The sequence below is a fragment of the Erpetoichthys calabaricus genome, chromosome 11, assembly GCF_900747795.2.
Source record: "Erpetoichthys calabaricus chromosome 11, fErpCal1.3, whole genome shotgun sequence".
In the NCBI taxonomy this organism is placed as follows: domain Eukaryota; kingdom Metazoa; phylum Chordata; class Cladistia; order Polypteriformes; family Polypteridae; genus Erpetoichthys; species Erpetoichthys calabaricus.
This window is the reverse complement of record NC_041404.2, coordinates 2,678,880-2,952,500: the sequence shown is the minus strand read 5'-3', so window position 1 is coordinate 2,952,500 and position 273,621 is coordinate 2,678,880. Positions and strand designations below refer to the sequence as shown.

Below are 273,621 nucleotides of genomic sequence, written 5' to 3'. Positions count from 1 at the left end.
ATATTCTTTTCGTACCTTATCAATTGTGTAATGTGTTTTTTGAACAGGTTTGATTCATCGAAGTGATCACTTGTGCTGTGTTCAGTCAGTTCGTGTGAGCCGCTCTCTTGTGTGATGTTGCGATGGCCACGGCTTTATTTAATGTTAGCTAAGACCCAGCACTTAAAAGTTTCTCGCTACAGCAATTTTAACTCCGTTACAAAGTGATCCAAAGTCTCGTTTATACCTCGTGTCTTCTCATTAAACTTGTATCTCGCGAATATGGTATTGCAAACAGCAGGGGGAGCGTTTCTATAAACTTAATTTAAACTTACGGTTTACATAAGCGTCACTCGCTCGCTTCTATTGTTTCGCTGCCTTCTCGATTGTGTAATGAATGTTTTCTTCAGCGCTGTGTGGCTGTTCCTTGTTTTCAGTTCACGTGATTACGTAGGAGGCGTGATGACGCGAAACGCAACTCCGCCTCCCACGGCCATCGAGCTGCACTCCATTACAGTATATGGACAAAAAAGAGGTTCCAGTTATGACCATTACGTGTACAATTTCGAAATGAAACCTGCCTAGCTTTTGTAAGTAAGCTGTAAGGAATGAGCCTGCCAAATTTCAGCCTTCCACCTACACGGAAAGTTGAAGAATAAGTGATGAGTGAGTGAGTGAGTGAGTGAGTCAGTGAGAACTTTGCCTTTTATTAGTATAGATACATTTAGATGGATGGTACTGCATCTATAACCGCAATAAGACCACCAAACCCTCCTATTGTGCTTCTTATTCAACAGTTAAGCATGTCAGTTCTTACCTGGTCAATACAATCAAAGAACTAAACAAGTTTATTTAACTGCACTAAATGTTCAAATCAATTCTACCAAAAAAAGTCAAATAAAGTGGCACTGTGGTAAGCGGCCATGTTCATGATAGGACAGTCAAAGTTGCCAAAAATTAAGGTTTGAATAGTTAAAATAAAAAAAAATATTCAAAAATATTAAGTCTTTAGGTTATATTACTTTGTGATGGATGGCCGGCTACAGACTCCGGTTGCCACCCCTAGGCCGCCCCGAGTTCCAGCAGGGCCTCATGGACTTTGTAGTTTTTATACACAGCCCTGCTGGATACCTTGGGGGCCACCGGGAGTCGCTGTAGGGGGGCTAGTGGGCTCTTATGTGCCCTATAAACTGGGAGTATGTCATGGTCACGTGACAGGAAGAAGCGACGTGCTCCCAGGGTGAAGAAAAGGACTGTTTACCCTGACCCGGAAGGAATAAGGACTTGTGGGTTTGGACAGGAACCACTTCCGGGTCAGGGGGTATAAAGGACTCCGGGGAAGCCCAGTACACTGAGCTGAGCTGGGAAGTAGGAGGGCGAAGTGTCTGGGCGAGGAGGATTGGTTATTGAGGGAGAATTGTTAATTGTATGAATAGTGAGGAGTGGAGGGTGCTTTGTGCACGTGATAACTGTAAAATAAATAGTTATTGTGCTTTTACATCGTGTTTGGAGTGGTACCTGAGGGTCCGAGAGGTGGACAAAGGGCATATCTGCTACAACTTATAACTAGCTGTGTAAGCCGGTGCTGCTACAAATTATAGAAATAGAAAAAAACAAATGTAATTGAAAGGAACTACTCTGGGAATCTCTCTTCTAGGAGGATTCGTTTTTCTGACTTGCTCGCATTGCTTGCGCATTAGCTGCGGAAGGAAAAGTAAAAGGGATACCGTTTTGCTGAAGTTAGCAGCTAAGTGGCTGTCTTTCTTCTGAGGTTTTGTTTTGCTGACATGCTGGTCCCGCTTGTGTTGTCAGTGGCTAAGCGAGTTTTCTGTTTCCTCGGAGGTGGAGCCCTTACCCCAAATCCATCTCTCACTTCCGGTCCGGACAGACATACACCCTTCCACGCATAGACATTTATATACAAGATATACGAGACACGTCTGTTGAGGATTGCTTGTCCATCGTCAAGGCAACTGCAAGTTCACAGCCTCCCGGCAGAACACGTTTGTTGCCCGATAGTCGATGCGAGGAATATTCTAACCTGGCCACTGACCTGGCTCCATCACTGCTTGTTTGCTGTGTATATAGGAATGATTGCCCCCATTTGAATAAATACTGTGACTGTTCCCATTTTGATTGAAATAAAGTTGATATTCTTGAGGCCTTTGGACTCAGCTTCTTCTCTCGGGTGCAAGACAGTGACTCATGCGCGAGTGTGCGTATTTATATATAAACGTTTGTTTTACTATTGTTATACTTTATTATGGTTGCAGCAGCAGCAGCGGCAACAGGAAGAACAAAAGCTAGCCAATGTAAGCAAGAAGGAAAAAAGAATCATAGCAGTAGTTTGGCAGTCATCCTATAGAGGGTCTGCACAGCTGTCTTTGTCAGTCTAGTAGTGATAGCTGGGTAAGTAGATCCTTGCTAGGACACTGAGCCATAAAAATCTACAATGAAAATGAGCTTAAATCTTTATGAGCGGTGTGCATTGGCACTACACTTCACTAGATTATTATTAATATTTTTATTTATTTTTTTTCCATGGGTGAGTCTGCAAAGCATGAAGCATTTTTGACTCATGCAATGGTGGGGAGTGAATACTACAGCCTTCAAAAAAGTGGAGCCTGAAACGACAAACTTTCACAAAGATGGGATTCTCTGTGCATACCAAATAACAGGGTCAAAGAGAATATAAAACCGGACATAGATTGTAGTCCCTGCACATATGAAGACCAGACACATCCACCCATGACTACTTAAACATGCTAAATGTAGCCTTTTGTTCATTCTCCCTAAAATATGAGGTAACTGTGTATGTCTCTTCCGAGTGTAAAATGAGGCACTGTGAGTCTGTTCAGGTCTCACAAATACAAGTAACTGAACGTACTACATGTTGCTTTGAAACGATCTTTATGTATTTAGTCCTCATTAGAATTTATACTTAGCACTTTTGATTCACAGCAACTTAAAACTTCTACAAAATAAGTTTTTACCAGGAAACAAACAATACAAATTAATGCAAATCACAAGTGACATTGGGTGCAGTTTGTTAAAAATATAAATATCTTTACAAAAATGCAGCTGGTGCTAAGTAGACAGTGTGGGAAGAGAACCTTGGGTTCTATGGGCATCCGTCAAGGAAAAACAGATGGGATTAAGCTAAATCGGATGTTTTTTCTTTCTTTACAGAAGGGGCAAAAATGCAATAAAGGTGGAATGAATACTTTAATTAAACCTCATTGTTTTAAGCATTACGGATCAAGACAGCAGCCAGACAACACAGAGAATAATTGTGTCACATCTGGTGCTGACTGAGGTAGCTAAATATGAATTGCTGATGCTAAAAAAAATATATTAGCATAGAAAAGAAATCATGAATTTAAATAAAATCAGATGCAAAATGAAGGTACTGAAGAAACATTTAAAAATCAGAAGGGGTATATAAAAAACTGTCCCAAACTGTATTGAAAAGGGGTGTTGCTGTAAATGTTACTAACAAATATAACCAGCTAACCACAAGAAAGTTTTATCAAGAAAGAGGGGTGTAAAAACAGATTTGCAATTACCGCAGTACTGCACAGAATGTCTACAATGCCATGATGCCAAAATGAGTGCATGGTAGTCAAAGATTATGACTTTGCATAAGACCAGTTACAAATAAAGTCAAAATATATTCAAATAGTGACTTTTGACCTGGCAGCCCTAGTGGACAATCCTTCTACATGTACAATAGCACATGGTGCACAGGAGTCAATGGTTAAATAAAAACAAAATTGCAGTACAGCACATTCATATCTAAGCAACATCTGAAAAAAGAAAAAAAAACAAACAAAAAAAAAACAAACATACAAATGTACATCAGCCCAAAAAAACAAAACAAACAAACAAAAAAAAAAAAAAACAGCATACTGCATTGCTAATTATTATTGGTAACCATCTACAATTAACCTACCTTTGAAGTTTTTTGAGGCCTTTTCAGTGTGAAATGTTCTTTACGTTTCCAGGGATGTCTAGTTCCCTTTGGGTGTCACTTTCAATAGTAAAACAGTTCAAGTGGCAAATGCAACGTATCCTCTAAACCCAGTAACAAGAAAGAGGCAGTTAACCCTGGAACAAGTTTTTTCACCACAAGTAATAAATCTAAAGTACAGTGCATAATTGCATACCGGACTCACACAGTGGATATGGAGAATTTAGTTGTAATAATTAATCTTCCTGCTGCTTTTTAATACCTCTATTTTAATTGTTTTTATTTTGATGCATAATTTGCCTTTTTTTTTTTTTTTTTTTTTTTTTAAACATTCCCAAGTTTTGTTTGTTAAACACTGACAATTAGTGCTTTACAGTATTTTGCACAAAAAATAGCATTACACAAAGATATAATAAGTAAGTTACTTACATGACAGCACCAGTGGATTTAAATTATTGACCGGAAAGTCAATATGGCATTAATGAGATTTTCACAGTTTGACACAAAATCCACATTAAGAACAGAAACACATTTCAAGGGGCACCAAACTACAGCTGCAAAGCAAGGTCAATGTCTTTATGTTTTAATGTACACCTTAAACTGAGCAATTTCAACCAGCAAAATTCTCTTGGCAAGTGGCTATTTTATTTGTTCAATCATACATAAGAGAGGAGAGGTTAGGAGCACACACTGATGCAGCACATTGCCGCACCCACCACATAACAAACCAACTCAGGATCCCAGATTAGGACCAGAGTGCAGCCATGCAATGGGTGACACCTCAGCACCACACGAGTTTAGATGGAATGGAACCAGTGTGAGTGGTTTTTTGTTTTTGTTTTTTTTTTGTGTTTTTTTTAGGGGGCTGGAGTGACAATTCTGCCACCAACCCCCAGGTTTTCCCTGCAGGTTGGAGGGTCTACATGCAGGGCTGAATGCAGATTAACGTCATACCCAGGATGGAGCAATCACAGGTTAAGGGCCTTGCTCAAGGGCCCAATGAAAGAGTCACTTTTGGCATTTGCAGGATTTGAAACGGCAACCTTCCGATTACCAGTGCAGATCCCTACCTCAGACCCACCACTCCACCCCAATCATACATAACAGCGGCTAAAAAAGCATTTCTGTGGTATTCTCCAAATGAATGGCAGGACCCCAGCTTTGCGATCTGGTGAGGTTGTTGCAAAAAATCATGAACATCTATTCAGTATTTTTTACTTTTTTTTTTTTTTTTTTTTAAATAGACATCATACATTGTTAAGATTTGTTTCCTAGCAGCATAATAAATTACTATTCTCCAAAGAAACTCGATAAGAAGAAAACTACTTAGAAAACGGGCTTGGTCCAATAATAAATTTCAAAAGGTGACCCTGAAAATTGATTGGTGCTCAACAGAAACATCACACAGGTAAGCAATAACAGTTCCACTTACTTTCCCTTTTGGTGCATGGATTGAACATTATGATAAACTTCAAGGAAGCCCAAGACAGACGCTTAGAAAACTAATCCAACTTTTCTCCTCTTCCATTTCTTTTAGTCCAGATTAATCAGATTAAATTAATTTCATTGACCACATCAGAGGAAATGCTTACACTGAACCTGCTTTTGCTCCATTCTGAATTAGCTAAAGAGATTCTCATATACACTACTTTTTTTTTCCTTCATGCTATGCCATTTATTGTAATTTCTTTTTAACTTACTTCTATCTAACGCATTACCACACTATAAGCAGAGAGCAACTTAAGTAGCTGTTCATCATTTCAATATGAAAAATCAAAATATAAAAAGGGCTGAAGTGGGACGCATTGAAGGTGAGAGACATGTCCTATTTTACATTATGTATATACTAAACAACCTATTTTAAGAAACTTGTCAATTTACTCTGAATTATGAAAGCAATTCTTATTCCTTTGCTAGACTTGCAATTACAATTGCATTCATTCCACAAAGACTGCATGAAACACCGCTACAATAAAGCAAGTGGTTAGAGTACACACGGTGGTATTTTCTTCGCACAAGATTAATTTCTTACTGCCAAAAGAAAAATGAGTAAACACCTTACAAAGAAAAACACTACAAATCAAGTATCTTGTTATTTGACAGTGGAAATATTTTGTCAAACACAAGTTAATGGACTGCACCAAAGCAGCAGATGAAGAGAGTTTTTTGTAGTTAATTACTGTAGTTAAACAGCAATTTTAAAATAGAGAACAATAAATATTCTTCAGTTTACCGTAACTTGACCAAAAGTAGAGCCTTATGCATTAATTCAAAAACCTTAGAATGGACTTCAGAACTTCACAATTGGGACACACTAATCAAGTGGCTTACCCTGGTCTCCCCAGGTCCCGAAAAGTATGAATACTCAAATGACTGCCAAGGACAGATAGAAGAAATAAGCCCTCCTTTTGGACTCAGGACACGGTGCAAATGTGAAAAGGTGGAGAGCCAATGACTACCTAAAGGAGACAACAACAAAACATTATTACACCATATTTCATGCAACTCAAAAAGTGCAACTAATAAAGAGGTCTATCTATACCACTACTCTGGGATATAGAGGAATGGAAAAAATAACAGAAATGCAACATAAAAAAAATGAGTAACTTTAAAGAAACTAAAATCACAATTAAAAATAGGCTGGCAAAAGAAAGCCATATTAGGTAATAACTGGCAGTTAAATTTGGTGGTTTAAATAGAGGTCTGATAAATAGCATTTTGATATGTGGGATTTTCAAAACAAAATGAGTCAACTAACAAGAGTTAAAAGATGCTAAAGAGTTGGTGCACAATTTCCAGGTGCACTAGTCACAAAAATTTCAAAATTGTTTATGTGTAAAAAGGAACAGGCTAAAAAATCATGCTAGCATATTCCATAAATGGACAAGCCTCAGAAAAAAAAATCAAAACTCAACTACAAGAAAAATTAGACATTTCACATAAGTTGCTAAAAGCCAAATTTACAACTTAAATATTAGCTCAATACTTGAATCAGCACCTGCAGGACGGAGTCTCAACAAGAACTATACATTGTGAGCTTTGAAAAGCTGGAAATAATGGCAGTGCTGCCAATCAGAAGGTGCTTGCATCCAAGACCAAATAAACAATGGGGGAAACAACTGTTTGATCCCCTGATGAATTTCTATGTTTGCTAATTTTTACAGTAGTTTCATTTTAATGGGGAGAGACAGAATATCAACCAAAAAAAACAATACATTAAGTTATAATAAATTGATTTGCATGTTATTGAGTGAAATAAGTATTAGATCCCCTACAGCCCAGCCAGAATTCAGGCTCCCACAAATTGGCTCAATCAATCAATCATAGATACTTGTGATCTCATCTCATTATGTGTATAAAGCACACCTGTCCACAGAATCAATTTCTTCCATTCCAACCTCTCCAACACCATGGGCAAGACAAAAGAGCTGTCAAAGGACATTAACGGACAAGATTGTAGATGTGCACAAGGCTGGAATGGGCTACAAGACCATCAGCAAGAAGCTTGGTGAAAAGATGACAACTGTTGGTGTGATTACTCAGAAATGGAAAAAATATAAAATGACCATCAAATTGCCCCAGTCTGGAGCTCCATGCAAGATCTTGTCTCATGGGTTGAGGATGATCATAAGAAAGGTGAAGGATCAGCCCAAAACTACACGGGAAGAGCTTGTTAATGATTTGAAGGCAGTTAGGACAACTGGCAAAATTAAGATGGGCCTGTACATGTGCCTTCTTGAACAGGGGAATCCTGCTGGTGCTGCAAGATTTTAATCCATTACGGCATAGTGCGTTACCAATGGTGTTCTTGGTAACTGTAAAGTCTGAATACTAATTAACTGTGGAGTATTCTGTTTACAGTTAGAGTTTGAATTAAATGTAAAAAACATTGTTAGGCTGCCTAGCCTCTGAGGTTTCATTCCAAAATACATGTTAAGGCACATCACTTACACAGAGAGTTGGGAGCATGTACTGATAGTGCGTTCCCACACCCACTTCACAACGAAAAACCTGGATTGGGATCCGAGTGCAGAGGAGGAAGCATTTGAAATATTTTTCACGTAAGAAAATGGCAAGAGAGCTACTTAGCCCTGGAGGTTTCATTATAAAGCAAATGCTAGTTAAATAGCATTTAACCTCTGAGGTTATATATAAAAGGTGACTATTAGCTAGGGCAGTGCCATATCATATCATCCACGGTAACACCGGTATAAACTTTTTTTTTTTTTTTTTTTTTTTTTTTTAAAATCATGTAAAAAAAGTGCTATTTTGCAATATCAATGATATAACGAAGCATTTACTTTCTCTAGCATGCACAAAAATGACAAGCGTAAAAAAAGTCTGAGAGAAAGAACAGAATGTGAGCCTCAGATGATTATTTAGTACATAAAAAGGGAGCTACTTCAATAGTATGGAAGTGGTTTGGCTACAAGAGGTCAGACCTCCAAGAAAGCACAATATTGTAGCGTCTGTGCCGAGCACTACAATAGTTAGATTTTCTGCTCTTTACATGGCACTTTCAGGTGTCTTGATATCCTTAAAAGGACTGTTTGCCTTTTGCCGCATTAGTTGGAAAAGCATGTGTGACTGTGCACAGTTGCAATTTTTATACATGCTCCTGATTTTGATGATGTATGATATATATGCAAGCTCTTTCTTTTGGCAACTTGTCTCTGGCTGATGTAACTTGTCCAACGCCATTGCAATACTTTGCAAAGTATGCAAGAAAACCAACAAACTTGTTTCACCACTAGAGGCAAAAAACACACCATCCAGTACAACCAGGCTATTAAGGCTTATGAGAAGATACTAGAAGCTGGTGATGTGTGGCCAAAAAGTAAACAAAATGACTCAACCAAGCATCATTGTAGCATTAGCTAATTGCACTCCCTATGACAGGAAGGGCAAACGATGGATGAAAATTACAGATGTGGTTACATACTGTTCGGCCAAGGATATGATGCCTATTCAAACGGTGGAAAAGGAGGGCTTTAAGCAACTGGTTAAAAAGTCTTGTTCCAAGATACAACATCCCAGGCAGAAAATATTTTTCAAAGACATCCTTGCCTGTGATGTATCATGCAAGCCATAACAAACTAGCTACTACACTATTGTCAGTGGAATTTTTTTTTTTTTAACTGAACCATTGACATTGAGTTGAGCCAAACACAAGCAATCATATCGGCCTGACTGCACTGCATTGAGAACGAATGGAAGCTGCACAACTCCTGTTTTTAGACAAATTTCTTTCCCTGAGGATCACAAGGGTGAAAATACTGTGTGTTTTAAGGGAGTTTCTTAACTCATGGCAATCGAAAAAGAAAACACAAACAGGTGTGTGTGTGTGTGTGTGAGACAGACAATAGGGCCAATATAATGGCTGTCATTTTTCCCCAAAAATTAAGTAAGAACAAATACAAAAAAAATCATAATCCTCTCTGCTATAATCCACTGGCCTATTCATAATAGCGGGCAGTCCCACAACAATTGCCATGGGTCATATTATATACTGTATATGTGTAGATATTTCCAGTTACACAAACTCCTTAACACTAGGATCCCTGAAGCCTAAGAAAAAAGTTGTAATGCCAGGCCACTTTAAATTCCTTCGCACCTCTTCATCATCATCTTCGACTTTGTCTTGCAAATGTGTCAATCAGCACATGCATCAAACAGCCTTCTATTCCATCCCTCACTGAGGTAGTCAAGTCAGATGCAAAATTCTCACAGCTGAAATCTGTGTATCTGGGTGTAAGGTATCTGGAATTGTACGCATTCCTAATAACAATTTATTTTTTACTCTATACATTTCCCGGGTCCTCTCCGCATTTACCGTTTTGAGTAGTGAACTGCTGTTATTATTATTACATAATAAAAACATATATTTGATTTGAGTCTGTTACAGCCAAGGTAAAGTTTTGCTACTTGTAAAAGATATTTCTGAAGGGATATAAGCAGATACACAAACCCTTGTGAATCATGTCTTCTTGGTATCTTGTTGATACTTGCATTTTTTAATTCAGTTTATTCTTGAATAAAAGCACACTTGTTATACCTTTGCAAAAGTGTTTATTTTATAAACCAGTAACCACTTGAATGACATCAAATCGGTCTCTAACTCTCTTGCACATGCGCACACACATCCATGCATGAAAAACATTACTATTTAAAAATGCTATGTTACTTAAACATCCTCCCCCACCCCCGATCTTGCCCAAACTCTACATTATCGTGCATGGTACTGAAAATGCAGACACTGTCGGAATGGCGCGGTCAGATATAAACACAGGCGTGGAGAATTGCTCATGTACTGAAGTGACTTTAGCTGCAGGTGGAAGTTACCATCCCATTTTACTTATGGTGCCAACCAGCGTTGTGTTGCAGTGCAGCAGTCTATTAGCCAGTGAAATCAATGTGAAGAAGTTGTCAGTTGTTATGGTTTTGTCTTTGTCCAGAAACGACAGCGTAAGTTTTATGACCACGGTCTTGGAAAGTCTTTCTACTGTGGGACGACTGGAATTTTTTCCTAAATAAGGAGTAGCACTGCACATGAACTTTGTCTCCAAATGTGCTGCAATGCAAAATTTTACGCCAAACGGACCTTGGTTAGAAACAGTTCCTCATCAACAGTAACATGTTGTACAGGGTTACAACTCAAGACACAGTTCTCAAAAAAAAAAAAAAAAATTGCCAGATGTCCAAGATCGCAGCAAATCTGTAGTTTTTCACACGTACAGAATGATTGTCTTTGTTGCAAATAGCACACGACAGTCTGATAGCGGTCACGGGGCATTGTATCTTTGATTGCCAGTACAACAAATGGTTCTGACCAGGCATCAACCACAGCACCAAATGAGGTCATTGCTGCTCTTGTGAAAAGAATGGCGATAAACGCCATCAACTCAGAGAGGGAGTGCGTTGGTGGGGAATGGGATAGCAGGCTGCTTGCGCTGACTGACACATTTCCAAAACAGAGATACTAATGAAGAGGTGCGAAGGAATTTAAAGTGGTCCAGCATTGCGACTTTTTTTGTATGCGTCAGGGATTCCAGTGTTAAAACTACCTTTGTAACAATAATATCTTCCAATCAAATCAGAGTAGTCTAAAAAAGTCACATTCAGCTTTTTGACATTTCCTGTTGAGAGATTTATGCTTCAGTCTATTTAAGGATACTATTATTTTTTTTTTAAGAATTCTTCTTAAACAACCCTTATAACACTTTTCAAGACACCTGCCATCTGTAAAACAGAGCTTTTTATTGCTAATATGGTGTTCTAATCCAGAATTAACCTCATTAGCGCTCCGTTTTTTCTCAAAAAAACATGTAAAAAGCGTTGCATTTTTTTGGCTTGAAAAATGACATTTATTAATTCTTATCTTTCTACTGTAAAACGTGCCTGGTCTCTCCCACCAAACTGATGACATGACACAAGCAGACTGAATGCACACTGTTAGGCATAACCCCCTTTAAAACTACCTGATAAGCTTTCAGACAGTATGATGCATTGTGTGTAACCACTGCTAAAATGTCACTAAGATTCAGGGACTGAAGTACTGCCTGTGAAAAGGTGAAAAAGTTTCAGCTCTCCATAAAGATCACATCTGCCAGAAAGTACTGGTCTTCAGTACCTGCAATTGTAATTATGTAAATCATTTCTAATGATTCTTAAGCCTTAAGTGTTTATAGATTGAAAACGTGCATCATTACATCTGTAGCTTAAAAAGCTATACATCTGTAGCTTCATCTACTGCATATCTTAAAATAATTAATTACAAAGTAAAAGCTACAATCATGGCCGAAATTATCGGCACCCCTGGAATTTTCCCTGAAAATGTACCTTTTCTCCCAGAAAATTGTTGCAATTACAAATGTTTTGGTATACACGTTTATTTCCTTTATGTGCATTGGAAAAACACAAAAAAACAGAAAAAAAGCCAAATCTGACATCATGTCACACAGAACTCCAAAAATGGGCCGGACAAAATTATTGGCACCTTTTCAAAATTGTGGGTAACTGTTTTATTTCAAGCATATGATGCTCGTTTGAACTCACCTGTGGCAAGAAACAGGTGCTGGCAATATAGCAATCACACCTGAAGCCAGTTAAAACGGAGAAAAGTTGACTCAATCTTTCTGTTGTGTGTCCGACTGAGCCACACTAAGCATGGAGAACAGAAAGAAGAGCAGAGAATTGTCCGAGGACTTGAGAACAAAAATTATGGAAAAATATCAACAATCTCAAGGCTACAAGTCCATCTCCAGAGATCTTCATGTTCCTTTGTCCACTGTGCGCAACATAATCAAGAAGTTCTCAACACACGGCACTGTAGCTAATCTCCCTGGATGTGGACGGAAGAGGAAAAATTGATAAAAGACTGCAACGAAGGTTAGTCCGAATGGTGGATAAACAGCCCCAATCAACTTCAAAACATATTCAAGCTGTTCTGCAGACTCAGGGTGCAACAGTGTCAGCTCGAACTATCCATCGACATCTGAACGAAATGAAACGCTATGGCAGGAGAGCCAGGAGGACCCCACTGCCAACACAGAAACAAAAAAGCCAGACTGTAGTTTGCCAAAATGTACTTGAGGAAGCCAAAATCCTTCTGGGCGAACGTCTTGTGGACAGATGAGACCAAGGTAGAGCTTTTTGGTAAAGCTCATCATTCTGCTGTTTACAGAAAATGGAACGAGGCCTACGAAGAAAAGAACACAGTACCTACAGTCAAACATGGTGGAGGTTCTAAGATGTTTTGGGGATGTTTTGCTGCCTCTGGCACTGGATGCCTTGACTGTGTGCAAGGCATCATGAAATCTGAAGACTACCAAAAGATATTGGGGCACAATGTAGGGCCCCAGTGTCAGAAAGCTGTGTCGATGTCAGAGGTCATGGGTGGTCCAGCGGGACAATGACCCCAAACATACCTCTAAAAGCACCCAGAAATGGTCGAAGACAAAGCGCTGGAGAGCTCTGAAGTGGCCAGCAATGAGTCCGGATCTAAATCCGATTGAACACTTATGGAGAGATCTCAAAATTGCTGTGGTAGAAGGCGCCCTTCAAATCTGAGAGACCTTGAGCAGTTTGCAAAAGAAGAGTGGTTGGAAATTCCAGTTGAGAGATGTAACAAGCTTGTTGATGGTTATAGGAAGCGCTTGATTTCAGTTATTTTTTCCAAAGGGCGTGCAACCAAATATTAAGTTGAGGGTGCCAATAATTTTTTCCAGCCCGGTTTTTGAGTTTTGTGTGAAATGATGTCAGATTTGGCTTTTTTTCTCTGTTTTTTTGTGTTGTTCCAATTCACATAAAGGAAATAAATGTGTGTACAGTAATCCCTCGCTATATCGCGCTTCGCCTTTCGCGGCTTCACTCCATCGCGGATTTTATATGTAAGCATATTTAAATATATATCGCAGATTTTTTGCTGGTTCGCGGATTTCTGCGGACAATGGATCTTTTAATTTCTTGTACATGCTTCCTCAGTTGGTTTGCCCAGTTGATTTCATACAAGGGACGCTATTGGCAGATGGCTGAGAAGCTACCCAACTTACTTTTCTCTGTCTCTCTTGCGCTGAGTTTCTCTGATCCCGATGTAGGGGGATTGAGCAGGGGGGCTGTTCGCAAACCTAGACGATACGGACGCTCATCTAAAAATGCTGAAAGATTATCTTCACGTTGCTACCTTCTGTGCAAGCTGCTTCCTGAAGCGACATGCTGCAAGGAGCTTCGCATACTTAAAAGCTCAAAGGGCACGTATTGATTTTTCAGTTTGTTTTTATCTGTCTCTCTCTCTCTCTCTCTCTGCTCCTGACAGAGGGGGTGTGAGCTGCCGCCTTCAACAGCTTTGTGCCGCGGTGCTTCGCATACTTAAAAGCCAAACAGCCCTATTGATTTGTTTGCTTTTGTCTCTCTCTCTCTGACATGCTCTGCTCCTGACTCGCACTCCTTTGAAGAGGAAGATATGTTTGCATTCTTTTAATTGTGAGACGGAACTGTCATCTCTGTCTTGTCATGGAGCACAGTTTAAACTTTTGAAAAAGAGACAAATGTTTGTTTGCAGTGTTTGAATAACGTTCCTGTCTCTCTACAACCTCCTGTGTTTCTGCGCAAATCTGTGACCCAAGCATGACAATATAAAAATAACCATATAAACATATGGTTTCTACTTCGCGGATTTTCTTATGTCGCGGGTGGCTCTGGAACGCAACCCCCGCGATGGAGGAGGGATTACTGTATACCAAAACATTTGTAATTGCAACAATTTTCTGGGACAAATGGTGCATTTTCTGGGAAAATTCCAGGGGTGCCGATTATTTCGGCCATGACTGTAACTAATCCAGAAGACGCTAAATCCATGAAATAAACATAAAAAATAAAAAAAAAAGAGAGAGAGACACCTGCTTTTAAGGGCTCATTGCATCTGAGAAGATTGCTCTTCTGCCCAGGTTTGTAAGTGCAGAGTTTATAACAGAAGAGGCAAAATATTTATTAAATCCAGAAACATCGTTGATAATTTTGAAAAGGGAATTCGTTAACAACCAGTGCCGTTCACTAATAACATTTTTCTACGGGAAAGACTGTCAATACCAGTTAAATATAATTTAACTCGGTTAAAAAACTTACAGTAAATACATCCTGTACATAAAAGAATTAAAATATAGCCAAATGATTACTCACATATCACTATGTTGAGAACGCTATGGTCTCAGCTATCAGTGGTTTTGTGAACTACAACAAAATTTTCGTGCCACGAATCTGTCGAAGAACGGCGCTCATGTGTTGTTGAAAGACACAGGGCAAATGACTTTGACGAAGACTGCTCTCATTTTCTGGCAGCGAGCCTCCCTGTTTGCAATGCTTAATAAAGAAAGTACGCACCTTCATCATTTTTTTTGAGCGGTATATCTGACTCTGCACACATGGCCACAAAGTCCTCCACAAAGTGGTGTTTTGAATCCGATTATTTTGCTGTTTCCTCTATTATTATCTGAAGGGGAACACTTATTGATCTTAATTTCTCCTTGTTCTTGAAATGGGTTTTAGATTTGACAATAGTCATTTCAAGTATCTTTTTGTGTCCAGTCTATGGTAATGCTGGCAAAACTTGCAGAAAAGTTGTTGCCCAAATTCATAAAAAAGTCACCGGGATATTATTGTGCTCTGAATTTTGCAGTTAAGCTTGTGTTTTTTAGTTTTTTTTTTGGACATAATTGGGGTATCTGATACTGCTCGCTTCAACATTTCTGTCTCATGCAGGTAGACAATTCACATGAATTTAAAGAGAAAGCATACAGGAAACATGCGCACAAAGGCAGGACTGAATTTCTATGAAGATTTGCATTCACTTCCAAAACAACAAACTAGAAAACAGTATCTGAATGATAAAACTACAGATTATTCAATCATTTAATATATTGGGAAGCACTTCTTTATAGTCTCTAAATTCTACACATTTCCATTTTTTAAATCTAAAATCTGTTTTTGTGTGTTAATTCCATGATTCTGTCAGTGTTTTCTGCATCATGGAAATCACAGGACCCTAGCACAATGTTCGAGTCCAGTCTAGTCAATATATTGATCTTGCACAATACTTCTGTGCTACTTGGGTTGATCGGTATAATGGACTGTTGAATGGGCAAAAATTGTTTCCAGTCTTGTTCCCAACACACGTCAGACTGATTGGCACAGTATGTCTGCGAAGCACTGGCAAATCATGTAGGATTGTTCCTTGCCTTGTGCCTATAAAGGACAAGCTCCAACTCCCTACATCTATACATCTACACATCTACTTTCCCAATACACATATCCAAGGCATGGTCAAGAGACAGCTGAAACCTATCCCAAGAAGCACAGGGCGCAAAGAAGGTGCAACACCTGAGTAAGGTACCACTTATTCTAGGGTGAGCACACACAACTACAATTCATCTAACCTGTTTTTTTTTTTTTTTTTGGACTGTGGGAGAAAACTGCAGTACCCAGTGGAAAGTCATGTGGACATGGAAAGAACATACAAATTCCACGCAGAAACAAATGGGACACGAACCCAGTCTCCTTACTGCAAGGCAGCAACAATACCACTACCGATCCATTTCCTATATCCCTGTATTGAAAATAATGAAATGAAGTCAACACATACTGAAATGAATACCTTTTATTTGTAATATATGCTGCCTATAATAAACAAAAAATACACATATCTCAGCAGGCAAAGCTGTTGCAATGGAAACTATAGCAATTTATTAATTTTCCATCAAGTTTTTAGCTACGAAATACAACAAAACTAGGACAGGGTTTAAAAAAAAAAAAAAAAAAAAAAAAGTTTTTTGATTTGTATTTTTCATTTATATAATCCAATGTTGATTAATAAAATATCGAGATCAATTTTTTCTTTAAAAATATGCCATTTACAAAGCATAGCCTTTTCCGTGTATATGTGAAGCTTTAACCCCATTAGTTTAATGAACTCAGCATCATGAAACAAGATCTGGTAATCAAGAAAAACAGAGGAAGCTGCTAAACTAAATGTGCCATCAAGGCTAAAGGCTGATGTCTGGGTGCATTTCAGATTTCAAAAATATAAAGATGGTGAAGAGCTGCATAATAGCAAACTAATATATAATATTTGCAAAATGGAGGTGAAATACAGCGGAAATACAACAAATCACTGAAATCACTTACCAAGACACCATCCAGATACAGAATCTGCAAAAACGAGCAATCTGAAACAAACTCCACTGGAGCAGGCATTTTTGTTTAAAGTGCCATCAAGTTCTGCAAGTGCCCAAAAAATAACAGAGCCTGTGGCAACTTTCTTATGCAAAGATATACTGTACGCCTGTACAGCATTGCTGAAAACAATGGCTTTTAAAAACTCATTAATATGGTAGAACCACGCTACATTTTACCAACATGTAAATATTTCAGTGAAGTGGCAATCCAAACCTATATACAGATGTAAAACATGGAGTCACAAATTCACTTAACTCGGCAGAGAGAGTCACCCTAACTTATGATTGCTGGACATCCAGAGCAATAGATTTGTACCTGACAATTACCGTACTTCTCACTATAGTGACAATGACTGGAATGTTTTACAGACTAGGGCAGTTGAAAATAGCCACATGGCGAGTAATTTGGCCAAAATGTTGTCTGAGGCAATACAAAAATGGGAGCGAACAAAGACCCAGCTATCGTAACAGACAATGCTGTGAATATGGTCTGTTCTGTGGAACTGATTAAGCTACTGTTCATTGGATATTTTAAAAACACTCTCAATATAGCCTCACAAGCAGCTTTCAAAATACAAGCCATAGAATGCTTGCTTGGCTGTGTGAGACACATTGCACCATTTTTTTTTCTTCATGTCACTATGGCAAGCAACAAGTTGAAAGAGGAGCAGAAAATATTGCAGCTACCCATACATATGCTAGTAATCAACATGGTGAACTGATGGAACAGAGCACTGGAGATGCTGGAACGCTTCCTAGAGTGGCAACCAGCAGTCTCAGCAGTTCTGCTGTCCCCTGAAGTGCGTAGGAACAAAAGCGATCTCTGCACTTTGACAGAGGTGGTTGCCATAATGGTCATAAAAGATGTGGTTGGAGGAGATGAGCAGTGTGCCCCATGACTCCACAGTGATTAAGGACCTCAACACTGCTGTATACAATGGAAGTATCTAACGTAAGTTATAGAAGAATATAAATAACTGATTTTTCCTGTACTTTACAGTATTTGAATATTTTCCTTTGTGTTAGCAGTATTAAACTATTGAAATCTCTAGTGAGTTCTCAATTGGATTTTTCCAATTAAGTTTATTTTGGACTATTTTCAACAGCAAGAATCAGATGGTGATGGAGCTGAGGACCCTGAACATACATACTTCAGATAAACAACTCCATTGGATCTTTGGAAGAGGATGATGCCCCTACTCCACAAAAAAAGTCAAAAGAATCTTCTGCATTTGCACTGATGGTTTTCTTTGAGCCATCCTACATACCAAAAGCTATAGTATTACAGAAAATTCCAGCTGAAAAAACATTGGAACAAGTGAATATATACAGGAAAGTACAACCTGTTCCACTCTGAAAATCCAATGACCTGGTGGAAGGTACATGAAGGCAAATATCCCCTTTATCAAGCAAAGAGGTATCTTTGTATCCCAGGGACCAGTGTCCCTTCCGAGAGGGTTTTCTCAACTGCTGGTGACACTGTTACTGCACAAAGGAGCTGCATCACTCCACAAAATGTAGATAAGCTCCTTTTCTTGCAGAAAAATCTTACAATCTCAGAGAAGTGAGATAGTAGTCACGAAGGGGCTTAGTGTCATAGACTTTACAGCATACAGTGTCCACTTCAGAGGTTTTACAAGACCTATTTTTTTGCACTAATTTTCAAAGGGACTTTTTTCAGCTTCTGATTGTTGGTTGTTTATATTTTAATATATGGCTGTTTGTATCTTACTCATTTCACGGTATTTATTTAGTAAGTATCTCCATCCATGTTACATAAAAAGTTCATCAATGACAGCCTTTGACCCTTTAACCTGGTTAAAAGATGGCAATACCAGGTGAACTGAGGAGGAGATTCAAACTGTATCTACTCTTCCTTCTATAGTTGTGGTTAATGGAAGATTACTAGCAAACAAGATGGAGGAGCCGACTCCATGAATAAAACTTCAAATTACAATATGACTGTAGACTGGTTTCAGACAGTGTACAACAGACAAAATTCACAGTGTGAAAGATGCTTGCTGTACTTATGAGTAACAAATAGTGTAATTCTGAACATACAGCATTTAAAGTTAAACAATAAATCTGTGGCCCACACCTAAACAATTACCATGTGGCCAATTTATCAACACTGAGACACTTCCAATGTTTATGGTTTACATTTCTTCTGGCAGCACTAAATCATGCTGTAATGTCATCAGTTCTGTAATTACTCTCCCCACCCCCTCAAGATTTGAAACCAATGCTTTAGGTACCCATAATGAACAAGGAAGGGAGGTGCTTTTTAATAATACCAGAAATATTGTTGTGATTCAGGAAGTGCAGAAATATTTGTGGAAAGTAAAAATGAATGGGGCCATGGGGCCAGATGGTATATTTGGCAGACTCCTGAAGTCTGTTCAAGCAGCTCTCTCCAGTTCTTCACTTGCTTTTTAACTGGTTCCTGAGCTATGGAAACAGTCAACCTTTACCCCTGTTCTTAAGGTCACCAAGGCAAACAATCTGAATTTCTATACACCTGTGGCACAAATCTGCTTTCCATTTAAATGGTTTGAACACTTCATAAAAAACACATTAATGACAGAGACAGAGAATGATTTTAAGATAACCACCAACTTTCTAACTACAGTAATCCCTCCTCCATCGCGGGGGTTGCGTTCCAGAGCCACCCGCGAAATAAGAAAATCCACGAAGTAGAAACCATATGTTTATATGGTTATTTTTATATTGTCATGCTTGGGTCACAGATTTGCGCAGAAACACAGGAGGTTGTAGAGAGACAGGAATGTTATTCAAACACTGCAAACAAACATTTGTCTCTTTTTCAAAAGTTTAAACTGTGCTCCATGACAAGACAGAGATGACAGTTCAGTCTCACAATTAAAAGAATGCAAACATATCTTCCTCTTCAAAGGAGCAAACAATTCAATAGGGCTGTTTGGCTTGTAAGTATGCGAAGCACCGCGGCACAAAGCTGTTGGAGGCGGCAGCTCACACCCTCTCCGTCAGGAGCAGAGAGAGAGATAGAGACAGATAAAAAAATCAATACCTGCCCTTTGAGCTTCTTTGAGCTTTTAAGTACGTGAAGCACCGTGCAGCATACTTAAAAGCTGCACACAGAAGGTAGCAACGTGAAGATAATCTTTCAGCATTTTTAGACGAGCCTCCATATTGTCTAGGTGTGCGAACAGCCCCCCTGCTCACACCCCCTACGTCAGGATCACAGATAGTCAGCGCAAGAGAGAGAGAAAGAAAAGTAAGTTGGGTAGCTTCTCAGCCATCTGCCAATAGCGTCCCTTGTATGAAATCAACTGGGCAAACCAACTGAGGAAGCATGTACCAGAAATTAAAAGACCCATTGTCCTCAGAAACCCGCGAAGCAGCGAAAAATCTGCGATATATATTTAAAGATGCTTACATATAAAATCCGCGATGGAGTGAAGCCGCGAAAGGCGAAGCGCGATATAGCGAGGGATTACTGTATACTAAATAGAAGTGAGTAAGATGCTCTGCTAATTATCCTACATCAAATCTACACTTTTCTCAATAAGCCTGGTTCATATGTTAGAGCATTATTTCTGGATTTTAATTAAGTTTTCGATACCATTCAGCCTCACATACTGATTGAGAAATCAAACGGTATGAATGTTAACTCATGTATTGCAGTATTACATTTATGTTGATTACTGCCAAAATACATGACACTTTTCAAAAGTCCTTCATTGAATTACAGAGCATGACTATTCACACTGTACACCAGTGACCTATGTCAAGTATGCTAATGCCCTATGTGGACAGGATGAATATCCGTGGCGGATATTATTTCTGCATATCTGTGGAAGTCATTATTTAAATCAAGTGGACTGTTAAATAAATTGGTGTAATAAGAACCATCTTACTCTGAATGTCAATTAGAGCAAATAAATTATATTTGACTTTAAATGGCAGAAAACTACGCTCACCCATCACTGTTATGGGGAAGTAGGTAGAAATAGCAACTAAATATAAGTAGCTATGAACTACACCAAATAATAATCTTAATTTTAAAAATGAATCAAAAAATACTCTAAACGCAAGCAGCACTTATTTCTCCTCCATAAACTAAAGAGACTACCTAAAACAGAAAAGGACCTCATGTTGTCCTTTCAAGTGTGAGAATCAGTCTGTCATCACTTTTAGCTGCATCGCCTGGTTTAGTAATCTGACAAATCAAAATTTACAAAGGCTCAAGCTGATTACAAACATAACTACAGTCACTGGAGTTGACGTAGATGTTTTGGTAAGTATATGTCAGAGGGAAATGCTTAAAAAATTGGAAATCATATCACTGACAAACTCCTTTTTCAGAAATATTAAATATAAAAAAATGCATGAGCACACTGCACGAATAATCTGCTTTTCAAATTATTTTAATATTTTTTAATTTCTGTGTGCATTTTAACCTGTCTCATTTTTCTTAGTTTTATTTCATTTCTGCCCGTTATCGGATGAAACTGAGAAGGCAACTTTTGTGTTTTTTGCATAAGCATGATGTAATTAAAACCTTGATTACAAAGTGTCACACAACACCAAAATGAATTTCCTTTGGTTCCTGGAAACTTCTGTGTATCTATCACTTTACATTTGTCCACGTCCAGCCAAATTATGTGTGATAAAATGTGGAACTGGGCATTGGACCCTTCGAATGCCAATACCAGTGAGACAAAGTTCCATAACACTTCCATCATTTGGCTGATAGGACCACCACCTGGCCTACTGTAGGCTCTCATATAAACACACCAGTGACCACCAAGACCGTGAGGTCCTATGGTCACCATTGGACATTACGCACTCTAAAGTGATCTTTAAACCACATTATATGGGCACAGACAATTAACATTATGTACTACATTCTGGTGCATAAATCATAACTGGTGCTAAATCTGTGGGCTGCTTGCTCAACAAGAAACAGTGTGTGACAAGTGTACGAGTGCAGAGACTTACATAAGATTACATAAGCTTAACAGCGAAGATCATTTTATGTTGGTTAAACGGCTTAAAGAAAGGTAGATTAAATAAACAATTAATCCCATGAGAAATATTCAGATGCATACAGCAGCAGAAACATAATGATACAGTTACTAAAGTTCCCTGTACAAATAATCCTAAAACATACTGCACATATTTAGGTCCATCGTATTTACTAAGCAAACAAAATGTTATTAGCACAAACATGTTTATTCCAATATTAAAACAGGGGAGTAAGAAATCACGTTTACAAATATTTTCACAGGACCAATAATGTCTTTCAGACGGTGGACAAATCTTCCGAACAGTAACATTTAGACGTATTACGGACTTTATTAGAAAAAAAACAGACATCAGAGACGAGGATACATTACATCCCCGTGTTTGAGACTCTTTCTGCTGGGGACACTGAAACGACAGTTAAACTACTATGAGACGTTCCGTGGCCATGTAAACATTCACCACTTCCGCGCCTCGTGGGTACTTAACAGGCCTATCATCACGCGAGAGAAAAAAAACAATAACTCCACTTAAGCCGGGGTGGCTACGGTTTGAATGACTTCCTATAACCTGTAAATAATTTGCAAAACTACCAATAAGTATCTTCGTTTTGCTGAAATTCACCTACAAAAACAAATGCGTAATTCAGGAGCAAGCACTGCGTTTAGTCTGGAGTCCTAATGAGTCCAAATCAAAACAAGATTAAAATCAAGAACTCACCCTTCGCACGCACGATGATAGCAGCTGACGTGTTTGTCTTTATAAACTGAACACTTTTACAAAAAAAAGTTACAACGCAGCAATTTTAGCACTAAATGAAACATATCACATTCGTTTCCACAGCTAAGAGCGCGCCTCACCTGCCTTGTACTCAACGAACAGAAAGCGCGCATGTCGTGCTGTCATTAAATAAACGGTCATTCGAATGCTGCCCTCTATCGGACCGGAAGTCTGAACCATAGCGCGAGAATCGAGTCAGGTTTAGAACTTACACACTGTCTGGACATGGTAAGTACAGTACATACATATTCTAAGTAACTTAAAAAATAACCTTCTAAATTGAATAATTGTGTAACTAACAACATATTTTGTTAGAGCCAGTTATTCAAAAATACAGAATTATTTTGAAATAAAGTATTACGATTATTCCATATAAAATACCTATGAAAGAACAAATTGTTTATAAATCAAGGACCAAGCTATAAGCATCATTTATCCGAAAACAATTCACTATTGTTAGAAATACTATCCCTAAAACTGTACTCTTCTTTTTAAAATACAAAATCATTCTCATAATTTACACCTTTTAATCCTAAATGAAACTACGATTGGAAGTTTTCTAGCAAAAAAAAAAATCTCTTTTTCAATACAACATTGTCACCATTCCTGATGTACCGCTTCACTGGGAACATTTTATTGCAGATATACCCTGCAAGAAATTAGTTATTATAAAGAAATTCGTTTCAAATGAATCTATTTAATCCATCGGTATCATCCTGCCAAACATTACATAACCAGATCTAAAAGATATTGACACGAGTTGCTCCTTTTACAATACCTGCTCAGAAAGTGCTTTGCATCATTTTAGTTTTGTTCATACACAAAAGTATTTTAGAAAGACGTTTTGTCATTAAAAATGTTACAGATGATTTCTTTTTGTGTTCAAGGAAATTCAATTTGGTTTTTACATGATTAAAAGATGTAAAGAAAAATAATTCTATTTAATTAATCTTCTTGTTATATTGGCAAAATTATATACAGTATTCATAAATTTAAAGTCATTAATCAGAAGCCTTTCTTTTGAAAATCAAGTTAAATTATATGATAAAACCATTTCAAATTCTAATAACTGTTAAACATCCATCCATCCATCCATTTTCCAACCCGCTGAATCCGAACACAGGGTCACGGGGTCTGCTGGAGCCAATCCCAGCCAACACAGGGCACAAGGCAGGGAACCAATCCTGGGCAGGGTGCCAACCCACCGCAGGACACACACAAACACACCCACACACCAAGCACACACTAGGGCCAATTTAGAATTGCCAATCCACCTAACCTGCATGTCTTTGGACTGTGGGCAGAAAACCGGAGCGCCCAGAGGAAACCCACGCAGACACGGGGACTGTTAAACATAGAAACTATTAATAGTTGCAATTATTTATTTATTTATTTTGTAATATTTTCTAAGGTATCCCTTTCAATCCATTCATGCATTTATTTCTTCATATTATTGTAAATGCTATTGTTTACTTCACAAAAAAATAAATAAAAATAACTGCACATTTTTGTCATCATTTCCACCTACTGGCTATTAACTCTGAAAACTGACCAACTGTAAAGATAAATAATTTTTTTAAAATGTTGATTATGGTAGCTACAAATTATTATTATTATTGCCGATATCCATCCATCCATTATCCAACCTGCTATATCCTAACCACAAAAAAAATACATATTTGTAGATATGTCACACTATCATTACCCAATTTGAACCAGAATCACACTCCTTTCCTATTCTGTTACTTTTTCCTGTCTGTGAACTTCTTCTTTGCGTTCATGGTGGTCCGCACCCAACATGAAGGTGGATTAGGGTTAGGGTTACCTACTGTACTGGTGTGTGAGATAAAAATGGCCAATTCAGATTCTCCCACCCAGACCTGTTTTGAGTAAAAATATAATCACTACTGTATAAAACTTATTTGACCAGTTTTTAGCTCCTAGGATCATTCTCATTCCAGATCCTTTTATATTTCCCATTATTATCTAAAACATTTCTACTCTTTTAATATTGTATTTGTGACTAACCATTTTCACATTTTCTATTATTTCTGCTAACATACATAATGTACACGCACCATTATTATGCCTTCCAACAAGTACTAACATAGAATTCAGTCCATTATGTCCAAGTCCCTGCCTTGTCAGCCATACATCCTTCTTTCCTTTCCTACAAATAAACTTCACTTTCTCTCCCTTCCCATACTAACTACTATATCAGCCTCTGGCCTTTTAATTGACTTTTAGCAAGACTCTCCTTTTCATTCCCATACTCAATACAATTGGACCACTAAAGCCATATATTTCAAACTATTTAACAATATAATAGACCTCCAGTAACAAGCCAGGTTCTTAGACTCAGCAACACCGAACCTACATCTGCACATATTACAACTTTCTCTGGTTTAACACATCCACTGCAATCCAGACTTTCACTCAGTGTTTTCCCTGAATTTACACAAAAATGGAATTGAAATCATAATTATGCTCCACTGTATACAACTCCAACTCACTTGTTTTATTTTTGATACTTCTAGCATTAAGACAAGCTATTTATAATGTGTTACTGATTTTTACTTCATGTTCATGTTGTTGATGGAAACTGATTTTTATCAAGACACAATTAAATTAAATTTCAAATGTAGATGAGACATTACTAGTGTTTCTAATGGCTATTACTGCTTGAAATGACCAATGTTTCATTTATTATTCACATATGACTGCAAAGCCCCATTTTCCTCATTTTCAGCAGCCATTTCTTCAGTGTCCTTAAGGTAAACTTCTTATCTTATTCTTAATTAGCAATGTTTAAATACTGATTAACTTCTTTTCTTATTCTTAATTAGCAATGATTAAATACTGATTGGCTGTTAGAGAAACCTTTCTAATGGAATTGGGACCACTGAAACCTGTTATTCTGTTCGTTAAAGCCAGTAAGTTGTATTACCTTGGGTTGCAAGATGCTGTCATTCCTAAAACTTCATTCTGGGTTCAAAAATGGCCAAAATAAAACAGCGTTCTCAAGAAACAATGAAGTTTATTATATGCAACAGACTTACAAGAAACTAAAGATTTCATACAAAGGTGTCTATTACTATTTTGAGAGAAGCTGGCAAACTGGATCCAACCACAGCAGAAAAAGAAGGGGAAACACCAAGAACAGAAAAGAGCATCTGAGTCTGTAGTTTGAGAAACAAATGCCTTAGAGGTCCTCATCTGGCTTCTCCCTTAAGTAAATGCCACGTACCACTGTCACCTCCAACAGTTAAATGATGACTTTGGGGTAATGACCTATAATGCAGAGTTTTAAAGAAAAGGCCATATCAGACACTGCCAAATGAAAAGAAAAGGTTAAAATGGGCAAAAGTACACAGACATTTGACTGACAACGACTGGAAAAGCGTATTATAGTTAGCATCCTGGCATCATCTTTTCTCTGTTGCATATAAGAACGAGATAACATTAGATAAGTGTTTATTTTTTCAGTTTGCTATTGCATATATTCTTTACTCAAAGTTGTAGTAACAATATTGTTTATTTATCCATTAGCATCTCTTACTGTACCAGAATGCAGTGTTAGGTTTCCTTATATGCTAAAAGTCTGGTGCACCACATCCCGTGCCTGTCTCTGCAGCTACAAGGCATGTTGCATGATCCTCAGTCACAGCAGCTCACTTCTCTTGCTCCTTGAAACTGAAGTGGATAAGAGACAAGATGTTCATGTTTATAAAAGTAAAAAAAAGGTAACTTTACAGTATATAGAAATGTATGAAAGATAGCTTAGTAACACTTTATGCTTCCATGACTAATGTGTACTCAGTACTTCCATTACACTCAAATCAAACTCATAGCTTGTTTATTTAAAGATTATAATAATTCAATATTTTTCTGACTCTATGATTTATCTGCAAAGTGCCACAATGATCAGCTCTCTATTATGTTGGAATGCAGCTCAATACTTTAGCACAGATTTTAAATCTCAACCATTACTTCTTTGAAAAATGTTATGTTTAAAATTTTTTAACTACTATTAGCCAGAAACCCTGCCCATTATACAACTAACAATAGCACATGAATCTTTTATCATCTTTTATAATTTGATTTGACTCCCTGATACAAAAATGTGATAAATAAAAGATATTTGATAAAGTGACTAGAAATGTAAAAAGTTAAGCACAAATTAAGCTACTTTTGAAATATGTGGAGGATTTAAATTGTCATGACATTTGTGATGTCGCTTAATCCAGTAGTTAATCTAACATACATGTCTTTGGGGTATATTAAAGGAAAACTGGTGTTCTAGGAAGTACTAGGAGAAACTTCCACAGAGACACAGGAAAATATTAAAACTCCATATTAACAAAGCCTCAACGTGGTGCTTAAATCAAGAAGGATAACAACACTAAACAATGTGGCATCTTGAAAAAGAATATCTACACATTCAAAATGACAGTATTCCAAATAGCAGAGTATACAAGAACAGAGCGTTTAGAGGTGATCGATGATTTTTTTTATCACAGTATTTTAAAGCACCAAAGATGGGGGTAGCTTGTCTAAATTGAGAATTTTGTAATAATCAGAATAGCATTCAGAGGACAGATTTGACTGAACCATTAGTAATAATAATAATAATAATTCATTACATTTATACAGTATATAGTGAACATAATATAATAAATCACAACATATTTTGGCAGAGCACTTACTCAATTACTAAAATTGACAGTTTGATTTTAGTAGGGCAAATTCTGAACAGATGAGGTCAAAACCTAAATAGTATAAACTGGGAAAGGCTTTTAAGTGTGGAGGCAGTTGAGGAGATGTGGGGCAGGTTTAAAGGTTTTACATATAACACAGGACAAGTTTATCAAAAAACTGAAAAGTAGTAAATTGAAGAAAACTCTGAGGTGGATACATAATGAGTTAAAAAATAATTTGCAAGGGAAAAAATGGCTATACAGTATAATGCATATAAGACAAATAACTCCAGCACTAGCTATATTGTTCATGAGAGTATGAGAGCAAATTTAAAAAATATTACAGAAAAGATTAAAAATGGGGTAAAGAGATTCTTTTCAGTTTTTTAGTAGTAAACATATGTACAGTATGTAAGTAAGAGGAGGTAAAGAGTATTAGAAACAGTTAAAGTGAGCTATAATATACTGACAGTGAAATAGCCAGTGCCCTGAATTTAACATGTGTAAAGAAACTGATCACTTCCCAATAGTAACAGGGACTACAGATTTTGAAATTATAGAGCAAAAAGTGCTGCATACATTAAACAGGATGAAACCTAACAAATCACTAGTGTCAGAAAACATTTATCTCAGAGTGCATGAAGAACTTAATGAGTACAAATTTTTAAACCTTGATGTATATTTTTTGAAAATCTCTGCTCACAGGGGAAATTCCTAAGAACTGGAAGCTAACAAACATAATGCCATTATATAAAAAAGGATAATTGGGCAGATGCAGGAACTATAGTCTCAGCAAGCCTAGCATGCACAGTTAAACTAACAGAAACAATTATTAAGATAAAGACTGAGCATATGTCAGGAAAAGGTGTATTAGGAAATAGCATGGGCTCACTAATATGCTGGAATTCCTTGAGGAACATGCAAAAAAATTATTATCAGAGTGATATATATATGATATGACCCTTCTTGATTTTCAGAATACTTTTTATAAGGTGCCACATGAAAGCCTAACCAAAAAGAAGTGGAAATTCATGGCTATGTGTGTAAGTGGGTAAAAAAATGTCTTAAAACATCAGGAGCAAAGGGTTATAGGGGTGGAAGCTTTTCAGAATTACTTGGTCTTAGGTATCCCTTAGGGATGAGCACTGGGGCCGCTGCTCTTTTTTATTATACATTAACAACATGGATAACAATATAAATAACAAGCTGGTTAATTTTTCAGATGATACTAAACAATTTGGAAAGGTAGATAATGTAGAATCAGCTCAGTTGTTATAGATGTACTTGTAAAGCACATACACTGGGTAAGATTTGTGGCTAGTGAAATGAAATGTAAATAAATGTATGGCATACAGAAAGTAAAAATAGTGGCTCTCAATACACAATGGAAGGTTTGAAAATTGAGAAGGATTTGAAATCTGATTGGGAAATTGGAGTTATAGTGGACTCCTCATCATCTACATCCAGATGATAGAGAAATGATCAAGAAGGCTACATTTTATATTATAGGTCATAATGTGCTGATACAAGTCATGTGAGGTTATATGCTTAAGTTATTTAACTCACTAATGAGGCCTCATCTGGAGTATTCTTTACATTTTTGGTTCCATGTTACAAAAAATTAATAGCGCTAGATAAAGTCCAGAGAAGAGCAACTAGGCTGATTCTGAGAATGAGAAACATGTGCTGTGAGGAGAAATTGAACCTTTTCAATTTAAGAGGTGTCATGATTTAAGTGTTATAGCTGTGAAGAGAATTAATACAGTGGTTCCCAGCTGTTACTTTGGAAAAAAAATACTATTCAACAGGAAACGGGAAACGTTCCAATTCCACTTTCGAATTATTTTCAAAACAAGATAACCGAAAGAAAGTGTGAAGTCGCAGCCCTTTATGTACAAATTTCTAGTCATAAAACACAGAATAATTTATTATTAACATTAAAAAGTCACTAACATTACGATTAGCTAACATGGTAAAAAAAAAACGATTTTCTTCCACTTAACGTTCTCATTGGGGAACGCTGGAGCTTATCCTGGCAATAGCTTCAAGCTCAAGGAAGGAACCAGCTCCGACCATCGTGGTGTCCACTCACAAACATAAATACACTGTGTCAGATCGCCGGTTAATATGTCACGCAATACTTTGGACTAAGGAGTTAAAATTCCAGTGCCCGGAGGATCGCACTACAAAGGGAATACATGCAAGGTCCGCCCCGGGCAACTATCAGAGCCAGGAAGGTGGGACTGACATATATGCTGTAATCGATATCAATCCTGGCGTTTGTTGCCTGTTATGGAACCTAGGCCTATGCGCCCTCAGCCCCATCAGGGCCTGCAGGTTATACAGCAGAACTAACTAGTCAAGTTATTTACGAAACGTTGTAATCCCTGAAGCAACATCCGTTGTTATTTACAGAGAAGAGTCTCTCACTGAGCGGTCCATTTAGAAGGATCACTTTCCTTTACTTGACATTCTTAATTCTGGGATCTTTTTTATTATCGCCTTATCCTCGCTTTCTTTTCGCAAGCCAAATATTTAGCAGCACGTTATTAAACACATCTTGAATTCTTAACAGACGTAACACTGTGTGCAGCCGTCGTCTATTGTACTTAACAGTACTTGATCACATGCGTAATACAAGTATTTAAGTGAAAGAGGGCGCAGCCTATAGCTCAGTTCCAAAGAGCTTCGAAGAAGGCGTTTTGCCCAGTGTTAACACCGTACCATAAAACCTAAAATGTAAAAACAGGGTTACTCAAAAGCAACACAATGGAAACGGCAACTTCTGTAATTTGGGGTAAGTTGGCGAATATGCAGCTAAAGAACAAAGAGGCCTTTAAAGCTTTATTGCTTGTAATGGACAAACAGCCCTAAACCAGTGCTGAGGTATCAACGGATCACTTCACTTTGGCCTTGGTGGGTAGTAAGGAGTAAACGCATTTCCAACTAATTTAGAACGAATACTCTGGGAATTGACAGTTAATCATACTGTCTTCCTTGCTCCAATTACAATGCTGCCCAGTCCGAAATTAATTCTATTGTATATTTTGCGACTGTGGTAAATGAAAATATTTTTAGCAGATAAGAGCTCCTGAATGTTTCAGCTGTTTTTGTGTTATTTATTTTTCAATATATTAAACACTACAGTACTTTATAACGACTGCACAAACGTTCAAAGTGTGCTAAGCTAACTGGTTATCGTTGGTGCTGATATTTGTGCATTGGTGTTATTCGTTTTTTTTTTGTACAATAAATAATAAACAAAACTTACATTTTTATCATATACTTAGTTTATATGTTCGAATTGGGGGGGAGTGTATAGAAAATATACATCCCCAGTGCATTAAAATGTTTCTGAATTTCAATGAGAATTAAATTGCACTGTTTTTAATTTTTCAGATTGCACCGCTAGGGCAAAGAGTAAAGTGAAACTAGTACGGTTTACCATCAAATTAAAATAATTTCATGGCGTCACTGACACGTACAGTTTCTCCTAAGACAAGGTTACGGGCCGGGGAGTGGAAAAGAGAACCTTAACTGGGTCAAAGGCATGTACAGTATATCTCATCTTGTTGTTTATTAAAAAATATCCATTTTAAAATTTGGGGTGTTCAGTTTCAGACAAAATTCAGGAGTACCCATTTATTTAATACGTGCTTTATTTAGTGAAATCATAAGCTCATTTAAAAGAATATTTAAAATGCTGCTAGAAACTCTAGAACCACTACGCATTATAGTGCCACGCCTTTCGGTTAAACGTGCATTGCAGGTGCAGCAATGGAGAATAACGGAAACGCTAGCGACATCGGAGAGAGAGATCCACGCAGGTATCAGTTTCAGGTGAAACTAGGGGGGTGGCATCACGCAGCGCTTTGTCAGCTTACCCCCCATGCATCCCCTCCCTCTCTGTCTGATCAGATCCCATGTGCACGTTGAATGAGTGGGGCGGTGCTTCAATCAGCATCACCGTTATAGCAGCACCGATTTCAAGCAAGAAAGAAAGAAAGGATTCCCTTTACCCCCAGCCCCCCACCCTGCACGCACTATTCAACGATACGTGCAGTCAAACAGCTGAAGGTCCAGCACATTGCGGGTCTGCGCTTCCCTGAGCAGAAAAGGGCGGAGAGCAGACAGGGCAGATGCCAAGGACTGGGTATTGAAAGCTAAGTGCCTTTATAGTTTTGAACTGTAAGGATAACGACACGCTAGCAAAGCTGAACTCACATTTCCCTTCCGAAAAAACAGTCTATCCAGCTCTTTAAATTCCTAAAATCTCGAGGCGTGCCAGCTAAAAATGCAGAAGGAGGACGATCTAGAGGAAGGGAAGCAAGAAGAAAAGAAAGTGAAAAAGGAGGTAACATTCTTTTCTTTTAAATTGCACAGGAAATATTTCTGCAGTTAATAGTAATACATTGTATTTAAACCTGCCATTTATTTTATCTGTTGAAATGTGTGAACACAAGTGCATGTCCAATCCATATAAATATATGCGTGTGTGCAAAATGAATGGAGCGTACGTCATAGACGTCAGTGAAAATTAGGCATTCTGTGCAAATGAAAACTGATGTAGCAAAATTTGCCGTGACCCCATTAAAAGGGTGGCAAGGAGTTTGCAGCAGTCTGCATCCTCCTTGCTACTAATGCTTAGCTATATTTTCGTTTAGGTAATTTTTATACCACCCACTTGTCTGGTAGCTTTCTCTTTATTAATGCTTTAGGATGCTGTATAATTTAGAGCTTTGTCATGAAACCAATTTGCAGTGACATTTACTCTGATAAAGTAAATAAAATATATCTATTCATTCTTCAACGCCTGTGCTAAAACGAATTACGGCCAAAGCATAGATCTCCGTCTGTTAGAGAAATAAAGACATTCACTTTGATAGAAAGTATATCTTATTTTTAGCATTTACATATTTTGCTGTCCCAACAGCTTCACAATAAATTGTCATGTCCTTAGGTATAAATAAGGATTACATGATGTATTTTTCATTTTATTTGTTATTTAATTTCTAATCTGTTTCATGGATGATTTAAAAGACTTTTCTTTTGGTCAATGTCTCTATGGGTGTTTCTCAAGGCACCACTGGCTTTCTTCCCACAGCAGGTTAGAAAATGGATGGATGCATAAGATGTGTTAAGTGTATTTTTTATTCTATTGCCCAGCTACCACATTTGTCAATGGATACAAAAGGCAGTATTCTCAGTAATTCCAACTCTTTAAAATGAAAGGAGTTTTGGAATGTGGGTTACTGTGTCTAGAAAAAAGAATCTTAAGGGCAGCCTTTAATTTGACATATTCATTGTTTCTTATTTCAGGAAGCCAACTGACAAACAGAAATGACAAGGAGAGTAAACTAGTTTAAACTACTTTATGCAATACACTATAATTTAAAAAAAAAAAAAACTGAAAGCATTGTTTTCAACACTCCTAATGAAATTCCACTTGTAAAGCCCCATGTTGATTTTTCTATTTATCCTACACCATTAACTTTGCAATAGTAGTGTGAAATTTCTTTTTTAAAAGTAAAATCTTTTTTTTCCTTTATTAAATTTATTAAAAGGATGTAATGTTCCATACAATTAAGTTAAGCTTAACCATACTAAATTTAATTCAACCCCCACTCATGTAAAAGTAATATCTTTAATAATAATTTAATCTTGAAATTCCTAGCTGAATATTATACATATGTTGATATTAAACATTGGCAATAAACCTTAATGAAATAAAGAGATATATTTAAGCTACAATGGCTTAGCACAGACTGTAACCCTCACATCATAAGTTTAGCAAATGAGATGAAACCATTATGTTCATCAACCTTATGTATGTTAATCAAACCACTTAGACTGCATGAGCTCCAGTTACAAAATAAATGTATGTGCACAGCAGGACTATTGTGGTGATTCTGCATAATGTTCACTAATGTAAAATGAGATGTCATATGAGTTAATTAAGGTAAATCTACCTATCAGACAGGATGTTACCTCAAGCTGGACTGTAACAGTCAGGTGTCTATCATTTGTATCTGTGCACTAGCAGCTCTTCTTTTTTTACATGATTACTGAGGATCTGCACTGGTATCCAGAAGGTTGCCAGTTCAGATCCCCATTACTACCAAAAGAGATCCTACTCTGCTGGGCCCTTGAGTAAGGCCCTTAACCTGCACTTGCTCCAGGGGTGGTTGACCCTGCACTCTGACCCCAAGGGGTATGCGAAACCTAACAAGTTCCTAAAAAAAACAAAACTCTCCAACTGCTTTATTAAATGCATCTACCCTCCTCACATAACTACTGGCTCAATCAGTTATAGCATTATCTGTGGATATGCTGCAGTTTAAGGCTTGTGCTAGTGAAATGTGTGTGTGTGCAATTCCGAGATTAAAGATTTAGGTATGTTTGAATGTAGCATGGTCGTGATCATGACATTCACGTATATGAGTGTATTAGGAATAGCAACACCTTTCAGGCTTTCATGTACAACTGTGTCAGGAAAGCACTGAACATGAGCAAGAAAACATCTAGCTAAAAAGGTGGAAACAGATTATTGATTAAAGGGGGCAATAGAGAGTAACATGATTTACACAAAGTAACAACTGACTGCAACAGTGGTGCTGGAAAAAACATTGGAATGTAAATTGCATTTTGTAATGGACAACTTATGGAATTTAAAGACATAAATGAGTTTCAATTACTGTCAACAAGAACAACGAGTAGTTGCAGTGAACTAAGGAATATAGACATCTTAAAATGAGAAAGCCATTGTCTGGCATGATGAATCCTAATTCTTGCTCATTTAGGCTACAATAGAAGACTAGTATGTGGCAAAATTTCTTTGAGTTAATCCATCCATCCTTAATGCTGTAGGCAGTGTTGGTTAGAGGTGGCCATACAGTGCTGAATAATGTATTTTCATGATACATGTGGACTTAGTTGAAATAAAAAGCAGCTATACTTCAAAAAAATGGAATATCTGCACATCACTTTAGATCTGGTGCTTCCCTTTGTGGTCTTTTGTGCTCTTTATAGCAATACTGTGCCCATCTGCAATTTAGCTATTTCTTAAAAATAATGGTCCATGCTGAAGCTAGGAAAGTCCAAAAATGGTTCCAGAAACATTGACAGTGCATTTATTTCAGTCCTTGGTATGATATTTAATAAGCTACTTGGGGTAATTTAATCTAAAATGAATCTGGGACATATTGGAGTTGACATGTGCCAGTGCTGCCCTTTCAACATATTGATGGGTCCATACCCAGACAAACTAAAATTTCTCTGAGGGCAAATCATTAAGTAGGTGTAGTCACTTGATTTTTAAGCTGCCTTATGAATATACTATACTTCCAGTAATACCCTAGTTATACCACAAGTTACAGTCATCGAATTTTCTGAATCTAGTTATTCCAAGTCATGTTGACATAGATTCAAATCATATCTAAACAGACACAGATACAAGGCAGAAAACAAACATGATTAAACACCAGTTCATTGCTGTCCATGTTCACTCATACTGGGACACTTTAGATTCGCCTAATAGCGACGTCTTTTTGTAAATGGGATGTGAACCTATGCAGACTTGAAGTGAATATTTAAATCTTCACAGACTGTGGCCATTTTAATATTTCAGCCCAGTCTCCTGGATTTGTGAGGCAGCACAGCCCCCCACTGCATGCACACCTCCTGCCCCCAATAACAATAATTCATCACCCAGTTTTATTAAATGATTACAAAATGAGTTGTGGCTAACTTGACTTAAATCAGAGACTTTCATTAATACATCGTAATCTGTTTATTAAACAAAGAATTTAAACATTTTTTTATTATGCAAGTGGCTTTGAAATGAAAATTTATCAAATCGCTAAAAATAAAATGTAATATAACATTAATTGCGTGCTATGGGAATACTGTTTTGGGAAGCATCCTAATTATTGGTGGTCGAGAAATGGCTCAATTAGAAGTGTGCATATCTTTTGCAGATATATTGCTTGCCAGGGACCACAACTGGAGATCTGTTAATTACACACCTTGTATGCATCTCTGAGACCACCCCAGGAGTTAACAATTACAAGTTCTAGCTTTAGAAACACTACAGACTGAATGAATGAAATGCAGAAAGTAACATTTTCTTATCTTTACAGAAGTATACTTGTAAAACAAAAACACAACATAGATTGTCATGTTAGTTGGAATTTAATCATTCACATGTCTTAAAACAGAAACACTTGTTCAGTGTACTATGAATAGTAATTTATCTGTGAGTGTACATGAAGCAAAATCCTACCAATAAAGTAATGCGACAAAGTTAATCAATAGAAATGATTTTCTCTTCAAAATAATTTAAATTTTGTACACATAGAACTGTTCAGATACAGGAATATGAGCTTTTATACTGAAAATATTAGTACAATTATCTATTTCTTTTTGGTTTTAAAAATAAACAGATATGCACCTGTTTAAGTCCATCCATCCATGCATCCACCCATCCATCAGTCCCTTTACTTTACATGCCTATTTTCCCCTGATCAGAGTAAATGGGAGATGGAGCCAATACCAACAACAACAACTAGAATATAGTCACTAGTCCTCAGGATATGTTAGCTGATTACAGGGCATACTAATTTACATCAGGTCAGTTTAGAACTGACAGTCAACATAACATAATATTTCTCCAGCCTGTGGGAAAAAGCTGGAATCTTAATCACATCCTATTACATGGCTTCTTGGCTGTGAGTACAGGATCAAGTGGTATGATATAGAAATGTATTGTGCTGCTGAGTTGCCAAGCTTTTAACATAATTTCAATTATGAAAAAAAAATATCCAGCCATGAAGTCTTCCGAAACTCATAACCTGGTTTTAGCTGAAAGGCTCTTAAACTGCAGAGCAAGCTCTAGCTTGATCTTTTTATACACGACTTGCTTAAACAAGGTAGACAACCTCTCTCTGCAGTTGAACTACAATTTAATTCCAAAAAATGAAGCCAGTTATTGCTTGTATATTAAAGTGTATTAATTTTATCTTTTTTAATGGGTAGAATATATCTCATTGTAAATCAAATGAGAACTACCAATATGTATAGTAATTTAGTTCAGCAGACCTTATACAGATATGATTCATCAAACTGATGGATTTGGTCTGGGCTTGAATGCTTTATAATGATATTCTTTTTTTTTTCATTTTTTTAACTGTAACTGTAATTGCAAGTAGGTAAGTTGTCTACTCATCAGTCCATCCATTTTATTTTCTCGTGTTTTTCAGCAGATACTTATTAGCATATTAAAAAATAAAAGCATATAAATAAGATTTTTATTCAGTTCAGTTCATTCACTGATAAGATAGATTAACAAAAATAAAACAGTAACAGGAAAGTACAAATCCATTTAACATTTATGCATTTAAGCATAGTTTATTTAAGCAGCAGTACAGAGATCCACACATTTTCTCTCCACTGATCTCAGGGGAAAAGAAAATTAAGACATTCTGGTCAGTTGGCAAAGGAGAAGAAAAAAGCAAAACTCCAGTTAACAAAATTCCAATGAGAAAAAGAAGCAGTGGCCTTCCACCGCTCTTTGGAACAAAAAAAGTAAAGTCTGGTTGACTAAACTGAGGTGAGTAATTTCCTCTACCATGCAACATATAATAATACATAAATACAACACATAGTGGATGACATCAATGTAGTATAAATCAAGTAATGGTTTAATGTTGTCTCTGTCAAAGCGGAAGCCTTAAGTTTCCAACAACAGTTTGATTAAGGGCAATGCTACCACCACGTGTCACAGTTGAATAGATTAACTGCCAAAACAATAAAGTATACATTACCTCAGTAAGTGAATTACTAAATAGTATACAATAACTTTGGTGACATCTCTGAATAGAATTGTCCTCCTGTACTTGTAGAAGAGAAATGACTTTGTGATTGAGTCAGTGGCAGAAGTGAATGTTGAATGGAGACATCTGGTTTTGAAAGATAAATCAATAAATAATTCTTTATTAATATCCATGATTTAAGTAACTATGCCTTACTACAAATGAACATACCATAACGTATATGGTAAGCTGAAAACTTTATTGATGTAAGCAGAAATTGTATTTTTTATTATGTTCAGCATATTGCTGTAGAATGCATTTTATTTTCCAAGTTTTTGTGCTTTTAGAATTTTTACGATCTTATAGTGTAGACAGGTATGGTAAAGTATTTATTTTAAATATGTAATATGAACATCAAATATTAGGTTGTATGTGAAATAATAGTTGTACTGTAAACACAACACTTACAGTAAAGATAAAGATCATGTTGGTAACTTTTGTCTTTAATAATTTCTACATTAGAAGGCAGAATGACGTTTTCCTCAGTGTATTGAGACAACCTGCACACTAATTAGTTAAAAGTCAGTGTGTGTATCTCCCCTGGCTTCTGTGTTTAGCAATGGCTGGATAAAACACTTATTTCTCCACTATATTACCACCTCTGGTTGCAGACAGAACATCATTAGCCTTAGAGGAAACAAAGAAAAATATTTCTTGCTGCAGCAGGAAAGCATTAAAGATACATGCAGTGCTACTCCTGATAAACGGTAACTAGGAAAAACTGCTAAAGCACAGCTGTGAGAGAGACCCTCATGCTTTAATTCCCTCCCCTACAGCGGTTAACAATACACAGCATTCCCACTGTTACCTTGCACTGTATACCAAAAGGTGTGAATTCTGTGGGGCAAAACTGCAGCTGCTGAGCTTAATTCTAACCATTTCTTTTGTTCAAGGATGAATTCTTTGCTTTTTTGGAGCTCATATGTTTTATTTTTCTGAATTAATCTCTTGGTTTCAATGTAGGGAGGTGTTTAGTACAAAATATTGTTTTATATACAATTAATGGTTCATTTTCCTTTTGCTGCTTTTAAAACACTGGTGTTTGGAATTTCTTGTGGAGCAATTTTTTGAAGTGATGAGCTCACAGTTCAGATTAGTTCTTGAATGCAGCGTGCATTGCTGTCTGTTTGGGATAGTACAAAAAATAGATGAATAGAACAGGAAGAACTCAGGCTGCTCTCTTGTGTACCAAGAGTCTTGATGAAAACACCATCTTGCAGGGGGCAGGCACTGCCTGAAAACTGTTTTTTTATTTCACAGCTTTGGCTAATTACCTCATTCTTCCACATATACACACATGCCTCAGAATAGATAATAGAAGGACAAAACACTCATATATTAGAGAAAATTAAACTCAGCTTGACCTCAAATGCTGACTTAACTTTTTGAATCAGACAAATGTTGGACAGCTCAGTGAATTCCAATAATACAAAATTCAGATGATAAACTACTGTCATAGCAATAGTGCTTACTACCTCCTCTTTTTATCATTGTTTCAAATGTTGTTTAAGGAAATAATTTTAATAAATGATGCAGTTGTCCCAAAACCACATCATTGTCACTGCTTTTATTTTCAAAAAGAAATTTCCAACAAGTTCTTGGTTATATAAAATATTTTGGGCTTGACCAATTCTGTCTCACTTTTCTGTCTGCTTTCTGATATTAACACTTGAAAAGGAGCTTGTTATACAGCAAAAAGGTGACTTTTTTTTATAGATTTTAAAATCCCTAGTACAAGCTAAAATACTTTTATACATGTGTGTATAAAAGATTGACAAATCTATGTGTAAATGTGTAAATAAGGAAAATATGAAGCATATACTGTATGTCTGGATAATCATATAAAATGAAGTTTTGATTATTAATTACTGCATACTACAGCAACCACACATATCTCCACAGCATTATATGCTGCTAAATTGCAGTGAGTTCAATTAAAAGCAGGAACTACCTTCCTGTGCTGAAATTAGTTGGAGTATAATCATCCCAGGTTCACAGCAGAGAAACAGCATGGTAACATCCATCCATTCATGTTTTTTTGGACCTGTTTAGTTCAATTTTAGTTTTGCATGGAGCAGCCCAGGGTCTAAAGCTGGATTCTACACTGCACAGGTCACCAGGTAATTGTAGGGCCAATAACACACATTTCCAATGTTTTTGCTGAAAAATCTTCTCAACATCCCTTATTTCTCTTTCCCTTGTCTAATAAAACATAATTTAGAAAAGTGGCCTGGGTAGGATATTGCGTAATGTATATTAGCTGGCCTTAAAAATAACTGCACTGGAAATTCTGACACATTGATATTAAAAAGTCCTGCGGTGGGTTGGCACCCTGCCCAGGATTGGTTCCCTGCCTTGTGCCCTGTGTTGGCTGGGATTGGCTCCAGCAGACCCCCGTGACCCTGTGTTCGGATTCAGCGGGTTGGAAAATGGATGGATGGATGGATGATATTAAAAAAAAAGCCAAACTGCATACTGGTGCAATACTAGGACCACATCACAGTCAGCAAAGATTCCATAGAGAGATCAGACTTACCCCAGATTTATAAACATGCAGCAAAGCAAATATACATTGCTAATGGGTGGTGATCATTGCTTTGTTCAGTCTTTGTAGTATCAATCATAATATAACTTAACCCCAGATTTACTTAATCCAATTCAGCTTTGTAGGAAACTGAAGCCTATCCTGGAAACATTAGGTATAAAACAAGAACCAGCCATAGATGATAGGCCATTGTCTATGCAGGATCCATCAAAAACACATTCACATGAAGTCAATTCAGAATTGTTAATTAATCTAACACAAATTTATTTGAGGATGTGAAAGGAGTACCTTGAGCAAAAATAAAGCAGAAATGTGAAAAATGTGCAGGTTCTAGCCAGATAATGACTGAGTATGGAATTTGAATGCAGGATATTGGATCCACGAGGAGGCAGGGTTATTGTGCCATCATAGTATCAATCAATCAGTGTTTATTTATTATAATTATTATTTATTATAATAATAATTTTTATCATTATTATTATAAAAAGATTAATAGTATGCACTATTATAAGTCAGATGACATGGTGGCATGGTGGCTATCATTACTACCTCTGAACTCCAGACTGCTGGGTTGGAAGGTCATGCTTAAATATTGACCGTGTGAAAATTTGCACATTTGTCCAATATCTGTGTGGCTTTATATTCGGGTACTCTTCATTTTCTTCCAACACTCAAAATGATGTGCTTGTTATTTTAATTGTCAGCTCTAAAAAGACCCTATGTCAGCGAGTGTGGGTGTGTTTGTCTGAGAATACCCAGTAATAAACTTGTTTAGGGTTATTTGTCACCTTGTGATCAATGCTGCTGGGATATACTGTGGTGCCTGTGACCCCAAACTGGATAAGCATGATAAAAAAGACACTTTAAATTATTATTTTTTTTAACTACAGAGAAAAATTAGTTTTGTGATTATGCTGTGCACATTGTGCAGTTTTAATTCAGTTTTTTATTTCTTTATTATTTTGTTAAAAGCCAAGTTTCCCCCTGGGGACAAATGAAGTGCTATCTATCTATCTATCTATCTATCTATCTATCTATCTATCTATCTATCTATCTATCTATCTATCTATCTATCTATCTATCTATCTATCTATCTATCTATCTATCTATCTATCTATCTATCTATCTATCTATCTGTAGAGTAATTGAAATCTGTGCAGTTTAAAATACTGTTTTCGATACCAATACACTAGAAAGACTCTGCCCAACAATGCTCACCATTCCAATCCATTTATTTCCGCCAAAACAACATCAAGTCAAGTTTTGAAGGTTTCCTAAAGTCTTACTGTCTACCATACTACTTGATAAATTATTCCATGTGTCTATGGTTTTGTCTGTGAAGGAAAAAGTTCCTAATGATTGTGAAATTTACCCTTAACAGTCCTGACTCACTGTACTAATTATTTTCATAATTCTGATCACTTCAATCTTGCCACTGCTTAATCTCCTTTTGCTTAAACTAAAGAGGTCCAGCTGTTTTAATCTTTCTTCGTGACTCATCCCCTCAGTCCTTGAATCAGCCTAGCCACTCTTCTATGGACTTTTTTCTAGCTCCTTTATTTCTTTTTTTAACTCTGAAGACCAAAAATGTACAAAGTACTCCAGATGAGACCTCACCAGTGTATAATAAAGCTTGAGCATAACCTTCTTTGACTTGTACTCTACATTTCATGCTATATAACCTAACATGCTGTTAGCTTTTCTAATAACATCTGAATGCTGTCTGGACGTTTATAGTGACAAGTTCACTAAGATTCCTAAATCCTTCTCAAGGTGTACTTTCAATGTTCAGAACTTTCATTGTGTATTCAAGTCTAACAATTTTACTTCCTGTATGAAATAGCTTGTGTTTAATTACATTCATTTTCATCTGCCATAAATCTGTCCAAGCCTAACAGATTCTAGATTATTTACTAATCTCCTAGCTTGGTATTATCTGCAAACATGTTATTTAGATTCATATCCAACTCATTTGCATATATTAAAAATAGCAGTGGCCCTAGCACTGACCCCTGAGGGACATCACTCTTAACTTCCTCACACCATCACCCTCTGCTTCCTGTATTTAAGCCAATTCTGCACCCATCTACACACTATATCCTGAAACCCCACTGCTTTTAGTTTGATGCCAAAACTATTGTATGAGACATTAATCAAATGGTTTTTGAAAGTCAAGATAAATAATGCCATATGCACCACTCTGATTGTATCCTCTTATTGCTTCCTCATAGAATTCCTGCATATTAGTAAAACACGACCTCCCTCTTCTGAACCCATGCTGACTGTTCAGTAAAACACATGCCATGTGCTGCTCAATCTTATCCTTAAGAATTCATTCAGTTAATTTACTTGTGATGTACAGTATGTTAAGCTTACATATAGTTGGATCTGCCTGGTCACCCTTTTTATTTAATGATATACTGTAATATTTTCCATTTTCCAGTCCTTCGTAATTTCTCTAGTGCGCAGTGATTTCCTAAAAATATCCATCAAAGGTTTATATATACTGTATGCTCACCAACTTCCTTAAGCACTAGAGGATAAATATTGTCTGGTCTTGGTGATTTGTTTGATTTCAGCCTATTTAATCTGAACAGTACTTCTTCCTGTACAATTTCCAAATCACTCAGTACCTCCTTAGTAGTCTCTGTTATTGGTGGAAGGTTATCCACTTCCTCACATATGGAGACTTCACAAAAATGTAAGTTAAGAGCATTTTCTATTTCACTCTATATTTTAATTCCCAGTTTACTATTTCTGATATACTTCATCTTCTCCCTGACTGTTTGTTTTTACTAAAATACTGAAAGACTCTGTTTGAGTCATCTTTTGCCTTATCTGCAATATTCTTCTCTGACTGCTTTAAGCATTGCCCTATGATTCACGTTGAAGTTACCATTCTTATACGCCTTGTATTAACCACTGCAGAGTTTGTATTTTTGCGTGACAGTACTAGTACTACTCCTATTATATTTTAGATATAATTCTCCTGCTTTGTGTTCAGCTTTAGATCTAATTCTCCTGCTTTGTGCTCAGCTTTCTGCCCCAGGTGACTTTCATACAGGGTGTTACAGAAATATGAGCAGTTTCAGATTCCCTTTGGACTTTCTGAGGCCACATCTGCCTGGCATTTAAGAGCCCACCTTTGCTCTAGACAACAGAAGCACAGCTGAGAATTTCATTTCCCAACAGGCCATTGTGTGTAATACTCATAAAATGTATGTATACATCGGCCAAAACAGACTCTTGTTAAAAAGCTGATAGATCATTTCACATGGTCGAATATATATGATTGCATTGTTTCAATATACATTTACCAGCTGTTGCTCTTTTAAGATATAATTCATGGAGTGAAAGTTGTACATTTTTCCTTTTTAACACATTACGCTTGTACATCATATTGCTGTTTTTCTTCCAGTGTCTGTGTTGCATATAAACGTACACTTGTAGCTGCAACAGAGAGTCAGGTGTTACTTGCTGCCAGTTACTGTCAGCAATTGCCAGATGCTAAATAATAATTGGCAATAATTCATGGTTACGTTTACTTATAAAAGGTTGTAGTGCTTTTGAATATTAGCATATTACTGCACTATAATTATAGACCTTCTGTACTTAAAAATACTGTAATACCACATTTAATGTAATACTTGCATTAAATAAAAATATGTCAAAATATTCACACCTTCCATCTTGAAATGGATGATCATTAACAAATAAGAATTGACACCCTTAATAAACCTTAGAGTTTGATGATTGCATAAAGCAGGTTTATAAGTATTAGCTTCCAAAGTGAGTCTGAAGCTCACCGTTTCGTTTGGATTATATAGCTTGTGAAGAAAGATAGTGCTGGGAGCCACTGAGGCATACTCCTAAACGTCTTGCACTTGTAACTCTTTAGGAGGACCTTTCCCTACTCTCTCTCTCTCACTGTCTTTCTTTCTGTCTCCATCTCTCAAGTCATCAAGACTGGTATAGTTTTTGAAGTGGCACCAGAATGGCTATGACAGGTAGTTATTATAGCTGTTCATCCTGGTCCGTTACTTTAGAACTATAGAATTAAGGTAGAAAGATTAATACCACTTTACTAGCTAACCCAGTCCAACAGTTTAATGAATCACATCTGTAAAGAGTCTAGCATTTCAATCTAGTTGCAGAAATGTTATCTAATTGAAATGAATTCAAGAGTGTCACTGCAGTCCACAATGTCTATGATGTCGTTTGTGACTTGCTCATTCAAGGACATCATTCTTGTTAATTTACATTATTTATTTCTGCTATCATTTTGTTACATTAATTAGGGTAGATGACACAGTATTTAACGGACTCAAACAAGATTAGTACTCTGTCTATAATTCCATCCATCCATCCATTTTCCAACCCGCTGAATCTGAGCACAGGGTCACAGGGGTCTGCTGGAGCCAATCCCAGCCAACACAGGGCACGAACCAATCCCAGGCAGGGTGTCAACCCACCGCAGGACACACACAAACACACCCACACACCAAGCACACACTAGGGCCAATTTAGAATCGCCAATCCACCTAACCTGCATGTCTTTGGACTGTGGGAGGAAACCGGAGCGCCCGGAGGAAACCCACGCAGACACGGGGAGAACATGCAAACTCCACGCAGGGAGGACCCAGGAAGCGAACCCAGGTCCCCAGATCTCCCAACTGCGAGGCAGCAGCGCTACCCACTGTGCCACCGTGCTGCCCTCTGTCTATAATTCTTTTTATTTAATATATTTTTTTAATTAAAATTTTAGTTTATTTACTCATAGTGTCAGTTTGTCTGTCACATGTTCACTTGCACATCATCATTTGAACATCTTTGTATGATGTTTTTCTTTTTAACATATGCTGTTTATATGTGATGTGTTCTGTTATAAGCAGCTCCAAATCTACCAGGTCAAATTAAAGTACATTAAGTATTGGCGAATAAAAGTGATTCTGATTCTGAAGTGCCATCTGTTGCAATGAAAAATGCAATATTTTTCATTCCAATGGATTTTACACCTACATGAATTACAAAATACATTCCAATCGATCCAAAAGAGCAGGCATTGCGTAGCCTAATGACTGTGGGCAAAGAGGAGCACAGTACTGCCTCTTAGCATTCAATGTTAGAATAAGAAATGGATAAAGATTATCCAGCACAATGTGTCATGAAAAGGATTAGTCATTTTGTCATCATCGTATTTTGTATGACTATCTCTAGTGAATCTTGAGTCAGCCTTGCTATAACAGGCCTCCCTAATCAGTTTATTCAGGCTTCTTGCATCCCATGAGCTGTTATTATTCTTTTCAGTTTACAACAGTACACTAGCCACCATGGAGTAGTAAAACATCCCAAGAAGCTTGCCACACACATTAAAGGACTTGAGCCTCTTCAAATGTAAGAGTCTTAAAAATATGAAGAGACTTGCTGCTTCCAGATAAAGGCACTGCCCTTTCCTATGTCCCCTTTATTTCTGCCCCATTAAGAATAGTAGAATAATCACACTCATGATGCCATCTATAGATCATCGATAGACTTCACTACTGAGTCTGATGCAGCAAAGAAACACATACGGTATATATTCTGCATCTATACTGTAAATCCTGTGTTCTGGGCCAGGAATTCAGGTGATAAATAGGCTTCATTTTAGTCATAATAATAATATCTATGTTTTTAACATGGAGATAGCTCTCTAAACCATTTGCTTATTCCTATTTTTCCTATTGTGATCCTGTCCAGAGATGGTTACTTCCTTGCACCCAATATTGGACAAATAGGCTGCCAGGTCTTGTGTCCCTAAATTGATTTAAGCAAGTTTGAAAATGAACATGTAGAAAGATATTCCTATCACATTATTCAGCCACATCATTAAAACCACTGACAAGTGAAGTGAATTAACATTGATTATCTCATTTAATGGCACCTGTCAAAGGATGGGATATAATAGGCAGCAAGTGAACAGTCAGTTCTTGAAGATGATGTGTTGGAAGCAGAAACAATGGGCAAGAGTAAAGATCTGAGTGAGTGACTTTGACAAGGGACAAATTGTGATGGCTAAATGACTGGGTCAGAGAACCTCCAAAATGCCTGGTCTTGTGGGGTGTTTCTGATATGCAGTGATTTGTACCTACATGTATGAAACAGGTCCAAGGAAAGACAACTGGTTAACTGGTGACGGGTTCTTGGAGTCCCAAGACTCATTGATGCGCATGGACTGCGAAGGCTAGTCTGTCTGGTCCAGTCCTTCAGTAGAGTATATGTAGCACAAACTGCTTAAAAATTTAATGCTGGCTATGAGAGAGGGGTGTCAGAATGCACAGTGAATCACAACTTGTTGTGCATGGGAGTGCGTAGCCATAGACTCATCAGAGTGCCTATGCTGACCACTGTTCTTTAGCAAAAGAGCCTACAATGGGCATGTGAGGGCCAGAGCTGGACTATGGAGCAATTGAAGAAAGTGGTATGGTCTCATGAATCACATTTCCTTTTAGATCATGTAGACAGCTGGATGCTGGATAATTACCTTGGGAAGAGATGCGCTATGGGAAGAAGGAATTGTGATGCTATGGAAAATGTTCTGCTGGAAAACCTTGGGTCCTAGCATTCACATGGGTTTTACTTTGACACATAACATCTATCTAATGTAAAGATTGTTGTAGACCACATACACCACTTCAAGAAACAATATTCCCTGATGGCAGTGGCCTCTTACAGCAGGATAATGTCATCTGCCACACTACAAAAATTGTTCAGGAATGATTTGAAGAACATGACGGAGAGTTCAAGGTGTTGACTTGGCTTTCAAATTCTCCATATCTCAGTCCAATTGAGCATATGTAGAATGTGCTGGAAAAGCAAGTCCAATCCATGGAGGGCCAACCTCACAATTTACAGAACTTAAAGGATCTGCCAGAAATCAAAGGACACTTTCAAAAGTCTTGTGGAGTCTATACTTTTCTGGGTCAGGGCTGTTTTGGTGACACGGGGGGACCTACACAATGTTAGGCAGGTGGTTTTAATGCTGTGGCTGATTGGTGTGAGTTGGCATCATTGCATGGTCTCAGAAGCATATTTGGATATTTGAACTCCAGCATTATAATAATCTTTAGTGCCCTGTGTTTGTCATTTCCAGGGAATAATTTACTTGTGACTGCTTCAGAAATAGTACCTGAGAGCACTGTCTATATGTAGCAGAACAGAACTGTGCCAATTGTCTGTCATAACTGCATATACTGAATGGTGATGTGATTTGCATCAAATGACGATGGGTAACTTGTTGTTGGCACTAGGTGTAACTGACAGCAACAGAGCAATCTCATCTTTGAATGGTTAATGGCATGAACTCTTTTAATTGAATGAACCTTTCTAAATAGGATCAGTTTGTTGGCAGTTATAAAATGTTAACTTGTCACTTAAGCAGTAAAAAATGAACACAGTCTGAAGGGTCTGGAGAAGAGGAAAGTTATTGGTCTCTGCTATTCAATCACAGCTTCAGAGACCAGGGTGTGAATCCTGGCCAGCTTACTGACTATGAGCAGTCTATATATTCTCTCCATGTCTGGGTGGAATTTCTCTGATTGCTTTGACTTCTACCTACATGACAAAGACAGTAATTTTTAGCTAATAGATGATTCCAGACTGACCGAGTATGAGTGGGTGAAGATGTTTGTACGAGTGTGCCCTGCAATGGACTGGCATCTCATCTAGCATTTGTCAGTTTCTCATGTCCAGTGTTGCTAGGAAATGCTCCAGCTCTCTGTAAATGTTTAAATTTGTGATTATTTGCTCTTTATATTCAATCCATTCATTTTAATTCCCACAAATCAGCTCAATTTAATGAAAATGATAATGAGTGTATCCCAGAAACCCTGTATGCAAGGTGGGAATCAACACTGGATCAGGTTCTAACCCATTACAGGGAACACTTACACACATACCCACACTTACCCAAACAAGGCCTATTTAAGTTATATTTAAATTAAATTAGCCTGAAGTGGACTTCATTTAGAGAAGGGGCAGGGAAAAGGGACTTCTGGGCATCTTTGTTTAGACTGCTGCCCCCACGACCCAGATCCAGATATGCAGCAGTACATGCATGTATGGATGGATATACTGTATAAGTTTATTTTTCTATATAGACATTGCAACAAAAGATGGCATCCCCTTGATGTCTCCCAACACTTGGAATGATTTCAAGGAAGTGATAAGCAGGGAGAACCCAAAGTTTAGAGGACTACTAAAAAATAAATCCAGTTAACCTTGTGGGCTGTTCCCATGCAAGCCCTACCTGTCTATTGTGCGGTGGGTAACCAAATATTACAAACATTACCCCCAATCTATATAACCATGGACTCCCTCCCTCCCATCAGTGAGCCTTTATTCCATCCCTTCTCCCAACTCTAGATGCATTAGGACCTGCAGCCAGTGGTGGCTTTAAATTTTATTACTTCTGGCCATGCATTAGAATTAATTCTGTGGTCAAGATGACCCATCTTTTTAGTACATGGAGGTAAACCTACTTTTTAGGGTCTTCTTTGGGCACAGGGTACTATGGCAGATTGGCTCCATGCTCCCACTCTTGTCTAGGAGCCTGTTGAACCTGACACCATTGATAACGTCACACACTAGAACTGCTCTTTCCATGCTACCATGCCCCCACACAAAGACGCAAGTGCGGCAATTAGAACTATTTATTTAAAACAGCCATCTTTCTCAGCCATGGACCTCACATTACCACAACTATACCCATAGATGCCTATTCTTGATCCCTACAATGACTCGGGAGTGTAGTTTAAATGCCATCTTTGCCAGAGACTTAATGAGGAGAGCAGAGGTCAAAAGCTTATTGGCAAGAGGAAGAAGAGACTGGGGGCCAGAGAATGATGGGGAGTAAAAAAGAGATAAATCCTCTGTTCCATTAGAAGATTTCAAGCCTTTGTTTAGAGGACCTGGTTGGGAAGATGATTTTTCCTTTAGCGTAACTATTGTTTTGTCAATTTGTGTTCGTCCAGTGTTTATCCCTACCTTTTTGTCTTTTCTATATTTATTAAGTACAATTTCTCTGGCTGTTTTGTTCTTTATGAGTAACTTTATTTTTTTTGTTGTTTTTCAAGTCACTTACTTGAAACTTGGCACAGATTACTTGACATTCGTCAGATTTTTGGCATATTATCTTCAATCTTGTACCACGGAGAGCAGCAGGGACAGCCTGAACTCAGAGTATGTAATAAGAAAGTGGTGTAATAGTTAGCGTGCTTGCCTTTTAACTAGTTAAGAGTTTGATTCCTGCTCACTGCATGGACATTTTTCTTTAATTAAGCATTTCCCTCACTATTTTGCTAAGGCTCCAAGATATAATTGGTGGGGCCATATTCTCTCCACAAATATAATTTACCACCATTGCAACCTGTCTGGCAGGGCTTATTATACAGTATTTAAAGCTGCATAAATCAGATTTTTTTGACATATAACTTTTGGCCTTACCTTCCTAGGGGGTGAAAGGAACAGTGAACAATTGTACTCCCACAGCTCATTCAAATTTCATGATAAAATGTGATCACTAATTGTGTGTAGTCTAAACACAATATTTTTTTACATGTACAGAGAAATTTAAAAGTAATACCCAGGAAAAAGCTGCCAAAACTGAGTGAGAGTTTCAAAATAATGAGTGGTATGAAATACTAAAGTGTAATCTATCAACAGAGAAACAGCACCACACATGATTTGATGGTGGTGTGATGGATGCTTTTTTAACCACAAAATCCACTGATCAATTCTTGCCTATTACATTTAAATTTTCTCTTTAACCAATTTCTTTCCTCGCATTTTTTGTCATGTTACCAATGTCTCCAGAGTTATTTATTCTGATTTGGGGTTCTTTGCACCAATAGGAAAAGCCAAGTATATGGGCGAAGAAGCCTTCCAGGACCAACAAGAGTTAAGTACTAAATACAACAATTTTAATGGTAATAAAATTAGGTAATATCCATCCATCTATTTTCTACACCTCTTTTATCCTGAGCAGGGTCATGGGAAGCAAGAACTTATCCCACCAAACACAGGGTGCAAGGCATGAAGAAATTTCTGGATAGGACAAGGGTGAACACACACACATACATTAGGGCCAATTTAGCAGCCCCAGGCTTGCATGACTTTGGACTGTGGGAGAACACTGGAGCACCAGATTGTGAATATATAATTTGTAATTACTTTTTACTTTTCCATCTTTCCAATCTCATGTGGGCAGCACTAGGCAACTCAGCTAGTTTTTTAATAAAACACATTTAGTTTGAGATATTTTGGCTGTCTGATGTTGTTCTGGGTGTCAAGGGATTGAAAGACGATTTTATGTACATTATAGGCAGTATATTTATACATACATATTTGTATTACAAAGCAGATATGACATTTTGATGTAACTTGTGAAAAATCATGTATCAGTGCAAACCTCATCACAGACTATATTTGTTATTAGTAATGTTCATGTAGGCTATTGATGTTTATGCTGTGGAGATGATATTAAAATGTACTTAATCAGTAATTCTCTTATTAAAGGTTTGTTCTTGTTTTCTTTGATGACTAGACTGCACTTAAAGATGATCTGACAAAGAAAATGAAGTAGCCCAAATTAACAGACAGTTTTATTTGCTAAAATTTACTATGGCATTGATTCCGCTTTTTCAAAAGTTCTGATTATGTGATGAGACTAGACTGAATATTTCAAAGGTCATACTCTCTATCCATTTATTATCCAAGCCAGTTAATCCAGTACTAGGTTTCTGGGAAAGGAGCCTATCCTGGTAGAATTGGGTAAAATAATTGTGAACCAACTTTAAATGGGATGCCCATTCATTTCAGAGCAGGTTCACTTTCACATTCACACAGGCACACCCTTACATTTGGGAAACTTACTGAAATAATCTCACATGTGCATCTTTGGGATGTGGGAGCAAATATGTAGTTCCTGGAAGAGAAACAACACACAAAGAGAACAAAGATGTTACTAGTCTCCTTCAATATTTTCTCTCTATTTAAATTACATTAAAATTACGTATATTTTTAAATTACAGCCTATACTTAATTGCCAATTCGTTTTTATTTCTAAGGTGCATTGTGATTATTCTGGGGTGGCACATTGGCGCAGTGGGTAGCACTGCTGTCTCACAGTTAGGAGACCTGGGTTCGCTTCCCAGGTCCTCCCTGTGTGGAGTTTGCATGTTCTCTCCGTGTCTGCGTGGGTTTCCTCCAGGTACTCCGGTTTCCTCCCACAGTCCAAAGACATGCAGGTTAGGTGCATTGGCGATTCTAAATTGTCCCTAGTATGTGTGTTTGTTTCCTGCCTTGCGCCCTGTGTTGGTTGGCATTGGCTCCAGCAGACCCCCGTGACCCTGTAGTTAGGATATAGTGGGTTGGATAATGGATGGATGGATTGTGATTATTCTTGCTTTGGAACATTCTATAGTATGTGCTATAAAAAAGATTGCCTACTGCTATTTATATGAAAGAGGATTATCAACTGCATTATGGTAATTTAAGTTCCCTTAAGCCAGGAAATAAAAGATATCTGTAGTGGATGGAGAGTGTTATGAAATAGAGTTCTAAACATAGCAAAATAGGTGTGAGGCCTCCAAAGTATAGCCAGGCCATGACGTTCAATAGCCAACCCAGAAGAAGCTCACCCAGTCTAGCGTACTCCTCACAGGTATCTACAGGCATTGGTCTAGCTGGGCCCAAACAAGGAGGAAAAATAAATTGAAATGTCCCACGGATTGACTGTAATCCCCAAGTTTGTAGATGGAAGGGTAAACAAAGGATGTTTATAAATAGAAGATTTATTTGACAAAAACAGAAAAATGTAAGCAAAATGTTCAAAAAAGCAAAAAGAGTGAAAAAAAAGGATGTGCCTAAAAGGCATCCTGAAGGTGAATAAGTCTCAGTAAGAAACTCCAGAAACAGTCATGAAAGACAGAGCAGACAAAGATCAAAAACGCCAATAAATCCAGCAAGAAATAACAATACTCACTATAAGACTCCTTTCTCACAATGATCTACTAATCTGAGACTTCTCTACTCTAGCCTAAATAGCCAGAGGGAGGTCTCAGGAGTGGTGTTATGAGGGTAGCACCACCTCCTAAGCCTTCACCTAGAAAGTACAAGGAACAGAGGCACATTTAACTGGCTGTCAATCTGTCATGCAATTACTACTGTCACACAAACTACTGGGAACAAAACCTTGAATTTGGCTTTAACTGAAAGCTTATGAACTAATCTGTTTTGGAAATTCAAAACATTTTAGGTACCATCTGTAAGTGACCTGTGGTTGTGTGTTTATTATGGAAAAAATGATTGACAAAGTAACTTAGCAGAAAAAAAGAAGAGCAGCAACATCTACTGAGTGTCAAGCCAACCATAGAAAACATTTATGTGACCAAGAATACTGTAATAGGAAGTAAGAAAAAGAAGAGCAGCAAAATCTTCTGGCTGTCAGGCATATCAGAGAAGGTAATTAAGTGATGAAGACCAGGAAAGAACAAGCAGACAACACCCTGAAGGATACACACAAGCAAGAAGTAATTCTGAATATAGCCTAATATGTTCTGGAAATTTGAAAAATTGTAGGTCGTGGCAACCTGGTGGGCAGAAAAAATTACTGTAATCAAAACACTGCACCTGCAGACCCATCTATTGATAATCCTCCAGGACATGGTACATATGTGTTCAGAATTTGTAATTGAAGTTTAAGCATTGTATTTATTGATTATTGAACATCAAACTTTATTAAACATCCATAAAGGATTGCAAAGTGACTTGTGGTCATGTGCTTATGGCAAAGTGAATGCCAAACCAAGTGATAACAGCCATAATGTCAGAAGAAAAAGGGGAGCAGTAACATCTGCTGACCATCATGCAAATACCACTACTTAGCAAAGTTACAACAGTGACGTGATCAATGTCAAGCTGCATAATTTTAGTGTTGAAAAAAAAAAAGAATGTGTTAATAATAATAATAATAATAAATTTTGCCAAAACAGAAAAGTTCCCTTTGTTGTGAAAGAGCCACCTGATGATATAAAATGCATAATGACTTCTAGAGTAACTGAAAGAAGTGACTTATTAGAAAGCATAAGAATATGAACAACTCCTTATCTTTAACTTGGCATTCTTTTGCATTTTATTTTAGGATTGTGGGCCTGTGTATTTCAGTAGCATGAAAATTATCATTACCATTTTCCAAACTCACTTAATCCTGAGCAGGGTTTGGGGGAGCTGAAGCCTATCCCAGCAATCATAGGATGAAAGGCAGAAACAATTCCTAGACAGGGTGCCAGTCCATCGCAGGGTGAAGCCACTCATATACCATACAAACACACAAGGGCAAATTTGGCATTGCCAAACCATCTAACCTGCACATCTTTGAACTTCAAAAGTTATCATAAATACAGACTATTTCATAACAGAGGAAAGAGAACAGAGAAATGTTCTTTTTTCATAACTTTAGTAGCAAAGAGCCAAGTTATAGCTTATTTACTCTATGCCTAAATTGGACACTGGTTGAAGCTCTGTGTTGATCACTCAAAAGAATGTGATAAAAGCTTAGCAGTTTAATGTAGTAATGAGAAATAGCTGCTCAATGGATATTACTTCAATTATTTAGGATAATGTTATACATATGAGAGAGAATGACACTCAGGTCATGAGTTATATTAAAATTTTCATAGAGCCTTTGACTGCAGTAATATTTCAGAAGCATAAAGAAATGTTAATTGATATTACAAAGTCCACAAACCAGAGGTGAAAGTGGATGATAATTAGCTTATGAGCTGTGTAAGAGTGATTATACATAAATCTCTCACTCTCTAAGTGCCATGTCAGATGCAAATGGTAGTGATCACAGTCTTCCAGCTGTCTCTTTTCCTTGCCATACTAAAAATGTCATTGCAAGTCAAGTTGTTCCCAAATCATCTCACAGTATTTCCACTGATGGCGTTTCTCTGCCTTCCTCTTGCTCCCTTTCCATTGATATTGCCTAGCAATACAATACTTTCAATGCCTTCATTTCTGATGATGTGACCCAAATATTTTGTCAGTTCTTTATCGCACTTAGTAAATGTCTTTTCACCTATGCTCTAATACTCCTTCATTTGTTACATTATCTGTACAGGAAATACAGTATTTAGCATTTGCCTAAAAAAAAACCCATCTGACCTCCTCCAGTCTACCTTCCATTGTTTTACTCACAGTCCATGTTTCACAACTGTACATTAAGGCAGACCAAATGTAACATCTTAGAATGTTCATCTTTGTTTTCATTGCTATTTGTTGGTTTATAAATATGTGTTTTAAGTGCATAAATGCCATTTTTGCCACAGTAATACTTCTCTTGATTTCTTGATGTCTTCTTCCCACCTTATATTGGCATGCCACCCAGGCAACAAAAGTGATCCACTTGCTTGACATTTTCAGATTTTACTTTTAACTTACATTTTGTCCCTAATTTATCTTTTGTAAACACCATACGAACTGAACTTACTAAATGTAACTCAATGTTATTCCCTTCTTCTCACTGTCTACTACTCCCACATTTAAAATTTCTCGTAGTTCTTCTTCATTTTCAGCAATAAATACTGTATCATCTGCAATTGAACATTGGTAACATTGACACCTTCTACCTTTATTCCTATAATTTCTTCAGCATTTAATTTCACTGTAAAATGAGAAAATATCTGATGAAAGAACACAGCCTTGTTGTAGACCTCTTCTTATCTACTTCCATTCTGCAAATTCACCATTGATTCTTATAGCTGCCATTTGCTCCCAGTATAGATTTATTACTAATTGAATGTGTTTTCCATGGAGTGGTAGACTTCTTAAAATGCACACGTTTCACTTTATCAAATGCCTTTGTGTAATCAATTAAGCACATATACTTTTTTTTGCATTTATATTCCTCATATAATTAAATTTCTTATGATAAACCTTGCATTTTATACCTTTTTATTTCACAAAGCCACATTGCACCTTGGAAACTTTACATTTGATTGTAACTTGCCATCTGTTTAATATGTCCCATAAATGTACTCATCAAACTTATTGTCCAGTGATTTTCAAATTCTAGAGCCCCAGGTTTTTTCAGTAAAGAGATAAATACTGATTTTATCAAGTCATTTGGGATTTTTCCAGTGTCATAGAAGTTTTTAAATATTTTTCTAAAGCAAACTAATCCAGTTTCACCGGCTTCCTCTGTCATTTCTACTTTTGTCTGATCTGGGCCTGTTGCCTTCCCCTTGCTCATGGTCTTTACAAAATGCTCCACTTCTGATTTTAATAAAGGTGAACCTGTCATTTCCTCTGTGAGTATTGTGTGTATTTTTGCATCATCTTCATAAAACAGTTCATCTGTATATTCTGCACATCTATTATTTTTTGTTTTTATGTCTGAAAATTCTGCCCTGTAAGATTTACTATCAATTCCTTAATGTTTTTGTGCATTCATCTTGAATTCCTGTAAGCATTAGCAATAATTTCTGCACACTTCTCATTCAACCGGTTCTATTTGCCCATGACAAACAGCATTGGTTTGCCATTGCCTTCTGCCAGTTTTGTTTAAGATTAACACAACTTAACTAGAGCAGAGTTTGCTGGCACTAACTTTCTAATATACTGCACTGTGCTGCCAAAATAAGTTGTCATGCCATGCTTAGAACAACTGTCTATACGACAATGTTGTCTGAGATCTGTTACAGTTTAGTCTGGAGTTACAAGATACCCAGTTACCATATTGTGTTACCATAATGTGCCGCAAGGAGACACTGCAACAGTCTTGCTGTTAGCAGAGGGCATGTACTGGCAGCAAGGACTTAAGCACCTGGCCTTCTTTTCACCCTAAGGCTATCTGGTGGCTCAAGTGCTTGTTAAACTAGACTAAAATACTAGACTCATGCTATCAGGCTGTGTCTATGACACCACAACACTATATATAATTACTTTAATGAAAAACAACCCAATTTAGAAAGTTCAATTAATTCTTCCAAAGCACTAATTTTTATGAATGGAGCCTAAGTTCAGGTTCTTGAATATGCAGATGACTATAGACCTGAAAGCACAATACATATTTCTATTCCTAAGGAATTTGAAGACTGGAAAATGTAAACAAAATGGATGGAAAGATTATAAATACTTAATATTGATAATTTAATTATATCGATAATCCTGTTCAACATTGCTAATATGTTTAAGATATCCAATTTGTTTTAGTGTGCCTGAGTTTTTAAAACTCTGGGGACCTGACTTCATCAATTATTTTCTTAAACCCTTTCTACACAACCAATTTTTTGCCTGTGTTTTGCAGTGCCAGCGGCTTGCACACGAGCGAGATGAAGCAGAGAGGCAGCTGAAGCACATTAAACGAGGTGAGTTCTGGGCTTTATTGTTGAGGGAGCTTATCTTAAGCCACACTGGGCAAATCCTACAGGAAAAAGTTAATTCACTGTTTCAAAGGGAAATGAGTGGTGCAGAAAGCAGTAATTGCTTAAGGCGATTAGGATACCATACTCAATGATGGACCACACTTGTCAATCAGATTAGTTTATTATATCTTCTGTAATGCATTTTGAATTAGAGCTGTCTAAATTGCATAAATTACAATGAATCAATTTCTTCATTATAGGCATGAAAAAGTATAGCACTGATGTGTCAGGCTCTAGTCTGTGTCTGAGATATTGTAGCAGAAATGACCTTACCTTCTCTTTTGGAACTTCCTTGGTCAGGAGGCTGATATTTTAGATTAAAAGAATTGTCGCCAAGGTCAAGTACACAAGCTGTTGTGGCTTTGTTTCCTGGTCAGGGATAAGTCAGGTTAAGTATGGACTTACCTCTTGTTGTACCTCTTTTACTATAAAATGTATAATTTTGATGGTGAAGAGGAGTGCTTCTTGGTGAACACCTTCCCAATGCCCTTCATACATACAATACATCAAAATCTTACAGAAATAAATATTTTGATTTTGGAATAGGTGCTGGTTAAGTAATTAGATTGGGAGATCAAAGATAAAATTTCAACTTTTAACCCTGTGGTTGTTCTTTAGTCACTTATTCATTTATTACAAGAAAAGTGAGAACATCCATTATGGTATGTATGGGTGGGATAGTGGTCAAATGATTGGTCCTCAGATTTGATTCTGGGCTGCAGCTGGGCTCTCATGTTCTGTATTTGTGAGTGTTTCCTTTTCTGTAGTCCATACAGTAAGATATGATTTTATCATTAGGGAAGAGCTTAGTGCAGTGAATCTGCTATGGAATCAGTCAGTGCATATGTATAACATGACATACTGTATTTTGGTAGGTGGTTCTTTCAGAGTTAAGTAACACATTTTCTAGAAGAAAAATGTCTTTGCTTTATTTGCTCATCATAGCTATTTGTCATTAAATTTGGCACTTCTGGATCTTCAGAAAGCCTACTTACTCTCATTTGGATCTTACTGTATAAAAGTCAGTGGTTGGCTCCACCATTGATAGGATGTAAGTTTTTGTAACTCGTTTTTTGATCAATGAAACACTGTGTATGGTTTAGCTCCTGAGTGTCACTTAAACTTAGAAACTGAGTTAAATAACCTTGGTTTCAAATCCAAAATCTATTGAGAGACTAGAACATACAGTATCAACAAAATGACTATCTTACACACACAGTTGTGCTATATAGGGGGCCATTAGGACCATAGTGCACATTAAATTGAAAAATGATGTCAAGCCTCTAGCTCTAAACTGTAATTGAAAAGACAGTAAAAGTACATTGAAGCCTTGTCAACCAACTGTGATGGTGATGCAAGATGCTGACCAAGGGCATCTTACAGGCTGTAAATGCCTCACCATCCATTTTAAATATATTAGATACAAAAACTTAATCAACTTTAACAGCATATTTGTGCAGGTCTTCTAGCAGTTATTAACATTGTGATCTCCAAAATAAAATGGTCTTAAATAGCTAGAAAATTAAGAGACGAATCAGACAGTTTACATATATTTAATTGTTCTCCATTTTTCAATGACAATGTTGCCATTGAGAATGTGATGCATGTAACTGCTAAGAAGAATGCAGGGTGGCAGCAATCACACAAACTCTGTCCTTGGCTTGTTGGATGTCCACATTTTAAGATGAAAATGAAGTAGCATAAAGTGAAGTAGCAAGCAAATGAATGTTATTAATAATCTACCTCCTGTAGCTTTCCTATTCATTGATGTGTGGCATCCTGATAGCTGTTTGAGCTGTCTGGTAAGATGATGGAGTTAGTAGGTCAAACCCTGTTAAACTGAATGACACAGTGAAGTGATGACAGTGATTCTTATACTATACGGAGCCTGAGGCAGTTCCTTATTACTTACTGTATAAGCAGATGCCCATATTTTTCTGTCGGAAAAAAAGAGAGCAAAAGCAATAAACATAAATTATGGGTGATTTCAAAGAAAATTGTGGTACAGTAAATTGCTTGTCATAAATCTGAATTTGGCAATTTAAAACACTTTAAATATGTTATATTTTTACATGTGACCTTCATAGGCAGCTCAGAATGCAGGTGTTTAATAGGCCAGTCACTTAGTCAATTAACCTATACTTTATATAGCACCATACACGTAATAAGGGACTCTACACAACATACTTGTATAACACTACAAAATCCAAGTAAACAGAATAAACCACAAAATCTTTCAAGGAAACAAACTTTGTGGCAATGGACTCACTTGAACCGTCAAATGAATGTCAAAACACCAATGTAACAGAGGTGGATGTCCCTCTGATATGGGGTGGCCGTAATTCACAAGCACTCTAATGTTCTTATTTTCTTTCCTTCTTGTCTTTTATTCTACTGATGGTTTCACCTCTCATGATTTGATATTTTCTTAAAAATTAGTATCATCACAACCTATGTGACCGTTGCTTAAAGTATGTCTTTTTGGTTCACAAATCCATCCTTAATTCTCTTTCATGGTGGTGAAACATCTCTGCCAGATAGAACACCAACAGAATCCTACCTGCTTGATGTGAAAGTTCTGGTGAGATGCATGATTTAGGGTTCAAGCACCCTTCTGCTCTTATAAGATGAATCACCTATGTGATCCTTTATTCTTCTAATTCATGAGGAAGTCACATCACGATATGCAAAGTGTATGCATTTTCTGTGTCTAAATCTTTAGGGAAGAGTTCCCAAACATAGTGATAGGCCTGTTACATTGCTACGTTATGTCCCTGGTGATACTGGGCTAGACAGAAGTGAGTGTGTGTAAATGAAACCCTTGAGACTCTATGTGAATCTATTCCGACAAGGAGCTGAAGCCATTGTTTCAATGTGAAAATAAAGACAATGATTTTTAGTATCTCTCCCAATACATCAGGAGACCCAGTTATGGTTGACAGATGAATTATGTGTGGATAAATAAACATGGGAAAATACCTCCAAATTTAAAGAATATCATAAAAGATTTTCACCATCAATGTAAATAAACAACAATAAGCATTCAATTATCATATTCTCTAAAAAAGCAAAGCAAGCTATAACAATAGAAAAATGCAGCTTTGACAAAGGTACATTTTCACAGGACACGCACAGTAAAAAGTTAACAGGATACTATTGTATGCTTCTGCTGTAGTACATTTTAGAAAGCATAGATTGTGGCAGGTTATGAATTTCTGAAATGACAAAATAAAATCCAGGTATTTTAAAAATACTATTTTGAATAAGAATAATTTTTCAGCACAGTTCAACTCTTGCTATTAAGACTGGTTGCTATTCTTCTCATAATGGCAAATAAAAAAAAAAGGTTTTTTTTTCAGTTATAAGAGGGATTGTTTTTCACTGCAACTTTTTATGTGTTCCAGATACAAAGTTGCAGAGAAATGAATGAATCTAAATTGCTTCTTAGAGTTTCTAGCATGTGATCTACCATAGTATCTTCCATTTTTCACTAATTACTCCCTTAAACCAGACTTATAAGAATAAACTGTGATTTATGCTAGTGCTAATGCGACTGCCTCTCATCTTCTCAGTCCTGAGTTCAAATCCTGATGCTGTCTCTCTCCTTGTGTGGAGATTACTTGCTCCCTAAAGTCCATGTGGATTTTTTTCCTCTATGCACTATGATTTTCACTCACATAAAAACACATACAGTCTAGACTAGGTTGATGAGAAAATGTAAAATGTCCTGATGTGATGAAACGGAATCTTGATCAGTGCTGATTCTTGCCTTGCTCACAGTGCTGCTCTGGATAGGGTCCAGCTCCCTGACCTTGCTTTTTAATAATCAAGTTAGGAAAATAAACTGAAAAATGGAAATAACAGGTATGAATAGCAGTTAGGAGTGGTGCACACAAAGGTCATTTTGAAATGAACCACTTCTACATAAAAAGAATAAATTCCCAGTCTCAAAATTTAGAGAAGTAAAACATCTTACACTACAGGAATGTAAACAGCTGGAAAATAAGATAACATCCTTATCTACCCATCCATGTTCAAGCACTATCCTATTCATGGTACAAAGCAATTTTCAAACAAAATAAAAAAATGTATGCCTGGCATAACCCTCAGGTGCATTCTAAGTCTAAGTTAACTGACATATTGTAAAAGTTGGAGTATTTCACATTTTCAGTTATTTAATCCAAGAGTCAGTTATCACATTTTTGTAGCAATGAGTCAAATTCAAAAATAACTGTAATAATAAATGCAATTACATGCATAAGTAGATTACGTAATACACTTTCTTCAGAACTTTACAATATCATGTAGTTAAAACTGTAGCCTAAATAGGCTTGTGGCGGCTCAATAGCTTTTATAAAGAGCAGAGTCCAATTCAAGTAATGTAAAAATGGCATTGATTATTATGTGTTAGTGCTGGAGGGAATGTGACTAACTGTTGTACAATTTTCTTAAACATTACATTTCTGAAAGTTTGCCCAATAGAGTCTTTGTTGTTCAATAGACCTTGATCAGGTTTCTTCATATACTTGAATAGGTTTCTGACATTTATTAACCCTTCATGCTATTTCTTTAAGATGAGTGCTATGTTACTCTAAAATTATTCTCTCACACTTCACCTGCTTCCATTCCACTTGCATGGGTTCCTCCACAATCCTACCTCTTTTTTCTTTCTTTCCTTTACGATCTTCCTTTAACCTCCAGTATATTCTTAAATTCATCTCTTTCCTAATTTTGCCGTGCAGGCTCCATTTATTGGGTGCAGGTGCTGTTCTCCATCTGCTCCGAGGAGTGAATGAAGCACTCGATTGACCCGCCCACATTTGCACGTGAATGAGCAATCAGCCAAGCACCATAATGAACCTCGAAGCGGTGCATGCATGTTCCCATGTGCACCTGCACCTGCTTGGAGCCTGCATTCTCTGGGAATCCTGATTATTTAAAATTGTGCTTTGCCGCAGACCTCTCTTATTACAGTGAAAATTATCTTAAAGATGTGAATTCCATTCCAAAGGTAGACAGAAGCTGCTATTTGGGTATGAATAAACCGCAACCCACTCTCAGTGTGTTGTATGTTGCACTGCTAAGAAATGCTTTCAGCATACACAAACTTTAATCCTGCACTGTCCTTGCTGTTTGTAGCACAATCAGCTTCTTCAGGCACTATGTATACCATAGTGCAGTGCTGGTTATGTGCCCAGTGGCTCCGATCTTCAGGCTGTAGATCAATTGTCCTATGTTTATATCCGGGAAGCTGCACATTTCCCATGAGTTTAATTAATTTAAACACCATTTAGCTGTATGTTGATAAACTCCTTTCTTTACAATAATAATCTACAGATAATATTAGTTCAGTTACATCAATCGTATATATGCTTTCATAATTTCATTTCTTTTCCATTCATTATTAGAAATGTCCATCCAACCATCCATTATCCAACCTGCTGAATCCGAACACAGGGCCACGGGGGTCCGCTGGAGCCAATCCCAGCCAACACAGGGCACAAGGCAGAAACCAATCCTGGGCAGGGTGCCAACCCACCGCAGGACACACACAAACACACCCACACACCAAGCACACACTAGGGCCAATTTAGAATCGCCAATCCACCTAACCTGCATGTCTTTGGACTGTGGGAGGAAACCGGAGCGCCCGGAGGAAACCCACGCAGACACGGGGAGAACATGCAAACTCCACGCAGGGAGGACCCGGGAAGCGAACCCAGGTCCCCAGGTCTCCCAACTGCGAGGCAGCAGCGCTACCCACTGCGCCACCGTGCCGCCCTATTAGAAATGTGACTTTTATTTGTACTTTTATGATTAACTTACATAAAGCAGTAGGAGAAGGGTGCTGCTGTATAAGCCTCTTGTGCATACCTTCACCGGCATCTGACTCACATGAATTGGGCCTTGTGAGTAGCTATTGGATGAGCAAAAGAGGAACAGGTTGAAGTTACCACTTACAAAGTAAAACTGAAACAGCAAACTAATTTGCTGTTGAAGTCGCACAGAATGTTTCTCTGTTTTAAGATAGAAAAGTTTGCAGTTTCACTAATGCTTTTCAATGGGGGATTTTGAAATCTCAAAACTTTGTACAGCGTTATATGTTTGAGATATCTAAACAAAATTGAACTTCTTTGAAAAATTTAATTGAGTGATTTTCATGTGGATAGACATTAAGCCAGACAGAGAGACAAACATACAGTGGAACCTCGGTTCACGAACATCTCTGAACACGTACAAATCGGGTTACGACCAAAAAGTTTGCCAAATGTTTGCATCTGTTCACACACTCGGTATACAAACAAGCCAGTTTCCCTTTCGGCTTGTGCGTGCCAATGATTTCCGCATGTGTTCAGTTTCTCCCTGTGCATTCCCTGTGCAGCGAGAGAGAGAGCGCGAGAGAGACACAGCGCATAAGAGAGAGCAAGTGACACACACACACACACACGCGCGCGCGTGAGAGAGAGATGCACACGCACACACGTGCGAGAGAGAGGGCTGGCCGCATAAGTCCCAGAAGGCAGTTAAAGAATGCACCAGGCTTGTTTTTAAAAGAGACTGATTCGAGCATTGTTTTAACCTTGTTGTATTTAATGAAGATTTTTTTCTATTGAATTTTAACCTTCTCTTCACTTCTGTTTACAGCGATTGGCTCGTAGCGTGCATTGTTGTAATGTTACTTTTCTTGGTTGTTTATTAAATTACGGATTTTTCAAATGTTCATTTTTTTCCCTGTGCTTAAAACTCATTAAAAAAAGTGTTTTTAGCGAGCGGTTCGTAACGCTATAGCGCAAACCCTTGCAATGTTAGTTTTCTCTGTTGTTCAAGGTTTGGGGGAAATTACTTCGGGTCACGACCAAATCGGGTTACGACCAGAGTTTTGGAACGAATTATGGTTGTGACCCGAGGTTCCACTTTACCTAGCATAGTAGTTGCTTCTTGCATAATATATGATTGTCTGGTACTTCTGAGTACAAAGTAATATAATATTGAACTTAACTGGGCAGCCAGTCATTTTACTGATGTAAAATAGCCAAATACATTACACTAGCAACAAAACAATGAAGCCATCAGATTCCTCTAGGAGTCATGATCACCATATTGCTTAAAGAATTACATAAAAACTCATTTGAGTAACAAGTGACATGGCTCACAGATTCTCAAAAATCAGATCTTACCATCGTCCACAGGATGCCAGTTCATCTTATCTAGCCTATCCCATCTGCCTCATGGGGCGAGTTTGGCCTTATACAAGTGCCACAGTGGAATTCTGTAATACTGGGCCTCCTTGTGAAATCTTAGTTATGATAAAGTGCCAACCCATCTTATAGGAACTGTAGGCTCTATATTACTTATGCTTATCATTTTGTTTAAGTGACCCAATATGATAAAATCAAACAATATGCTTGACAAAGTATAAAAAAATAAATTACTTCAAGTGACAATAAGCATTCATTGCATTACTGTATGTAGTAGTAGTAGCAGTTTTATCATTTGTACAGAGTACAGTGGAATTCTTGACCAACATGCAAAACTTGCCACTCTCCAGCACCATAATAATCAAGAATGCATTAAAACACATAACTTAAGTTTAATTAGTATCAGCTTACCCAATGTACTCCTCACTTCTGGTTTTTCACCTCCTACCTGTAACATTGTGGACAGTGTGTCAGTAACACCCATTCAGTACTAGCAAAACCTGGCAGGATTCAATTTTGGGATCATGGTTTTGTGTTTTGGGCTTAGAAACTAAAGCTTGCTGTTTTTCCCCCAGGGGTTTGGGTGGAGTGTGTTTGTTTGTGTTTGTGTGTGTGTGCGTGTGTGTGTCTTATAATTTTTAAAAAAATGAGAAATGCAGCACTTTTTAGACTTAGTGAGTATCAAATGCATCCGCTTTTGAGTTTTTAAAGTATCTTCTGTTATCTATTTTTACAATGTTTGGTCAACAGTCGTACATTGTCGTGAGATCCTCCGCTACATTACAACATCAAGTGGGTGTAAGCAGTAGACAAGTTAGATTTGTTAAGTGGTCAACATGTATGGTTTTGGGGTCATATTCACGTGATACAATGGCAATGACCACTCAGCTTGGGGGCAAATATTTTCAACTAAAAAGCAGACCTGCACAATTAAAAATTGTCAGCTCATCTGATGTTTTTATAAATGCCATTTATTATCTTTTGGTGATATGTACTGTATGCTATGTGTTAGGCAATTTGCTTCATTTGTTTTACTGTATTGGACATTTTTTGGATAAAATGCTTAGTTAGAAATGTCACAAGGTAATACAGTATTTGGAATTTGCATGAATTCATGCCATGAAGCGCATCTTCTTGTATTGCCAATTATGAGGCTTTACCTTGTCACTAACAACCCCCACAGGTAGTACAATATTGAATCAAAAAAAAACAAACCTATTTATAGCTCTGCCTTTGGAATTGTTTTTTGTAGATGTCTTTTATGTAATACCATCTTTAAATATTCCTTGACCACTTCATAACCTTTCTAGCCTTCACTTTAACTGACATATTAACTGTTAAACAAATGTCTTTGAATTCAATTGTAACCTTGCTGATATAGCTCATAGTGTGTGATGCTGTGGTTTTGGCTTTGCAGTCTAATGTAGTTATATTAATATATGATGTGCAAAATTAAATTAATATACTCAGACAGAAAAGTAAGTATTTTACCTTTTTTTGACATAAGAAGCACGTCATAAATAGTAGTTTTGAGGCAATAGCTAGACACTGGAAACCATAGTCCTAGGGAGACAATTTGAAAATGTCTGCATGCTGTATTGTTTAAAAATGAGTAGTAGAGAAGCTCCGGCCTTTTTAAACTGCATTGCAGAATTGAATAAAAGCAGGTAGTGAAGACTATCAATTGTAGCAGCTGCCCCTCATCCTCAGGCAATACTCAAAAAGCTGCCAAAGGGCTGCATTTTTATCTGTTTTAGGTCAGAGCCAAGGATGTGCTCCAGAAGTGTCAGGTCATCCCTCAATAAGAATTATAAACCCTGCTTTCTGATTTGACCCTCTTGCCAAGTCTCAGCTGTGTTCTAAAGACAGTGATTCTTTAGCCAGTCACAGACATTAATACTGCTTTGCTTACTACTAGAACATTTTGTATTCATTGTTTCCAAATGTTAAATCAATATCAAGAAAAGAAAGTGTATTAATAAAAGATAATGCATTTGTCCTTATATAATTGTCAATGACAAATTCTCGTTGTTTCCTTTAGGATTGCTATTCTCTATAATTTATTATAAGAATAAATTACAATATTTCTAAAAATGCTAGTAACACATAACAGCCAGCATTTTTCATAAATGTGAATTAAATCAATTATTGTAAAAAAAGATACTCCTATAAACTGACATGAATTGAAAATATATATTTTACAGTTGGTGCTGATGTGATATAATCCTTAACAAAAGAAATAATCTATTTAAACAGTGGAGGGGCTATTAATAAAAGATTAAAGGGACTTTCTGTTACTCTGACTAGGAGATACAGAAAATGAACGGGTCATAGAACAACAACAGGCCTAAATTTCAATGATGTCAAACGATGCTTTGCCTTTAAATGATGTGGACTTTGGAATGTACCTACCAGTGAAAGTGTATAGTACTGTGTGGAATTGTGAACTAGAGGTTTGTGTAATTGCCTTACAGATCCAGTGTGTTGGGTTCAGATTCTGTGCATTGCGGCTGTGTGTGCATTTTTTCTCAAGGTATATCAGTCTACTGCCCATATTGTAAAGTGGGGGTTAGTTCAATTGGCAATTTTAAATTGGCTACGTGTGGGTGCAATTAAGTCATTTAGTTCATTCAATCAGGTTCCTTATTTACACCCAGTGTGGGCGGGATAGACCATAAAACCACCACTGAACTGGATTAGGTGGGTCTGAGAATATTAATTTGTGTTATGTTACACATAGTATGATGTTAAATAAAACAGGCAATATTACTTGTCTCATAGACCAAACTCATTTACTTCATTTTTATTTAATTTTTTCCATGCTACATAAATAGACATTTTGTGGGGACGTAGAACTGTGAAGAGGACAGGAATAAACAGCGTTTAGTAACTCTGATAGGCTCAGGAAATTAAACCTCTTTAGTCTCGAGCAGGAGAAGCACGTGGGCAGTGGGACTTAGTTCAGGTCTTCAAAATTCTCGAAAGTATCATTTTTTCATTTACATTTTTTCAGTTAAGTAGTTTATCATCTACAGAAGGACACAAATGGAAATATAGGGGAAGTATATTTACGACTGAAGCCAGGAAGGTGTGGGACTCTGGAACAAACTATTGAGCCATGCACAGTAGTTGAAGTGGAAACCTTGACAGAATTTAACAAAAGTATATGGATGAGATTTTGGGGCATATTAGCTATTAATCAAAGAAACAAGCTTGTTGGACTGAATATTCTCCTCTTGTTTGTCAAACTTCTTGTGTTCCTTTGGTAAAAGGGAATGTAGATGGATATTTTCTGCATGACATAGTGTGAGGAGATGCACATGTGAGTGTATCAGGTAGCTTATCTGTGATGCCTCAATATAAATCCAAATATATAGTGAATTAAAGAAAGTTAAATATAAATTTCTTCATGCAATCCAGATATAAAATATGATGAACATAATCCCACATTGTTCATAATACATGTTCATTCATTTATTTTCCAAATTAACTTATTTTAGTAATTGGAATTTAGAGACAAACTGAGCTCTATATAATCCATCAAAATTGTCATCCTCTGAGTTCCTCCAAGGTATGTAGTGTCACAAGAATGACAAACAGACATCATAAAGGTTTGGGACAGCCACCCATATAATATGCCTTGGCTGCAAAAGGTTGAAAATAAACGAGTTGTTCACAAGACTGAGTCCAAAACAGAACGGCCGGTAAGGAAACAAGATGGCGGCTTTAAAGGCCAGTGCAGGAAATTAGGTTATCGGGGCTGGAAGCGGAAGTGCTGTCTTCGGAGGCGTGGTCGGAAGTGACATCATCAGAGACCGGACCAGATGACGGCGGAACTGGAAGTGATGTCATTGGAGGCGCTGGAACCGTGCTGGATTTCTCGAGAATGGTCTGCAAGAAATTGAGAAAGACAGTTAGTGCACCTTGCCACCCACTGGTCTGGTGTGGAATTTCTGTTACTCAGTCCCTTTAGCTGTCTCCTACTCGCATGTGTATGACAGTAGTTACAACCTGGGCACTGCACCTAACTATGTTGTCTTCCTTTCCCCCCTCAGTAGCAAGAAACCACCCAGTGAGGGCAACTGACTCCACCCCTTCTGGTCTCTGAGCCATAAAAGTATGACGGCTCAGAAGGAGGTTTCCCTCTTCATGACTGAGCAAACTGATGAGTCAGAGCTCCTTTATCACTTGAAACAAGATTACTTTGTCTCAGTTTCTACGAAGACTGTCCTTGGCTGTTGTTTTGGCGTCATTGTGCTTTTGTTTGTTTATAATATTGTTAGGAAGTAAACAGAGACAGCTGGGTTGGTGCTCCAACCTTTATTTTGTCATGACCTGTCATTACCTCGAACAAACCAACAGCATAAAGTGATTCTTATAGCATTATAGTAACTCTTAAAAGTGTATATATAGGGAAAGTGTGTTTCCACTTTAAGCGTTATTTAACGCTGATGGTCTTGTTGTGTAAGAAAGATATGGAAATGTTAAAGTTGTACAGCTGTTTTAAACTAAATGAGAACATTTAATATACACCAAACTTTGTTTTTCTTTACGCATACAATTCTCTAATGATATAAGACAGCTTATGTGAATTGATTTGAACAAAACAAAGCTAAAAAATGTTCTGTATATGTACATTTCCGTAAAGGCTCATTGAGTTGCTTGACCAATGAAAAATTAGTCATCGTTTTGATTGGTTTATACAATCAGAATGTGAAATGTAACTGTGTCTCTCACAGTGAAGTGATTTATTTATTATTTAAAGCAGCACTAAAATGCACTGAAGGAAAACATCTAAAAGCAGCATAATGTTTATTGTTGTGTGCACTCCTGCCTTTCACTGGCTCTACTGCCACAGGGTGAGCATCAAGCTCCCCTCAGGCTAAAGGACCCATTAACTCCAAATGGAATTGAATTCTCTTGTCTGCAGAGGGATCAAGACAACTATATATTGGAGTCTGTTGAGTGAAACAGAAAAAGTAAGTTTCTTTGTTCTAGAAAGCAGTACTCTTATTGTTGAGCTGGCTATCTAACATTTCACATCTGATGCTACTTTGATGGGCTAGTAATAATGAGTGCTTATTTGTAATTTTCAACCTCAGGAGTTTTTGTAGTTATTATATGGTGATTACGGAGGATAATTATTATTGATCCGACTCACACCACAGGGAAGAAAGTGAACTCTCCATTCAGACAGTTGGGATGGTGATAAAGGTGATGGTTGGGGATTACGGTGGCAACGAACAATATGTGAAAAAGTGACATATCTATTTTGTGAAGTCTTATCCTGTAAAAATGTTCCTTTTCATAAAAATGATACATGAAAAAAATTGAGATGAATATATCAACATTTACTGGTGACACAATGCTTCTGAAGTCCTCAGTATTTATTGTAAAATCCCCTTTTCATGTAACTATTGTGCTTTTTATTGACAGGTGTTGTACTTGGAATATTCAGCATAACTGAGCTTTTAAAATAAATTTGTATTGTTTTTATCTATGCCTAGTTTGTTTTTCTATGCCTAGTGTTTACTTTTGTTGCTGTGACACTTCTGTAAGAAACATAAAATCTATACTAATAAAAGGCAAAGCCCTCACTCACTCACTCACTCACTCACTCACTCACTCACTCACTCACTCACTCACTCACTCACTCACTCACTCACTCACTCACTCACTCACTCACTGACTGACTCACTCATCACTAATTGTCCAACTTCCCGTGTAGGTGGAAGGCTGAAATTTGGCAGGCTCATTCCTTACAGTTTACTTACAAAAGTTAGGCAGGTTTCATTTCGAAATTCTACGCGTAACATTCATAACTGGAACCTCTTTTTTGTCCATATACTGTAATAGACTGCAGCTCGATGGCCGTGGGAGGCGGAGTTGCGTATTGCGTCATCACGCCTCCCACGTAATCACGTGAACTGACTGTGAACGCAGTATGTAGAAAACAAGGAAGAGCCCCAAAGAGCGCTGAAGAAAACATTCATTACACAATTGAGAAGGCAGCGAAACAATAAGAAGTGAGCGAGTGACGCATACAAGCATATTCATAAGTGCAGCTATTGCGGAAACAAAGCACGGTGTTAACCGTAAATTTAAATTAAGTTTATAGAAACGCTCCCGCTGCCGTTTGCAATACCATATTCGCAACATACAAGTTTAATGAGAAGACACGAGGTATAAACGAGACTTTGGATCACTTTGTAACGGAGTTAAAATTGCTGTAGCGAGAAACTTTTAAGTGCCAGGTCTTAGCTAACATTAAATAAAGCCGTGGACATCTCAACATCACACAAGAGAGCGGCTCACATAAACTGACTGAACGCAGCACGAGTGATCACTTCGATGAATCAAACCTGTTCAAAAAACACATTACACAATTTATAGAAACACTCCCGCTGCCGTTTGCAATACCATATTCGCGACATACAAGTTTAATGAGAAGACACGAGGTATAAACAAGACTTTGGATCACTTTGTAACGGAGTTAAAATTGCTGTAGCAAGAAACTTTTAAGTGCCGGGTCTTATCTAACATTAAATAAAGCCGTGGACATCGTAACATCACACAAGAGAGCGGCTCACGTGAACTGACTGAACGCAGCACGAGTGATCACTTCGATGAATCAAACCTGTTCAAAAAACACATTACACAATTGATAATGTAGGAAAAGAATATGAAGCGACTGACGCATACAGACATTTTCATGAGTGCAGGTACTTCGGAAACAAAGCACCGTGTACACCTAAAGTTTAAATTAAGTTCATAGACCTACAAAAGGTTGCCATTGATTTGAGGCAAGATTGCTTTTCTCCTGTACAACTATACGTTGCATTCTCAACAGTAAGCTTGCATGGCTTGGTCATATTACAACCGGAGTGCTGAACTGACAACGTGGTATACAAAGAGAACTATAACAATCGTAATAAACGAACAATAAAATAGCGGAGAACCCGTGGATTAAATAAAAAGGCTGCTTCCTTGGCGAAGCAAGGAAAAAGGATGACCTTATATGGCGTTCGTTTATAAAACAGCGGAGAACCTGTGTAAAGGCTGCTTCACAAAAAAACAGCAGAGCGTCTTATATGAGTAGGCAGTCAGCTAAAGAAGGGAATCAATAAATAACTATAATCGTAATAAACGAACAAAATATAGCGGAGAATCCGCGGATTACATAAAGGAAATGGGTACCTGAACAGAAAAGTGAGTCTCAAATAGCTACACAATAACTATAACAATCGTAATAAACGAACAATAAAACAATACAGAACCGCTAAGCAAGGAGAAAGGGCGGCCTTATATGGCGTTCGTTTATAAAACAGCGGAGAGGCTGTGTAAAGGCAACTTCACAAAAAAACAGATCCTTTACAAATTGTTATTGGTATATTTTCCCTCAATTTAAAAAGGTTTTCTTTTCTTCTTAATAAAAATTTGAAAGCAGTACTTCGCTGCTGCGAAGCGCGCGGATTTGGCTATATATATATATATATATATATATATATATATATATATATATATATATATATATATATATATCCATCCATCCATCCATTGTCTCCCGCTTATCCGAGGTCGGGTCGCGGGGGCAGCAGCTTGAGCAGAGATGCCCAGACTTCCCTCTCCCCGGCCACTTCTTCTAGCTCTTCCGGGAGAATCCCAAGGCGTTCCCAGGCCAGTCGAGAGACATAGTCCCTCCAGCGTGTCCTGGGTCTTCCCCGGGGCCTCCTCCCGGTTGGACGTGCCCGGAACACCTTACCAGGGAGGCGTCCAGGAGGCATCCTGATCAGATGCCCGAGCCACCTCATCTGACTCCTCTCGATGCGGAGGAGCAGCGGCTCTACTCTGAGCCCCTCCCGGATGACTGAGCTTCTCACCCTATCTTTAAGGGAAAGCCCAGACACCCTGCGGAGGAAACTCATTTCAGCCGCTTGTATTCGCGATCTCGTTCTTTCGGTCACTACCCATAGCTCATAACCATAGGTGAGGGTAGGAACATAGATCGACTGGTAAATTGAGAGCTTCGCCTTGCGGCTCAGCTCCTTTTTCACCACGACAGACCGATGCAATGCCCGCATTACTGCGGATGCCGCACCGATCCGCCTGTCGATCTCACGCTCCATTCTTCCCTCACTCGTGAACAAGACCCCGAGATACTTGAACTCCTCCACTTGGGGCAGGATCTCGCTACCAACCCTGAGAGGGGCACTCCACCCTTTTCCGGCTGAGGACCATGGTCTCGGATTTGGAGGTGCTGATTCTCATCCCAGCCGCTTCACACTCGGCTGCGAACCGATCCAGAGAGAGCTGAAGATCACGGCCTGATGAAGCAAACAGGACAACATCATCTGCAAAAAGCAGTGACCCAATCCTGAGCCCACCAAACCGGACCCCCTCAACACCCTGGCTGCGCCTAGAAATTCTGTCCATAAAAGTTATGAACAGAATCGGTGACAAAGGGCAGCCCTGGCGGAGTCCAACTCTCACTGGAAACGGGTTCGACTTACTGCCGGCAATGCGGACCAAGCTCTGGCACCGATCGTACAGGGACTGAACAGCCCTTATCAGGGGGGCCGGTACCCCCATACTCTCGGAGTACCCCCCACAGGATTCCCCGAGGGACACGGTCGAATGCCTTTTCTAAGTCCACAAAACACATGTAGACTGGTTGGGCAAACTCCCATGCACCCTCCAGGACCCTGCTAAGGGTATAGAGCTGGTCCACTGTTCCGCGACCAGGACGAAAACCACACTGTTCCTCCTGAATCCGAGGCTCGACTATCCGACGGACCCTCCTCTCCAGGACCCCTGAATAGACTTTTCCAGGGAGGCTGAGGAGTGTGATCCCTCTGTAGTTGGAACACACCCTCCGATCCCCCTTCTTAAAGAGGGGGACCACCACCCCAGTCTGCCAATCCAGAGGCACTGTCCCTGATGTCCATGCGATGTTGCAGAGGCGTGTCAGCCAAGACAGTCCTACAACATCCAGAGCCTTGAGGAACTCCGGGCGTATCTCATCCACCCCCGGGGCCCTGCCACCAAGGAGTTTTTTGACCACCTCGGTGACCTCAGTCCCAGAGATGGGGGAGCCCACCTCTGAGTCCCCAGGCACTGCTTCCTCATTGAGGAGGTCTTCGAAGTATTCCCCCCACCGACCCACAACGTCCCGAGTCGAGGTCAGCAGCGCACCATCCCCACCATATACAGTGTTGACACTGCACTGCTTCCCCTTCCTGAGACGCCGGATGGTGGACCAGAATCTCCTCGAAGCCGTCCGAAAGTCATTCTCCATGGCCTCCCCAAACTCCTCCCACGCCCGAGTTTTTGCCTCAGCAACCACCAAAGCCGCATTCCGCTTGGCCTGCCGGTACCTATCAGTTGCCTCCGGGGTCCCACAGGACAAAAGGGTCCTGTAGGACTCCTTCTTCAGCTTGACGGCATCCTTCACCGCCGGTGTCCACCAGCGGGTTCGGGGATTGCCGCCACGACAGGCACCGACCACCTTACGGCCACAGCTCCGGTCAGCTGCCTCAACAATAGAGGCACGGAACATGGCCCATTCGGACTCAATGTCCCCCACCTCCCTCGGGATGTGGTCGAAGTTCTGCCGGAGGTGGGAGTTGAAGCTACTTCTGACAGGGGGCTCTGCCAGACGTTCCCAGCAGACCCTCACAACACGTTTGGGCCTACCACGCCTGACCGGCATCCTCCCCCACCATCGAAGCCAACTCACCACCAGGTGGTGATCAGTTGACAGCTCCGCCCCTCTCTTCACCCGAGTGTCCAAGACATGTGGCCGCAAGTCCGACGACAGGACCACAAAGTCGATCATCGAACTGAGGCCTAGGGTGTCCTGGTGCCAAGTGCACATATGAACACCCCTATGCTTGAACATGGTGTTCGTTATGGACAATCTGTGACGAGCACAGAAGTCCAATAACAAAACACCGCTCGGGTTCAGATCAGGGGGGCCATTCCTCCCAATCACGCTCTTCCAGGTCTCACTGTCATTGCCCACGTGAGCATTGAAGTCTCCCAGCAGAACGAGGGAGTCCCCAGAAGGTATGCCCTCTAGCACCCCCTCCAGGGACTCCAAAAAGGGTGTATATATATATATATGTAGATATGTATATATATATATATATATGTTAATGTATGTATGTATGTCTATATATATATATGTAGATATGTATATATATATATGTGTATATATATGTAGATATGTAAATATGTATATGTATATACAGTATATGTGTCTGTATGTGTATATATATATGTGTATATATATATAGATGTATGTATATGTATGTATATATATGTATATGTGTGTGTGTATGTATGTATGTGTGTATATGTATGTGTATATATATGTTGATATGTGTATATATATGTGGATGTGTATATGTATATATATATATATGTATATATGTATATATATGTATACGTAGATATGTATATATATGTATATATATGTTTACATAACCTCCCATCGGGATTAATAAAGTATCTATCTATCTATCTATCTATCTTTAACACACTACTTCTCTGCTGCGAAGTGCGGGTATTTTGCTAGTAATGCAATAAATGAAAAACTGGGTATTTTTTACATGCTCCTACAGACAGATTTCATTCACAGTTCCCAATGTTAAAGGTTAATAACTTGTGTGATTCCATTATTTTATCAGTAACAGGCATACATACTCCTTGTGAGTGATAATAGAGGAACTGTGAGACAACAAGAAGAAAATGTCTTAGTGCTGTTAGGCTGTTAGTGCTGCATAGCGTAGTCCTATAAACCGGATGGGATTATTTCTTATTTCTATCTGCATCTTTAGATTGCTACAAAGCTGTACCAAAATTATAAACTTACTGAGTCCTAATTACTCAACACTGTTATATTTGCATAACAGGTACAAGTGAAGGATTTAAGCAAGATGACATCAGTTGTAGATAAAAAGTCAAGGCATTCATGACACGATGTATGGCTTATAGGAGGACTCTCCGAGACCATTACTGGCTGTAAGCTACCTTCTAACAGACAAGTGCTAAGTTGATTTTTTCATTTGCATACTGTTGAGAAGAAAACAGTCCAGGATAGTGCTGCTGCAACAACAACAGAGGTCATCCAGTTCTGGCAGAAGGCACGAATCCCTATGAAAATAGAGTACAATATAATAAACAAAATCAAACAGCAGCATATGAAATGGAAAGGTCTGCAGAAAGCGAAACCCAGAAGATCAGCAGTTCAACATGTTTGTGGTGAAGGTGTATATCAAAGTGTGGTACACCTGTACCTCCCCAGCGTCAGCTCCACGAAATGACCTCCAGCTGCTGAAGGCCCTGCTGATGTACCATGATGTAAACAGAACAATTTCAAATACAGCAATACAGACTTTTACACGCCATCTTTGATACCTGAGTGAAACTCTTGTTGGGCTTGCATTTTTTGATACTCAACTGTCTGTGACAGAAAAAAGAGAACTGGTTGCTACACTAAACAGGAACGGTGATGAAGATCCATCTGTACGATCAACAGTTGAGGAAAGTTGCATCGCTGAACCTCGTGGATGATCCTGATTCATGGGACAGTAACGAAGCATATATGTCAGCTCAGTGCAATGTCAAACACCTGAAAGTGGTCAATGATGCAGCGGAGAGAGGGGTGGCACTGATTCAGTCATTCAATTCGGCCATCACAAACCAAGAAGAACAGAAACAGTACCTCCTACTAGTTGTAGAAGACCATCGCAAACAGTTTCCAGCACCAACAAAAACTCTGTTAACTGAAAAGCTCTGAAGAGCTGGACAGAACTGTCATATCAGCACGCACGTTTCTATATAGTGAATATAGTAAAGTTCTGATCTCTTGTGCCACCATTAAATATTGTTTGATTGTCATAAAACTTTGTGTAATTTATCATGGTAACTAGAGGAACAAAACTGGGGGCTAAGACATGAAAAAATAAAAACTTGGATTTTCACTGCCACCCTACTGGGGATGGTGTTGCAGTTGTCGACTGTGTTGAAGTCTACTACAACTTACAAAAAGTGTTCCAAGAAAGTGTTGTCTCATGGAAGTAACTGATATCAAAGATTTTATTTAAAGCAGGCCCAGACATTTGCACGTATGTCTTTTTATCAGTTTTTTAAGAATAGTTGAAGAAAACATTGTTTGGTTTTGTCCAGAAGTTTTGAAGGTTTCGTTTAGATTGCCTCCACATATGTCCAGATATGATGCTATGAGGATCTCCTCTATCCAATGAACTCTGTGGTCAGTCAAATATGAGTCACAGTTAGGAAGCACTGAAGGACAATGCTGATATAGATTTCCATGTAATGCTATGGCTACATGGATGCCGATTGATGGATTAATGACACAGCCGGTCCTTTTAGAGAGTAACATAAAAAACAAGTTAAACTGCTGTTTCCTTTCCGTGGCATGTTGCTTTAAATTGGGCCTAAAATGGTGGGTTAACCATATTAAGGAACAAATGTTGAGAAGAGATTTTTAGGTAAAGTTGTTTCACTTCTTTCTGTATAAGAGCAGGGCTCTAAAATCCATCCATTCCTCCATCCCTCCCATTTCTGAAACACCTTAGTCTAAAACTGTGTTGTGGGGAGCATCAGGTGAAAGTCTGGAGCCAGTCCTGGACAGAAAGTGAATCTGCTGCAGGTTACAATGGCTCACAAGCCCTTACACTAGTATTAAGCTTATTTAAAGTTGGCATTTAAATTACCAAAAAAAAGTGGAATGAAAGACTTAAGTACTTACAAGAAAAACCCTTACAAACATGTTGAGAATGCAAATTGTACACACAAGCATTACAAAGCAATGTGTTTGACGAATTTCAATAGGCAACTGATATAATTTAGAGTTAACTAATCATACTAACATACATGTGTTTGATATGCCGAAGGAAAGAATCCGCATGGGCATAGAAAGAGGCTTACTTTTTATCAGCCATATATTAGATCTAGTAAATTTTGTTTTTTTTTGAGTTTTATTTATTTGCATTCGTCCTCTTTCAATAAACAAAAGAATTCATGTGCATACAAAATCTCCTGAATGAGACCTCCTGAGTGTTATTAGCTGCTCAAAAGGAACAATAGTTCACAGAGCCATGTTCCATGTACACTGACAATGTTAACACATTTCTTCAACAATTTAATTCCAAATAACTACTACTTGGTATTCAATGAATGATAATGAAACATGCATGATGTATGATGTAGGTGAATCAGTATTACAGCATTTTGTATTTTTGTATTTCATCTAAGTCTAGTGATGCACAGTGTTCTGTGTCACTTGGGATTTTGCCTTGAACTGTACATTATGGGGTCATATACTTAAACAAAATGAGAAATTAACTTTTGCCTGTGCAAAATGAAGAAAGACAGCTATGTCTCCTGACAATTTTTCTTTTGTGTGTACACTGTTCCATTCAGCCAGCAATGTCAACTTCAGAACCACGTAGTTCTTTAAAACAAAATGACACTAAATACATCATAAAAACATTGAAATCTTAAAGCTTATTTCTGCTTTATACAAGGCAAATTAGCTGCTGTTGGAATAAGATAACTATTAATATAAAGACTGGTCATGAAAACACAAAATATTCAAAAATATGTTTGTTTTTGTCCCTGTGTTTAATTTAATTGTGTTTTATTAGATCATTTATTTTCTCTGAATTAGATCGAAAACAAATTCTTGTTTTGAAATAGTCATAAGAAAATCAGATGGGTTGGGTGCCATCTTGGTAAATGATAATTTTTTAGCATTTATGGAAAATTAAGGGCGGGATGTTGCCTTGGAAGCATTGATGCTTTACAGCTCAAGAGAAATCATTTGAATCCTGAACAAGCGCCGCCCTGGAGTTTGTGTTTGTCTGGATTTCCACCCACATTCTTAAAGATACAGTTTAAAGGTTAAGTTCCATCCATCCATCCATTTTCCAACCCGCTGAATCCGAACACAGGGTCACGGGGGTCTGCTGGAGCCAATCCCAGCCAACACAGGGCACAAGGCAGGGAACCAATCCTGGGCAGGGTGCCAACCCACCGCAGGACACACACAAACACACCCACACACCAAGCACACACTAGGGCCAATTTAGAATCACCAATCCACCTAACCTGCATGTCTTTGGAATGTGGGAGGAAACCGGAGCGCCCGGAGGAAACCCACGCAGACACGGGGAGAACATGCAAACTCCACGCAGGGAGGACCCGGGAATCGAACCCAGGTCCCCAGATCTCCCAACTGCGAGGCAGCAGCGCTACCCGCTGTGCCACCGTGCCGCCCAAAGGTTAAGTTGATTGATGAATTTAAATAGCACCAGTTGGAGAGTGTTCTCTGTGATAGACCAGTGGCCCAGCAATGGTAGGTTTCTGCCTCATGCCCAGTGGTTCTATTCAATAAGGGCGCGCACAAAAAGGCGACCTTCAAAAGGGCGACCTCAATTGGGCGCGGAGAATAAAAGCGCACATAAATAAAAGCGATCTTCAAAAGGGCGACCTCAATTGGGCGCCGAATAAAGGCGCGCGTAAATAAAGGCGAGCTTCAAAAGGATGACCTTCGGAGCGAATTAAATTAATTGTCCTTGTGTGGTAATGTGCCTTACTGGCATTACCTATAAGTAAATAAAATTTGTCAAGTGTCCTCTGCAGTGTTGAGAGGCATTTGTTTGGGGAAAAAATCAAAGTATAAAGAAGGGAAACTTGCCTTTTCCTTTTGTATAGAATGCAGATGGACATCTTCTCTGACCTTATTAGCGCCTTTTGGAGAGTGTCGCGGTAGGTCTCGTGCAGTATGGAGAGACAGCCTTGCCATTAACCGGCCGGGATGGCATTGACAGTCTTCCACTCTTGCGTGTGCCTCCTGCGACCCCATAACTCTAAAAGTGTAAAAGAAAGGGTGAAGCGTCATAATATTAGTTTACCGCGGTTTAGAAAAGGGATCCCATGTGTGAAGTTGTCTGGGCAGTAGCTCAGGGGAAGGACGTAAAAAGTTAAAAGTGCTTACTGTAATTTAAGGCAGAAGCGCAGTTGCGTCTGAAAAGCCGGCACAGCTATGCGCATGCGCGCCGGCTGCTCGATTTAATATAGCATTTTTGCAGGGCAAGAGACGCCACTTCTCGCCGACGAGTTCTCGTCATCGCGCGGTTGTAGAGGGATGACAATGGACAGTTTAATTGGTCGGTACAAGGGCACCGATTATAAAAGGAACGCATTGCCCCAGAGCATGGTGCTTTTTTGATTAGACCCTCTAAGAGAAAGGTACTCGGTAGGACAGTTCGGATTTACCAGACATGACGGCTTGTGCATTGTTTTTGTAAATACTTGTTTTTGTAAAAATATCTCTGGAATACTTTTTGGTGGAGGTATTTATTTGGGTTATGGGTTTTGGTGCACTGTTTATTTTTGTATATAGTCACTATTTTTGAACACCATTTATTTACTGTTTTTGTGTGTCTTTTGCGGTATTGAACTGTGTTTTAATATATAAATTCCGCAGGACATTATTTTTGTTGAGTGCACCTGTAAATAAAACTTCACTTTATTTAAAAAAAAAACCCAACCCTTTTTGTGTCCGTGTCTCCCTGTCATCCATTATCATCCTGGTCACGCTCGGTCCCATTTACTAGACATCCAGAGTGTAGGCTGGTGATTTGATTCCCACTACACGGGGTGTCACACCTTGATTATGCTAATAGACCGCATCTCGAATATCTACGTGGCATTGCACATAATCTACAGCTTCAAGTGTAACTTGCTTTCACCTTTTTATACATTCAGTCACTGCCTTTATGTAATACATTTTCTGTAATAATTTTGTTGCGTTTGCCTTTATTCGCTGCGCCCAATTGACGTCACCCTTTTGAAGCACTCCTTTATTTGCGCGCGCATTTATTCGCCGCTCAATTGAGGTCGCCCTTTTGAAGCTCGCCTTTATTTACGCGCGCCTTTATTCGGCGCTCAATTGAGGTCGCCCTTTTGAAGATCGCTTTTATTTATGTGCGCTTTTATTCGCCGCGCCCAATTGAGGTCGCCCTTTTGAAGGTCGCCTTTATGTGCGCGCCCTTATTGACGGATACCATGCCGAGTACCTTTGGGTATAGTGGAGTAAATAGGTCTGGAAAATGGATGAATGAGTATATAAAATTATACTGTATGTAGATTCGGTAAATGCCGTAGGAATCAGTTAAAAACAGATTTGGAATGACTGTAGAAAATTAAAGTGAATGCAGGTCTAGCAAACTTTTTAAGAATCAATTACAAACTGACTTCACTGCTGCAGTTTCTTATAGTGAACATTTAGTGATAACAAATTATCACAATAGGTCAATCATTCTTTATTTTAATAGTAGTAGTAGTAGTAGTACTGTCACATGTGCAGAATAATACAGTTAGGTAGTGCCTTGAGTAAGCTATGCATTAGATTAGATATGAAAATGACAGAAAAAAACAAAACTATGGGTTGTAGCACATAATAGCAGAATGTGAGTGCAACACAGTGGTTAACACAACTGCCTTACAGCTCCAAGAGAGCATGTTTGAATTCTGGCTGGATTACTGTCTGTATAGGGTCCACACACACTACCTATTTTTGTTTCTGTAGGTTTTCCTAGAGTCCAGTTTTCCTTACACATGTCAAGAATATGTATTAAATTAATTATAGATTTATAGCTTGTAGAGTCATGGGGCAGAATGGTAGCTCTGAGGCTAGTCTGACAGGTTCCTGCTCACACTTGCAGGTAATCTAACTTAGACACCATTAAAATATCCGACTATGTCACCCAGTTTTATTAAGAGACTGGGAAATCTTGAAATTCACCGATAATAGCACACAGGTTTCTTTAAATTGGACGGTGAGTAAACACACAATGAAAGACACAACAGTAATTTCAGGAAAAGCAACACTAACTTCTATTAGACAAGACAATAAAAAGTACATTAAAAAACGAACATAACAAAATCTAAAAATATCAGGAATGAATTTCTTTTTTTAAAAGGAAAACACACAGTCTACACTCTAAAAGTCTGTTAAAAACAAGAATTTGAGGATACAACCTTTAGTAGTACAGAGTCCAGTTTAAGCACTGTTACCTCAACCATTAATCGTCCAACTGTCCACCGATGCACCCTGTTCACTGGACACTCGTTTCCCAACAGAAGTTTTGTCAAAATCGTGACATCCCTGTCAGCGTCTCCTCGTTGTTCTTTTTTCACTCTGGGCTCCTTGTGTTGCTGTGACCTAGGCACGCCTCACTTCTCGTCCGCCAGCTTTGCTCAGTCCTTTCATGTAGCTTTCCTCTCTCGCTGGACCCACAACTGTCTTCTTGTGGAGCTGCCTCTTCCTCCCTCGGGGTGAGTGTTACCGTCTGTGTGCCTCACGTCACACCAGCCACGTACTCCAGTCTGCCAGCGAGCACCTGTACTCTCTGTGAGTATCTTGGCAGCGTTCTCAGTGGACTATCCCTCTTCTGCCTTCTCCTGCCCAGAATTTTAAATCTCCTTCAGTCCATGCTGTTGTCAGTCCTGGATATTCGGTTTAAACAATGGCACATCTAAATTTCCTGGGTTTAACAATTAAGGAAAACACAAGTTAACAAAATGTGTTGTTACCAACCATTAATGAGTACAGATCTGCTGATTAGAAACCAATATTGTCAAACATGTTAATTTCCAAGTCAGGTAAATACAAACATCCTCCAAGGAAGGAGCAGATCTGTTATCACAACTTTGTATTGTTTGTATACTCAACCAGCCAAAAACTTCAAAGCGGTAACTCCTTTGCAAGACAGCAAATACCTACATTCTGCAGACAGCCATGACAACAATCAGTGACGGGATTACCCAGGAAATTTGCCTTTTAACTTCTCACCCCCAGTCCCAACATTGGGTGCCTAATGGAACCACCCAGTGTACAAAAAATGTCCCCTTCTGACACTAGGGATGGCCTTTAACCAGGAAATGCTCCATCCTGGGTATGATGTTAACCTGCATCCATCCCTGCAAGCATGTCCTCCAACTTACAGGGAGAACTCGGGGGTTGGTGGCAGGATTAGAGTGTGGTGCTGATGTGTCACCCATTGCATGGCTGCACTCAGGTCCTAATTTGGCATTCTGAGGTGGTTCATTGTGTGTTGGGTGTGGCAACGCACTGTATCAGAGTATGCTCCCAACCTCAGGGTCAGGTGTGCAGGGTATAGAGAAATTCTTACTTCCATGTGCAAATCAACATTCAACATGTCACTTCTCTCTGGTGCCATGATTAGTGAACCTTACTTTAAAACTTTCATCTTCTATGCTTCTACTTTTCAGAACACATTTGACAATAGTATTTATCATTAGGATTTAACAATGAAAGGCACAATATAAGACAGGTAGATATAAATAGTACCATATAACATATACAGTAGGTCTGTACCAAAGGCACTTTTTAAGCTTGATAGATGATAGACACTATATAACGTAGATACATTGATAGTGTATACAGTGTCTTTATTGTACAGTATATCCATTTATCTGATGTATAGTCCTTTTCTTATCCATCTATCAGACAGACTGATGCTGAAGGCACAATACAGTAACTGTGGATTGGCCTGTGATCAACTGACACACCATCCAGTGCTGTCTTCAGGCTTCATGGCCCTTAACTTGTTTAAGTAGGAATTCAAATGGTTAGGAAGAAGGTCACTAGCACAGAGTAATACTTGAACTATGGAACACTCAAGAAGGGGACAAATGGGCATAAAAATAAAAGAGAAAAAAAATAACAAAAGCAGTTATTTATCATTAAAATGATAATAGTAAAGAAAAAGTGAATCTGTAATATGATGTAATGAAAATGTTGAAAGACCAAAACAATAAAAAAAGCATACCTACATAAAGTATATATGATTAAAACAGGAATATGTAATTAGAAAAAATACAGGGGCATAGAAACTACCAAGGTTTAATAAAGTAAATTTTCCATAGTGAAGAACAGATGTCTACTTTAATAAATAGTTATGACTGCTTATATGGATTATTATTATTAATAGAAACTACTTATTATATGTATTATTATAAAAATACAGACAGGACCAAAACAAATATAATGCAGTGTTTTCAATCACTCCTAATCCAATTTAGGGTTACGGGGAGAACAATAAATATCCTACTAGAACTGGGTGAACTTAGTATTTATTACTATCAGTCTGTGAGGTGTTTTCTCCCTCAGAGGTACCTAGCACTGTTCTGGGTTAGGGGCATCAAATAAATTTCAGAACAAAATATGTTATATGGTCTTTTCCCATACAAATGGGTAATCTGTGAAAAATATAGTGGAGGTAGGTTAAATGGCATCCATATTGAACAGAAACACCCACACATATACACACATAAACACACATTCATGTAAGATATATTGACTCAAAGAATATGGACTAGTACATAAAGCATATTTCACAACATGCATCTGTGTATATACAGTATGAAAAAAGTTCATATATAATAAATAATACATAAATAAATAATAAAACAATTTCAATCCTTAATCTTTGAACCATGAAGTCAAAATTAATGGAAATATTAACCAGGATATGGGCCAATTGAAGCAGAAGGAGAAATTTACAGATGGACTTTTTAGGCAGGGTCTTTTTCTGGGTAATTTACCTTTCTTGATAAAGTCAGGCATTCATGTTATTAGTGATGTGGGATGAAAACCTAAGTACCTATGGAAAACCACTCAGACACAGGAGGAATGAGTAAACTCCTCACAGACAAGAAACTGGCATGGGATTGATTTCAAGAATACTGAATCTGTGAAGCAGCAGCACTAACCATGGTATTCTGTAGAAAAAATTATGTACAGATATTTCCCAATAAATTCCACACAATTAATGCAAATCTTTCACAGTGATTGGTGGTGTATGTAGCCTATTGCTAGGAAATTTAATAATAAAGACAAATGTACACGATTCTAACAGCAATTACAATTCCTCCCAGCAGGCTGGATATGGTTTTGCTGTCTTCTAGCCTTCGTATTGGCACACATAGTGTACTTCAAGGCCTTGACAGAATTTCCAGAATGTAAGCAAGCTGAAGGTTTGCCCAAGTGGTCTGTACAGAACTGGCACCATTACTTGTAGATGAATAATCACAGGCTAGTGTGGGTAAAAATATGCACAGATATACACACACAATCACACGTACATGCACATGCTCACACACATCTGGACACATTCACATAACTTACTGATCTGTGTGTTAGGAAAAGAAAAAACTTGAGAGATTCTAAATTATTTCACCTTCAGGCAGAACATATCATCTGGCTTGATGCAAGACAACAGAGACAATGGTTGAAATCCTGTTGGGGCAGACAGACTGTGGGCAGCAGATTTTAAAAATATTAACACTTTTTGTCTTGAGGGTTTAATGAAGATAATCCATATACATTGTTCACCTTTCACACATATTCTCTGAATTAAAATAACACAATTCAATCTCCAAAGACATCCATACTATGTTAATCAGTACCTCTAAATGTGACCTGTGTGAATACTGTATAGTTGGCTGAATGTTTGGGCCGGTGATTGACTGGTGCCCTGTCCATTTCTGTCTTGGACTGGACAGCTATCTGTGACTATAAATTCAGAGAGAACAATGGCATAGTTTAATTCATAGCTTACATAATGAAAACAAATTGCGATATAGAGATCAGGCTTCATAAAAATGTACGACAATGAATGAAGATGTTTATTATCTACATTTCTGAGCTGTCCTGTAGCCTTGCTCACAAAAGCCAATTGGGGCATATGCTCCTTAGGCCACAGAAAATCCTTTATACTCTATGACACTGTTGCTGATTATAATTTGCGAGACAAAAGCTGCCTGGGAAAAGAAAATGAAGATCAGAGGATTACATCTATGTCATTTACTCCAGCTTTTGCTAAAGCCTTCATGCTTTAAAAGTCTTAATTACTGTGCCTTTTGTCCACTCACCCAATTTATATTCCCCATCATGACTCTTACACAGCATGCTCTCTCATTATTTTGTGTACATGAAAGGAAGGGGGTAGCACAGCAGTGCAGTAGTTAGCTGGATTTATGGCAGGGGTCTCTGTGTGGAGGGTGCATATTCTCCCTGTGTTAGTCTGACAAACTACTGTGTTGTTTAGTGACTCTGAACTGCTCTGGTGGCAGTGAGTTTGGGATTGGTCAACATTCCGCCTTTATGTCCATTGCCATTAAGAAATACCTCATAGTGATGTTTAGGAAAATATATGAAAATAGATTGGCAGAGGGCGGCACGGTGGCGCAGTGGGTAGCGCTGCTGCCTCGCAGTTAGGAGACCCGGGTTCGCTTCCCAGGTCCTCCCTGCGTGGAGTTTGCATGTTCCCCCCGTGTCTGCGTGGGTTTCTTCCGAGTGCTCCGGTTTCCTCCCTAAGACATGCAGGTTAGGTGCATTGGCGATTCTAAATTGTCCCTAGTGTGTGCTTGGTGTGTGTGTGTGTGTGCTGGCGCCCTGCCCGGGGTTTGTTTCGTGCCTTGCGCCCTGTGTTGGCTGGGATTGGCTCCAGCAGACCACCATGACCCTGTAGTTAGGATAGGATATAGCGGGTTGGATAATGGATGGATGGATGGATAGATTGGCAGATTAAAGGGAATATTTTGTATGAGATAAAAAATGTAATGACTAGTGCTGATTTTTAATTATTATGATTGATGGTCTTACATTAATTGAATTTTCCTATTTCTTATATTTTTTTTAATAGTTTGTGCACCATTTCCAAAATTAAAACATGTACACATTATTTCTTATTTCTAATTTATTATATTTGAGGTGAAATAATTTTATCTGGGGATTAGAAGGCTTCACTTACAACTTTGTGTAAGATGAGAAGCGGATACAAAAAGGGTTTGGGGCACATTAGTGAACACATATATTGAAAATAAGTTGAAAAAGAAATGATCTTTTTTTACAAATGCAGAAATGACGTACGTCCAGGCGGGAGTGCAATGCAGAACTAACTCAAATTTGGATGATCTTCTTGTCCTATGGGATCCAGGTACAGGAAGGGTCGGGTCCCAGGAGGGTGGACAACAGAGGTGACATCAGAGGTGGAATGACTGTAAATCTTCCATTCTGCAGAGAAATGAAGACAGAAAGCATTAGCACAAAGCACCAGCCAGTGGTTTGGTGGGTAATTACTACACCAGAGCCCTTAAGCTGCCTCCCTAGTGCACTTGCATGACATTTGTTAGAACAAAGTAAACCTCAGCATGTTGTTATGGCAGTTAGCATTGAGGGTCATGGGCTTGGTGTTCAATGGTTCCTGCTTTGTTTTTTGGGCTTCCAGGATAGATTCAGGCTCCCTGTGATCCTAATAAGGTATTAAGCAGGTTCAGACAATGGATGAATGATCAGATGAGGAAGAGAATGAAAGTATCGATGAATATTTGCATGTACTGTAGCTCCATTGGTTGCTGCACTGTGCCTAAAAATACTGGGATCATTGCAACCGTCACCAGAAGAAGTGCTTTGAGATAATGAGACAAGATGAGAACTACTGGGATAGGTTTCATATTCTATCACCCTTATTAAACATTTGATTATGAGTGATTGCATAGATAGAAGAGATATCATAAATAGTAACTAGTCAGAAATTACCATTGCATTGATTCCACACTCTTCTCACCATTTCCAAAGCAGAAATGTTTGCTTTAAGTGAAACCAGGTTACATGTATATGGTTGCTTCTCTTTCATGTACAATAAAATCACTTAACTAGAGGCCAGAATAGTGACTCAGGGGTCTGCACAGCTAGGTTTGAACGCCAGCTTTCACAATGTTTTTGGGAAGTTTTCATGATCATTCGTGTCCACACAAGTTTTCTTTTTTTGCATCTCAATATTGTGAAGACAAGGATGACAGGCAGCACTGCCAAGATGTGGTTGCGTTTTAAGTTTTGCCTGCAACACACTGGCCTCGCATCCACAGCTAGCTCTTGTCTTTCAATATGCCTCTAACATCCATCTTAAAGAACACTGATGCACACACAACAGTACATATTCACACCTGGTCATGTTAGAGATACTAAATGAAATAAATCTGAGTTGCGAAAGAACTTGTCATACCTGCAGAAATGTATTTAGAGCTAGACAGAATGAACAGAATCCATTTTAAAATATTATTTTCATATTATTCTCTAAGAAAAATAAAAGAAGCCAATGACCAAAGGAAGAATTTAATTTAAAATTTTATGTGAGCTATAAATGCAGCAACAAATGGAGAAGCCCAGTGACCTGATTATATGTCTATCAAAGCAAGGCAAAATAATTTGTAACTGACAGTTTTCTTTACCTAAAATAATATTGTAATTTTACTAAGTTTAAGGTAGGCGAGGCTGATTGCCATTTTTGTAAAACCTTGTTTTCGCAGGATGTGGGGTGGGAGCCATAAACGCTCCTTTTAGGGCTCACTGTTTCTTTCTACTTTGTTCATCACAAGTGCATTGGATTTGATTCCCCCTCTTTGTGTCATGTTTGGCATAATATGCAGTAAAAAGGCATGCTTGATAAGAACAGCTGTCTAAATCTGGATGACAGATGGTTTACTGGGACTTGGACTGTGTATGTGGGCTCAGCATCAATTCACTGTGAGAGAAATGAAAGCTTGTTTCATGTGAAAAGTCCTACCATTTTGGATATAGGTTGTAATTTTGCATCTGCAGTGACATTTCTGTTATTCTTTTCAGATCAGATAGTATTACAATTATAGAAGCAGGGCTCAACTCTGTAGATTCTCAGAAATTGCTTTGATGTATAGAAAGGCGAGGAGAGCACGTTTCCTGTAATAGTTCTGTCTAGCTATGTATAAAAGTTTTTAGTCAATGTAATCCATAAGTCAACAACAGAATTCTGGACAAAAACACACAGACAAATGTGCACAACTATTAGGTTTTTCTTTCTATTTTGGACATGAGCTGTGCAGAAAAGTGCAGGAATTTAATTTAATGAACACCTGCAAAAATGAAAATAGGTTTGTCTACACATTAAAATGATGTTAACTTTAAGAATTGTGCCTTGTGATGACATGGCCGCTGCTTTTGAAGAGCTTATGGACATTTCCTCTCCAGAGCTAGAGGTGTCCAAATCAAGACATGTGGATTAATCACCACCTGAAACAGTTAATCCTGCTATTTGGAACAGTGTTGCATTTAGACATTTTGAGAGGGATTGCACATAATATGGTGCTATAAATTGTACAGTACATATATTCTTTTATTTAGATGTTTTTTTTAATCTTTATTTGTGTATAGTGTTTCTCCTTGCATTATGTTTTACTTTGCCACATTTTATTTATTTCACTTCTATTTTTGTTATAAAAAAATATTTCTTTCCGGTAAATACAACTGTTTTCTCAGTGGTAAACATCACAATTTATGAGAGGCATATATACTATAATTAAAATGTTATGTGTAGTTAATTAAGGGCTTCATCAGCATACATCCGTAAAGTAAAAAGAGAAACATTTATATTCACACTGAAAAGGAAAGGAAGGTAAGAGATACAGTTCTGTAACTTTCATCTTACTAGGTCCTACCATCTTTTCTTTTATGTGTGGCATAACCTTTACTCCTTTTCCTGCATCTTTATTAATAATAGCAATAATAATACATTTTATTTATATAGCACCTTTCCCATGCTCAAAACACTTCTGTTTATACAGTATGTGTACTGTACATGTATTAGAGAAATTGTTACCAAGGAGGGGTATTTACTAGTAGTACACATTGGTTACTACATGCATTTTTCCTCCACATATTTGTCACAGGGCTCAATTGTTAGCTTGCGTTTGTCTTGCACAATTTAGTTGGCCACCACCCCATAGTGGAACCAAATTTTTACAGAATACATGAAAGCCAGGGTGGCAGATGGGTTAACATTGCTGCTTCATAGATCCATCATTCTTAGTTCAAATCTTGTGCTATTGTCTGTGTGGAGTTTGCATGATTAGGACAGACTACAGCCCTCCATAACCTTCAATTGGATTAAATTGGTTTGGTAAGTTATTTCTGTGTGAATGGTTAGGCTTTTGGATAATTTCCCACAGTATTTATTTTTATATTATTATTTTCCAACAGTTATTTATCTTTTCAAGCAGCCATTAATAATCCAATTTGTAACCTGCTTTCCTGACAGCATTTGACAATCTGGGCAGGATGCCAGTCTATTGTAGCGTATACTCTCACACACACACACTGGTACACACTTGCACACTCACACATACTGGGTCAATTTGAAGTCACTAGTTTACCAAATAAAGTTGAGTGCAGTAAAACTTGGATTATAAATACATTATACATTATAAAACATACCATATATAATAATAAATCCTTAAACCGAGGTGTTTGAATCCTATAAAAGCATAGGAGTTATTTAAAAATCTTAATCATAATTAAAAGATTATATTGTCTTATTTACATTTTACAGTAATTTGAGTGGAAATAATTATATCTCCATACATTATTGAACCTGGTAGCATGAGACACAAGGCAGAAACCAGCACTGAATTGTATGCCAGTCCATCTGAGGACACATTCACACACAAATTCATGCCAGTTTTATATTATCCTTTGGTGAATATAATATGTTTAAACAATAAGGTGTTTCATTACATATTCATGTTCACAGCTTTTATTATCATGCTTATTAGTGTTTATAATATAAAAGGATAAAAATGTCTTATTATATTGCTGCATTTGCACCAGCTGCAACATAGTGAAGAGATGGCAAACCGAGTCATTTCACACCATGGAAATGCTGCCTCAGCTCTTTACATTATTTGCTGGCTTCAGCGTTCTGACAACATGATTAAGTGCATTAGGATAAAGAAAACAGACAATTACGTAGAGGTTGAAGTGAGAAGTTTGCAGTTTTTATCTGAGGAAAGGCTGCATTTTTACATGACTTAGCACTTAAATGGAATACTGGAAGACAGTTTATGTAAGACATTTAGTTGTATTTCACCCTTGGGATGATTATGTGAGTGGCCATTTGAAGTCAAATAATGTTTTATAAGTGTATATAAATGTAGAGTATGTATATATGTGTGTATCACCCACATATACTTACATTACTATTCAAAAGTTTTAGAATACCCCTATTTTCCCAGGTTTTATTGAAATTTAAGCAATTCAAGTCCAGTGAATAATATGAAATGTTAAGAAGTACACTGACAGAAGTTAAAACAAAAGTTTGCGTTACCAAAAACTGAAAAATAATGTAAAATCCAGAGTTAGACAAAGAGGCCTTTTTCAGAGTAACAAGTAATAGATTAACAACATACAGCTTTTCCAAATCAATGGAAGTTAATCAAACCATGAAAATTAGGCTTTGAATGAATTCTTACAGTTGTTCCTACTTTTGTTGATTACTTGAAAACCTTTCTGCAAAATGTTAACGATAGCTTCTGGTTAAAATGAACTTTCACTAATCCAGATTAAGTGTAGTATGATCAAATTTGGATTAACGGGGTTCTACTGTAAGGAACTGAGAATGCTATTGTTAGGTGTTTTCCTACATATCCAGACAGAAACCATCTAAAATTCTGGACACACAATAAAATGTTACTAATTAAGATTATTTTATTAAACAAAAAATGTCCAAAGTATTGTTAATTCAAAAATAAAAAATAAAACAAATTCAAAAAGTAAATCCCCAAATACACTCCAAAAGAAATACAGTAATAATATTTAAAAAGGAATCAAAAATGCAGAATTAGAAAGGGGAATATAAAAGTCAAAAACAAAAGACAAAACTCTGAATTACCTTGAGTAAGGTTTAAAGATACAAAAATTCACAAATTGAAGAAGAAATATTTAATACTGCTGTGGTGGGCTGGCACCCTGCCCGTGGTTTGTTTCCTGCCTTGCGCCCTGTGTTGGCTGGGATTGGCTCCAGCAGACCCCCGTGACCCTGTAGTTATGATATAACGGGTTGGATAATGGATGGATATTTAATACTGAAGTAAAATTCAAAAGAGAGAAAAAAATTACAGCCTAGTAAGCAAAGGTAAAAGAATAACACCAGTGCAGAATTAATGCTATTGTATTTAAGACGTTGCAACAGGTGCTTTACAGAGACCTCAGGCACTGCTGGTAAACTGAATGACAACACTTGAGCACAGTTACCTAGGCCAGCTGAGGAGTTTCATTTTTTGCCTTTTTTGATTATGTTTTAAAAGTTTTTCCTGAAACATCTTGTATTAGTTTTATTTTTGCAAATGACAGCAGTAGTATGTAACTTTCAGATCAGGAGAGGGAGTCCAGAAATAAGTGATATGATTCAAACAAATCTTTCAAACAAGTCAAAATGCTAAACCAAAGTGGAGGTTTGAATGAAGAGAAAAGGGTTAGAAGCAAGTCATTTTTGCAAATAACCCATGCCAAAATCGTTGTTAAAAAATTTGTAGCAAGAAAAACAGGAAACATTATTCAATAATCAAGGATCACTTTTTGACTTTCCACAAACTTGGATGATCAGGAAGTCTATGACGCTGATCTTTATACGCTTGACTTGATGATGTCACACACTATACTCCTCCTCTTCATCTTACCTAGTAACAGCTTGGTAACCAGCCTAAACAAAATACACAAAATGCAGGCACCCATAATGCAAGCAAAATGGTGCCACAGAAGAAATTATTTCATTTTTAATGCTGTTAACAACATCACTAAATAAAAATTATACGCTATTGCTATAATTCTTGGCTTCCCAAAACAATGCCTTGGTTATTTCGTAAAGTTAAAAATTCAGATCACAACACGTTATTTTTCTTGTTATTTATAAGTAATTCTTTTTATTTTTTTGACCATTCGATTGCTGACATCATTGTTATTGTCACCTTTTTTGTAGCTGCTTTGCTGTTGGCAATGGTGTTTCTTGTGGTCACCAGCATGTGTTGTCATGATTGCCTTTAAAGATGGTATTGCAGGCATCCCAGTTTATTGATTCTACAACAAAGTTAACACTGCATTTAGTTATTCAAACTATGTTAGAGGGTCAGAATTTGTGTGTGCTTATTTTGACTATTTTTTTCATTAGGAGTCACTGGTGAATTGGGGTTGCGGTCTGAAAAACTAACCATAAGCAGGCCAGCACCTTCACTGGCACACCCAGAAGAGACTCACCCAAGACCAGCTCGCCCCTTAAAACTACCTGCAGTCTTCAGCATGTCTACAACCAAAGTGAGGAAAACTGGCTTAGCAGTTCAAAATATAAAGAAATGCCCCAAAATATATCAAAATGCCCTATAAGGGAGGGGATAACTACAGCCCCTGGTATGTAGACAGAGATGCTATGAACAATCTTTATAAATAAAGAATACTTTGTAACAAAATTGAAAACTATAACAACAATGCTCAAAATGGCAAAAAGGAGTTATCTAAAAGGCAACCAAACACAAAACAAGTCCCAAAACACCATTCACAAGTAAAATCTAATAACAGAAGTGAAAAAGTTCAAAAGCCAGAAATCAAAACTAAAACAATACTCACATAAAGACTCATAATACAAAGCAGTGAACCACTGGCTGAATCTCTCGCTCTGGCCTCCAGACGAAGGCAGAGGGAGGACCCAGCAATGATGATGTCTGGGTGGACCCGCATAATTACAAAAATAACAGAAAATACATAAAATGCAAAAAATAATAATAAAACACACAAACTCAAATCGATACATAATAACAATAAATTCAGTTTATCCGCTGGGTTTTCTTTCTTTAGTTCATTTGATCTTTTGGATCACCTCACCTCCCATCTACATCTACACCGGAAAAAATATTGATCAGTCTTGAGGACTCAGACAGCATTTCTGTAATATATAAAACCTTTTTACAGTCCCTCTCTTTCAAAGATCCAAGAGTACAGTGGGAAAAGGATCTCTCACTCAATATCTCAGAAAAGGAGTGGAAGGTAGCAATGCAGAGAATCCACTTGAGCTCCATATGCGCAAAGCATACAATTATTCAACTCAAAATTATATATCGAGCACATCTGTCTCACTTAAAATTGTCCAAAATGTTTCCAGGGCACGATCCAATCTGCAAACATTGCAATCAAGTTCCAGCCTCACTGGGCCACATGTTCTGGACCTGCACCAAATTAACATCATTCTGGACCAAAATCTTTAAATGCCTTTCAGACAGTCTTGGTGTCACAATCCTTCCTAATCCACTAACAGCTGTGTTTGGGGTACTCCCAAATGGGCTTAAACTGGAAGAATCCTAACTCTCCTATTCTAAGTCAGTGGGTAACTGATGTTATATATTATTTGAAACTGGAAAAAAATCAAATTCTCAGTTAGAGGATCTGTGCAGAACTTTTTCAAAACCTGGCAGGATCTAATCAGTAACATTTTAGAATAAGCTTTTAAAGTACTGAAGAAGCAGATTCTCTCCCCTTTTTTCCTTTTTTCCCTTTTCCATTTATCATTATTCACTTATTAATTCATCTACTTACTTATTTTTACTAGCTTTAAGTTTTACTCTGCTGGCTTAGCTCTCTTTCTCAGGGGTGGGGATTGTTTTTTTTTCGATCTTATGTTTGTAGAAATTGATTTATTTGTATGGAATGTTGTGTGATTTTAATAAAAGAAAAAAAAAGAAAAAAAGTAAAGGGGTTGTAGGGGTCAGTAACAAAGTAAGAAGTAAATCGCACAAACTGCCAAGTGTTTATCTAAGTCCTAACAAATCCTTTATACCATTGAACTTCAACAATTGCACACTTCCCAAATGACCATGGGAAATCGCTGTGGCAACAAATTATGCTAAAATCACAAACATGGCAAACTGCATTAATTACGTGGAACAGCATCAAAATAATGATAAAAATTATTAAGTTTGAAATAAGGCAGTAATTCAAATAACTAATAGTACTATTAGATTCCCTGGGTTACAAAAAAAATTCCAAAACAAGTTATTCTTAATTTTTAACTATAATTAAAAACCCAGGAAAAAATAAAGAACATTGCAAATCATAACACTATCTCTCTATCTATCTATCCACACATAAAATAAAATAACCAGGAAAAAATAACTTCTTTTATTTTTCTTAATCAGCAAGATGAATTGCTAAACAGATTTAATTTGAACAAAAATGTTTTGAACAAACAAAGGATGCATTTGTGAATTTAAGTAAAAAAATGAGAATACTATCCTTGGTTCAGTTGCAATACACAATGGAAATAGCAATAAACACAGGATAAAAAGTCACTGTTTTGCATAATCTTTTGACACTTGTTAATAGTGTAACTATTATGGAATGAATCAAAAGTGTTTATTTGCTTTATTGCTGCAACCTACAAGCAAATCATGACAAATTATTTTTACATTTTCTACCAATAATATTGCAAATCTGCCACAGGAAGATAATTTGAATTTATCAGTAATAAATTACCATGTGTTAAGAGAATAGCGGGGTGAAAGCATACTGGTGAACACTGCTGCCTCACAGCTCCAAGAGCTTAGTTTCACATTCTAGCTTGGTCACTGTGTGCTAGTGATGTGTCGTTCGCGAACGAGCCGGCTCTAAGAGGCGATGATTTGAAGCGAACGAGAGGAGCCGATGCCCGTCGAGCAGAGCCGAAGCTTCAGCCGCTCCTGCTCAGCTCTGCTGAAAATCCATTCGGCAGGGGCGGGACTTTACTTATATGGGCACACAGAACATCGGCTCATAATGTCGGCTCGTTCACGAACAGCACATCGGACTAGGATCGTACCATTATGTGAAAGAAGGAAGGGGGGCAGACGCTCCGAAGACAGCGAGTGTTGGTACAGGCCAGGCGTCGCTCTGTGTGCCTGTCGCTGCGACAGACGAGGAGCCAGATTTAAATGCAAGCGCATCGTGAAGAAAAAAAGAAGAGTGAAGAAATGAGTGAAAGCCGAAAAAGAAGCAGCATCTGGCTGCATTTCAGTGATATTGGAGACTGCAAAGCTAAGTGCAGAATTTGTAATATGAAAATATCCGTTAGGGCAGGGTCAACAACAAACCTGCACATCATATAAGAACCACCCACCCATCCGTGCAACTGGAGGACAGCGTGCCCTCTGTCCTGCCATCCACTGACCCTGGAAAAGAGCCAAGTACTTCTGCTGCAGCATCCACTGTCTTACCGAAAACTGCAGGTATAACACGGTCTTCAGTTCAAACCAAAATAAGGACATTTATTCCAAAACAAATGACGCCAAACAAACAAATAAGTGTCGATGAGGAGCTGGCTAAAATGATAGCTAGCGACTTTCAAGCATTTTCCATTGTGGAGGACAGAAGATTTACAACTTTTGTACAGGCCTTAAACCCCATGTATGTTCTCCCTAGCAGAAAAACTTTGTCCCAAACAATTATTCCATAACTATATATCTGAGGATGGAGTACAACACTGTGCTTTCAGAAACCACTGCTCTGGAAAAAGGGTAGCATTTAATGACAACAGAGCTGTGGATGAGGCATTTCAAAGAATAAGTGCAGCAGCAGCAAGATGCAACACCAGCAGTCTGTCTGCTCCTCCATCAGAGGGCCAAGAGGAAGAAATTGGAGCAGGGCCGTGTTCACAGGAACCACAAGCTTCTGCTGTGTGGAGGCTCTTTGACGAAAGAGCAACAGGAGACACTGCAAGGAGAAATCCCACAGCTGATGCTATGCTGGAGTTGAGGTCCTATCTTGAGGAGCCCCTCATCCAAAGAGCTGAAGACCCACTGAGTTGGTGGGAGGCCAAGGCTGCAGTCTACCCACGCCTGGTTAAGGTAATGGTAGGAAGACTTTGCATTGTCGCTACATCGGTCCCCTCAGAAAGAGTCTTCTCAAAAACAGGACAAATAATCACGGAGAGGAGAAATCGCATCAGCCCATCTAAGCTGAGGCATCTGGCATTTCTGAATGCCAACCTGGCCTAAAAACTTTTATTCAAAGAGTCATAGTGTTGTGTTGTTGTTATTGAGTTTGGCCTTTATTTAATTTGTTTGCTGTGGAAAAAATGCATAAAAATACGTAATGTCTGAAAACAATGAATAAGAAATTGCTTATACACAAACCATTCATAATTGCTTAATTAGGCTAAAATATAAGCATCCAAGTGATACTAAACGAAGAGCCATTCGGGAGCCGTAAGAGCCGGCTCTTTAAAGGGAGCCGATCCAAAAGAGCTGAAGCTTTGAAAAGAGCCGGAGTTCCCATCACTACTGTGTGCATGTGCTTTGTGGGTACTCCCTGTCTTTGTGAGAGTTTTCCTCCAAGTACTCTGGTTTTCTAATTTGGCGTAGCATGAGCTAGTGTGTAAGTGGTGCATGTGAGTGTTTGTCCAGTGGTAGACTGCTACCCCATCCAGCATTGGTTCCTACCTTGAGCTAAATGTTGTAGAGTAAGGATCTGGCTCACCATAGTGTTAGAATAATATTAGTTAGAATAGTAAGAGGATAGGTGTTAAAACAAAGTTTTCTGCCTAGGATTTAAAACAAAGAATTTAGTGAATACATAGAATTGGTGATGTCTTGCTTCTCTAGTGTCCATGTCAGACTCTGTAACTTTGCTATCTCATGTATTTTTTTTCTCTAAGTGCAGCATACACAGTCCCCATTATTTTTATGTTTTGGTCTGGAGAATGCATAATCCATTTTTGTATCCATATCAGGTAAAGTTGGGATGTTGTACCAGGGTTTATTTGTAGGTTTGATATTGGACTCATCTTGGAAATAGTTATGGAAATATTTAGGAATTTCTGTCTCCTAAAAAGCTTAGCATATAGCCATAGTGGACAGAAAATTCCTGATGCCTCTAATACAGTAAGGCAGGTAGCATTTGTGGGGTGGATTTTTATAGTTTACTATTCTGAAATATCTGTATCTGTCACTCTGTGACCATGAAAGCTGCCAGTTATATAAAGAAAATTATTACTTAAGTCTTAAGTTACAAGTTTTAGCTTGAGAACACATCTCCGTTTATATTAAACTAGCACTGTTACCTGTCAAAGACAGGTAATACAATAATTTAAAAATATTTGGTATTTGATATCTCTTGCGTTAAATCAGCATTCGGCGTATGCATTTATTCAGGATCCTCATGTGTCTCAGCCTTTCTTGCCCAGTGCTTACTATCTCGATTGCATTCCTGTAAAGTCTGCTTTTCAGACTCTGTAATTTGCTCGCCTCCTGTCTTCTTTACACTTCCCGTCTTTGAAGGTGACTTGGGTTATGCCTCGTTAGTATTTAGTGACCCACTGTCGCTTGGTATGTTATTTGCTGTGTTGTTGTCGAAATGTTCCAATGTTGAATTCTTTTTGTAAAAAAAAAAAACAAAATAAAATTTTGCTATCTGGAATGGAACCTCCCACACCTCCCTGGTATCCTTGTGTGTGTCAACCTGTCTTACTCAGCACTTCCTGTCTCAATTTCCTTTGACTGAGCAATCAAAGTGAAACTAACCAATCAGACCAAAGTCAAATTGACCAATCAGATTGCTTGGTGCGGTGGGACACACTCACAAACGCACGCACACACACACACACACGTTTAAAAACGTAGAGAAAGTAGTGTTTTATTATACATTAGATATACAATGTTGTGTTTCAGGCTTTTTTTCTGTGATTTTTTTTAAGTTACTAGGTTTTATTAACTTCTTCACATCTAAGCACTTATCTTTACCTGCCTGTGGTTGGTGTTTTTCATTCTTAAAGTTATTTTTAACCTGCTCTGCTAGTTATTTTTGTTTTTTTATGAATAAAAAGTTCTGTAAATTCATCAGAAAAACATACCTTGTAAGCATGGCCTACATTGTTGGTTATTGTTCTAGCATTAATTAAAATATTCTTTTGTGGCTTTTCACTTGATCCTCAGGCTGGCAGAATGTAGGGCACCAGATCTGGCGATGTTATCTGTATAAAAAAAATAAATAAAAAAAACAGTTCAATGCATCAATGCTGAAACAACCCAGAAACAAATTGCTGGAAAGGCTGCTTCTGCTAAAGGCATCCCTTGGGAAGCACTCCTGGAAGGAAGCAGTCATGAATAATTCATACTTTAAAATAATACACAATATCTCAATGCATTTCTGATTTTTAGTCAAGGCTTGAGCATGCGGGTATTTCCAGACAGTGCTTGTATGTGCATGTTCATACTGTGTGGTCCATACCAACATATGTGCTGTGCGTATGTGTGTGTGTGTGTGTAAAGCATTACTCATAGGATCACTGCAAAAATACTTAGCAGTACAAAGTCTTAAAGTGGATGTAGAGTAGTGAATTTTGTTACACAGGTAGTAATTTATATAAATTTATATGAATATCATATTCTGAATATCTGTCTACTCATTTTCATATGTCATTTACATATCGGTAGACAGATAGATACATCTAATAAACAGACAGCTATTTTTTGGATTTTATGTGCAATTTTCTGTCATATCAGATGAATGCATCAATGCAATCTAAGTATTAGATGGTCATTTATAGACTTTTTATAATAATAGTGAATATACTTTAGATTCCACAAATAAGCCTACAAATGAATGCCCGTAAATTATATTTCTCACCTTATGTTATCAGTTCTCCTGAAAACTCCAGTCAGACATCCTGAAATCTCATTGTTTTTGCTATGCCATTTTAGTTGGAATTTACATTTCATAAAGAACTTATCAAAGTATCATCTTGAGGTTTTTTTCATCTATTGTACTCCATTGTGTCTGATTAATATATTTGGAAATACTAGACTGACTCCTTCTCCAGTGTACTATTTCATCTCTGTTATCCCCAGGAGATTATTTATATCCAAGTGTTTAAGATGGGCAATCTAGTAATTGCAAAAGCTGAGATGCTCCACTATAGAAATTCACCTGATAGTGCAATTTAATCCCTTGCCCTTTCATGGAAAATGCAGAGGGCAACTACATGAAGAGCACAACAAAGAATTGATTAATTGAATAAAATCAAAACTGAGAGCTGCGTGTGTTTTACTCAGTAGTGATAAACAGGCCTGGTTTAATTACCGGTTTAGTCATAGCTCATTATTCATTTCAGTAGATATCCAGAAGACTGTCCTCCTATACATTAATATATTTAGAAATTTTTAACAATGTCTTAGAATTGACAGTAACATTAAATTAGCATGTAGCACAAAATTGCATTTTGTATGTATGTAACCAATACTTGAAGTGGGCTAGTGCCCTCATTTAGAGCAACAGTCTTTAATTTCACTAGGCTTTCGCTTCAAAGGCCAACACCCCTAAATTGCCAGTTCATTTTTTCCACATGAACCACTGTTTGAAATACATGAATAACTAAGAAAATAAAACATTTCTGATGAATACACCCTAACATAAATTGGCTTTCAATATGAAAACTTACATACTGTACAGAATTATTGTACTTGTTTTTATTCATATATTTCTTTCTAGACCAAAATCTTGAATTATATATTTTTATCACTAATTAGTCACTATAACATCAAGGATAAATTTATTGGAAAATAGAAGGAAAGATTGATCCATAGTTGTATAAACTGTTACACATTTAGTTTGAAATTCATTTTTTGCATACATTTCTCAAAACCATCAATGCATGACTATCCTGTTGATTTCATCTTTAAATTTAAACATTAAAATATAGTGTGAATGTATTAAAAATATGCAGTCATTTATTTGTGTGGATGGAATTAGTCTCATCCATCCATCCATTTTGCAAACTTGTTTGATCTTGAGTAGGTTCAGTAAGAAGGTGGAGCCCATCCCAGCAAGCACTGGGAGTAAGGCAGGAAGAATCACTGGACCGGGTGCCATTCCATTGTTGAGTGATCACACAGACACACAAACACACAAGGGACAAGTCCACACAAGTCCACCTAACATGCATGTTTTTGGGGGTCTGCTGGAGCCAATCCCAGCCAACACAGGGCGCAAGGCAAGAAACAAACCCCGGGCAGGGTGCCAGCCCACCGCAGCTGGCTTCCTAATGGACCAATGATCTGGTTCTTTATTGTTTTACTCTCAATATCTCCAGTCTATTGTTCTTGCTAAATGTTCCTTCAAAAAGTCTCCATTTTGCCTCTACCTGTTTGCTGACTTTTTCCTTCCTTCCTATATGTGCCAAGACTAGACATAGATTCCCGGTTCTTGTTCTGAAACTATGGAATGATCTTCTTTTGTCAATTTAAAGAGCACCCAATTTACTCAAATTTAGGTATCATTTGAAATGCACCTTTTGATTAAATATTTTGGAACCATTTAGTCTATCTTCTACAGGATAGCTGCTGTTGGCAAATTTACTCCTGCGGACAAATTAAAATCTATCTATCTATCTATCTATCTATCTATCTATCTATCTATCTATCTATCTATCTATCTATCTATCTATCTATCTATCTATCTATCTATCTATCTATCTATCTATCTATCTAATCTAATCAACATGCAACACATTGGTACTCTCTGGCACCATGATTAGTGAGTATAATTATCTTACCTTGAACTTTCCGTCTTCCTTATCTTAAATAACTACCTTAATCCAAACACATAAAGACTAGACAAGGAAAAAAAGAATATACACTGTAGGGGGACAGCAGGATTCACAGGACACCCCAAAGTGCCACCCATCTCACTACCCTGATCTGTGTTACAATTGTAGCAGCCTTACCAAAAGATACAATAGCCAACTGAGGGAGAGGTCTGTTGGAAAACAAAACAATGGACAACTTTGCTAAACTTCAAAACACAGCTACATTATAAATACAGAAATTTGAAAACAAGATTTTCTGTCATGTGTTCAGTAAATGGAAGCTGTTAAAATATAAAGCAGCAGTTGTTCCAGGATCAGGGTTAGGTCTTGTCCTTCATACATTGTTCAAAAATCTTTCTTTTTAATAACTAATCTAAGCTCACCTTGGTGCCTTTTCCTTGTTTCTTTTCTTTAATAAGGAAAATATTGAGTTCTTAATTATCTTCACTGTATAATGAATTCTTTGCTGCACATGCTAATCAGGAATTAGAGTGGACTGCAAAAAAAAACCAAAAAAACCCCACAAAATGAGCCACAAGAGCATAGTAGCTTTGGGATGTTAATTGACTACTAGGGTGATGTGGCTGATGAATGTAAACTTCTCATTATTTTGAATCATTAGGCTGCTTTTTAAATTACACTTCTTTTCTTCAAGGCCTGATTTTCACCTCCAGCCAGCAGCATAATCAGCTGTCAGTGGAGACTTCCTATTAGCCGGCCATAGATATGTTTCAAAGACTGTCATCACTCACACTGCAGTGTATTCTCTACAGTCAAACTCAATCTCCTGGATGTTTCTGATAACATCACACATAAAGAAAATGCTCTGGTAACTTAGTAAGCCAGAGATGCTTCTATGAAACAGAATGCCATGGTCCAGCAGGCTCTGTGGGCTTGATCATGTTACTACACTGCACTTCAGATAGTTGTTATTTTTATCTATCATTGTGGACTTTTAATGAAATCTAGGTCATTGTGAATGGCAGGAGGGTATAACATAACATAACATTTTCAAATCTACTTAATCCAGTTCAGGGTTGTGAGGGACCATTCCTGTCATGTCAACTTTAAACACAGGGCAGAAACCAGCCTTGGACAGTGTGCCAGTCCACTGCAGGGTCCACTTACACAGACTAAATTAACAGTCACCAGTTAACCTAATCTAACCATATCTTTGTAGGTGTGGGAGCAAAAGTTGAATATCTAGAGAAAAAAACAGACAGAAATGGGGAGAACATGAAAACTTCACATAGACTAAGAAGAATTCAAATCGGTGACGGGGCGAACTTAATGCGCAGACCCCTTTTCAAATGGTCCAGTCATCATTTGACCCAACATACACATCTTGATGGATATAAGAGGGAAACCAGAATATCCACTGGAACATCAATGCAGACTTTCAGAGACCATGCAAACTCCATACAGAAGATGACCAAGCATCGGAACCAGACTCAGGATACTAAATATTTGAGGTGGCAGCACCGAATACTGTGACAAATGCTGCCCGATTTGAAATGTTTCTAACATAACATAAATGAAAAAACGCTATACCAAAGTTAATTATTTATGTGGACATCTCTAACCCAACAAAAATATAAGCTTTGTTTTTGCTTTTTTTTTCAGTTTCTCAAATGGTCATTGAAGAAGTGAGTGTTTTGCAAACTCAGCTGGAGATAGAGAAATCCTGCAGAGAGAATGCAGAAGCCTTAGCAACAAAGGTAAAAGACTAATACCGTGGCAAGTGGTGTATTCATCAATAACTGCTTAGTTTAGTTTACAGCATATGAAAATGCTTGGCAAACAGATCCGAACAGTTAGGACTGCCATTTTACCCAACCAGAATGCCTTAAATGTTATAAATATTCACGTTTTATTTTGCACTTTTGTAACTGATACACCAAGGAAACATTTGTTATGTAATTCTGTTTCCAGATACTGTATGACCTTGTTATTTTCAGGTGATATTTGAGTTACACCTAGCTTTTATGTTCCAAGTGACAAATTAATAATATAAAAATTTAACATTTATTCCAGATTAATGTTTTTAGTATGTTCACACCATGAACCAACCTTTTTAACTGACTTCTTTGCAGGAAGTGTCGGATCTTAAGAAAAAAAAAAGGGTCAATCCACTGGCCCAGGAGACTCGAGCACACTCTTTCATGGATCAGATCAAGCCATTCATTTGTTACAAGATCAGGAGTATATTCAGGGATGTGACTAGAGCATTTTTCATTCATTTTTTTTCTCACCTCTATTTTTACATATTTTCTTAGTTCTTTTCTCACTTTAAGTGTTTTGTTAAATTGGTACTTGAATGTTTTCACATCTTGCCACATTACCATTTTGATTTTTTTATTCTTATGATTGTCATTTTGATAAAATATATAACCTATTTTCCTTAGACATACCATATGATTCTAATGTTTATTTTCCTCTAAGAAGGTTTTGGAGAAGCTGAATATGATTTCACGTTATTTCACAATGCCATTTTGTTTTGTTATGGACACTGCCATTTTCTAGCATTTGCCTAGTCCATTGCCACAGTGAGTACTGTATATCCAGAATGCTCTGAGAAGGTGCAGTGTGTAATGTAATCAGAGCGACCACATAATAGCCAATGTGTACATTCCTGAATCATCTGAACACTATATAAAATTACTTATCATGTGCATATTTTGTTCTTTGCTATTTTTGACCTGGTTTCTGACTTTTTGCTATTCATTTTTGACATCAGATTGTGGTTTCTTATTAAGGCACTGGAAAAAGATTTGATGGACTTTTGGTTAGGAACTTTGCTTTGTTGCTGACTTGCGCTATATCTCCCGATCCCCAAGCTTAAAAAATCTCTGCCTTTCCTCCTTAATATAACCTTTATGGTTGCCACCTTTTTCTAGTACTGTTTGTTAAAATTTTTGCTAGAGTGGTTGCTACCACAGAACAACTGAATGTCTAGATGCACGACTCTAGTTGTCCAAGATTCTGGATATCAAACAAACAGTCGTTCATAGTGCATGCTATTATTATCGGCTTGCAAATTTGCCGTGTATCCTTCTTTTAACATTAATGATCTGTCTAGGCTTATTTCAGTACTTTTGACTTTAGTTAAAGACCACGCAAGGTCTTTTTTATTCTGTCTCTGTCTTCTTTGATTGCAGAAGAACCTGTTATTTTTGCTAACTTTGTTATACTGTACCCACTAAACTCTATCAGTTGTTGTTTCGCTGTCTTAGTGTATCCTGTCTTTTGAATTTTAGATAATCACATGAAGAGAATTAAACACCAGAGTGTTTTGAGTTATGTTTCAAATAAATATGCCGGTATAAACTATGGTTGAAATTATGGGTAGGTTTTTCCATGGAGGAAAGTTGATGTAAATTTAACTGATGACTGTTTTTATAAATTACTTTACTTCTTCTTCTTCAGATAATGGATATCCATCACTGTAGATTACTGAAATGATCAACTAAGATTAAGCTCTAATTCTCTAGGTATTTTTCGATCAACTCTAGTGTATGGCGCATTTCGGTAACAGTTTAGGTCAGGTACTGCAAAATGCATCTATTATCCATTTACTATTATGTAAGACGACCTTAACAAACACTTCTTTGGATCTTCCTAACACTTACAAGCATAAGTAAAAGGTTTATTGATCTCTACAATGTGACCTACTAACAAAACTTCACTTTTGAGTGGTCTGAGGTGGCTTAACAGGACACCTGTTAATAGTGTTCATAGTGTAAGACCTATGAATCCTTCATATTTACAATTAATATGACGATCAAGATATTATGCCACATTACACAGAGATAAATAACCCATGTACTGATGTGTTATGAAGACCAAAAGGAGCCTTTGTTAAGGTCTTGTAACATAACAGTAAATGTGTAATAGATGTGCTTTTGCAATACCAAAACTAAAGTGTTACCCACTTTTTTCCATCCATCCATTATCCAACCCGCTATATCCTAACTACAGGGTCACGGGGGTCTGCTGGAGCCAATCCCAGCCAACACAGGGCTCAAGGCAGGAAACAAACTCTGGGCAGGGCACCAGCCCACCTCAGGGCACACACACCAAGCACACACACCAAGCACACACTAGGGACAATTTAGGATCGCCAATACACCTGATCTGCATGTTTTTAGACTGTGGGAGGACACCGGAGTACCCGGAGGAAAGCCACACAGACACGGGGAGAACATGCAAACTCCACGCAGGGAGGACCTGGGAAGCGAACCCGGGTCTCCTAACTGCGAGGGAGCAGCGCTACCCACTGCGTCACCGTGCCGCCCCCACTTTTTTAATAAGCCATATTAAATATTAAAAAATTAATCTAACAGACTGAATTGACAAAATGAGTAAAACTGAGACAAGGCAATTGTTTTCTATTAATAGGACTGTTACATATTTTCTTTGCTATGTATAGACACCAACATTATAACATGTTATAGGTAACTACTAAACATATATACGGTTTAACACTGCTTTTAGATTAATTTAGCTTTTGTATTATTGTTGTAGCTGAATTCTGAGAACAGGAAACTAAAATACCTAAGTTTAACGTCAAGACCCTGCCTAGATGAACTGCTGCCCAGTATTTCAGACTGCATTGCACTTGAAGAGGAGGCTGAACCCCAAGACCCAAGCCCTGACCCTTACATTCAGTACCAACAACAGGTCAAAGGTATGGCGCTGTGAGTCTGTATGGAAAAATTATGAACTGATACAGTATTCAGTATTGCAGAACTGTATAATATTATTACTTAATCTTGTTTGTTTATGTTTTATGTTAATTTCCTTTTTATTTCATCTTGTAAAGCACTTTGAGCTACATTGTTTGCATGAAAATGTGCTATATCTTTTTGTGTTGGCAATTCTCATTTGCACTAAACAGCACCTTTTGCTAGTAGACAAGAGTTGACATGGTATATGTACACCATAATTTCTTAAGGTTATTTATTTGATCAAGCTGTTGGAAATAGCCCTTTATATTTAATATTTTCAGCTTCTTTTGAGTGAATGTGCATTTTGCAGCTTCATGTACAGTATTTATGATCTTTGTGTGTGTTTCTGTGACAATTTGTTATCACCTTTCTGAGTTAGATGTGTGTGTACCAATTTCAGTTTTTTTTAATTATGTTTTGGATTCAATCCTGCTAATTTTCTGTTATATTTGAGCCAGTATTAAGCCACAGCAGAGCTGACATTCACTGCTCACTTTAGGTGATTTCCCCAGGGTCCCCACAGACCTGACAGCATCAATGACTCAGCTGCTAGATTACACTGCACAACCAGCTCTATGTTAAATTTCATGTGCACCGTAGCTAATTGTATAGGACTGATGAGGTCACTTCGTTAAATCACTGTGCCTGACTTGCACCTAAAATCAGCATCATAGGCCCCCAGGTAAAGTAGGGTGCTGGGCCCCTGTTTTGATAGCAAAACAGAAACATACATAGGCATTACAAACGTTGTGGGCTCCTATGCTTCTGGGGCCCCCAGCCAGTGCCTATTGTGCCCATACATTAAGACGGCCCTTCCCAAAATGTCTGATAATGGAGAATATATCCAGTTGAATTTTTCAATTGCTTTTATTAAAAAGACTTCTTTAATTAATTAAATGCTGTAAAACACCACTTACCTGGAAATGACCATTATAGAATTTGATTAAATCTAGCAGATAATTAACCAAATCAGACATTGCAGCTACAACTTGTGCACAAAAGCACATTCACATAATATATTTTTATTTTTAGTATAGTAAACCATATATTTAACCATTCAAAGTGGAATTGTTTTTTCCAAAAGATGCTGATAGTTTTTTTAGGTTTCTCTCCATCATTTAAAAAGCTTATTGGGATTGGTTTATATATATATATATATATATATACAGTGGAACCTCGGGTCACGACCGTAATTCGTGACCCAAAGTAATTTCCCCCATAGGATTGTATGTAAATACAATTAATCTGTTCTGGACCGTACGAGCTGTATGTAAATATATATATACGCTCGCTCGCTCGCTCTCTCTCTTTCTCTCGCTCGCTTGCTCTCTCTCTCTCTCTCACTCGCTCATGCTCTGTCTCTCTCTCTTTCTCTCTCTCGCTCACTCGCACTCTCTCTCTCGCTCGCGCTCTCTCTCTCTCTGTTTCGCTCTCTGCACAGGGAATACACAGGGAGAGACTGAACACGTGCGGAAATCATCGGCGCGTATGAACCGGAAGGGAAACTGGCTTGTTCGTCACCCGAGTGTGTGATCCTGAACAGATGCAAAAGTTTGCCGAACTTTTTGGTCGTAACCCGATTTGTACATGGTCTGAGACGTTCGTGACCCGAGGTTCTACTGTATATAGAAAGATAATAATCTGTTTTATTTATGATTAATAATATTACCTCTGTGCCCAAACATTCCATAATAAGACTGAGAATAGAACAGTAATATTGTCAAAACCAGCAGGCTTTGTAGCCATGACTATATTAATATACTGGATATTTAAAAATCCAATAACTGATAATGCATCACATACCATCTGCCCACAGCTCCAGGACGATTAGGCCTTGCTAAACTAATGAATCTTAAGCCTTGTTTGAATTACTGTGACTTAATTAGTATTGCTTGGAAATGGTGGATAGCAAAAATATACTGCTTAATCTCCACTGGAATATTAAATACATATCGTCCCTGCCTCTTCTGCTATACAATATGGAGTGAAAGTATGCTATGGAATGGTGGTGTTTTTATCAGGACAGCTTGTGCCATATGTTGTGCTGCTAGGTAGTGAAAAGATTCAACTCTACAAAGATGGTATCTGAACAAACCCAAAGAATAGTTCCTTTCATCAAGTGATTAATGGGTTGAGGTATGGTGTTTTTACAGTTACTTCTATATGACTTGTAAGCTTCTAATTGCTTTGGTTTAAAAATGTACATGACTTTTTTTATATTTTAGACCTGCAGGAAACAGTTAGTGCCCTTTTAGATGAGAAGAAACAGCTTGTTTGCCAGCTGCAAGAACAGAAGTTCCACATAGAAGAGTTGAATGCCCATGTAAGTGATGGTTACTCTCTAGTAGTGACAGTGGGGTGATGAATTGTTACAATTAGATTAGATTAGATTACTTTATTAATCCCACAGGGATATTCAAATGCATATAGCAGAAGAAACCTAAAAAACAATGATACAGACTCACAGGACCAATAATACAGCTAATCAATTAATCAATCGATTGATCGATAAATAAATAAATACATGTATATTGTGCACATATTTAAAAATGAATTTAAAGAGTACACTGAATTGCCGGACAGTGGGCAGAAAAGGACTTTCTGCAGTAAATAAAAGGCGATTACATTTTACTTGAAATGTTTCAGTCAGTCCATTCATTAAATATTATTCACTAAGGGCTTTCCTTATAGAGATACAACAACTTTATTGTTACCATTTGGCTGACTTTATTCAAAGCAACTTACAAGATGGGAATCATCAGTGTTGTGTAAATTAAATAACAGCCTTACTTGAATAAAAGCAGAGATATGTTTCTGAAAAATGACTCGAGTAAAAGTAAAAATTGCTCATAAGAAAACTACTCAAGCAGAAGTTTTTAAGTATCTGGTATTGAGTGTACTTAAGTATCAAAATTACAAGTAAATGCAGGATCTCTATTTTATATATAATAAAAAAAAACACGTTCTTACAAAGTTAAAATAATTCAGGTTAACTTCTTTTTTGCACATGCATCCCATTACAGTCACTAAAGTAGGAGCCAAGTAACTGCATCTTGAAGCAGTGAGATTCAGCATAAGTAGACATCTTAATGACTTTATCCAAATTCAGTGGAGTAGGAGCTAATAGGAGGAGTGTTCAGACTTCCCCACTTTAAGAAGCAGCTAATCTGTTCCTGAAAAATCTTTTCATAAAGACATTTTTGAACACCTAATTGATTTATATGGAAAGCACTTTTAAGCATTCTTTATCCCCTAAAATTACTCCTAGTTTTGTTCAAATAACACTGAACTACATGAAAAATTGAAGAATCGGTTTAATATTAACACCGATCATCAAAACAAACCATAATAAGACATTGTCCTTCATTAAATAATGTTTAATAAAGCATTTCACCTTGACTTTATCACTTCTAGCTTCACATTCAAAAGGACAGCTGTTTGTTATTTCTTGGGCATTTCCAATTAGTTCACAGAAGCGTGTGTTTTAGGTAACTGACTGAACAAATCACAGGGCATATTTGCTAGCCAATTTGTTTCCTGGTTTAATATTTCTATGAACGGGTCTTGCAAAATATATAAGAGTAAACATATGAGAGTAGACAAGGCCAGCAAGCTTGCCGTTTGAAGTCCAATGTCTTAGCCACTATAACACTCTGGTAGCACATAATTCCAGCCATATTGGTTTGATTTCCGGCCTGCCTGCAGTCTGTGTGGAGTTTATATATTCTCTCTGCATCTGCATTCATTTTTTTCTCCCACCTTTCACAGACATGTTGGCAAGCTGGTCCAGTGTGAATGAGTGTAGGTGTGTGCATGACTGTGATTTGTGATAGACTGGGCTCTTATCTAGGAACATCTGGAACAGTACACTTCTATTGTTGCCAGGATAGGTTCTGGCTCCATGACACCCCAAAATGTAGAAAATGAGTCTGAAAAATGAAGGGTGCAATGGTATGTTGTGTTATCTCTTTTGTGCAGCTGATATATTAAATATATAAAAAAAAGCTTATTTTATTATAAATAGGAAGAATAATAACAGCACTTTACACAGGAGACTGGAGTGTTACACAAACCATCAAATGCAGGGTATGGATATTTAATAAAACAATGAGAAACAAAGGTACATCCTAAGCATGGTGATAATTAGGAAATTGACTATACTTAATGAGTTAGTTTATAATAGTCAGTATAAATTAGCCATTTGATTCATGTTTTCTACAAATACGTAAGCAGTAATGGTGGTTTAGCTTGAACGTCTTCTGCACATATAAATTTACACTTCAATGAAGTGATATTTATCTAGGGAAATCTCTTATTTCCAGAAAGACATACAAATAAGTGTATTCTCACCCTGTGTGCATTAATTTCTGCTGAAGTAGATGCTGCTGCCAAATGTTGCTAATTTTAGTAGCTGTGAGCAGCTATTAGAATGGGTTTGAAGCCATAACTCATTCATTATAATTCTGAAATGTTAGCATTGCAAATAAGAAATTGACTTGTATGTAAGAGCATATCTGATAATAACATAGGAAGGTTGACAAATAAGTGGAGACTATGAAATCTGTTCCAAAATCTCATCCAGATACTTTGTAATGTTTGCTAAGGTTTCCTTTTTAACCTCATGACTCAGCTATTGGTTCTGGATTCTCACAAGCCTTTGTATGAAGAAGTGCTTTCTGGCTTTGTTTGTTTGTTTATCTATCTATCTATCTATCTATCTATCTATCTATCTATCTATCTATCTATCTATCTATCTATCTATCTATCTATCTATCTATCTATCTATCTATCTATCTATCTATCTATCTATCTATCTATCTATCTATCTATCAGAGATGCAAGAGGACATAGGTTTGGAGAAGATGGATGTACTTGGCAGTCCAGTCTAATTTATCATCCAGCTGCACTCCCAGATATTTATAGGTCTGCACCATCTGCACACAGTCACCTTTGATGATCACGGGGTCTATGAGGGGTCTGGGCCTCCTAAAATCCACCACCAACTCCTTGGTTTTGCTGGTGTTCAGTTGTAGGTGGTTTGAGTCGCACCATTTAACAAAGTCATTGATTAGGTCCCTATACTCATCCTCCAGCCCATTCCTGATGCAGCCCACGATAGCAGTGTCATCAGCGAATTTTTGCACATGGCAGGACTCCGAGTTGTATTGGAAGTCCGATGTATATAGGCTGAACAGGACCGGAGAAAGTACAGTCCCTTGTGGCGCTCCTGTGTTGCTGACCACAATGTCAGACGTGCAGTTCCCAAGACGCACATACTGAGGTCTGTCTTTAAGATAGTCCACGATCCATGCCACTAGGTATGAATCTAATCCCATCTCTGTCTGCTTTTCCCTAAGGAGCAGAGGTTGGATTGTGTTGAAGGCGCTAGAGAAGTCTAAAAACATAATTCTTACAGCACCACTGCCTCTGTCCAAGTGAGATAGGGATCGGTGTAGCATGTAGATGATGGCATCCTCCGCTCCCACCTTCTCCTGATATGCAAACTGCAGAGGGTCAAGGACGTGTTGAACCTGTGGCCTAAGGTGGTGAAGCAGCAGCCTCTCCATGGTCTTCATCACATGTGATGTCAGAGCAACAGGCCGAAAGTCATTCAGCTCACTAGGACGTGATACCTTTGGGACCGGGGTGATACAAAATTTTTCCAAAGCGTCGGGACTCTCCCCTGTTCCAGGCTCAGGTTGAAGATGCGCTGTAGAGGACCCCCCAGCTCCGATGCACAGACCTTCAGCAGTCGTGGCGATACTCCATCTGGACCTGCTGCTTTGCTGGCACGAAGTCTCCTCAGCTCTCTGCTCACTTGCGCTGTTGTAATTATGGGTGGGGATGTCTCTCCTATGCTGGTATCAGCAGAAGGATGTGTGGAGTGTGCAGTACTCTGAGGTGAGAGTGAGAGTGGGTTAGGGTGGTCAAACCTGTTAAAGAAGTTGTTCATTTGGTTTGCTCTCTTCACGTCTCTCTCGATGGTGGTACCCCGCTTCGAGCTGCAGCCAGTGATGATCTTCATCCCATCCCACACTTCCTTCATGCTGTTATTCTGCAACTTCTGCTCCAGCTTTCTCCTGTACTGCTCCTTCGCCGCCCTGAGCTGGACTCAGAGTTCCTTCTGCACGCGCTTGAGCTCATGCTGATCACCGTCTTTAAAAGCCCTTTTCTTCTGGTTCAAAAGGCTCTTGATGTCACTTGTAATCCATGGCTTGTTGTTAGCATAGCAGCATACAGTTCTTACTGGAACTACAATGTCCATACAGAAGTTGATGTAGTCAGTAGTGCAGTCAACAACTTCCTCAATGTTCTCATTATGAGATCCCTGCAGGATATCCCAGTCTGTAGTTCCAAAACAGTCTCTCAGAGTATTCTCAGCCTCCGGGGTCCACTTCCTGAATGATCGTGTGGTTACAGGTAGGACTCTCACTTTTGGTTTATAGTGAGGCTGAAGCAGAACCAGGTTATGATCTGCTTTCGCAAGTGCAGGCAGCGGGGTGGCGCTGTATGCGTCTTTAACGTTTGCATACAGTAAATCAATAGTCTTATTTCCCCGGGTGTTACAGTCCACATACTGGGAGAATGCAGGTAATGTTTTGTCCAGCGTCGCATGGTTAAAGTCTCCAGCGATTAGCACAAGCGCCTCAGGGTGCTGCGTTTGTAACTTAGCAACAGCAGAATGGATGATGTCACTCGTTGACTCCACGTCCGCCCGATGAGGGATGTAAACAATAACAACAATGACGTGTCCAAACTCTCTGGGCAAGTAATAGGGACGCAAACTTACGGCGAACAGTTCGATGTCCCTGCAGCAAGTGGAGATTTTGACGTTAACATGTCCAGAGTTACACCACCGTGTATTAACATAGAGAACAAGTCCTCCTCCTTTGTGCTTCCCACAGGTACTTGCATCTCTGTCCGCTCTAACTGTGCTAAACCCGGGTAGTTCCACATTAGCGTCTGGGATGGTGGTAGTTAGCCACGTTTCGCAAAAACACAACAAACTGCATTCTTTGTAGGTTCTGACATTTTTCACCAGTGCAGCCAGTTCATCGATCTTATTTGAGATTGAGTTTACATTCCCCAGAATCACAGAAGGCACCCAAGGCTTAAAACGCCACTTTCTCGCAAGCCTCTTCATTTTTAGCTTAGTGCCCGCTCTGCTGCCACGATACCGCCTTCTTACCTCGTCGGGTAAATAGGGAACCACACCGACACTTGCTTTTGTTCTCAGCGCTCAAAGTTGAGTACTTGAATAGGCGAGTCTCGGCGTGTAAAAATCCATGCCCATGTTGTAAAATTAAGTGTGTCCAGTGAACAAATCCACATAAAATAAAGTGATAGGAGTGATCAATAAATAAAAATAGAAAAATAAAAGTAGAAAAGAACACATACACATACAGTCATACATGGAGCTGCTGAAAAGGCTGCCACTCTCGGCGGCGCCGGATGTTAATAATTTCGTTTTGTCTCGCTTGAGATCTTCCTTTAGCAGGTTGTGCTCTGCACTCTGTTTTTTAGTTTTATTTTATATTTGTTCTTAATTTGTATAGCTTTTTTAAATGTGTGTTACTGTTTAATAGAGCTGCAGTTCTGAATTTGTTGTACTGAGCTTTTAAATTCGTATCTTGTAAGCCGTATATAAAGCACCATCTCATGGTGAATACTGTGTGGCCTGCAGGGGGTGCACCAGCCACCCAAACTCGACACAGACAGACACCAGGCCAAATTTCAGCCCAACACACATTTATTCTCAAGGGGAAACATTTCCTAATCATTCCCCCCACCAGCCCAGTACAATACAGTACAGCACACAGGACTTTCTTTACCTTCTTCTTGGCTTTCTCTCTCTCTCCCTTTCTTTGTCTCGGTCACCTTCACTCCTTCTCTGACAAGCACCGTCATCTCCATCCGGACTCTGGCTCCCGGAGTAGTGGCAGCTGGCTCCTTTTAACCGTACACAGGAGCATTCCAGGAGGCCCATTAGCATGTTCGGGAAGTACTCCCAGGTATGGTGAGAGCCAGACACAATATAGGGCCATGCAGCCTCTGCAACTCCCCCTGGCAGTACCCACGGAACCCAACTCCCAGCTTGCCCTGAGGAAATCTGTGGCGTCTCAGGGGAGATAATTACCCTGAACACACTCTCTCCCCTAGTTCTTCCATCTAGTTGGTATCCGTGACAATTGTTAATGGCTTTACTGTATATAAAGAAAAAATTAATCAACTGAGTGATTGCATACTCTCTGTGAATGCTTATTTAACTTTCATGTATTGTGATCATTTTGCCTCTCCTCTGACATTGTGACTGTTATAATGCAAAATTGAGCATTTCCTTGTAAATTTTATGGTAGAATTTCCTTTTAGTAAAAATAGCTTTAAAGGTACTGTATATTTATTCAGCGTCTTTCTCAAAGTAAAATTTTCCTTCAATGAATCTGTGAAAGTTCCAGTAACATATTTAATATTGAAGACAAGAATACAATACAAGAAATGAACAGTGGTATAGCAGAAAGCAGCAAATGGCCAGTTTTTGGACTGCAGTGGATCGATTAGTAGGAATAGATGGAAATACTTTACTAACAAATTGTTTCCCTGATGCCCCTAAATAGAGTTTCCAATTTAGGGTAGGATGGGCGTATTAATTTCTTAATATATTTTCTAATATTACACCAATGTTTTTGCATATTCATTGCTCAAATTATCATTTGCATTGTCCCGTGTCTCAAATGACCCCATTTAATCTTTATTTTCAAAATAATAAGAAAATATTCTCCAGCCCTGGGAGTGTTTCAGTTATACTGTATTACCTGATTTTACACCTTCTCACTTCGTTGTTTTCTTTAGTGTTATGTCATATAATGGAAAATCAGAGTCTTTCAGAAAGACACTGTGAAAAAGTATTAATTATTTCTTTTCAAAGAAAATAACTCACTGTTGAATTTCAATTTGCAGATAGAAAGCGATGAAGCTAAAATGCAGGAACTACAGAAAACTATTGAACAACATAGTGCAACTATTAAGAGATTCAACCGAGGTGAGGTGTGGCATATATTCTATACAAAAACAGGCAATTCATGTTTTTAGACAAGTCAAAAAGTCATTTTCCTAAGGTCCTATTTTTTTAAATCAAGGGAACAGTGCATGCCTTTAACTAGAATTGTTGTCAAGTTATTTTTACTTTATACTTAAGTATTTTCCTGGCTTTATTACTTACTCTATCTTACTTGTGTTATTAGTTTGTTTTATTCCTGTCCAAATGCATGTGTATCTTTTGCTTTTTTCCTAACATCATAGAACTTTTCCTTCAAATCCCACAGGTGACCACAAGCCAGACACCAGTTCCATTCCCTATGTTTTAAGCATATTGTTTAAATTGGAATATATTGCAAGAAATGTTTGCCACACCTGCTCCAGGTCATTCTTCCTTCAGAACTTCAGCAAATAACCTTATGCTGGTCAGTCCAGTCATAGAGAGAAAACCGTCAGGGACTGTAAAAAAAACGTTCTGATAGCAAGGGAAGCTACCGCCAATCTTTTTCAGTGTGAACCAAATTATATGAGAATTTCCTCCTTACCTCTGAAATACTTCCTACTGCTTAAAGCCACTGTTTGTGGCAAAGGACTACTTACTTCTGGCACCAAGACAACTTAATACACACAACAGCTAAACAGATTGATCTTATGACCTCACAATGAATAGTGGAAAAAACATCCAGCTGGCTAAACTAATGGGGTCTGCTGCTGAGGTTTACCCTGAATGAAACAATTTTAAATTATGATACATCTCACTTAATAAATCTACTCAACAGAGCCTCAGCCCTTTCTGGCACTCACAACACATTTCGATTGGCCAGATGGCAGTAGCAATCTAGAAGCCAACCTAACTACCATCTTTCTTTTAGTCAGTGCTCTTTTATAAAATACCTCACTCTCAAAGCTAAAATGTTTATATTCTTAAAGGAAGCTGCAAAGATTATTTGTACTAAACATTAATCCACACTCAACATTCTAAAACCACTTATCTAGTGATGTAATTGGTTGTTTTACATAATTATGCCCTGATGTTGAATGAAATAAAAATGTTAATGAGTAAAGCATGATTTGAACCCACTAGTCACAGTATACAGTAATGTGCGCCCTCCTTGGCACCATGGATTGAATAAACATCTGCCTGTATTTATGCTGACTTTCAACTGTGAAATATGCAATGGCTTTATTTTGTTATTTGATCATTACACATTTTATGTACTTTCTTTATTTTTTATGTCTGCTGTATTTATGGTACACATTACAAAGTAACTAATGTCCTTCCAGGATTAGGTTTTCACTCCTGTCATCCCAGGTAAAAAGCGGGCTTAGAAGATGATCGGATTTAAAATAGCTTATTTTGGGCTACTCTTTCAAAAGACATAGAAAATATGAATTTATGCTAGACTGTACTTGGTGGCTTTTTTGGAGTTTGCTCATACCAAAGATACTTCTCGTGTTTTAATGGAGTATCTACCTTGTTATATAACTGTCTCAGAGTTTAGTTACCAGATTGTGAATCAAAGCCATTGTTTCCAGCAACACTCCAGGTCAAGTGGAACTCTTAGCTTGGGAACCACAAAAATGTATTTAACTACACTGTGCACTGAATAAGTAAGAAATGGTTTCCTCAGAAATGCTATATGTGTGTATTACCTAAAGTAAACGTTTTTGGTGATAATTGTTATGAAGCTGGGTTTTTATGTCCCAGTTAATCCAGACCAGAGATATGGTCAACACTGGAGTCTATCCATAGGCCATAAGGCACGAACAAACCTGGACAGGGCAGTGGTGAAAACACACGCACACACACACACACACACACACACACACAACACTCTTGAAAAAAAATGTGCCAGACAGGTTCTTCAGAGTGACGACATAGGTGAACCATTTCTGGTTCCCAAAAGATCCATCCACATGAAGGTTCCATAAAGAACCTTCATTTTCTTAGATCTATAAAAGGCTTCATACAGTAAATAACCATGAATGGATGGTAACATATTTATGAAATACCAGTGGGTCATGATTTTAAAAGGATTCTTGCTGCATACAATAATGCTGGCCAGGTTTTCTTAATCTGTTAGTGTTTTGCTACGTAGCCTACCATAAAGTAAAGATCTCTGCTTTTTTCTACATATTTGAAATGCATATGCAAAGAAGCCTTCCCAGAATGAAATGGCACTTTGTCAAGTAATGGTTCTACAAGGATCCATGCAATTCAATAAGGAACCATAAAAAACCATTAAAGGACAGTTATTTTTAAGAATGCACCAAGGCCAATTTAGCATTGCCAAACAATTTAACATGCATGTCTTTGAACAGTGGGAGGAAGACGGAGCACCTGGGTGAAACAGTCAGGAAGAACATACAAATTCCATGCAGGGAGGGCCTGGGATACAAACCCTGGTCTCCTTACTGGGAGTCAGCAGCATTGCCACTGCACCACCATGACAACCCAGCTGGGTTTTTGCTTTCATCAGATTGATTTTTGGAATTGTTCATCTTATTTTTCTTGTTGTTTATATGTTTTATCATTGTCCTGGCAATGGCAATGTGTTTCTTGCTATGGTGTGGTTGCCTCCATTTTGTGCAGATCTTTGCATGGCCATGGCCAAATGGTTTGCTGTTGCTATGCCATTTGCCAGCCATGTGACGTGAAATTTGTGTGATGCATTATGTCATCTTACCCTGCTTATTTAAAGTGGTTGTGTATAGCTTCTAGTATCCAAACTGTCAGATTCACCATATGACAAATGACAATGATTAGATTAGAAAACCATTAAGTCTTAGCTACATTGTTTATGATTTTTTTGGTTTTGTTTCTTGGCCTTATCAGTTCTGTATGTCTCTTTCAGTATACTGACCCTGGCCTGCTCTAAAACTATGTTTCTGTCTTCTGCTGTTTGTTTTTTCATCCCCTCATAATTTTCTTTTTTCATTTTTCCCCCAGGATACTGTTTTTCTCTCTTGATGTCAATTATAATAACAGATTTTTTTTTATTAGCTATAGGAATATATCATATCCGTCAAGTAAAGTATCCTTTATAAAATTATAGCTTTGTGTATTAGTGAATGCTGAGACGGACTGGCCATCATCCACATTTGGCTCCTACTTGCCTCCCACTGCTGCTGAGCGAGACTCTGTCCCACTGGATTAGATTACGTGTGTTTGAAAATGAATGGATGAGTGGATGTCTATTTTTGGACCATCCTGAGAGGTCGAACAATATTCATTTACAATATGGGTGAATCTGTCATTCTTCTAAGGCCTTTGGTTTACTCTTTTCTCTGACCCTGTCTTTAGCAGAGTTACTTCAGTTTTGCATTTTAATGTATAACTGCATTAAGTTTGTTAAAAAGTTACAAAATCAAAATTACTGATGTGATGAAGCACTTAATATGCGATCCATAGAAATATGTTTTACCAGGCCATTTACTTCTTATGGAACCCCTGAAGTGACATGGGTGAAAAAAAATTTTTTGGATGAGACGAAAAAACAATTTTGGTGGGAGGAGGAAACTCAACATGACACATTTTTGCATTTTCTCGGCATTGAACACACTCTGTGCATCTGCTGTGAGAATAAGTGAGACTGTGCCACTAACGCAGCTAACGACGACACCCGATCGTCTTTACAGTCATTACAAGTACAGAATACCTTCCTGCAGTACACAGCTCAGTACACAGCTGGATGTTTGAAGCAGGTCTGGGTGTTGGTTACTTATAATCACTGTCTCAGTCATTGTCACAGCAGATGGCACAATCAGACTACAAGTACAGTGAAACACAGCACATAAACTTAGCATGAAGTTGACTGAAACACTGCATCTTCAGTGAGAATGAGTCGGCCTGGGTAAATTTATCAATTGTTCAATTAATCTTTATTTTTTCATTTAAACGATTCAATATTGATTCTTAAAGTCTCAAGATAGATCTTGAGACTCTCTATCCTCCTCAATTACTATAAAATAGATTTTTGCTTATCTTCGTTTTTGGCATCCAATCCATTAGATGTCGCTAATATGCCACATTCCAGTCACATTGGGTCCAACCTCACTGCCTATTTGCAGAGCTGGTGAGAGGGCTGTCTGTTGTTTCAAAAACCTTTCTACAATCTCCAATGTGCTGTTCCATTTTGTGACTGCATCGATCACAACCTTGTGTTTTGGCAAATCCAATAGACATTGTTTCTCTTTAAGCACGTGGCTAGCTATACTGCTATGGTGGAAAAAGTTTGTAACGTGACTCAAGTGGGCTGTTGTTGGAATTTTCACAGCAACCTGCAATACCAAAGTGAGTGTATGCACAAAGCAGCCAACATGAAGTACTGTATCTCCATAAACTGTACCACAATGTTGTCAGTCACTATGGCTGATTCTTTGTCTTTTATGCTCCATTCATCCAATGCCACTGTCAACAATCATCATCTCTAGATCGTCATTTTCAAACGCTTCCTTTATTGTCTGAGGAGGAACTGTGGAGGAACAAGTTTGAGAGATAGATTAACATGACTGCTACACATGAGTAACTGAAGATATGCATAACTTATAGAATTATGCAAAGACATGAGTCTTCCTGCTGTATCTTTAATTTTGACTAATTCAAAATTATTTTAAATGTCCAATAGGGGAATAAATTTGGCAGTTTAGTAACAGTTCAGTTGAAGGGTGTCTACATGGAGATTAATAACACATAAATAGGTTACTGCATAACATACTTATTGTTTTAGAAGCAATATCTGTTCATTTTATAATAATATTATTCACAAGATGATATAGGTGTTTTATAAAGTAGATGCCATTAAATTAATATTGAATTAAAACAAGGAGCCCCCATAATATCTCTGGACTGTGATGTGGTGATATATATGTTAGATAAATTATGGTGAATTTTGAATGAGTACAGTGTAGTATTTTTTTTAAGAGCAATGAGATTTTGTTCCACATCTTACAAATACTGATGTTAACTGTTCACTGCTAATCAAGTATTGCTTCTTAAATGCCATTCCTTGCTAATGCATATGTTATGAAGTCACTATTCAGACACCCTTCAAATAAAGTGTTACTGAAATTTGTCACATTATATTAATGTTCTCAATGCATGGTTAAGTAATCTCTAAAAAAAGCCAGCACTTCAAACATATCAGTGGATGCTAATTCAATCAAGATAAAATCGATATGGAATCAAATAGGGACATTGTGAACAGAAATCAAATCAAATCAGGACATCAGAGGTAATACCCTGCCCTAGGAATGAGTGACACTGTGCCACTAATGCTGACACCCGATCGGCTTCTTAGATGCAGATAGCACAATCATATAACAAGTAGACTGAAACACAAGCATATAAGCAAAGCATGAAGTTGACTGAAATACTCAACCTGCTGTGTGAATGACTGAAACTGTGATTACAAGTCTTCAACACCCAGCTTTGGTCTGAAGTGTGGACTGACAGAAGATTTATTTGGAACAACCATGAAGAACATCAGTTAGTGGCGTAGTGTCAGTCATTCTCACAGTTAATGTGTTCATTTGCCATTATTTTGTCACCTTTTCACGTGGGCTGTTCGCATATCTTCTCACTAATATTTTCAAACTTCATGTCCCCTGACACTAGACTGGAAGTATTTCAGCAAGAGAACAACAAATTGTGTTGTAATTTTTTTCTCCTATCAAAAAAAATCCTCTCAACCAAATTTTTTTTTCCCATTTAAAAAAAAAAAAATCGCCCATATCACCCATATTACATCAACTGATACTACAAAATGTTTTCAGAACAAAAAAACAAAAAAAAAACCCAGCCAAAATAGGAAAATAATCCTTAAAATATAAAAGTTCATTCTTATATACAGTATTTATGAATGATGGAATGGTCTGGTGGACTATAGGGTTGGTTCCTGGCTTGTGTCGAGTGTTGCTAGTTTGGGCTCCCACATCTATTGACCTTAAAAACTGACAAATAGTTCAGTCAATGAATGGATGGAAAGAAAGTTACTCTATACGTACAATATAAGCAGAGTGCACATTTATACAAGTAATATTTGATTTTTTGATCAAAGCTGATTGATTAAAATGAAAAGAATGCAGTATTTGGTGTTTACTGTTTTTCTTTGTAAAATTTCATAACTGTATAATTTGCCACAAGCTGATCAAAATATAATAATATTGCTGATATACATTACAACTAGGTTGACAGAGAAGAATTTCTCTAGTTATTTCTTCCAAATAGGAATCTGTTTTTTGATATACTTTATTAATCCCTGAGGGGAAACTGCCTTTTCACGTGACCTTTGGAGGTCAGAGAGGAGCTATGGGACTACTTTTTGAATGTAAAATATACAGATGTTTTTATTCAGGGCCACATGATGGCATGGTGGATAGCTCAAGGAGACTAACTGGAAATCCCAGCCAAGTCACTGAGTGCAGCTTGCATATCCTTTCCTGTTTGTGTCATTTTGTTTCTTGGATAGCCTAGTTTTCTTCCTACATCCCAAACATGCATAGGTTAAGCATGTTGGTGAATCTAAAACTAGACTTAGGTGAGTGAGTACGCCCGTGTACATGAATGTATGACGGACTGATTCACTACCCATGACAGGCTCATGAAGGAAACTGAATGGATTCATTCAGCTACTATTAAAAATGTTGCCTAATCCCAAGGCTACATTTATAAGATTGTTATATCCATCCTTCCATTTTCTAATCCAGCCAGAAGCCAACATGCCAGCAGGACTGGGGTCAAAGTGGAAACAAATTAAGGAAAGTGTGCCATCTTGATGCTGGACACACTCATGGCAATTTGCGGATGCCAGTCATAAGCCCTTAAAGCTAACTGCAGTAAGCAAAAATATAGTACGTATAATTTTTTGTTCCCCATAAATCATCCTTAGCACATAAATCATCTTGCTTATATTTACTCTACTTTAGAAAATAATTTATATGCTATGAATAAAATATTTTTCACTTTCTGAATTCCCTTTTTATTCTCAACTACAGTAAGAACAAATGTATTTTTATGATTTGCTATTTTTTTGTCCTCAGAACAGTTTGATTTCAAAAGGAAGGCCAACATAAAGCAACTTCCTTTATTATTAGTTTGGGGACTGTTATTGATTTTAAGGAAAGTAGAAAGCATTGGCTTGCTTTTAAAATGATTAAAGCCGGATGCTTTTAATGTGCGCCTGTGGTCTGCCGAGTCTTCTATAATTTAAACACTCCTCCCCACTTTCAAACACCACTTTTTATGTCAATGCAGGTTTAGGATTGTCTTTCCTTAATATGCAAACCACATTTTCTTCAGATGAGGAATCTCACTTATTTAAGAATTCTCTTCCAGGGGCTGATAAAGTCCACACGTGCTAGTCTATCATTTTCTGTCCCTCAGAGGATAAAGGTTGTGGATGTGAACAAGGTCATACTTTGTAAAATAGATCTTAAATAATTAAGTAACTAATTATAATAACTGTATCTTTGAATGTCCCTCCCTGTAGCTTGGGGGACCTTAAAAGTTTGTGTCATCCCTCCTGCTGATCTGCTGAATGTTGAGACTGCACAGTGACACTTGCCTTTATTTAGTTAATGTTTTAATGTGCTCATTGACGTAATCCCCCAGTGAGCTTCTAATGTGTGCTGTTTGCTATAAGCTCATCCTCTCTAGTTTTATCCTGCACTTTTCTGCACTGCTGATTTGATTGAGACTGACTCGTCCTCAGCAGACACCAAGGGGGGCAGCCTACTGTCTGCTGATAATAATGAAACTGCAGATCCACTGGAGATACTTGTTTTATTATTGCCAGAGCAGATTTTTAGAAAGACTCATTTTTATATATGTTAACTCTCTATTGTAAATAATTTATTTACAAATATTTGGTCTGGGTTAAAGTGTAATATCTAAACAATTGTTTAATGTGAACAGTAAGATATGTAGATACATGCTTTTTAGCATATCATCAGTGATGTTACCTGGGTTCATCAAGTGTTTTGAGTCTTTCAATGTCTGAAACCCTTGCTCAGCTGACCCAACCAGGGTTGATCAGACCATGGTTTGTTCTCAGATGGCACTTGTTCTCCTTATGGACCTCCTCTCCTGACCTAGAGCCATCTCAAGGTCCTTTCTGCTGCCTCCATGATTCTTTGATTCTGGTGGCTCTTCTCCTCCTTCTCTCCTCAACCTCAATGGGTATACACCGTGTCTTCCAACCCTGTTTATGGCAGTCCAGCCAAAGATTCTCATACCAGGCCCTCTTCCTCTCATGTGCCTCCTCTAGTCAGTTGACCCATGGGACCATCAGCTTCAGAAAAACAATGATCTCTGTTGCTTCTGAATCAAGAAGGATGTCTGGCTTCAAGGAAGTTAATGTGATGTGCCAAGGAAATTCTACATACTTTTCCTATTTCCACATGGAGCACATGTTTGTCTGTTTAGTTAGACATGTTCTTCATATGCTGTTAATTTCTATGCAGATATCTTTACGATGCCAGGTGCCCTGCCGTAGAACCTTTGGAGTGCAGCTCAAGAAGTTCTCCAATGTTGCTCTGCTTGGGCATTGTGGACAAACTGGAGATTCCACTGTGCTCCAGCTAAATAGATTAAATGGACTCGGCAAGATTATATACTCTGTCTGCACCAGGACCTTCATTTGCTCAGGTTTCGCCATCCATAAGTCAGACCATGTCATGTGATAATTGTTATGTAGGAGCAAAAAATCATGTAACAACTTGATGAATTACATTGACCTTTGGTAATGATGTTGGAAACAGAAAACTATCATCTTTTAAATTACTGCATATAGAGCTTTTATCTCCAAGGAGCTGTAATATTGTAGAAAATAGCACAGCAATAAAATGTTTTATGATCATTCTAAATTTTGTTCTGCTGTACTTGGTTGGGTGCCTTGCTCATATATGCAATATAAAATTAACATACTTTCTTTTGCCATTAACATAATAATCCACCTTCTTCACCAGTAAACCTTCACCCAGACTAACCCCTCAACTATTGATTCATGTGTCTGCTGTGGTGTGGCTTGCTGCAAATCTTGATTATTGATCAGTTTTCCAGGACTCACACAACAATGCCTGGACCATCTATGGATACTGCTTAGCAGATAACCACCATCCTCCTTTTATGGTAGATGCCTAACGCTAAAGCCAGCAAGTCCACAATTGAGCTCATAATGGGAGAGGAATAAGAAAGACACAGGAACACCCCTTCATCCTGGGTCATCCCTAAATTCACTAAATGGGCCTCTAAAATTAAATAGCATTAATAGGGCTTCTTCTGGTTAGTAGTCTTGCTCTCTGGTTAGTGAATATATCATAAAGATTCCTTTCTCACCAATGTGGTACATCTTTATCTTATGTTCTTTTTCTTGAAACATCAGCTCATGTTTTGTAATAAAAGGCAATCATACTCAAAATGTTAGACATCCACAACTATCATGAGCTACAGAGATCAAAACACCAGTACTTTAGGGTAGGGCAAAAGAGAAATTGTTAGGTCAACATAGGTCAAGTATATGGAATTAATGCAGGTAGTTTACCAGCTACAAAATGCAAAGAAGAGTCAAGGGTAAATTTCAAAGCTAAGTCATTGCTTAATGAAACCTTATTTTTATTTTTTGGTTTTCTTCATTTCATTGAACTGGTTCATGCTGTCATGATTTTAACATAACGATCAAAAATGTTAGATATGAGACAATGTCTTGGTCTTTTATACTGGGAGGAGGTTATCTTATGCACCACCCTGCTTAGCCCACATGGCTAGCAAGAGCCACTGGTGGTAGAAACAGCATGGCAGCACCCATAAAACAATGCACAAAATAACAATAAAAAAAAATTAAAACAAGAAGACAGGAAAAATACAATAAATTAGAGGGTGTGGGCACAGCAGTGAAAGCTAGGATGAAAGGTGCATGGAAGAACAAGAGTTGTCCCCCATTCTGACTCCTAAAGGAGTCTCTCTGGCATTGACAGAAAAAGTGTATGAAAGCCATGTGCATTATATGCACTAGGGAATCCATTCCCGGGAATGAAACTGCTGTAATTCTCGGGAAAACGAGAACGGCCAAGCTCGCATATATAGCGTGTAAAAGTGTAAAAATCGATCAAGAAATAACAGAGTTATAGTTGAAAATAATTAAGGTGGCGCCATTGCTACAGTTTGCACTTCATCAGACAATAGCTTTGAACAGCAACTTGAAATTGCAATGCGTCAGTCTGTTGCATCCACATTATCTGTGCCAAGAAACTTGCCATCACAGAATGATGACAAGAAACTGGGTGTATCAGTAAAAGCTGAAATGGCGGGGTTTCAGAGCAACGGCAAGCGCAGGCATTGTTTAAAACAAGTCTATCAGTATCTGATGATTGTGTTGCCTACTTCAGTAGAGGCACAGCGTGCTTTCTCAGCGGCTGGCGTACTTCTGCACGAAGGTACGCTCTTGCCAGGATGACTGCATGCTGGACACGTTAATAATAATAATAATAATTCATTACATTTATATAGCGCTTTTCTCAGTACTCAATGCGCTATCCACACAGGGAAGAGCCGGGAAGCGAACCCACAATCTTCCACAGTCTCCTTACTGCAAAGCAGCAGCACTCCCACTGCGCCACCTGTGAGGACGTTGTACTTTCTATGCTCTTATTACCACAACTAAAGATACATGTACTTATATGACAGTATGAACTGCTTGTAGATAAGGTTAGTCTTTTATTTGTGTCAACATATTGCAGTAGTTTTATTAAAAATAAGTGTCGGTCGTTCTAAAACCGTTCACATATGAGATGCCCATGCACTGTGTCATGCCCGGGAACGCGGGATTCCCGGGAATGAAATGCAGGATTCCCGAATTCCCGGGAATGGGTTCCCTAATATGCACTATGGGAGTGACTAATGAAGGCAGATCATGAAACAAATCTAGAAAGAACAGAGATGAGAAAGATCAGATGGCATTGTGGAGTGTCACAGATTGAGAGGAAGATGAATACTGTGTTACCAGAAAGACCTGTTGTGAAGACAAAAGAGGTTGTGTTGAGGAGAAAAAGACTAAGGTGATTTGGGCATGTGGAGTGACTGGGAGTTGATGACATGAAGAGATGTACCAAAATGGAGATCCAGAAGGGTGTGAAGAAAATGTGATTGGAGGTGGTGTCAGAATACATGAAAAGAATGAATAACACCCCAATGGATACCCAAGAAAGTGATGAAGATAATCAATGCAAGCAATTGACCCTTACACTGTTTTAGACATTTTTTTAGTAATATTACACATTGTTTTGTCAAGTGCTCTCCAAGGATGATCATGAATAGTGCTACTATAGCTACAATAAAGACTGAACATTTTATATGTGGTTAGTATAAATACTGATAATAACATCACAGAAAAAAGTCTAACAGCTACCATGTGGTACTAAAGCATGTCTGCCTTCACCCAGAACACTGTTTCCTCTAATATCACTAATAAGGTAAACACCCAGAAGTAATAGTTCATCTAAGATGCTCTAGCATTGACAAAAAGGCTCTGGAGTTTGTCTGCTATACTGTGACATTTTCTTTTTTTACAGTTTCATTGATGGCAACAGAGGAATATGAAGAACTGCGAGAGAAACTGGAGCTGGAGCAGAGTTTGAGGCAGAAAGCTGAGGCCTATGCACATGAGGTGTGTGACAAGAAACATTGCTTTTTCATATCTACTGCTAAACAAATTAAGTAGAAATAATGATTGTGAACAAATTGGTATGGAAGTAAATAAAAAAAATTCACTCATAACACTAGTTACCAGGATTGTGACGTTTGTTGGTGCTTACATCTTTTTTTCTAATTCTACTTTGAGATGGTTTAATTATGAATTCTTGTAGTCCTGCCTTTTCTATTGCCATATTAGTTGCTATGTATATGTGAATTCACTTAAGCATTAATCAGCTCTGCAGTAAACCTATAGGTGCTTGTAAATATGGTGGTAGGTAGACAATGTAACATGCCACCTTACATTTGTGTCCATTCAAACTTGTTTCTTCACCCTACTGGAGAGTTTGATATGATTGATATTTAACTTTGTCCCACTTCTTTATATATGAATGCAAGGCTAAGATATACAGAACATAAAAGGCAGTTCAGTACCTGTTGTCTATATGACCTATTAAGAAGCATTTTTTGCATTGTTGCAATGTTTATTTATGGTTTACTGGAGTGAGACATGGCTAGTGAAGGCAGAACATGAAGCATTTTGTAGAGGGCTTAGCCGAAAATGAAGAAGTGAAAATGCAGAGTTTCAGTGATTGAGAATAAAATGAGTGGAGAGTTAAGAGACATGGTAGACATAGAGTCAATAAGACATGCAATCATAACTATATCTTACATGCCATACACAAAAGGAAACCAGACAGTTGATTGTGATTGCATGGTTGGCTAATAGCTAAAGTGCCCAAATATCTCAACCAAACTCTTTTTAAGAGCAGTTAAGGTTTCTGTTTCAGTTTTGTGACTCTGCTGTAGTTTCTTCTACTTTCCAATTACCTTTTGCATTTAGAATTGCTTCTTGGGTTTCTCTCTCCCTTACTTTTCACTGGGGCACTTCATTATATGATTTAGTTGAGGTGGTTTTGGCATGTAGAGTGTAAAGCAAATAATAACTGGGTCAAGAGATGCAGTAAGTTAGAGGTGAAGAGGATGAAGCCAAGAGAGAGTGGTAGAAGTCATGAAGGGAACCAGAAGATGTCATGAGAATAATACATTTCATCCCTGAGAATACTAAAATCCTAGGAATCTGAAGGGAATAAAGTTTGGGGACAACTTGCCAACCCAGGTACACAAAAATTATGTCTGCTGACAATAACACCTTGTGAGTCTGTATTAATAAAACCTAGCCACAGGGGATGCAAAAACCAGTGTGTTTCTTCATGCTGGTCCAAAGCCTGGATAATTGGGTAGGGTTACATCAGGAAGGCATTCGGTGTAAAATTTTGCAAGATCAATATGCGGACAACAATATAGATTTCCATTCCGGATCACTCGAGGCCCAGGTTAACAATGGCCGCCACCAGTGTTGTTAGCCAACAGGGTGCTGGCAGAAATTAGGCTACTGTTGGCCAAAGAAGGAGAAGAAGAGGGGAAAGACATGTCCAGAGGCAGGAGGAGAGGAGGAAGGTAAAGAGAGTGGAAGTGAGGGTAGGAACTTTGAGTTTTGGCAGTATGACTAGTAAGGGGAGAGAGTTAGCTGATGTGATAGAGAGAAGGAAGATTGATATATTATGCGTACAAGAGACTAAATGAAGGGGAAGTAGGATACGGTGGATCAGAGACGTGTTCAGTTTGTTCTATCCTGGTGTGGATGGGAGGAGAAATGGGGTAGGGGTTATCCTGAAGGAACAGTATGTCAAGAGTGTTTTGGAGGTGAAAAGAGTGTCAGGCAGACAGACTGCTGATTACAAAACTGGAAATTGGAGGTGTGATGATGAATGTTGTTTTGGTTGCATATGCCCCACAAGTTGGTTGTGTGATGGATGAGAAAGAAGATTTCTGGAGTGAGTTGGATGAAGTGGTGGAGAGTGTACCCAAGGGGGAGAGAGAGAGTGGTTATTTGAGTGGATTTCAGTAGACGTGTTGGTGAAGGGAACAGAGGGGATGAGGAGGTGATGGGTAGGTATGGTGTCAAGGAGAGGAATGCAGAAGGTCAGATGTTAGTAGATTTTGCAAAACATGGCTGTAGTTAGGATATAGTGGGTTGGATAATGGATGGATGGATGGCTGTTGTGAATACATATTTTAAGATGATGGAGGAACATAGGGTGATGTACAAGAGAGGAAAAAGTTGCACACCGGTAGATTATATCCTATGCAGGTTAGTCTAAAGGAGTAGTTAGGCAGGATAGGATGGTGCTCTGTAGGATGACATTGGAGATCAAGAAGAGGAGGAGAGTGAGGGCAGAGCCGAGGATCAAATGGTGGAAGTTGAAAAAGGAAGACTGTAAGGTTGAATTCAGGGAGGAGCAAAGACAGACACTGGGTGGCAGTGAAGAGTTACCAGACAACTGACAACTACAGCAGAAGCAGTAAGGGTGACAGCAAGAAGGGTGCTTGGCATGACCTCTGGACAGAGGAAGGAGGAAAAGGAAACCTGGTGGTGGAATGGGGAGGAATAGGAGAATATACAGAGGAAGAGGTTGGCAAAGAAGAAGTAGGATAGTCAGAGAGATGTGGAAAGTAAACAGGAGTAAGGAGATAAGGCTTAAGGTGAACAATGAGTTGGTGCAATCAATGTGGAGGTGGAATTACATCAGGGATCGGGTCTGAGTCCTTTCTTATTTGTAATGGTGATGGACAGGTTGACAGACAAGATTAGACAGGAGTCCACATGGACTATGATGTTTGCTGATGACATTGTGATCTGTAGCGAGAGTAGGGAGGTGGAGATATGCTCTAGAGTGGAGAGGAATGATGGTCGGTAGGAACAAGACAGAATACAAGATGCAGGAAGTAGAATTGGCTAAGGTGGATGAGTTTAAATACTTGAGATCAACAGTACAGAGCAATGGGGGTTGTGGAAGAAAGGTGAAAAAGAGAATGCAGGCATGGTAGAGTGGGTGGAGAAGAGTGTCAGGAGTAATTTGTGAAAGATGGGTACCAACAAGAGCGAAAGGTAAGGTTTCTACATGACAGTAGTAAGATCAGCTATTTTATATGGTTTGGAGACGGTGGCACTGTCCAAAAACAGGAGACAAAGCTGGAGATGGCAGAGTTAAAGATGTTAAGATTTGCATTGGGTGTGGCGAGGATGGACAGTATTAGAAATGAGTACATTAGAGGGTCAGCTCAGGTTGAACGGTTTGGAGAAAAAGTCAGAGAGGCGAGATTACGTTGGTTTGGACATGTGCAGAGGAGAGATACTGGGTATATTACGAAAAGGATGCTATGAATGGCGCGGTCGGGTAATGGAAAAGAGGAAGGCCTAAAAGGAGATTATGGATGTGGCGAGAGAGGACATGCAGGTGTGATAGAGCAAGATGCAGAGGACAGGAGGATATGGAAGAAGATGATCAGTTGTGGTGACCCCAAACGGGAGCAGCCGAAAGAAGAAGAAGAAGAAGAGTCTGTGTTAATAGGCCAAATCTGTACTGAGAAGAAATCTAAGTAAATTTCACAATGTGATTCTTCTCTTTTTAATCCTTGTAAGTTAATTGTCAGCAGGGGCTCTTCTCATAAATGATTTTGATTATGCAAAATTCAAATGATATTTTATATATTTTTACATTTTGAAAAGTATGCTGTTTTACATCTCTAGCATCCTGGGACTTAGAAACAGTGTTTGTCAGTTTAGAAGGCATGCTGGTTCTGCTTCCACTTTCCAAAGACACTTGCTGTAGTTTAATTGTAGACTGTAAATTGGACTGGTGTGAATAACTGTACCCTGTGATGAAGTGATGCCCCATCCAGGGTCAGGTCCCCTGTGATGGTCAATGGTAGAAAGTAATGATATGTCATTTTAGGAAATGCAGAGTGTGCAAGTTATCTGGAAGTGATGAAGCAAGCAGAAAACCAAAAAGCTTTAGAGTTAAGGTGATTTATTTTGTTTTTATTATGCTTCTTAATTTCCACCTTGAAGACAAATAGTAAGAAGATAGTTTCATCCAGCATCCTATGAATATCATGATAATTAAATATACTGTATTTCTTTATAATTCAATATATATTAAGAACACACAATATCGATTAGATTTTTAGGGAATTTTATGTTACCTAAAATTCACATCTAAATATCAAGACAAGTATTAAAACAGTGTAGTATTTTCACAAGCCCTGGTGACCTGTTATAGTGTGCACATACTGTATATGAATGAGCATGGATTCACTGACATATATGATTTAGTGTTGCAAAAAAATAATAGGACAGTTTTATAAACTGATATTAAGAAATTCAGCCTCAGGTGCTGTGCTAAATAATAAAAATGAATGTGAAATACAGTGAGGTCCATAAGTATTTGGACAGTGACACACTTTTCATAACTTTGGTTCTGTACACTGCCACAATGGATTTGAAATAAAGCAATCATTATGTGATTTGAAGTTTTGACTTTCAGCTTTAATGTAAGGAGTTTACCAAAAATATTGTATGAGCTGTACATACTGTGAAAGTAAACCAAGTGGGAGATTCTTCAAAGGCCAAGTTGATCAACTGACCTCAAAACAACTAGACATGCATTTCACTTGCTGAAGACAAAACTGATGGCAGGAAGACTAACGAACAAACAGCACCTGAAGACATCTGCAGTAAAGGCCTGTCAAAGTATCACTAGTGTGGAAACCCAGCACTTGGAGATGGCTATGGGTTCCCATCTTCAGGCAGTCATTGAATGTAAAGGTTTTTCAACCAAATATTGAAAATGATCATTATATATATGATTATGTTAGCTTGTCCAAATACCTTTGAGCCCCTGAAAATAGAGGGTCCATATATAAAAATGTCTGTGTTTTCTAAACAGCTCATACAATGTTTTTGTTAAACCCTTTGAATCAAAGCTGGAAGTCTACTTGTACACTTCAATCACATTTTCATTACTTTGTTACAAATCCATTGTGATGATGTAAAGAGCCAAATTTATGAAAATTGTGTTACTGTCCAAGTACTTATGGACCAGACTGTAGCAGTGATCAACATTGTAGCTATGAACCAATTTCTCTTTTAAGATGTAATTAAGAGATAAAACAATGGCTTTATAGGAATACTGCAACCCAAAATGGTATTTTTATATGTTAATAACCTGTATGTAGTTTGTAGTAAAAAAAAAAATTTAATCTCATAATTCAATGCAGAATGAAAGAAAGTTTATGATATAATAGAATCCAATGGTGATAAATGTACAATGGCAAACAAAAATGTCCACGGAAAAAAGAAAAAATTCTTGTGTTGTTCATGTTGCATAGTCCTAATGTCCATTATCCAGATGAATGCTCAAAACGTACAAAACGTGTACATTTTTTTACTAAAACATTCTATTATAATATTAACCAGTAAAGGTGCACTGCATGATAACGTGCAGTGAATACACTTGACTTGAGAATTCCTACTTTTCATACTCTTTCTCTGTATGTTTAGTATTCATTTGCTTAAAGGTTGATGCGCTTGCTGCTTCCTGAGCAGATCTTCTTTTCTCCACCCTAGTGGCCCACTTTTTCTTTTTTTTGCGTAGGCATCTTTTCGCATTAAAGCTAATTAAGTCAGTGTTTGTGTTGCAATTACGTAGTACGTTTTCCTTAATTTTTCACTTAAGTCTTCAATCTGCCTCAAAAATGATTTAAGAGATGAAGAGGTAGGGAAGTGATGGCAAAGGTGGTAGGGAATGAGAACGGTGCCCGTACACATGCGGCACATGGCCGCCCTGCTGGCTGCTGCCGAGAGTTGATTCTACAATAAAATAAAATAAAAAGAGGAATAACCTTGGAGGTCAATAATCACCCTGAAACCGGATAGTAGACATCACGTAGTATATGTGTATCAAATTTCAGGTCAATAGGTCAAACGGTTTTAGAGCTACAGGTGATTTAAAATCCTGGACAGACAAATGGACAGCCATGGTAGCGTATTATAAAAGAAGATGAGGAGGATGAAACAAATCCTTCAGTAGGTCTGCATTTCGACACACAGTGTTTTAATGTCTGCATTACACAATACAGTTTTAATTGTAATAAACTTGCTTTTACATCATTCCTCATTCACATAACTGTCCATTCCGCTTCTTGCCTTTTTACCACACCATTTGATTATATAAGATGAAATCTCGCCAGCATTAAAATAGCATCTACTGTAGAGTAATGGGGTTAAGCCAGTTCTACACAATGCGTACAATTCCACAGTACCTTGTTGGGCTGTGACTCGCCAAGAAAGGTGACAGTTCAACCATCTTATTCAAAAAGGACTGAACATTCCTAAATATATTGGCAGAGCAGGTAGAGATCGCTCATAAAAATCATGCCCTTCTTCTTGTTTTCTGCCTCAGCCTTCTTATCTGTTTTGTGTAGCTCACGCATGGAACACTAGCAGGGAAAATGAGAAGTATAATTCAGATGAGGGTGATGCACAAGCATTTTCATGTTGGGCCTTGAGACATCCATCATCTAAAGCTCCCCTCGACATTTTCTTTTTTTCCCTTTTGACTTTGCTTTCTTTTTTTGGATTTACAAATTTAGTTTTGTGCCTAATTTTCTTCTGGTGTTCTGGTGTTTGAACATTTTCAAGTTTTTTTTGATGCTGTTTATGGATTTGTCATTTGTATTTTTTTAAAGTATCTCTCTGCCTGTTGATGTTAACCTCCTGTCCTGTTTGGACTACAGACAGATTTTCTTATTTAGCACCATGTAGATTTATGGGGGTCCTACAATGGACTGGCGCCTTGATGAGTGCATAATATTACTGTTGTCTTTGAAAATATGCTTTTGTGCTATGACCTGATTCAGATCCACATTACACAAACCTCAAGTCTTTGTGTGCCCACTGTTGCACCTGTATTTTTAAGCACAGAGTCCGGATGGACAGCCGCTGAGCTGTGTTATGTGTATATCTATGCTTAACTTTTGATCAGATGATAAAGACTTTACACCCTTTTCCTGTAACAAGCAGGATCACCTAGTCCCATCAGTCCACAATTAAGTACTTAACAAGGGGTTACTGTTAGCAGATTTCAAAGACAGACTGGGGCATGTTTTGTAGCTTTAGGCAAAGAAAGTCATGGAAAATGTATTTGATAAAAATGAATAAATCTGAGGATTGAGTTAATTGGATGTGACAAATATGATGCTATCTTAATAAATGAGATATTGATTCAGTCAAAAGACCAAGAACAACAACAGGGAGAGCACAGATGCATTACAGATGCCTGCTTATCATTTTGGAGTTTTTATTTTGCTGCCATCTATTCTTTTTCTGAATCTACTTAGTACAAAATACAGTAGATGGCTAGCCTGGGAATAAACCATGCGTTAATAATTTATTTCGTAAGAAGTACCTCACCAACAGGAATTTATTTCACAGAATCGATTGAAGCATATATCCAGTGCAGAAGAGGTACTAGTAAATTTAAAGACATCCATGCAAGATTATTGCAATCCTGGTATGAAAGTGTGAAGTTGTCTGTATTCATTTCTCCTGCAGTGGTATGGCATTCAACAGAATTAGGTGGAAAGTAAGAACAAACAGAGGATGGGATACTATTCCATTGCAGGGCACACACAACTTCATTCACAAGAGGTCAAGTTAATACCAGCACATGGCCCTGCATGCAAATCTTTAGGATTTAGGAAGAAACTCGGAGTAGTACAGCTTTAGCTGGATCAGAATTTACAGTGTTATTACAAGTATTCTAGACTAAATTGTCTTCTTTGTGTTGGTGCTTAGTATTAGTGCACAGCACTGAATATCAGCTAATTATAGTCTGCACTCATATGATAGATAGATAGATAGATAGATAGATAGATAGATAGATAGATAGATAGATAGATAGATAGATAGATAGATAGATAGATAGATAGATAGATAGATAGATAGATAGATAGATAGATAGATAGATAGATAGATAGATAGATAGATAGATAGATACTTTATTAATCCCGAGGGGAAATTCACATTATATATATACAGTGTATAGTGCTGGGAGTAATAATGATGTCTGTTAACAGATGCTGATCAAACAAAAAGAGGCAAATCGGCAGAGTATGATCCTGCTTCAGCAGGCTGATCCCAGTGTGCAGCTGCTCAAAGCCCTTGAAGATGTGGCTAAAATTACCAAGGAGTTGGAAGAAGAAAGACTTCAACATCGTGAAAAGGTATGCTGCTATGGTTGCACTTAACAAGAACATAAGCACAACTTTGATAACAACAACCCATTAAGCCCAACATAGCTCAGTAATCTGTATTCCTCTAATGTCTGCGCGTACACTTTGTAATTTTTAGAAATCGTGAGCAACTGGATACTCACACTGCATGTTAGAATTGCCAGTCATATAAATGGTCAAACTGTACGACCCGATTAACATGCCACAAAGTTGGTGCTCCATCTCTATGTGTATAAGGTACCAATGGACAGCTTTACCCATTCAAAAAAATATGATGGCCACAGGTTTCTCAAAATGTCAACAAGTAAAAGAGCTTTATTCCTAATTCTTGCCATATGGTGCCTTGAAAATACAAAGAAAATAAAATAAAAAGGTCTAACTAAAGACACTGATGGCTGAGGAGCAGACAATATGGGCTATTTTACAGAAAGAATTAGAGGTACGTAGACTACCATTGTGTGTGTTTACAGTATTTCACTTCCACTAAAAGTTTCCTAAGATGCTTTTGTCATTGGCCATTTAGCTATACCAGATTTTTTAAATAAAAAATGTGAAAGTATGCATGACAAAGTTAGTACCCAATGTTCAGTAATTGTGATTGATGTGCAATGAAATCCAGTTGTGAGACCGCTCACATTACAAGATAGCCAACTGCAATTTCTCACATAACAGAAATCTTTCTGATTGTAAGACATCCCAATTATAAGAGGCAATCAGGCATCGCAACTTCACTCGTACTACACATGAAGCTGAAATTTGGGCCAAATCAGAAAATCATTCAGAAATCAAGCTTAAAATTCTGCCAAAATGACACAGTGTATGCCTGGCATATCACAGCTATATACAGGGGTGGGCAAAAGTTGGTTTACAGTTGTAAGAACGTGAAAAACAGAGTTTATTCTTGTATTATTTATTTATTAATTATTGTATTATTTGTTTTCTTAAAGTTAATAAAGCTATTGTAATAATCATAAACTGCATTTCTTTTTCCATAAAAACAACCTAATACTTATGTATTAGATCCAGGGCTTGTTGGGAGGATGGGCTGGTAACGCCTTGGGATCCCACAGTATGAGTTAGCAAGTGCGGCTGGGGAAAGGGAGATATGGGCCTCAATGCTAAGACTGTTGCCATCATGACCCGGTTTTGGATAAGTGGTAGAAAATGAATGAATGAATAAATGAATGAAAGGATATTGAAGCATGAGATGCTTAATACCAATAAAACACCTAAATGGATGTTTAAGTAAGTACACAGATAACCAAATAAACAGTGACATTAAGTCAATGTTAAAATAAATAACATCCAATAAAAAAAAAAAAAATGGTTCTTGCCCCATGGTCAGGTATCTTGTGATAGGTGATGGCTCCTTATGATCCTCAATTAGGATATACAGGTTAGAAAAATGGATGGATGGATTGATGGAAATAATAAATATGTTGGATTTGTTTCTCCATCTATCCACTTCTACTTTGTGATGGTGTGGGTCAGCTCCATGTTACCAGTTGCACCCCAGGAACTTCTTGAACTTGCTACCTTCAATAACATACTCGAGGGATGCAGCCATTAACGTGGAGCCAACCCACACCATCACATTTGGTGGCAGCCGTGGGATGAGCTGAGATGGTGAGGACTGAAAACAGGAAGAAGAAACAGTAAGTGGGCTAGGTGCCGGACTTTCAAAAGAATCCATGGACCTAGGCTGGAAGAGGACTTTTAAGAACTGAACTTCTTAATGGACAAAAGAAAAGACAGAGAAAGACTGGAGATGCTGTGAGGACAGTATTGGAAGGAAGGACAGGATGTGGCAGCGTGGCTGAAGGTCCTGCAATAGAACAATGGATTGGCGCTCTACAGGTGGATCACCCCCACTGATTGTCCAGAGGACTGGATGTGTTCAAGGGGTTTCCTCGCTAGGGATCTGAGGTACACCGGAGCAAGTGAAAAGGAAGACAAGAAGACAACTGACCCCAGTCGGTTGTGGCAGCCAAGACTGGAGTCGAGTTGGTGAGGACCGCGGCTTCTAGAGCCTCCGCCAGCTGAGCAAGTAATGAGGGAGCCAGGGAGATAAAGAGGGAGTTGTCCTGGGCCTGTCCAAGAGTGTAAGTAACATTGACCTGACAACTGTGATGGTTTTTATTCTCATTTTAAGTCTTGCTTTTAAACTCAGAGATTGTCACTGTTTTAATAGATTATTTAGTTATTGATTGACCTATTGCACTACACTGCTTTTGAACACTTCATTTCTTTTTTTTTGATGGATTGTTTTAATAAAAGCACTACTCTCTTTTGTACCTACCCCTTGCTTTTGAGTAAGTGTCTTCATTTGCTGGGCTCATCCCTCGGGTACGTTATCGATGGTAGCGGGTTCAAGGGGCTCCTGGGACGCAACCGGTAATGTGGACCCACCCGCACCGTCACACACTTCCACACTTGGTTAATCAGGGTTATGGGACGTCAGGGCTTATGTAATAACTAAAGAGGTAAATATCAGGATAACACTTTTTGCTTTTCACCACTTCATTTGTAAGTTTTCTTTTTGCATCTTACCACACACATTTATATTTTTCCCTTCTGTGTTTTTTAATGATTTTACATTAGAAGGTGTTTTGCCTTTACTTTAATTATGATATTTGGTCATTTAATTTTCCATTACATTATTGCAAAACCCTTTATAGATGCAAGTCATAGTCATTATTAAGCAGCCCACCCACCAAAAATTCAGATATAATTCTGTTCAGAAATTTGCTTTAAGCAGCTGTGGACCACCGGGGTGCGTTCAGCTGCCCTAACCAGACACAGACAGGCAGGACACGAGTTCCAGTCCAGCACACACGTTTATTTACAGCTGGGGAGCGGTTTTCTCTGCTCCCTACAGCACAGTACATAAAACACAGCTCTCTTCATTCTGTTCCTCTCTTTGTCCTTCCCCTCCATTTCTCCAGGCATGCTTCGCCCACCTCCTCCCAACTCTGGCTCCCCAAATGGAGTGAGGTGGCTCCTTCTATTCAGCTCCTGGAAGTACTCCAGGTTGCTCATCAGTATTACCTGGAATCACTCCCAGGTGTGGTGGACATCATCTATAGGGCTTTGCAGCTCCCCCTGATGGCCCCCACAGAACCCAACAGGGCTATACCAAACTCCAAGTCCCAGCGTGCCCAGCGGGAATCTGTGGTGCCACTGCCAACCAGGAGGACTGCCCTCTAGCATCCCAGGGGAGGTAATGCCTCACAGATGCTCTTTTCCCTGGTCCTCCCATCCAGATGGCATCCCAGCCAGGTAATGGCCAAGGCCACCTGTCACACAGCTAATTAACAAATTGTTATCTGTGTTTAAAACTTACTTGTTTGGGGTGAATGCTATAAAAATGTGCAGGTTTTGCTAACTAGTCCAGTATCACTAAGTAGGCCCTGCGAGGGAGGCCGTCAAGGTGATTCCAAAAATTGCTTCTGAAAATTAATTAAGTGGATGAACAACTGAAATACAAAGGCAATTTAAGTGAAGAAACTGAACAATTTTGTACTTTTTTTGAAAAGCTCAGTAATGTATGATAAGTGGAAACACTGAACATGCACTACGTCAGAACTGATCAGACCTGGCAAACACCAACATTTCAGCAGAAACAAAGTGAACCCACTGCTCTTGATAAAAGACTCATGCTCATGCATACATGTTAGATTGCCTAAAGGAGTGTGCTTTGTGTTTGCAAAGCAGGGGGCTTATTCACTTGATTTTAGAGAATATAATATAGTCATAAAAATGGCACTGACTTTTATTGCTTCTTAAATCACATCATTTTAGCTGAGGCAGACTCTTGTGAATTCTTAAGTAGCAGAATCTCTCAAAGCACATAATCCATGTCCTAGAGACATCAATTACAGAATAACCTACCTGGAATTCCTGCCCATTTTCTGTAAATTATGTAAATCTTATTCAGGTTAACGAAAGACAAATGACATGAGATATGCAGTACAGCAAATGTGCTCTGATAGTTGTTTTGTCAGTGGTTCCTCCTGATTAATTGTTTAAGCCTGATAGCCTTTGGCAAAAATGTGTTAAATTCAGACATTTTCAGTGTCAATCCAGCATTTTAGAGGAATCTGAATCTCAATGCAGAACAGTGTACACGAGGCTTATTGTATAAAGAATATGATTATCATTTATATGTCACTGTAGGGCTGTATCACTGTATATATGTGAATGTAAAAAAGCAAGGGTTATTCCCACACTGAAAAATGAAAAAAGGATAGAGAAGGTTACAATGTCTCTAACTTTCCTTTACTTTTTCCTTTTTTTAATTTACAAGTTGTCTACTGGGAAACATAACCATGTTAAATTGTGTTTTTCTGCACTTTATTTCATTCACACTTGAGATAAACACCCAAGCAGCAGTTTTAAGTGATGTTGCCAACAGTTTATGCAAAGCACTTTGCCATTGCTCAAGGTGATGTAATTCAATATAAAGTAAGAGGGCACTGCTAATAAGGTGCAATCAGTTTAAGCCCTTCCCTAACATCATCTTGAACATCAGGTTCAACAGTGTGCAATTACTAAACACAAGAAGGGGTGCACCCCTATTAGCCACCCTAAACTGGAGCAATTATAACTTCTACTCACAATGGATCAGGTCAGGTAAGGTCAGGTTGGGGAGCATGCACTGGTACAGCGTGTTTTGCTACACCCAGCACACAACGAAACAGCTCATGATCCTGTTTGGCAACCTCCATGGCAGACATGTGGTCCAGTCTCACCCTCCAGAAATGACCCTCTATCTGCTGCAGCCAGGTGTTACATGGGTGTCCCTTGGCCTGGTCCATCTGCTCGGATCCTCAACAATGAGGATCTTGCAAGCCGGATTACCCTTGGGGAATCACACCACATGGCCGAAGTGCCATAACTGCCTGCATTTTGAGGGAGCATCAATGTGCCTCATTCGGGACTCCATGAGCAACCGCTCATTCGACACAAGGTTAAACCAGCTGTACCCAAGGATTCTCCGAAGAGACACAGTACTAAAGGAGTCGAGTCTTTGTCTCAGTTCACTGATAGCATCCATGTCTCACAACCATGAGTATCTGTGGTCCATAACCCATATTTGGTGCATAACCCATGACTGCCCTCTCGCTTTGGTGCCCACAGAGTAATAATTCTGAATTTGTCATATGGCGGACCTGGGAATTTTAGAGTTGCAATTGCGTTATTTACGACCTCTGCATGTCCATACTTCCCAAGTGGAAAAGAAAACATGAATGCCCTCATGAAGGCTGATGTTTCAGCAACAAATTCTAGCAAAGAGTTCTATAGTCTGAATCGAAGAAGAAACCGATGAGCAAGAAAAGTGCAACAGGTATGTTGTCATGTCCAAAAAAGGTTCTGATGCTCTTGGCCACAATAAATAGTACTATTACTCCTTGAAAACTACAATTAACAAACTGCACAAAGGAACCATTGAGTGCAATGTACGAACAGAAGCGCATTTCAAACTAACATCGTTTAGTCTGTTATTGTTCATTCTTGCAATATTAATGTTTAACTTCTCAATATTCAGTATTATGGATTAAGGTGATTCATTTAAAATAAATCATTCTAATACATACATGAAATCTATGAAGTGTTACTGTACTTCCTGATCGCAGTGTACATCACCATTTTGGATTGACATCATAATCTGAAATCCGATAACTTCAGACTTGAGATCAGTCCTGAGTTTGCGAGTAGGAATTCTGAGTTCGGGGTACGTTTTCCTTCCATTTTCATAGTATTAGTCAAATTCAGAATGACTTCCAGGCTATTCTTTAAGTATCTAACGGACACTGCCTCCTAGTGGCAGATTACCCATACTGGCACTTGGAATACTTCTCAGGTTACTAGTGTGGGAACCTCTTTTACAATTTGGAGTCCATCTCTCCTTGTTTCTCTGCTCTATGCCCCTTCATCTCTAAAAATATTTATGTTTAAAAGTTTGAATACCAGATATATGTCCATTCACTATATGTTGTTTAAATTCATTAGCACATCATTCATAACACTTTAGACTCCAAACCATTATAAAAAATTATCATTATTATGTGACTTCACTTTAAATTTATGTTTCTTTTTTTCCCATTGACTTCAACTCCTGTTGTCAGTGAAATGAGTACACAAGTTTGACAATAACACCTTTCCTAAAGTCTGAGAACAAAGGTTCTTTTTCCTAGACTTGACCGTGTCTTGCCTATTTTTCAGAGGGACGGCGTTTGATGATTACTGACAATGTGCCGGTGACACAGCAGGGACAATGACTCATGGCAGTGTGCTGGTAGTGTCATCACAGTTGTCTTGTACTGTGAAAAATTATTGAATACTTTGAGAATTGTTACATAAATGTTTTAAAATGATTTACAGTCAACTTTGCATCTTTATTTGTCACAATACATTTTGCCATGAAGTTATTTTGTCATGTCAGGAGTACAATAAAAAAGCAGAACAAGAAACCTTTGATAGTAAAGCCTTTTTTCTCCCTGTCCTGATAGAGAAATAATGTGCATCTGGAAAGTATTCACAGTGCATCACTTTTCCCACATTTTGTTATGTTACAGCCTTGTTCCAAAATGGATTAAATTCATTTTTTTCCTCAGAATTCTACACACAACACCCCATAATGACAACGTGAAAAAAGTTTACTTGAGATTTTTGCAAATTTATTAAAAATAAAAAAATTGAGAAAGCACATATACATAAGTATTCACAGCCTTTGCCGTGAAGCTTGAAATTGAGCTCAGGTGCATCCTGTTTCCCCTGATCATCCTTGAGATGTTTCTGCAGCTTAATTGGAGTCCACCTGTGGTAAATTCAGTTGATTGGACATGATTTGGAAAGGCACACACCTGTCTATATAAGGTCCCACAGTTGACAGTTCATGTCCGAGCACAAACCAAGCATGAAGTCAAAGGAATTGTCTGTAGACCTCCGAGACAGGATTGTCTCGAGGCACAAATCTGGGAAAGGTTACAGAAATATTTCTGCTGCTTTGAAGGTCCCAATGAGCACAGTGGCCTCCATCATCTGTAAGTGGAAGAAGTTTGAAACCACCAGGACTCTTCCTAGAGCTGGCCGGTCATCTAAACTGAGCGATCGGGGGAGAAGGGCCTTAGTCAGGGAGGTGACCAAGAACCCGATGGTCACTCTGTCAGAGATCCAGAGGTCCTCTGTGGAGAGAGGAGAACCTTCCAGAAGGACAACCATCTCTGCAGCAATCCACCAATCAGGCCTGTATGGTAGAGTGGCCAGACGGAAGCCACTCCTTAGTAAAAGGCATGTGGCAGCCCGCATGGAGTTTGCCAAAAGGCACCTGAAGGACTCTCAGACCATGAGAAAGAAAATTCTCTGGTCTGATGAGACAAAGATTGAACTCTTTGGTGTGAATGCCAGGAGTCACATTTGGGGGAAACCTGGCACCATCCCTACAGTGAAGCGTGGTGGTGGCAGCATCATGCTGTGGGGATGTTTTTCAGCGGCAGGGACTGGGAGACTAGTCAGGATAAAGGGAAAGATGACTGCAGCAATGTACAGAGACATCCTGGATGAAAAACTGCTCCAGAGCGCTCTTGACCTCATACTGGGGCAATGGTTCATCTTTCAGCAGGACAATGACCCTAAGCACACAGCCAAGATATCAAAGGAGTGGATTCAGGACATCTCTGTGAATGTCCTTTAGTGGCCCAGCCAGAGCCCAGACATGAATCTGATTGAAAATCTCTGGAGAGATCTTAAAATGGCTGTGCACCGACGCTTCCCATCCAACCTGATGGAGCTTGAGAAGTGCTGCAAAGAGGAATGGGCCAAACTGGCCAAGGATAGGTGTGCCAAGCTTGTGGCATCATATTCAAAAAGACTTGAGGCTGTAATTGCTGCCAAAGGTGCATCGACAAAGTATTGAGCAAAGGCTGTGAATACTTATGTACATGTGATTTCTCAGTTTTTTGATTTTTAATAGATTTGTAAAAACCTCAAGTAAATTTTTTTCACATTGTCATTATGGGGTGTTGTGTGTAGAATTCTGAGGAAAAAAAATGAATTTAATCCATTTTGGAATAAGGCTGTAACATAACAAAATGTGGAAAAAGTGATGCGCTGTGAATACTTTCTGGATGTACTGTATAAAAGAGAGGTGGCTTTTATTCCCAACAGCAAATCGGTGGTAACCTTGAGAGCTGCAGTGTTTGTGTAAAATTCTTTTATTCCACACTTTCACGACAGGATTAGTAATCAGCGAGTCAGGCTTTGGATTTCTTCCATTGACACCATACACACCTTCTAACAGATTATGAGCTTGAAAATGGAGTCCAATTAATGAAAGTTTATTGAACTGCATGTTCAGTTCTAGTGCTACTCAGTGATTGTTGTTTATAATCATCTTCTGATAAAGACTATAATTTTCAGTGTATACTGTATATTAGATGTGTATACATACTGGGTATAATGTACTAAGTTGTCAGCTTGTCCTTTTTGTATAGTTAAATGAACTGGAAACCCAGTTACAAGAATCAGTTCTTCGCAAGAAGCTAGAAGAAATGCAGAAACAGCTTGTGTTAGTGGAAGAAGAGAAGAAAGAACTGGAGCTTCGAATCCAGCAATCCGAAGAGCAGAATATGAACATGGAGCAGAAAGGTGAGGGGGCACCACAGTAGGAATGTATCAGAATGATTATTTGCATTATCTCAGAATGGAGCTGAGAGCTGAAACCTATTATTCTTGTTTTTTTAAGTATCTCATACTAAATATTCTCAGACTATTGCTTCTGGTTTGGGATGGCAAACACACTAAGAAAACGTTGAAGTTGCCAGAAATCCTGAATGTAAACCGAGGCGCTTTAGAAAACATACCTCATTTATTCCCATTCCAGTATAGCTGACAAAATTACAAACTAAAGAATCAAGGATCAAAATAACAAACGAAATATGAATCACAAAGAAGCAGAAAGTTGCCAGCAATTTAAATTAGGAAACATTTAAGTTAGGTAATGTACACCTGGCCCTATGCAAATGTCAGTGTGGAATTGAACATGTGTGGGTCATGTAGTGGACTGGCACCTCATTTAGGGTTGCTTTCAGCCTTTGAGTAGATGCTACCAAGGATTGCGTGCCAGGGGCAGAACTACTGTGAAACTAATAGAGTTTCATAATACAAGACCAAGGAAGTTATGATCAAGCTCGATAACATACAGGTTAGACCTTCTCTAAAGTACCGTGTGCAGTTTTGGTCTCCAGGCTACAAAAAGAGCATAGCAGTGCTGGAAAATGTCCAGAGAAGAGCAACTAGGCAGAGGCAGGGCTATAGGGGATGAATTATGAGGAAATATTAAAAGAGCAAAAGAAGATTACACAGATACATGATTGAAGTGTTTTAAACTTATGAAGGAATTAGTACAGTGCATCGGGACTGTTACTTTAAAGTGAGTTCATCAAGAACATGGGGACACAGCTGGGAACTTGTTAACGGTAAATTTTGCACAGACTTTAGGAAGTTTTTCCTTACACAGTGAACCTAGACACTTGGAATAAGTGACCAAGTAGTGCGGTAGACAGTAGGGCTTTAGGGACCTTTAAAATTCGACTAGACATTATTTTAGAAGAATTAAGTGGATAAGACTTGGCAAGCTTTGTTGGGCTGAATGGCTCATTCTCGTCTAGATTGTTCTAATGTTCTAACGAAGCTTAAGTTTTAGGGCCTCTAATTCTGGAGGGGCCCCAGAAGTGATTTTAAACCACATTGCTTAAAAAAATTGGGTGTCTACTGTATTAGAAGGGTTTTTTAAAGTATATTAATGTTAATAATACAGTGTATTGCAATACAAAATAATAGTTCAAATAAAAATGAAAGGGTTATGTATTAAAGTATAATGCAAGCATGGTTAAATCTCTTGGCACTCTTGGTTAAGTCTCGTCTCGCAGGACACGAGTTCTTGATATTTATTAGTTTATAATCTAAAAGCGGAATAAGAATCTGAAAATCTAACAACATCACATTAAAGTTGGATAAATTCTGAAAAGAATGATACCAAACATATATATGTAAGTTTTAAAATAAGCGTGACAAAAAATGTCATAAAATCGTTGCACTTTTTGAGTTAGGATTTTATATATACAGTATAGAGTTGATAAACTCATTGCTGTAACTGAAAGATTTGCAGTCATTTTTTAACCATTTTTGACCTTTTGCTTTGGCTTTGACTTTTTATTTTGGTATTTAGGGTTTCTAATTTGTAATTTGTAGATTATTCACTCTGATGTTAATTTTGGTACAGTTTTTTTGTTAATTAAGCTCAGTTCCTTGTTCTTTTTAAAAATTTGAATTATAGTATTTCTTTTACTTTAATTATTGTGTGGTCAAGATGTTTTGATGATTTTGACCATCTCATTTGGTAAACATAGCACATTGATTCACATTTTTCCTCTTTTTAATTTATGTTAGGGATATTCTACTATTTCCTCCCAGGTGTACCAGCAACTGGTGATAAAACTGGTGTTGATTACATTTTAGGAAAATTTTACTGTTTAGTGTGTTCCTAAACTTCCAAAGTATGAAAAACAGGGTTAATTCTATTCACCTTAAAGACTTGGGAGTAACCCTGATTCATTTTATACTGATTTTGTTTTTCTATTGTTTCAAAAATATATTTGATTTCTGTGCCTAAAATCCTTTCATACTACCTAAAAAAGATTTTATCAGTTTCACCTTCTTTGTATGATGATGTCCTACAGAGTGCTCACTTTCTACTGCTTATTTTGTGTAGTTCAAGAAATGTTGAAGAGTCAGAAAAGTTCAGACTTGGCACCTGAGACAGCACCAGGGACAGCATCACCTCCAGTGCCACCACCACAACCACCAGCCCCGCCACCTCCGCCTCCGCCACCACCTCCTCCCCCGCCACCTTCCCGTTGCAACCCTCTCAGGTAAATGAATATCCTCAGGACTGCCTGCTATTTTATCAGAGTCATGACACAGTCTTTTGTAAAATTTTAGTTTAAGTTTTTGATTAAATATTATTCTAAAGGCTTAACATTGATTGAGACTACTAGATTTTTAACATATGTAGGATTGGTTGACTGGGGACTCATGGCCCAAAATAAGTGTACATGTGTGTGCTCCATGATGCACCCTTTCAGGGTTAGGACTTGTCTGGTGCCCATTGATGCTGGGCGAGTCTAAGACTTACCAAAAAAAAAAAAACAGAAAACAACAGAAGATACTTATATAAACATTCATTGCAGATATGAATATAACTTTATTTGGAAATGTTTAGCTCCAATTTATCATAAACAAAAAAAAATTGAAAAATTCTTTAGAAAATGAGATCTAGACAATTTTTTTCTTCACACTTTGCTAAAAATTATTGACATTTTCAGAAATACTGTGTAAAAGGTACTGTTATTCTCACAGCACTTGGATTGAGCCAGAAACTTGTCATCCTCAGAGAAGACTACACATGAACACAGAAAGGAGTCTCAAGCATCACACAGATGGCGCCCCAGCTCTCACTGTATTTAAAGTTTTCTGAGGTAGCAATGCTAACTTCAACACCACTGTAGATTAAGTTGAATGTATTTTTTCATAGTGTTATTCATCATATGGGAGATAATCAGCCCACTAGCATTTATGAAGTCTGCCACACACAAATATACAAACATGTCGCCATATGTCACAGGCCAGAGGTTTTGTACCAACAAGCATGACAAGAAGAAAAACCCTGACATTAAGTAAATGTTTTCGAGAAGCAAATATCTCCATCCTTTTGTAAAAAGAATGTAGTAGGTAAAACCCGTGGGCTGTCAAGTGTGACAGAACAGCAGGTCCAGCTTAAATTATTCTTTAACAAGGTTTAACAGCCTTAGCTAGGAAGATTCCTCATCGGTGCCTTGAAAATATTAGAATGACTACGCTCTGAATTAGATGTGTAAAGCTTATATATACTGTATATACATTATATATTTAATTTAGTTAGAGATAACTCTTAATATGCTGACACTGTTAAGTCCATTGTAAAAAAAATGAAAAGAAAATTACAAAACATAACATTTCAGCGTTTGCAGACATGATACAATTAAGTAAATGCTATGTACACGATTAACTTTCAACCTTTATAGTATTCTTTAAAAAAAATATATAGCATGTTATTGAATGTTGCCTCTTATAGGCATATGTTTAGCAATCCCCCGCAAGCACAATTTTCCAATTGATCAGTCCATTTATTTTCTGAAATCTTTTAATTCAAAGTTGGAATTGATCCATGACATATAAAACTCATGCAACTAATATGGTTCATGTTACCATTTTATTGAATGTTTTATGAAAGGTCAGGGTGGCATGACATATCTTCCACAGCCAGAATAATGCCAAGGAGTTCAAAAAAAAAAAAAAAAAAAACCTGGTGATGTTATTATAAGTGAAACACACACAGGGAATGGACAATAAAGGAAAAAAAAAGTACACATAAACACATCTTACTGCCACAATGGATGTTCCTAGTTGAGTCTTGTACTGCTGTCTTCTAGCTGGAGAGGCTAATCCAATTACCGTATATACTCACGTATTAGTCGGGTCTTGAAACCTGAAAAATCGATCATAAAATCAGACCCCGACTTATACGCCAGTTCAGAAATGCGACACTTAATTCTTCTTGCTCCCTCCAATCTCGCATCAGTTTCTCAGACACATTGAATTTTGTTGCAGCAGTGCAGTTACCAATTTCTTTCGCTACTTCAACGACATTAAATTTAACACCAGCTTCATATTTTTTTCTGATCGAACACTCCACCACGATAAAGTTGTATGAGGGTGTGAGATACAAAAAACACAAATCAGTGCAAACGTTGCTTCAGAATAGTTCAAGTATTACTGTGTGGTCATGTAGGCACAATAGAGAGAGAGAGAGGGGGGGGGGGGGGGGTGGTTAGGAGCACACGCTGATACAGTATATTGTTGCACCCACATAAAAAAAAAAAAGGCAATGTGCTCCATGGTTACTCTCTCAGGTGGGCATTAGCATGTCATAATCTCTTGGACCAATAGTGTGAGTTTTCCGCATTCGACCTATACGACCGACATTATAAAATACCAGAAATTATACAGTAAAATCAAGTCCCGACTTATCCACAGGAGAACTTATTCGCGATTATATACAGTACCCATTCTCAAAAGAATTCCTTTTTTCACGTACCATCTCTCTGTCTCTGTCAAATACAATCCCGGAATCTCTTTCTCTGGCCAGTGAATCAGTTTTTTAACTAAATCCTTGTCTTTTAAGCTCCTGCCACACTAAACAACTTTTCCAGGCCAGCATTTTTTAGGCGTAACCTCCATTTACATAACCTTAGCCAATTGTAAAGAGCTGTGGTGCTGAGAATACTCTGAGAGAACTTTTTGGAACTACAGACTGGGATATCCTGCAGGGATCTCATAATGAGAACATTGAGGAAGTTGTTGACTGCACTACTGACTACATCAACTTCTGTATGGACATTGTAGTTCCAGTAAGAACAGTACGCTGCTATGCTAACAACAAGCCATGGATTACAAGTGACATCAAGGGCCTTTTGAACCAGAAGAAAAGGGCTTTTAAAGACGGTGATCAGCATGAGCTCAAGCGCGTGCAGAAGGAACTCCGAGTCCAACTCAGGGCGGCGAAGGAGCAGTACAGGAGAAAGCTGGAGCAGAAGTTGCAGAATAACAGCATGAAGGAAGTGTGGGATGGGATGAAGATCATCACTGGCTGCAGCTCGAAGCGGGGGTACCACCATTGAGAGAGACGTGAAGAGAGCAAACCAAATGAACAACTTTTTTAACAGGTTTGACCACCCTAACCCACTCTCACTCTCACCTCGGAGTACTGCACCCTCCACACATCCTTCTGCTGATACCAGCATAGGAAAAAACATCCCCACCCATAATAACAACAGCGCAAGTGAGCAGAGAGCTGAGGAGACTTCGTGCCAGCAAAGCAGCGGGTCCAGATGGAGTATCGCCACGACTGCTGAAGGTCTGTGCATCGGAGCTGGGGGGTCCTCTACAGCGCATCTTCAACCTGAGCCTGGAACAGGGGAGAGTCCCGAGGCTTTGGAAAACATCTTGTATCACCCCAGTCCCAAAGGTATCACGTCCTAGTGAGCTGAATGACTTTCGGCCTGTTGCTCTGACATCACATGTGATGAAGACCATGGAGAGGCTGCTGCTTCACCACCTTAGGCCACAGGTTCAACACGCCCTTGACCCTCTGCAGTTTGCATATCAGGAGAAGGTGGGAGCGGAAGATGCCATCATCTATATGCTACACCGATCCCTCTCTCACTTGGACAGAGGCAGTGGTGCTGTAAGAATTATGTTTCTAGACTTCTCTAGCGCCTTCAACACAATCCAACCTCTGCTCCTTAGGGACAAGCTGACAGAGATGGGATTAGATTCATACCTAGTGGCATGGATCGTGGACTATCTTAAAGACAGACCTCAGTATGTGCGTCTTGGGAACTGCACGTCTGACATTGTGGTCAGCAACACAGGAGCGCCACAAGGGACTGTACTTTCTCCGGTCCTGTTCAGCCTATATACATCGGACTTCCAATACAACTCGGAGTCCTGCCATGTGCAAAAGTTCGCTGATGACACTGCTATCGTGGGCTGTATCAGGAATGGGCTGGAGGAGGAGTATAGGGACCTAATCAATGACTTTGTTAAATGGTCCGACTCAAACCACCTACACCTGAACACCAGCAAAACCAAGGAGCTGGTGGTGGATTTTAGGAGGCCCAGACCCCTCATAGACCCAGTGATCATCAAAGGTGACTGTGTGCAGATGGTGCAGACCTATAAATATCTGGGAGTGCAGCTGGATGATAAATTAGACTGGACTGCCAATACTGATGCTCTGTGCAAGAAAGGACAAAGCCGGTTATACTACCTTAGAAGGCTGGCTTCCTTCAACATCTGCAATAAGATGCTGCAGATGTTCTATCAAACAGTTGTGGCGAGCGCCCTCTTCTACGCAGTGGTGTGCTGGGGAGGCAGCATTAAGAGGAAAGACGCCTCACGCCTGGACAAACTGGTGAGGAAGGCAGGCTCTATTGTTGGCATGGAGCTGGACAGTTTAACATCTGTGGCAGAGCGAAGGGCGCTCAGCAGGCTCCTATCAATTATGGAAAATCCACTGCATCCACTAAATAGTATCATCTCCAGACAGAAGAGCAGCTTCAGCGACAGACTGCTGTCACTGTCCTGCTCCACTGACAGATTGAGGAGATCGTTCCTCCCCCAAACTATGCGACTCTTTAATTCCACCAGGGGGGGTAAACGTTAATATTTAACATTATACATAGTTATTGTCTGTTTTTTTCACCTGTATTATTATCATTCTTTAATTTAATATTATTTATTGTATCAGTATGCTGCTGCTGAAGAATGTGAATTTCCCATTGGGATTAATAAAGTATCTATCTATCTATCTATCTATCTATCTATGACTACCAGTTGTGCATTGTGACATCCTTAGCAACTCAGTCGTAATGCTTTTTAACTCATTGTGACATACTTTGTCACTGGTCGTAGTTAAAGGCTGACAATCGTTGAGCACTCAGCTGGAAGTTCACTGCATACAATGCAACTGCTATAAAAGAAAGTGTTTAGAATAGCATACGCACTAGTGAGGCTTGTCTGTCCAGTTTCTCGTTTTTGTTGTGCCACAACAGACTGGAAAAAGAAAAATTTTAGGCCAAGATTTCGGCTGAACTCGGTATACCTGGAAAATATTCATAGTACCAGTTGGCTTTTAGAATGAGAAGAGCTTGCAATAGTTTCACAGCATGTTAGGAAATTTGAATCTGTACTGAAATGTTGTGAGAGAGGTGGGTAGTCCATTATCCTTGGTGATTCCTAGTGGAGTAATCTGACATCACTAAAGAAACAACATCCAGCAACAGCACTCATTAAGTGTGACATGCTTTCTGACTGTATGTCATGTAGTGTGGGACTCCAACCTAAACTCAATATGTCTCTTGTCATAATGCACCTTACATTCCCTCCTACTATCACATTTATTTTAAGAAAAGAAGTAAATCATCATAGATGCCAACGAAGTATCATTAGGGTAAAAGCTTCTCACAGCAAAATATTTGAACTGGGGAGGTCACCAGTGCATTGCACAGCACACTAACAAACACAATTGTAATTAATCACTCTTTGGATTTAGTTTGGAGAATCAATTAATCTAACCTGCTCATCTTTGGGATGTGGAAGGAAAGCTAAAGTAATGGGAGAGCATGCAATCTGCACATCAATGGTGACTAAATGTGGAATATAAACCCAGTCTAGGCAGAAGCACAAAGTGCAGCACCACTGTGTCCCTCAAAACTACAGATATACCCAGAAAGTTTTTATAGAAAATTTACGCTGTAACTAAAAAATATAAACAGTTATACTTAAGGGATTTTTGTAATGTGCCTATTAATGAGTGAATGGATGGATATTTAATCAAATACAGCATTTGTGTAAACATGAAAATGCAAATAAATTAACAAGATTTTTTTTCCTTTAGAAGACACAATCCTTTCACTGTGTTTTACTGAGAATGTAAACCCGATTGGCAGACTCTTTATTGTCTATATTATTGTTCTTGCTACTTAAGTGTGGTGCAACACAATACAACATCTCTGCTTACCTGTTTTTTTCTTCACACAGCTCGCTCATTGCGATAATGAGGAAGTCATCGAAGAGCTCCAAGAGTAGTCCAAAGGCAGAAGCAGCACCAGGTGGGGAATACAGTACGATCCACTACTTTTTAAAGCCCAGATTAATTTTTTTAAGGCTTCATGAACAGGTGATTTGCATTCATGCTTTTGTAGTTTTGTGATTCATAACCAGATTAAGAGAAATTCACTTTAAACTATAAAAATCATAAGACTGCAATTCTGGAACACTCCCTTAATCATTCACAGATGTTGTAGAACCATTTTTGGTTGATTATAAGCCTAATAGCTTAATGATTCAACATGATTGCAATTTTTTATTCCTGTGTCTGCTCATAACTGAGATGGCCAGGCCTCTCAGAAGCTGAGATTTACTAAAAAGCAGGAAAAAACTAATCAACTGTTGGTGCCCTAAAGTGCACAAATGCCCATTTTACAGAGTATTGTTCAGATATGGCTCAGATCTATGCAAACCTGTTCAGAAAAGAAAAATGTTCAGACATACAACCTTTACCAAAGGCTTAGTAGAAGCTGAGAAAGGGAAGACACAAATTCCATCATCTTTATATATAATATGCTACCGTGGCTGTTCATTTGTCTGTCCAGGATTTTAAATCACCTGTAGCTCTAAAACCGTTTGACCTATTGACCTGAAATTTGATACACATATACTACGTGATGTCTACTATCCGGTTTCAGGGTGATTATTGACCTCCAAGGTTATTCCTCTTTTTATTTTATTTTATTGTGGAGTCAACTCTTGGCAGCAGCCAGCAGGGTGGTCGTGTGGCGCATGCGTACAGGTGCCATTCTCATCCCTACCACCTTCGCCATCACTTCCCCTACCTCTTCATATCTTAAATCATTCTTGAGGCAGATTGAAGACTTAATGTGAAAAGATGGTGACGAAAGAAGAGAAGAAGCGGGCCGCTAGGGTGGAAAAAAGAAGAGCTGCTCACAAAGCAGCAAGCACATCAACCTCTGGGCAAATGAATGCTAAACGTACAGAGAAAGAGTATGAAAACTAGGAATTCTCAAGTCAAGTGTATTCACTGCACGTTATTGTGCAGTGTGCCGTTACTGGTTTCATATATTATGAAAAAATATATACCCCAGTGGGCTCCTCATTTTTGCATAGAGAATTTTATACAAGAATATATCATGTGGATACTGTATGGGCAGTCAAACAATACAAAAACAATACTTTACGAGAAATTGTCCCACACTTTGGTTGTGACATGAGAAATGGCAGATAAGGCAGCAAACCTGTGGGATTAAAGTTCTACACAGTGGTGTCTTATTGGTCAGCTGTTCAGAGCCCAAGTTTCATAGCTAGAAAATGTGACAAAGTGCTACTCTAAAGAGCTAAAAAAGAACAAACGCAGTTCAAAGTATTTTATACAGTTATAATGATGCATTAGATGTATCAAATACATCAAAAGTAATTCAGCGTATACCCCTAGCATTAGAAGCTTTAACAGGGCTAGGATAGTTAAAATTATTGCATTTTGATTTTATTAGTACTGGGACCAGCAGACCATCCTTATATTTGCTGAGATAGGCAATAAATGCGTCTAAGTGCAGGCAAAAAATATCTCAAATGGAGTACTTTTATGCCTACTTTGTATTTCTTGTGTTTGCACTGATGTTTTCTAATGTCTTCTGTTGCTTAAAAAGCACTTCTGTTTGCTAAGGCTTGTAATCACCATTTTATAGAACAGAAGTGCTATACTTCAGCATTTGCATTTCTAGATTATGTAACCTTTTTCTCTATTTTGTTCTTCTTTTATTAAAGTTACAGCTGCTGTAGATGATGTGAAAGTAAAAGCTGTGAATGAAATGATGGAGAGGATCAAGCATGGTGTTGTGCTGAGACCAGTCAAAGGACAGGATAGCAGTGTAAGCAAAACAGTTTGTTGCTATGATGACAGCTGTTTCTTCAATGGCTCATTGTTTGTGAACGCATGGGTTTAGATGATCTAAAGCTTATGGTAGACATTTATATATCACCATCAGAAAATCTCTAAAGGTAACTGAGAAGTCAAATCAAACAAGAAAAAATTGATGGACATATACAAGATGCTAGAAATTTCTCAGTATCTGTTGTATATATTGCTGTACATTTGCAGGAAATAGATTATATTGGACACTATAAGCTACAGTATAAACTTTTATATACTGTTAAGTTTCATTATGTTGTCTACTTCTTACATACAGTATATAACTATTTTTTGTGGACATACAACATTGTTGTATGACATTTTAGTTTGGGAAAGGCCTTGTCCATTGATGGTGTGCAATCTATCGCCTTTGTTTATTTGCACCAATCCTTTAGAGCGGGGCAAGTCAATTAACAAATTCAGTTGGGCCAGATTTTCAAACCCAAGAAACTTAGCTGGGCCAGGCATTTTCAGCATCTAGTAAGCAGCAGGTAATGACAAATTTTAAACTAACACTAACAGAATCTGGTCATTTTGGTCATATCTAACCTAGGCACATCTCAAAGTGCATAAAAACAAAATAGTGCACAGTATTAGCAATAACATTTGTTTCCCTTTTAAAATTTAAATTAACATTTTGGTCATGTAATAATATTATAACTGTTTATATTTACATGGCATTTTTTTCACTCCTTCAAACGCTTAGTGCCCCACGTGGGATGCAAACCCATGATCTCTTTATTGCGAGGCAGCAGCACTATGATTGCACCACTGCATATGCACATATTATATTATACATAATGTTACTGGTTATGTCACAAAGTGCATTTAACCGAATAAAAAAGAGCTATCAGTGCACAAACCCATAACAAGTGATAAGAGTAACTAACACACATGAATACAACATCTACGGCACACTGAGGGAACATAGGTTTGTTTTAAATCACAACGTGTTGTAAGCCACTAGGGGGCGTACAGCCACCCTAACCCCCGACACAAACAGGCAGGACACAGGTTCAATTCAACTCCCATGTTTATTTACAGTTTGTGGACACATTACCAACACCACAATATACCTATATACTGTACAGTCTATTCCCTTCCTTGCCGCCAGTCCATCCGCCTCCACTCTTCCTCAGGCTTTGTCCACTCCTTCCTCCCAACTCTGGCCCCTCAATGGAGTGAGGCAGCTCCTCTTATTCAGGCCTATTACCTCATCACTATTACCTGGAATCACTCCCAGGAGCCCTGGAGGTCCTGTACAGCACTCTGCAGCTCCCCCTGGCGGCCCCCACAGAACCCAACAGGGCTTCACCAAATTCCAGTTCCCGACATGCCCTGCAGGAACCCGCAGCCACTCAGGAGGGCTGCCCTCTAGTGTCCCAGGGGAGGTATTGACTCATCAGTTCCCTTTTCCCTGGTCCTTCCACCCTGCTGGTGTCCCGTCCAGGTAGAGGCCGTGGCCGTCCATCACAGTGTTTTGATATTGTGATGTGTCTTGCTACAGCCTCTGCTGTGGGGGGGTAGAGTCTTGGGTGAAAGCACTTTATTCAAAATGCTGCATACCTCATCAACCCCAGAGAATGGAGACAGTGAATGATTTTTTGATAGAGTAGGGTTTGTCCCGAGATACTTAGCCTGGATAAAACTGCTAGACTCAAGTCCTGAAGCTTCAGCTTGTTGCCAAAAATGTTTAGAACTTGTAAAATAGAGAATTTACTGATCAGAATATACCCCCAGTTTCAGAACTAATGTCTTTGCCTCCTGTAGAGGCACATTTTTAAACCACTAGAGTGAAAAAAGAACTGATTTCAAAATCATATGAAGATGTACAAGAAAGTACACCACAAGATCCATCCATCCATCTTCCAACCCACTGAATCCGAACACAGGGTCACAGGGGTCTGCTGGAGCCAATCCCAGCCAACACAGGGCACAAGGCAGGAACCAATCTCGGACAGGGTGCCAACCTACTGCAGGACACACACAAACACACCCACAGGCCAATTTAGAATCGCCAATCCACCTAACCTGTATGTCTTTGGACTGTGGGAGGAAACCAGAGCGCCCAGAGGAAACCCACGCAGACACGGGGAGAACATGCAAACTCCACACAGGGAGGACCCGGGAAGTGAACCCAGGTCCCCAGATCTCCCAACTGCGAGGCAGCAGCGTTACCCACTGCACCACCGTGCCGCCCTGCCAGTGTTTTGCTTTATATTAATTGTTCATACTTTACTAATAAGTGACATGTTTATTGTCACTGATTTGTATTTTATGAAAATAAAATTCTTTGTGAGGAATGAAACTGCCATAATGGCCTTGTACATTAAACGTGACAACTGTAGACTTGAGCATAGCATAAAGCTGTATATTGATGAATCCATGAGCTTCTAAAATTGGATTGCATGTGTTGTGCCACTTTGTTGGGATTTTTAATGGATATTTCACCCTTCTCCCCTTTTTATTATTCTTCTGTTTTGCTACTTACATTCAGAGGAGATTTGGTGTGAAGGTAAGAAACAGTCTTCACTTTGACATCATAATGGTACTGTAAGCAGAAATCACAATATACAGTATATATAAACAGAGTATAAGTACCCATGAAAATTGTATTAATCTGAAGAAACTAATATGATGAAATATTTCTGAAGCTAAATATTTTAGGTATAGTTTTAGTTACTTATTCCATAATTTATTTATCAGTTTGTTGAAATGTTTTACATCAGTCACTTTAAAGTTTCTATCATGTGTTAGAAAAAGTGCTTGAAGTAACTTTTGTTTGAATTGGCAAACTTTCTGATGACTTGAGCCTTGAAAATATTTCAAAGCAAAAAACATAATGGCATAAGTAGTGAGAATTACAATTTATATTTCAACAACAAACAGAAAATAAAAACATAAAGTGAAATGCAACCTATTTAATTTGTTTGGTTAGATGTTACCGGCAGTAGTCGAATCAATGAGCTTATTGTGTCTGTGAATTGTTATTATGACAGAGTTTTCACAGCAGGAATTATAGAGCAAACAGCTTTTAAGAGACTTGGTTTCCTTTCTTGTATGAATTGCCCTAATTTTTCAGAAGTATCTAGTGATATGAAAAAACTGAATAAAAAATGACATTATCTGTCTCAGTTACAAGTACTGTAGTTCAGTGCAACAACTACCACGACATGTCATGCAGACAACATGAACTTCAGTTGAAGGGCAAAATTCCCACAGCTGATATTCACACATAAATTCATATAGAAGTGCCAGCATCTTCTTCTTCCTAGCAGTTGTCTCACTTTGTTGCATGGTCCACTCTTCAACACATCGTTTGCCACTTTGTCTGGTCAATAATATCTTCTGGGAAAGCACTGACATACCTCACGTTAATAATAATAATAATATCCATCCATTCTCTTCCGCTTATCCGAGGTTGGGTCACGGGGGTAGCAGCTTGAGCAGAGATACCCAGACTTCCCTCTCCCTGGCCACATCTTCTAGCTCTTCCGGGAGAATCCCGAGGCGTTCCCAGGCCAGCCGGGAGACATAGTCCCTCCAGCGTCTCCTGGGTCTTCCCTGGGGCCTCCTCCCGGTTGGACGTGCCCGGAACACCTCACCAGGGAGGCGTCCAGGAGGCATCCTAATCAGATGCCCGAGCCACCTCATCTGACTCCTCTCGATGCGGAGGAGCAGCGGCTCTACTCTGAGCCCCTCCCGGATGACTGAGCTTCTCACCCTATCTTTAAGGGAGAGCCCAGACACCCTGCGGAGGAAACTCATTTCAGCCGCTTGTATTCGCGATCTCGTTCTTTCGGTCACAACCCATAGCTCATGACCATATGTGAGGGTAGGAACATAGATCGACCGGTAAATTGAGAGCTTTGCCTTATGGCTCAGCTCCTTTTTCACCACGACAGACCGATGCAGAGCCCGCATCACTGCGGACGCCGCACCGATCCGCCTGTCGATCTCACGCTCCATTCTTCCCTCACTCGTGAACAAGACCCCAAGATACTTGAACTCCTCCACTTGAGGCAGGATCTCGCTCCCAAACCTTAGAGGGCACTCCACCCTTTTCCGGCTGAGGACCATGGTCTCGGATTTGGAGGTGCTGATTCCCATCCCAGCTGCTTCACACTCAGCTGCGAACCGATCCAGAGAGAGCTGAAGATCACGGCCTGATGAAGCAAACAGGACAACATCATCTGCAAAAAGCAGTGACCCAATCCTGAGTCTACCAAACCGGACCCCCTCAACACCCTGGCTGCGCCTAGAAATTCTGTCCATTAAAGTTATGAACAGAATCGGTGACAAAGGGCAGCCCTGCCGGAGTCCAACTCTCACTGGAAACGGGTTCGACTTACTGCCGGCAATGCGGACCAAGCTCTGACACCGGTTGTACAGGGACCAAACCGCCCTTGTCAGGGGGTCCGGTACTCCATACTCCTGGAGCACCCCCCACAAGATTCCCCGAGGAACACGGTCGAACGCCTTTTCCAAGTCCACAAAACACGTGTAGACTGATTGGGCGAACTTCCATGCACCCTCCAGGACTCTGCTAAGGGTGTAGAGCTGGTCCACTGTTCCGCGACCAGGACGAAAACCACACTGTTCCTCCTGAATCCGAGGTTCGACTATCCAACGGACCCTCCTCTCCAGAACCCCCGAATAGACTTTTCCAGGGAGGCTGAGGAGTGTGATCCCTCTGTAGTTGGAACACACCCTCCGGTCCCCCTTCTTGAAGAGGGGGACCACCACCCCGGTCTGCCAATCCAGAGGCACTGTCCCTGATGTCCATGCGATGTTGTAGAGACGTGTCAACCAAGACAGCCCTACAACATCCAGAGCCTTGAGGAACTCTGGGCGTATCTCATCCACCCCTGGGGCCCTGCCACCAAGGAGTTTTTTGACCACCTCGGTGACCTCAGTCCCAGAGATGGGGGAGCCCACCTCCGAGTCCCCAGGCTCTGCTTCCTCATTGGAAGGCATGTTATTGGGATTGAGGAGGTCTTCGAAGTACTCCCCCCACCGACCCACAACGTCCCGAGTCGAGGTCAGCAGCGCACCATCTCCAACATATACAGTGTTGATACTGCACTGCTTCCCCCTCCTGAGACGCCGGACGGTGGACCAGAATCTCCTCAAAGCCGTCCGAAAGTCGTTCACCATGGCCTCCCCAAACTCCTCCCATGCCCGAGTTTTTGCCTCAGCAACCACCGAAGCCGCATTCCGCTTGGCCTGCCGGTACCTATCAGCTGCCTCCAGAGTCCCACAGGACAAAAGGGACCGGTAGGACTCCTTCTTCAGCTTGACGGCATCCCTCACCGCCGGTGTCCACCAACGGGTTCGGGGATTGCCGCCACGACAGGCACCGACCACCTTACGGCCACAGCTCCGGTCAGCCTCCTCAACAATAGAGGCACGGAACATGGCCCATTCGGACTCAATGTCCCCCACCTCCCTCGGGACATGGTCAAAGTTTTGCCGGAGGTGGGAGTTGAAGCTACTTCTGACAGGGGGCTCTGCCAGACATTTCCAGCAGACCCTCACAACACGTTTGGGCCTACCAGGCCTGACCGGCATCCTCCCCCACCATCGAAGCCAACTCACCACCAGGTGGTGATCAGTTGACAGCTCCACCCCTCTCTTCACCCGAGTGTCCAAGACATGTGGCCGCAAGTCCGACAACACGACCACAAAGTCGATCATCGAACTGAGGCCTAGGGTGTCCTGGTGCCAAGTGCACATATGAACACCCCTATGCTTGTACATGGTGTTCGTTATGGACAATCCGTGACGAGCACAGAAGTCCAATAACAAAACACCACTCGGGTTCAGATCGGGGGGGCCATTCCTCCCAATCACGCCCTTCCAGGTCTCACTGTCATTGCCCATATGAGCATTGAAGTCTCCCAGCAGTACGAGGGAGTCCCCAGATGGTATGCCCTCTAGCACACCCTCCAGGGACTCCAAAAAGGGTGGGTACTCCGAACTGCAGTTCGGCGCACACGCACAAACAACAGTTAGGACCTGTCCCCCCACCCGAAGGCGGAGGGAGGCTACCCTCTCGTCTACCGGGGTAAACCCCAATGAACAGGCTCCAAGTCGGGGGGCAATAAGTATACCCACACCCGCTCGGCGTCTCGTACCCGGGGCAACTCCAGAGTGGTAGAGAGTCCAGCCCCTCTCAAGGAGATTGGTTCCAGAGTCCAAGCCGTGCGTCGAGGTGAGCCCGACTATATCTAGCCGGAACCTCTCAATCTCACGCACAAGCTCAGGCTCCTTCCCCTTCAGAGAGGTGACATTCCACGTCCCAAGAGCCAGCTTCTGTAGCCGAGGATCGGACCGCCAAGGTCCCCGCCTTCGGCCACCACCCAACTCACACTGCACCCGACCTCCTTGGCCCCTCCCATAGGTGGTGAGCCCATGGGAAGGGGGACCCACGTTGCCTCTTCGGGCTGTGACCGGCCGAGCCCCATGGGTGCAAGAACGGCCACCAGGCGCTCGCCATCGAGCCCCACCTGCAGGCCTGGCTCCAGAGGGGGGCCCCGGTGACCCGCGTCTGGGCAAGGGAAAACGCCGTCCAAATTTTTTATTCATCATAGGAGGTTTGTATAACCGCTCTTTGTCTCATCCCTCACCTAGGACCAGTTTGCCTTGGGTGGCCCTACCAGGGGCATAAAGCCCCGGACAACAGAGCTCCTAGGATCACTGGGACACGCAAACCCCTCCACCACGGTAAGGTGGCGGTTCGAGGAGGGGATAATAATAATAATAATTTTATTTATATTGCACTCTATATTTTAGCAATCTCAAAGTGCTACAAAGTAATAATAAAGTAATAAAGCAAGAAAATCTATAAATACTTTAACAAAATGTCTTTCTGAAAAGATGAGTTTTTAGATATTGTTTAAAAGCTTCAGTCGACTGTGGGGCTCTCAGGTAGTCAGGTAGTTCCACAGCCTTGGCGCCACAGATGAAAAAGCATTATCACCCATACTGCGAAGCTTGGTTCTAGGGACTTGGAGAGTGTTAGTGTGTACAGAGCGGAGGGTGCATGAGGAGGTATGAGGGGTAAGGAGTTCCTGTAAGTAAAGGGGGGCATGTCCATAAATGCACTGATGGGTGAGGAGAACGACCTTGTACTCTATTCTGAGTGGGACAGGGAGCCAGTGAAGGGTTTTCAGGATTGGGGTGATATGGTCATGCTTTCGCACCCTCATCAGGATCCTGGCAGCGCTATTCTGGATATACTGGAGTCTCTGGATACTCTTGCCAGGAATCCTGATGAGGAGCGCATTACAGTAATCCAGCCTGGAGGAGACAAAGGCATGGACGAGCTTCTCTGCATCTGCCAGGGTGAGTGTTGGGCGGAGTTTAGCGATGTTCTTGAGGTGGTAGAAAGAAGACTTACAGAGGTGTTTGACATTCTCCGATAGTTAGTTCATCCAGCATTTCTTCTGTCTGCCTTTTGTCTTTGGGGTCAAACTTCAGGACTATTTTGGCCATCATCTAGTCGTCACTACGGATCACAGAGCTACGTCATCGCAGACATGTTTCTAACATTTTCTCAGCAGTCGGCACTACTCCCATGAACTTCCTCACATTTTTGTTTATGATGTGATCCAGCCATGTCAGACTGAACATCCAGCAAAGCATTCGCATTTCCATAGAGTGCAGTATCCATTCATATTTTAGAGCCATTGGCCAGCATTTTGTGCCATACAAGATGACTGGGCGAATGACCCTTTTATAGATTTTGGACTTTAGGTAGGTTGTCATGTTTTGGGTGCAGAGGACTCTGTTGACTTTAGCCATTTCATCCACACAGTGTTGGCTCACAGTCTGGCATTTAAGAGAGTGTCACTGTTAGAGCAGACTAAGGAGATGAGATACTTGAACTTCATGATTTTGTTCATTTCTTGCTCATCAATGTAATTGGTGCTATCCATCCATGTGTTGCACTCCATGTACTTTTTGATGATGAATCAAAACTCAATCTTAAGGAGCTCAAGTTCGAGGTGTTCTTCCTTCATGAGCAAGACTTTGTTGGCATACAGCGTACAAGGTACTTGTGTCTAGATGTTTGCCATGGCCGTATACATGCATAGGATAAATAACAATGACAGTTTAGATCCCTGATGAACACCAAATTGAAGAGTGATGCGCAGTAAGATTCCAACTGGGCATTGGACAGCACTTTAGACATTGTTGTGAAGGAGTTGAATCAGGTGCAGCTAGACTTCAGTCATGCCTTGTTCACCTTAGGGCGGGCCAGTTTATCTCACAAAACATTTTGTCAAAAGCTTTTTCCAGGTTGAGGAAATAGATAGATAGATAGATAGGAAGATAGATAGATAGATAGATAGATAGATAGATAGATAGATAGATAGATAGATAGATAGATAGATAGATAGATAGATAGATAGATAGATAGATAGATAGATAGATAGATAGATAGATAGATAGATAGATACTATGAAGTGACTTCTTCTTCTCTCTGTGATTTTCAATCAGTTGGATGGAATTTATTCCTTGACAAAGCCACACTGGTTTGGAGTGACTTTGAAAATGTTGCAGATGCCTTGCTCAGCAACATATTCGAAAATCTTCATCACATTGCATAGTAGGCTATTTGAACAATAGTTTGTGCAATCAATGACATCTGCTTTGCTCTTCCAGATCAGCACACTAGTGCTAGATCTCCAGGCTTGGGGGACTGTGCATTCATCAATGATTTTGTTGAACAGGGTTGTTAGAAGTTCAGTGTTGATGCATCTGAACATTTTACAAACTTCATCTGGTATGTCATCAGGGCCTGTTGCCTTGCGGTCTTCATCTTTTGAATGGCTGCTTCAACCTTGTACATCGGAATTAGCGGGACTGGTTCAGAGCACAGATATTACATTTTGAATCCATTGTTGTGGGAATTAGTCATTGCTTATATTTGAAATATCCATTGTTGTGGGAATAAGTCATTGCTTATATCTGAAATATAGTCTCCCCAATGCTGTAGAATGATGGTCTAGTCTCATAGGTTTGTTCATCCTTGACTTGGATACCTTGTACTTGTGTCAGTCATTGCCAGGTGTTCTATGCTGCCTTCTGCTTCTTAATGGCTAGTTGGTCTTTATTGTACTTGTCTGTTAAGCACTTTCTGGGCTTGAAAATGCCTGTATAAGTACTACAAATGCAAGAAGATGGCTAAAGCATGTTAAAGATAGAAAGAAAAACTGAACTATTTTGATCAGGCCTGTATCAGTCACTGCCAATCATTCTTTACAGAGAGCAGAGAAGAAAAAACAAATTATAAGGTCAGAGAAAATCAATGCCCGACAAACAGACTAATGGAGTGTCCATGCAGCAGTGTTCTGAGGTTTATGAGCAGCTGCAACACATTCTGCTGTTATAGGAACCTTAAACTAGTAGAATGATTGTAGAATGCATTGATTAGGATGCAGATTTAGTAGACAAGTAAACAAAAGAGCGTACATTTGGTTAAAGCAGGAGTGGTCTGTTCCTTTCTTTCCTGAACATGCACACTATTTCTTGAATGCCCCCATATATTCCTTCACTGATTAACTAGCCAATACCACTGAACTATTTTACAAATAATGGCTAAAAAATGAATAAATCAACTGCATCTGGGCAGAGGCTGCTGCTCACTCATCTTTACATTTGTGTATTTTGTGAGCCATGTGAACATAAGCACCTAACCTGCAGCAGCACCGACTCATTTGAAACTATTTATTTTTATATTAGCAGCCTCCAGTCACAGAAGAAAAAACACAGGAAAGTGCAATGGAAGAACTGAAAGGAATTCTGGTATTTAAGCTTTGCTGCTTGTAAATATGTGTCTTTTAATAATTCATATTGGCCTATCTTTATACACAATGTTTAGAAATGTGACTTTAACATACTCTTCCACCATGATGGCTCTCTGCACATTTTCTTAAAGTACTTACTGAAACTGAAAGAAAAAAAGTACAGATGAGTGCCTAAATTATTTTCCTTCAGCTTTTGTTTTCTACATTTGTCTTTCTAGAGTAACATTTTGCATGTCATGTGTAAATGTATAATTTTAAAATCCTTTTAAACATAATTAATCCATACATGATTGTATTTTTTGAAAAACTTTCAATAGTGTTTCTAATTCTACTGTTTGGGTTAAGTCTCTTTTTTGCTGTCTTGATTAATCAAACTCAAAAGCTTCCATATATAGTACATAACACAATATTTTTAAACTTGCTTAATCCAGTTTAGGGTCGCAAAGAACCTGCCTTTTGTGGTGGAAACCAGTCTTGGACAGGGTGACAATCTATTGCTAGGCCTATAGTGCCTTTATGAACTATTAAGGCCCCTTCACTTTTTTCAGATTTTGTTATGTTACATCCTTATGCTAAAATCATTGCAATTCATTATTTCCACAACACTCAATATCCCCAAAAAAAAACAAAGTGAAAACAGAATTTTATGAATTTTTGCAAATTTATTAAAAATAAACTGAAATATCAAATTAATGCAAGTATTCAGACCCTATGACACTTGAGGTTTGACTCAGGTACATCCCATTCTACTGATCACCATTGAGATGTTTCTACATCTTGTTTGGAGTCCTCTTGTGGTCAGTTCAATTGCTTGCACATGATTAGATAGATAGATAGATAGATAGATAGATAGATAGATAGATAGATAGATAGATAGATAGATAGATAGATAGATAGATAGATAGATAGATAGATAGATAGATAGATAGATAGATAGATAGATAGATACTTTATTAATCCCAATGGGAAATTCACAATTGATTAGGAAACCTGTCTATAGAAGGCCCTATAGCTGCCAAAGTGTATCAGAGGAACCATAACAGGAGGTTGAAGAAATGAATCTGCAGAGCTTAGAGACAGGATTGTGTTGAGGTACAAATCTAGGGAAGGCTACAACAAACTTCTGCTGCATTGAGATTTCCCAAAAGCACAATGACCCTTCTAATTCTTGAATGGAATACATTTGGAAGGATCACACCTCTTCCTAGAGCTGGCTGTTCAGCCAACCTGAGCAATTAAAGGAGAAAGGCCATGGTAATTGTGTGGAGAAGAAAGAAACATCCAGAAGGTTACTCTTCTAATCTTGCCTGTATGGCAGAATGGCCAAACGACGCATGAAAGCCCTCTTAGAATTTGCAAAAAGACACCTAAAGGACTCTCAGACTATGAGAAACAAGATTCCCCAGTCTGACTAAACAAAGATTGAACTGTTTTGCCTTAATTTGGCCTCCTGTCTGGAGGAAACCACTGCTCATTGATTGTGCAGTACCATTCACACGCTAAAGCATGGAGGTGGCAGAATCATGCTGTGGGGTTATTTTTCAGCAGCAGAGACAGGAAGACTGCTCAGGGTTGAGGGAAAGCCAAATAGAGCAAAGTATTTATATATCCTTAATTAATATCTGCTCCAGAGCACTTTAGACCTCACACTGGGCTGAAGGTTCACCTTCCAACAGGACAATGACCCTAAGCACAAAGTAAAGACAACACAGGGGTGGCTTAGGGTCAGCTCTTTCAATGCTGAACATCTCTGCAAAGACCAGAAAATAGTGATCCGCTGACAGTCTCCATCCAACTGGACAGAGCCGGAGTGGATGTGCAGAGAAGAATGGCAGAAAATCCCCAAATTCAGGTATGCATAGCTTGTTGTGTCATACCCAAGAAGACTCAAGGTCATAATTGCTGCCAAAGGTGTTTCAACTAAGTACTGAATCATGGATCTAAATACTTGTGTCAATGTGATATTTCAGTTTTGAAAAAAAATAATTGTAATGATTTTAGCATAAAGCTGCCACCTAGCAAAATGTGTAAAAAAGAGAATGTCTGAATACTTTCTGAAGGCCCTGCACACATCAACATTCACACAGAGGAAGTTTAGAGTCAGCAGTTAACCTCTTGTTTTTAGCATCTTTGATTCCAATTTTGTGCCCGTTTGCTTTCTGTGTGTAATATGCACATTCCCCCCCAGGTCTGTGTGTGGTTTCCACCAACATTTCCACCTCTGCATGGGTGTATGTGTTTATATGAGTGGCATCCATTCCAGGGATTTTTCCTACCTCATGCTTGATACTGGCCACTCCGGACCCTGTACAGTAATGAGTGGGCTTGTGAATATGATGTCAGTCATTTTCTAACCCTTTTAGTCTAGAACAGGGTTATGGAGTGCTGGAGCCCTAGCATAGAGCACAAGGTAGTAGCAATCCCTGGACTGGGCACCAGTCCATCACAGGGTGAATATTATGTTGTTCTAAGCAATTAAATTTTTGCTTTATTCAGTGGATGATCATTTAATAAAAATGTTAACAAACAAATGATTAGATTTCTGCTGAACTGACAGGAAAATGTGAAGAAGAGTCCAAGTAGAGGGTTTCCAGAGGTGATACCAGGGAAGAAAGACAGTGAACTGGAGGTCATTCTGCGAAGGAGACGGAAACAGGCTTGTGACACAGGCTGTGAAGGTACACGTGTATATCACCAGTTCATTTCCCCTCGCCCTTTAAGCACGCTGTTCAGCATTCACTTAGTTTTGTCCGTTATCTATTGCTTTCTATTTCAGATGACAAAGAAGGTGAAATTAGTAAATTCTCATCCTTAGAAAGCTTAAATGCCAGAAACAGTGCTGACTCGGGCAAAGAAACAGTGCTGTCTGGTCACGGAGGTAGTAGTACTCGCAGTTCTGTGTCTGAGAAGGGGACAGACGTACTTTCAAATGGCTGCTGCGATGGGTAAACTTTTTTGTTTTATTATTAAATCTTGTAATTTCTTTTCAGCATTTTCAAAAACAGCTAATTATATTGCTCTGAAATATAAGGAAAATAAGCAACAAGTGGTAAAAAAAAAAATATGGTGAAGTGGGAGTAGAGGGTTTGCTCTATATCTGAAAATGAAGAAATCTTGCATGGTTTCATCACAAATAACTGTAATTTCAATTTGTTTTTCACCTTTCACGATCAGTTTCACAGAATAAAAGAACATATGAAATTGTGGAAATGAGAGGCTAACTCTTTAACACTTTAGTCCATCAAGCTCCTGTGTTTACTTAAGTCTCCATATCTTATGCAAAGGATTTTAAAAGCTGTCAGGTTATGGATAACAACAGGCCTAATTGGCTTTTGTTGTCGATTTGTTTTAATGCAGTCTTGTTCATACTGCGCAAAAGTACAATATATGTTGCATAACATATAACATATAATTATAACTTTATTGGGAGGATATTCATTCCAGTTTTTTCAGACTGCTGAGAAGATTACCCGAGGCTAAGAGAAGCGATTATATTCTTCATTATGTGAATTTACAGGTGATATTTGTGTTGTTTGCTTACAGCTGTGAGGAAGTTGACAAGCAGCCCTCGACTGGGAACTGCAGCAATAACAACGAAAGGAGCGTCTCTTCCCCTTGTCATAGCAATTCAAAGGATGAAGCTGCAAACGCATTGGATGGATTTAGTGCAGTCAATAGTAGCATTGATGCAGAATGTTAACGTTAGCATTGCCTGCAAAAAAGTAAACAAACAGCTGCACTTTTGCACAAGTAACTTAATTAGCTGACAATAGGTTTTGTACCATTAGACTAATAATTTGAAGATTTCAGTAGGTGCTTGCTGTACACATGCTGTCTACCGGTGTGAAAGTTTGAAGGGAGGCACAACTGTCTTTCAATTAATCTTATAGTATGTCTGCACTTAAACTTTTCAGTGGTGCTCAATACATCTGTCACTTGTCATCACAAAACTGAACAATGACATTTAACCTTGAATTTTAGGGGGCTTTTTATAATGCTATCGTCCTTACTATGATACCAAATAAAATGCCCATGCACCCATCATTCATTCCTTTAAGGATGCTTTTGGACAATGAATGTGATCAATTTGAAGGTATAAGGAGTAGATGAGAAAAATGGAACTGGCACCTCTTCTACTGTTAACTTTCCTTGCGTTTTTAATCAGAATTACTGAATTTGCTTGACTGCAATCTCTAAACTGCATTGTTTTCTATAAGAATTAAGAGTTAATTTACCTTATTGTACTATTCAAAATATATGAACATTACATTAGAATCATAAATTAAATATATAACTAATGCTCATTGTATAAATTTATAAGCAAAAGTAAATAAATTAGAAAAAATGAAAACCAGAGTAACATAATTCTATATCCACAACACTTAGATTTCTAATTGCAGAATCAGGATTTGAGTGTGGCGGGCCAATAAAGATAACACTGTTTGGATGAATTTATGTATGTTGTGACTTTGTTTGATTAAATTACATGTCAGTACTTCAGACAGATACTGTATATGATAAGTAATGCTGTGTACTGTACATAATTTAACAACAGTTTTCTTGCACACTTTGCATTTTATGCTGCATCACACTGTATGAATATACTGTTTGTAACATCATTCGGACCAACAACAAGTTAATAAAAAAATATTTTTCCCCTGCGCAATTTCTTCTTAGAATGTGCGTTTTTAGTCCAGTTTCTTTTCTAGCTTTCTAGTTGGCTTTATTTACAGAAATGTTTTTCATCCACTAAATGGGTACTGTCATTGGTTGCGGTGGGTCACCTAAGCGATTGACAGTGATATTTATCCCTGTATTTATTGACGACCATCTCAATAACTCTGCTTTCACATATGCACTAGTTACACCAAGGGACCTCCCCTCCTTGTGTGTCATCAATAAAATTAAATAGAAAAAAAAACTGCATCACAACACCATAAAGGTTGAGAAATGCTGATTTACAGCGTACTGCACAATACAACAGAACTTAGAAATTTTCAAATTTCATCACTAGCAATGCTTGTTATGTCTGTCAAGTTTAATATTACACATTTGTCACAACACTGTAACAGTATACAGTAAACATATAGGTATATTGCAGGCATTAAGGGGTGGGTTCACAACCTTAATGTTTATCCCGTGGCAACTTTTCGAAAGTAAATTTGCCCCTACCGTGTTTTGTTCAAGAATTTGATTTCATACTTCTACCGTAATAAAGTAATTGACAAATGGGAAATTTTAAGATACGGTTTTTAACATTATAATTTTAAGTTCAAAAGACAATAATCATAGCACATAATAATGTTATTTCACTTACTTAAAAACAACTTATAATGAGCAGATACCAGTATTCCAAAATGAAACATACCAATTTGATTAGAAAACATCAGTAAGTGAGACGCTTGTTCTTGCTTTTCACCTCCTAATTTGGAAATTCTTGGTGCAGTTGTTGAAAAAGGAAGTCTCATGTCATCTTTAGGAACTAATCAAGTTCTTTGCGACTTCTTTAAGCAAATGTGCCCCCCTGAGTAGGAGAAATGCACTTCCAGGGGGTAAACTTTCCCCTGGTTGAGAACCCCTGAATTAAGGGGTTAATGCAGTTGAGTCCCACTACAAGAACAAATGTAGCTTTTATGTTTCAGTTTAGTAGTACCGGTGTATTATGAATGACCTACTAACACATTGTTGAGATAATATGGGTAGAAGTCAACTGAAAAAACTGAGTTAGTCAAGGTACAGACCACTTGAAACTCATGTTCTCTTTCTTTGTTTCACTTTGAATCATTCTAATGATGCACTATAGGAGATATTTTCTAAGTGTATGCCAAGTTTGATGGTTTATGCTACTGATTTGAAGACTTGAATGGCTGTTGCTGTTACTGTATGTGGTGCTTCCATTTCTTGTTACCCACTACTGGACTGTTCATTGCAACTTGTCAATTACCTTAGGTTTTTGTTTCCTTTTTTAAAAACTAGCTAATAAATTTTGCCCATTTCACTGCTGTTTTGTGTGTTCTTTTTGGATTTTGTGACTATTATTCTTTAAGATAGGAAATAAAACTGATTTGAGGTTTACACTAAGTCTTAGAACAAGTGGATAAAAAAATAATGAAATTGTTGAGTTTTTCAACATATTTGAACAGGCAAACATTAGAGTAAAGTAATATACTTGAAAAAAATGCTTCTTTAATAATTTATTCAACAAAAATATCAATAGATGTAATGGTATCTTGGGGAAAAAGTAAGTACACTCTTGGCATCAGAAGCTAGTGTTGCCTCCTTTACCAGAAATGACTTCTTGTAGGTGTTTTGCATCACTTGCCACCAGTCCCTGCCATCAACTATGTGAAATATGTGAACACTCTTCCATGAAAAATTTCCTTCAGGTGCAAGACTGTTTTCTTGGCCAAAACATTTTAATGGGATTCAAATCAGAGCCTTGACTATGTCAGTCCATAACCCTCCATTTCTTTTTGAGATATTCCTTGGTGAAATTGCTAGTGTGATTCAAATCAAATCTGGATCAACTTTAACTTTTGGACAGATGGGCCCACATTCTCCTCAAAAACACTTTTGATATGATGCAGAATTCACTGTTGACTACATGATTGCAAGCTGCCCAGGCTCTGAGGCAGCAAAACAACCTCAAGACATCACATCTTCACCACCATGCTTTACAGTTAGTATGAGGTTCTTCTCCTGAAATACTGTCTTCCGTTTCAGTCATATATGTTTACTATTACTGTGGCCAAACACATCTAGTTTGAACTCCTTTGTCCAGAGCACACTGCTCCAGAAGTCCTAGTATTTTCTAGATGTTCAATGACAAACTGTAGTCTTGCTCTAATGTTCTCCTTACAAAACAAAGGCTTTTTGTTGGGACACCTTTCATGCAGTTCACATTTGTGCTATCTCCTTCTGATTGTAGATGCATGCATTTTGACATCAGATTTTGCAAGAGTTATATTTAGATCCTACAGTGAAATTTTGGGGCTCTTTGAGATGTCTTTTAGTATAAAATGGTCAGCTCTTGGACTGAACTTTGTGGCCCAACCAGTCCTGGACAGATTAGAAGTTGTCTGAAATCTGGGCCCTTGTAGATGATTTGTCTAACAATAGAATGTTTGATTTCAAATAATTTGGTGATCCTTTTAAAACCTTTGCCAGACTCATAGGAATCCACAACCTGCTTTCTGAGGGTCTTAGAGAACTCTTTTGATCTTGTCATGATGACACCAAAAACATGTTTAGAGCAAAGATAACACGTGTGTCTAGATATTTTGCAGTTAAAATTAAATAGCTTACACCTGCATACTTCCTAAGGAGGTTCTAATCATTGGCACTACAATATATGGATTGGAAGTGGTGATCAGCTTGGAGGTGTACTTACTTTTTCCATGTGACAAATCTGCATTTTTGTTAATTTGGATTATGAGAATGCAGCATGTCATTTTTGTATTATTTCTTCAGGTATATCACCTTTATCCGTAGGCACTATCTGCATGAAGACCTAATGTTTGCCAGTTCAGATGTGTTGAAAAAGTCAGTTTCCATTGGGTGTACTTAGTTTTTCACATGATTAGAAGTCCATACACTAAGCTCATGTGGACTCAGTTTCTCCTTGTACTTATGATATCAGCCTCCTATATTGACTGCCAAGCAAAATTATTCAAACCCTTGACCTTATTTCTAATTGTATATCCTCCTCTTAGCCATTCATTCTTAAATCCATTCTAAAATGCCACAACTTTAATCAATCTTTCATCAACTGTGGTACTGTGATCCAGAGCAGATGACATTAGACAGTGCCCAAATTTCCCTGGATGTTTCGACCCCAAACCGTGACACTGTCCGATTGGTGTGTCATCAGTTGTGACTGGACTACTGCCCAGAAGCTTCTGCCCTGCAGTCCATCTCATCCCTTTTGTGCTATAAGCAGCAGGAGCCTCTTTCTGATGCCTCTCCAATTCAGCGAGCAGCTGTTTCTTTCCTTGATATCCCAGGACAGTGACATTAACAGCATCGACTTTGGAGGGAACCCTCTACAGCTCACCTTGACAGGAAACAGCCACACTTGCCACCCTTTAGCACCTATAGTGGCTTTCCTAACGTGGGCTTCATTGCACCCATCCTCAGAAGGGACAATCAGTTTTGTCAGGATGACCTTCCGCACCTACTCAGACCAAATGACAATGTCAGGCCTTAAGGATATTAGGACAATTGATGGGAACTTGCAGCATCCTTGCCAGGTCTACACTCATCTGCCACCCTTGTTCCTTCAGGAAAATTATGCTTTTTGTGTTTTTTGTAGAAGATGGCCTCTCCCCACCCTAATGAACTGAACAGATGGTGCTGGTGTCTCATGTGTTCACTAAGGCTTCTATCTTACCTGCTTCACGACGTCTGCTAGAACCATGAGCACTTTGTCTTACAACCACCTGTTGCAATCTCCTGGAACATCTTGATGTCCCTTTCATTACACCAGTAGCATGCTCAAATTGAAGGAACAAACATTAATTTAACTGTACTCTGTGCATGAGACACTAATGATCCTACAAATCCCTATTAATGTATCTGGAGTACTTGGATCTGTATTGTCTGTCTGCATTCAATCCATCCTTGAGACTAAGGATAGAAAGAATGAGCATTCTGGATGAAAAAAGCCAGCTAATGAACCCACTCCCACGAGTCCAATGGATGCATGGCAAGGAGACAAGGCAGTTTAAAATGTGTATGGTCCTGTGAAATGATAATCTGTAAGAAATGATGAATGAAATGGATAAGCAAAGCACAAGCCTGTCCTCTTTCATCTTACTCATTCCTACTAAGTGCCTATACCATTTGATGTCAAATATATTTTCTATGGATGGCTTTAAAATAGCTCTCTAAATGCCAGGCAGAACATGGAGATCATTTGGAAAAATACTTAAAAGATTTCTCAGCATTGATGTTTGCTTTTGGCACATTTGTACTGTACATGTTCACATTTCGCAAAATATCATGTACTCCTGAATGAGCCGACTCTATTGAGAACAGCATCTAGGCATTGGAAACAGAACCAAAATTAGTATTAGTCGGCATAGATATTTGTTTCTAAGCCAAAGTACACTTCAAATGAGCCAGGCATTACAAGTTTCTGTCTGGCTTTAACACTCCACTCGGCCTCTACTAAATATTAAGATGCACAGGAAAAAAAAAATTAAAAAAGCAAAATTTTCAAACAGTGACGATGCTTTGAAATACAACCAGCAACATTAAGATTATATTCACTAATATTTTAAACACAGTTTTCATTGGTCAGAGCCATGAGGATAGTCAAGCAAAACATGTTTTGAATCACCAAATGCCTCTGCAAAATAATAAATTCACAGCACCACTAGGTGGCACATATGGACAAAAAACCTGAAAAAAACAATATAAAACGAACTTCATTCTGCAGCGATATTCAAAGCCTTCATTTTAATAGGAAAGGCTAGAAAGATAATGCGGTTACACCTTACTGTTATTTTTTAACTATATTTTTTAGAAAGCACACCATCCTGATCAGATAGATAGATAGATAGATAGATAGATAGATAGATAGATAGATAGATAGATAGATAGATAGATAGATAAACTTTGTTTATTCCCAGGGAGAAAGTTGGCTTTTTACAGAAGCTATTTAAATAAATAAATCATAAATAGATAGATAAATACATATCTATAGACACTCACTATGGTCTGAACACACACCATTAAAGGTTGGTCACAGACATGCATTTCCCAATTGGGCACTGTCCTGTAAAATATTCAGGTGGGAGTGGGGGGGATGAGTGCTATGTTCAGAAGTCAAAAAAATGAAAAATAAAGAAATCTTGTTTTTTTATTTCTTTTAGACCTTTTATGATCAATTTCACAAAATAAAAGAGCATATGAAATGATGAAACTTATGATATTATGCAGAATATGGATGAAAGGTTGCAGAACCATTTACCTACATTCAGTGGTTTAAAACATGAAGATAAATAAAAACCGCACTAGTACAGTGAGATATGACATGAGCCATCCCTGAATACATAAACTAGCAGAGCACTGTATTATTTATTTTATATCTAGCACAATTAAAACATGAATCCTTATTATGTGTACATTTTAGAACTTTATTATTTCTAATACTAAGGGCATTCCTAAACTAAAGGCTGTATCTTACTCTACCAAAAAATTATTCTCTTCAGTGAACAAAGAAGGCAAGATGGAGAGCCAAAGTATGTCTTCCAAATTATAAAAGGCATCAATAAAGTTTTTCCAGTGAAATGCTTTTAGACAAATAAAAAATTATGTACTTGAGAACTGTTTTGTAAATTAAATGTATGTGCAATTAAGGAAAATGTCAGGAACAACTTCTTCACACAAAAGATTTTGAGAATCTACAAAGAAATACTGAGTCATACAGCTGAAGTAAAAGTCCTGGCAACTAATAAAAAGTGCTGAGGTGATATCCTGAGTGAACTTTAACATAAGCTATCTAACAAAAGCATAATGGCCAAATTTGTCTAACTTCTTATATTGCAAATTGATGGTGTAATGTATCAAACATGAGAAGAACCACTACCATTATGTGAGAAATACTGCATGATCTGAATAAACTGTCAGTACAGATACTGAGATTACAGTAAAAAATACAGGAAATGTCAAAGAGCTACAAGTCAGATTCACTTGTGACTCTAAATTGATATTTCTGCACTACCGTTGACTGGAAGACTGTCCGGGATTGGTTCCTGCCTTGTTCTGAATGCTGCTTTTTGGTAAGGTAAGGTATGGTGGTGGCAGCATCATACGATTGGGGTCATTCTCAATGGCAGGGACAGGGAGACTGGTCAGAATTGAGGGAAGGATGAAAAACAGAGAGATGTCCTTAGACAAAACCTGCTCTAGATGGCACATGACCTCAGACTGGGGTGACGGTTCACCTTTCAGCATGACAATGACCCTAACCATACAGTCAAGGCGATTTTGAAGGTGGTTTGGCACAAGTCTCTGACCGTTCTTTAATGCCTTGGTCAATGTCCAGACTTAAGTATAGAATATCTATGGACAGACTGAAAGATGGCATTTTACAGAAGCTTCCCGTCCAATCTGACCAGGCTTGAGAGAATCTGCTAGGAAGAATGGGATGGACTGCCCAAATCCAGGTGTGCAAAGGTTGTGGAGGCTTACTCAAGAAGTCTCAAAGCTATAATTGTTGTTAAAGTAGCTTCAACAAAGTCCTGAATTAGGCAATATTTATACAGTGGCAACCCCTAACAGGAGCACCACAAAGAAGAAGTCTTTGATCTTAAATAAATTTGTAAGCCTTTCAGAAAACATTCGTTCATTTTGTTATTATCGGTTACTGAATGGAGAGGGATGAGCAAAAAGAAAAAGAAATCATAGTGAAAAATGTTACAATACAATAAAACAGAGAAATGCGGTGACAGCATTGCACTTGTTAAAATAGCATGACTCGCGAGTAGCTAACAGATCATATAGCCCAACGCATTAAAGGAGCACTGCCAAACTGTGCACCGCTCTCTTAATTTCTTCAAACGTGACAATCCAATGTAATGGCGTGTCACCGGTCCAATACTTGTGTTTCACAGCATGATGATGGCTTCGTCTTAAAAACGTGTTTTCGATTTGAAAAACAGGAACATCTCGGCCACCGTACGAGAGCTTTTGCTTCACGTCAATTTTTTTTTTGAGTTTGCCGTCATCTAGCGGCGAATGAAATATGCAGACCATTTAAAACTGGGTCATAAACGTCTGTTTTCTTTGCATCTTGTTAAGAAGATATTTGTGACCCGTACTGCACAATATATAGCGTATCTTGAAGTACTCAGCTGAAGCTGGAGGTACCCACTACTGCGTTATTTAACAGCGGTCAAAATAAAAAATACCAATGTGGGCATCTGTAACTTTTTGTTGTCAAGGATCGTCAGTGAAAAGGTATTTTAAGAAGGTTGTCAGTTTTTTTGTTTTGGTTATCATCAACGTGAGAGGACACAAAGGTGTGAATTTTGTATGAATAATTTGTCTAACATCTCAAACCAAGACTCTCAAATACCGGCTACGTTTTCCATATAAAGCGCATGACAATCGAGTCATCGTGTCTGTTGACTGTCCGGGGATGGATGCACATTCTAAGAAAACCTTTATGTACTCAGTCTGAAAAGAAAACTGCAATACTAACAAACGAGGCAAATAAACTAAGCTGCTGTTCACGCAAGTGTCATTTTTTTTGGCGATCAATAAAGTACTCACTTCTGTATTTTAGGCGCCACAATTTGAACGCTTCGTCTGCCATAAAACTAAACTCACTTACTGTCTGTCAGCCACGTATAAATAAAGCTATGCTATTGTAGCCAACCCGGACTAAACCAACTACGTGGTCACTTAAATATTCCGCAGGGTAAGGAGAAAGCCAATTAAAAACATGTTGCTTTTTAAATTAATTCTTATAGAAAAATATCATATATTTATTTTTTCTTTTCCAAGATATACGTTGCGAGGGAACATTATATTAATTTTACTAACCCCCTTATTGTTCTGCTGGTCGCTCGATCCACACTTTCTGGCATCATGGCGTCTCAATATTACCAGGAGATGCAAGAAATTTTCAGAAATTACAGCAAAAGCCGCGAGTTTCCTGCTCACACAGCAAAGGTGCATTCAGTCGCATGGAGTTGCGACGGGAAGAGATTGGCGTCAGGTTCCTTCGATAAAACCGCCAGCGTATTTGTATTGGAAAAAGACCGCCTGGTAAGAGTCATTAGTGGCAAGGAGTAGTCAGTTCATTCATTTACTCTGCTGTAGAGTGCTTAATCGGCGGTGTCCGAGTGAATAGCGGTTAAGTGTGTACACACTGCAGATAGATTAATACCATTATATATTTATCTGACGGGAGCCCGGGTTCGGTTAGCCTTTTATGTTTTAACCTTCGCAAAGCTGTCATTTATTTTATATTCACATGTAACAATTCACTTATTTTGCAGACTTGAGTCCACTGAAAACAAAAACTGCTAAATTATTGTTACTCAATTCTAGTAAATAGTGGACAGAATTAAATGGGCTGCCTAAACTGAAGAGGCACTTTTTAATTCGAAGCAGTGTTGCCAACCAAATCAACCAGCACATGTCCTTTTCTAACCAGAAATGATGATCAGTACCGAGTTTGGACCCGATTCAGAAACAATGTCCAATTCTAGCAGCTTAGACTGGTATGATCCTGCGTGCAAATTTAGACAATGCAGTCCTATGTATGCATCCCCCATTTTGATCTGGAAAATGTATCTAGTGTGGGTTTGGAGACCACAAGAAAAACCCAAATAGTAAAATGCTTTTCAGGTTAACCAAGATAGATAGGTAATAATTTTATTTGTCCACAAGGGGAAATTAAAATTTCCCAGATGCTCAAGAAAAATAAAGCAAATCACCATATCCCAATCACACACATGAACTTCTGATTTGGATAATCATAAAAAGCAAGCATGCTTGTTCCTGTTTGCTAAATGATAGTCCACAATCTACATTTATTAGCAGCATTTATTGGCAACTTATTCCTTGTGTCTGTATTGGTTCATGAGAAGAGAGTGTAACAGATGTTTGTATGAAATTATAATCGTTGGCTGCATGCACCCCTGTATTTTTGTTGAAGAGCTAACTTAAAGTAACAGCGTGCATCTACCCAGCTTGTTTGTTAATAATTTTGAAAAGGTTATCTGTTCGTTTAAGATGAAAACCATAAAGTCCCCCTGCCTTTCTTCATAGCTTATACCCTTTAGTTCTGGAAGCAGCCTTTTTAGAGTCCCGTGGACCTTCTCTTGTGTGATTATGTTTGCGTCCTTGTTACATGGAGACCCGCATAACACATGCTGTTTTTGATGAGGCATCAAAGGTGTGTTGTATCTTAAGGAAAACCTCTGTTTACTTGTACTCTGGAGCCCGCCATCCTAGAAGCATTCTTGTTTTTCTAAGATGAATGTTGTCTTTGTTGAGTCCTAGAACTTGAGTCTTTTACAAAAGGTGTGGTTTCATATTTTAGCCCGCAGTTGTATCATGTAATTATTGGGGGGGGGGGGTTATCAGACTTGAGGCAGGCAATCTTTCCAAAATCTTTGTAGCAAGCTTGGTTACATTTTGTAACTCTTTGATCCATCTTCTTTGACAATCTTCAGTACTATCAGTTGTAATTGATCAAGTTATTTTACAGATCTAATCAAAGATACACCCTGTAGGCTTGTAAACAAACTCAGTTTTTGCTCATGCAGAACATTCTTTGTAAATAAATTGGATCAAAATGTTACACTGCCATTTTGCTTAAAGGGGTCCTAGTGCAGGGCCTGTTGTGGAGTTACATGGGCTGAGGTACAAAAACTAGTGGTTACATTCGCAAAATGTGGGATTCACAAGTTTATAGTTCTAAAATGCCCCTCTGGTCCTTTTTATTCTTTACTCTCTATATTTCTCAAGCCTGATCCATGTACTGGACTGTGGAGACTTACAGGTTTTCCTTTGAAAATGTCTTTGAGAGATTGACTACTTGGATCAGTACATCTTTCATTAGGTGTCAGAGTGCCACAAAGGTAATCCATCAGACAGCAGTAGAAAGATCTTTAGCTTTATCTGTGTCCTGATTGTTGGTGGAAGACCTATGTTCTAACACATCTCTGTGGCCTTTCAGTGATTGGAATGCAACTGTCATTGTACTTTGAATTGATGATCATCCTACGGTATGTGGCTGACTTAAAGTCAGTGCTAGTTCTTCCAGTTTCTGTGTTTCATGAAGCTTATTGCTTCTAACAGCAGACTTGCTGGAAAAAAACACAAAAACAGAACTTGCTCTAAAGTCATCACTGAATTTGTTTAGTCAGTCAGTGAGCTGTACAGTGCGCTGAAATTAACTTTGAATTGAATGCTTGTCTGCATTTTTAAACAACTCCCTGGTAGCAACCTGTCATAACAGCAGTTCCATCTGTACAAACTGCTACTCTGTTGCTTACATTTATTTATCTTTTCTTCTTGAACATCCATGCCCTTACATTCAAAATCTATGAGTTTCTACTTGTTTTTGTTCTATATACCCTACATTAGTAATAAGCCACTTCATGAATCAACAGATACTTGGAACAGTAGTTATTAAGGAAACAACATGTGTTGTCTTTAAAACCACTTTCTACCTCTTCAAGGAATGGCTTGGTACATTTCTGACAAACCTTTTATGATTCATGTAGTCTTCAAATGTTACTTTATCAGTTTTAAGCTTTTTCAAAAAAGCACATGCTGTTTTCTTCAAAAACCTCTGAAGTTCAATGAAATATGAATTTGACATTTCTGTCTGTGTAACAATATATGCAGTTTATTTCTTCATCACATTGTGTGTGAGCAACTTTGATAGCAGTAGCCTTTTCTTTCTTAGCCTGTTCTGCCTTTCCCTTTGTTTTAAATGCTGCGTTAGTGTAGCAGTATTTGAGTGCTTGATTAACATAAATGTGAATTAATGTACGTTGACAGTTAAATCTTGCACTACTATACTTGCTGCAAAACTGAACAACTCATTTCTCCATTTTTCATTTCAAGCCATGGATGTACTTTTAACTAATTTTCCCTAAAGTTATCATTGTGCATTTTTAATTGTGTATTTTATATTTGTATCATTTAAAGTAATTTGATTTTTCAAAATCAGACATTTTTTTCTTTCAGATCCTCATATTTCTTTATTTCATACCATCAGTCCAATTTTGTATTAAATTGTTTGCTATCAATCAATTGTATACTTTTATTAGCAAAATGACAAATGAGTGTCTTATGTTGTCAGAACATAATCACAAGTTATTGCATATTCACAGTGCCAGATGCTGGGAATATTCTTTTAAACCGTGACAGAGTGTGTAAGAATAGGTCAGATTAATCCAAGAAAATTGATCCAACGTGTTCACTCAGTCTGTGAATTGTAATTGCAGTTCAATTTCAGGCCAAGGTCAGAAACCAAGTAGCAATTATCATTGGTCAGATCAAATGGAGCAAAACTAAATACATTCAGTAAACAGTCCTAAGTCATTTGCCTAAAATGTTTTATTTGTGTGTTCCAAGATTTTATTTTTGTGCTGTTTATAGCCTAAAACTCAGAAGTTCCTAAAGTGGAGATCATACCTAAATTTGATGTCGTATACCAAATGTGCTTGTGTCCTTGTAAACAGATGAAACGGACAGTTAAAGCCAGGGACATCACCAATACACGAAGATAGCAACATCAGAACAATTAAAGAATTAAATAAATTTTAAGTAACAGACTGCCCACAGTTAAAAAATTGGCTTGACAAAAATGTTAAACATGACAGAGAGAAATACTTAACAATAAATAATGTGTGGAAAATTATTACATTTATACAAATGTGGGATATCCACACTACCAAGCTGAAATTCAGACCCTTTAAGATATAAAACTTTTATTTATAGATAGATGCAAATTAGGCACATAAAGTCAAGTCAAACAATATTTTAGACCCTAAAGGAAATTCGTGTACAGAGACATGTTCCTAGATTTCCCCTTATATTGCCCCTAAGATGTATTTTACAAAGATCACAGCTTTCCAAAGGAGATCTTCACATGAGAACATACTGTACATGTGGACAGACTGATGGTATGGGAGCCTCCATCTCACTCATTCTCTGAGCACAGTAGGTGAGGTGGGCAGAAAGAGCATGTGAGGTGCATGTCTTGCCCTTTCTTATCTTGCTGTGCTGGGTATTGAGTCTGAAAGAGTGAGTATATGGGAGGCATGTGTTTCCTGTGTTTTGTATCACTGCATGCAAAGGTGAGCAAGATCATGAGGATATGGGAAAGAGTGTGCCTTGCTCCTTTCTATGGTTCTGTGAATGGGACAGAGCATGATTATGGGAGTTGTATGTCGTTCTCTGATCATAGTGCACAGTGGTGTTTGTTAGAAATCAAGAGTACATGATGGTCATATCTCTCACTATTTTGTGCCACTTTGCACTTTGCAGGGCAAAATAAATGGCTGATGGATATGAGGCATACTTTGCTGTTTTGTGCTACTGCATACTATAGTGAGATAGAGTGTGGGAAGACATCATTGGACCATATAAGGAGAAACGCTATCCACTGTGTACTAAATAACTTCATTTATTTCTTTTATGTTCTGTCGCTAGTTTGCATAATAATCAATTTGTGTAAGATATTGTTCTATAGTTCTTTTTGAAACAGAGGAACGATTTAAATTGATCTAATGTAAGTAGAAATGATGCAGCATGACTGATTCAGATGGATTTTATGCACAACCTTATGGCAGTAATGTACTTTTGATTGCTTTGGTAGTACATGCACTTGAAAGGTTTATTGGCTTTTAAAAATGCACCATCAACAAATATTTACATGGCATTCATTTTCAGTTAGTTATTGTTTGAAAAGGTAAAGCATACAGTATGTGGACTGCACTGTGGGGCAATTTTGCAGATAGAGGAAATGGTTAATTGAATATTGTCACAATATGTGTTTTAACATTAACCTCTTTAGTGTTCTTTATAATTCAAAATGTATGTTAAAAAAAATGAAGTTACTTTTAATACTGTTTTTTTAGGTAAAAGAAGATACATACCGTGGCCATGGAGATAGTGTGGATCAGCTGTGTTGGCATCCAAGCAACCCAGACCTCTTTGTTACAGCATCTGGAGACAAGACAATTCGCATCTGGGATGTTCGGACTATAAAATGTGTAACAGCAATTAATACTAAAGGTACATAATTATATAAAAATTAAGTCCTACGTGCTTTTTTTCTGAGAAATAGAAAGGTGACCTGTCTACCTATCTATGAGATGCATTCAGAAAGAAAAGTAAACTGCATACTGTGTCAGTGCAGTTAGCCATGAGATGGTATATACAGGCCAAAAACAAGTACAGTGGAACCTTGGTTCACGACCATAATTCGTTCAAAAACTCTGGTCGTAAACCGATTTGGTCGTGAACTGAAGCAATTTCCCCCATAGGATTGTATGTAAATACAATTAATCCGTTCCAGACCATACGAACTGTATGTAAATGTATATATTTTTTTTAGTTTTTAAGCACAAATATAGTTAATTAAACCATAGAATGCACAGCGTAATAGTAAACTAAATGTAAAAACATTGAATAACACTGAGAAAACCTTGAACAACAGAGAAAACTAACACTGCAATAGTTTGCGCTATAGCGCTACCAACCGCTGGCTAAAAACACTTTTTTTTTTTTTTTTAATGAGTTTTAAGCACAGGGAAAAAATGAACATTTGAAAAATCCGTAATTTAATAAACCACCAAGAAAAGTAACATTGCAACAATGCACACTACGAACTGATCGCTGTAAACAGAAGTGAAAACAAAATCAAGCCCAGTGCATTCTTTAACTGCCTTCCTACCTTAAGCGTCCAGCCCCCTCTCTGTCGCGCTGCCTGTGTGTGTGCGTCTGTCTCTCTCTCTCGCGCTGCCTGTGTGTGTGGTGTTCTCTCTCTCTCTCTCTCTCTCTCTTGTTCACTGCATAGGAAATGCACAGGGAGAGACTGAACATGTACAAACCGAAAGGGAAACTGGCTTGTTCGTATACCAAGTGTGTGGTCATGAACCGAGGCAAAAGTTTGGCGAACTTTTTTGTCGTAAACCGATTTGTACGTGTACCGAGACGTTCGTGAACCAAGGTTCCACTGTACCACAGTTCAAATGTTTATTCTACAAAAACGTTATAAGATAAAATAAATTTCATTACGACACAAGAAAGGGTATATAAGAGATTTTTTTTCCACTATGTTTTAAAAATGATGTGTTCAAGGTGGTGGCCAATATTAGAGATACACTCTTCGAGAGGATTTCTGAACGCTTGTGTGACTCGTTCAGCCATTTCAAGGGGAATAGCGTCAATTTTGTGGCGAATAGCGTCCTTGAGGGCTTCAAGGTTTTGAGGTCGGTGTGTGCATACCTTTGACTTGAGATAGCCCCACAAGAAGAAATCACACGGAGCAAGATCAGGTGAATGAGAAGGCCACCCGACAACTCCGCGCAGGGAGATCAGCTTCCCCGGAAACATCTCCCACACAACTTGCATGGATCTCTGCACTGTATGAGCTGTTTCTCCATCCTGTTGAAACCAAGCATCCTCCACATCCATATATTCCAGTTGGGGCCACAAAAAGTTCTCTAGCATTTCAATGTAATGTTCTGAAAAGACGCACCAAACTGTAACACGCTCACTGTGTAGGGGTCTCTGATGAAGTTCATGAGGCTTGGGTCCAGCCAAAAAGTGAACGTTTTGCTTATTTACGCAACCATTCAAATGGAAATGTGCCTCGTCGCTGCACATGACGATGGCATCTCGTTGAATGGGTTGCAGAATGTTCGTGCACAATTCTCTATGGCTCTCCAGTGAGTTCCTGCCCTACCATCATTTTGTTTCCTCCTCAAAGACTTGTTGGAATGCCTAAGGCAGAAGCATGGTTGCACGCTGAACGTCTAGGAGACTGCAGTTTTGATGCCCTTACAGCTTGGATGTTTTTAGGCGTTCGTAGAGTCCAAGGATGAAGTTGAGATTTTCTGCTGTACCCGTCTGTCTAGTAGGAATGCCGAAATGCGTTCAGAAGGCTCATTGTGTAGTGATGATGGATTTGTTGTTTTTGAAGAATGCTTCAACAGTGAAAGCACGGTGCGCACCAGACCAAGGCATATTGCCAACTGAAAACTACAAAGGATTGCCTATCAAAGGACCCCCAAACCAACCCACTCGGCTGCCTCTACCTCACGCAATGACCTTGAGAAATGTGGTAGTTAATTTTGGCTCACCTTGTATTAACCAAACAGTCATTTAATGCATTGGATAACACCTAAGATGTTCAACAAGATTTATAAGACCATGGTCAGTGTCTACTATTGTAATGTCACGTACTAAGCACTGGCTTAGTAAAATCTTTACTAATAGTTTTAACATGCTAAAAAATTTTTAAAAAAGAGTGTTATCAACACTAACTCCTTTCACATGCTTAGCATATCAGTGTGGGTCTCACTGACTTTTAACAAGACCTCTCAGTGTTTATCCGCTGCTCCATAGTTGATCTAGACTTACTGCTCCACATCTGTTCATACTGCTCAATGCACTTCACTGGAAGATGCACTTTTTACAGTTAAGAATGAATTAATACAGATCTGTTCCATTTCCAGTTCTTGAGCACATTAATTAAAGTTGTTCCATTAAAAAAAAAAATGGTTAATACCTGTTACCTAAGTAGCTATACTTGAAGTTAGACCCACCATAGAAGCAAAATGTACTGGATAATGAAGATAGTTATGTGCTCTTTTTGTTATAGCTAATAATATGCTGCCTGATGGAGCCAGTGCAATACAATGGGTAAAGTATAGCGAGTTCAGGCGCAATCTCACTCCTTCAAACTCCATTCTGTTTTGGTAGATAAAACATGAGACATCACATAGATCTTCAGTTTGTGAGGTCCAAAACACCCACATTCCTTATTCGTTCTTGCTGCATTATATGCATTGTACTTCAGGATAAGCATTCATTGGTTGTCCGCTCCCATGTACACAGAGCCTATGCCTGTGACTAAAGACAAAATGAAACCTGTTTGATTTTGTCTGAGTGAGTCACTGGGCATGTCACATTATTTGATTGGCTTTGTTAAGATTATGAAAGTAGGAGCTAAAACTGAAAAAATCTGTAAAAATCACATAATGTGATGGCTTTAATACAAGTTATCAATCTTTGACAAACAGTCTTTAGAACACAGAAATTTCTCATCCATATAATAAACAATTCTGAGAATCGGCTCATTTCATTATGAATCAGTATGAATTTTTCAATAGTAAAATTATGTATAGTTATAAGTAATGCTCAGATAACGCAATTTCTCTTGTGGGTGGTTTTATTCTTTTGTGAGTATAGGATATCCCTTTATGTTTCACATGGAGACTGAAAAAATTGTTTTAGTCAGTACTCCCAACCAAACAAATAGTAGGTGCTTTTAACCCTTTGCGGTCGTTAGGCCAGAAAACTGGCCTTAGTAAAAAGTGCGCTATAGGTCGTCAGGCCACCGCTGGTGGCCCTGCAAGTTTCTGACTGATTTGCACAGTCGCCTGGTCGAGAAAAGTGGCCTGTGTTATTCCTACGTGCTTGAAAAAAATAACTGCTGTAATTATTGGCGTTTTTTCAATAATTAATTACGACTAATGTAGCGTGACGTTGAAAATTAAATACGACTGCAAAGGGTTAATTATACAGATCACTGATTCTTACATACCCATTTACGTTCATTTAAATCCTGGTGCATTTATGGCTTTGATTTTTTTTTTTAATTCAATCTATTTATTTATTTATTTCACACTGACAATTTTCAAAGTAAATGGGGGTCTGTGAGTGAGAGAACATGAGCACACAGCACCACATAGAAAAAGTGGAAATCTCCTGCTGCTTATCTGAAGCCTTCTTCTCAATATTAACTAATAGCCAGTTACATGTTCTTAATATTGCCATCCTGATCTGACTTGTATGGGTGACAACCTGAATAGTATGCCATCCTGAAGTCATCAAACTGATTTGGAATAAGCCTTTTTTGTGCCTGATGTATAATTATATATTCCTCATCTTTTGAAAGGAATGTATCAGCCAAAAATGATAGTCTAATTATAGTCTATTCATCAGTCAAGCTTTCACAGTAATAGGAGGGCTAGAAGAATAATTATTTTGACATTATTAGATAAACCTTTGGTTGCCAGTGTTCTCCTATCCTACCAGCTATAACCCATCAGTTGTATGTGTCTTTCATGTGCCATTATTAGGAGGATTTCAATGGCATAGTTTACCGTTTCAAGAAGAGAGAGACAAAAGTACCAGTTGGAGTACAGACATTACAGAAGAATGCCTTTTTTGCATTAGAATAGGTTTTCATATTTTTTCTTGATTGTATTTATTATAAATGTTTGCGATTCTACAAATGTTAAAGCAAAAGTTCATTTGAAAGAAATAATTCCTTACTAAATGTTTAATTTCTTAGGTGAGAATATTAATATTTGCTGGAGTCCTGATGGGCAAACAATTGCTGTGGGGAATAAGGATGACGTTGTCACATTTATTGATGCAAAGACTCATCGATCAAGAGCTGACGAGCAATTTAAGTTTGAAGTGAATGAGATCTCATGGAATAATGATAATGACATGTTTTTCCTAACCAATGGAAATGGCTGTATTAATATCCTGAGGTAACAGCTGTTTTTTAAATTTCTTACATTGTTTTACCCTTACATAAAGCTTGCTCAGCAAAATTATTTTCTTAAATTTAACAAATTGTGAGTTTGCACACAAAACAAAGTTGTAAAATGCAGTTTTAAAGAGAAAAGAGTTCAATGTTTTTGCACAAAAACAGAGAATGTATGCCTGTGTTGGTTATCAGCAAAGCCTTGTCTTGAAATGTATTTGTTACAGCAGTTTTCATTTGAAATAATGAATTTTTAACAGTAGTGATAATCTCTTATAAATAATCAAATGCCATTTCAGCTATCCAGAATTAAAGCCTATCCAGTCAATCAATGCCCATCCCTCCAACTGCATCTGCATCAGATTTGATCCTATGGGAAAATACTTTGCAACTGGCAGTGCTGATGCCCTAGTTAGCCTTTGGGATGTTGAAGAGTTGGTGTGTGTTCGCTGCTTCTCAAGGTGAGGCTGAACCTGCTATCACAATTATTTAATTTCCACCTAAATAAGAAAATACTGCAGAAAAACAATCATTATACTTGAATAAAACATTTTGAAATAAAAAATGTAAAAGCGTCAAGGAAGTGTGGATAATGCATGTGGGCATTTATTAGGCATGTTATTTACATACTGTACACTAAAAGAATTTTCTCTAAAGTGTTTTTTTTGCTTTTTATGTTTAATTTGATTTTTCACTTTTTTATTTCTTTAACTATATGTTTATCTACTTTGTTATGCTTTTTAGACTTGACTGGCCTGTAAGAACTCTGAGTTTTAGTCATGATGGAAAAATGCTGGCCTCTGCATCTGAAGACCATTTTATAGATATTGCAGAAGTGGAAACAGGTAATATGTTTAAGTAGCTGACATAATCCTGGAATTAGAAGCCTATGTACTCACTGTAGTCACATGAGACCCAAACTAATACTTCATAATTTTTGCATCACATTTGGTCAAGAAATATGATGCAGGAATATAATTTTTTGCTTCTTTAAAAAATACACAGACCAACTTACTGTGTTGCAGTAAGATGAAACCTTTAGAATGTTGGTTTAAACAGTAATGTCAAAACTCCACACAGTTCTCTATGTCAAATCACAATGACGTTCATAACAAAAGCTGTAATAATTTAGTGTTTTGTGTAGCAATCATTTTTCATTTACTATTTGTCATAATAGTATTTGTTATTGAAAGAATTTTTTTTTAGTTTTTGAAAGACAGTGAGTCATCTTGTTTTATCAAACTTGAAAAATATTTTGCAATTTTTGTCCTTTTAAACTTTGATAGGATGAATTGTTTATTATTGATTTGGTGCATGTATCCTTAAACTGAATTAAGAATGCTCAGCATGTGGATATTTAAGTGAAAATGTAAAAATTTGAATGCTGTACTTTGATTTAAGCACACTGTTATTGGTTATCCAAAGTTTTTTCCAATCTTGCAAACATTTATAAACCAGCCATGAGACCAAAATGATACAGATGCTGAGCATGATGGGTGTTCTTGGACCTATCATTTTCCTGAGCACTCTTCTTCAGCTTCAGCAAATATTCCTTTAGAAATGCCATTTATTTTCATGGAGGACCAAATAGAAGTAGATACATCACATGCAACTCACCATCTTAAACCATTTGATTGCAATATCCCTCTCTTATCTTTTTATGCTATGCAGTGATCCTTTATTATTAGATATGTAATGAAAGTGTTCATCTTATTTTATTACAGTTTTACAATTTTATTTATTTCCTATTTCTTATATAACCAGTACCACAATGATACATATTCAATGAAAATACACACCCATAACATAACCTGTTGCATAATTTTAAATAAATTCCGTAGTTTAAATCCACATTTGGCTTATTTCATGAGTCATGTTCTTTAGTATGATTAGAATTATGTTTTTTATATCCAGTTTCCTCATCCCTCTCCTTGGGATAAAGCAGATTTAGAAAATGGATGGATGGTATTTTACCTTTAAGATGATGTATAATTGATGTTGTGTTTGGTTTGGCGTGAATTAGGATTTTCCTGAAGGGAGATAATGGCAATAATCAGATGGTAAAGCTAGTAAATTGGGGTATGGTTATATTTAACTTGTTGAAACAAATGTGTTTTGTAGTTTTTATTCTTGGAATTTACTTGAACCAACCAATCAATCCTCAGTGTTTGTATTCTACGCCTGTACACAGTATTTTAAAATGATGCTGAGGTTATGTTTTCTTGAACTGCCACAAGAATCATTTTTTAGTTAGAATTTGGAATTAATTTTTTAGTTAGATTTTTCTCAGTGGTATTTCCCCTTATTAACTGATCTTCTAATTTTATAGGAGAGAAGCTATGGGAAGTACAGTGTGAATCACCAACATTCACAGTGGCCTGGCATCCTAAGAGACCTTTATTGGCATATGCATGTGATGACAAAGATGGAAAATACGACAGTGGTCGAGAGTCTGGGACTGTGAAACTGTTTGGTTTACCCGGTGACTCCTAAGGAGTTGTAATTATCTGTTCTAATGACTGATTTTGTTTACCGTGCCATTTATAATTTGTTCAGTGCACCTTTTTAGCATTTTACAAATGCAAATGAGAGTAACTTTTCTCTTGCAAATACTTCCCAGCGGTTTTCTTTTTACATTTGCAGCATTGGCAACAACATTTTTTTTTCCTTCAGGTTTTTGATGCATCAAAGTAATTTTGTATTTTTATAACCCTGAATCTGCCTAGGTTTTTAATCTTTTCTCATCACTGCAGAGCAGTTTCAGACCACTGAGGAGAAAATTTCAACTGTGTCATTTGAGTGATCATAAATGGAAGTTATCTGATGACTCATGGTTTGGCAGTATGGCACATATGCTGTTGACTTACTTGAATCTCTAAACATAAATGGAATGTTAACACATTTGTTGTTTTTATGCCGTTAAAGATATGGGAGAGAAAGCTCTATGTGCGAATTATAAAAAGAGACATTCATATGGCAGCACATTGCCATGTCCGGTGCAGATCGGTGAGATTTACAGACCAAAAAAAAAATGACATGGTGTTTTTTTCTTCTTCACACCTTATGCATTGCTTCAATTTAATATTCAATTGAAAGATATAATGCTGTTGAAAGAAGACTTTGATGGAAAGTAGTTTTAAAAACAATTGATGCATTGTAGCTCCTTTCAGTTAACTTTAAAGCTGTAATCTAGATTTTAAAATCTGGGCTTTTTGTGCCATGTGTTTCATAGGGCTGGTAACAACAATAATGAAATCACAAAAATAAACTTTATTGTTGTTTGGTTTCATAAATATTAATGTGTGAGCATAATATTGACATTTAATTGAATTCAGGACAGTGGGAACCACATGATAGAGCTGGCCAACCTGTCATTGTTGTAATTAGGTTACTGTTTGTGGTGAAAGATAGTAACACATACATAGTTGTTTCAGTGCAGGTAACCAGTGAGCTCGTATATTGTGACCAGTAGATGGCTCTACAGCTCTGCAAAAGTAAAAAGTCAGAATTTCTCTAAAGAGAACTCCAGGTTTTTATGTAAATCTGAAAGTTTTGTACAATACAGTATTTTTGTTTAATTTGAAAATAAAAGGATTATGAAAATTCCTATTATTCTGTATATGCTGTTATTTTTAAGATCAATACATCAGTTTTTTACTTATGGTATTAGTTTATTAATCTTTAGGTTTTATAGTACCAAGAATACTTTGGTATTTTCTTCTTTGAATGCTTTGATATAAATAGCTTTACCTGCTAACCTGGATGCACATACACCCTGAGACCTTGGAAGCCTTGCAGATCAGCATAATCTTGTATTTTCCAACCTTCTTAAATCGTCACTGCTCCTGGCTTTTTTATATACCAGAAGTGCTTCAAGAAAACCATTCTAATACCGGCAACCAAGCATATGAAGCTCATGGCTAATGTTTCTTTGACTGTGATATCGATAGAAATAAGCATTGTGTTTTGCATTAGTTGCATTATTTATTTATTGCTTCCTAAACTTGCTTTTCAAATGACACCGCCTGGTCAGTAGGTAATCTAAAGGCCTGTAAGTGCTGAGCACTACCTGCCATGCACGATATCACCTGTTTTAGAAAGCTATTAATTGGCAGTGTTTTCCATTTAAGTAAATCTTCAACGACCCAGCATCAACATGTTCTTTTGGCAGTTTTGCTTTTCAAACTTGGTCTACACTTACCTGTTTGAAGAATGTGGGTGGAAATAAAATTAAAAGTGTTTTAACACTGACTTCAGATCACCTGCTGCTCCAAGAAAGTGTGATCTGTTTGTGCTAAAAATGCAAAAAGGGAAACTCCAGAATGGCACTGCTGTCTTGGGCTAATTGGAGCAGATGGTATCAGCCAGACACCCTTGTCCATGTAAACCTTGTCTTGTGTGGGTATTTTTCTGCCTAACCCACACAAGAATATCACATGTATCCTATAGGCAAACTGTGTAGAGCGGAGTGATTATTTTAACATAGGCCATGCAAAGAAGCACCCCTCACACTGCTAGTATGACAAGCATAGCAAAAATTTAAGCTAGCTGTAACTGAGCTGGCCCCTCCGTAATAGCATCTCTTGTTGGAGAAACGAGATACAGATGTGGACCTGTGTAATGCTGTGGAGAAGAAGGGGAATATGAGCTTTTAGTGGGGTACAAATTCAAAGGAAATGGAAATAGTGCAGCCTCAATTTGACATCTGACCTCTTTCAATAATCCATCTTAATAAACGTTTAAGTGTCTGTGTGCCCATCCAGTTGCACCAGTAATCTGTCATTCCCAAAGATGGCACATTACAAATATTTTTTAGTAATTAAATACAATGTATTTATCACATCACTAACATGACAGAGACGAGCATTACATAGACCTGCGGTAAATGTTTGCACTGCACTATGTTATTACTCTGATTTCAACCCATCTTAGAAGGGTAGCACAGCTAGTCCACCTTGAAAGGATGTGTTTGTGTTTCCGTCCGCTTCTCATTCCAACAGATGGAACATTACAAACATTTATACTGATCAAATGCATTGCATTTTGTCATTTCAACAGATGGCTCTACACGACGATTAACACTGCTTCTATGAATACCAAATGGCATATAACAGAAACATATGCATTGCATTTATCGCTCCAACAGACGGCACATCACAGGCATTTGTAGTAATGCATTTTATTACTACAAATGTTTGTGATGTGCCATCTGTTGGAATGACATGCAATGCATTTTATTACTACATGCATTACAAAATACATCCCAAAAGATGGTGCACTGCTAACTGTAACGCTGCCTTGATTGCTTTCTTAGATGGTTAGCACAACTGGTATCAAATTAAGTATTAAACAGGTCAGCCAGAAACGGTATTTTTATGGTGAAGTTGTATTTGTAGAGTTGCAATATACAACTCTTAATGCGTTCCTTGCCTTTTATTTTCACAAAACAATGTCACCTTTATTTTTGTGAAGACCAAGTAGTAAATCAACAGCGACCTCATGTTACCCACAAAACTCAGATTGAAAACACACATGACTGCAGTGAATTAGGAGGGTGAGATCTCTGTACGTCTACAACTGAATACTTCATTGTTTCTCTGGTCAAGCGTAAGTGATAAAGTCAGGCAGCAAATCCTCATGCGTACCGACTTCTGGCTGCCTTCGCCACCGACTGTATCCAGTAACCACCCATTTCTGTAGAGAGAAACGCTGGCAAAGCCACACCATCAAATTAGCTGATGTTTCTATAGTAACAGAACTTATCAACCGATATGATGAGGCTTCATCTCCAAATGAGACGAGTGGCCGGAGAAAGTGATGTTGTCATCCGGCACAGAATGTTACAAATTCAAAAGAACTAAACGTGACAGACACAGTTGCTGGAAAATCATTGGAAACTACTTGTGTCAGACTGCTTGAATAAGAGATCTCTGGAGGCCTTGTTTGGATCCATAACACTGAGGTCATACTGATAAAAGCACCTGAGGGAAAGGGTAGTGCTCTCCAAAAGATGTCTTATTGGCATCATCTCTATGTCTAATGAAATAACAAGACAGGACCGAATGGCCAGTCAGTGATTTATAAAATCTGCAAAAAAAGGAACAGAAGCTTCAGAGCTGCCCTCCCATCCATGTAAATGATCTACGCCTCACCACCACAACAGAGCCTGTACCGTAACACACTCTGCAGCACTCTAATAGCTTCGCTTTGTTCAGTCGCCCTGCAGCATGTAAACTCACTCCACCGGGCTGAGAAACGGCCAACTGCCAAGCAATGTATCGCTGCAAAATCCTCAGGTGCCTGCTGTCCAGTAATAAAAGGACTGGAGTATATCCGGCCTTTTCGCTGCGTAATGTATATTGTAACATTTAGTAGAAAATGTATAAAGAAGAAGCAGCCATTCAGTCCATTAAACTTGCTTGGCGAACTAGTAGATATCTTGGCTTAATATTTTCAAAAGTGTGCAATTGGTAGAGATTCCCGGAGCTCTTTGTACGAATGAAACACTTCCCAGTTTCATTGTTGAATGCACTTCCTTATCATTCCGCTATAAGCATTACAAATGTTTCACCCACTTGGAAGTTTTCACGTTTAATTTTTATATAACGTTGCATCACATTAGATTTCATTTGAATTTTTTGACACGCTGATCAACAGAAAAAGACTCTTTAGTGTCAAAGTGAAAACAACGCTAACTATGTTGGGTGCAGATGCTTTCTGGTCGGTGCAATGCCAGTAAATAAATGAAAATAAAAAACATTTCTAAATATATATTTGTTCTTATCACTCCAGAATTCTGAACTTATCTGAAAAAGGAGTATCATGCTGCTGTTGCTGGCTTCTTTTCCACAAAGTTTAAGGAGCTTACTTAGGCTTCCTTAGTAGGGTGTTATACCGTGTTAGCCATTATGAATGTAGAGAAAAGCCAAGCAAAATGACACCTTTTATTGGCTAACTAACTAACTAACTATTAGGCTTCCTTGGTAGCTTTTTCAAATTTAGTGTGGTCCTCCTCAATTGTGGGTCATAATCAGGATGCAGCATAAGGCCTTGTGTTTCATATACTGATCTCCATTACTTTTTAAAAATTATTGTAGATACCTTTAAGGGAGGTAACAGTACAGGACTGTGCTGTGTGGCCATGACTGGGAAAAGCTCAAATTGGAAGTGCAAATGGGAAATTAATAAAACAATACAACAACATGTACAGGCAGTGACACCAAGCTTCACTGCAAAACTGCAAAGTTCATGTTAGACATGCATACACACACACACACACACACAAACGCCGAAGGGTGTGTACAGAACACTGCAGGGTCAATTGGTTCAGACCCTCAGCCAGAAACAGGTTTGCAGTATGCGGCACAGTGACACACTATGAGAAGCAGACTACGAATCACTGGGATCTCTGGTCGTAACAGAAGGGTGGTTCATGTGCTTCTAACGAAACCCAGCACCCCAGGTCTCTCTATCAAGGATGATGCTGCCACCTTTTTTCATGTCCTAATGGTGTGTTTGGCTGTTTTTTGCACTCAGACTGTCTGGTTTGCACTTGCGATGAAAGCAATCAGTCGGCCTGTGCAATGTGCTTCACTGCCAGCAGATGTCCCCACAATTGTTTGCCAAATGTCCATGCTGTTGTTCTTTTCCTGTGAGCCATGTCACATGGCCACACTGCCATTTGCCGTGAGAAAGACCCAAAACCCAATTACATCGTGGAAGTCGCCCGCACCTCCAACACTTTTGGTTGTGTATGACTTTCTTTTGCACTCGAATTATATGACTTGCATTTTGTGATGAAAACGATCACTCTGCCTGTGCAATGTGCTTCACTATTTGCAGATGTTGCTGCAGTTGTTTTCCTATCAGCTTCGCCAAATGTCTGTTGTACTTTTTCTGTGAGCCATGTTACATTGCTGCATGCCACTTGCTGTAAGAAGGACCCAAAGCTATAATTACATGGTGGAGATGGCCTACACCTCCAATTCTTTTGTTGTGTATGATTTGCTTTTGCACTCAGAGTGTATGACTTATGTTTATGATAAAGACAGTCATTCAGTTTGAGCTTTGTGCTTCACTGTTGACAAATAACGGGCGGAGTGGTGGCTCTGAGACTAAGGATCTGCGCTGGTATCCCGAAGGTTGCCGGTTCGAATCCCCGTCACTGCCAAAAGAGATCCTGCTCTGCTGGGTCCTTGAGCAAGGCCCTTAACCTGTAATTGCTCCAGGGGCGCTGTACAATGGCTGACCCTGCGCTCTGACCCCAAGGGGTATGCGAAAACTACCAAATTCCTAATACAAGAAATTGTATAAGGCGAAATAAAGAACAAAAAAAAAAAAAAATATCACTGTCAGCTATGCCATGTGCCCTTGCCTCAGTTTTTTTCCTGTCAGTTATACCACATGGCCACACTTTCAGTTGCCATGACAAGGACCCAAAACCCAATTACATGACTTGCACTTGCAATGAAAATGATCAGCCGGCCAGCGCAATGTGCTTCACCGTCAGCAGATGTCAGTGTGTTTCTTTTCACTTGCCCATGCTGCTGTTCTTTACCTGTGAACCACAGAGCATGGTCATACTGCCACTTGCAGAAGCCCAATCATGTGGCTGAGATAGCCCACACCTTCAATTTGAGGATGGTGTTACATGTATCACATCATAAGCTCTCAGTTAAGACCAGGATCAAGGTTCTAAGTCCAATGGTTCACAAATTGTTACATGATAGACGGACAACCCTTAGTGTGTTATAGTAATTACATTGAATACATGATAGAACATTGGGAAAAACAAAATTGCTTACAAAAACAAAACTGAAGGCTGTTATGTACATTTTAATAATAAGGTCCATCACTGAGAGATTCTTCTTACTCATTTTGCCCACCCTCTTGGGCAGGGGTCTCCAACTCCATTCCTGGAGAGCTACTGTGGCTGCAGGTTTTCATTCTAACCGTTTTCTTAATTAGTGAGCAGATTTTGCTGCTAATTAACTCTTTGCTTTAATTTTAATTGATACACAACTTAAGACTCAGGCCCCTTAATTATTTCTTTTTTTCCTTAATTAGCAACCAAACAATATTAAGACACAAAATGTACCAACACATAGACAACACCCTGCGTCCATCACACAATAACTGAAAATTAAGAAAGGTGAAGGCCTCAGTAATGTTGATCTGCTCAGGTTCTCAAAACATTTTGACAGCGCTCTTAAAAAAGAAAATCAACAGTTTTGGAAATGTCTGCCATGGCAGAATGAGTGCCATGGAATTAAATAACAGGTTTAATTAGCAACGAGAACTGGCTTCAAATTAAGAAACTGAATTAAGTGAAGTTGGTTGGAGTTTGAGGCCCCAACTTAGTTGGTCATCTGTTGGCTCACTTCACATCAAATTTATGTTTAGGTGCTGTTTAAGGAAAAAAGAATCAATTCAGCGGTCAGAGTCTCAAGAAAAGTCAATTAAAATAAAGGGAAATAGTTCATTAGCAGCAAACACTGGTCACTAATTAAGAAAAGAGTTAGAATGAAAACTTGCAGCCACAGTAGATCTCTAGGACTGGAGTTGAAGACCCTTGCTCTGGCGTGACTGTGTCCTACTGGCCCTTAATGCAGGAACACCATGAAATTAAATGCTTTGGGAAATATAATAAGGAAAGGTAATGTTCACATGGGAGGTGAGCACATACAATATCTACTATGTAATAAAGTGCAGCACACAGATTTCTAAGTAAATGCTGCATTAACAAATGATAGTTTAGTGCAAATGACTTAAAAACTCTTTTCTTACCCTGGTAACTAATGCACTGGAATAACTCAAAGAAGTTTGAAGCAAATTATAAATCAGAACTGTTGTCAGAAATCTCTTGAACAAATTATTTGCCTTACCTTTTTAAAATCTGGCTCTGCTGTAATCACCAGCCATCCAGCAGGCTCCGTGGGCTCTCCTCTATTTTGACACCCAGTCATTGTCTGCACAGCAGTTTATGTGTATATTAAGCCTTTAAGATATTCTGGCTGGAGGAGAACAAAGCATTTTTATGCTTTTAAGGCAGAACGGCTGGAAGTCTATTGTAAACTTTCTCTATGATTATGTTTTATTATTATTATTATTTCAGCTCTCATTCAAAAATTCAGAATAATCACACGACATTTTGACATAGCTTAGTTTGTGGTGCCGATTATCAGCGACAAATAGCAGTCTTGTGCAAAGAGTCGCGATAATCAGAAATGCACAGTAAGAACATGAGGGTAATGTGGCCTGAGCCTGTTGGCAAGGCCTGATGATTACAAGTTCTGTCTGGTCATCGGCATAAAGCAGGAATGCAGAAACTCCGAAAACAAAGATATTCGAATGCACCTAGGCAATGGTGGTCATCAGCAGTATGAAGGTTATGTGTATTTTAAGCCTTTAAGATATTCTGGCTGGAAAAGAACAAAGCATTTTTATGATTTTAAGGTAGAACGGCTGGAAGTCTATTGTAAACTTTCTCTATCAAGTCAAGTCAAGTTGGGGAGCATGCACTGTTACAGTGTGTTGCCGCACCCACTACATGACGAAACTGCTCCTGATCTTGGTTGGCAACCCCCCAGGCAGACACACGGTCCAGTCCCACCCTCCGGAAGTGACTCTGTATCTGCCGCAGCCAGGTGTTACGTGGGTGACCCCTTGGCCTGGTCCAGCCACTCGGGTCCCCAACAATGAGGATCTTACAAGCTGGATCACCCTCGGGGAAACATGTCACATGGCCGTAGTGCCGTAACTGACGCTCCCTCACAATGCAGGTAATGTGCCTCATTCGGGACTCCATGAGCAACCGCTCATTCGACACAAAGTCAAACCAACGGTACCCAAGGATTTTCCAGAGAGACACAGTATCAAAGGAGTCCAGTCTTCGTCTCAGGTCACTGGATACCATCCATGTCTCGCAACCATAAAGCAAAACAGGAAGCACCAGGACTCTAAAGACTTGGACCTCATCCTTTTGCATAGATATCGGGAGCGCCACACACCCCTTTCCAGCGACCTCATGACCCCCCATGCTCTCCCAATCCGTCTATTGACTTCAAAGGAGTTTCACCAGATACATGAATGTCACCGCCAAGGTAAGTAAACCTTTCGACAAGGTCAACACTCTCTCCATAAACAGACACACGCTGATGGCTGTGCCCAAGAGGTCATTAAAGGCATGGATCTTAGTTTTTATCTAGGACACTTGCAAGCCCAGACATTCAGACTCCTCACTCACTCTCTCAAGTGCCCTGATCAGAGCCTCCATTCACTCAGCGAAGATCACAGCATCATCAGCAAAGTCAAGATCCATGAATCTTTCTTCACCAACAGATGCCCCACAGCCGCTGGACCCCACGACCTTGCCCAACACCCAGTCCATACAAGCATTGAACAGAGTAGGAGCAAGAACACACCACTGATGAACCCCAGATATCCAGCATGATATCCAGCAACCCCAAGGGGATCCCACAGGGCAGCTCGATCAACTGAGTCGAACGCTTTATGAAAATCGACAAAGGCTGCAAAGAAACTCCACCGATATTCGCGTTTGCACTCCATGAGAACCCTCAGTGCTAGGATGTGCTAGATGGTAGACTTTTTAGGTGTAAAACCAGACTGTTCCAGTTGCTGGTAGGTGAGCAAGTGATCACAGATCCTGTTGAGGACGACCCGAGCAAGGACCTTACCCGGCACAAAGAGCAGTGTTATCCCCCTGTAGTTGCTGCTATCCAGGCGATCACCCTTCCCTTTCCAGATAGGGATGACAAGTCCCGTTTTCCAGTCAGTTGGGATGATGCCAGTCTCCCAAATGGAAGCAAAGATTGCTTGCAATGCCAGGAGGACAGCCTTACCACCAGCCTGGAGAAGTTCAACCTGGATACCACAGATCGCTGCAGCCTTGCCCCGCTTCAGCTGGTTCACCATCTGTGCAATCTCAGTGAGACTGGGTGGTTCAAAGCTAATTGGAGGATCAGCTTCAAGAACCGGAGATCCAGAGATATCCAACGTCCTAGCCGGAGGATCAGCTTTGAACAACTGCTCAAAGTAGCCAGCCCAGTGGGTCACGACTGTAGTGTCATCTGTAAGGACCGTTTCATCAGCCGCCCTGACTGCGACTCTCCGAGGAACAGATTCAGATGTGCGTAATGTTTCGATTCCTCTGTAAGCAGGACGTGGGTTGCTAGACCACAGATGTTGTGTCACTGCTCACAGATTCCTCTAACAAATGCCTCCTTATCTGTAATCAGAGCCCTCGCAGTCGTCCTTCTCAGTTCCCAGTACAGATACAGACTGGAGATGCCATCAAGCCCTGCACTACAACTCCTCTCGATGATATCCAGGGTGCCCTGTGAGATGAAACACCTCCTTCTGGGAACACCGGTAACACCAACATAACCCTCAGCAACCTTTAGGGTCTTGTCACATCACATTAGGATCAGCAGTCATATTCAGATCTGCAAGTTCTTCACACAAACTGCGTGCAGACTCATTAGAAACCGCCAGGTCTTGGAGTCTGGCCAAGTCCAGGCTCATTTTCCTAGCAGGTGGTAACCTACTGGACCTAAGCTGAATCCTAAGAGTAGCAACAACAAGTCTGTGGTCAGAATTCACAAACTGGGCACTTCTGTAGACCCTGCAGTTTTGCAAGAGCCTCCAGCATCTGCCCACAAGGATGTGATCAATCTCCTTCACCACACCACTGGTATTGGAGTACCAAGTCCAACGATGCGGTTCTGGGCGCTGGAACCAGTTTTACAACACCTCTGTTTTTCCAGGTTTTCTTTAACTTTAATCATTTAAAATGCAACGAATGACCTAAAATGGTGAAAAGGTAAGCAGTAAACTACTAGAGGTTTAAATTTAAAGTTTAGCTTAAAATCTGAAAAAAAGGAAATTTCAGAATATTACAAATGGGCCTTCATCAGGGAACAATTAATAGTTTACAACCTACAGATGTTCAGCAGCAATTCAAGTAAATTAAGCCTTAAGTTGAAGCAAACAATTTGCACATGTGTCCCAACTTCAGTTGATTACTTAAAAACCCTCTGTCTGTCTTAAAGCAGAGATGGAACAGACTGTGTTACTACACGGCCACAATATCTATGACGTGAGTAATGTAACTACCACAACATCCCATAATACCCACAGCGCCAGTCACAAAATGCCCATTGCATGTCAGTGGAGTCTAGATGCAGACCTCCAGAGCTCCACTCCATGGAGGAGGTTGTTGAGACAGGAGCAGTACGTTCCTTCATAAAAGAAAGTGTGTGCGTTGGGTGCATTGATTTCACCTGAGCAGTCTGGACAGCATGGATGCACAGGACCTGGACAAAATGTTTTCAGTCGCAAACAGACAAAGTGGTCCCCACAGTGAAAGAGTAAGGGGTACAGTCCCTCGAGGTATAGGAGCCTGCTTTCACAATTAAGAGTTCCATTCACCTGAGCATTTAATTTATAGGGGAGCAGACAGCACTGGGAAACCTTGGTTACCTTGGCCTTTGGAAAGTCCTGGTTGGGAATATAAGGAATAAAACATGCAAGAGACTGCAGGTAATTATTCTCTGATGCCTGTTGAGGCTTTAGGTGTGCCTGCTAGTGCCTTAATAATGTGTTTGTCGGAAAATTTATAGAGGTATGAGCTGAAATGTGGACAATAATGGCTTTTCGGAAGGGAGTGAGGGAAACCAGGGTTGGTCCTCTTCCATCTCTGCAAAGGGCAGCCACTACATCATCTGTGATTAATTATATCCTACCTTGATACAAAAGCCTGTCATGTTGACTGAGGTGGGCTTGTGGTGGGCTCACATCATGACAGCCCCAAAAGATAATGGCTCATACATTCCCAACAGCTTAGGTAAGCTAACTGTAGGTCTAAAACTCCATGCTCATACAAAGATGGGTCTGTGCGATTCAGGTCCTCCATCATTATTCTATCAGCTTGTGTTGGGGACAAGCTTCAGCTGCTTTATTCTCCCCTTTGAACAAAATAAGAGCAACAGTGTGCCATTAAGAGCAAGTCATTATCAAAACCAGATGTGGATTATGAAACACCCTAATTAAACAGACGTACATGCCTGATTAGCTCAGAAGACTTGCTTCTCAAGGAGGCTGCACTAAACCTTCCAGCTGGTTTGACTCTAAAGCTAAAAGCAAATCCTGCTATTTCATAATTCCAGTATTATCTTTGAAAGTGAAATGAATTATTAAACACTGAAGATCCAATTGAACCATTAATTGTTCTCATTACCTCAACTGAAACATTCACTTTCAGAAGATTCGGTGGCCTAGAAGTGTAAAATTAGAAATCTCTAGCCACAAATAAAAAAAAAAAGATATTAATTTTTGGGGTAGATCTAGATATGATGATTCCTGGAGTATCTTCAACGCGAATTCCTGCAAAAAAAAATACATTATTCCTGTGAGTTAGATATTCTGCATCAAAAATGTCATTTATTTCCAAACATTTTATTGTTTTAATCCATGGAAGAAGTTATGAATCTTTCATTGAGGAAAAGATAAAAAAAATTACCAGATTGCTTTTTTCAGTTTACTGTATAGCCAAGAGAATTTTTTATTTTCCTTGGCTACAGTGAAATGTTCAAGCCATGTTTATATACTGCTAGCCGAAGGGCGATCTCTGTGCTGGCCGTCCCAGATGGGCTAAACAGTTCAGCACACGCCGCCTTTGAGTGAACACTGTTGGGATTTAGTGTTTTAGCCCTCTGGGATTTTATTTTGCACATTTATATGTTACTAGCTCTGTAAGCCTGTGCTATAAAAAGCCCGGAAATTATCAGAAAAAAAATTGAAATGCAGAGTCGGCGGTTTCATTTTGCGGATGCGCTCACCCCCCTTGTCTATCAGCGGCTAAGTTTCTCTCTCGTTTGTCTTTCCTTGGTGGTTTCACTTTGGTGATGGAGTCGCTTTCTTTCAGCTTCAAGCTGTAGCCTTGCATGTCTTTCTTCTTCTGTCTCGTTAACTTGGGGCCGCCTTGCTGGCTCTTTGAGCTTGTCATTACCCGATCATACTTCTGAGCCGCCTCGCACTTCCGGGCCAGACAGACAGACATACACACTTCCACGCGTAAACGTTTATATATAAGACTAGCTGTGTAAAGCCATACTGTAAAAAGCACGGGGTCCTAGAAACTATTGAAATCATCAGAAAAAAATAAACTGAATTGTAGAGATGTCAGGTAATTGAAAGGAACTGCACTGGGCATCTCTCTCCTAGGAGCTTTCGTTTTGCCGATATGCTTGCATTGCTTGTGCATTAGCGGCTAAGTGACTTTGTCTTTCTTCAGAGGTTTCGCTTTGCCGATGTGCTCGCCTAACTTCTGTATTAGCTGCTAAGCGAGTGACTTTTTCTTCAGAGGTTTCGTTTTGCCGACGTGCTGGCCTCGCTTGTGTATCCTCAGATTTGGAGCCCTTACCTCGGCTCCACCTCTCACTTCTAGGCCGGACAGACAGACACACTTCCACGGGTAGACATTTATATATAAGTTTACTAAGGGTGTTTCTTTCGGTTCATGATTTTTATTGTAATTACAGTGTCATTTTTTTCATGGCTATAGCCATATTGTTCATAATAATAATGCCCATTGCCGACCATGTGATAGCCAACATTGTTATGTGTGATATGATCATGTAATCTCTTTAAAAGAGGTTGACATGCACATCTGTATATTGGAGTCTCTCCGAAAAAACAAAATAACAAACAAGGAAAAAAATAATAATTGGTAGCTTTACGGAAAGCAATTGAAAGTATCTTTTGCTTGCCTTCTTCTAAGATTCTTTGGTATTCTGACCCTTTTCCCTGTCTCTGAACTCATTTCTACTTTGTCCTTTTGGCATCTCAACATTGGTGCTAGGGGGTTTACCTTTGTCACATACGTGCGCGTGGGAGGCAGCTAAAGGGCTCTAAAGAAGGTAATTCCCGGTTGGATCAGGGGGAGGCAGAGGGCACTGATCCTTTGTCTTTTTTCCCCGCAGACCAAATGGAGAAAATTCCGCCTGGGCGAGTAGATGTTCCACCCCAAAAGAAGTCACTTCTACCAGGGGTGGGGAAATCCAACGCCCGACTCGTCCGTCACGGGTAAATTGACTGTCGGACAAGCGTGTTTTTCTGTTTCAGTTGTCCGCGGACAAGTGCAATTTTCTGGAGAAAAAATATTATATGTGCTGTGCAGGGCACATTTTACCACTACTTTCACATTTTAAACATTTGGGTACGTACTTTGTGCGGAAACAGTCTACTTAGGCATGTTTTTCATGTCTCAAATTGGTCTTCAATATTGTTAACAAAATGACGGCTGATTTTTCAAAGGGGAAGCACTCTTACGTTCTTACATAAGTATTTTACCCTAATACTTACACGCTTGGAGATGCGGTCATTTTTTTCATGCCGACATTACGATGTAATCTGATGATTTTTCATTATAATCAATAACTTTTATATATTACCAGTAACGGCGTACTGCACGATAACATGCAGTGAATAAATACACTTGACTTGAGCATTCATAGTTTTCATCTTCTTTCTCTGTACGTTTAGCATATATTTGCTCAGAGGTTGATGTGCTTGTTGCTTCCTGAGCAGCCCTTCTTTTCTCCACCCTAGCGGCCCGCTGCTTCTCTTCTTTCGTCAGCATTTTTTCGCGTTAAAACTGATTGTTAGTTTTTGTGTTGTGTTTTGTACGTTTTCTTTAATTTTTCACTTAAACTGGCACTTAAGTCTTCAATCTGCCTCAAGAATGATTAGCGAAATAAAATAAAATAAAAATAAAGAGTAATACAAATCATCACCTCGAAAGCGGATAGTAGACGTCACGTAGTATACTGTATGTGTACCAAATTTCAAGTCAAAAGGTGAAATGGTTTGCGAGCTACAGGTGATTTAAAATCCTGGACAGACAAACAAACAGCCACGGTAGCGTATTATAGAAGAAGATTGATAAAATTCATTGTTTCTACATAAAAATGCAGTCATTTTACTTACAATACAATTGTTTTCACCACATAACAAAGCTTGTTAGGCAGTTAATCTTTCCTGAAATTTGTGATTTCGTGTAGGTTGTGATATATTGAGGAGTTAAGAAATTTATTGCGTGACAACATCGATTTTGATGAGCTGTCAATAGATCGTTTTTGATTAGCGAATATTTCATATAAAACAAGTTGGTTTCGTGCTGTCAGTTTATTAAAAATAAAGAAGAAAACATTCTAACGGTTTCCAAAGGTTATGAAATATCTATAAAAATCTTCACTGTAACTGTAGTATGTGAAACAGAACTAGTGTAACTATAATGAAGGCATTGTTTATTAGTGAGTTAAAATCATAAGGGAATCTTTTATAAAATGTTCTAGAGCAGTTTTAAAATGGAAGGCAGTTTTGGTATCAATAAAAGAGATCAGAAAAAATAAACTATTTTTCACTTTTGTTATTTGTTTATGGACAAGTGAATTTAACTGGCGGACAAGTGGATTTTCTAAGGTTACTTGTCCGTGGACAAGTAGAAAAAAATTTGATTTCCACACCCCTGGACTTCTACACCCTCCCCTCCCCAGAGAAGACGTCAATTATGGTACCCCCAAAGAAGAAGACACTTCTGCCCCAAGAAGAAACGTTACTTCCTCCATTCCGACTTTAAACCTGACTTGCTTGTATCACAGCCTCAGTTCTGTGTTGGACTCCTGTCTGTAAAGACCTTTTTCAACCAAACCTTCAACGTTTTCAGCCACTCTACAATTACACGGTGGGCTGACTCAAACCCTCTTAACATGTCAAGCCTTCATTATTCCCACACCTTTTTGATTAAATAAAACTGAAAAAAATAGATGTATTCTAATTGTATGATCCCCAACTTTGTCAGTTATTCTTATGAACTAGAGAATTCCTAAGCACAAAAATGCTCACTAGAGGGGAGAAAATCATTAAACTCTGGCTTGTAACAAGAAAGGGTAACATGGTATTTTTATAAATAAAAACATTTATTTGTACAAAAAAATTTTTGGTAAAAAATAAAGCTCCATGGAGCCCAAGAGGCAAAAGGAATTCCCTGGCAATCCAGAAGCAAACAAGATCCAAAATACAATTCAGTTGGCAAAGTCAAAAGCAGAACAAACGGTTAAAAAAAAAAAAAAATAACAGAACTGACAAAAGCACAGAATAAATACTAGAGAACTCACCACACTATGAGTGTATTCAATGAACCGCAAGGGACTGTGGGTTTTGCTTATCCTTTATAGAGCTGAGCGCAATCCCTTGCAGTGATGGGCAGGTGACCCCGCCTTTTGGGGAACCACCCACAAAACTCACGGAACATATCACAAGCAGCTTATACAGTAGACAAGATGAAAAACTAAGAATAATCCATATAATCAACAAGTGCAAAATTAACATAAATAAATGTGCTTCATGTGCTTTGGAACAGTAATGGGCCCAGTGGTCTGTTTTAGTGCATCTTTGTGTAGAGAATATGCAGCATGTTACATTTTTCAAAAATGTACTGCTCCTTAATGAGTGATGCCCAGGGGGTCTGCAGCTGGAATGTCCCACTTGAACCCGGGATATCAATAGTCATGTACTAAGGATGTGCCAGTGCAATGAGGATTCAAACCAGCAAAGGTTGGTGTAGAAAGTGTTCAGTATGTTTATTAAAACAATTAAAAACTAAAGTAAACAAATGCAGTGTGGTTAATCTTCAATAAGTAATCCATTAACACAGAGGGCATGTTGAGGATAAAAATCACAGTTGAAAACACAGCCAAGATTCCATCAGTCTTCTTTAAAATTATGCCTCAGTGCATTCTTATAATTCTGCACCTCTGCAGCTTACCTTAAGAGGTCTGCTCAGCTGCAGAGAACACCCTTAGCATCCATGAGCAGCTCACATGCCTTGCTCCCTTCTTCCACCATCTTGGTGTTCTGTGGAGGGATGTCCCAGAGCGCTTGGTCACTCCTGCTCCTTGGACGCTTAGTGGAAGTGACCCTGTCCCGTGAACATTGTCCAGTTTCTCCACCTGGGGCCTCCTCTCTGCTGCACCAGACTAGCCACTATCCTGACGTTTCTCTTTCTCATTTCTTTGGATCTTTCACCATCTTTTTTGCTTCTCCTCGCTCATTTCCCAGGCTCCTTTTCTACCTTGTGGTTGCAGGTGCTTCGCCTAAGGGGAACAGATGATTGTGCTTGCATGTAACAAGCAATCAGTTTGTTTCCCACATTGAACACCTTGCAGCCACAATCCTGAGCTGCTGCACTGTTTTTAATAAAATTGTACATCGCCATAGACTCCATGAAGAGCCTCACCACCCTGTGATTATGTGAATGAGAAGCATAAATTGAATTCATTTTACTGGTGCGCAACAAATAACATGCATTACTACACAAAAGAACACAGGTAATCGTGGAATTATGAATGAGGTTTCAGGGAGAAGTATTTTATATTTTCCAAAAACAGCAAAGGAAATTCTTTGTGTTGAGTTTTCCATCCATCCATCCATTGTCTCCCGCTTATCCGAGGTCGGGTCGCGGGGGCAGCAGCTTGAGCAGAGATGCCCAGACTTCCCTCTCCCCGGGCCACTTCTTCTAGCTCTTCCGGGAGAATCCCAAGGCGTTCCCAGGCCAGTCGAGAGACATAGTCCCTCCAGCGTGTCCTGGGTCTTCCCCGGGGCCTCCTCCCGGTTGGACGTGCCTGGAACACCTCACCAGGGAGGCGTCCAGGAGGCATCCTGATCAGATGCCCGAGCCACCTCATCTGACTCCTCTCGATGCGGAGGAGCAGCGGCTCTACTCTGAGCCCCTCCCGGATGACTGAGCTTCTCACCCTATCTTTAAGGGAAAGCCCAGACACCCTGCGGAGGAAACTCATTTCAGCCGCTTGTATTCGCGATCTCGTTCTTTCGGTCACTACCCATAGCTCATGACCATAGGTGAGGGTAGGAACATACATCGACTGGTAAATTGAGAGCTTCGCCTTGCGGCTCAGCTCCTTTTTCACCACGACAGACCGATGCAATGCCCGCATTACTGCGGATGCCGCACCGATCCGCCTGTTGATCTCACGCTCCATTCTTCCCTCACTCGTGAACAAGACCCCGAGATACTTGAACTCCTCCACTTGGGGCAGGATCTCGCTACCAACCCTGAGAGGGCACTCCACCCTTTTCCGGTTGAGGACCATGGTCTCGGATTTGGAGGTGCTGATTCTCATCCCAGCCGCTTCACACTCGGCTGCGAACCGATCCAGAGAGAGCTGAAGATCACGGCCTGATGAAGCAAACAGGACAACATCATCTGCAAAAAGCAGTGACCCAATCCTGAGCCCACCAAACCGGACCCCCTCAACACCCTGGCTGCGCCTAGAAATTCTGTCCATAAAAGTTATGAACAGAATCGGTGACAAAGGGCAGCCCTGGCGGAGTCCAACTCTCACTGGAAACGGGTTCGACTTACTGCCGGCAATGCGGACCAAGCTCTGGCACTGATCGTACAGGGACTGAACAGCCCTTATCAGGGGGGCCGGTACCCCATACTCTCGGAATACCCCCCACAGGATTCCCCGAGGGACACGGTCGAATGCCTTTTCTAAGTCCACAAAACACATGTAGACTGGTTGGGCAAACTCCCATGCACCCTCCAGGACCCTGCTAAGGGTATAGAGCTGGTCCACTGTTCCGCGACCAGGACGAAAACCACACTGTTCCTCCTGAATCCGAGACTCGACTAACCGACGGACCCTCCTCTCCAGGACCCCTGAATAGACTTTTCCAGGGAGGCTGAGGAGTGTGATCCCTCTGTAGTTGGAACACACCCTCCGATCCCCCTTCTTAAAGAGGGGGACCACCACCCCGGTCTGCCAATCCAGAGGCACTGTCCCTGATGTCCATGTGATGTTGCAGAGGCGTGTCAGCCAAGACAGTCCTACAACATCCAGAACCTTGAGGAACTCCGGGCGTATCTCATCCACCCCCAGGGCCCTGCCACCAAGGAGTTTTTTGACCACCTCGGTGACCTCAGTCCCAGAGATGGGGGAGCCCACCTCTGAGTCCCCAGGCTCTGCTTCCTCATTGGAAGGCATGTTAATGGGATTGAGGAGGTCTTCGAAGTATTCCCCCCACCGACCCACAACGTCCCGAGTCGAGGTCAGCAGTGCACCATCCCCACCATATACAGTGTTGACACTGCACTGCTTCCCCTTCCTGAGACGTCGGATGGTGGACCAGAATCTCCTTGAAGCCGTCCGAAAGTCATTCTCCATGGCCTCCCCAAACTCCTCCCACGCCCGAGTTTTTGCCTCAGCAACCACCAAAGCCGCATTCCGCTTGGCCTGCCGGTACCTATCAGCTGCCTCCGGGGTCCCACAGGACAAAAGGGTCCTGTAGGACTCCTTCTTCAGCTTGACGGCATCCTTCACCGCCGGTGTCCACCAGCGGGTTCGGGGATTGCCGCCACGACAGGCACCGACCACCTTACGGCCACAGCTCCGGTCAGCTGCCTCAACAATAGAGGCACGGAACATGGCCCATTCGGACTCAATGTCCCCCACCTCCCTCGGGATGTGGTCGAAGTTCTGCCGGAGGTGGGAGTTGAAGCTACTTCTGACAGGGGGCTCTGCCAGACGTTCCCAGCAGACCCTCACAACACGTTTGGGCCTACCACGCCTGACCGGCATCCTCCCCCACCATCGAAGCCAACTCACCACCAGGTGGTGATCAGTTGACAGCTCCGCCCCTCTCTTCACCCGAGTGTCCAAGACATGTGGCCGCAAGTCCGATGACACGACCACAAAGTCGATCATCGAACTGAGGCCTAGGGTGTCCTGGTGCCAAGTGCACATATGAACACCCCTATGCTTGAACATGGTGTTCGTTATGGACAATCCGTGACGAGCACAGAAGTCCAATAACAAAACACCGCTCGGGTTCAGATCAGGGGGGCCATTCCTCCCAATCACGCCCTTCCAGGTCTCACTGTCATTGCCCACGTGAGCATTGAAGTCTCCCAGCAGAACGAGGGAGTCCCCAGAAGGTATGCCCTCTAGCACCCCCTCCAGGGACTCCAAAAAGGGTGGGTACTCCGAACTGCTGTTCGGTGCATACGCACAAACAACAGTTAGGACCCATCCCCCCACCCGAAGGCGAAGGGAGGCTACCCTCTCGTCCACCGGGGTAAACCCCAATGTACAGGCTCCAAGTTGGGGGGCAATAAGTATACCCACACCTGCTCGGCGCCTCTCACCGGGGGCAACTCCAGAGTGGTACAGAGTCCAGCCCCTCTCAAGGAGATTGGTTCCAGAGTCCAAGCTGTGCGTCGAGGTGAGCCCGACTATATCTAGCCGGAACCTCTCAACTTCGCACACTAGCTCAGGCTCCTTCCCCTTCAGAGAGGTGACATTCCACGTCCCAAGAGCCAGTTTCTGTAGCCGAGGATCGGACCGCCAAGGTCCTCGCCTTCGGCCACCACCCAACTCACACTGCACCCGACCTCCTTGGCCCCTCCCATAGGTGGTGAGCCCATGGGAAGGGGGACCCACGTTGCCTCTTCGGGCTGTGCCCGGCCGAGCCCCATGGGTGCAGGCCCGGCCACCAGGCGCTCGCCATCGAGCCCCACCTCCAGGCCTGGCTCCAGAGTGGGGCCCCGGTGACCCGCGTCCGGGCAAGGGAAAACGCCGTCCAAAATGGTTTTTCTTCATAGGAGGTTTGTTTAACCGCTCTTTGTCTCATCCCTCACCTAGGACCAGTTTGCCTTGGGTGGCCCTACCAGGGGCATAAAGCCCCGGACAACAGAGCTCCTAGGATCATTGGGACACGCAAACCCCTCCACCACGATAAGGTGACGGTTAAAGGAGGGGATGTGTTGAGTTTTGCATTTCACAATTGCGAAATTGCATACAAAACGAATTATACTGGCAATTTCATGAAACTGCATGTGAATCAAAACTTACCTGTTTCGCTCATCACCACTAACTAAGAGGGTGACCCTTAAATTCTGAGAAGTTGTAAGCTTCATACAGACAGTGACTTGGCTCGGAACTCAGACAAATTCCCTGCAATGGCAACTGCAAGACACTAGATTAAACTATCATGGTGTTTTGCAGCTGAATGTTAAAATAACATAATTACATTAGCTCAGAAATGCTTCTATCTAAGATGGTACTGTTTGTTGACTTCATATTAAATAATTTTTGTGTCATGATTACTAAATGTTGGAGAATTTAATTAATTGAATTAATTCTCAGTATTACAAAGGATACATGGTTTTTATTCACTATCAGATAGTCCTCATACTATGTCATTTCTGGCTTTTATTACGAATTCTGTCACAAAGTGCTTTGCACAATGGTAGCTTTTGCTCTTTCCTAAAGTGGTCTTAAAAGCATTTAGGCATGACTATTAGTCTCTATTCGTAAAGAACAGAATGGCTGAAATAGAGTTAGCATTGTTCTGATTTGCTAGTACGTCTCCTCCAAATGGAGTACTGATAAGCAATCTAGGTCAAGTTCTTTTGAGTATAAAGCATTACATAAGAACTGAACAGATAATAAGATCGAAAATGAAAAAAGGAATGAAGAGGGTTGGAAGAAGTGAAGTGAAGTAAGGTCCACTGGTGTGTACAATGCCCAACTCAGCTCACTTATGAGCCTTTGGTAGTGTCATTCCTAGAATACCCTTGGCACTGGAGGACATCATAAGACAAGAAAGCTTTCCATTGTTTCCATTTACAAGACTGATGTCACCCAGCCTCAACCCCTGTAGCTTTCTTGTGACTAAACACATGACAAGAGACTTCACCTAGATACGCCAGTGTAGAAAAATAAAATACAATTTTTTATTTTTAAGTAAAACGATTTTATTTACTTATATAAAGCAAAAAATTAATTTTACTTTAAGCACAATTTTCATGGTTATATGTGACTAAATATAATCGTGGGGTGCACATAAATTAATTGATTCAAGCAATTTTTGAAACTTGTTTAGCATAGTGGGGAATTACAATGTTGTTTTTTTATATTTTATGATGAAAGTAGCTATTCAATTAATTGATTGAAAGAATGAATTTATGTGCACCCCATGATTTTATTTAGTCACATATAACCACGAAAACTGTGGTCAAAGAAAAATGTAGCTTTTGCTTTTTAGTGAATTTTAAGTAAATAAAATCGTTTTACTTAAATATATATATATATATATATATATATATATATATTATTTTTTACTTTTTAGTTTTTTGAGTATTTTGCAAATGATTTTTCTTTAATAATTTTTCATGAACAGGAAGCTTTTTAAAGGTATTAAATAGTATATCATCTTTGCAGAATTATTTGAATACTAAAAAGAATTATATTTTGGTCTCTATTTTTCTGTTCAGGCTCTTATGGGATTAGCGCTCGGTCGCTGTGAAAAAAAAATTTTGACAACAGAACAGCAAGCTTACCATGATCACCAAGGCTACTCCTTCACAAGAGTAAACAAGTAAAGTTGGCATGCATATTTACCCACTCCACTCACTTGAAGAGGCAATCCGATGCGTCTCTCACTTGTATGCTCCTATATCTCATTATATGTTCTCTCTCAGTCATTGTTGTGTGTGCATTAATTGGAATCGCATTGATTATGGTGAAATTTGTCACGTAATTGCATCGGTTTTGACAGTTTATCGTATTGTCATCGATACTGAACACGTATGCAAAATTTGAAATTTGCGTCGCCAAAAGTGGGGTTAAAATCAGTTGCAAGATTTGACCCAGTCAAACAAATAGACAGAGGAGTCAAGTTAAATAAAATAATTTAAAAATGCTTGGAGTCTAAAGCTTCCAGATGAATACCGTACATACTTGCGTTTAAGTTAAGTCAGGGCTTGATTTTACCATATAATTTCCGGTATTTTATAATGTTGGTCATATAAGTCGAATGCGGAAAACTCACACTATTGGTCCAAGAGATTACGATATGCTAACGCCCACCTGAGAGAGTAACCATGAAGCACACTGCCTTTTTTTTTATGTGTTGTGCCTACGTGACCACACGGTAATACCCGAACTATTCCGAAACGATGTTTGCACTGTTTTGTGTTTTTTGTATTTCACACCCTCATACCCCTTTATCGTAAGAGCATCCCTTATCTACGATGGAGCGTTCAATCAGAAGAAAATATGAAGCTGGTTTTAAATTAAAAGTCGTTGAAGTAGCGAAAGAAATTGATAACTTGCACTGCTACAACAAAATGTGATGTGTCTGAGAAAGTAGTGCGAGATTGGAGGTAAAAAGAAGATATAAAAAAAAAATTTAAGTGTTGCATTTTTGAATAGGCGTATATGTCGAGGTCTGATTTTATGATTGATTTTTCAGTTTTCAAGACCCGATGTATACACGAGTATACAGTGATCCCTCGCTATATCGCGCTTCGCCTTTCGCGGCTTCACTCCATCGCGGATTTTATACGTAAGCATATTTAAATATATATCGCGTATTTTTTGCTGGTTCGCGGATTTCTGCGGACAATGGGTCTTTTAATTTCTGGTACATGCTTCCTCAGTTGGTTTGCCCAGTTGATTTCATACAAGGGACGCTATTGGCAGATGGCTGAGAAGCTAGATTGCTTACTCTTCTCTCTCTCTTGCGCTGACTTTCTCTGATCCTGACGTATGCGGATTGAGCAGGGGGGCTGTTCGCACACCTAGACGATACGGACGCTCGTCTAAAAATGCTGAAAGATTATCTTCACGTTGCTATCTTTTGTGCAGCTGCTTCCTGAAGCGACATGCTCACGGTGCTTCGCATACTTAAAAGCTCGAAGGGCACGTATTGATTTTTGACTGAAAAACAAACTCTGTCTCTCTCTCTCCCTGCTCCTGACGGAGGAGGTGTGAGCTGCCGCCTTCAACAGCTTTGTACCGCGGTGCTTCGCATACACTCCTTTGAAGAGGAAGATATGTTTGCATTCTTTTAATTGTGAGACAGAACTGTCATCTCTGTCTTGTCATGGAGCACAGTTTAAACTTTTGAAAAAGAGACAAATGTTTGTTTGCAGTGTTTGAATAACGTTCCTGTCTCTCTACAACCTCCTGTGTTTCTGCGCAAATCTGTGACCCAAGCATGACATTCTAAAAATAACCATATAAACATATGGTTTCTACTTCGCGGATTTTCTTATTTCGCGGGTGGCTCTGGAACGCAACCCCCGCGATGGAGGAGGGATTACTGTATACGGTATGTGAAAGAACATGTGTCATCTATACTTTTTGAGTATTATTTAAACTCTTTACACTTGAAGATACCCTCCTCTTGCAGGCAGATTCATTTAAAATTTATAAGAATCCTAATTAAGCAATAAAAACATGAGTAGTTAAGTAACAGGACACTGGAAAAGAAAAAAAAAAAACAGGCGATAAAAATGCTGTTAGCTGACAGCTTCTCTAACTCGCAAGGGCATGGGAATGAGAGCATTTTGAAGAACTTGTCACAGCTTGAGATCTACAGTACAGTTGAGCTGGGAAAAAAAGTGTAAGAATAAAGGTCAGAATTACATTTAAAACATTTTCACATAAGGATTTTTGTAGTCACCAGAAATGTTTTAGAAATGTAGTCCACCATGTTGCCAGGTGTTCTGTGAGTGTTATCTGAAAGCTGTGATGTGGAGCGTTTTTAATCACAGACGTAATTTATTATTTGGCTGGAGAATCTCAATGCGTTCTCCTGCCTGCTAATAGCATGATGAGGACAGGTCAAAAGCCTGCTCTAAATTTGGTTTTAAGGGAGAAAATATGCACTGAAATTTTGTTCCAGTAGACATTTGTGCAAATTATTTGAAATCTTCCACCTTTCAGTTTACATGTGGTGTGCCAAGTGACATCATCGATACGACCATATAAAGGCCAGGAAGATCACTTTTGTTTAATCTGTGACTGAAAAAAAAAAACTGTGTTATCCAGTAATCATTTCTTTTTTTTTTTCCATTTTTCTAAGACTTATTTTCTTAATTCTTGACTGCGATTCTTTGGTATGATGAGAGATTTTCTTGATTCCTGCTTAAACAAACTTAGTGTGGCTGTCGTTACATCTCCTCTACCAGTCTTTTTCTAAAAATCTTTTATTGACTTTTTGAATCCTTCATTGAGGACAATGTTACTGTTGTAAAAAATATAACTGGATAGCTTTTAACACCATTATCCTAGGAAAGAGAAACTGATCCACTGGGTATTTCTCCAGACCTGGATATAGTCAGGACCAGCTCACAAGATACCTCTTTAGACTACACTTTGTATTATCTCTCAGTACAACATTAAGTTGCCAGCTCTGCTAACGGAGACTACATTCACACTACTGCATTTTTGTTTAAATATGCAGACATTAATCTCCATTTTTTGCATTTCGTCCACACTACCCTGACATTTTTAAACCACCAAAAACAGAGATTGTTGAAAACATTTTCCAGGGCCATTTATTTCTGAAAACTTTGGCTTGGTGTTGCAATGTGGAAATGTGGACTTCTGAAAACATAAACCCTAACTGCATTCTGACTTGTTTTTGCCTATTGTGTAACCCTTCTCTGACTGGATCCTGCTCATTACAACATCCAATTACCTGACAGGTAACCTTTCATGGAAGTATACGATAATCCAACATAGCAAATATAGAAGAGTAGCTTTACATGGTGCTTGTTGTCTTGCTTACTTGTATGCATCTAAATTGTATTTTGTACACTTTGAATGCTGCATACTTCTGCAAATAGACAAACAATTTACTGGTCAGTAATAATAATAATAATAATAATAATAATAATAATTAATACATTTTATTTTTTATACTTAATATGATAAATGTGATTGGGCTCTTCGTAGCCATTTAAAGCTTTAATTTTGGGAAGAGATCTTCTTGGTTAGAAGTCTGGTTCAGTTTGACATTAGACTTCCAGTGAATGAGGTTTTTGTAGGAGAGGAAGCAGAAGAGGCAGGGCTGACAAGTTCTGAGAAAATGTGACATCAGCAGTCTTCCAGAGAGTTCTCCACCATTCTCACTCCAACGGAAATTGCATTAGAGGCTCACGTCACAAGTCACATCACAAATCACTCCCTGTAAGTAATTCAAACAGATCCAAAATTGTGCAACATGTCTGATGCTCTTGTGCCTGACAATACTTACAATATCTATCTACAGTTGTAATACCAAAGTATAATGAGACACAGACTGAATCCTGTAGAATATGAAGGCTCCCATTATCTCTGTTGTCATTTTCGATGGGTAGGAGTGGTAGATTGGTAATGTAGTGGTGGCAGTCAGTACCATAACAGGAGACCAAGAACAAAAAACAAATACACAAAGTTTACTAACATTGCATATTGAATACCATCACAGAACACACACTTAATGCTTGTGTCCACACTCACTTATACTGAGCCAATTTAGCCCAATACAAGATAGCCAGGATCCTTCCCTGTCTGGGATGCCTTCATAAAGGAAGGAATGGGGAGAGAACAGGCACAGTGCATTATCTCCCTGGGAGTGCTAGATGCCAGCCCACCTGGCGCGATGCCTCGGATTCCCACAGGGCTTCAGTTCAAGTTTAATTAGCCTTCTGCCTAATAGTTTGGGAGAGCCCGGTTGGGTTCCGTGGGTGCCATCAGTGGGTGCTGAAGGGACTGAGGAGCTCTACTTTGTTGGGCTTCTGCCTTACCCGAAAGGGCTTCCGGACCATGCAAACGGGCCACGGGAAGTACTCCCAGGTGCAAAGTAAAAGAGGCCACTGCTCTGGGAGCCAGAGTCAGGAGGGAGTGGACGATCCTTGCCGGGAGGAGTGAAGGCAGAAGAGAAAGAGAGGAAAAGAAAGAAAGAGAAGAAAAAGTGTTGTGTACTGTAATTATTGTGCTTTGTAACTGTGCTGTGCAAGTGGAAAACGATTCTAGAAGCATTTCCTACAGAAAAATTAAAATGTGTGTTGCTGGGCTTGTGGCTGCATCTGTCTGTGTTGGGTTTGGGGAACTGGTATGCCCCCTGCAGGCCTCAAAGTTATAATTTAGCCCAGCCAAAACCAGTATAACTGGTTTTCACCAGTTAAAGACACTTGCATGTCTTTGAGATTGAAGAACTCTTGTATAAACTCTCTTCTATCAGTGGCTGGGATAGGATCGCAACAGCTGACTCCTGTGTTTTATGGTAAAAATGCTAATCACTCTGCCATCTTGGCTCCTCATACTTTTGCAGAAACAAACTATTTCTATTATAAATCACTCAAACTTATATACAGTAAACAGGAAAAAACAATGTAAGCATCCATCAGTCCATCTGCATTTTCATTGCAAAGTTAGTTTGGTGTCAGACTCTTTCCTGAGTTGTACTGATTTACTTGAAAAAAACTGTAGTAAATTTCTTTGTAACATCTCATAGGTAAGACAGCTCCAAATGAACCCACTAATCTGTGCCCACTGTGCAAACAATTCTGAAATCTCATCTTAAATGCATTTCTTATATTTGACTTTTATATGTAACACATTCACATTACAATGTCTCACTGAATGCCAGCAGGCATCATTTTATACACAGCAATCCTGCAGGAGAGATCTGCCTAGCTACGGCGTTGACCCCATCTCAAAGTTGGGATGCTGGCGCTGATTTCAAAGCCTCCTCCACACCACAATTAGTTTCATAAGCAGTGAGAATGTGTCTCTCTCCCTTGGGGGCCTATTGATGGTGTCTTATATGTAGCAGAGAATTCGTCTACCATGTATTCACATTAAACCAATTGTGTAATCAAGCTCTAAAATGGCATGGGCATATTATTCATTTCAGCTTTCAAGCCAGAAGCAAGATCCTTGCAGCTATTCTGAGACTGCTGTTTAAAGTTCAATCATGTTGAGACACCTGGATATTTTCTTGTCCATGAGATCATCAAATTACATTACAGCAGTGTTCTTCAAGGTGTTCTTGGGGGCTCTTGTAGCCAGGAATCCGTCGATAGTCGGCTTAGGCACGAGGCTAATTAGAACAAATAGGAAAATGTATGCATGGTGTGGCATTCAGGTGCGGGTGGAGACTTGGGGAGGCTGGTACATTTTTTAGTCACTCCATCAAAGAGTTTGTTGTCACAATTTTGTTTACAGTGGTAATAGAATGCAATTACAAATACGAGTAGTACACATTAAATATGTTTTTAATACTGTTTTACAATATCATGTGGCTCAATTTGCTTTCCTTGACAGCAGATTCCTCACAGGTGATGAAAAGATTCATGTGCTTTTGTTAGTTGTTGGATGTGCAAAGTCTGTGGCTAACTGTAATTCAAATTTCTAAAACAATTTTTTTCAAAGAAGTACCCTGGTGAAAATGTTTTAAATCTGTGCTGAATTTTCAAACTTCTCAAAAATTTTTGGCTGCATCTAAACGTGACAGAAAGATCATTGTATCGATTAGCTGATTAATTATAGTGCCAGAGAAATATTCAACCGTTATAAACTTTAGATAATGAAGACGTAAGGTTGTTTTTAGTGTAATACTAAGAACATGTTTACTTGCTGAGGTATAAAGTGTCATCGAGCCATCTTTCATACATAAGTTAAGTTGCTTTAATCTTTTATTTTTACAAACATAAACCTCAGGTTGCTTACCATCTTCGATTTCTAGGTGCAGGAAAAGTGAGCTGCTGTAACTGAGGTTTGCACAAAATGGAGCACAGGACAGTGCAGAGGAAGAAACGAAACAGAATATAACAAGACCTAACACTGCATTCTGTTACAGCAAAGAACAGGACTTACCTTGTACAATAATAAATAAATAAACTATAGCATTATTATTATATTGAATAAATTAAGATTATCATTATTAAGGAATTGCATAAATAAGTACACATTTAATGTCGTACCTTTCTTATACGGTAATACTTGATTATCAAACCCTGCCTACATCTGACCACGCCCCATTCCATGTAACCTAGTGAGATGTTCTTTCTTCAATGCTCATGAATGCAGGTGTTTCACTGTTTTGCTGTCAGAAGTAACTGTCGATTAAGTAAAAGAAAAAAAAAGATTAAATATACAAGCTGAAGTTACCGCTCTTAAGGAAAAATCGAACCAGTAAACTAAATTGTTGCTGTAGTCACACAGAATGTTTGTCTGTTGTGTACAGTGCATTATATTTGAGATATATCAACAAAAATTGAACTGAAAAAACAAATTTTCTTCAGTAATGAGTGTATGAAATTTCAACATAATCAGTCCACTGGGAGCCATGTTGTTTGCAGACAGACAGAAGAATTAACAACCAACATGGCTATCACAGTAGGTGCTTTCTTCATTAAAGTTCTACAATTGTTTCTGATGCGCCATATTTTTGAATGAGAGATACATAACAACTGGACAGACACACAGACAATTGTCCTCTTATTAAGGTGAATGTTATGTTATATTATGTAGTGCAAGAGAGGACAGAGCCGACTATACTTCCTTAGAAGGCTGGCGTCCTTCAACATCTGCAATAAGATGCTGCAGATGTTCTATCAGACGGTTGTGATGAGTGCCCTCTTCTACATGGTGGTGTGCTGGGGAGGCAGCATAAAGAAGAGGGACGCCTCACGCCTGGACAAACTGGTGAGGAAGGCAGGCTCTATTGTAGGCATGGAGCTGGACAGTTTGACATCTGTGGCGGAGTGACGGGCGCTGAGCAGGATCCTGTCAATCATGGAGAATCCACTGCATCCACTGAACAGTATCATCTCCAGACAGAGGAGCAGCTTCAGCGACAGACTGCTGTCAATGTCCTGCTCCACTGACAGACTGAGGAGATCGTTCCTCCCCCACACTATGCGACTCTTCAGTTCCACCCGGGGCAATAAAAGTTAACATTATACAAAGTTACTGTCTATTATACCTGCATTTTTATCAAACTTTAATTTAATCTATCTATCTATCTATCTATCTATCTATCTATCTATCTATCTATCTATCTATCTATCTATCTATCTATCTATCTATCTATCTATCTATCTATCTATCTATCTATCTATCTATCTATCTATCTATCTATCTATCTATCTATCTATCTGTTACTAACTAACAGTATTGTATCAAAGAATACAAAAGGATGGCAGAGTTGAAATAACTTGCCTTGTCTCCTGCAATTTATTGCTCTGATTTAATGCAATGCCTGAAAGTAATCAATTCAGCTTTATCTTAGGATAATAACTTTTGGAAACAAATTCAGCCTGTTTCTTCCTGCATGTATTTTTACATTCTTTTTACCAGATAAATCAAAAGTATCCAGCTGCAGAAGGACAGTCAAAGGTTCAACATGCTCTTACTACCTCAGTCCTTTCAGCTGCTCTGTCTAGAGGAGGTAATCTGAAAACAAGAGTCACTGTTTTAGGTACAGAAAACAAAAGTTGCGCCCTTTATGGTTTTGCCTATTAAAAAAAAACCCTCTGAAAAGATACACAGAAGTAAACAAACTAGAGATATTAGTATAAAACAGTGCTTCTGAACAGCCATCCATCTAAGTAATACAACTTCCTTCTATCTCAAGCAATAATATTTTGTTTTTAACTCAAGGACGGGTGGTCTGGGTTTCTACCATAAAATATAAAAACAAAATAACTTTTTAAATATACTCCAAAATTTGTTTTTGAGGTTAATATAAATACAGGTGTATTAATATCATAGGTACAATTTTAAAAATATACAGTTAAACCCTTTTTCATATCAATGTGAGTCGTATGCTTCAACCATATGGTTGAAGCCCAATCGAAGCTCTAGGTGTTTGGGCGTCCAGACCATACACCCCTTGAGTCACTTGAGTATTCATTGGGTGGAAAGATAAAGAGTGTGCAACACTTGAGTTACATAAATGGCATCCCTTGGTTTTCATAGCATGCATTCAATATTATTAGACTTTGAAGACCAAAGGGTGGTTCTTCATCGATGTCTGGAGCATGCACCTCTTGAGTTGACAAAATGGCACCACTTGGTGTCCATAGTGCGACGTAATTGTGACGTAAACATGACAGAAAAATACAGTTATATAAGGGTAACATAGTTTGTGAGCATGAAGTGTTTTAGTTTGCAGCGCTAATTAAAAAATACATAGCATTTGTTTTTGAAATAACATGAAGAGACTGATGCAGTGGTTGGATAAACATACCCTAAGTGGTTTAAGAAATGGCTGAATGTCATGTACACAGCAAGACTTGTCAGGTACATAGAAAATTCATAAAAGAAGGGTAAGAGCTGAACTTAAGAAATGTTTGAGAAGGCCAAGAATGTAATAGCAGGGGACTTTAATTTTGAGTATATAAGCTGGCTATGCTGTCTACTGATAAAATGTCATGTCTTTTAACCAATCAGAATATGGTATGTTGGGTGTGAAAACTAATGAGCCAATCAGAGAAAATGTCAGGCTAGCAGACTGCTGTAATGAGGCGCTCCCTCTTTATGAAGAGAAATTAAAGATGCATGAACAAGCTTCCTCCTGTTCTGTTTCTGAATTCAAAGAGGTTCTAGGGGAACAAATTCCTTCCACAGTTTTATTTACAGTTTAATTTCTTCCATGCTACAGAGGTACAGTTCTCTGTTTCAAACCAAAATGCTGTTGGTGTAAACTGAACCGAATGACGCAATGTCCTTTATTCTGTACCCCTCCATGTTTAGACCAAGATAAGGTTTGTATTTGCTAGTCGTCCAGTTCTTTACTGTTCTCCTGCTGTTCCCTCAGTTAGGCAGGAACGTGCCTTATTTTTCTGTCCATTTAGCTAATGGCTTTTAAACCCCAAGGTTGTTGTTTCAGTTCTCACTCACTGTGTGACCCTGAGCAAGCCACTTAACCACACTCTACTCCAAGAATAAAAATGTGTAAGCAAATAAAACTAAATAAAAATAAACACACAGGTATTGTGCGCGCTATACAAAGGGGCTATTGAGAATAAAGTCTTTTTCGTTCTCTTTCACTGTTTTTTACAGCATATCTGTGACATCCAAGTGGTACTCTGTGAGTGAGTTGCTTCTCTAATAGCAGTCTAATTGACTCTGGAATTTAGCCTCATTTTCCCAGTATTCCCAGCAGCATTTTATAAATTGCTTGACTCGGCTTATCTGCTGAAGATGGTTGGTAGTGCTGCTAGTGAGCAGACTGTAGGGACTTAAGAACTGTTTACAAGCGAGAGGTGGAATGGAGCCTAATTGTTGCTCGAGGGTCTCTCCTCTGGATACAAGAAGTCTAATTTGACAATTGTGGGTAAAAGGTGTAGTGAGTGGCACAAATACAATAATTCACAGAGTGCTTCATCAGAATGGGTACAAAGCCTGGCAGAAATGTTCTTTTAATTTGCTGCTGCTCAAGTTGAATCTGTTGAACACGGAGCGTGATACACTTAGGCAGTTATAGTACATCGAACTGACACCTGCTTTCCTGAGAGTTGGCCTTTAAATGAAAGATTAGCATGACATTAGTCTCATTTCAGATTTACTGGCAGTGACAGGATTGCTTTCTCAGTACCTTTATCTATTGCAGTCCCTACTTTGTGAGTGACAGCCCCATCACCCTGTACTGTACCACATATGATCAGATGAAATCAGACCTTGAGTTCTTAAGGCCTGTGCTGATCACCTTTGTGGTGTCCTCCATCACCTGTTCAATCTGTCACTAAGACAGGTGCCTCTCAATTTAATGACTACAGACCAGTGACCCTTATATACCATGTAATGATGACCTTTGAGAGTCTGGTGCTGGATTATATGAGTTCTTTGGGAAAGACCACTGTAGTCTGACAAAGACAGAAGTGGAAAATGCAATTATCGTTCTGCTCTAAAAAGCTTATTTCAAGTTGCACAAAGTTGGCAGCACTTTGAGGATTATGTTTTTACATTTCTCCAGTGCCTTCAATGCCACCCAAAGGTAATCCTTTGTAAGGGGTAAACTCAGGGATATGCAGATGGATGAGCCTTAAGTGTCATGGATAATGGACTATCTGTCTAGTAGACCATAGTTTGTGAGGGATCAAGAACTGTGTCTCTGATGTGGATGTAAGCAACACTGTTACTTTTTCTCTTCATTCAGTAAAACCAGGTCATGTCACTTGCAGAAATTCTCCGATCATGTTGCACTAATGTGAGGTGTTGATAAGGGAGATAAGACAGAGTATAGGAGTCAGGTGGAGATCTTTGCTTTTTGGTGTAGAAAGACTTGTTTGCAACTTAACATCAGCAAAACCAAGGAGTTGGTCATTGACATTCTCTGCACCAAAGAGCCTCTATGTCCGGTCACTATTCAGGGAGTGGATGTAGAGGTGGTCCAAGTACTTCAATGAGAGGCTGTGCTGGTCTCCTAACACAGAAGAAAGGTTAGAGCAGGCTATTTTTTCTTAGGAGACTGCATTCCTTTAATGCGGGTCTTGACATCCTTTACATCTTCTATAAATCTATGTTTGGCTGGTCACATCACTTCCAACAGAAGCCCATTAAATCAACAAGCTAATTAAAAGGGCAGGCTCAGTTATGGGATGCACTCTGGACCCCCTAGAGGAAGATGAAAAGGAGAGAATGAAAGCAAAACTGAGTGCCATTATGAACAATGCTGCATATCCTCTTTTTGACAAGCTACCACTGAGGCCTTTCAGTCAACGAATCATTTATCAAACGTGTGTCAAGAAACATTACTGGGGTTTCTTCACAACAACAGCAATACATCGCTCTAGTGTCTTTCTTGGACTGTGACAGCTGTTTTTATCTTTAGCCAAAAGAGTAGTTTTCTTTCTTTTTAGTCATTTTTATGTGTATTTGAGGGGGATTTGTTGTTTTTCTTTTTATATTATTTATGGAGCTTCTGTAAAAGGCCAAATTTTCCCCTTGGGACAAATAAATTGCTATCTATCTATCTATCTATCTATCTATCTATCTATCTATCTATCTATCTATCTATCTATCTATCTATCTATCTATCTATCTATCTATCTATCTATCTATCTATCTATCTATCTATCTATCTATCTATCTATCTATCTATCTATCTATCTATCTCAACATGATACACATTTGTATCTATCTGGGTGCCTTTCAATTAAAAATATCATGTTTAATTCTTTGTGAATTCACAAGTACTACACTTCAGAAGCGGTCAACCACCTGAAGCTAAGCATGTTTGGGCCTGGCCAGTACTTGGAATGGGAGACCTTCTAGGAAAAGCTTGGGTTGCTGCTGGAATAGGTGTCGTTGAGATCATCAGGGGGCGCTTAACCTGTGGTCTGTGTCTGGATTCCAATGCCCCAGTACAGTGACAAGGACACTGTCCTGTAAAAACGGTGCCATCCTTCAGATGAAATGTAAAATCAAGGTCCTGACTCTCTGGTCATAAAAGATCCCTAGGCATCTTTCAAAAAGGGTGTATACAGATGTCTACATGAAATTGCCTACCACAGCCTAGTCATTCTGGCGCCCTAATCATCCCCTAACTCTACTTGTCTATCTCTCTCGCCCCTTCACCATCTAACAGCTTAAAGTATGGTGAGCCTACGAGTGCAAAATGTCCGCTGTTACACCATTCAGGTGGATGCTGCACATTACTTGTGGTTGAAGTGACTCCCCACTCACTATGTAATGCGCTTTGAGTAGTGAGAAAAGTAGTGTATAAATGTAAATAATCATTAACATTATTTTTTAAATACTAATGAGCAACTTTTCGTATTAAAAAATCATTCACGGATTGGCCAAGATATGGTGGGATTGGTACCACGAGGACTGCCCAGAACAATGAGTCTGCTTCAGTGTTCTGGTTTCCCTCCAACGTCACTAAATAAATCCTTTTTATCTATCTATCTATCTATCTATCTATCTATCTATCTATCTATCTATCTATCTATCTATCTATCTATCTATCTATCTATCTATCTATCTATCTATCTATCTATCTATCTATCTATCTATCTATCTATCTATCTATCTATCTATCTATCTATCTATCTATCTATCTATCTATCTCAGAAATAGCATGATTCTTTAATACAAGCCATTTTTTTTACTGTTTATTTGCCTCGATATGTGCCTGTGTCACATTGTAAAGTTTAGTACTTTACAACCATTGTGTTTAGTTGTAAATATAGGTGAGTGTGCTAAGCTAACTATGCAAGAATAAAATGATTAAACAAAGAGGATCCTTCATGATGCCATCTACCCATGTTGGTTTCTGTATCCGTAGTGCCTTTTGCACTTACTTTTCCAAGTATCAGTGCCCTTTCTTAGAAAGTCTTTAATTTTCTGCCCAGAATCATTATGGCTTTTTAAGTAGAAGAAGATATCTTTTCATTTTTTGACAGCAATTCACCTCATACATCCAAATGTATCTTTGACTCAAACACTAACAGCTTCATCTTCTTCATTATCTGCCTTCCCAAGGTTGACCTTATCTAGGGCTTCATTATATATAAAAGTAGAATAGCATTTGAAATTGCATCTTTTACCTTTTTCTTGACTATTTTCAAAATCATTCTCGTTTTCAGGGGCTTTATTAATGTTCCCAGCCAGTGTAACACTATTGATTACTGATATGTTTGGCATACAATTTAATGAGAAAACAAAGCATTGACAACCCGTTTTTTCAAGTCTGAGCCATTTTCTGTCATGGTGTTGGGTTTAGATGGTTGCTTCTTGGTTATAATGAACACATCAAACAATTTACAACATCTGGTGTGTTTTTTCATAGTTTGCTGCAATCATCACAATCAAAACCCTTGGTATATTCTTCATTATCTTCATTTTTTTCTTGCTGTTACAGGGTCCACGTAACTCAAAAGAGACTTAGATATCTAAAACTAGGGGCCTTCCAATTCTAATAAGTCCTAGAAATATAATACAGGTCTGGCCCTGAAACTCCTCAGTAGTGTTGCAGCCTACACCCTCAAAGAAGGCCAAACATACAAACTCAAAAAGGGACAGGGGAACCATGAAAAACCCTGGCTCAAGGAACAAAAACAGACTTTCTCTAATAATGATAGTTTATGTACAAAGCAGTTGAAAAATAATAAAAATATAGAACATTTTAACATTGTTAATACTGATTCATGTTCTCCTGGAATTTTATTGCCATTTTGAAGACTGGTTGCTAGAATGTGACACCCTTTTACTAGTGTGGCATTTTAAAAGCTGGCACTATTTGAGTTTAATTGTCCAAGATTGTATTCGTGAAAGATAAAAAAAAACTTTTGCGTCATTTTATATTGTTACATTTGAATTTACTTGTTCCAACAGTTTTTTCTGCCCTTTGATTATGATTTACATCTCATGTTTCTAGATTCTGGTTTCATGTTCACTTTTTGACTTACAACTTACCGCTCTGTTTTTTGACTACGATTCTAGCAACATGCCCAGAGCTTTGTTATTTAATTATTGTCTTCCCAGTTATGACTGCTGCATGCCATCTTCTGATTCCATTTTCTCTCACAACTGCTGCCACCTTGCACAAGCACTACAATGACGTTTAAGGTGTCTCAAAGCATTTACTGACAATTAGAGTTGTGTAAATTATAAATAGCATGGGAACCCCGAGCTCCCTGGGAACTCCTTTTTTGGTATCAGCAGAAAAAGAAGAAGTATGTAAACAAAGAATTGGTGAACATGGATACAAAAATATGAATTGTTCAGCAGCAGTATGCTTTGTAGAGGCACGTTATCCAATTGCATCTATTAAATACACTGGCCTTGAAAGTGTTACATTATCTCAAAGAGGTGGTAACCTCAATAAATTGCTGTCATAACAAAACGCTTTTTGAGTCATTCAATTAAATGCTCAGACACCTTATGGCACAGATTTTGAATTGGATCTGAGGACATATATTTAAATTAAATTGGAAATATGAAATCTATTATCAGGAGGGTCTTTGGGTTACACGTGAATATGCAAAATCTTTTTAGCAATGATTGAATTATACGCACAATATTAAGAATGATAATGTAACTCTTTGAAAAGTATTTGGGTTGCCAGTAAAGTGAGTTATTTATCATTTGTAGAATTACTTTTTATATGGGCTTCTTCATAGATTAATTAATTAATTAAATTTAATTTACAGATAGCATTTTGATTAAATATGAGGTATTATTCGAATTATGAGTGGCACAGTTGCACAGTGGCTAATGCTGATATCTCTGAATTTCTGGGTTCCGATGCCACTCCTTATCATGGTTTTCATGTATTCCCCACATTAGCCTTGTGCCCGATGCTGCCTCATGACCCCAAACTGAATTAGGTCGGTCTGAGGACGTTGAGTGAAAGTACTCTATCATGTGAAACGTTATGTGAAAGAACTCTAAAAGACTGTTAATGGGTCAGAATGAGAGCCAGCAGCATTTTATTATTAGATATGCTTAATATACAGAAATGTATTGGTGCTCAGACATTATATTATTTGCCTGGATACAGCTTTGCAGCTGTCTTCTTCTTCTGGATCGTGATGAATCAGATCAATCCCATTGACTATTTTCTTCACATTCATGTCATAATCTAATGGAATTTGGCTGCCATTGTGATGAATTGATAATATTCTGTTTATTCTTCAATCAAGACTTTGCAAATGGGCAGACATAGTTAAGTTTTCCCCTTTTTTCTTTTCCGCTTATGAATTTAACATTTGGTTACCCATGCTATTCTTTCAGAATATACAGTATTATTATCATCTTTGTGGATTTTTTCTGCTTTCGGCTTCCTTTCAGGGTACTGTTAACATCAGACAAGGGGCTTCATTTTGTTTCTTGTCTGCTTTTTTTTGTTAAATGTATGCATATCAGATTGCATGAAAGTGGATACCATAACTTGTCACAAGATCCATTGCATCAAAAACTCTAAATTGAAGCCTAAAAAACACCAGTAAAGAACTACTTAAGAACTTTTATGTCAGGCAGAATACCCAGTGGGGAGGCTTGATGGTCCTTTGGGCCTGGAACCCCTGCAGATTTACTGGCCAACTGACTTATCATTGGACTGTCATTTAGAGACTTAAAATGACAATTCTTCATTTAAGAACTTTATCTTACGTAAGTGTGCATTATTTATTTATATTTTGTGTACTATTTATTCATTTTTATTCTAATCTATATTTAATTTGTTCTTATTTGCATGTAACTACTTCTTTGTCATGTTGTAAAGCACTTTGGGCTACATCTTTTGCATGACAATGTACTATAGAAATAATTGTCATTGTTGATTGCCCAAGAGACTGTGCAAACATGTAATGGGACCCTGACCAACACTGAGGAACAAAAAAGAAGATGTGTAAATCTTGATATTTATTTTGGAAATGCATGGGAAGTTTTGGGAAAGAAGAAAAACATTTGAAGGACATGTTATTGGGACATGTCCGTATGTTTCTGGTGCTAGATGCTGAATGCTGTCCTACTCTATTCAGTAATATGGCAGAGGGAGATATCATAGTTAGTACTGCTGTCTCACACCTCCAGAGCACATTAAGACGTCACCACTTAGATAGATAGATAGATAGATAGATAGATAGATAGATAGATAGATAGATAGATAGATAGATAGATAGATAGATAGATAGATAGATAGATAGATAGATAGATAATAAAGTATCTATCTATCTATCTATCTATCTATCTATCTATCTATCTATCTATCTATCTATCTATCTATCTATCTATCTATCTATCTATCTATCTATCTATCTATCTATCTATCTATCTATCTATCTATCTATCTATCTATCTATCTATCTATCTATCTATGTAACTGGTGACGTCTTAATGTGCTCTGGAGGTGTGAGACAGCAGTACTAACTATGATATCTCCCTCTACCATATTACTAAATAGAGTAGGACAGCATTCAGCTGTTGTGCATGTATACAATACTCTGTGTTGTAATCTTCTTTTGGCTCCTAAACATGTGCTAGTTATATTAAAGACCATTCAAAAGGCTCAGTATGTGTGAGTGTAAGTGTGCACTCGAAAGTGCCCTAATAAGGATTGCCATACCCTACAGTGATGGCTTCAGCCGTGCTACTGGGAGAGGTTTCAGGTCCCAATGAATTAACAATGGATAGAGGTAGGGATGAGGCAATAAAGCATATCTGAAATATTTTCAGATAGGCAACTAGTGGAACACAATTTGCTGCTAAATTTAATCCTAGGAATAGAAAAACCAATGTTAATAGATCCAAGATCAATGTAAGTACAATAGATTAACGCAAAATGTTTCCTGTCCCAGTAAAGTCAAACTTTACCTCTGGGGAACAATGGAAATCCAAAGTTGGTATTCAGCTTCAGATGACTGTAGATGTTCAACTGCATTAATCAATCAGTGCTTTTGTACTAGTAGCAGAACAAAAAAACTAATGCTAGAGAAAATAGTTCACTGTGTACAACACCTTCCAGCCTGATTCTCGATTTTGGAAGACTACAGAAGTTGAATATGTTGTGAGCACAACATATGGGACCAACTCGTCCACCTCAATATAAAGCCTACACAAGAAATAGATTCAAGTTTAAATACAAAATACATAAACATAACAACATCACATTAAAACACACATGAAGAATAATAATTCAAAACAACAATAAAACAGAAAACAAATAAAGCCAGGTAACAAACCCTGGCTGTAACAGAACAGAATACAGCAATCACACATATTGGTCATATCAGTATATTTGAATTTTTCCACACAAAATTCATTAAAGGCTACATTTCTCAAGTACCCTTGAGTTTTCCTGTCTCTCTATTATATAAAAAATCTTGGAACGAGATGAGACTTTTTCAGAGACACGAGACTAAACATTTTCAGAGTGATAATTCCACATCACCCATGAGACGAGACTTTGTGTCAAGAGATGAACTGAAAACCTAAAAGGTCCAAAATAAAAGACAAACAGTAGAAGATAAAAAGACAAAGAGTAGAGGACACAGTAGAACGTCATAAAGAGGTTCAAAAACGTTGGCGTGATATACATGCAGAGCAGGTTAGAGATTACGAAAGTGCTAAAATTCGAAAGTCTCAAAAAACTGATAGTAAAGATCGCATTAGCGCTAACAAGCGGAAATTATTACTCGGTGAAATAATGGAACAGCGAAAAGAGATCAAATATATGGACATAGGTGCTATAACAGAGCTCTACAAGTTTAATTTCAAAGAAACCATAATTCGGTCAGGTTTATATTTATGATCATGGAGAAGCGATGCAAAATAGAATTGAAAGAGTTAAATGATCGGATGTATTAGAAATTCTACAGCCATTAATGGATACAAATCCATACGTCCAAAAGTATCGCACTTTACATTAAATTTATCTGAAAAACACAGACAAAGAAGTTTTCTTGGATTTCTATATGAATCTGAAAGATCATGGTCACATTTATAATAAACCAACATGTGACAAATTGTCAGCGATAATAGTTTCGAAAGACAGAGATATCAAAGACAGAGTTGATATTCGTGTTTATCCAAAAGCACAGCATGATTCGGGAAATGACTAGCGCACAGGGGTTAGCAAGCGAAGTGAGCAGGGGGCACAGCCCCCTAGTACTTTCATATGAACAATACATGCATACCTGTTCAAGCCGACTTAATCCAATTTAGAGAGCCCCTCCAACAACACTCAGCCCAAGGTGGGAAACAACCCTAGACAGGCTGCCAGCCCATAATGTGTCAAACACTAATTCTTTAGTTATGCCAAGATGGAAAAAACATCAGAAAAGGACCAAAACATGAATAGGTAAAATAATCAAAGTAAAAAAAAAATGTAATAATTAAACATTAAACATTAATTAAAAGGAAGTGACCTCACCAAGGTTGGAATGTTAAGAATGGGTCAGCTGCATGCTGTCTGGATATCTGAGAAAGCCAAACCCTCAAGCATATTGTCCTCTGTCACATCACACTCTGACCTAGTGATGCCCGCAGGTTGAATTCGAGTCCTCTTTAATGTATATCCACTGACTCTCATCACATTCTAATCTTTTTCTACCTCTTCCTTTTTTATAATTTTAGTTGCACCTCACGTGTTCTCACCACACTACAGAATCTTGATTTAAAGCCATGGCTTATGCATTTATATTATTATTGCTTTAGACAAAGCAGCACATAAAATTAAGAATGATTGACAGAATGATTGCCAAATACTACCACAGGATTTCATATTTGCTTGTTTAAGCCACACTGACTCATCATGCTGAAAAGAGAAGAACCGAAAAAAAAAAGCATCAATGGAAGTTTAATTTAGTGACAGGGCAGGCATTACACATCTTATTGAAAATTAACCTATTGTACATTTCTTCATGTCTCATTTACAACTTGAATGTTTTGATTTCAATTTTAAATTTTTATATGCTAAGGTTCTTTATTTGTGCTCAGTGCACACTTGCATGCCTTCCTTCAATGTCAGAAGATGGCCACCATACCTGTTATTGTAAAACTGCTTTGTTTATTCTGAAGGGTGCGTAAAGCTGAGCCGTGTGCTGCCCTTGGACTGAGCCAGATTTGTTTATCTGAGAGAGATCTTGTTTCCCTGATCTTTGCTTAGCAGCATTTCTGGTCTGTTAATAATCTGAATGATAGAGGAGCCACAGGGGAAGCGCCTGTAGGAAAATCAGACAAGGGTTCCTCATTTGTTGTATTCTTCAGTGGCGGATTAGTACCTTGTTTTTTAATTGAAGCCTTTCTGTCAGGCTCCTTGGAGACAGCTGTCTATTCTTTGGCTTTTTGGACACTTCATTGAACATACTGTCTTTGGGGACTTCCTATTGTTTTCTTTATCTATCTAGTTAAATATTTAACACACCCAATGCCATTGTAATAGTCATTCATTGAAGGCTTCTACTTACCTCCTGTCTCCTTCATGTACAATATCAGTGCTAGGATAAGCATTGGGCTTGCAGTTTAAGCAGATTAATAATTAGAATAAGTATGCTTATAATTGCATACTAAGAGATGTGATTTGATAAAGGTGCATCCATATTACAAATATGTGAATGTGCACAGATAAATGTTGTATTGTTAGGCTACCTTATTGTGGGCATTGTTGTGGAGAACATGACAGCACTGTGTAGTCTGTCATAAGCGTGTGTTTCGGGGATAGATAGTTCTCCTCTGGACCAGTTGCTGTTGATTAATGTCTTTTCTTCTCCTTCCTCTGTGGGGCAGAAGACTGACACACATTCCACCTCTGACATCACTTCCTGTCTGGATCACATAATACCAACATCTACTGCACCTCCTCCCAATCTCCTCTTGGATGCCAGTCTGAAAAAAACTAACAACTCATCACTCTTATGTTCTTTTAAATTTACATCTCACAATATATGGGGATCACTAAAGCGCCCCAACCCTTTATGACTTGTTTGGGTCATTTTCTTACATGTCCTTATTCTCCATTTTCCTTTTGTAAGGTGAGGTTGGTGGGGAATAAACACAGTGACAGACCATTAAATGCCATTTTACTTTCTAAACCATGAAATGTGGACGACTGATAATGTAGAAATGTTTCTACAGACTGCTTGCTGCTAGAAATATCTATTAGTCATTACAGTCATTAAGCGTGCTTAAGCCAGTTCAGGGGCCAGAGCCTCTCCTGCTGTATCAGGCATGAGGCAGTTTTGGACAATGCGCTAATCAATTACAGGGTATGTTGTCAAGAATTTTTGGAACAGAACTAGAAAGCCAATACGTCTCACAGGAAAACCCATACAGACACAAGTGGTGCATGCAAAGTCTTCACAGGCAGAAAGCGAACCTGAGATTCCAGTTCAGGATGTGCGAGCTTTTACTGCTAACCACAGTGCCACCATGCCATCTGTAAGTGCCTGTCTATTTCAAAGAATCCACAATGATCCCTTTGCCTAACAAAGAAAATATTTTTGTCTAAATGATTGCAGGCCAGCGGTGCTGATCTCTGTAGTAATGAAGACATTTGAATGTCTGGTTCTTCAGCATCTCAAATCTGCTCTCCTTGACACACTACAGTTTGCTTCTTGAGCCAACAGGACAGTTGAGGATACAGTGAACATGGCTCTTCACTACATCTTGCAGAGTCTGGACATCTCATCTACTTATACCAGGATCTTGTTTGTGGATTTCAGCTATGTCTCTCTATTGTAAAAGAAAAACTTGAGACAAGACTTTTGCCAAGAGATTTTGTCAAGTCCTGCCCCTCTCTCAACCATTTTCTAACACGCCCATGGTCCACTCAACTCTCATTCGTGTGAATGCTTTTGTCAGACACAGTTTCTGCGCTCTCAGCTCTTATACATTCTTACGTTTTCCTCATTTTAAGTCGTTTATGAAAAGTCCTCAGTTTCAACTTTTAAAAAAGGCTTTTCTGGACAGTATTTTTAGATATTCAATCTATTCATTTCCTTTGTTGCAGTCCTTTTCTGGGCAATAATTTTATACATTCTAGATGACACGTCAACGACTAAGCGAAGAAGAAAGAGCAGCGTATCGAAAAGGGGCCCAAAAACATCAGAGAGAAAAGAATTAAAAAAAGAACTATAATAATTATTTAAGTGCAAATTCGGAAATTAAGGAAAGTAATAATCAGCCCAGACCAAGTGGAATTGAAAACCTAGCAGGTCCAAGCAGGGTCGTAAATAAAAGGCAAAGAGTAGAAGACAAAGAAGAACTTCGTAAAGAGGTTCAAAAATGTTGGTGCGATACACAAGCAGAGCAGGTTAGAGATTATGAAAGTACTAAAATCTGAAAGTCTCAAAAAACTGATAGTAAAGATCGCTTTAGTGCTAACAAATGGAAATTATCCATCCATTGTCCAACCTGCTGAATCCGAACACAGGGTCACGGGGGTCTGCTGGAGCCAATCCCAGCCAACACAGGGCACAAGGCAGGAAACAATCCTGGGCAGGGTGCCAACCCACCGCAGGACACACACAAACACACCCACACACCAAGCACACACTAGGGTCAATTTAGAATCGCCAATCCACCTAACCTGCATGTCTTTGGACTGTGGGAGGAAACCGGAGCACCCAGAGGAAACCCACGCAGACACGGGGAGAACATGCAAACTCCACGCAGGGAGGACCCGGGAAGCGAACCCAGGTCCCCAGATCTCCCAACTGCGAGGCAGCAGCGCTACCCACTGCGCCACCGTGCCACCATGGAAATTATTACTCTGTGAAATAACGGATCAGCGAAAAGAGATCGAATATGTGGACATAGGTGTTATGACAGAAGTATGTAGATATCGTTTGGCTTTAAAGTTTAAGTCGGAGATTTGTAGATTGTCTAATTCATGTTACCATCAGGGAAAAGTAGTGTTTCTTCCCAATGAAGAGGCGTATCCGTGAGAATTAAAAGATTTGTTGTTTGTTGAACGTGAAATCCACAAACACTACAGGCAAAATATCTGAATCTACAATAATCTGTACGTGTAAGCATCATTCAATGCTCAAAACATAGATTTACACAATTCTGGACCATACACTATGAGAATCTGTGGTCCCATAACAATTAAATTTACTACAAGTTTAATTTTGAAGAAACCACAATTCAGTCAGGTCTATATTTATGATCACGGAGAAGCGATGCAACATAGAATCGAAAGAGTTAAACGATCGGACGTATTAGAAATTCTACAGCCAATAATGAATACAAATCCATACGTCCAAAAGTATTGCGCTTTGCACGAAATTTATCTGCAAAACACAGACAAAGATGTTTTCTTGGATTTCTATATGAATCTGAAAGATCACGGTCACATTTATAATAAACCAACATGTGACAAATTGTCAGCGATAATAGTTTCGAAAGACGGAGATATCAAAGACAGAGTTGATATTCGTGTTTATTCAGAAGCACAGCATGATTAGTTGTTTCTGCCTAATAATTCAACTCATTCCAATCTTCAGTGATGCCCCTGGTCTAGATCTGGGAGGAGATCTTCCAGGACACCATCCATTGTCTCATTAGGAGCATGCCCACCCCGACGTTGTCAGGCATGCATACAAACAAGTGGGGGCCATACAAACTACTGAGTACAATTTACTGCAATGAAATTTCGGCAAAATAGACTAGCCTGCCACATCATTTTTTCACTTTGAATTCAGCCCTCTGTAGGTTGATAATTTTCATTTCTATCAAACAATGTGGAATCCTTTCGTTCCTAACACATTACCCAGTCCATATCAGTATGGATTTCCAACATGATTTTTTTTCCCATTGAGATCTGATGTGTTTTCAAAGTGTTCCTTTAATTTTTTTGAGCTAATTAATTAAAGACCACATTTACCCGGGCAACCATCTCTTTCAGTTAATAACTTCAAGGACACGTTACCAGTCAGTAAAGGCAAGAACTTCCAGACGCAGAAACAGTTTCTTTCTTACTGAGGTCACTCTGATTAAACATAGTCATTGACTCATCTCTGTCTTTTCCTGACTTCCAAACTCCCCCATCCAATCCAAATTCAGTTTATTTTGTTTTTATTTTATAAGGACTTACTTGATGTATTACTGGCCAGGAGTACAATTCTTCTTTACTATATTGTTTTATTTATTTGTGTTTTGTGCTATATTTTTTTTACTGCTACTGTATATAATATTCTGATATTGTCATGCTTTGTATATCATGTTGTTTAATTGTATTTAATTTGTTACCTGTATGGATGTAACACAGAGAAGTTTTGAGTAATTATTTTGCCTGGCAATGAAGTTCAAAGTTTTTATTAATATTAGAGGCATTGCTTGAGAGAGAAGGGATCAAGAAGTCTAAACTGTAAGGTCTGACATGCATGTAATGGATGACCATCGTCAGTCAGCACTCAGTTGTTCAAAATTCTTGTACCTGCAATGTAATCCCCAAATGAGGGAAAGAAGCTTACGGTTCTTTCATCTTTCTAGTCCCCAAGCAATATTTTCTGATGCCCAGTGTTTCACTTTCCCAATTAACAATGTGCCCCTGAATATGGGAGTGCTTCCTCACTGCTGCCGCCTCCAGACTTTGCCATTATGTGCCACTGCTAACAAGATGTCTCTGTGCTTCAACTTTGGTTGTTAATTCAAGCTCATCTAAAGACACACTTTTCATTATACTTTGTCAAACACATTTCTTTACTCTTCATATTACAATGCATATGCATCTGTGTAAGAGGGAGGTTTGGTTTTTTTGACACTTCAATGCATTCTTTTTCTGTGCCATTAATTTAAAAGCTTCTTGAGCAGTGGCGCACAGTGATTAGCAACAGTGTGCTGCCTCTCAGTGTCCAATCTGAACTACAATTACTTATTTCAGACTTTTACATGGTCTTCTTTGGATTGAGTGCTTTTTCCCCATCTGTTTTATTTTTTAATTCAAGAGCATTTCAGTAAATTGGAGATTGTTTGTGTCCTCCGTCAGGTGGGTTCAAACTTAATGGCTGATCACCATTTGAGTTGACAGCATCTCATATCAAAACTGAATTCAAACGCATGCATACAAAGATGCTAGAAGTAAATCATACAAGATGGTGAAAAACAGCAAGCTGATCACTGTCATTATTGATCGTAATAAAGGCTGAATATTATTGGAACTGAAATACTGATCTAATAAATAGTGTTTTGCTACCTTTCCATGTAATATATATCATCTTTTGTATCTATTTATTTGATTGTTTACTGCTATTTTATTGTACTATTGAGAGCAATGCCCAGCCATAGATGATATGCCATTTCATCACAGGACATACTTACTCGTATAAGGCTGATTAAGGGTCTCCAATTAGCTTAACATGCACAACTTCAGGATGAGACATCAGAACTGAGATACCGAAAGAAACACCTACACAGGGAGAACGTACAGACTCAGGACAATCGGTCAACAGATAGAGAACTGAATCCAGGCTTCTGGAGTTGTGAAGATGCAGTGAAAATTATATTGCCCCTATACCAAACAATTATTATATGAGTTAGAAAATGGGATTTATTAGAAAATGGAATGAACCTTAACAAAACTGATAATGTCATTTCTCAATGTAGTCTCCACCCTTCTCAATGCACTGGCACCACCTGCCTGGAAGAACCTGGATTCCAGCAGAATAAAACGTTTTGTCTTGTCCTCACAACCACTCATGTACCTGAGTTATTGTTGAACACAACATGCTGAGGGATACTACAGTGACTAATGCAAGTTACTGTGACTTGCTGGAGACCAATGTGAAGCCTGCTATTCGATCCATGCGGCGGGATCTGCTGTCTCAAGGAGTCCTTTTGTAGCGGGGCTACATAGTTAGTGTTGCAAATGTCAGTTCTGAGTGCGTCTCGTTTCCATTGTCCCGTTTGCTGTTTGTGTATGTATCAGTAAAGGCTGTCCCCGTAAAGGGGGACGGATGATGGAAGAAGACCACAGCCTCTAACCTGGAAAACACCTGTTCGCAATTAATCAATTACAGCTGTCACAAGGACTATTTAAGTAATCAGAAAGGAGAGAGGAGGAGAGAGAAGAGAGGAGAAAGGAGACAGGAGACAGGAGACCATTTGTTTTCAACCACGTATCAACTTACTTGCTGTTTTTTCACATCGCGCCTTTGCATCAGTTTGTTTTTCATTTTGCCGGACTGTCTTTTATCCTTCATCTGCTGAGACCCCGGGGTCGATTCGCCATCCACCATACGCCGAGGAATCACGGTGAGGTTGCTCCATTTGCCGGGAAAATCAAACGACTCATTTACCACTAGTTCAGTCATCCGTATTCAGGACAGTTTTTATAACCGGACTCAAGTTCACAATCATTCAGTATATCATTCATTTTTGTTATTCGTGTTGTGTGTTATATGTTACAGGGGCAAGGGAGGGTTTTGTTGTATTGATATATGGTGGTGTCTCTTTGTTGATGTGGTGGAGGGATATTTATATTTTTATATGTTTCTATTTTTGCATTTGTCTTGTGGTTTCATTTAATACATTTAATCAGTTTATCTTTTACATCATCTGCTTTTTGCGTGCTTATATTTACACCGTCGATTGTGGGGGAAAAGTGTAATTTGTTAGAGGTACGGCTTGATAGTTAGATTCACCTCAGTAAATTATCCAGGCCACAGGTCTTGGAGGTGTAGCTGCCGGCTGGGTAAGGGGTCGGCCGTTACACTTTTGCTGCAAGACAATGTCGGTCCACTCACACACTGCTAAGAACACCAAGGCTTGTCTGGAGAAACTGAACATTCACCTTAATCGCCAGATTTGTGATTGCCACCTTTTCTGGACCGCTGAAAAAACATCTGGGTGGTTGTCGATTCAAGACAGATGACGACGTGAAGAAAGCAGTGCACGAGTGGTTGCAAGGACAAGACAAAACCTTTTATTCTGCTTGAATCAGATATAAAAAATAATGATACAGACATGCAATTAATGAGGTTAACATGGTGCAGCCACTTGGTATCAGAAGCCACATGATTTTTGTTCATTTGATTCATGAACTGAATCACTGAATCATTACCCAAGAATGAGTCACACAATTCTTGTTCAGTTATGATTCACGAACATTGTGTCTTATTTTAATGATGCAATTTTACTATATTTCCCTGCTTTGTGCACTGAATGATTTTAATATTGAACAATATGAATTACTAGCATGTTTAATATACAATTTAAAAGCTGAGAAGATCACTAGGACCTCACTGTCCTCTCTGCAGAGCATCTACAACTGCAGAATCCACAGGAGAACTGCCATCCTCAGGGACCCCACTCACCCCCAAAACGAACTGTTCACATTTCTACCCTCAGGCAGGAGGTATAGAAGTATGAATTGCAGGACTTCCAGGCTAAAGAACTCTCTCTTTCCCAAGGCCATTAGAGTCCTAAATAACTGACTGGAGTTTATAACCGTGGTTCACCTCACTCTATCTACCTCACACAACTGTATTTGACTTGTCCATCACACACCTACCTGCACATTACACTTTATATTTCTATTCTGTTTTTATACTCTGTGCTGCCTCTGTTACTTATTATCTATCTGCTACTTATTATTTATCTTTATATTTATATGTTGGTTTTGTCATTTGGTGTGGACAGCAAAGAAAGAATTTCATTGTACAGGGAAACACGTTTCCTTACTGTGCACATGACAATAAACTTTGAACTTGAATTAAAAAAATATATAATTAAATAAATAATTTGTGATTCATTCACGAGCGACCCCACCCCCCCCCCTCCCTGAAAGGTACTTTATTATGGATGATAATCAAGCAAATCAAATTTTTTAATAAATTGATTAACTTAATCAGGTAGTTTAAAAGAATTCAGTAAAATGAATCAAAATACCCATATCTACTCTAAAAGTACACCTCATTGCTGTCTGCGGATGCTCTATTGCCCTATTGGCAGGCAGTAGCAATTGAAACATCTGAACACAGCCGTGCCAGCATTGGGAAAACTGACACTGTTATTGTGCATCACCAACATCCAGCCCTGCCCCATTTTGTAGGTGGAGACAGATGCTTACAAGAATTTTCCTGAAGTGGTTGTTCCTAAAGTGAGGGAATCCTGTATTTTAGATAAGTGATTAAGTAGAGCATTATGGATATTTGTGTGGTCCATTTGTATTCTGACTTAATACTGCAGTAGTAAATGTGCATAGCAAAATACGTATATTAGAGTAAAAGTAGCTATTTGTGTTTGAATGTGTAATGAAGTAAAAATGAAAGTAGACAGAATATTTTGTACTCAACTAAAGTATAAGTATTCTCAAAACATACTCAAGTACAGTAAGGAACTATTCCTACTTCATAACTACACAACACTGGTCACCTATGATTAGTTCCTGTCTTGCACTGCTGGAAGAAGCTCTGACTGTCTGTCTCCTTACACTGCAATCACAGTGTAAGGAGACAAGGGTTCAAAATAAAGTCAATTGTACAGTATTATCCAAAAATACCTTGTCCAGGTTCTTTATACAACAAATAAGCTCATAAGCACAATTCATATATTCATTTTCCTTTAGTCATCATCCTAGCCTTGTCCTCCACCTCCTAACTCCAACTCCCCTGGATGAGGTTGAGCAGCTTCTTTTATGCTGGCGCCACAAGATTACACCCTGGAAGCACTCCCAGGTCAGGCAGAACTTTCTTAAAATTTGTGCGTCCTCTCCCTACAGCTCCCTCTGGTGGTACCCATGTTCCCCGACAGGGTTGTCCATCAGGACTACAATTCTTAAAGTGCATTTTGGGTGTACAAATGGCAGTTCTACCGGAGAGATGCTGCCATCTGATGTACTGGGGGACAGCATGGCCCTGGGATACAGTCCTTCTCTGTCCTATTATATCTTCAGGACCAGGAAAGATATCCACAACTACACTGACCGGGACTCCTGTCCATCCTTATCCTTCCTTTATTGCCTACAGTCCAGGTAAGGAACCACCCTTCCTGCTGGATGGGATTTTAGTCTGTCCACCTTGGCACCTATGATATGTGTAGCGTGCGGCCGGGGCCCTTACCGGGCTGGAACGTCTCCACGCTGAGAGGACCAGGGGAGCAAGAGTGGCCAGTATGTTACCTCCCCTGGGACGCTAGATGGCGACCCCCCCCTGGGTTGCAGCAGTGCCTTGGACTCCTGCAGGGCTTCATGGGAATTGGAATTTGGTGCAGCCCTGTTGGGATCCGCAGGCGCCGCCAGGGGGTGCTGCAACTGGAGTTGTTGAGCCCTTATGGACAGTTCTTCCACCACACCTGGAAGTGCTGCCGGAAAGGAAGTTATCAAGCACCTGGAACACTTCCGGGTGCATTATAAAAGGAGCCAGCAGCCACTACTCCAGAAGGCCAGAGTTCGGAGGAGGAAGATGAAGTTTGTGGAGGAGGAATGGAGGAAGAATAAGAGAAATATGAAAGTATTGCGTGGAGTTGTGCTTGTGGGGACTGTGTTCTGTCTGTGGGTACGGGGAAGATGTAGCCCATAGAAAGAAGAAAATAAATATTTGTTTTATAAGTGTGTCTCCCGTGTCTGTCTGTGTCGGGTCAGCACTCATATAGCACCTTTTTGTCACATATGCTATAAATAACCGAAAGCCCTGAAAAAAAGTTCACAAAAGACCTGCTGATCACCTATATCTCACACTAATGGAATCTATTGTTTTTGATTTTCACTGCAGATTCCTTCACTAGGCTCATATTTGAAAACCACTTTTTACAGTGAAGAGTAAGACCTTGGTGCTACACATTGGTGGTTAAGTTATAGCATAATGAAAATTGCATAATTAGATCTGGACCACATTGTCACATACAGGCAGGTAACACGCTGTTGTGTTGACAAGTGTGTGAACATTTTTGTGGGCTCTCAGTGTGATGATATGACACTTTACTTGAGATAAGCTCCCTTCTTATGTTCCATAAGTTAGCAAAACATGATGAGATTTTAAAGGCTGCTGATGAATTATTTGTAATTCATTATTCTTAAAAAATTCTGTATTTAGTAGTATTAAAAAAAAAATAACAGTCCATTCATCCATCCATCTGAAACCATATAATGCAATGTCAGGTTTGCAGTGGGGATGGAGCCTATTCTGGAGTCAATGAGCACAATACAGGAGCTAACCCAGGATGGGATGCCAGTCCATCGATGGGCACATTCACGCATGGCCAACTTAAAGCAATTAAATAACCAAACTAGCTTTGTCCTTGGGATGTGAGAGGAAAACACAGACAGGGGGTGAATTTAAAATACAATGTTCCAAATTGACTAATACACCATGCAGGTATCAAACCTGACTGTTCCTAGCATATTAGTTTCACTGAACTCTGCTAATTTTCTTAATAAATTAAAAAACCCTTTTCTGTCAAAGCCAGACCTGACTTGTGAAAAAGCACAACGCAAGAGACCTTTTGACCTAGCAGTGATTTTCGCCTGTGCTGGTAGGAGTGATTGCAAGGATGGCAGTAGAACACATAGCATTAAAGAGAGAAAAATTCTGTTCGTTTCAGACAGCTGTCAGGCGAAGAAATGAAAAGCTGCTTTCCTTTAAAGGCACAGTTTGAAACAAATCCCGAATTGCTAATTATTTTTCCAGCCGTCCCCAGCTGTGGTACTGCTAATTGATCACACCGACCCACTTAAAGGTGACGTGTCTTTTTTGATATTAGGCAGGTGCAGCTTTGCTCAGAACTGAGCTATAAAGAATAAATGATTTTCATTTGAAAGGGATCCCTGAGGTCTATCGAGGAGGATAAACTTGTAATGTTTTCAGGCCTTTCTATTAAATGAATGAGGCAGTTGCTTTTTTTTTTTTTTTTTAAAGTGTTTTCTTTTTAATCAATCCAAAATGTAAGGGTGAGTTTAAAATATTAGGCTGAGTAAAATTTCCTAGAATAGAAACGTGGACTTAGCGGTTTCAATAGAACTTAATATGTAACAATTATTGTAGAAGTTAAGCAGGAAAATGATGGCAAAATAAAACTGCCACTTTTTGATGGGTAGCACTGCCTTGCACTTGTTGCTTGGACATGTAGGCGAGGAGAGCTTAAGAAAATGCTTTCTGAAGAATAAATTATTCACTTTGAGTTTGTTTATCAGTTTCAATTTATTTAATAATGAAAGAAGCCTTAAAATGGACAAGGCAACCAAATCCGTATATTTGCAAATATATGCCTGAGAAATGTTTCCTAACATTTGAGTCTAAATATCTCCCAGATGTGCCCCATCTCCCCATTGAATAACTTATAGTTAAAATAACAGCTGGCATTCACTTCATTTATTGGATAGGAAATCCGCAAATAAAAGCTGTTAATAGCAGCTGGTCTTTTCCATGTTTCTCTGGAAATGTTTGAGCCTGGAAAGCAGCAGATCTGCAGCTGGTCATATTTGATGTGCTATGATTGCAGCCTGCACAGGATCTTCTGTACATTATCAGCTTTATCTCAGTATTGATGTTGGTTAAAGCCATCATTATTTACATCAGGGGAGAGTATGGTGGCCAGGGACCTGAGGTCGTTACAAAGCCCAGGTTCTGTCCAAGCGAAGTCTGGACATTCTCCCTGCATCTGTCTGGTTGTATAGGCAGCTATGTGAAGATCATGTATTTTGAAAATTATGAAATTGTTTTCATATGACAGAACATCCCCAGAGGCATATACTGTAAGTGCTTGTGTGAGGGTCTGCATGCTCTCTCTGCTTGACTCTTCTCCCATTTTTCAAAGGCTTTCATATTAGTTGGGATTTCCACATTGGCCTGGTGTGATTTATAAATGGATTTACTGTACCTTCTAACGGGTTAGTTTCCCATGCAGGGTTCATGTCTGCATTTTGCTTGATTCTGCTGGGAGAGGCTCCAGCAATGCCTTGTCCTTGTAACTGAATATGTAGATTCAGATAATGGCAATAAGATGGCTATGAGCCAGCCAGCCAGTAGTGGAAATGTACACTGTTGAGAACATTTGCCTGTCCTCACTACTATAGGCTTCAAAAATCTGGATTAATAACAATTATATCACTGTATACTTTGTATTATATGAGGTTAGTTTGTGAAAAGTTAACTTATAGACAGGCAAAAAGTGATGAGTGATTATAAAGGCAAGCTGAAGTTTAATCTGATGGAGCTGTTGGAGTGGTTCAGAAGCTAAAGCAACAACTGCCTAGGAAACTACTCAATCCAACCATCAATTTTCTAGTCACTCACCCAGGTCAGGGTAACAAGGAGGCAGATGGATTTCCACTTACAAACTAGCCAAATTCACACATTTTTGGGATGTCAATGAAAACTACGAAATCTGGATAAAGGCCCCACAAACATAGGGAAAGCATGAAAACTACACACACACACACACACACAGGGCACAATTTCAACCAGAAACCTCCTCCATAAATCTTTTTGTGAAGTACTTGTAATTACTGCACTGGGTTTCACAGTCATAGATGGTTTTAGTTTAAGGTTCAGGGGATGAACTTAGAAAAGGAAGGTGATGTTGAGTAAGCAAGAAAATGAGTATTTTAATCAGAGCCCAAAACGTGAAGCTAGGTCAAAAAGGGACACAGTGAGAGGACTGGGAGCCAGGAAGTTGAGTACTATTTATTAACCAATATGAGAGTCAAGAATCAAAGTCAGAAAACCAAAAAAAAAAAAAAAACAGAAGATCAAACTAATATATGCTGTACCACAAGTTCTTAGAAGTAATCTGAATACTTAGACAAGTTGGAAAGGGTATGAGGCCAACCTTTCTCTCTCTTTGTGGCGACGATATCATGTGACATTAAGCCTAGCAACAACCTTGCAACTACACAACAACAATGGTGACATGTATACAATAACAATATGGTGACACAGGAGAAAGAATTCATAAAGAACTATTCCTAAAAGCAAATCAGAACAAAAAAATGCAGCAAGTGAAACCATTGAATTCCTTGACCTCTAAACTGACAACTTAATGATTTTTGTGATCCCAAGAAATGACTACAAAAAATTAAAGTCAAATTATGACTGCACCTTTTAGTGTTTCGTTTGCTCGGATGATGAAAGTTTACATATATCCCCTAGGAGGTTCGTTGTGTGGTGGGTGCTGCAATGCGCTATGAGCACATGCTCCCAACCCAACCCAACCTTGTAGGTGCCACCATTTTTATAGATGCAACTTGATGACATATGTTACTACTAATGGGTGATGTTGTTAAAAACAATATGATACCATCTGTGACAATAAATACTACCTAAAGGCTTCAATTGAAGTAGGGCTAAAAATTGGGGAACTGAGAAAACAACTATAAATCTCACCAAAAATATAACAAAAGCCTTATAACAGGAGAGATGACCATAAGCACCAGGCTTGTAGTAAAAGGGCAAATGAAGACTCTTTACAACAGAAAGATTCACTGTATTAACAAAAACAGCGAAATACAAAGAAAGGTTCAAAAGAGCAAAACTGGCACAATGGAATTGCCTTAAAGGCAATATACAGAAAACAATTCTCAACACGATATCCAAAAATCAGAATCCTTTAAAAAAAAAAGTGACATATTTAAAGTTTAGAAAATCTAACACAAACGACACAATACTCACCAGAACTCCAACAAACAAATTCCAACTCCTGAGCCATCTCAGGCTATTTAAAGAACATGAAGGAGGGCTCAGGAGTGGTGATGTCTGGATGGCCCCGCCTCCTGGAGCTCCACCCACAAACAACAAGGCACATAACTACGTTTAAAGTGACAGCACATAATTACAAAATCACGCAGGAAATAAACAAAAATAATGGATGTGAAAATAATTAAATACACTGGGTTTTATAGTTGCCCCGATGATGTCACAGGATACACACTTCTCCTTAACCATGAAAAGTAACAGCATAGCAAGCAATCAACAAACATGCTGAAAATGGCAGCCCACATGAAAAACAAAATGGCTTAGCGGGAGAGATGTTAAGAATTTTCAACATCGTAAACAATGCATCAGGCACAAAAGCAAATATGACCAAATGGTTCTTCATCATCAAAATCCCCAAAAAGAGGTCCTGATGATTTTTAAAGGCCAAGAAAAATTTGAAAAAAAAAAATCCAAAACCCTAATCGTGGCATTTCACAAACTCCATGAATTCTAATACAAAGCTATTGCTCAGATCAAGAAGGAACATCGAGTGGAGTAGAAACAAGCAGATATGTGGCTTCACTCTCCCTACATTATTTAGAAATATGAGGCAAGTTAGCTTTTCAATGTACAGAACAGCAGGAAAGCTTCCACACCTGATGTTGTTTCTATACGGATACTGAAATCCTGTCATATTTATAATGATATTTTTAAACTCTCAATTAGATAGACAAAAATTCTTTAAGTCATACCTTTTTAAGATGGCATCTATAATACCCATACCAAAGATATACCCTATACACTGTCTCCGTGACAACAGACCTGTGGCCTTATCTGTTGTAATGAAAATACAATCACCAGCTAATAGCCAGTTTCCAGTTTATCTACTGTTATGATTTATATTTACAGTGATCCCTCGCTATATCGCGCTTCGCCTTTCGCGGCTTCACTCCATCGCGGATTTTATATGTAAGCATATTTAAATATATATCGCGGATTTTTTGCTGGTTCGCGGATTTCTGAGGACAATGGGTCTTTTAATTTCTGGTACATGCTTCCTCAGTTGGTTTGCCCAGTTGATTTCATACAAGGGACGCTATTGGCAGATGGCTGAGAAGCTACCCAACTTACTTTTCTCTCTCTCTCTTGCGCTGACTTTCTCTGATCCTGACGTAGGGGGTGTAAGCAGTGGGGCTGTTCGCACACCTAGACGATACGGACGCTCGTCTAAAAATGCTGAAAGATTATCTTCATGTTGCTACCTTCTGTGTGCAGCTGCTTCGTGAAGCGACATGCTGCACGGTGCTTCGCATACTTAAAAGCTCAAAGGGCACGTATTGATTTTTGACTGCTTGTTTTTCTCTGTCTCTCTCTCTCTCTGCTCCTGTCGGAGGGGGTGTGAGCTGCCGCCTTCAACAGCTTTGTACCAGCGGTGCTTCGCATACTTAAAAGCCAAACAGCCCTATTGATTTGTTTGCTTTCCTCTCTGTTTCTGACAGTCAGTGCTCCTGACGCGCACTCCTTTGAAGAGGAAGATATGTTTGCATTCTTTTAATTGTGAGACAGAACTGTCATCTCTGTCTTGTCATGGAGCACAGTTTAAACTTTTGAAAAAGAGACAAATGTTTGTTTGCAGTGTTTGAATAACGTTCCTGTCTCTCTACAACCTCCTGTGTTTCTGCGCAAATCTGTGACCCAAACATGACAATATAAAAATAACCATATAAACATATGGTTTCTACTTCGCGGATTTTCTTATTTCGCGGGTGGCTCTGGAACGCAACCCCCGCAATGGAGGAGGGATTACTGTATTATAAAATTTTTGCATATTTACCTGAACTCCTTGTATAGCCTCTTTTAATCTTAGTATAGGTTTTTTGTCACAGAATTAATTTTATGAAAATCTGAGTATTTTTCTACACCATCTTGTTTTTTGTGTCCAGCTTTTTTGTGTAGCTCTTAGCATTGCTATGAAACGCCATCTGGAGCTCCATTGAGTAAAAAAGGTCAGCAACGTGAACTTCCTGCTCATCCGAGTTTGCAGATATACAAAAGAAATAATCTGGACAGTTATGGTTAGTTAGTGTTTACTTTTACATCCAGGTAATTAGACTTATATTTTCTGGCTCAAGATTTGGATTTTTGTTTTGGGGCGGAAATTCTGTTAATGACCAATTATGGCAACACTTCTCGATGTTTCTGCTCCTGGCCACCTCCATTTCCTTAAGTGTGCCATTCTTCATGTTAGACATCACACATACAAAGCAGATAACATCGGTGGATTACTTAGTGTCTCTGGAACTTCATTCTGTCATCAATCTGTGTTATAGCTCCCCTTTATTTTTGTCAAATCTTTGGATTTGACAGATGTGTATTTCTTTTCGTTCATATTAGCATTATGACTGTGATGACATTTTGTATGTTACTTAGTGGATGTTGCCATGCTGTTTTTTGCAATGATCCTGTTGCCAGTTACATAGTTCCTGACCTTGTGATGCCATTTTCCAGCCTCTATATAAGATGGCAGAAAGCAGCAGTTGGTATCCTAGTTTTGAACTTTTCTGTAAAAACAAATTTTGCAGAAGAGACAGAGGAAGAATCTCTAGATAGCTTTTTGAAAAAAAAACCAATAAATTAGGGAGTCTGTCATTTCTTGTGTTATTAATTAACTGAATTTTCTTTATCGCAAAAAAACTAAACATAAATTAACGGGTAGCCCACAGAATTCAATTTCACCATCATTCCTTTCTTCATTGTTAATGAGCATATGGATTCTGTAACGATGGTCATGCTTTGCTGATGATACTACTCTCGTAGTTCTTTTCATAAATTATGAAGACTTTTTGTGGAGGGATGAATTCCAGGACTGGTTAGATGATCTGGTCTAAATAATGTGTAATTAAAAACACAAAAGAATTGATGATTAAGTGAGCCTAAAGATCATTCTCAACAATATATGTCAATGATGTAGAGGTAGTGGACAATTTAAATGTCCTCGGGTGGCACCATTTTCAGCACTCTGACATTGGAAATCAAATATATCTGTCAAGGTCATGAAAGCTCAATGCAGGATGGTCTTCCTGTGACAACTGAGGAAGTTCAGAGTGTCAGAGAAAGCAAAGAGCATTGTGTACGTCTAACACTGAAAATGCTTTGACCTGCTACCTCAGCATTTGGTAGGACAGTATCTCTGCCAAGAATCTGAAGAAGTAGGGAAATTAATGTGCAGAGCGTCTAAAGTCAATGGCTGTCACCTCCCCATTCTGGATTTACTGCATTTTGCAGTAAATTTGTGACGAATTTAAGGTTTTTCAACCCATTATACCCATCCTACCTTCTGTCCACTCTCATTTCATCTGGTAAACATCTTAGGACATTCAAAACCAGGATTACCATAGTAATAGTTGCTCATAAACTGTGAGGTGCATGAACTTATCACCCAGACCTTAAGAGTTGTCTCCAATAATAAGATGAATATGCCTAAGTGTGTTTGTCTTTAACTGGGCTTTTTAGGAATGACAATTATTGTTGCCCTCATGCTATATGCTTGTTTTCATATTTTTTTTGCTATGTGCATTAATAGACCAGATTTTAATCCCATTGATGCTGTTATGGCAATTATGTATATACACTTACATCATTACAATCTTTAAAAAATAGTATGTTTAACACCCTATATTTACTCTTTACGTGCCATAAACTTGGATGAATTGCTTCCTAAATGCCCAGAATCCTGGCTTCACTCCCCTCTGCTCCACTCATTCATTGTTTTCCATCAGCACCACTCAGGAATTCACTTCAATTAATTTGTTAGTCCATCTTATTATGAATTAATTTAGAAATTGGTATTTGATCTGTTAACTCGTGATGGAGTTAAAATGTAGTGGTCAGTTAACTGATTTGCACTTCTTTGTTTTCCCTTTTCTTAAAAAAAACACAGTTTTGCTTTCAGGACTGCATCTAATCCACTCCCAATGATGTTGTCATAACGTGTTAGACTACACTGGGTTGTAAATGATCTTGAGGCAGCATGGAGGTTGCGGCAGAATGAGTCCAAAATAAGTTGGGGTACCAACTGGGCCAACACCAATTAATACTGGCAGAAAAATAAAATAAATCAACATGTGTACAGTGCCACTTATACACAATCAACCACTGGCAATCACCATGACTTTTACCCTGTAACGGTGTCAAAATACAAAAAGAGTCAGGTTTGGTGGGAGCTCCAGTCTCTCAGGTACTCATTACCAAAATTTGATGTGACCTTCTGGGGATGTCTGCTCTAATATTGTCTGGATAGAAAGGGATAGGGCTTTTCTGGCTTGGTTGCTGTCACTGGGCATCTTCTCAGTAATTTGAGAGAAAAAGGATACAGATCGTTAGCGACAGTGCCTCCTGTCATCCTGGGGTGGTACTGCATACCTCAGGTGAGCCTGGCAGGTGATCCTCATAATTGTAAAACCTACAGCCTCACAGTTTCAGGCAACTGGGTTTGAATTCCAGCCCAGTCACTTTATGCTTGAATGTGTGAGCACTTTTGTGGTACTTTGTAATTGTTATTAAGGCTAAATAAGGCCCCTGTTAAGATGTGGTAAAATAGATGGAAGTGTCTAATAGATGCGCCACTGGTAGCCCTAAATTGTTGACACACATTTTCCCCATATTTGGAAAGGTTCTTCTCACAATTCTTTGGGTTCCACTCACAGTCAAAAGATATACACATTCGAGAAACTAGAGACTCAAAATTGGGCCGATTATGGGTGATTTATGAAAGCAGATTTTGCACTGAGTGTGAGGTTGTTGGAAGAGACTATTGTTCCCTGTGATACTAGAACTGGATGTCAATTGTTTGGTTATTGGATGGGGAAATACAGCCATGCAAGAGAGGCCACCTAGTTATACAACTGCCTTGGGAGAACTCTGTGTGGAGATATGCAAATTGGGTGCAATGGATACAAATAACCATTTAGAGGACTTCTTGGATATAAGTATGTGGTGTCCAGCCTTCAGCACTTAAACTGACATCAAATTGTTAATGTAAAGGTCGAGAAACATTGTAGAAATAATTTGAAATTCCATCTTAAATCCTTGCTTTGTTCTCTAATACTTAGTATAAAAATCAAAAACAGGCTGAATTAAACTGAATTAAGTGCAGCACATGGTGGATTGCCTCAAAGCCATTGCTTTCAGAGTATGGCCCAGGTCTGCCCACCCTAGCTTGGAGATCGTAAAGACTTTACAAATTGTATGGCAACAGCAGTAAAGCTATTTACTTTATTCCTCCCCAATAGTAAGTAATGGTTATTAATCAGTTCAGAAGCCTTTTGAGACCTTGTAATTTCCTTACTGTGGTGATCACCAGGGGGCACACAGCTCCCCAAACAGAAACTGGGCACAAGTGCAGCAACACACACGTTTTTATTTCCAAGTGGGAAACTCCTTTCACCAATTGCCACCACCAATGGACAGTACAGCATAGTAATAAGTCAAGTCAAATAAGCACACAGCACTTCTCTGTTTCTCTCTGTGCCACCATCTGCCTCCCTCCCCCTGGCAAGCTTCATCCTCTTCCTCCCGACTCTGGCTCCCCAAATGGAGTGAGGTGGCCCTTTTTATAGAGCACCCGGAAGTGCTCCAGGTGTTCCATGATCTCCTTCCGGCTGCACTTCCAGGTGTGGTGGCAGCCCTGCAGACGAGGGCTCACCCATACTCCATTCGCCCCCTGTCAGTGGCCAAAGGCCCCAAGAGTGTTGAAGTTCCATGCTTCAACCCCATGGTAGCACCGTGAGCCAGAGAGGGCTATCCCCTGTCATTCTGGGTAAGGTTTTGCCACATGCAAGCTTCTTCCCCTGGTTCTTCCATTACAAAGGCGTCCCGACTATCCATCGCACTGTAAAAAATATGAATTGACATTAAAATACACAGTTATATCACACTTTTCTTTAAAAATATTTAGAATTAAAATGCTATATAAAATAATGTATGTTTTCTGTTAAATGAAGGTTAAAGCTCAATAACATATTGAGCAGAACAACTCTACATAAACAGCCAACTTTGAAAAGAGTCTTAAGATGGAGGAATGAGTGGAATGGAGCAGCTACTGCACTAGGCAGGCTTGATCCTTGCCTCTGCTTGACTGAAGGAAACACTCCAAAATGTCAACTCAGTCTAATATAATATGTATATATAATAGTTGAATTAATTTTGTTGCATTTACCAAAGAAAAAAGTAAATTCTACTGAACATGTCTAAACTAACATGACTAGCTAATAGTTTCCCTCCTTTCCTTTTTGGTATTCAGAACTGAGTACTCCCCATCTGCACCATTTTGCACATCTGTGCTCCCATCCCCTGTTAATCATTTGCACTGTTGGAGTATGAATGCTTTCCTCCTTACAGTATTTCTTTAGTCTGTAATAGTGTAATGGAAGTGGAAACATTAAAATATTTTTTACAGTATATCCACTATAATAGAAAAAAGGCTCAAAGCAAAGTATAAAATTCCCCCCTGTAGGGTTTAATTGGTTTTGTAGGGTCTTCACACCCCTCAACCCCTTTTGCACTGGATACTGAATATAGCTTTACACACAGCCCTACTTTGATAGAGTAGTTTTATGAGAGTTCCTCAAACAAAATAAAGTGCCAGCTGCCGAGGTCTTGAAAAACTATACAGAAGCCTAAAAAAGACTGAAAAGTAATTAGATTCCTCCTTGATGTGATAAAGTCAAGATAATTTAGTTTCTGAATCTGTGAAAGGCCATTTCCATATAATTGCATCAAGACTTTGGCACAACAAGTTCTGTGATTGATTTCTGATTTCCTTACATGTGACCTTTTGATTTCCTGGCTGTTGTTCTCAGTTGGGGGTAAGACAGGAGTCTAAATGAAATTTTGGGGTGCCAACTGGATCACCCAGTTTACTCAAAACAATAAGCTGACTCAAGTTAATGAGCACTTGATGGAGCAGTAAATAAACAAAAGCAAAACATAGCCGTAGGCTGTAGGTTAAAGGCTCTGCAGTCCAGTCAGGTTTCATGGTTGGAGCTCTGTAGCATGCGTGGCTCATCTCCATAATGAAATGTCTGCTACTGGAAGTACTCTGCTTTTATAGTGTGTGAACCAGAAGGGACAGGGTCAGTTGTCCTCAGTGGGTGGCTTCTCGGAGTTAGTGTAAAAAGAAACAGGAGAATCAGCGATTGTATCTTTTGGTGTTTAACTCTAACAAGCCTGGAAGGTGATCTTCTGACACACATGCGTGACACTGTATACTTTAAGCAAATGACAAAACTGTACAATACATAGTGTAGAATCATGTAAATACATTTTAATGGAAAACATGTATTTTAGCATCAATTAATAATAAACGTGAAACGTGAACAGGCAAAAAAAATACATTGAAGAAAAATACATTTATTCTTCTTCATCAGAATAATTATACAGTAGAATGTCAATTGGGACCATTGTGACTACAGTTGATTAGGTTAATCAAATAACCTGGATAATCAAACATTCAGTCCATGAGAATACTCAGTTTATGCAAAACAAAGTGTAAGTAGGACTACAATTAAATTACTGTATGCAAAATTATTACTGTAAACTCAACCGCTATAAGTAAGTGTGGGTATGCTCATTAGACAGACTGGCTCATTGGGATGGCTCATGTGATGGACTATCACCAAGTCCAGAATTTCTTCCTACTTTGTGCTTAATAGTGCTGAGATAAATGCCTGTCCTTTGTGACCCGAAATGGAATTAATCAGCCCCAGAATGGATGAATGAATGAATGATTTCATTTTATTCTGATAATAACACACAAAATAAGCAAATATAATACTTTTAGTGTCAGATGTAAAGTTACAAGCATTACAGACAACATGCAAAGATGTACACAGAGATATTTTTATATAAATAGGGTAGTTAAATAATTAAATAATATATACATAAGTTGCAGTAGTAAGTGCCGTGTTCCAACTGAACCATGTTAGCTAGCCAAACCCTGTAGGAGACCGTGCAAAAATGAGAAAAAACAAAATCCAATTTTTTGATAAAAGGCAATAAATATCTTACACTAGGTCCATTATTGTAGGAAGACAAAAATAACAGTTATTTATCTGGTAAAAGTTATGTTTAAATTTATGATTTGTTTTTCTTTTTGTTAATTTTTAGATATAATTTTTAATGTCTGTATGTTCTTTTTGTTGATTTAATATGTGATCTGATAACTGTATACTGTAGTTCTGTTCCATGTTCTTTTTGGAGCCCCAAGAGGCGGGAGTACCCTAATATCACCACTTCTCAGCTTTCCCTCAGGCTATTTAAATCTGACTGAGAAGGCTTAAGAGTAGGGAATCATTCATCTATTGTGGAGTTATAGTGAGTATTGAGATTTCTGTTATGCTTTTTCTAAATCTCTTTTCTGCTCTTTTCAAAGGATATTGATTGTTGGGTGGCGCAGTGGGTAGCGCTGCTGCCTCGCAGTTGGGACACCTGGGGACCTGGGTTCGCTTCCCAGGTCCTCCCTGCGTGGAGTTTGCATATTCTCCCCGTGTCTGCGTGGGTTTCCTCCGGGCGCTCCGGTTTCCTCCCACAGTCCAAAGACATGCAGGTTAGGTGGATTGGCGATTCTAAATTGGTCCTAGTGTGTGCTTGGTGTGTGGGTGTGTTTGTGTGTGTCCTGCAGTGGGTTGGCATCCTGCCCAGGATTGGTTCCCTGCCTTGTGCCCTGTGTTGGCTGGGATTGGCTCCAGCAGACCCCCATGACCCTGTGTTTGGATTCAGCGGGTTGGAAAATGGATGGATGGATGGATAATTTATTGGGATTTGTTTGCTTAGTCTTGTAGGTTACTCCATTGTTTTTTTTTACTCTTTTGAACATTTCTTAGTAAACAAACCTTTACTTTATAAACATTCTTTGTTATAACTGTTTATACAAGCCAGAGGTTAATGATTATCCACCCTGTTGTGTGCATCTTTTTCTTTACTATGGAGGCCTCACCTTATTTTGTCTTGGAGGAAACTCCCATATTATGACAAACAGCAACTCACACTCCCTCACTATTACTACAGTTATAAAAAGCAATATGGACAGCTTCAGCATCTGCTCTAACAGAAATGAGCTAAAATAGTGGATCCCCAGTCTTGATGCCTACACTAAGACTAGTTGGATTGGTCACTACACTCTTATTTTGGAGACCAGCCCCAGGTGCTTCAATTAGTTTCCTGTAATTCCTGGTAATTATTTTAGGTTCTTTCAACAACTGCACTGTTACAGTGTTATTAGCTAGTTGTATTGTGTTCTTCTGCTTCCCTTTTGTTTTATTATTTTTCTTAATTAGCTCTTCTTTTAAATTTCAACTTGTTTTTTTTTTGTTTTCAGGAATTTTAACTGTATATTAGGACTTTAATATATTGTTAAAAGATTTTGCCTTATTTAACTCCTGCTAATGATGCCACATCTCACAATGTGAAGTTTTGTTCACCAAGCTACAAAAATCCATAGCAGCTCTACACAGTGCAGAGGAGAACAACTAAGTGCATCCTGGGACAAAATAATATGTCCCACTCTGACCTCTTTGGATGAAACGTAGAACCCGAGGTAATGTGGTTATTAAAGATCCCTGGGCCCCCTAATCATCCTCTGTCTCTAGTTAGCTATCTCTCTCTCACCTAATAGCTAAAGTGTGGTGAGCATACTGACGCAAAAATGGCTGCTGTCGCATCATCCAGGTGGGTGCTAACACATTGGTGGTGGTTGAAGTAGATCCCCCATAGCACTCTGAATAGCGAGAAAATAATAATAATAATAATAATAATAATAATAATAATTCTTTGCATTTATATAGTGCTTTTCTCACTACTCAAAGCGCTCAGCAATTGCAGGTTAAGAATGCTAGATTAATAATAATAATAATTCTTTACATTTAATTTTATTATTATTATTATTATTACTAGGGGGCTTTGCCCCCTGCTTGCTTCGCTTGCCCACCTCCTCCTGGGGTGCGCTATGCGCCAACAACTTTGCATCTCTGCCGCTTGCATTGTGAAGAGGGGGGCTGAACACGCGTCAAGGAGATGCGGCCGCTCCTCCGAAACCCCCTCTTAAACGGTGATACAATGGGAAACAAACACATTTTTTTTACCTCCTCTTTGCTCGATCAGCTTCTGGCCGACTGCTGTTGCTGCCGTGGTGCATGATCTGCATGTCGCACAGTGCTTCGAACATTTAAAAGCCTATCCAGCAGCTGTCCTTTTGTCTCACTGCCTTGTCTCGCGGGATGTTAAAGTGTCTCCGAGAAAATCACGTCTCATCTCCTTCCAAGCCTTCCAAGATTTTTTTTTTTTATAATAGAGAGATAAGCTAAGAGAATTAAGTTTTGAGCAGAAAACTGACCAGTTCCAGGTGTTTAAAATTTTCAAAGGAATCGATAAAGCTAATCCATCAAGAGTTCTTTTGATAAAATTATGAATCATGTACTTGAGGGCACCAGTGAAGATTAAGGGGAAGTACATTTAAAACTAATGCCAGGACACCCTTTTCAACTGACTGATTTCAATTAAACAGACAAAGCTGGAAAGTTCTTGTTTTATTCTGGGAAAGCTGAAAGGCAAAGCTAGATTCAGAGTGTTTTGCTAAATATTGAAGTGCAGCTTTTGATTCCCACAGGAATTGACCTTGGCTTGTGTGAAGACGATTTAGTAGCATTCCCATGTTTTGGGAAATTGTCTGTTTTTCCAAGGGAAAGACATCCAGGTGTGCACACTTAATTTGGGTATAAAGTGTAAGGGAGTATAATTGCCTTTTATTAAACTTTTTTATTCAAAAAGAGTTCTCTCAGATTTTAGTTTGGTTCAGCTGGTGCTCTGAAGCAAAAATGGAGCTTTCAGTTGCTTTCTGCCAGGCTTGTAAAGAGCTCAGCACATCTGCAGAAATGGACACTTTTGAGAAGAGCCATGGACACTTTCACAGACACTTAGAAAGGAGTTCCCTGTCTTGTAAAAATTATTATTTTTTGCTTATGGATATATAATCTGTAACTAAGGAACTTGACCAACTGAGAAATTATATCTGGGACTGAATGAACCCACCCAGGTTGCTTATATTTACTGCATATTTATGCAAACAAATATTATATTTAAGTAAATGCTTGAAACCATTCTCTTTCAGATTGATTACTGTGTCACAGGCCGTCTAATATAACAGATGGACTGCTAGTAGTTTGGGACCGACCAGGACTGAGGGGGTAATAAGAGAGGCACGAGAGAGGCAGATGTTCAAAACCAAAGGTAATTTTAATTTTGATGAGGAGAAAAAAAAAAGGATGCAAAAATGTATAAATAATCCAGTGACACGGCAAAAGCAAATCATGAAGAAGGGGAAGAAAAGAAAAAAAAAAAATAGGATAACAAAAAAAAAATATATAAATTGTAAAACACAAAGGCTCTTACCCTAATATATATATATATATTCAATTCCAGTCCATGCAAGGGCATCAGCAGCCTTAAAATAATATAAAACTGGACTCTGTGTCAGTCCAGGTCCCCAGTACAACTCCTCAAAAAAAATAATCTCAGGAGTTGTTTTTGGTCCTCAGGAGCCTACCACACTCCTTTACAGCAACCAACAGCTCAGCGCTCAGGCACCTCTTAATTCTCTCCACACCCTTTTTTTCCCCATTGCCGCAACAACTGTGCTTATAAAGCCTTTTCCATTAGCAGGACCGGCTTACATGACCATAGGGAGATACCATTTAAGACATTCCGGGGAAATCGTTCCATCCAAATACAAATCAAAATATCCGACAACCAAATATACAGTACCTAATAAAACAATAAACAACAAAACAACAAAAACATTTATACCTAACCTCGAGGTTATTAACATACAAACTTAAACATTACGGTACACGTACGCTACTAATACTATTTGGACTTCTCTTACAGCTATCGTTGGACCTTCTCAGGCACCTGTGACTACGTTTAGCATCTGCACCCCCTTTAAAACACCAGTCGGTAAAAATGATATGTTACACGCGAGTCTTGCGCTCGAAACCTATGGCGAAACCTCTGAAAAAAAACCTTAATAACCAGATGGTAAGACCAAATATCTTACAAAAGTTAGAAAAAAAAACGTTCCCCTTTTTTTTTCCTCATTGCAAACCCGCTAGTACTTTGCTCATTGTAGTTCATATGTAAAACTTATTGAAAGTCTTGCCTCATAGCTATCCGTGCTATAAATAGATCCGCATCACGGTGAGGCTATAGCGTCACATACTGGTGTTGTCGAGTGTTATGATTGATCATTCCTTGTCTAGATGAAGCCCTTTAAGAGTACAAGGGGTGCTTTGTAAAGTCCTCTACTAAAGGTTGTCATGTTTCAGTTAGCATTTCCCCCCGGCTGGTGTTCAAAGTCATGTCTTGGGTTTATTGTGTCTACTTTTATGTCATTTATTTGTATTAATGTTTATTTTTATATATTATGTACATTTTGTTGTGTTTATTTGTAAGTAATAATGTCCTAGGTTATGTCCCTTGTGTATTGTGGATGGTCCTCCCAATGGGTGGGGCCACCTGCCAATCACTGCCAGGAATGACCCTCCCCCCTGTTTATGGGTGAGCCTTCCTTCCATAGTTCCTGGAGGTTCATTGCAAATGTGCTAGGGAGTGAAGTGTTTCTTGTCTTTACTGTGCCTTTTGCCTTGCTTTGTGATTTCCTAGATTTTCGACCCTGTGCTTGACTACATCTTTTTTTTTTTCTTATTGGGACTGTGTTTATTGAAATTCCGAACCTCTGCTTTGTTTTTTAGCCACAATTTTTGGTTACTATATTGGGACTTTGTTCAATGTGGATGGCTTTGGCTATTCAGGCAATTTCTTATGCTCCATGGAGCTTTGTGTATTGTAGAGCCTTTTTGAAAATAAACCTTTTATGTTTATAAAGATGTTCTTAGCCTTTTGGGTTTCTTGCCAGGGTTTTTTACAGCGTTTTCCTGGCAACTTTTGAAAGTGTTTTTGTACCTGTGTTTTTGAGACTCCCCAGTTTCATGACAGAGGTAAAATAGGTTGAAGTTAAAAGTGAAAGGAAAAACAGCCGCAGTCAGTGAGCAGATAGCCATTAGTGGTCCTTTGGTTTGAATATGTGGGGTACAATATGGGCACTGAGACAGGTTACAGGTAACAGTTGTACAGTATAGCTGGTTTGACATTACTTCCTATGCCCAATTAAGAAAGAACCTAAGAGGTTAGTTGGTACGTTTCATGTTAGGTGCATGTCACAGGTGATCTGATAACACAATAAAACACCCTTCTTTTAAGCAGGAGTCATAGGAATCTAAAACATCTCACTGTGTCTTGTAGTTGAAGTGGAAACTTTGATAACTTTTAAAAAATATCTGGATGAGATACTAGCACAGCCTAGCTATTAGCTAAGCAATCAAGTTTCATGGACTGAATGGTCTCCTCATTTGTCAAACTTCTTATGAAATATTGTGTTCTCAGAATGCTATTTATTGTTGAACAGAGTCATCATCAACTTGACGATTCAAAAAAATGGCAAATATTACTTTTCCTACAGCATTGACAATAACACAGCTGTCCTGAAATGATTGCTCTGTTCATAATAACAGGTGCCTCTGCCTCCTAACAAAAGTGTGGCTTTAGTCATTTACCTTATATTACTCGCACTGTGTATACAATTGTATATCTACTGTGACTTGAAAGAGGTCTGTCATGGCCCTGTCTGTTTTAGTTTAAAATCAGTCATCATGTACGTCTCACTGAGCATAGACTATATATTAGACTGTAAATATACCTTGGACTAGACTTATCAGAGATGGTTTCAACGTTATTAAATCAACTGGGCTACATCGATAGGGTCTATAAGCATTTTAGAATCAATCATATACTGTACATGCATATGCTAAAGTGTTGAAAGCATTATAAGTTCATGATAAGAATGATAAGACTATAATTTTTTTCTTTATTCCTTTTTTTATTTAAACATTTGTATCTCTAGTCTAAACCTCACACACTGGGAAGTAGTTTCTGCTTAAGCAAGCACTAAATGTGGTAAATGGTCATCTAAATACTGCATCTGAATACCTGTTTTTACATTCTGCTAATTACATTCAAACGAAGTTGTAACGTTGTCCGACTTGGCTGATCATTTAGTGTGGTTAGGGTCAGGTTCACCATAGCACATCTGTTCAGGTACATGCTTGCTCAATGCAACACACTTTCTGTTCACAATAGAGCAGCACATTAATAGAGTGAAAATGCTTATATTTACATAAGCAAATTCATTCTCTGAATGTGCCTTCATAGTGTAGTGCCAGCACCGAGCTCCACAACAGAACAATTCTCTGCTCTTTATTTTGAGGTGACTCGCTATCCTTAAAAGGACTGCTTGCCTTTTGCTGCACTAGTTAGAAAAAGCACCCATGGCTGTATCAAAGTGCTGTTTTTATAGGTTCTCCAACCTATATATGATGTATGTCAGCTCATTCATTTGGTGATTTATCCTTGGCTGATGTAACTTGTCCAGTGCCAATAGCAATGTGTGTGCAGCTGACCGCTCTGAATGCATTTGGAAACTGGACATTGTTGTGAATTGCACTTTGATGTTTCGCAGTTCAACTGCAGTGTAAGGAAATCTTATATATCTAGATGACAAGCAGAAAATACTATCCTTTTTGGCTGGCATGGCGTGACTCAGTGATGTTTGTGAAATACCCAATTGGTCAACAAGTTCATGTTGAAAAGCTCCTGTGGTTAAAAACCCGAGAGTAGACAGAACTTGCAAAGGAGCAGGTATTGCACAATTCCTCAAAGTCTGCCTTTGTAAAACCGCCGCTAGTTCAGCACAAAGCTCCAAGAGGATAGCTCTTGGATATTGAAATCGACTTAGAAGCCAGTCATCATCATCTATAAATGCGCACTCTCTTCAAATTGTTCCGTTTCTTCTAACAACCCTAAAGCAGCTATGGTATTTGGTATAGTTTGGCCATTCCATCCATCCATCCATTGTCTCCCGCTTATCCGAGGTCGGGTTGCGGGGGCAGCAGCTTGAGCAGAGATGCCCAGACTTCCCTCTCCCCGGCCACTTCTTCTAGCTCTTCCGGGAGAATCCCAAGACGTTCCCAAGCCAGTCGAGAGACATAGTCCCTCCAGCGTGTCCTGGGTCTTCCCCGGGGCCTCCTCCCGGTTGGACGTGCCCGGAACACCTCACCAGGGAGGCGTCCAGGAGGCATCCTGATCAGATGCCCGAGCCACCTCATCTGACTCCTCTCGATGCGGAGGAGCAGCGGCTCTACTCTGAGCCCCTCCCGGATGACTGAGCTTCTCACCCTATCTTTAAGGGAAAGCCCAGACACCCTGCGGAGGAAACTCATTTCAGCCGCTTGTATTCGCGATCTCGTTCTTTCGGTCACTACCCATAGCTCATGACCATAGGTGAGGGTAGGAACATAGATCGACTGGTAAATTGAGAGCTTCGCCTTGCGGCTCAGCTCCTTTTTCACCACGACAGACCGATGCAACGCCCGCATTACTGCGGATGCCGCACCGATCCGCCTGTCGATCTCACGCTCCATTCTTCCCTCACTCGTGAACAAGACCCCGAGATACTTGAACTCATCCACTTGGGGCAGGATCTCGCTACCAACCCTGAGAGGGCACTCCACCCTTTTCCGGCTGAGGACCATGGTCTCGGATTTGGAGGTGCTGATTCTCATCCCAGCCGCTTCACACTCGGCTGCAAACCGATCCAGAGAGAGCTGAAGATCACGGCCTGATGAAGCAAACAGGACAACATCATCTGCAAAAAGCAGTGACCCAATCCTGAGCCCACCAAACCGGACCCCCTCAACACCCTGGCTGCGCCTAGAAATTCTGTCCATAAAAGTTATGAACAGAATCGGTGACAAAGGGCAGCCCTGGCGGAGTCCAACTCTCACTGGAAACGGGTTCGACTTACTGCCGGCAATGCGGACCAAGCTCTGGCACCGATCGTACAGGGACCGAACAGCCCTTATCAGGGGGTCCGGTACCCCATACTCTCGGAGTACCCCCCACAGGATTCCCCGAGGGACACGGTCGAATGCCTTTTCTAAGTCCACAAAACACATGTAGACTGGTTGGGCAAACTCCCATGCACCCTCCAGGACCCTGCTAAGGGTATAGAGCTGGTCCACTGTTCCGCGACCAGGACGAAAACCACACTGTTCCTCCTGAATCCGAGGCTCGACTATCCGACGGACCCTCCTCTCCAGGACCCCTGAATAGACTTTTCCAGGGAGGCTGAGGAGTGTGATCCCTCTGTAGTTGGAACACACCCTCCGATCCCCCTTCTTAAAGAGGGGGACCACCACCCCGGTCTGCCAATCCAGAGGCACTGTCCCTGATGTCCATGCGATGTTGCAGAGGCGTGTCAGCCAAGACAGTCCTACAACATCCAGAGTCTTGAGGAACTCCGGGCGTATCTCATCCACCCCCGGGGCCCTGCCACCAAGGAGTTTTTTGACCACCTCGGTGACCTCAGTCCCAGAGATGGGGGAGCCCACCTCTGAGTCCCCAGGCTCTGCTTCCTCATTGGAAGGCATGTTAATGGGATTGAGGAGGTCTTCGAAGTATTCCCCCCACCGACCCACAACGTCCCGAGTCGAGGTCAGCAGCGCACCATCCCCACCATATACAGTGTTGACACTGCACTGCTTCCCCTTCCTGAGACGCCGGATGGTGGACCACAATCTCCTCGAAGCCGTCCGAAAGTCGTTCTCCATGGCCTCCCCAGACTCCTCCCACGCCCGAGTTTTTGCCTCAGCAACCACCAAAGCCGCATTCCGCTTGGCCTGCCGGTACCTATCAGCTGCCTCCGGGGTCCCACAGGACAAAAGGGTCCCGTAGGACTCCTTCTTCAGCTTGACGGCATCCTTCACCGCCGGTGTCCACCAGCGGGTTCGGGGATTGCCGCCACGACAGGCACCGACCACCTTACGGCCACAGCTCCAGTCAGCTGCCTCAACAATAGAGGCACGGAACATGGCCCATTCGGACTCAATGTCCCCCACCTCCCTCGGGATGTGGTCGAAGTTCTGCCGGAGGTGGGAGTTGAAGCTACTTCTGACAGTGGGCTCTGCCAGACGTTCCCAGCAGACCCTCACAACACGTTTGGGCCTACCACGCCTGACCGGCATCCTCCCCCACCATCGAAGCCAACTCACCACCAGGTGGTGATCAGTTGACAGCTCCGCCCCTCTCTTCACCCGAGTGTCCAAGACATGTGGCCGCAAGTCCGACGACACGACCACAAAGTCGATCATCGAACTGAGGCCTAGGGTGTCCTGGTGCCAAGTGCACATATGAACACCCCTATGCTTGAACATGGTGTTCGTTATGGACAATCCGTGACGAGCACAGAAGTCCAATAACAAAACACCGCTCGGGTTCAGATCAGGGGGGCCATTCCTCCCAATCACGCCCTTTCAGGTCTCACTGTCATTGCCCACGTGAGCATTGAAGTCTCCCAGCAGAACGAGGGAGTCCCCAGAAGGTATGCCCTCTAGCACCCCCTCCAGGGACTCCAAAAAGGGTGGGTACTCCGAACTGCTGTTCGGTGCATACGCACAAACAACAGTTAGGACCCGTCCCCCCCACCCGAAGGCGAAGGGAGGCTACCCTTTCGTCCACTGGGGTAAACCCCAATGTACAGGCTCCAAGTTGGGGGGCAATAAGTATACCCACACCTGCTCGGCGCCTCTCACCGGGGGCAACTCCAGAGTGGTAGAGAGTCCAGCCCCTCTCAAGGAGATTGGTTCCAGAGTCCAAGCTGTGCGTCGAGGTGAGTCCGACTATATCTAGCCGGAACCTCTCAACTTCGCGCACTAGCTCAGGCTCCTTCCCCTTCAGAGAGGTGACATTCCACGTCCGAAGAGCCAGTTTCTGTAGCCGAGGATCGGACCGCCAAGGTCCCCGCCTTCGGCCACCACCCAACTCACACTGCACCCGACCTCCTTGGCCCCTCCCATAGGTGGTGAGCCCATGGGAAGGGGGACCCACGTTGCCTCTTCGGGCTGTGCCCGGCCGAGCCCCATGGGTGCAGGCCCGGCCACCAGGCGCTCGCCATCGAGCCCCACCTCCAGGCCTGGCTCCAGAGTGGGGCCCCGGTGACCCGCGTCCGGGCAAGGGAAAACGCCGTCCAAAATTGTTTTTCTTCATAGGAGGTTTGCACTATTATATTGTTACAGAATGATTAAAATCAAGTGAATTAAATTTGTAAATGACATGCAGTTAATTTCTGTCTATTTGATAAATCCAGCGTTATTGATGCGAATATGAAAAAGAAAGGTAAATGACACATTTACAAAACAGTAGCACTGCTTTGACGCAGAAATGTGTGTATACAAGGTATGGGGTTACCGTGAAAATGTGTGTGGCTTTACGCCAAGTTTAGTTTTTATACATCACAAAGTGTGCGAGGAAATGGGCTTATGCAACATTTTTTTGCGTACTCACCGTTTATACATGAGGCCCCCGAAATCACTGCTGTGAAACATCTAAGCTACAGTATGCTATAACTACAAGAACTGAGGATCATCTGAAAAAGGACACTCAATGTGTGTGTCACCTAGCACTATCAGGGATGGCTGCTAAACATTCAGGTTGTAATAGGGTCATTTGCCTTATTTTATCTTCAGGCATATTATAAATATTAAATCTGTAATGAATAAATAAAAGGTTTGACCCTACTGCTTTGCTTGCCTTGTTGCCTGGGGTCTAGGTGTTTAGGGAGGGTGCCTCAAATATAGAAAAGTGAATTTGCAGCTATGGGTGAAGTCAGACAGTAGTCCCTGGTGCATGTGCAGTAATAACAGGATGAGTGGATGAGTAGAGAACTTATGTGTGGGTCTACATTACAAAGAATCTGAACATCGGAATAGGCAAATCTATTGTTTAGGATAGGGTCACCCCAAAACCCTTCCAGGATAAAAGGTACAGCCTCAAACAGCTTCTGTATTACTATAAATTATTCATCCTTTATTAACCCTTTTTGGTAAAAATGTGGATGTAAAGCCACAGCTGTCATAATAACATAATGTACCATATACTTTTTGCCTGCTGTATTATCTTGATAAGAATCTAAACTTAACTATTGTATCATAATATAAATAATGATGTAATACATAAAATTAGAGAAACTTGAATTTACATTATAAGGAGACAGTTCAACAATAGCAGTACAGCATTACTGCTATCCTGAAGTAGCACTTCTAGCTGCTCCAGGCCCTTTAACCACTATCCTCTACCATAATACCTTTTACTCTGTGGTCTTCCATTTTCACTAACTCCAAATCTGCAAAGAAGTGGGGGTTTGAATATGACTGTTAAATGGAGTACTTAATGCATAATTGTAGTTGGCTTAGAAAAATGTGTTTTAAAATAAAAATTAAAAAACATAAAGGTGACCGGCTAATGGAGGATTATATTATTCCACTAAGACCTACAAAAATATAGCCAATTCAGGATGTGTCAGGAATGATAGATTCAACAATTTTCTAATTTAAATCTAGTCTTCAACATGAAAGTATAGTAGGCAGTTTTTGAGTTTGAATATGCAAAATGAGAACAAATACCACTAAGGAAGCCTTTATTTGGTTTAGACGTTTTGTTCAGTAGAAATCCTGAGAAAATGCTTAATGAACAGGGAGCTAAGGACATTTTTTTTTTTGTATCTCTTTCACCGGGTCAACCTTGTAGTCTACTGCATTTACACTTTTTTTTTCATCCCTTACTGGCACACAAGACATCTCAAATAAACAACAGATACCCATGCCAAGACTGCTTTATGAGAAGGGTACCACTGTCTCCCTCCCCCTTACTCCTCATCATACATGTCACTAAGAGTCTTTCTGCCTTGATGAGCCCTGAAGCAGATGGGCATGACACCTGAAAAGGGATGGTTTCTGTAAAATGAAATTATGGCTGCGCCAGATTAGAGTTAGGCCAAGATGTTTCTCAAATTTCCTCAAAATCTAGAGAGAATATAAGACTAAGGGTGCGGTGGGTTGGCACCTTGCCCGGGATTGGTTCCTGCCTTGTGCCATGTGTTGGCTGGGATTGGCTCCAGCAGACCCCCGTGACCCTGTGTTCAGATTCAGCGGGTTGGAAAATGGATGGATGGATATAAGACTAAGGCACTAGAGGAGACAGAAGTGAGTTTAATTTAGGACAGTGAAGGAAAGACCAGAGAGTGAGAGAAATCTAGGGGAGGCCATGCTGGATTTAATAGGGAACCAGGATGGTAGATTTGTGGAAGAGTTTAACTGGCTCCATATTGGCCAAAGGGTAAAACACCCAATGATATAACTCTAGGTGTAACAGAGGCACCCCTCTCCTTCAGACTTATCACAAATCAAAATGGAATGCTTAATAGATGGTCTCTTACCATTCCATAGAAAGGCAGATAGAAGAGATTTAACTTCTGACCAATAGAAAGAGAGGGAGCACTAACAAAGTAAAATCACGTTAATGTATTAATTTTGATAACTGCCAATCTAGAATAGAATAACAGTGGAAGAAAGGATAATGACAAAAAGGATTCCTTGACATTCTTAATGTCTGAATCAATCTGAAATTTTTTTTGTTTTGGTGTGATTGGCCAGTTTGGCTTTGGTGAGGCAATTAAAGAGAAAGCTTGAGTGTGAGACACACAAGTAGAAGAAACAGCATGGAATGCATGTGAAGAGGCACCTTCAAATTATAAAAACGGACAGGATGCAAGAAATGTGCCTTGAAAATAATGACAGAGTCTGAGAAGCAGGCTTTATGGGAATGTGCTCGAGAAAGGCAGTGAGGTGAAGAAACATTCACACACACAACAATACAGAGGAAAGTAGCTGAAAGTGCACATAGGGCAAGAGATAGCAAATATTTTTAAATTATTCTATTATCTTTCTTCGACAGAGGCTAGTCTAATATATAAAGCTCAATGTGTGTACATTTGTTCTTTATACAATTCCACACCTTTAGTCATTTCGCAACATAATTTTGCACACATAATACAATTTGTCAGAAAAATTGGAATTAGAAATAAAAATTTTGACCCTTTTTGCTACAGAAAGTTTTAAATGCCTTTTCCTGGATTTTGAGCCCTGAAATAAACAAATTTAATTTGTTTCTGGGATGGTGTACTTTAAGAAACACCATTTATAGAAGTTAGATATTTCTGACTAAAATTACTTACGCAGGCAATGCAGAGAAATGGCAGAGCCCAAAAGTTTCAATTAAAAAGTCAAAAGAACATACAACAGAATGTAAAGGAAGGAAATCAGATTTTTATCAATTAATTTTATATCCAGACAATGCTTGAAACAAGCTAAACAAATCAAGAATGTGTGGAAAATCAGAAGGAGCATTACAAGAATGGAGCAAAATATCACTGGAGTATAAAGAAATTGTATGATATGAATCATTAACTGCAATAAGGGTGATCAAATCAAGACAGCAAACAGCAATAGCAAAGGGTTCAAAAGAAACAGTAAAAAGTAAAGGAGAGAAAGGAACACCCTGCCTGGCAACTTTTGAATCTGAAAGGGTTGATAAATAGTTGAGTTGGTCAAATTTAGATAGCTCACACCAAAACCCACTGTGCGTAAACAAGGAATAAATATAAATAAAAATAATGATTATAATAATCCGAACTATATTTATTCATTTTTCCCCTTCAAATCAAATCTAATATGCTTTTCTCCTTTCTGTTTTGTTTGCCCCAGTTGTTGTCTGTGTGGCTCCAGTTGGCCTCCAGCATCCCAGATATATGGGGGTTAGGCTAACAGATGACTGATTCCATTTCTGTTCAAGTGCTGTCTCTTTCCATGGCTGACTATTACTTTTCATCCAGTGGTTTCTGCATAGGTACCTTTCACTTCCATTACCTTGAACTGAATTAGGCTGGTTTAAAATATTAGTTTTTTTTCTTTGTACCCTTTGATCCCTTCCACCCTTTTTCATCACTTTAGTTTAAGGTGTTTCTTTAATTTGCAGTAGATTTCATTATAATTCTAGCAAACAGGTGAGAGCTGATTTCTTCAAAACCCTCAATTTTAATTTTGCTGTGTTGCCTCTCATCAGTCTTTTGTCATAATGTTTATCATGCCTAACGCATTCAACAGCCTTGATGTGGCTTCGCCTTACATAACCTGATCCGCCTGGTAGATTGACTAATTAAAAGACAGTTCCATTTGCATTATTGCTGCTTCTTTCAGGGGAGCCCTGTAGCTTAATCAAATCATAAAAGAACAGGCTTCAAAGCAGCAGGATCAAAAGGCACTGACTATGAAGTATTAATGTGTAATCACATACTGCGCAGCATTCTTGCCTAGCCTTAGGGTAGTCTAGAAAAGTGTTTAAAAGAAATAAAAGAATAGCCCAGATTGCTGCACCTAACCTCAGGAAAATGCTCCTAACCTACTGATAATTTGCTGCTTTAAGAACAACTTTATAAGCAATTTAGAGCCAGCGGATATATCAGGGCTTAGTGACACTGCCTGTGTACAAGTGAATTACATCCCTCCTCCTAATTTGTATTCATTATTAGTACACATTAGTGTTCAGCATTCTTTAGTCATTTAATTGCCTTATTAATATTCTGCAGAACATATGCCTGATAAGTAGAATTGTACAGTGAAAATATTGCAGTAACTCAGGGTCCTGTTCTCCTTTACAATAATACCAGTTATTATGGTGTATTTGACTTGAAAGGACTCATTCCGCTTTGGGCCACTGTGCAGTTCTCTTGCCTTGTCATTTGTCCTAAATTTCAAATCTGTTCTATTGCAACCATTGTTTAAGCGGTGACCCTTTTTCTCTCTTTGTATTATCTTGTCTCTCAGATGCTCTTATTTTTTGATTAACCTCTCCATATCTATGGTTATATACTTGCAATATGCTATATTTTAAAGAAAGTGTATGTGAATTGCTTGGGGAAGTGCACACTATGGACAGTGCGCTATCAAATAAAGATCGATTGGTTACAGCTGGGTGCTCTTAGTGGTTTTAAGCGACTTCAGGAAATAAGAATGAAAGAAAAAAGTTGGATGAGAACAGGCCAGTCTGCTAGGATATCTAAAACAATATTGTGCTGAGATTTGAAAGTTCATTGAAACTGCTGGGTAAGAGGTTTCAATCTTCTACAATTCCATGGGAGATTAAATGTCTTGTAAAATGTGTCTGACCTCCTTCTAGACAAAATGCATCATTCATTTAGAATAATAAACAGCTTCGCTTTAAACAACAAATGTTTTAAGACTGTAAGGCTGCACTTCTAAATTTCAATTTGTGTTGTCGGGCAAGTTAATGCTTAAGATTTGGTATTTTTGGAACTTGTACAAGTGGACTGATATAATTAGAATGGCATCTTATATTCATTTCTTATAATGGTTCAGTGGGCACACCGGCTGTCTCACAGCTCTAGAGTCCTGGGTTGAAACTGCAGCCCCAGGTGTGTGGAGTTTGTATAGTCTCCTCATTGTTCTTATAGGCTATGTTTCTGGGCCCTCCTGTATTCCACCCAAAGACATACATGTTAGATTTACTGGCTTCTCCAAGCTGGCTCTGTTTCAGTGAGGGTGGCTGTGTTTGTGAGTGTGCCCAGGAATGTATTGATTACTCATCAAGGGTCCTTTCCCTGCCTTATATCGGATGCTGCCAGACTTTTCCAGTGCTTTTAATATTTTTCTATCTCATCAACTGGGGAAAAATTCAAGGCTTGATGCCCCCATAATCTCCTGGATCATGGTCTACCTGACAAACAGACAGCAGGTTGTGGGGACCAGGGACTGTGTGTCAGAAATCATGGGGTGTAATACTAGAGCACCTCTGGGAACTGTCCTGTTCCCCTCTTTGTCTACCCTCTACACAACTGACTTCCAGCACAATACCAGTGCTTACCATATACAGAAATTTTCAGATGACTCATCCATCATAGGCTGCATTAATAATGGAGATGAGTCAGAGTACAGAAAGTGTATGGTGCAGGGACATCAACCTGCAACTCAATATCAGCAATACAAAAGGGCTAGCAGTGGACCTGGGACGGGCCAAGAAGCCTCTGAGACCAAGCACCATTTAGTGGGAGGATGTGGACATAGTGCACATCTACAAGTGTCTGGAGGTTCACATGAACAGCAAATTGGAATAGTCTGACAACACAGTGGCACTGTACAAAAGTGTCAGAACAGACAGTACTTGCTAAGGAGAATCAGATCTTTTGACGTGTGCAGCAAGCTGCTGGAAATGTTCTACCAGTGAACAATAGTCCGCAGTGTGTTGTTCTATGCTGTGGTCACCTGGGGGAGCAAACTGAGCTCAAAAAAAGCATAATGCCTGAATATACTTACCAGGAAAGCCTGCTCCATCCTAGGGCAAAGCCTGGTCACATTAGAAGCTGTTTTAGGAAAGAAGATGATAGAAAAATTGGACACCATCATGAAAAATACCCTTTGTCCTCTCCAGGACACACTCTCTTGGAGCACTTACAAGCCACAAGCTCATTCCACCATGGTGTGCTAAGAAGTGCCTCTGGGGGTCTTTTCTACCCACTGCTATCAGGCAATTCAATGTTTCCATCCAATGCATTTGTTAAGTTTGTTTTTATTGATTGATTGATTGATTGATTGATTGAGTTTGTATTCTTGTTTTTAATGTTTATGCCACTGTATGCATCTGAATTCTCCCTTGTATTTAATAAAGTTTATCAAATCTTTTTTCCTTCCTGATGAGTACTGTGTAGATGCAAAAGCTTTCTTTCTGCTACCATTTTTGAGAAGTAGATTCACAATAATGACTTATTACACTGTTTTTCACAGTTATTTAGTTCTGAATAAAAATGACATATTTGTCCTCTGCATCTCGAGCAAAGACTATATTTTTAAGGTACCAGTTTGCATTAGCCTTAGTTATAAATAAACTCCATTTCCTTTGGATCAAGTGGTTCATTTAGTTCAGCTTTTCCCCATAAACCTGTTTGCAAGAATAAATCTGGTAGCTCCTCCTCAGACATTTTTAGTGCTGTTTTAACCTTCTTGGACACAATGGAGACTAAAACTGCACACACTATTCTCAATGTGGCTTCTGCAAAACATTTTTATAGTTATATCAGAACACCATAAGGCTTGAAATCCACAAGATGTATTACCCAGCATACTACTTGAATAAAAGAGTGAATAAACACAACATAACATTCTCCAGCCCACTTAATATAATTCAGAATCACTAGGAGCAATCCCAGCAGCCCTGGTCACCAAGATGGAAACAGCCTGGGATACAGTGCCAGTCCCCCTCATATACAGCATTTTTGGAATCACCAATCCTCCTGATGTTGGGAAGATATGGGAAGAAATCCTGTGCAGACAAGGCAGGACAACAGATGGGCATGGGACTCAAACTCAGGATGCTGGATCTGGTAGGCTGTGCAGGATACTCTTCTGGGAGTCTCTCGAACCCAACACCATTGGTAATGTAACCGGATGAACTGGTAGGTAGGGACAAACCAAACTGAGCAAAGGGATGGTGCAAAAGGTGCAAGTGCTTTTTTTAACAACAATCAAAAAAAAAATCAGTGTCCAAATAAAGTGCAGTGCATCAAAGTGTTCCAACAAATAATCCATAAAAAGGTCAAAATCCCAAATGTTGAAAACAAGGCAAAAACACAAGAATAACCTACAGCAGTCATTGAGGCCACATCAGCCAAACACAGCTCCTTCCAGTCTCTCCAGCTCACCCAAGGATTGCTCAGATGGAGAGACTTCAGCCGCCGCGGTCCTCAGAATACCAACCCCTGTCTTGGTTGCCTACGCCAGAGTCTGCCAGACCGCTCGGGGTCGGTTGTCCTCCCATCTTCCTTCTCGCACACACAGCCGTCCCTTGGATCCCTAGGGTAGACTCCACTTCAATCGGACCCACTCTTCCACATCGTCAGTGGGCGCAATCTGTCCCTCAAGCGCCAATCCTTCGCTCCAGACACAGGACCCCTGACCACGCTGACCTCTCTCTTTAAGCTGGCTGGTTCGTCCACTCTCTTTCACTGCCTCCAATGCCGCACTCTCCCTCTCCAAGCCTTTCCTCTCTTTTTTCCTCCCCTTCTCCTGTGCCATCCATACTTATATGGCTCCGTGGGTGCAGCGGCTCAATCACGCTCCACAGGAAGCCGATTAAGAAATTGAGAACAATTGCATGGGCGGCATGGTGGTGCAGTGGTAGTGCTGCTGCCTTGCAGTTAGACGACCTGGGTTTGTTTCCCGGGTCCTCCGCGCGTGGAGTTTGCATGTTCTCCCCGCTCCTGCATGGGTTTCCTCCGGGTGCTCCGGTTTCCTCCCACAGTCCAAAGACATGCAGGTTAGGTGGATTGGCGATTCTAAATTGGCCCTAGTGTGTGCTTGGTGTGTGGGTGTGTTTGAGTGTGTCCTGTGGTGGGTTGGCACTCTGCCCAGGATTGGTTCCTGCTTTGTGCCCTGTGTTGGCTGGGATTGGCTCCAGCAGACCCCCGTGACCCTGTGTTCAGATTCAGCAGGTTGGAAAATGGATGGATGGATGGAACAATTGCACCCTCACATGCAGGTACGACTCGCTCCCATTACCTCATCAACTCCCCATGGCTGCATGATCGTGCCCATGGACACTGACACGGCCAAATGGATTATTTAAAAACTGACCTTTCATTCAGAGCTGTGTACAAGCTATACCACACTAACTACTTCACTACTGTGCTACCCAAAGTAAGTGAGACTGGCACAAGTAAAGCTTCCAAGGTAGGTGTGATAAAGACTCTGATTTCAGTAAACACTATTTTGTACACAGAAATGCAAAGTCTGCATTTTGAGTAAGTGGAGAAAAAAATAAACCAGGACTTACATAAATGGAAACACAATTAATTCCCACGTGTTGACTCAGGAATAACTGGATCACATTGACGACAGAAAATTCAAAGTTGAACGTCTAAAGACAGACACACATTAGAAACTTTGATGAAACCAAGCTTTATTTTGAAAGTTACTTAGCCCATAATACTAGTGATGTTCTTTACTTTCAGACATGAAATGCATTCACTCATTATAACATGGCTGTTAAAAACTTCAACTCTGTGTTAATCGGGTTTGGGTTTTCCAATCAATGCAAATATTAGTGTTCTAACTTTATGCAAATATTGCAACAACCTCTTTAAACCTTTGCCTCTCTCTGGAAAACTACTCTCTGTCACATTCAGTGCCTTCAAAACAAAGCTTTAAGAATGGCACTCAATTCACCATGATATGTAACTAACGACCGAATACACCAAGACTCGAAATCTCCATCAATTCAACTCATTCCAAAGAACTCCATCAAACTATTCACCCAGCTAGAAACTCACTGAAATTAAACACTTCAAGGGATTCTGCAATATGATAAATGTCACTACAAAAAATACAAAAGACCTAAGGCAATACTGAATGACTGATCACCCAAACCATTCTGTAATCAGCAACAGAAATTCATACTATCCCAGCCCTAAAAGCCAAAACTGATTTCATAAGACACATTAAAAACATAGACACGAAAGAATGTGTGAGGCATTACCTTGATCCTTCATGAGAGAAGAAAGATTCCAGTTTAAGAAAACTGCTGATGCCCTTTCTCTCTCTTTGAATATCTTCCATTTTTAATATGATCATTTTGGAACCATCAGGAGCGAAAATCAATAGAGAATCTTCTCACTACATTGACAAATGGCCAAAAGTGATACAGTGTGTCCATGCACCTTGGTCTTCACCATAGTTCTAAGCTTTAGTTTACTTTCTCCTACTCACCACACTGGGTAAAAAATACTTTCAAATGTTTCACCTACTAAAAAAAATCAATGATTATGATAGACAACTTCAATCTGAACACAAATATAATTTCAGATTGACTGTATCATGTAAGAATATTGAATTTAGCATGTTCATTCACTTAGTAGAGCTGACACATTGCATTAATTCAATTGAGCTAAAAATAGTTTCGCTGTTGATTTTTGTTTGTACCAGCATTGATGGATTCCACTTACCTTGATGCACTTTTCCATCTCTGCATTGTCCTGGTTAAACCTTTCACCATGTTTGTCACTAGCTTCACCAAGATTAGTAGTGAAAAAGTCCAAGAGTCAATGCAGGAAATGCAGGAAATGAACCTTTCATGTATGAGAAAATCCTCAACAACAACCTTGAATGTCTTCCATGTGATTTCCTCCATCCCCACTAGCAGACCTTTTGGACCTTGTATCATTGATATTTGTCTGATTTGTAGACAAACTAAGATTCCATCCTTAATCTTGACATCAGTTATTCATAGAAACATCAGTCTCAAATACTGAAATTCATCACCTTCCTTGTTCATTGGTTTCACAAAATTTGTTATCATCAAGGTTTATATGATGAGAAGGAAAACATATAATTGTTGGGTCACCAAGTGGATTATGTGCCACTCTTATCTGCCCTGGGACCGAATGCTTTTTAATAAAGTGAGGCTCTTAAGTATGACTCGCCCATTCACAAATGAAACAGCAGATTTTGGTATATCCAAGTTGCATCCCTAGTAGCAGTGCCATACATCTTACATCAGCAAATTTGTTCCAGTTGTAGTTGTTGTACAGTATATATATATTATGTACCCACTGGAGGGGGGCACCACTGAGCCCCCAAACATGTTAAGATGAACGCAATCAATACTGATAGAATGAAATAATAGTCCTTCTGTTCCTCCTGGTGAGAATTGCCTCATTCCTCCCAACTCTGAGTCATTGGGGTGAAGTAAAGGGGTCCTTTAAAGACACATCCTGGAAGTACTTCTGGTTTTTGGACAAGTTCTAAAGGAGGTACTTCCAGGTCAAGCTGAAGTTTCATAAAATAAGGACAGTCCATCCCTGTACCTCCGGCTGTCCCATAGATCTTTGATTCCCAACATGTCCACCAGACAGGTAAATGGGAGATGCGACATAGGAGTACTGCCCTTTATTATGTCAGGGGAGTATGCATACTGAAAAGGCTACCTCCTCCGCCCCTTCCGTTATCCTGTTCGGGATGCTGTACAGTCCTGCCTGGCATTTACAACTAATAATATAAGAGGAAATTACAAAAATAGGTAATTGCAATAAAATTGTGTCTGATATGAACAGTTAAAGGGAATTCTTGTGATCAGCAGGCCAAAGTCTATAGCATACATTTAAAAGTGTTCCTATGCAGGCTGTCATTTTATCATCTTTCAGAATTTAGAACTCTGTGTGGCATGGTTGAATTTATGGTGTTGTGGCTTTGGAAAGGATGTTGAGTGTTGGGTTGTCATTTTATTACATGTTAAAAACTGGTATTTGCTTTTCTAATGTTAGTTTTTTATGTCTTTTTATGATCAGTTTGTATTTATATCAAAGACTCATAAACAGTCAAATTACAAAAGATAACTTGTGATGTGAGAAACGTGTTGTGTCTTTTAAGAAAGATTTGATCACAAAAACTCTTTAAATCTTAATATACAAGGGTTAGGCCTATAATTAATGAGAGTATTCGAATGAAACTATCACTGCTGATCTTTTACACATGATGATGCCTCTAAGTATATAGCTACAGTGGAACCTCGGTTCACGACCATAATTCGTTCCAAAACTCTGGTCGTAAACCGATTTGGTCGTGAACTGAAGCAATTTCCCCCATAGGATTGTATGTAAATACAATTACTCTGTTCCAGACCATATGAACTGTATGTAAATATTTTTTTAAGTTTTTAAGCACAAATATAGTTAATTAAACCATAGAATGCACAGCGTAATAGTAAACTAAATGTTAAAACATTGAATAACACTGAGAAAACCTTGAACAACAGAGAAAACTAACACTGCAATGGTTCGCGCTATAGCGCTACCAACCGCTGGCTAAAAACACTTTTTTAAATAAATTTTAAGCACAGGGAAAAAATGAACATTTGAAAAAAATCCGTAATTTAATAAACCACCAAGAAAGTAACATTGCAACAATGCACGCTACGAACTGATTGCTGTAAACAGAAGTGAAAACAAAATCAAGCCCAGTGCATTCTTTAACTGCCTTCCTACCTTATGCGTCCAGCTCTCTCTCTCACACTGCCTGTGAGTGCGTCTCTCTCTCTCGCGCTGCCTGTGTGTGTGTGTCTCTCTCTCTCTCTCTCGCTCTGCCTGTGTGTGTGCGTCTCTCTCTCTCTCTCTCGCTCTGCCTATGTGTGTGCGTCTCTCTCTCTCTCTCGCTCTGCCTGTGTGTGTGCGTCTCTCTCTCTCTCTCTCTCGCGCTGCCTGTGTGTGTGTGTGTGTCTCTCTCTCGCACTGCCTGTGTGTGTGTGTGTCTCTCTCTCTCATGTGCCTGTGTGTCTCTCTCTCTTGTGTGTGTGTTGCGGTCTCTCGCTCTTTCTCTCTTGCTCGCTGCACAGGAAATGCACAGGGAGAGACTGAACATGTACAAACCGAAAGGGAAACTGGCTTGTTCGTATACCGAGTGTGTGGTCATGAACCGAGGCAAAAGTTTGGCGGACTTTTTGGTCGTAAACCGATTTGTACGTGTACCGAGACGTTCGTGAACTGAGGTTCCACTGTATATGAATAATATTATACATGATAATTTCATTTAATGTATACTATTGTTTATCTGTAATAACATTCTTCAAGCCTTCTGAGTCTCATGGCCTACCCTCTTGTGGGCTACTCAGATGTTTATTCAGAATTTACCTCATTATTTTAAATTACTGAAATAAGGACCGTATAATTTTAGGGAATACTTTTAATGATATAAAAATCAATTTTTGATGTTGTTTAGTTACCCATTTTGAATCTAAAGAGAAGCAATGTTTATTCAGGCATAACCCTCTTAGGTATCAAAGTATCAACATATCCTAGTATTATAAAGGAAAGGGGTAGCAACCCACTCTGTTGAGTGTCAAGATAATAAAAAGTGTGAAGGCAGCCAGAGGTAAAGATTTGTGCAGCTACAGTTACATAGGAAGTGACTGCTGATGTCTCAGAAGCCCAGACATAGCCAGACATTTTGTTGAGTGGATTGAGTGTGGCCACATATTGCCAACTGATTTTATGAAGCTTGTTTATTCATAATTAATTGCTGTTTTTGTTTTAATGCATTGAAGCAAAAAAAGAAAAACAAACATAATCAATCCCCACTTCAGGAGAGTCAAATTTTCCATTCTGCAAAGGGTTTAAAATATTTGATAACCTAAAGAAAAGCTTAACAAAAACAAAATCAACAGACACAGATGCAAACCGTAGCCTCTGTCTAGTGATACAATATTTAAAGGCATACATATTAAACATGCTGCAATTATTCATTCATTCCCTTGTTTGTCTCTTTACTTTTTCCTTCATTTTTAAATATTTCATAGCAAAATAACCCATCTATTCATTTATTAATTAATTAACCTATCTATTAATTAATTCATTTTGGGTGGTGCATGGGCTTGAACCTTTCCTGGCAGTATAAGTAACAAGGCAGGAAACCAACCCTGCACGGTGTCCCATCCTAGCAAAACACAATGAAAAATGACATTTTCAAACCCACTTGATGCAATTCAGGATCACAAAGAATACCATGATAGCCTAAGGTGCCAGTCAGAAATGTAGACAGCAGTGAAGTTCAATCAGCGTTCATGGCATCGCTGTGATCTGCATATTCAATAAACTTTGAACTCATATAAATTAGCCTACTTATAAAATATTACTCATTCACCTACATGTGATGCTTTGTGGGCTCGTTCCTTTTCCCTGCACATTGATAGTCATAGCCGAGGATGGACTTGAATTGTGAGGACACAAACAGGTTTGAGTGCAAAATTGCATAGCATCATTATTAGGCACAGTTTCCAAAGTGTCATGTAGTTCTGATTGTTCAGTAAATCTGTAAAATAATGAAGTGAAGATTAAAAACAATAAATAAAGAAATAGTTCCTTTAAAGAGTTTAAACCAGGGATAAAATCAAAGTCAGTATTGTCTCCTCCCTTTTGTCTTCCCCAGAGCTCTATTTCTCTCATCTCCCCTGCTCACCTTCCTGGTGATTGCAGTCAACCTTCTGGTTTTCTCATCCCAGCCACCTTGGTTGGGTACCTGCTGGATCTTCTTGCCACCATCACTCATCATCTGCAGGTCTTGCCAAACCCACAATTACTCAGGCACCTGGACTCAACCTGGACAATCTGCCCCTGGAGCACCATTCCTGTCACTCCAACACGGGGCACCACAGATACTTGCCTCCTGTCCTCAGCACAGGTTCCGCTTGATCCTTCTCTTTCTTATTTTTTCTTGGTTTTATCTTCTGATTTCTTTTTTTTAAAACATTTATTAAAATCAAATACCATTCCATACAAGCAAGTCAAATTTGACTAAATTAAGTTCAAATAAAGTCAACCTCCACCCATGAGAAAGAGAGATAGGCTAACAGAATAAAACTTTAAGAGTAGGAAAAAAAAATAAATATAATTAAAATAAATAAGGGAAGAGAATCCACTTCCTCAATGTAAAAGCTTATTCTAAAATGTT

General features: G+C 39.1%; 3 protein-coding genes across 8 annotated transcripts in view; 2 read left to right on the top strand and 1 right to left on the bottom strand.

Annotated features, from left to right (window-relative positions):
- LOC114660138 (matrin-3-like) overlaps positions 1-22,570 on the bottom strand; it is a 98,230-nt gene extending 75,660 nt beyond the window's left edge. For 2 of the 4 annotated variants that reach the window (XM_051933823.1, XM_051933826.1), the window contains exons 1-3: positions 22,405-22,570; positions 6,281-6,408; positions 3,932-4,053 (exon numbers count right to left, since the gene is read on the bottom strand). The gene's annotated coding sequence lies outside the window, so the exon portion shown is untranslated. Of the gene's footprint in view, positions 1-3,931; positions 4,200-6,280; positions 6,409-22,404 lie in introns of those variants that run through there. The other 2 variants (XM_051933824.1, XM_051933825.1) reach the window with 2 other exon arrangements.
- An 8,361-nt stretch (positions 22,571-30,931) lies between these two features.
- Positions 30,932-167,823, top strand: shtn3 (shootin 3). 3 transcript variants are annotated; one of them, XM_051933827.1, is made up of 17 exons: positions 30,932-31,515; positions 55,921-55,981; positions 101,391-101,485; positions 104,292-104,454; positions 106,720-106,817; positions 113,453-113,534; positions 125,099-125,193; positions 133,203-133,349; positions 141,854-142,007; positions 144,133-144,292; positions 150,063-150,133; positions 151,866-151,969; positions 154,508-154,525; positions 161,764-161,823; positions 164,383-164,503; positions 164,602-164,770; positions 165,369-167,823. In XM_051933827.1, the coding sequence occupies exons 1-17, from the start codon at positions 31,456-31,458 to the stop codon at positions 165,523-165,525; spliced, it is 1,815 nt and encodes a 604-aa protein (XP_051789787.1). In that variant the 5' UTR covers positions 30,932-31,455; the 3' UTR covers positions 165,526-167,823. The 3 variants fall into 3 exon arrangements, with proteins under 3 accessions (XP_051789787.1, XP_051789788.1, XP_028668465.1); XM_028812632.2 differs by having other exon boundaries at positions 30,933-31,515; positions 161,761-161,823; XM_051933828.1 differs by lacking the exon at positions 154,508-154,525 and having other exon boundaries at positions 161,761-161,823.
- A 6,569-nt stretch (positions 167,824-174,392) lies between these two features.
- thoc3 (THO complex 3) lies at positions 174,393-187,644 on the top strand. The gene is made up of 6 exons (XM_028812631.2): positions 174,393-174,602; positions 179,441-179,597; positions 183,889-184,093; positions 184,389-184,550; positions 184,834-184,934; positions 186,419-187,644. The coding sequence occupies exons 1-6, from the start codon at positions 174,423-174,425 to the stop codon at positions 186,580-186,582; spliced, it is 969 nt and encodes a 322-aa protein (XP_028668464.1). The 5' UTR covers positions 174,393-174,422; the 3' UTR covers positions 186,583-187,644.
- Positions 187,645-273,621: the final 85,977 nt, after the last annotated feature.

What these genes read in the sequence shown, in the direction of transcription:
- thoc3 (XM_028812631.2), top strand. Translation starts at nt 174,423, where the DNA reads ATGGCGTCTCAATATTACCAGGAGATGCAAGAAATTTTCAGAAATTAC. An exon ending in AACAGCAATTAATACTAAAG is followed by an intron (nt 179,598 to 183,888) that starts GTACATAATTAT and finishes TTAATTTCTTAG; the next exon opens with GTGAGAATATTAATATTTGC. An exon ending in TGTGTTCGCTGCTTCTCAAG is followed by an intron (nt 184,551 to 184,833) that starts GTGAGGCTGAAC and finishes TATGCTTTTTAG; the next exon opens with ACTTGACTGGCCTGTAAGAA.
- shtn3 (XM_028812632.2), top strand. Translation starts at nt 31,456, where the DNA reads ATGCAGAAGGAGGACGATCTAGAGGAAGGGAAGCAAGAAGAAAAGAAA. An exon ending in CAGAAGCCTTAGCAACAAAG is followed by an intron (nt 101,486 to 104,291) that starts GTAAAAGACTAA and finishes TTATTGTTGTAG; the next exon opens with CTGAATTCTGAGAACAGGAA. An exon ending in TTGTGACACAGGCTGTGAAG is followed by an intron (nt 164,504 to 164,601) that starts GTACACGTGTAT and finishes TTTCTATTTCAG; the next exon opens with ATGACAAAGAAGGTGAAATT.